This window comes from Artibeus jamaicensis, unplaced genomic scaffold (genome assembly GCF_021234435.1).
Source record: "Artibeus jamaicensis isolate MK-2021 breed Jamaican fruit bat unplaced genomic scaffold, CSHL_Jam_final contig_589, whole genome shotgun sequence".
Classification (NCBI taxonomy): domain Eukaryota; kingdom Metazoa; phylum Chordata; class Mammalia; order Chiroptera; family Phyllostomidae; genus Artibeus; species Artibeus jamaicensis.
In genome coordinates this window covers 1653882-1941400 of record NW_026521896.1, presented here as the reverse complement: position 1 = coordinate 1941400, position 287519 = coordinate 1653882, and the positions used below count along the sequence as shown (strand labels likewise).

Here is a 287519-nt window from a genome sequence, read left to right as displayed (position 1 = left end):
TAGGGCAAGGCCTAGGGTTAGGGCTAGAGGTAGGGCCATGGTTAGATTTAGGGTTAGGACTATGTTTAGGTTTAGATCCATGGTTAGGCTTCGTGTTTAGGTTAGTGTTAGGGTTAGCATTAGGCTTAGGGGTAGGGTTATGGTTAAGTTTAAGTTTACAGTTAGGGCTAGGGCCAGGGCTAGGCTTAGGTTTAGGGTTAGTGTTAGGTCTAGGGGCAGGGCCATGGCTAGGGGTAGTGCTGGAACTAGGGTTAGTTTTAGTGTTAGGGTTAAAGTCAGGGTTAGTGTTATGGCTGGGCCTAGGGCTAGGGTAGAGTTAGGGTTAGGGTTCAGATAGTGTCAGCTATTGGGCTAGGGTTAGGATTATCATTAGGGCTAGAACTTGGGTTATGGCAGTGTTACAGCTAGGGCTAGGGCTAGAGTTTGGGTTTGGATTAGGGTTAGACCCAGGGTTAGGTTTTGTGTTAGGTTAGTTTTAGCGTTAGGGTTAGGATAGAGGTAGAGTTAGGGTTAGGTTTAAGGTTAGTATTTGTGTTGGGGATAGTGCTTGGACTAGGGTTAGTCTTAGGGCTAGGACTAGAGCTAGGGTTAGGGTTAGGATTTTATGTTTTGGACTAGGGCTAGAGATAGGGTTAGATTTAAGGCTATTGCTAGTGGTAGAATAGGGTTAGGGTTAGGGTTATGGTTATGGCTAGAGCTAGGATTAGGGTGAGGGGAGGATTATTGTTACTGCTAGGCCATGGGCTCGGTCTAGGGCTAATTTAGGGATAAAGCTAGGGCTAGTATTAAGGTTATCCTTAGGGCAAAGGCTAGAGTTAGGATTAAGGTTAGGATTACGGCAAGGCCTGGGGTTAGGGAAATGTTTAGTGTTAGGGTTAGTGTTAGGTCTAGGACTAGTATTAGGGTACAGTTAGTGCTATGGTTAGGGTTAGAGCTAGGACTGGGGTTTGGGTTAGGACCTGGTCTTGTGCTAGTGTTAAGTGTAGTGTAGGGCTAGGGCTAGGGTTAGATTTAGGTTTAGGTTTAGGGATAGAACCATGGTTAGGTTTCGGGTTAGGTTTAGTGTTAGGATTAGAGTCAGGTTGATGGTTAGAATTAAGATTAGGATTAGGGTTAAGGGTAGATTTAAGGTTAGCATTAGTGTTAGGGTTACCGCTAGGGCTTGGGCTAGGGCTTACACTATGTGGGGGAGCTTCCTCCACAGAGCTCCCCCCACCCCCCACCCCCACCCCGCATCTGCCACAGATGAGAATAAGTCTACCAGGACATGACCTGCCTGGAAAGGAAAGGTGGCCAATCTCTCAAAGCAGAAGGGCCAGGAGCCTGTTCCTCAATGGGCTTTTATTGGGTTCCTTTTGTACAGGAATACAGGTAAAGCTCATCAATCAATGTCAGGCAGTAATGATAGAACAACAGATAACATTTAAAGAACTATAAGGGCATATTCTGAGTCAGGTTCAGATAGCTAAAGGGCCATAAAACTTTGAAGAAACACACTCATTCTAGGCTTGGATCCTTATCATTTAAATTGAGGGTATTAGCAAAGCAGGTTTCACGGGATTTTATGAATTCCTTCTTAGGCCTGATTGCCCCAGGGAACCTACCCTTTCTAGCACAGGGCCACACCCACTTCTGGCAGTGTTTCAGGCTTAAGTCAGGCAGGGGAAGTAAAGCAGCCAAAAGATTAGGGGACTTTTTGCAGACAGAATAAAGACTCAGACTATGTCAAAGTGAGGGGTGAGAGATCGTCATCCCCTTTTTCTATAGCTCCCCAAGTCCTTCCCTGAGGGCCCCTTCGTGACCATGTCTGTCTTAGGTCATCCCTCCCTTGAAGAATCTTACCCATCATTGGCTAACTAGTCATCAGCCAGGGTGAAGTAAAAGGGGGCAGAGGTGATGCCCCTGCCAGGGTGATAAGCTTTGTCTCCTTAGAGTCCCAAATTCTCTTACCCGACCTCAGCCATGGGGGGGTTACAGCTTCTGAAACCAGGCAGGGCAGTTCCAAACATTAAAGGATTTTATTTACTTATTTATGTTAGAGAGAGGGGAATGGAGAGAGAAAGAAAAAGATAAAAACATCAATTGACTGCTCTCATACATGCCCCAGCTGGGGACTGAACCTGCAACCCAGGCATGTGCTCTGACTGAGAACTGAACCTGCGACCTTTCTCTGTGTGGAACAGCACCTGACCAACTGAGCCACACTAGCCCCTAATTAAGTCCTGTTTATCCTGGTTATTTGCCAGTATTTCTATGAATTCAGTTATTTCTTAGAGTCCTATACGTCTATCTAGTTTAAATGTGTGATCTGTAATTCTCAGAAATTCATACTTTAGAAGAAGTCAGAGCCCTTTCCATGGATCTCTCTAAAGGTGTAACATTTTAGCAAATGCATCAGAGTAAAACAATGACTGTCTCTAAGGAACAAAAAATATTTAAAATGACATGGCTATATATAGATCTGATGACAATGAAGTTGACAAAGGAATTTGCTTTTTTTATAACAACATTTTAAGATAATGCTCAGAATTACAAATGAAAGCTATTTCGTACTAAGAAATCGATAAATTTGTTCCCCCTGTCGATTGTAGCTGGGTTTTTTGTGGGAAAATCACAACTGGTTTTGAAAAACTAAAGGGAGCTTCCCAGCCTTTTAATAAAATCTCCACTCTGTTTTGCCATCTATCTAGGTGCCTTTCCATTTCTTTATTTCTAGTTTCGCATTTTCATTTCCGTTAATGAGTTTCTTCCTCCAATATCCTCTCCTCCTTTAATATGTGTGCTTCTTTTATTTTTTCCTCACCATTTTCATCAATTCCTGTCAATTCTTTCTTTTTTCACTTCCTCCATTGTCACAGTCCTTTAACTTGCAGAAACCCTCTGCAACTTACACAGCCATTTCAGTGTCCTTTTAACACATTCAGAAATAAGAACAACTTATTTTCAATTTTATGTTACCAAAACCATATTTATTTTTTCCAACTTAATTAGAATTCTTAACTCTTAGAAGACTTAACTTTTAGTAATGACTAAATGTAAGTAATAGCATTCTTTAGTGAAAGGGTCAAGCCAGTTTTCTGAACTGCCAGACTGCTGATGACTCAGCTATCCCAACCCACTTGAACACCCACAGCTTGCAGCTTAACTGAAACTCTCTCCTACCTCGAACAATAGACATCTGATGCCAGCCACAATGGTTGGTGGTCAGACTGACCTTCCTGCACCTGGGAACAGCCTGGACCTTTACCTAACCCATAGTCCTGACTCACACATCCTGAGGCAACAGTCCAGAACAAAAGACTAACCCCTACCTTATCTTACTGCCCCCCACAACCCTGTGCTTTTTCTTTTAAAACCCCCATTCTTGCCTCCCTCTGCTGCTGCAGTCTGCCCAGACTCAGCTGCCTGTAAGTGCAGCTTCAAATAAAGGCACTTGGTTCAAATTATCTGGCTCCACCTGTCTCAATCTCTCATGTATTTCAAACATTTTGGTGCTGAAAACCAGGAGGACCATGATTGGGGAAGCCCACTTGCCTGACCTTTGTATGAACACAGACAAAATCAATTAGGGTAAGGAGTATATCCCCTTCCCTCATCTCAGCACTCCTTCTCTGTTCTGCTCTTGTCCTGGAAAACATCTAGAAAACCCCCACACTGAGTGAGAGTCACTGCCTGAGAGGTCCTGGACCCTCAGGAGTGAGAAGGACAGTGGGACGCCTCCCTCCTCTCCTCCTTTTCCCTGTCACGACCCTAAGACACTCGAGGTTGGGACGCCTCCTTGTTTGTCCTAGGGCAGGGAGACTGGGTGTGCTCCTTCCTCCCCTCGACCTTATTCCTTGTAATGGGCAGGAGCCAATCACTGCCTCCCTGCAACACTCCCTTGGGGTGTCTGCTCAGAAGCTGAAAGACCTAGGCCTAGAAATGAATTTAAAACCCCAGACACTTATTTCCTACTGTAACATTGCCTGGCTGAAATATATGTTGGATAATGGACCCACCTGGCTAGAAAACAGGACGCTCGACCCTCAACTTCTCACCCTGACAATTTCTGTCAGGTAATTGGAGTGACAATTTTTTGTCTCCACAAGTGAAGTCCCATATGTTCAGGCCCTCTCTGAGCAGCGCAGGTGCCCCTCCCTAAGCCAGACCTGTTCTACCTACCAAAGCCTTCTCCTAGCTCTCCCCTTCCCAAACAACATCCGTCCATTTCCAGTGCCCGGGCAGAAACATTTTTTGATCTGTCCGAGGACTATTCCTCTTCCTTATGCATCCCCTCCTCCCTCTCCCAGGGCCAGGCCAGGGCCCAGACCTATGATTACAGCCCCCCTCCCTCCCCTGACTGTACCTCAGATCCCTCCCCTCGAAGGATCAGGTCCAACAGGCCTCAGCCTGTTTCAGCCCTCCTGGAGGTGGTGACACCACAAGGGCCCATCCGAGTCCATGTTCCCTCTCCCTCTCCAACCTCTTGTGCATTCCTAACATTTACTTGACAACTTTGTGAATGTGTTTCATAACTTTAAGAAACAGTTTTTTTCCCTTATTGGCAAATACATACATTTTTAAGGGGCATTTTTTTTCTAGACCAGGCAAAAATAAATATATATTCCATGCTAATAATTTTAAAAGACATCGATTACCTGTTTGGATTGTTGGTGATTATTGCATTCCTTTAGTGGGCTCAAAAGTGAGCTGTTTAATTACCCAGCACCCTTGACAACTTTTAAGGAGGCTGGGGAAGAGGCGGGGGTGGGGGGTGGAAAGCCACTCGAGTTTACAAGCACCATTTTTTCATTTCACGCTGAGGTGGGGCAGTTGGCCCAGCTGCTTCTGCATGGGGTAGCATTAGTCTCCCCGCCCCCACCCCCGCCATTCCCAGGACTGCAACAGCTCCTAGGCATCCAGGTGGAGGATTTAGGGTAGTTAAAATACTCATTTTCTATTTTTCTCCTTCCCAGGTTTTACTGTCTGGTAGCGGAGGCTTTCTAGGTCCCCCTACCCTCTGTACCATTAACTTGTCTCTTTTTTTGCTGCATCCTGACTGTGTAGAGACAGACTTGTACATTTTCCAGAACCTGAGTTCAAGCTGTAATAGAGTATAATAATTCAAAGAATCACTCAGGGGCTATTTTTCTCCCCCAAATCAAGTATATACATAGGCCAAGCAATACTGTAATCAAAAACATTTTCTTCTTGGCTAAAATGTGGTCGAGGCCACTGCCTCTCAGGATAGATGCTGCTGCTCCTATGGTTACTAGCCAAGGATGGAACCACAAAAGATGCCGTTTTTTTTTTTACAAAGCAGAATTATATTGGCACTAAAAACACAATTAACATGGAAAAACCATAAGATATATGAACAACTGGAACCAAAAGTCCATATACGAGAACATAGCAAATAATCTTAACAGGTCCTTGTACAGGTGGCTGGGATTTTGCAACACAAAGCATTGCCACACACCAAGCGGTGCCAAATGAGTGGTTCAAAAGAACCAAGATGGCGGGGCAGAGGGCTTTTGGTCCTGTAAACCAGGGACTTACCTAGTAACGATCTTGTCAACTCACCAGATACCTGTTTCCTTCCCCCAGCTGGGCATAGCCAGTGACTAGCGCCAAGAGAGAGTGAGGCATAGTCCCCAACTGAACTCATTTGGCAGCTGCTAGGGATTCCCAAGGTCTCTCTGGGGGTCAGTCAGCTAACCTGGTGCTTTCAGGTGACTTGGCACTGCCAGGTAACTCCGTTGGGAGTGAGGCCTGATTAGTGGAATTCAGCTAGTGAACTTCATTTACTTAGCTCTGCTTTCCTCCTCACTGGAGGTCAGGAGCCGGAGGACAAGGCCTCCTGGAAGGCCACTACGAACTAATTCGGTTCACAGGCGGCCACTCTGCCCCTCCATACCGGTAAGAAGGTGGACGTGGGAGCCCCTGAGCCCTCGGAGGACTGTGACCCACTCGAACCCCAAGACTCCTTAAACCACTGACGCCTGACCCCCACGGGCTCAGCGCTCGTGAGTCCCAGCTCCTCCCGCTGCGTCCCACCGCCCCGCCCCGCCGCAGGGGGCGCTGTGCGCCGGCCGTTGTGCTTGCCGTTGGCGCGTCACGTGGTTTCTGGAAGCCGGGAGGTTTGAGCAGGTGCAGGTCGGTCGAAGCCCCGAGCGCGCCCGGCGGAGGCGTCTGAGTTAGGGGACGGAGAGCGTCAGCCGGCGGTGCGTGGCGGGCCTGGGCTGCGAGGCCGTGTACCTGCGGTGCTGGAGCTGGGCGCGCGGAGCGGCGCACGAACTTGGGAGGAGGCTCGGCACCTGCGGAGGGCGAGGCAGACACTGCCTGAGGCTCTACTTGCCGTCCCAGTGAGTAGCGACTGGAGGTCTAGGAAAGGGGAGCGGCGACGGGGCGTAACGTCCCAGGACCTGCGTGGGGGCGGCCAGTGAGGCGCTGGAAAGATGCTCCAGGTGGTGGTGCTAAAGGTGAGCGAGCGCGAAGCCCCGGCCGGGCGGTTGACTCAACCCAGCCATCCGCATGCAGGTCCGCCTGTCTTTGAACGCCTGTCTTTGACTGTGGGTAGGGGCGCCGGACTAAAGCTCCAATACCTTTCTTTAAAAAAAAAAAAAGATTTTATCTATTTTTAGAGAGGGGAAGGGAGGGAAAAGGGGAGAGAACCATCAGTGCGTGGTTGCCTCTCTCGCACCCCCTATTGGGGACCTGGTTGGAACCCAGGCATGTGCCCTGACTGGGAGTCCAACCGGCGACCTTTTGGCTCCCAAGCCAGCACTCAATCCACTGAGCTACATCAGTGCTCAACTTTTAATTTCAACAAAGCAACACATTTTAGCTTAGTGGTGTCCCGTGCAGCATCTGGGATATAGCGTAAAAGTTATTAGTTGTTTTTCCAAAATTAAGATTTAACTGCGTGGCCTGTATTTATTAACTCTAGAACCTTAGGGGAAGGGACAGACAGTACCCCCCCATCCGCACACCACCTGGGTCTGCACTGGTTGAGGTCGTGGGTATGGGGACCTTGACCCATTCTCCTCCCCCATGTGGGTCCTCTCCAGTGGGTCACCATCCCTGTTGGACAGGGGCGGGGATGACCTGTATCTTCCTTCCTTGAACCCAGCACACATGCATGTTTCGTCTTTATTCATGGGGATTCCAGATGGCTCGCGCCCTGGTACTCCGGCTGCCACTCCCTACCCTTCTCTGGCCCTTGGAGCAGGGCTTTGGGCTGGGGTAGGAGGGTGGGGGGGGTCATGGTGGGGGCTCACTCGTGTGAGACCTGCTGAGCGGGGACTGACTGCTGCAGTTTCTCATCTTTGAGTCAGGTGAGTGCTCCTTGGCAATGCCAGAGACTTGGGATGGCGTGTTCTGTTCACCCTGTTACTTGGAGGAAGGAGTTTACAAATCGAGCAAAGGAGTGAATTTTTTTGTGTGTCATTGGGAAAAGGAAATATAAATAAGTCTTAAAGGTCATATTTAAGTGGGAAGAGAAGAGGGCCCTAGCAAATGATGGGATTTTTTAAAAAACGAAACGTTCCATTTCTATTTTATGTCCTGTGTTTGTATGAATTGAGATTAACAAACTTACTCTTACAGAGGATTTGCTCTGAGACTTTTAGGGGTTTCACAGTCATCTAGCAAACTCCTCTTCACCATCAGTCCTAAAATGGGCTCGTACGATTTCTCCTTAGAAGGGGAGGGCTCTTCTGAGGGTACAGGTCCTCACATGCCAGTCCGTCAGGGCAGAACTCTGGCAGGAGGAGCTGCACTCTCACTGCCTGGAGCTTGGGAACCCCTCTCTTTTAGTGGGATCTGGGGACCCTTTTATCTACCCCCTCAGCTGTGGTCTGTCCCCTCTGACCGCTCTTACCATGCTCACACTGAGCAAACTTTTATCTGGTATAGGAATATTTATTTCCCCAAGTGTGGTGCATGTAGCAATTATGGTTCTCCAGATTAATGTAGTTTTTATATGGGTGAAATATTTTTCCCAAATGCCCATCAACAGATAAGCAAAACTTGGAATATACATACAATGGAATATTATTCCAACTTGAAAAAGGAAGGGCATTTTCACACAGGCTACAACATGGATGAACCTTGAGAATAACATGCTAAGTGAAATAAGCCACATACCAAAAAAATACTGTATGAGTCTGTCACAGGTGGGCACAGGTAACCAGGTTCTTGGTGATTGGGACAAAGATTTGAACCGAACACCCACAGTTTATAGCAAAGAACATAGGAGCAGGCCAGCTCCAATCAGAGATTGATCGCATGGGCTGGAGGGACTCTATCTTATAGAGCGGATCCTTCCTGGCGAGTTTTGACAGGCTTTTACTGTGACAAGTAGTTGGAAAGCTACTGCACATGTGGTCTCCCATGGTTTTCCCGGATTGGCCAGCAGGCCACAATATTACCTAGTTGACCCCTTATTCTCCTGGGGTCCCCCTTTACTAGGTTCATCTTTCCCTTCGCCAGAGAATTGTAGCTCTCCAATGTTAAAGATTGGTGAAAAGGAAGGGGATTATTTATTCAAGTTATACAAACTTAAGAGTAATGACTTAATGTCTTCATCAAAATCCCAAAGTCCCTTAAAACACCCACAAACATACACAGTCCTTCTTTCCCCCCTTTGCCCAGTCCAAGGTACTGTATCTCGGGAAAAGAAATAGAAAGCTGCATGGTGGTTCTCTGATAAAGCTGCATGATTCTCATGGCTGTGGGGGGGGGGAAATCCCCCCACTCTGGCCAAAAACGCGTGGTTCTCCCTTCAATGGCTGCTGTGTCTGCATTTAAATCCCCGTGCCAGTCTTCCTCTGCAGTCCCATTTCCAACTCCTCCAACAATCGCGTATCCTCCGAGCTTTACTGGGCTGCCATATTGAGTCTGGGCAGGCATGGCCCCTTGGCATGGAGCCAGTCATCTCCAAGCTCTCATGCAGGCACTGTAAAGGGGGCTGGGAGTTGCTTCCCAGTTACATCTTGGAAAGAAGTCACTCCCTTCTCCCTTGCTCAAAGCATGGCCACAGCTATTTAACATATCTATGAAACTAGCTAAAGGTTATAGATATGTTAAATGACCATTCTAGAGGTTAGCTCCGAAACTCTTGCTATGCAAAACAATTCAATGGCCCTGCTCCATGTGTCCCATCCCCCCAGCTCAGACTTGCAGGGGTGAGGACATCCCATATTTTTAATATTTCCTGGACACCCTGAGTTCTGGAACCCATTACAAATCCTTCTTTTGGGGGCCCCCTGGCTGCACCCTCCAAGTCCACTTATATGAATTTCCTAGAGTAACCAAATTCATGGAGACAGAAATTAAAAGGGTGGTTGCCAGGGGCTAGAGGGAGGAGCGACTGGGGAATCTGACCCTTTTCGATTAAGTATAATGCATTTCAGACTCATTTATGTTGTGGCATGTGTCCATTCCTGCTTCATATTGCTGAGTCGTATTCCATTGTATGGGTAAGAAACAGTTTATTTATACAGTCATCAGTGGCAGGTCACTAGAGTTGTTTCTCATTTTTAGAGATTATAAAGAGCGCTGCTGTAAACATTTCGTACAGGTTTTTGTGTGAACACAAGTTTTTATTTCATGAGCAAATAGGTTGTGATTATCTGTTTGTTTAACTTTATGAGAAACTGTTTCCCAGAGTAACTACCATTTTGCATTCCTATCAGAAATGTGTAAGAGTCCTAGTTGCTGCACCTCCTCCTCAGTGCTGATATTGTCAGTTTTACAAATCTTACCTGTTCTAGGTAGGTTTGGTGGAAGCCTTATTCTTCCTGATGATTACATTTCAAAGGAATGGTTATAAGGCCCTGAGAAAGACTCTCCCCTGAGTACTAGGAGGTACATAGACAAGAAGGGCTCGCTGCCCATGCGAATAAAAGCTAATACCATGACTTTGGCTTTTGAGAAAAGGCTTTATTGTAACAAGGTCCACTGACTAGGGGACTGGAGGCAAGGCTGAAATCTGTCTCTCCTGGAGGGTTTGGGGTGGAATTTAAGGGCATAGGGAAGGATGCGCTGGTGTGCAGAAGCACTGGTGAGGCAGGTTTTATTTGGAGGGCTTCAGCCAGAGATCTTTTTGAACAGGGAACCCTTCACTTCTGAAAGGATTCCAGTGATCCAGTTTCAGTCAAGTCCTAGCTCTTTGGGTCCTTGGGGGTTGACTTCGTTCTGAGTGTTACTGAAGGTTAAAACTCTCCTTTGTGCTTGCTATGGCTCCAGGACAACAGCTTTTCTCCATTATCCCTGGAAAACAACTCCGTGTCTAGTTAGAAACAGGATAAGGCCAGTTTGAGCAGGTTCTGGGGTTAGATACATCTCAAAAGAACAGGAAGGATTCACAGCTGGAAGTCAGTATTGGGAGGGCAGGGGCCTCTGTCAGGTGTTGGTTAGAACACAGTGAATTCTCCTGGGAGCCTTGCGCTTCCCCAGGTAGGCATTTTGGAGGGACGGGGGTTGTCCCAGGGATAGAGCCTTATGCTGCTGGAAGCCATGCTAGGGTTTGGGTGGCCTCTTAGTGCAGAGATTGGGACAAGCCTGTTTGTGGAGAGTTCTCGTGGGCAGCAGCTATAAAACTGTATTTCTTTAGGCTTTCCAATTGTTGCTTTTCCCTGAACTCCTTGGAATCTCACCTGTGCCGTTCAGGGACTGCCAAGGAGTTAACAGGTTTTCTGGTGCAGACTTCAGGTTTCTCCCTCTGTGGCTCTCTTTCAGAATCTCTCCCCTTAATTAACAGCTGCTCTGGCAGGCCCATGCCCTGTTCTCTGGCTCCTCGAGCCACAGACATTGCAACTTTCTGCTTGAGTTTGTAGCTGCTCTGCACCAGCAGGACTAAGGAGGCTTCTCAGGAAAGCTGGGTAGAGGCATGGATCTCACTCTGACAGGTCCTCTTCTGAGGGATTAAGTTCCCTCCAGTTTGTACCTGCTTTTGGTATCTCTTCAGTTGTTACAGAAAACAGCTCAGCTGCTTTCGGGTATACGGAGTGGAACTTTATTTACACACGCGGACCCAAAAGAGACAGTCTCCAAATTCTGGGCCCTGAGCTCGGGCAGGGGCTTGTTTACATAGTGTGGCATGTGGAAACGATTTTACTAAAGCCTGTGTGGAAGAAGCAGGTTTACAGAAGCAAGAAAGCAGGGCTGCTGATAGGGTCATACAATGTTCTTTGGTTCTTACTTCTTAGTTACTTAGTTGCTCACCCTTCCTTATCTTAGTGGCTCAGCAAAGGGACGGTGTCCTTCTGACTTGTCCAGGCTTGTTTAGGCAGGTTTCCTGCTACACAGTGTCTTAAAGTGGTTGTTTTGTATTTTTTCCAGGGTTTATCATTGTCAGCTGCAGGAATAGTCTATATAAATTACTTTGCCATTACTGGAACCAGATGGGCAGCTGTTTTTTTTCTCCAGCTGTTTATTGGAATGATCTAACATTCAGAAAAATAGAATATTAATGGAAACATCTGTATTCCTGCCACGTGCCACCTAGGGTCCAAAATCTTGGGATGTCATTGCTTTTAGGCCCTTTCAACATGAGTTCCTATTGATATTTTCAATTCAAATTTAACTTTTCACTTTGTATTTGTGCCTTTAACAATGAAAATCTTAGTTTGTGAGAGAAGATACATTCAGAGGAGTCTGACTTTCATTCCTGTGCTTTCTACTCCATTTCTGGCCTCCCTTTTAGGTAATAATTTGTATTTGATTTGGTCTGCCATCATTTATTTCTTTTAACATGAACAGAATGTATCTTCACTTTCTAATGAAAGACATCGGAAATTAACAGTAGCATTCTGAACCTTGCTTTCACGTATTATGGGTATTTTCAAAAGACAAGAGCTCAGGGACACCGAACTCTTCTTTTTGAGTCACAACATGTAATTAAGAATTACATATTCTTGGTGACTTGTTTAGGATTTTGTCTTTGTGTCTTTTTATCTTTTTTACAGCTGTATTGAATCTAACATGTAACATCACGTAAGTTTAAGGTGTACAGCCTGATGACTTGATACACATAAATGCTGAGGGTCCTTTATCTTTGGTCTGACCATTTACAACAGGGGTGCTTATCAAGAATTTGTTATATCAACTTAAATTAGAAATAGTCATTGTGACTCTAGCATTTATTATTTTAGGGTTCTACTTTTATTTTTTTATATTTTTAATATATTTTTTTATTTAGTTATTTTTCAAGTACAGTTTTCTGTCTATTTCTCCCATCCCAGCCCACCCCCCCAGTGCTCCTCACCTCCCTCCCATTTCCACCCCCCCTTAGTTATTGTCCCTGTGTCCTTTATACTTGTTCCTCTAAATCCCTCCCCTTTTTTAAATCATGCATTGTTTTGTCTTTTAAACACTTTACAGATTGAGGATCCAGGTTGCTTTTGGGTGATTATAAAAGGGTGTAGTCCCTTTTTAGATCATGAAGTTGACTATCAAAACCTTAATAGAGCCATGAATGACTTCTATAATACCATGAGTCAAGACATCGAAATAAAACCATTAATGTTGGAGGAAGGGCAGGTATGTATCTAAATGTGCTTTAAGCACCATTTCTTGAAATACTACTCAAAATGTAGAATATTTTGGCAACTAAGATGATAAAAGCTTTTGGGGTATTCTGATTGCTTATAAGCATTGTCTGCTATTAAGGTCTTTTGGTTGCATAAGATTTAGTCTAATTGTGAATGTGGCAGTCGTTGTGTGAGGGTCGTATGGGCCAACAGGAGATGGAGTGTCATCTAAATTCAGGCATTCAGACCATCCTCCTGTGCTAGGAACCAGAGGGATTGTTCTGGATTCATCACAGATGGCGCCTCAGCAGAGAGGACATGGGGCTTTTCAGTCTAGGGCTGCTGCCTCCCTTTTGGTTTGCTCATGACTTTGGCCACCTCTAGCTTCCTTATTCCCCTTGCCCCGAATCTTTGCCCTTCCTTCCTTTCTTGCAGCCACAACTCCTAGTCCTGTTGTCCTACTGTCTACACATCATTATTTCTCAGAAGAGTTTGAATTTTTCTAATAGTACAATGGCAAAAGATTTTTAAACTCTTTGTGAGAAAAAATTGGAAATAAATTCCTTTCCCTCTCAAAAATCATCATGAATCATATGTACCCATACTTGTTTAAGAAATGAAAGCAGGCCATTGTCCTTTTACAATATTCCACATTTGGGGTAGCCTGATGGCTTCCTGGTAGTGGTGACAGTGAACTTGCCCTCTCTGTGGTCTGATAGAGAACTATAAAGCTTTGATTTGATTTCGGGTTATGCCCCTGCCCCGCAAGAGTGACAAGGCGGGGTCAGCCCCCTTGAATCTATTTCCTCTTCTGGAAGGTGGAGTGTGGGCTTAGATGATTTTTGAGCGGACCTTTTGGTTCTCCCATGCTGTGGCTAAAGGCTGTAACGCCAGTGTCGTCCTTTCACTGTGCAGGTGTGTGTGGTTTACTGTCAGGAGCTCAGGTGCTGGTGCCGGGCTGTGATTAAGTCTATCGTGTCCTCGGCAGACCATTACCTGGCAGAGTGTTTCCTTGTGGATTTTGCCAAGTACATTCCAGTGAAGTTGAAAAAGTACGTATGAATTTTGTTTCGTCTCCTCTTTAAGAAGACAAATGTCAGTTTTAAAGGCGAGTGTCATTTTTCAAAGTAAGGGGCTAGAGGTTTTAAGCTGGAGGGGGTTTTTTTAGCCAGTTCTACACACAGTGAATGTAGGAACAACTTCCCAGAAAGGGCAGGTGCTCACCTCATGTGGCCTCTTGGTTTTGTTCATGTGTCTGAGCATGTACTTTGGGGAAGCTTGGTTGCAAGAAAGATGCTACCAGGAGGCAGAGAGAATCTCCTGTCTCCACAGAAGGGGCATTTTGAAGGGGTGCAGCCTTAGGCTGCAGAGAGCAGAGCATATATTCAAGTACATATTCCTGGCTGTCTTGCCTAACAAAGTAAGCGTGTGACTGTCACGTAGGGTGGGAGACGGTGCAGAACGAACCCTCACTGATTCCAGTACCACATGTCCCAGTTTGTTAGAAAATGCTGTAAACAAGTGTTTGTGGTCATTTCTTCATGGTTTCCTATCCCAGGGTAAGAGGATATCAGTTTAATAAATAAACATGAGGGCCCTTCTTCCAAAAGAGCAACAGCAGATAGACTTCAACTGCAGTAAGAGATTTACCTTACTGAATTATCTTAAGAATTTCATGGTAGAGTGGCTTATCAGACATTGAGAATTTGCAGATACTTAAGAAAAAAGATGCATTTCTAGCTTGTGGTTCTCTACCTTTCTAACCATAATCGTTTAAAAAAAACCTATTGTGTTTAACTGTTTGGGGATATTTTCTCTTAATATTTGGTATTTTAAGTTTAGTTTGTTTCAGACAAGAGAATTGTATGATTAAACAGAGCACGAGGAGGCCTCGAGAGGCAGTTAGTGTAGCCACCGTTTTCTGAACTGGGACAAAAGGCCCTGTCTGGTGTGGCTCAGTGGGTTGGAGCATCGTCCTTAACTGAAAGGTTGTGGGTTCGATTCCTAGTCAGGGTACACGTGTAGGTTGTGGGTTTGATCCTCGATCCCTGCGAAGCACATGGTCTAGGAGTGTACTCGAGGCAACCAGTGGTCCTTCTCTCTCCCTTCCTCTCTCTCTAAAAGCAGTGGGAAAAACATCCTCAGATGAAAAAGAGAGAGAGAATCTGTGTATAGAGGAGATACATATATTATGTATAGAGAGAGACAGACCGACAGACAGACAGACACACACACACACAGTGCCTAGACAGCCATGTGGGCATCTTCATAACCAATTTATGCCGAAATGGTGTTAAAGTCTGTCATTTGCCTGAAAGAAGGAAAATAAAAATGTTGACCAACTTATCAGATATTAGCCCTTCAGCTTTCTTGTGCAAAGTTGGCAGGCACTAATTATTAAAACATCTGCTCATTTACAGAAACTTTAAGATAATTCTGGTCATATATTGAAATTGATGCTTAAAATTCTTAAATAGAATTTGTTTCCCAGGTTTGATCATTATTATCTCTTATTCCTCAACCTAAGGAGCCTCACTAGACATTATTTTTCTAATCTCCCCCTCCCATGCCATGAAATTGTGACAGCAAAGATATACTGACCATCTTTGTATTTACTATATGTATATCTGTACTTTATATATAGAAGAGTAATAGTTCTACCCCTCACGGGAACTAATTTTCATTACCTTGGGCAAATGTCTCCAAGTATTTCTTGTTGGTGGCTGTATTAGGAACAAATAATTTGTTTTTGTGTGTTTTATTTTTATGTTGTGTATTAATTATATTGGTGTCCTTTAAAGAAATGTTATGTATATTTTTTCTTTATAAAGTGTCCGAGTTGCAGTAGAAACTTTTATGCAGCTTCCCTATAGAGCGAAAAAATTCAGACTGTACTGCACAAAGCCTGTTACCTTACATGTTGACTTCTGCGAAGACAGTGCTAAGATTGTGTAAGTACAGCTCCTAACATGCTAACCGTCAGTGAAAGTCTTAACCGAGTATATGATGTGTATGGGAACTGATTCCTCTTGAGGGTGCTGAGTGGTTTCATGGTCTCTTTTTTCCTCAGGAAGTTTGTTCTGGGTCCACGCGCGTCTCAGCCCTGTCAGGAGTGGGGTTCCCTGCGCAGCCCCACCCACTGAGGCTGCGGTAGAGGGTGTAGAGTAAAGCCTGAACTCGGTGTGTTTTGGCTTCTTTATTTTTAACTTACAAAAAGTAGTAAGTTAGCTGTAGAGAGTAACAATAGGTAGGATCTGGCTCATTAAAACGAAGTCTATTGAATTCTTCTCCAGCCTCACTCCCTCCCACCCGGGAGGCCCCTGTGACCTGTTTAGGCTCCGGAATTGCAGGCCTTTTTCAGTGCTTTTCTACACATTCATATACGTGGAACTTCTAATGAGAATTAGAACTTACTGTTTTTATTTGCAAATTTAACTTAATGGATGTCGAAGCTCTTAGTGCTCCGTTCTACTTTTCGGTCTTCCCATGGGTGAGTATAATGCCATACTTGCTGTGTTTGACCATTCCTCCTTTAATAGCCAGCCAGATTGCTTCCACACCATTTTGCACTATACATTTCCATCAGAATATAGATGCGTTCATATAAACTACATAGATGTAAAGAGGTATATGTACGTGTACACACATACACACACATCACATACACCCCAGCTTTCTTATTTCCCCCTGGTACCTGGCAGCATTGCCAGTGTTTATACAGAACAAGTCTCTGCGTTGGGTGGTACTGTGTTGAGGGTGTGACTGTGATCTTTGCTGTCTCGAATGAACGCTACCTGAGGTCCTATGGGCAGCCCCATCCTTCCACCTGGGACTTCTCCCCTCTCCCTCCTGGACTGTGGCATTGTGGGAAGAAAGGCTACAGACAGAGCACAGTTCTGACTCAGGTTGCACGGCTCACACACGCTGGTGATGCTGCACTGTGTTCTCTGAACTTCGAAGTTGCCCCTGTTGTGGCTGTCTCATGGAATCTGTGGAGGCCTTCCTGTTCCCACTCCTTCAACTCCCATTGCCTACAATTGCCTTGAGATGGTGAATGCATCACTCTTGTGGCTGGCCTTGGAATCTGCACTAGGAAGATACCAAACCAGCTTGTCTCTGCTGAGGCCATTGCACCCTGCCAGGTTGCTTAGCAACCCCTGCCTCCTCCCTTGACCCTCTTTCTGATCAGTCACTGCTTACCCTCCTGGGGTAACTCAGGCGCCCACCTGTCCGTGCCCAGCTCTTCCTCAGAGGCAGCCTGCCTCCCCCTCTGCCTTGCCCCTTTCCCAGCACACAGGGCTTCTCTGGGACCTTCTCAGCCTTGGACACACCCAGCCCTGGGTTAGCCTCAGTGTAGGCAAAGGGCTTTAAGTAAGTGATCTTTCGGGGTTTTGATCACCTTCTTTGACGTGTGCCCTAGAATGTGACTCAAAAATTTGAATGTGAGTCATCTAGAATGTGACTCAAAAATTTGTATTTTCCTGACTTGTGAACTTGAGTACCCATCATGTGGTTATTCCGTGTGTAGTGTGTGTCAGACAGACAGACATTCAGACACATGAACATGCTGATTGATTTACGTGTGCGAGACTGATTTACCTGTTCATTGCCTAATTGATTTTTCTCTTGGGCCTTTTTAAAATTAGGATTCTACTAGTCTTTTTTATTTTTAAAAAAGCTTATTAGGTAATTTTGTGTGTAGCAAGGTTTTAGAACCGTCGTCTTATTTTTAGAAACCCCTTGTAAATCTCTTGAAGTAATATGCTTAGTATCTTTCTTAGTAGAAATAAAAATAACTAATATTTTAGTCCAGGCACTGGGCCATGTGCTTGTGTGCATTACCTGGAACTTCTCTGGAGGACGGTGGTGGCATCACTGAGAAGTAAAACTAGTGGAGAAACAAAACATTTCACTCTAACCTCCTTTCATTTTTGTTCCTTGCTTCCAAATACCAGCTCCTCCTGACCTTCCACTGCCTACAGCATTTCCTGCGATTTTTCTTTCTAAAACAGGGGGAGGGGGCAAGATGATAGAGAACAGTGACAGGGCGAGGGCCTTGGTGCTGGGAGGGGAGCGCGAGGCACGGGGGGCGCTCCCACAGCCGTGCTGGGCACGTTCGGAGCTTTTCTCTCTGCCAGTCTGCACCGGACCCAGCACACTCGGGATCCCTGTCCCAGGGAGCTTGTGTTCTGGTTGGGGAGGCAGATATGTCCCAGGTAACTGGGGACAGCGGTGTTGGGACAGACAGTGCCAAGGTGGTTGGTGTGGTGAATCTGCACAGGTGCAGGTGGCAGTGATGGGAGGAGCCTATTGCTGGTGCAGCCAGAGCCACGCTGCCTGGCACCCACATCACAGGCTCCACAGGAGCGTCAGAAAGACCCAGCATGTGGTTTACAAAGTGATGTTACTGTACTAACCTCATTTTTATTTAATGAAGTTGCACCTGTTCACTGTTGCAGACGCGCCAAGAAGTGGGATAGTGCAGCCATTCAGTACTTTCAGAGCATTCTAAAAGGTGAGGCGAGTGCACTGTCTCTGCTGCTTTGGACTGACGCTCAAGGTGGTGTAACCTTCGGTTGGGGAGGGGTTTGAGGTGTGCGTGCTTAGCTGTTTGAGCCTCCTCGTAGGTTCATAAGTTTCCTAAGGCTTCTTCCACCCCAATGTCACAGAGACTCTCCAGCCCTGGAATTTGGGGGCTGGATGTGGACATCAGTAATTGGCAGGTGAAATTAGAAAGGGACTGTTTTGGCTGAGGGACCCATACCCAATAACAGTGCCTGCCTCTTAGCGTAGAAGCTGGGGCACTGCAAAATAACTGTACGTACATTTTGCTGAACTGACAGTTGGTGAAAAACCTGTTACTGTGTAATCATAATTCCTACTTGAACATGTATAGAATGCCACAGGCCCCCTCTGTCCTGTGCTGTCTTTATATTGTTGACTGTAACGTGGACTCGCATTCGTGGCACCTGTTCTAACCCCTGGCAGTCAAGAGCCAAGTGACTGTGCCCGCTTCCTAGGGCTGTCCTGGGGAGCAGTGGGTATGAAATGCCTGTGTTGCTGCCTGTACCTGCTGGTGTCCTGGCCCCTCTCCTCTGCTGCCCCCCTGCCTGGGTGAAGGAGCGGCTGGACGCCTCGTACCTGGGAGAAGTGGGATGGTAGGGGCGAGGTCGCTGGTTTTGGAGTGTTGGTCCCTGGGCGAGCACGTTGGGGAATGCTGGGAGACAGAGGTTTGGAAGAGGCAGCGTGCTTAGGTTTGTATACTGCCCTGCTGCTCCTGGGGGACCTTCTCTGAGCCCGGTCTCTTCATGTGTACAGGGACCCTCAAAGCTTATGGTAAGAATGAAGTGAAATACCGTGTTCTGCCATGTATGATGCTCACCCATGTTTTTGTGTGATTTAGACAAGGGATTATTATGTCCATTATTATGTGACCGTTATACCATGTATAATGCACATCCTTGTTTTCCCTAAAAATTTTGGGCAAAAATTGTGCATTTACACGGCAAAACACAGTACGTTTGTAAGCGACTTAGCATGGTGTCCAGTAGGTACCCATAGCTGCTGTTCGGATTACTGTGAGTCTCTGAGAGAGGAGCTAAGAGCTCCGCTCCGTGGGCATTTGGCAGATAGAGTGGACTCAGATGAAAGACTGATGAGAAATGATTTGGGAGTCACTGTGCTCAAGGAGGTGACACAGGGTGGCAGGAAGAGGAGGCTGTGCATGGGACAGAGGATGTGAGGCTGACTCCATGCAGCAGAGCTCTCACCTCGACTTGCCCAGCCCCAGACACCTGCATTAAGGCCCACCTGTGGGAGGAAGATGTTGGACATTGTGGTGCTGGATAATTGTTAAGTGGTTAGCAGAGGTTAATAGGTGGGACATGGCCAAATTGTTTCAAATATACTTTTAATATCATCTAATTCATGTTTTCTTTTGTGCCACTTAGCAACTACCCAGGTGGAAGCCAAATTATGTGCTGTGGAAGAAGATACTTTTGAGGTTTACCTTTATGTAACTATAAGAAATGAAAAAGTAAGTGAAATAATCCTATTTTTAAAATATTCTATCATTACTTACAATTTTATTATAATAAAGAATAATCAATGGAAACAATGTCTTCACATAGAAATTTTCATAATCTTTCAAGGAAAGCTTTGTTCAGAAGTTAGATTGTTTTCTTTTAATTACTTTAGTGCTATATTTAGACAGAATTTTAATTAGTAATGGGTAAGAAGTTATTCCTATAGTGATGAGTATGAAGTGTTATTTTCTCATAAGAGGCCATAATTTTTGTAAATACTTGTGGTATGGTTCACTGTTTTTCCCCCTTCATAATTTTCTCATTGTGTGTAATATGTGCTCATCGTAAAGCATTCAGATATGTAAGTAGAAAGGAAGTGGGCAGCACACGTGAGCCCCCCACCCCACCCCAGTCATAAGCTGTTACCATTTGCTTGCCTTCATGAAGGGCGGTACAGGTACAGCTCTGCACCTTGCCTGGAGGTAGGTGGAGGTGCCGATATGGGCTGCTTGGGGCCCACAGGTCATCTAAACCGTCCATTTATTTAAAATTTTTATTTTGAAATAATTTTACAATGACAGACAAGATGTGAAAATAGTGCTGAATTTTGTATATGCTTTACCTGGGTTCCCGTAATGTTAACCATACAAACCCATGGTGCGGTGATTAAAACCAGAAAATTAACACTGATAAAACACTCTTTTCAGAAAATCTGCAGACCTTATTTGCATTTTGCCAGTGTCCCCACTAATTTCCTTTCTCTGTGCTAGGGTCTGATCAAGGATCCCTCATTGCCTCTGCCTGTCTCGTCTCCTTAGTCTCCTCAGTCTGTCGAGACAGTCCCTCAGTCTTCCCCTGTCTTGACATTTGTGAAGAGTGCTAGCCAGTTATTTTGTAGACTGTCACTCAGTTTGTTCTCCATTAGATTGAGGTTCTGCAATTGTAGCAAGAATGCTACGGCAACGACATCGAACCCTTCCCAGTGCTCCCTAGGAGAAGGTTCACAGTGTTAGTATGTCTCATTGCTGGTCACATTGGCCTCGATTGTCTGGGTAAGGTGGTATCTGCTAGGTTTTTTCCTCTAAAGAGTTACTCTTTTTTCCTCTTGAGATGATTAAGCATTTTGTAGGGGGGTGGTACTTGGAGACTGTGCAAATATCCATCAATTACCCTTGTGTGTAAAGCTTATTTTTGTGGTGTTTGCCCATTTCCATTATGCCTTTTACATTTTAAATTGGAATTCTATAAGGAAGAACTATTCCTTCTCCCCCATTTACTAATTAACTCAATAATTCATTTATCTTAGTATTGACTCCTGAATATTTATTTTACTCTGGGTGATATAATCCATTACTGTCATTATTTTCTTGCTCAGATTGTCACAGAATTGTCCATTAGGAGCTTTTTCAAAGTAGCTTATGTTCCTGAGCACTGTTGAAAACTTTCTACTTTCTGTTCCACAGCACACACCTGGCTCATTTGGTCATTTTCCAGTTTCAGGCCTAGAATCAACCACTGCTCAAGGAACCTCCCGCTGTGGACAGATGGTATTTAGATGTCAGGGTCAGGGCTGTGTGTGGGCTCCTGCTGCTGGGGTGTCGTTGACTGTGGGCCCGCCCTGCAGGCAGGAGATACCTGTCTACATGCTAACCAGCATGCACATATGTCCACATGTGTTCCCAGATCTGTCCACCTGTACATGTAGTAAAAGCTCAGGTACCTCTAATTTCAATCGGTACCTCCCCTTTCCTTATTCCTGACATCTGTCTCCTAGTATTCACATCAGTTAATTTCAGAGTTGCTAACCCTCATTCCTGTGAAAAAATAAGTATCTTAAGCCATACGGAATGTATCCAAAATGCTGTTTTCCAGAGTAACTTAGGTTTCTTCCTTCCCCCTAACTCCTTCAGTGCAGTTATGTTATTAATTTTTAGTGAAGTTTGTTACTTTTTATATTGTACTTTGGGTTCCCCCACATTTTTGTTTATTTTACAGTGACTTTTCATTACTTATTTACTACCTGGTAAAAATGCCAAAATGTTGGCTATGGGATCAGTCTTGTAAAAACATCTTTTAAACAAGCTATCTTTGACTTCCAGCCAAGATGGAGGTGTAGGTGGAAACACTGTGCCTCCTGGCACAACCAAAATTAAGGACAACAAAGATTTAGAAACAAAAACACAACCAGAACAGACAGAAAATCGAACTGTATGGAAGTCCGACAACCAGTCAACCAGACCAGTAAGAGGGGCAGAGTCAGTGGCCAGAGGAGAGGGATCACAGCAGAAAAAAGCAGTGGCTGGCAGACCTGGGAATCCAGGCAACAGTGCGGGGCTAGCAGACCCTGGGCTCAGGGAAGAAACGAGCAGAGCGTGCAAGGCAGTTGGCTAACCACCGCAGTCACACATTTGCATGCAGATAAACTAGGCAAAAACGGGCAGTGAGACAGACCGTGCAACCCAGGGCCCTAGCGACAGGAAATAAAACCTAAAAGTACTGATCGAAAAGGTGCCAGGAGAGACTCCCATCCTTACAGGTGAGTTCTTTGGAGAGACCCACAGGGTCCTAAAACATACAAAAGCCCACCCCCCAGGAACCAGCACCAGAAAGGCCCACTTTGCTTGTGGGAAGCAGCAGAAGGGCACTGAAATCCCAGGGAGAACAGAACAAGCACCATTGTTTCCTCTCAGACCCCACACCCATATTCAGCATCACAACCCAGCCACTGGGTTGCCCTGCCCTGTTGAACAGCTGAGGCTCTGCCACTCATCATAACAGGCACGGCAAGAAAATGGCTCAAACAGAAGAACAGATCAAAGCCCCAGACCAATACTTCTAAGCAACAAAGCGACAAAGAGCAGCCAACCTATCAGATGTACAGTTCAAAACACTGGTGATCAGGATGCTCACAGAACTGGTTGATTTTGGTCACAAATTAGATGAAAAATGAAGGCTACGCTAAGTGAAATGAAGGAAAATGCACAGGGAACCAATAGTGATGGAAAGAAAGCTGGGACTCAAACTAATGGAGTGGACCAGAAGAAAGAAACAACAAACAGAAAAGAATGAAGAAATAAGAATTGAAAAAAATGAGGAGAGGCTTAGGAACCTCCAGGACATCTTTAAATGTTTCAACATCTGAATTATAGGGGTGCCAGAAGGGGAAGAGGAAGAGCAACACGTGGAAAACTTACTTGAACAAATACTAATGGAGAACTTCCCCAATCTGGCAAAGAAAATAGATTTCCAGGAAGTCCAGGAAGCTCAGAGAGTTCCAGAGAAGGTGGACCCAAGGAGGAACACACCAAAGCACATCATGATTACATTAGCCAAGATTAAAATGAAGGAGAGAATCCTAGAAGCAGCAAGAGATGAGGGGACAGTCATCTACAAAGGAGTTCCCATCAGACTGTCAGCTGGTTTCTCAAAAGAGACCTTACAGGCAAGAAGGGGCTGGAAAGAAGTATTGCAAGTCATGAAAGGCAAGGACCTGCATCCAAGATTGCTCTATCCAGCAAAGCTTTCATTTAGAATGCAAGGGCAGATAAAGTGCTTCTCAGATAAGGTCAAGTTCAAGGAGTTCATCACCACCAAGCCCTTATTATATGAAATGTTAAAGGGACTTATCTAAGAAAAAGAAGATAAAAAAATATGAACAGTGAAAGGACAGCAACCTCACGGTTATTAACAACCACACCTAAAACAAAAGCAAACTAAGTGGACAGCTAGATCAGGAGTGGAGCCACAGAAATGGAGATCACATGGAGGGTTTTCAACAGGGGAGTGGGAGGAGGAGAAGTGGGGAGAAGGTACAGAGAATAAGTAGCATGGGGGGAAATAGATGGGGAGGGCAAGAGTAATGTGGGAAATGTAGAAGCTAAAGAACTTGTGACACATGGACATGAACTAAAGGAGGGGAATGGTAGGGAAGGGGGTGTGCAGGGTGGAGGGAAATGAAGGCTGCACAATGGGACATCTGTAATGGCATAATCAATAAAATATTTTTTTAAAAAAGAAGCTCTCAGCTAACCTGCTGCTTGCTTTTCAAGAACAGGTTTCTCTTCCCCTCTGTGTGGCTGTATGTGGATGACAGCTTGCTCTCACTTCAGGGTGGTGAAGCACAGAAGACAGGCTAAAGCAGAGAGAACTCACAATGGATGCATGGGGTTCTAATTGCCAGAAAATAAAAAATAGGGCCTGCAGCCCTCTCCAGCTGTCAGAGGAGGCACAGGGCCACGCCCCAGGGTGTTCTCTCATTTTGCCTAGTGTCTGGGTGTCACTCAACATTATTTTAAGATACATCCATGTTGTTCTTTTATTTTAAGTACTTATTTTCTGCCCATTTTTTAATTGGATTGTTTTGTGTTTTTTTGCTGTTGAGTTATATGAGGTTTTTATATGTTTTGGATGTTAACCCCTTATCAGATATATGATTTGCGGATATTTTCTCCAGTTCAGGAGGTTGTCTTTTTATTTTATTGATGCTTTTCTTTGTGGTGTAGAAGCTTCTTAGTTCAGTGTAGTCCTACTTGTTTATTTTTGCTTTGTTTTGTTTTCAGTGTCAAAAAAAATCATCTCCAGGGTTGATGTCAAGAAGCTTGCCACCTAGGTTTTCTTCTAGGAGTTTTAATAGTTTCGGGTCTTATATTCAGTCCTTCCTCCATTTTGAGTTAATTTTTTGGTATGATACCAGATAGTGGTGCAGCTTCATTCTTTTGCATGTGGCTGTCCAGTTTCCCTGCCCCCCACCACCACTCACTGAAAGTGCTGTCCTTCCTGTGGTGTGTATTCCTGGCTCCTTTGTCATAAATTAATTGACTTACACATGTGGGCTTATTTCCGGGCTCTCTGTTCTGTTTCATTGGTCCATATGTCTATTTTCATGCCAGTACCATATTGCTTAAATTTTATTTTTTTACAGATGTCATTCAGTATCATTTTGTATTGGTTTTGTGCATACAGCAGTGATGAGACCATTAGGTACCTCACAAAGTGCTTCCACATGCTGTTTTGATTATTATCAACCCATTTTAATGGGTGGTTTGTTTTCTTAATGAGTTTTGAGAGTTCTATTTTTTTAAAGATTTCATTTATTTTTAAAGCGTGGAGAAGGGAGGGAGAAAGAGAGAGAAACATGGCTGTGAGACAGAAACACTGATTGGTTGCTGCTTGTGCAGGCCCAGACCGAGGGCTGAACGTGCAGCCCAGGTCTGTGCCCCGACTGGGGATGGAACCGGCAGCCTTTCACTTTGTGGGATGACACCCAGCTAACTGAGCCACACCGGTCAGGCTGAGAGTCCTTTATATAGTCTGAGTACACATCCATTCAGGTATAATATTTAGAAATGTTTTCTTCTGTCCTTGGCTTGTTCTGTTAATAGTATTTTTTGAACAGCGGAAATTTTAAATTCTGATAAAGTTTGATTTATCAGTTTTTCCTTTTATGATTTGTGTTTTGTCTTTGCCCTCTCCCCAGATCTTTGCCTGGCAAAATCTTGTTAGCTCTCTAGTGCTTTTGAGAAGATATTTGTTTTTCTTCACTTGCAGATTTTGGAGAGAGAGGCAAGGAGAGAGTGGGGGAGAGAGAGATTGGTGCATCAAGTGACAAAGACTTTGATCATTTGCCTCCCGTCCCCTGCCTGCAGCTCAAACACACAACCGAGACACATGCCCTGACCAGGAAGTGAACCTGCAACCCTGTGGTGTATGGGACAATGCTCTAAGCAACCCAGCCAGGGCAAAAGATATTTCTTATATTTTCTGCAGAGTCTTACTGTATTTCTTATCAGGAAGGTTGGTCAGAAGTATCTAGCTCACCATCACCAGTGCAGCAACCAGGCGATCAATTTCTATCAAATTATTTCTATAAATCGTTTTTCTGAAGATTGAAATTTATGGTTGATTTTGAGATATTTTCTGGACAGTCATTTGACCATATTTGCCTTATTACTCATGAAATGTTTAAAATTGTACAGGTTTGTGTTAATGATGATCTGGTTGCAAAGAACTTCGCCTGTTATGTGTCACCCATGGAGAATAAAAACCTTGATTCTTCAGAGAAGCCAGGCTTGAATATAAAGTCAGCACCCCTTACCAATAAACTCAACCCAGCACTTGCTCTTTGGCCAATGTTTTTGCAAGGAAATGACTCTCAAGGAATGGAAAGTGAGTAGCTTCCCTCCAATATATGTTTCCTTTGAACTTATTTATAGGCATCTTAGTGTTTTGATGTAAGTTGTGTAGATGTTTCCCCATACAGAGATAGGGACTTGGACTCTGCAAGTGTGAGAAGAGTCAGTCATGGCCAGTGGGAACGCCATCACATGTCTCTCTGCATTGTTTGCTTTAGTCCCTCGCGTTGCTCCCCGCTGAGAAGCAATGTCACCTGTAACCTTACAGTAAAAAGCGAGTGCAGAAGTGTACCAGAGAATTCATGTTTGTATTTTGGGCTTTATCGTATACTTTCATTATGAAACATACTCCTGTTGGAGTCCCGTGGTTTAAGGTTCCTGGCACAGTCTCTCTAGCATTCGTGGCCCACGCATGTGGCAGGCGACCCAGGGCCAACAGCCCAATCCCAGCTGAGTCCTCCCTGCTCGCTTCAGTTCGCAGGCAGCATAAAGAACATTCTTAATGATCTGAAGGTTGTAAGGCTTGTTCCAAAGGGATTGGTAAAATCTCTTTTTTCTTAACTTAATGGAGCCAGTGCATGATGCCTGGCTGACGAGGATGATTTGCCTTGCGGTCCATGTGTACGGGTTTGACAGTGATGTAAGGAGTGTAACAGGTGCGTGTTCAGGTAGGACTGGTTTACTCCAGCCCAGAGCTAGACCAGTGATTGTTCTTTATCCTCAGAGCATGCAAACATATTTATGATTGGTTTTTATTTTATGTAGCAGGATACATACAAATAAGTAAGAGACCTTCATGAGGGCAGAAACACCCAGTATTTAATTTTGTATCTCCAAGATACTAAATGAATTGGAATTGTTGGACAAGGGTAGAATCTGCTGGCATCTTTGATGCTTGGCTCACCCTCTGTGGTACTTCCCACTTGGTTTTAATATTGCATTGGCTGTATGGATACCTATGGGTATATGTTTCACATATATTCATAGTAAGTAAACCTCAACTAAAGTAAAGCTTTAGCCAACTAAAATATTTCCTACACTTAAAATTATTTTAAATTAGTTTGGCAATGTTGCTCATCATAGAAAAATACAAATAATAAAAATTTCAAATACTTGTCATTTTTAATACCCATTTATTAAAATTTTAGAGTGCTTTTTCCCATAGGTTTTCAGATGTGAGGGTGTGCACACAATATTTGTTTTGCAGGAATGGGATCCTACTATACATACATACCTCCGCATGGTGTTTTTCACTTAATATGTGGCTGGACTTCTTTCTAGGTCAGACGTGTCCAGTATAACATGGGTGTAAGGGTATGGGCTCTGACATGACACTGTCGGGAGATCAGTCCCATTGCCTCCTCTGTGACATGGGGAGGTATCACAGGAGTGATACCATTGAATTGGTATGTGGGCCATCCATGTACCAAGGTCGAGTGGCCCAGTGCCTGTGGCTGATGCTGGTATCCACGGCCCCGCCCCCTGATTCTGATGTGCCTCCTGTAGAGTCCTGGATGCGAGTTCCTGCTGATAGGAGCCCCTGGTGCAAATATAACTTTTCTATTCGTGTTCCTTTTCATTTTTACTGGAGCAGGAAAAACACCAGGCATTTAGATCATGTTTAGTCTTTGCACAGCTTTCCATTGTATGAGTATGTCATCATTATTTTAAGTAGCCCCAGATTGCTGGACAGTCATTGTGTCCTGCTTTTCTGTATTACAATCAGTGTTGGAATCAACTATGCATGTCTTTGAAAGGGAACAGTTGATGGTAAACAAAAGGGAGCTAATGTGGGATTTTACTGGATTGTCTGTAAAAAACAAAATTATTAAATGTTACTTATCCAAGAAAAGATTTCTTTTTCCTTTTAAGCTAAATTTTTGGTACTACCCTGTGAAGTTGCATTATATTATTTTTTAGTCAAAGTTTAATACTTCAAGTTTTTTTTTAAGATTTTATTTATTTGTTTCTAGAGAGGAAGGGAAGAAGAAAGAGAAGGAGGGAAACATCAGTGTGTGGTTGCCTCTTGTGCACCCCCTCCTGGAGACCTGGCCCACAACCCAGGCTTGTGCCGTGACTGGGAATTGAACCAGCAACTCTTTGGTTTGCAAGCTGGCACTCAATCCACTGAGCCACACCTGCCAGAGCCAGAGTTTGGTACTTTTTAATACCTGGTTAAATAGTCAAATAATACAGAAAAGCTATAATAAAAAGCAATTTTCTCTTTTCCAGGCTGTTTTCTTAGTCATTTATTTTGGCACTTCTCTCCAAATCTTTAAATACTTCTGATTATTTTGCTCTCCCTAGACTTACCAGTCTGGATGGTGTCTTGCCCTCTGTTACAGAGGCGCTCTCACCACCCCATCCACCGTCAGCCTGTCATCAAGTAGCCACCGTTGTAGGGACCCTCGGGGAGGGAATCAGGGCTTTGCTTTTATGGGCTTTACATCCATTTTAAAATAAATTATTTAATTTTAGAATAATCACAAACTTACAAAAGATTGGAAAATGTCACAAAGCACTTTTTTTCCTAAACCATTTGAGAGTAAGTTACTGACTCAATGCTGAGTATATTTTTCATAGAAACAAGGATATTCTCAAAAATATTCATAACACATGCATCAAAATCAGAAAATTAACATTGATACAGTGTGACCATCTAACCCTCAGACACTATTCATGTGTTGCCAGTTATTCCGACAGTTTCTTTGTGGCAAGAAGATGCAGCTCAGCATCACTTGTTGCATTTAGTGGTCACATCTCTTTAGTCTCTGTCGGCCTGGAGCAGTTCCTCAGTCTTTCACTTGACTTTCACCTTGACACTTTTGAAGAGTATAGAACAGTGATTTTGTAGGTTGTTTCTCAATTTTAATGGATGTTTTTGTCATGATAAGATACATTTTATGCACCTTTGGCTACAATGCCTTAAAAGGACACTCTGTTCTCATTCCATCTTATCAGGTGGCACAAAATTCCAGTTTGTCCCATTACTGATGGACCACACTTTGATCACTTTGTTAGGGTTGTGCCTGCCAGGCTTCTCCACCGAAAATCACTCTCACCCTTGTAAACCCGTCCTAGGCTGCTACTATGAAGTGTAAACATTTCTTTTTATTTGCTCATTAATCCATATTAGTGTGAATTCCTGCCTGCAACCCTGAAATCCAGCTGTGTTGCCCTGGCTGTTTTCAGTAGAGAATGGGATTTTCATGGAGAATGGAGAACACAAGTAGAAACTAGGTGTGTTCATTGCTGTTGGGTGTTGTCACTCCCAGACCCTTTCAGCAGTCAGAACTCAGGACTATATGTGTATATTGTGTGTCTGTGTATACGTGCAGTGTATCGATTTTATGTCTACCTATGAGCTGTCTTGACAACTAGCTCACACCAATCCTTCCAATTGCAGTCCTTCTGCTGGATTTATTCTAATTTTCTGCCTTTCCAAATTTGTAACTCCATTCTGTGACTGGGAGACTCATACCTCCTGTTATCCTTAATATAGTTACCTCCTGGGTCAGTCTTCCTATATAAGTAACTATTCTTTTTTTTTTTTTGAAAGTTGATGAGAGAGAGAAAGAAAGAGAGAGAGAAACATCCATTTGTTGTTCCACTTATTTATGTGTTCATTGGTTGCTGCCTGTATGTGTCCTGACGGGAGATTGAACCTGCAACTTTGGTACTGTGATTCCTCCAACTTTGTTCTTCTTTGTCAGGATTGCTGTTGCTCTGTGCGGCCTGTTGTGGTTCCATATAAGTTTTTGAAATATTTGTTCTTGTTCTGTGAAATGCATCATCTATTACATTGAGTCTACAGATTGCTTTGGGTAGTATGGGCATTTTAATGATGTTAATTCTTCCTGTCCATGAATACAGTGTGTGCTTCCACTTTGTTTGTATTTTTTTCACTTCCTCTCTCAGTGACATATAATTTCCTGAGTACAGGTCTTTTACATCCTTGGTTAAGTTTATTTCTAGGTATTTTATTCTTTTTGAAGCAATTGTGAATAGGATTGTTTTCTTCATTTCCCTTTCTGTTAGTTTGTTATTGGCATATAAAAATGCAACCGATTTCTGGATATTTATTTTGTATCCTGCTACTTTGCTGAATTCATTTATCAGTCCTAATAGTTTTTTGGTAGAATCTTCAGGTTTTCTATGTACAGTATCATGTTATCTGCAAATAAGGACAGTTTTACTTCTAATTTGGATGACTTTTATTTCTTCTTGTCTGATTGCTGTGGCTAGGACTTCCAGTAGTAAGTTGAAAAAGAGGTAAAAATGGACATCCCTGTCTTGTTCCCTATCTTAAGGGGAATGCTTGTAGTTTTTGCCTGTTGAGTATGATTCTGACAGTAGGTTTGTCATACATGGCCTTAATTATGTTTAGGTATGTTTCCTTTCTTCCCACTTCACTGAAGGTTTTTATCATAAGTGAGTGATGGATTTTATCAAATGCTTTTTTTCTGCATCTATTGAGATAATCATGTGGTTTTCATCCTTTATTTTGTTTATGTGATGAGTCACATTTATTAATTTGCAAATATTGTACCATCCTTGCATTCCTGGAATAAATTCTACTTGATCATGATGTGTTTATTTTTTGATGCATTGCCATATTTGATGCACTTGCTAATATTTTGTTGAGGATTTTAGCATCTGTTCATCAGTGATAATATTGACCTACAATTTTCTTTCCTTGTAGTGTCTTTATCTGGTTTTGGAATTAGGATGATGTTGGCTTCATAAATGAGCTTGGGAGCCTTCCCTCCTCTTGAATTTTTTGAAATAGTTTGAAAAGCAAAGGTTTTAGTTCTTCCCAGAATGTTTGGTAAAATTCACCTGTGAGACCGTCCAGTCCAGGGCGTTTGTTTGTTTGTTGGGAGTTTTTCAATTACTGCTTCAATTTCACTAGGTGTAATGTGTCTCTTCAGAGTCTCTGATTCAGTTTTGAAGATTGTATGATTCTAGGAATTCATCCATTTCATCCAGGCTGTCCAGTTTGTTGACATACAGTTGTTCATAATATTTCCTTACAATGCTTTGTATTTCTTTATTGTCAGTTATTTCTCCTCTTTCATACCTGCTTTTATTTATTAGAGTCCTCTCTTTATTTCTTGATGAGTCTGGTTAAAGATTTGTCAATCCTGTTAATCTTTTCAAAGAGGCAGTTCTTGGATTCATTGATCTTTTGTGTCATTTTAAAACTTTGTTTATTTCTGACCTGCTCTGTATTACTTCCTTCTTTTGGGGGCTTTGTTTGTTGTTCTTTCAAGTTCCTTTAAGTGTAAAGTTAGATTGTTTATTTGAGATTTTTCTTGTTTTTGAGATCGGCATGTAATGCTATGAGTTTCCCTCTTAGGATTGCTTTCCCATTGTCCCACAAATATTACATTGTTGTGTCCTCATTTTCACTAGTTTCAAGGTACCTTTTGGTTTCTTCCTTGATCTTGTTGTTGACTCATTCGTTGTTTAATAACATGTTATTTAGCTTCCATGTCTTTGTGTGTTTTTCAGTTTCTTCTTGTGGTTGATCTCTAGTTTCACAGCATTGTGGTCAGAGAAGATGCTTGATGTGATTTCAGTTTTTTTACATTTATTTTCTGTCCTAACATGTGGTCTATCCTAGTAAATGTTCCACGTGCACTTAAAAAGCATGTATATATTCTGCTGCTTTGGGGTGAAATGCTCTGAAGATATCAATTAAATATGTTTGATCCAGTGTGTCATTTAAGACTGCTGACTCCTTATTGATTTTCTGACTGAAATATCTACCACTGAAATGAGTGGGGTGTTAAAATCCCTGTCTATGAGTGTATTTCCACTGATCTCTCCTTTTACGTCTATCAAGATCTGCTTTGCCTATTTAGGTGCTTCTATGTTGGATGCATATATGTTTACTCAGGTTATGTTCTCTTGTGGGATTGCTCCCTTTATCATTATGTAGTGTCTCTCTTTGTCTCTTACTATATAGCCTTGGTTTTAAAGTCTATTTTGTCAGATACTAAGTATTGCTACCCCAGTTCTTTTTTTCCCTTTCCATTTGCATGAAATATATTTTTTAACCCTTTACTCTTAGTCTATATGCATCTTTTGATCCAGCACAGGTCTCTCGGAGGCAACTTATATACGGGTCTTGTTTTCTTAACCATTCAGCTACCCCATGTCTTTTGGTTGGAGCATTTAAGCTATTTAAGATGATTATTGATAGATACGTATTTAGTGCCATTTTATTGTTAGACTATTTACTTATCTTTTTTTTTCCCCCTTCTTCTCCTCCCCTCCCCCTTGCCCTCCCTTTAACATTCGTTACAGTAATGGTTTGGTTTTTAACAAAATCCTTCAGCTTTTTCTTTTCTGGGAAGCTCCTTATTTCTCCTTTGATTTTAAATGATAGCCTCACTGGGTAAATTAACCTTGATTATAGGTCCTTGCTTTTCATCACCTTGAATATTTCACACCACTCCCTTCTGGCTTGAAATGTTTCTGTTGAGAAGTCAGATGACAGTCTAATTTGCGCTCCCTTGTATTCAGCTACCTGCTTTTCTCTGGTGGCTTTTGGGATCCTCTCCTTGTCTTTAAGCCTTGCCACTTTGATTATGATGTGTCTCAGTATAGGCCTCTTTGGGTCCAACTTGTTTGGGACTCTCTCAGCTTCCTGGATTTGTGTGTCTTTTTCCTTGATCAGATTAGGGACGTATGCAGTCATTATTTCTTCAGATAGGTTCTTGATTGCTTGCTCACTATCTTCTGGTATTCCCATATTGTGGATGTTGTTCTGCCTCATGTTGTGCAAAATGTTTCTTAAACTCTCCTCATTTTTAAAAATTCTTTTTCTTTTTGCTGCTTTGCTTGGGTGGTTTTTTCTACTTTGTCTTCCAGAATCATTGGTTCAGTCTTCTACTTATCTAACCTACTATTCCTTCCAGTGTGTTATTTCAGATATTCTGGTATTTATTTCAGATAGTCTTTGTTTTTGACTGGTCCCTTTTTAGTGGTTTCTATGTCTTTTTTTCATGCTGTTGAGCTATGATCATTACTCTAAAAACTGATAAATTGCTTGTCTCCATTTCATCCAGTTTTCACCTAGCTCTTCCTCTGTCTTGTTCTTTCATTTGGACTGGTTTCTCTGTCTTCCCACCTTGGAGGCCTCTTTATATTTGTTTCTCTGTATTAGGTAGATTTGCAAATACTGTGGTGCAGGCCTTTGTCAGATGATCCTTGTGTGTGGCCCTGAGCAACCTGTTTGGAGCTGTAATCTATCCACAAAGTGTGGCTTCGTCTGCTGGGCCTGTTTATATGCAGAAAGAACCAGGCTCCACATCTAGGTGGGCTTTCATCAGCTCCGGGCCTAGGGAACAGTCAGCTAAAGTCTCAGAGCACCCAGAGATCCACCTTTGTTGCTAAACATAATCAGTCCCATAGCCTCAAGCTGTACTCAGCAGCCCAGCTGAAGCTCCATAGGGCAGGACTACTGCTTCTCCCCAGACTGATGCCACTTGGAGGGGAGTGCTCTGCCTGAGAGAGAAGGCTTCTGCAGTATCAGAACGACTCAGCACAGGGACCCTGGTGGCTCTTCCTTCAGTTGTCTCCCAGATCCCCCAACCCCAGACTCCCCTCACGTGTCTCTAGTCCACTCTGCCTTTCCTCTGCTGGAGCCCAGGGTAAGTGGCTGCAAACAAGATTTTGTGTGTTGGCCCTTTAAGAGGCTCTCTTGAGCTTCCAGCATCTCTCCCTGGAAGACAGAAACCCTACTGCTTTTCACAGCTGGATGTTGTCTGGATTCCTTTCCTAGCTCTGGTTCTGTAGGCTGGGGAGCCCAGCTTGGCATTAAGGCCCCACACTTCTCAGGAGGAACCCCTGGATGCTGAATTGCCCCTTCAGACCTTCAGCTGCCACCCATGGGAGCCCAGTCAGCCCTCTCATGCCTCCTCCCCACTCCCTGCCAGTCTCATTGTGGTAAAATGATTTCTTCTGTCTATCCTTGGTTATCTGAATTTTATTTTTCAATTACAATTCCTATTTAATACCAATTTACACCAGCCTAGGTGTACAGTGTAGTGGCCAGACAGCCACACACTTCACAAAATATTCCCCTCATACCTTTAGCACTCACCGGTACCGTGTACAGCCATCACAACATTGTTGAAAATATTCCCCATGCTGTACCTCCCATCCCTGTGACCACTCTGTCCCTACCAGTGTGCCCTTCACCTTCCCTCCCCAGTCCCCCATATCCTCTCCCCTCCAGCAAGTACCACTCTGCTGTCTGCATCCGTGAGTCTGCCCAGTTCTTCATGGAGCTGTCGATGGCCTTTCTCCCCCCTCCCTCCCTCCCTTCCTACTTCCTCCCCCGCAACTGAAACACTCTACTAGGACTGGCTTTTCTTTTTTATACTTATGTTGTCTGTCTTTGCTGACTCCTTAAATTATTCCAGATTCTCAATTTGGTATCGTATACCTATGATTCAACTTTTTAAAAATTTATTGAGACTTGTATTATGACCTATGTTGATCTTAATAATAAAATGGCCAGTTATTTTACCAGTAAAATGGGTTTATTCGAGAATAGCAGAGAATAGCAATTCTGGACAAGTATGCTATAATAAAATTATAGACAAATCCAGCAAGCAAAGGACAGGAATGTTACTTTATAGAGAAAAATTAGGAAGCTGGGAAAGGGTGCTTTGAATGCAAGTTCATTGTAGGGAAGCGAGAGTTCAGTGTGGTTATGGCTTGTCATTGACTGAATTGTGATGATGCTCAGAAGCTGCCCTGGTTGCTGGTTAAGTAAGAAAATCTTCATTCCTCCTGTTCAGGCAGTAAAGTAGAGACACTTCCTGATGGAAATGTGAGATACGATCCCTTTTTCCTGGTGTGGTCTGTAGTGGATGTCTCTTTCTGGTGGGGTGTGTAATTTATGTCAGGTAGTAATGCATGAGAGCTCCTCCTCCGGGCACCCAGTTTCCATTTTAAGTGGTGTTTCCTTTATTCACTTTCACACCCAGGTGATAGTCTCTCTAGGAAAATGTTCTGTGTGTACTTGAGAAAAAGATATATTCTGCTCTTTTTGGGTTGAGTGGTCTGTGCATGTGCACTGGGTCATACAGTTGGCAGTGTCACTCAGGTCTCTGTCACTGGTTTCCTGTCAACTGCTCTAGCAACTCTTGAGAGAGGGGGTTGAGAGCTGCAGCCGTATAATTTATTTCTTCTCTCAGTTTTGCTTTATACATTTTGGAACTTTGTTATTTAGGAGTATAAAGATTTAGACTTTTTATGTCTTTTTGATGAATTGATCTCTGTGTCATAATTATTAAATGACCTTGTTTATCTCAGGTGATATTCTTTGAGCCGAAGTCTGTTTTGTCTGACATTGATGTGGCCCCTCCAGATTTTATTTATTTTTTGTTAATTTTTAAAAATTTTTATTGATTATGCCATTACAGTTGTCCTGTTCCCCCCTCATTCCCCTCCACCCTGCACACCCCCTCCGACATCATTCCCCCCCTTTAGTTTATGACCACGTGTCTCAAGTTCTTTAGATTCTATATTTCCCATACTATTCTTGCCCTTCCCCCTATCTATTTCCTACTTACCATTTATGCTACTTATTTTCTGTACCTTCTCCCCCCTTCTCCTTCTCCCACTCCCCTGTTGCTAACACTCCATGTGATCTTCATTTCTATGGTTCTGCTCCTGATCTAGCTGTCCTATTAGTGTGCTTTTGTTTTAGGTGTGGTTGTTAATAACTGTGAGTTTGATGTCCTTTCACTGTTCATATTTTTATCTTCTTTTTCTTAAATAAGTCCCTGTAACACTTCATATAATAAGGGCTTGGTGATGATGAACTCCTTGAATTTGACCTTATCTGAGAAGCACTTTATCTGCCCCTGCATTCTAAATGAAAGCTTTGCTGGATAGAGCAATCTTGGATGTAGGTCCTTGCCTTTCATGACTTGAAATACTTCTTTCCAGCCCCTTCTTGCCTTTAAGGTCTCTTTTGAGAAACCAGCTGACAGTCTGATGGGAACTCCTTTGTAGGTGACTGTCCCCTTCTCTCTTGCTGCTTCTAGGATTCTCTCCTTCATTTTAATCTTGGCTAATGTAATGATGATGTGCCTTGGTGTGTTCCTCCTTGGGTCCAAATTGTCCGGGACTCTCTGAGCTTCCTGAATTTCCTGGAAGTCTATTTCCTTTGCCAGATTGGGGAAATTCTCCTTTATTATTTGTTCAGATAAGCTTTCCACTCATGGCTGTTCCTCTTCCCCTTCTGGTACCCCTATAATTTGGATGTTGGAACGTTTAAAGATGTCCTGGAGGTTCCTAAGCCTCTCCTTATTGTTTTGAATTCTTGTTTCTTCATCCTTTTCTGTTTGGTCATTTTTTCCTTTCATCTGGTCCACTCCCTTGATTTGAATCCCAGTGTCCTTTCCATCACTATTGGTTCCCTGTACATTTCCCTTCATTTCAATTAGTTTAGCCTTCATTTGTTCCTCTAATTTGTGACTATAATCAACCAGTTCTGTGAATATCCTGATCACTAGTGTTTTGAACTGTGCATCTGAAACTTTGGCTATTTCTTCGTCGCTTAGAATTATGGGCTCTGGGACTTTGAGTTCTTCTTGAGCCGTGTTTGGTCTGTTCATGCCCGTTACATATGAGGAGTGGAGCCTTAGATGTTCACCAGGGCAGGGTTGCCCTGGTCACTGGGTTGTGATGCTGTATGTGGGCGCGGGGTCAGAGAAGGACAACAGCAGTCCCCTCTGCTGCTTCCCGCTGCTGGGGCCTGTGCGGTCTGTCTCACTTCCCGCTCCTTCGCTGGTTTATCTGCACTTGAATGTGTGACTGCCGTCAGCCCACCACCTTGTGCCCTCACTGGGTCCGCCCATTGCAACACCACACCTGGGGATTCGACAACCACTGACCTATGGCCTGGGTTGGTCTGAGTGAGTTTTTCTGCACAACCCCTCCAGGTGCTGGCTCCGCCCCTCTTACCAGTCTAGCTGAAGGGGTCCTTGTTGGACTTCGGTAGTTTAATTTTCTGTGTTATGGCTGCGTATTTGTTTTACTAAAACTTTGTTGTCTTTAAACTTGGTTGTGCGAGAAGGCAAAGTATTTCCACCTATGCCACCATCTTGGCGGAAGTCCTATTTTATTTCATTTTTCCCCTCCAGATTTTAGATTAATGTTAGCATAGGGTATCTTTTTTTCTGTCCTTTTGCTTTTCACCTGTTTCACTCTATATTTCAAGGGTGTTTCTTGCAGGCAGGCATAGCTGGGTTTTGCATTTTTTATTCATTCTGCATTTTAATTGGCTTGTTTAAATAATTTGTTTTTAATGTAATTTATTGAAGTTTTGGGTTTAAAATGACCATCCATTAGTTTTCTGTGTGACCCATGTGTACTTTGTTCCCGTTCCCCTATTTTTCCGACTTCTTTTGGATTTTATGCTTGTACCTTTGTGCTTCTGTCACATGTTCTTTGTTAGCGTGTTAGCTTTGACTTTTTGTTTTGTGCTCTCAGTGGTTTCTTTAGGATTTATAGCACATATTCTTACTCATCATTCTGCTTTCAGGTCCCTCCATTTCCTGTCGTCCCTCCTTTGTGCATTGTTGTCGTATGTTTTGATTCTCTGTGTGATACTAACCCAGAATACTTACCATTTTCTCTCTTTTCTGTGTCTCTTTCCCCACCCCCTCTTTTGAAACAAGAGAGAAGTTTAATTATTCAACAGGTGGTAGAGCGCAGGTAGGTAGGTCCACAGCCTTTTCCTGTGTGCCGCTACTGTCATTTTTAGATTCTGCTGACGTACTCATCTTCCTCAAGGATTTTAAAAATTTATATATATACATACATACATACAGAGAGAGAGAGCGTGAGCACCCTTGCTTTGTTATTGCACTCGTTTATACAGTCATTGGTTGATTCTCATATGTGTTCTCACCAGAGATCAAACTCGTAACCTTGACCTATGGCAACAGTGTTCTAACCAACCAGCCAGGGCCCCACAACAGTTTGTCTCCAGTCCAGCCAGTCGGATGAGGAAAAGAAGGAAGGAAGGCCTGACCCAGAGGCTACACACAAGGCTTCCGCTCCCATGTCTTTGACCAGAACTCTCTCATGTAGCCGTGTCGTTTGGAGAGGAAGGCCTGGGATGTTGCCTTCCTTTTGGATTGCTAGGTGCCCAGCGAAAAATCTCTTGTATTGTTATTTAGAGTAGGAGTTAGTAAACTAGCCTGTAGGCCAAATCTGGCCTGTGCCTGTTTTTGTATAACCCATACATACACGCTAGTAGTTTTTCCATTTCTTAATGATTTAAAAAATAAAAAGAATATCTTCTGATACATGAAAATTATAAGAAATTCAAATTTGCACCCACAAATAAACTTTTATTGAACACACCCAGGCTAGTTTGTTTACATAAGTCTGTGGTTGCTTTCATGTTAAGTGGCAGGTTGAGTAGTCATGACAGAGACCCGCAACACCTAAAAAACTTAGTGTCTGATTTTTTTTTTGAAAATGATATGGAATAGTTTACAAAAGCACTGTATTTTCTACTTCTTGTCAAATACACAGAAGAGCAATTAAAAACATGGATTCAAACTACTGGTCTTACACCCACAAACACACATCAGAATCACTCGTCAAGGTTTTAAACACCTTTAAGTTGAGGCCTCACTCTCGGAGAACGTTGTGACAGGACCTAGTATTCTCCAAAGCTTTCCAGGCAGCTCTGACATTTCCTTCTGGTTGAGTCACTGACTTTGGGTGGACGGGAGTACTTTGGGATTTGGGGGCCATCGTTTGTGTGTGTGCGGAGCTTTCCTTGTAGATTTATTAGCTGTAGTGAAGAAGTTGGGCCTCTGGCTTTTTCGGCGTCTGTCTTGAGTCTTTTTTCCCCAACTGAGAGTTTCTCTCCTTCTCCACTTCTTTGATTCTTGGCTTCTTCCCTGGGCTTTTACTTGGACTCTTGGGCTCTGCTGCTTTTGGAGTCTCCAAAACTGGAATGGACTTTCTCTTCTTCCCACAAGGTGTGGTGGGACCAGGGCTCTTTTTTTGGAGACTTCTTTCCTGTGGCATGTTTTCATATTTCTGTGTTTTCTTTGGTAGGAGTTTGTCCTATTGGAACCAGTAATAGAATTTCTTCTTCAAATTCATCTTGCACTTTTTGGGGGGCTTTTACTCTGCAAAGCTCTTTCTTCTCAGGCTTGAGGGTCTCTTTCTTCTGGGCTCCAGGGTCCTGGACCACCACTAGTTTTAGGGGCCACCTCCTTTGCGGTTAAGGCTGACATAGCCTTTCTAGCCTGTTTCATTAGCCTTTTGTTTTTTTTCTTCTTTCATTTTTCATTATATTCTTTTTGCTTTTATTTTTTTTCTTCTTTTTTCTTCTGACTAGGAGTGCACACTCCTTTGGCTTCATCCCGCCTGCTGACAAATGAAGAAAAGACGGGAAGGGCAATTGATCTCTCAGTTTTCACACGCAGGAGTTTCACACTCTCCCACTTCTCCAGCAATTTCAGTGAAAGCATTTTCATCACATTTTCAGTGATGTGCTCAGCCTCCATTCCAGTATGACTGACGTATATAGGGCTGCAAGAACCACTTTTAGAGATGTTTAAGACAGTTCCACCTATCAATGTGTTGATCTCTTTGGAAATCAAGAATCTCCTTGGAAATATTCTTGGCTTTAAGGTTTACAGGTACTGGAACTTTCTTTCTCTTACAGAAATGTCTCCAAAGGTGTGAGGGTAAGAGCTGCCTGATTCTTGCATCAGTAAGGATGAGGTCACAACTACCCAGGATGTGGAGTTTGGCCTCGTAGGCTTTATACTACTTTTTTAAAGTTTGGAAGGGGATAATCTGAGAAATGGTTTTAACTCCATGGTTGTTTAAAAGCTTCTTATAGAGCCATTCTGTCTTTTTAGGTGTTATGTTGGGTTCATCCTTAGTAAATAAATAGTTATCTGCTAAATCTGATGGAATACCTTGAGGCAAGGGCAGTCTGACCCTTAGTTCTTTACTTGGAATTTTCCATAATACCACCATTAAAATTTTTTTCTTTCTTGTTCAAAAGCAATCCATTTGCATTTTTCCTGGACCTGGAATGTGGCAGCAGAGCTTCCACTGCCTTTCTGATCTGCCCTTTATCCAGCTGTTCAGTGAGGCTTAGGTCACTGAGGTTGAGGTTGAGGCTGAGGTTGTGGTTGAGGTTGCGACGGGAGCTGAAGCCAAGTCCCCCGAATCTCCATGTCTCGTCGCTTGCAGACTCGCGTGCGGGACCCCATGGCTGACCCTTCGTGCAAACGCCTGATTTTTCATGAAGTAGTTTTCTGGCTCCTGCTGTCGAGGTTGGATTCAATGGGCATTAGAACTGAACTGTAGATCTGTGGGAATCGCTCTCCTCAGGGCTTTTCCCTTTCTTGTACTCAAGCCCTCTTGGCAGTTTTGGACCCCATGTCTCTGTGTCCTTGATTCAGGGAGACTGCCAGGCTCCATCCCCCTCTCTGCATCCCGAAGCTCTGTCCAGACAGTAAGCTGGGGCTGTCACAGTACTCATCCCCCTTTCCCCCAGCTCTCAGGGACCACTGTCCTACACTGGCCAATAGCCAACATCTGAAAAGCATTGTTTCATGTATTTAGGCTGGTTTTACACTTGTTTCTCTCTGAAAGGGCAAATTTAGTCCCTGTGAGTTCATCTTGGTTGGAAGCAGGAGTATCATCTTTGGTACCATATCTCTAAAGTTCTCTTTTTTTCTTGATATATCTCTCTTCTAGCAAATGTACATTCTTGGAGATTGCAGCCATACCTTGGTACTCATTGACTTCAGAACTTGTCAAGCCCCGTGTTCGTTGCATTTGATGAGAAAAAAATGTTTCAGTACTCAGTGCTTGTTCGGGACTTGCCACATTTGTCAGAACTTGTATGAGTCTCGATGCCGCCCTGCAGGAGAAGAAGTGTCATCACTTGTCACTTGCGCGGTACTCTTCGGTTTTGGCGTTGAGCGTGAGTTCCGGAACAAATTAACGACGAGTACTGAGGTGCCATTGTAGGTGGTTTGTGACCGAGAAGCCTCTGACCCGCCAGTCTGTGAGAAGTGGCAGTGCCCAGGCGATTTCTGCAGCAGCCAGCTCTTCGAAGCTCAAACCAGTCCCTTCCCAACATTCCCCAGCCCTTCCTCCCAGGCCCTTCAGGGCTTCTGCTTCTAATTAGCATTTACTTGAATTACACAAGCAATTTTTTCTCTCTCTGAAGTGGGACACTCACAGTTCATCCTCAGTTAGAGTTTTTGCTTCATTTGATTAAATGCCAGCTTTATTTTGGCTGACTTTATGTCTGTGGCAGTAAGAACATAAACAGTTTTCCCTATCCTTATTTCTCAAAAAGTTATGGGTGACTTGGGTCCAATACCAAAATTTTTCTGAACCTCACACATTCTGGTATGTGTGATATCTTATAATATTGCCTGATCTTCCTGTAACACAATACTTCCTCCTGCCATTTATTCCCATTTAACACTGGGGCTCCTCATCACTGCTCTCTTGATCTGCAGCCTGTGTGCTGGATCCCCTGACGACATCTTCCTTGGTTTGTGTCTGGCTAGAGCATTACTCAGGTAACTTCTTAAGGAAAGGGTATGTGGGAGGTAAGTTTTCTCACGTGTGTGTACCTGACTATGCCTCCCAAGCATTGTACATTAGATGTGTTGGCAAGGATTGACTTCTGGATTAAAAAATATTTTCCTGATTGCTTAGGATTCACATGTTTTCATGTGTTCATTGGCAGTTTGCCTATCTTCTTTTGTGAAATTCCTGTTCACATAGTTTGCCATTTTTTAAATATTGGGTTTTGTCATTATCTGCTTTGAGAGTTTTTAATATGTTTTGAAAATAAATCATTTGCCAGAGATACATGTATCATGAATGAATTTTCTCTTTCTGACTTATTTTATTAATAGTATGTTTCTAAGACCAAAGTTTTTAATTTTTATTAAATCTAAGTTATCAAGTTTTTATTTTAGTGATTTTATGTATACTGTAAGAAATCTTTACTTTCCATGTTTCTACTTTTGGTTTTACATTTAGTTCTACAATCCATTTCAAGTTAATGATGTGAGTTTAATAGTAAGGATTAAATGTAGTTAAAAGAAAAAAATGACAATAAATATTTACCTGTCAGTATTCACTCTAATTGTAAATGGCTTAAATGCTCCAATCAAAAGACATAGGGTAGCTGAATGGATAAGAAAGCAAGACCCATGTATGTGCTGCCTCCAAGAGACCCACCTCAGGAATTGAAAGATACACACTGCCTAAAAATGAAGGGATGGAAAAAGATATTTTCTTTTTTTTTTAGATATTTTCTGAAAATGGAAAAGAAAGAGTTGCAGGGATGTGTCGTTAAGGGGCACATATGAGATCGTGGCCAGTTAATTTGGAGGTTCGGATTCACAGACCATAAAAACCCCAAGTCAAATATGAATAACTAAGCACTTTATTAAGGAAGAGCAAAGCAAAAGCAAGAATCAGGATCATACATCACCAGATGGGAGTTCACCAACACCCGGATGTAGATGCCAGGGAGTCCTGGAGACAGCACTTAGGGTCCGACTGGGAAAGTTCCAAGTGAAACACCCTTCTCCAAAGCCTCACTTTAGGGGCTATGGTTAAATATGTTTTAGACAAAAGTGGCTACACGCCAAGGGCCTTGCGTGACTTGACTAACCACAGGTCCCGCTAGGAGAAGGACCAGTTCTTCTAAAGGAACAGTTAAATAGTAAAAGTACTAAGCTCCTAGAGAGAAGGGCCAGTTCTCCCTGGGAGAGAGCACACCTATATTTCATTCTTACAATAAAGGTCATGGCTTGGGCATAAACAGGAAGGATTCTCAATGTCCCTTTAACCCATATCATGGGGTAGCAGTACTTAATATCTGACAAAATAGACTTTATTGTGTTGTTTTTTAAAGATTTTTATTTAATTTTAGAGAGAAGAGAACGGAAGGAGAAAGCGGAGAGAAACATCAATATGTAGTTGCCTCTCACATGCCCAGTGACTTGGCCCACAACCCAAGCCTGTGCCCTGACTGGGAATTGAACCAGTGGCCCTTTCGTTCACAGGCCCATGCTCAATCTATTGAGCTACACCAACCAGGGTACAAAACAGACTTTAAAACAAAGGCTTTAGTAAGACACAAAGAAGGACATTACATAATGATAAAGAGAGCCATCCAACAAGAGGATATAACCCTTCTAAACATTTATGCACCCAACATAGGAGAACCTAAATATGTAAAGCAAATCATGATGGACATAGCAGGGAAAGATTGGCAGTAATAGATCTTCCAGACAGAAAGTCAACAAGGAAATGGTGGCTTTAATGACACACCTGATCAAATGGATTTCATTGGTATCTTCAGAGCATTTCACCCCAAAACAGCAGAATATACATTCTTTTCAAGTGCACATGGAACATTTTCCAGGATAGACCACCTGTTAGGTCACTAAACAAGTATCAATTAAAGAACACTGAAATCACATCAAGCATCTTTTCTGACCATAATGGTATGAAACTAGAAATCAATCACAAGAAAAAAACTGGAAGACACACAAAGACATGGAGGCTAAAAAACAGTGAATGGGTTAACCATGAAGTCAAGGAAGAAATTGAAAGATATCTTGAAAGAAATGAAAATCAGAACACAACAACCCAAAATCGATGGGACACAGTGAAAGCCTAAGAGGGAAATTCATAGCATTACAGGCTTATCTCAAGAAACAAGAAGAGTCTCAAACAATCTAGCTTTACCTTTAAAGGAACTGGAGAAAGAACATCAAGCAAAGCCCAAAGTTAGTAGAAGGAAAGAAATGTAAAGATTAGAAGACAAATGAAGTAAAGTCTAAAAAAAAAAATACAAGAGATCAGTGAATCCAAAAGCTGGTTCTCTTAAGATAAACCTTTAACCAGACTCATCAAGAAAAAGAGACAGAGCACAAATAAAGCCAGAAGTGAAAGAAGAGAAGTAGCAATTGACACCAAGAAATACAAAGATTGTAAGGAAATACTATGAACATCTATATGCCAAAAAATTGGATAATCTGAATGAAATGGATAAATTCCTAGAAAAATACACTTTCCCAAAACCGAATCAGGAAGAATCAGATAATCTTATTAGACAGATTACACATCGTGAAACTGAAGCAGTAATTTAAAAAAAAAAAAAAACTCCTAACAAACAAATGTCTTGAGCTGGGTGGCAGCACAGGTGAATTTTATCAAAATTCAAAGAACTAACACCTATCCCTCTCAAACCCCAAGCTTATTTTATGAGGTCAGCATTATTCTAATTCCAAAATCAGATAAAGACAATACAAAGAAAGAAATTTATAGGCCGATATCTCTGATGAACATATATGTTAAAATCTTCAACAAAATATTAACAAACTGGATCCAGCAATACATTGAAAAAGTTATACACCTTGATCAAGTAGGACTTATTCCAGGGATGCAAGCTTGGTACAATATCTGTAAGTTAATAAACATGATTAAACAAAATAAAGAGTAAAAGCCATATGAGCCATGGCTGGTGTGACTCTGTTGGAGTGTTGTCCTGTAGACCAAAGGTCACTGGTTTGATTCCCAGTCAGAGCACATACCCAGGTTGTGAGTTCAATCCCTGGTCATGGTGCATCTGAGAAGGCAAATAATCGACGTTTCTGTCCTGCATTAACATTTCTCTCTTTCTCTTCTTTTTCTAAAAGCAGTGGAAAAAAAGTCTTACAGTGAGGATCAAAAAAAAAAAAAAGAAAAAAATTTCCCTATCAATATATGCAGAAAAAGTATTTGATAAAATTGAGCACCCATTTATGATTTTTTTCTTTTTTTTCCATTTATGACTTAAAAAAAAAAACCTCACAGCAAAATGGGAATATACCTCAATGTTGTAAAGGCCACGTGTGATAAACCCACAGCCAACATCATACTCAATGGTCAAAAATTACAAATGTTTCTCTTAAAATCAGGAACAAGACAGGGATGTCCACTTTCAAAACTTGTATTTAACATAGTTCTGGAAGTCCTAGCCATAGCAATCAGACAAGAAGAAATAGAAGGTATCCAAGTTGTGAAGAAAGAAGTAAGACTCATTTGCAGATGAGATGGTACTGTATATAGAAGACCCTAAAGATTCTACCAAAAAATCTGTTAGAACTCATCAATGAATCCAGTAAAGTGGCAGTATACAAAATAAATACCCAGAAATCATTGCAGTTTTCAATACCAGTAATTACCATAAGTGAAAACTAGGAAAACAATCTTGCTCACAGTTGCTTCAAAAAAAATTACCTAGGGATAAATTTAGCCAAGGTTGTAAAAGACCTCTACTTGGAAACAAGACTGAAGAAAGACAATGAAGAAGATACAAATAAGTGGAAGCATATATTGTGTTCATGGATAGGAAGAATTAACATCATTAAAATGTCTATAGTACCCAAAGCAATCTGTAGATTCAACACAATTTCTATCAAGATAGCAATGGTGTAGTTCACAGAACTAGAACAAATATTCCAAAACTTACATGGAACCACAAAGATCCAAAATAGCCACAGTAATCTTGAGAAAGGAGAATAAAGTTGGAGGAATCAGGCTACCTGGTATCAAAGTATACTACAAGGCCATAGTAATGAAAACAGCATGGTACTGACATAAAAACAGACATAGAGATCCATGGATCAGAACAGAGAGCTTAGAAATTAACCCATGTCATTATGGTCAGTTAATATTTGACAAAAGAGGCAAGAACATACAGTGAGGTAAAGGTAGTCTGTTTAGTAATTAGTGTTGGGAAAATTAGGCACATCTGTGCAACAGAATGAAGCTAGGCCCTCTTCTTTCACCACACACAAGAATAAACTCAAAATAGATTAAATACTTAAAAGTTAGACTTGAAACCATAAAGATCCTGGAAGAAAACATAGGGAAATCACGGGCATTTCTGGTACCAATATTTTTTTCTCATATATCTCTTCAGACAAGGGATACAAAAGGAAAAATAAACAAACGGGACTACATCCAACTAAAAAGGTTTTGCACAGCAAAGGAAACCATCAACAAAATGAAAAGATGACCCACTGAATGGGAGAACACTTTCACCAATGATGCATCTGATTAGGAGTTAATGCCAAAATTTAAGATAAAGATATCTGAAATAATTTTCAGAACTTTGCAGCTTCTGGTAATTCAGATTCAGCCTGTTTTATAACATCTTTTATATTCTCTGTGCTGTTAAGAAGTGAGATGCAAAATTGTGATCCCGAACCATTGCTGAAACTGACTTGTCATTGGTATTCCAGTTATTGCTATGTAACTAACATTTTATAATATTTAGTTGTATAAAGCAACCATTTTATAAGGCTCGTGGATTCTGTGTCCAGAAATTCAGGATAGGCACAGCAGGAAAACTTAATGTCTGTTTCTGCAGTTCTGAAAGCGGGTTGTGACTAAAGAGTTGATTTCATTGGAACACTTACCCAGTCTTATGTCTGGCAGTTGATGCTTTTGGATGGGACTTCAACTTGGCCTGTCACATGAAATAGTTATAGTGGCCTTTTTGTGTGGTTGCTTGGACTTCCTCATAACATTTGGCCAGGTTTCAGAAGTGAGCATCCAGGAGAGCAAGTCACAGTACATGACACTTTTGTGATCTAGCTTTAGAAGTCACATAATACCACGTCAGTGTTGTTTGTAAGCCCATCCAGCTCATGAGAAAGGAATGCAGAGCTTGTTTCTCAGTTGAGAGCAGTGTCAAAGTCACATTGCCAGATAGCTTACGTGTTGGGAGACATGTTATGGCCCTCTTTGGAAGGTAGTGTGTGCCAAGTTATGGCAGTAAACTATGTTTAGTTCTTAGTAAGCCAGTAAAGGAATTTTTAAAGCAAGCATTTTTTAAATAATGGTTGAAACAAGTTTTAAAAATTAAATCCCCTCAAGTAAGATTTAATATGGAACCCTATTTCATAATAATTTTATGTGTAAATATTTCATTATTATATTTTAAAATTATAATCCCTTTGTCCTTTTTACCATTTATTAATAACACTTTTATTAATATTTTTATTTTTCAGATAAAACTATAAAATGTAAAACGGATTCCTTGAGTGGTTCACCTACAAAAAAGTCTGAAGAGAAACAACAGTGCATCTCTTTAAAAGATGTAAATAAGGTATTTTTAAATGTTCATTAAACATAAAGTTCATGTAATGTTAATTTTAGCATATTCTCTTTTAGGCCTGGCTGGCGTGGCTCAGTGGATTGAATGCCAGCCTGTGAACCAAGGTTGCCAGTTCAATTCCCAGTCAGGGCACATGCCTGGGTTGTAGGCCACGTCCCCAGTGGGGGTCATGTGAGGGGCAACCACACATTCATGTTTCTGTCCCTCTCTCTCTTTCTCTCTACCTAAAAATAAATGAATAAAATCTTTGAAAAAATAGTATATTATCTTTTAAAATCTAGGCATCAAAAATGTTTTCTGTTTTAAAAAATCCTTGGCTAGGGTAGTTCCTTTCATGAAAAACTATAGTTTGCTTTTTTGCTCTATTTCAAAAGAATAAGAAGTCCAGTTCCCACCTTGTTCTTGGCCTAGTGCCCTCGCTACAAATCTGGTATTTGTCTTTATTGTAACCAGGGTGTAAAAACCTGGAATAATGGGACACTATAATAGTTAAGTTCAGGACTGACCTATCCTTCCAGTCCCTTTGACAAGATTGGTGAAAGCAATGGCAGGACATTCTGAAGACCTGAGTGCCAGCTCCTGGCCACGTGGCCACCTCAGTCTAGTGGGGATAGCAGTCATACCGTCAGTTCTTTGTCTCTCCACATCTGTGTTGCCTGAAAATTGTCCAAGATGGCTGTTGATGAGAAAAATTCCCTGGAATTTTGATTCCTCAAGAATCTCTGTTTTGCTAGCCTATATATTTTTTTCTGGAAAAATTTGTTTTTACAGTGTGTTGAATCTTCAGTGTACTGGCCAGCAAAAAGAGGCATAACCATATATGCTGATCCAGATATACCAGCGCCCAGGTATGATTTACAAATTCAGTGTCACTGTAGTCTTAAGTGTAATACTGTTTAGTATAAGATCGATGGGAGGAAAGTATTCAGTTTCAAAAACTGGCCCTGAAAATTTTGGTTAAACATATATTAATTTAAGAAAAATGTGATAACTGGTTAGCAGCACATTAGACCGAAAACTGGTAGTGGCTGTAGAGTCTCCTGTTTCCTTGTCAGACAAAGTTGTCACAGGACGGGTCTGGTGAGGTCGTCTTGGTGAGAAGTGTGGGCAGATGTGGGCCAGAAGGCAACGCCATTTGGTGGGAAGGAATTGGTGGTGGTTATTTTCTTGAAGATGAGTATCAAAGACTGGACTGTAACCCTGTCCTCATTAACATTCGTGTCAGTGATAGTAATGAGGTCACAGACAGGATGTAGTACTATACCACCTGATACATACTGTAGGATCTTAAAACAGCATGCTTTCATTTCTGTCCTCCTGGACTTTAGAGTCTCCTCCTGGACTAAATATATAACAACAACTAGTGTTGTTGTATATTTTATTTTTACATTTGTTATTAATGTTAGAATCTATACTCATTTGTATTTAAATAGTTATCTTTTAGAGAGATTTAAATAAATAAGAAAATAATCTGAACAGACTTCTGCCAAGATGGAGGCGTAGGTGGAAGCATTGTGCCTTCTCACACAACCAAGTTTAAAAACAACAAAGTTTTAGCAACAAAAATGCAGCCAAACCACAGAAAATTGAACTATACGTAAGTCTGACAACAACGAACCCTTCAGCCAAACCGGTAACAGGGGCATAGCCAGCAGCAGAGCGGGGTCAGGCAGGAAAGATTCACTGGGCTGACCCAGGCATGTGACCCAGGCACGCCAGCAGCTGTGGGCAGATCCCAGGTGTGGTGCAGCGGGCGGACCCACTGAGGGCACAAGGCAGTGGACTCACTGAGGGCTGACCACGGTCACACATTCACGCGCAGATAAACAGGTGAAGGAGCAAACAGTGAGACAGACCGTGCAGGACCCAGTGGCGGGAAGAGGCAGAGGGGACCGCCATTGTCCCTCTCTGACCCCGCCCCCACATACAGCATCACAAACCAGCAACCTGGGTGGCCTCGCCCTGGTGAACACTTAAGGCTCTGCTCCTCTTACGTAACAGGCATGAACAGATCAAAACTTGGTTCAAGAACAACTCAGAGTCCCAAAGCCAATGAATCTAAGTGATGAAGAAATAGCCAAACTTTCAAATGCACAGTTCAAAACACTGGTGATCAGGATGCTCGCAGAACTGGTTGATTTTAGTCATAAATTAGAGGAACATATGAAGGCTAAACTAATTGAAATGAATGGAAATGCACAGGAAACCAATAGTAACGGAAAGGAAACTGGGACTCAAAGGAGTGGACCAGAAAGAGGAAAAAAATGACCAAACAGAGAAGGATGAAGAAACAAGAATTCAAAAAAATGAGGAGAGCCTTAGGAACCTTCAGGACATCTTCAAACGTTCCAACACCCAAATTATAGGGGTACCAGAAGGGGAAGAGGAAGAGCCACGAGTGGAAAACTTATCTGAAAAAATAATAAAGGAGAACTTCCCCAATCTGGCAAAGGAAATAGACTTCCAAGAAATCCAGAAAGCTCAGAGAGTCCCAAAGAAGTTGGACCCAAGAAGGAACACACCAAGGCACATCATAATTACATTAGCCAAGATTGAAATGAAGGAGAGAATCCTAGAAGCAGCAAGAGATAAGGAGACAGTCACCTACAAAGGAGTTCCCATCAGACTGTCAGCAGATTTCTCAAAAGACACGTTACAGGCAAGAAGGGGCTGGAAAGAGGTATTCCAAGTCATGAAATCCAAAGACCTACAACCAAGATTGATCTATCCAGCAAAGCTTTCATTTAGAATGGAAGGGCAGATAAAGTGCTTCTCAGATAAGGTCAAGTTGAAGGAGTTCATCATCACCAAGCCCTTATTCTATGAAATGTTAAAGGGACTTATCTAAGAAAAAGAAGATGAAAAAGATTGAACAGTGAAAGGACAGCAACCTCACAGTTATTAAGAACCACACCTAAAACAAAAGCAAACTAAGAGGACAACTAGATCAGGAGCAAAACCATAGAATGAAGATCACATGGAGGGTTAGCAACAGGGGAGTGGGAGGAGGAGAAGGGGGGAGAAGGTACAGAAAATAAGTAGCATAGACAGTAGATAGAAAATAGATAGGGGGAGGGCAAGAATAGTATGGGAAATATAGAATCTAAAGAACTTGAGACACGTGGTCATAAACTAAAGGGGAATGGTGGGGGAGAAGGTGTGCAGGGTTGAGGGGAATAAAGGGGGGAAATAGAATAACTGTAATGGCATAATCAATAAAATATATTTAAAAAAAAAAGAAAAGATAAAATAATCTTAAGTAGTTACCTAAGTAGTTACCATGAATGCTTCCTACTTTGTGTGCAGATCCAGGCTTCTATCTGGTGTTATTTCCCTTCCACCTGAGGGACCTCATTAGTATTTCTTGTGTTGTGGGCCTGCTGATGCTGAATTTCTTTAGCTTTTGTGTGTCTGAAAAATTATTTTAGCTTCTTTTTTTGAAAAACTCTATTTGCTAGCTGTATAGCTCTAGATTGACACTCCTTTTCTGCCGTGTTTTAAAGGTGTTGCCCCACATTCTGCTCCCTTGCGTTGTTCCCAGTGCAAATGTAGTGACGTGTTTTCTCTCTGACTGCCTTTAAAGTTTTCTCTTTATGACTGTTTGGAGCAATTTCATTATATGCCTTGGTGACATTTCTCTTGTTTTTTGTGCTTGGAGTTCATTAGTGTTCTTTGTAGGTTTCTGTCTTCCATCAGATTTGGGGAATATTCAGCAGCCATTCTGCAAATATATTTTCTACACCCATCTCTTCTCTCCTTTTGAGATCGATGAGACAAATGTCAGACCTTTTGATGCTGTCCAGAAGGTCCCTAAGGCTCTGTTAAATTTTTCAGCCTGTTTTCTTGCTATTCTTCAGACAAATAATTCTGCTTATCTATTCTTAATTGACTTTTTTGTCATCTTCATTCTGCTGTTGAGCCTATATCCAGTGAATTTTTTGTTTTTTATATATATATTTTTAGTTCTAAAATTTTCATTTTTTACAGTTTGTATTTGTTTGCAAAAAATTCTTTTAAAAATATATTTTATTTACTATGCTATTACAGTTGTCCCATTTTCCCCCTTTTATTCCCCTCTGCCCTGTATACCCCTCCCACCCATATTCCCCCACTTTAGTTCATGTCCATGGGTTGTACATATAAATTCTTTGGCTTCTACATTTTCTATCCTGTTCTTCACCTTCCTCTGACTATTTTTTACCTACCAGTTATGCTTCTTATTCTCTGTACCTTTTCCCCCTCTCCCCCATCCACTCCCCCACTGATAGTCCTCCATGGAATCTCCATTTCTGTGATCTTGTTGTATTGTTTGCTTAGTTTGTGGTTGTTTTTTTAGGTTTGGTTGTTAATAGCTGTGAGTTTTTAATCATTTTAATGTTCACATTTTTTATCTTTTTCTTAGATAAGTCCCTTTAACATTTCATATAATAAGGGCTGGGTGATGACGAACTCCTTTAACTTGACCTTATCCGGGAAGTACTTCATCTGCCCTTCCATTCTAAATGATAGCTTTGCTGGATAGAGCAATGTTGAATGTAGGCCCTTGCCTTTCATGACTTGGAATACTTCTTTCCAGCCCCTTCTTGCCTGAAAGTTTTCTTTTGAGAAATCAGCTGACAGTCTTATGGGAATGCCTTTGTAAGTAACTGTGGACTTTTCTCTAGCTTCTTTTAAGATTCTCTCCTTATCTTTCATCTTGGCTAATTATGATGTGCCTTGGTGTGTTCCTCCTTGGATACAACTTCTTTGGGACTCTCAGAGCTTCCTGGACTTCTGGGAAATCTATTTCCTTTGCCAGATTGGGGAAGTTGTCCTTCATTATTTTTTCAAATAAGTTTTCAATTTATTGCTCTTCCTCTTCTCCTTCTGGCACCCCTATGACTTGGATGTTGGAACGTTTAAAGATATCCTGGAGGGTTATCAGTGGGGGAAGTTCCTAAGCCTCTCCTCATTTTTTAAAATTTCATTCTGTTCTGGTTGAATGTTTCTTCCTTCCTTCTGCTCCAAACTGTTGATTTGAGTCTTGGTTTCCTTTCTGTCACTGTTGGTTCCCTGTAGATTGTTCTTTACTTCACATAATGCAACCTTCATTGCTGCCTGGGTCTTTTTTATGCTGTTGAAGTACTCAGTGAGTTTCTGGAGCATCATGATAACCAGTGTTTTGAACTCTGCATCTGATAGGTTGGCTATGTCATTGTTGCTTAGTTGTATTTTTTCTAGAGCTTTGAAGTGTTCTTTCATTTGGGCTTTTTTTTTTTTTTGTCTCTTCATGCCTGTTATGTAGTAAGGGGCAGAGTGTTCGGTGTTCATCAGGGCAGGGCAACCCATGTAGTTGTGTTGTGATGTTGTATGTGGGGGAGGGGTCTGAGAGGGAATAACGCCGCTTGCTGTACTTTCTGCCAGTTTTCAGTCACTTCCCTGGTTACTCACAGTCAAATTGGGCCCTTCTGGTGCTGATTCCCAGGTGGGTAGGTTTGTATACATTCTAGGACCCTGTGGGTCTCTCCAACAAACTCTCCTGTGAGGCTGGGAGTTTCTCCTGCTGCCTCATCCCCCACAGGTGTTCTCAGTCAGAGGCTTTGAGGCTTTATTTCTCCACACTGGAACCCTGGGTTGGGCAGTCTGTCTCCGTCCCCAGTTGTTCCTCCTGGTTTATCTGCACACGAATGTGGGACCACCCAGTCCTCAATCCGCCACCTCGCTGGGTCCACCAGCCTTGCCATGAGTCTTCTCCACCCAGTTGCCCATCTCCGCCCCTCCTACTGGTCTGGATGAATATTTCTTCTTTAACTCCTTGGTTGTTGGACTTACATACAGCTCAATTTTCTGTCAGTTCTGGTTGTTTTTGTTTTTAAATTTGTCATCATTCTTTGGTTGTACAAGGAGGCACAGTGTGTCTGCTTATGCCTCCATCTTGGCCAGAAGTCCTGTTTGCAAAGAATTCTTCTGTTCCACTCAGGAGTGCTCACCTTCCCCTTTCCTATGGAGCATGGTTATAATTGCTGCTTGATAATTCCCACTTCTGAATTATCTTGGGTTTGGCACCTGTTGATTATTTTTTCCCTTAACAATTGATCTGATTTTTCTGGTTCTTTGTATGTTGAGTAATTTTGGATTGTATTCTGGAATTTTTAATATTAGGATATGAGCCTCTGCTTTCTTTTAAAATCCTCTGTAGGATATTAAGTTTTCCTTGACCATTTGTTTTAGATTGGGGTCACTGTGGAGCAAAACAGCAATGGAAGTAAGAGGGAAAAAGATGGAGCTTGTCCTCACACAGTCTTTAGACTGCACGGTCCTCGATCCCCAGCTCCAGAGGGAGGGCAGGTTTTCCCTCAGGGCTTCAGGGGACTGCACCGCTGGTGCCATTGTGTAGTGCAGTGCTGGGAGTAGAGCCGGTCCTAGGCAGGAGGAGAGAAAAAAGAGGAAAAGTGCGTGGGGTTCCCCAGTCTGCATGACGCTGCTCTTCTGAGTTCCCTCACCTAGAACAAAGGGTTTCTCTGAGGTTTCTCTTGCCTGTATCTCCCACACAGCCCCAAGTCTCAGTCTGTCCTCAGTTCACCACTGAGCTGCGGAGGAAGGTAAAAACCTAGGAAATCTCCATGAGTTGGTTGTTTTTCACATCTTAATTTCTGGCCCCTGTAGTTTTGTCCTTGCCCAGAGTTTCCAGTGGTATTCGGGAGGAGACAGGGGCTCTCAGGGGCTTCACTCCCTCCTGGCAGGCACCAGAACTGCCAAGATGGTGTTGACACTGAAAGGCTTAGCTTCAATTCCTATGTCAACTCACTTATGGAGATCGGCTTGTTCCTCAGTGGGGCTTTGAAAGTTTGGTCCCAGGAAATAAAGATCTTTTCAGGATTGGGGTAAATGATTTTAGAAATTTGAATAAATGTTTTTTACTTGCCAGTGCTTTACATGAGAAGTCAAATGAGAAACCACTCAGACTGGCTGAGAAGAAAGAACGCAGTGAGAAGAATGGCTGTGTAAAGTACGAATTTTTGTCTTGGTCTAAAATTCTTATCGAAATAATCGTGATGAGATTGTGAGCAGAATTTATGTGTGATTTTATTATAAACGTCAAACCCGCATTCCCACGAAAAAACACACACACGGGTCTTCTGTGGGCTTTGGAGTCAGTGTTCCTTCTCTGTTTACGTAGGGTAGGTTTTTCTGTTGAAAGTTCTCCTCCACTTTAAGTAGACATTTCCTAACCCCCTTTCTGACTCTCTTGGTGAAGCGACCAATTTTATGAAACAAATTACGTACATTTGATCTTGTGGGGCTGTTGATTTCACCTGGGTGGTGTTTGTTTTCTTTCCAGTTTTCTGATGTTAAACAGTTTTATTGCCTGCTGGAGAAACTGTTTAATTATTTGCAGTGTGGAACTAGGAAATTTTTTCATCCTGCCAGACTCGAAAATCATCCACTACAAGTTGTTAATCATAGAATAATAACTTCATTTTGTATTTGTTCAATGCACAAAGTATTTTCCTACCTATAGTTAAGATTTCTTACCATAGCCGCCTGAAGGCCCTCTTACATTTCAAGTACTATGGCAGCTCTGAAGCTACCAGTGTGACCGAGAGTTTGAGACGGTTCAGAAACGGCTGTAGGTCATGCTGTTCATTGGGTAGCTCGGGATGACTGAGGAGAGGGTGCTGTCTCTGCAGTCATCTGCTCCCCAGCTTCCCAAGGGCCACACTGGCCCTATGACAGCCCCTCCTCCAGCAGGAGCTCCTCATGGTACTTCAAGGCCAGGAGCTTTGGAGGCTGCCATGGCACACAGGTCTGGGTGGCACCTTAATTGACATCCTCCTCCCAGGATGTCCTCCGCCCTCTGCCTGAACAGCGTGGCACTACATTGGTTATTTTCCTTGGAACAAAAGACCTTGCATTTTCCATGGAGCTCATTTCTTTCTTTTATTACATGGAGTATTACTTAGTAAGTTAACTCTGTGATAACTCTTTTAGTGTATGTTTTTATATTTGGAAGGTTGTATTTTATCTCCTGTTTGGCTAAGTGCCCTGTATTTAGAACCCACCGATTGAACTACATTAATCCACTGTGGGTTGTAGGGAGCTTGGGAAGTGTTCAAGATTAAAAAGTGAAGAAGGAAGGAGCCAGTGGGTTTTATAGGAACCTGTGATGACCCGGTGATCATGCCATCAGAGCAAGCGGTCCTGGGACTGGCTAGCGGTTCTGTGTCCACAGCCTGCAGGTGGGGGTGGGGTTAGGGGTGGGGGCAGCACGGGACTGGTGTGACCACAGTGGCCTCTGTAGCACAGTGAACAGGGCAAAACAGAACAAGCAGGGATTTCACAGCTGTGCCTTGGGCTGTGTAATTCACTTTACCTCACTTGACCGGTCAAGGAGGAATTAAAACAATAACTCACTGAAGAAGTAGGCACTCTTTTTCTCCTTCAAATTATCCTTTTAACTATTTTACAGATTGTTGCAGTTTTTAAATCCTGATTCTCTGAGAACTGACGGAATCTCTGATCTGCAACAGGTATTGCAATCCTAAAAAAAAAGTAATAAAAATTTTTTTAAAAAAAGAAAATTGTTTACTTTTTAAATCCTTCTTGTTCCCTCTAAACTTGAGATGGGAAGAGAAACTCTTTCAGTTGGAGACCGCCTGAAGACATCCTTTAGAAACTCTCTAGTGAATTAGTGCTTTAGAGAAATGTGGTTTTTTTGGGGGGTGGCAGTAGTTGAAGATCTTCCTTTAATTTTGGTAGTTTTGGTGGGTTTTGATAAGCATATATAGCTAGGTTTTTATCGAAATCAAGCTCTTGCCTTTTTTTCATAAAGTTCTTCTGTGCTAAAGCCACAGGGCAGAGCTGGCTCATGTGTGTGCTCTCTAGTTGCAGAAGCTGAAGGCAGGCACGCAGCCGCCCTCTGCTGTGCTCCGGAGCAGGGTGGAGCCTTGCCTCTCCATCGACACGTCGCCGCTGTCGGCTGGCCTAAAAAAGGTAAAAGTGCTTCTGAAACCAAATTAAAGAAGTACTGCCCTGCCCGAATGTAAAAGGATTTTAAATAAACAGTTCTCCTAATGGTGTATTTGTATGATTTCATTGCTTTTGAAATTCTCTTTTAAACTTTTGTTACTACTTACTCTTTTTATTACTGTTATTATTTTTTACTGTTGTTCAGTTACAGTTGTCCCACTCCCCACTGCCCTGCCCACTCCCACTGTCAGTCTCTGCCCTGTTGTCCATGCCCATGGGTCCTTTATGCATGTTCTTAATTTTTTATTTGTTCTTAAGTCCAGGTTAACTTCTTACAAGTGAATAATTGTTTTGTGGGGAAACCATTGTGCTTCACACAAGTGTATTGTGTGTTGTGGGGAAACTCTAAGTGCTTCTCTGGAATAAGTTCTCAGATGTCCCTGTGGAAAGGGACTCAGAAGGAGCAACAAGCAGCCAGGGCAGTGATGATGCAGACTTCTTAGCGTTATTTTCCTAAGTGCTTTATAGACCTGTGGCTCCACTTAGTAAATTGGTCGCTGATTATCTACTTCCCTCTTGATACAAAAAAAGTTTTAAAGTATTTTTTTAAGATAAAACCATGAGGGTGGATAAAATGAAAGCGAAGTTTAGTGGACAAGGGCTTTCCACAAGTTTCAGGCAATGGAAAACAGGCAGCAGACTGTGACGGACATTCCCGAGGAAGGGGTGAAGTGGGTGGGGGTCTCGAACTTCCCTACACTGTTTCCTGAATGTCCACAGCCAGCCAGTTTCTCAGGAAGGAGGTTGAAGGCTTTTTTTGAGCCTTCAAAAAAAGGCCCTAGAAATGACCTTTAAATGGTCTTTAAAAAAAGATTTTATTTATTTAGAGAGAGGGGAAGGGAGGAAGAAAGTGAGAGAAACGCCAGCAAGCGAGAGCTACATCAGTAAGTCCCCGACTGGGGATCCGGCCCACGACCCAGGCGTGTACCCTCACTGGGAATTGTACCTGCAGCTTTTCAGTTCACAGGCTGGTGCTCAATCCACTGAGCCACGCCAGCCAGGGCAAAAATGACCTTTAGATGATTCTGTCTGGAATTCTCCCAGTAAGAACGCGGGCCTGCTGCCCTTCCTCCCTGCAGCGATGTGGCTCTGACGTGGGACTGAGCTGTGCCCTCGCACACATCTTCCTCTCAGTGCTTAGTGTTTTCCTCCACATGAGCAGAACATCGGGGATCTTTGGGTATTCGGGAAAAACCCTCACCCTTGGACAAACAGATGAAAACAGACTCTGAAGTAAACAATGTAGGGAGAAGAAAACATTAGAAATGAAATGTCCTCCAAGATAGGATTTATTACTGTATGAATTTAACAATAACAGGGCACTATAGATTCTCAGAAATTCAAAATGTTATGTAAATTAAAAAATCAGTAGTTGAGAGGTCAGACTGAAGCTAACTATCAGAAAGTATTACAGAGCAAAAGATAGACGGAGATAAGAAGGAAAAGAGGAGTTGTGTGTCACTTTGAGGCCTGGTGTCTGAAATGAAAAAGGAAGGGAAAGGGCAGAAAATTCAAAGAAGAGTGACCGTGAGGGATTTCTAGACCTAATGGACACGACCGACCAAATCAAGGGGTTTTACCTGCAGCAGGCCCAGCACACGAGGAACAAGACAGGTAACGGTGTTGTGAAGCCTCTGAACTGGAGGGGTTCAGAGATCCTGGTAGATCCCGGAGAGAGGAAACTGGCCCCACACACAGGATCGGGAAGTTATTTCTTACCTGTATAGGTCTGCACTTGAACTGTCAAGGAGGTCTGAGGCTCGCAGGAAGACGTTGACAGACATGCAGTCCTCGGACTGACTTCCTCTATGCCCCTTGTCAAGAAACTACCGAAATATGTTTTCTACCAACACAAGAAAGTAGGCAAGAAAGAAGGCAGCTTGAGTTGCAGACAAAGGGCGATGGCGGTGCAGGGAGCTCCCAGGACGGCAGCTGCATACCAGGTGCAGCTCGGAATCAGTCCTGACTGCAGTGGGGTTCAGGGCTCGGGGAGGGCGCACGGACTTCATGGAGGTGATGGTGCTGATGGGGTCAGCCTTTTGGAAAATAGTATTGAACTTTTGGGAGGGAGGTTTTAGTGACAGTAACATAGAAAATAAGCAAATAACGATATGTTTTTAAAAAGCTTTACAAGTGAAACTGATGTACCAGCAGATTTTGAGAAGGAGGAGAAGAAGCCACATCCTTGCTCTGGTGAGCCTCAAGCACCTGGTTGGTCAGTGGATCCTTTACTTCGGAGCCTAGGGAAGCCAGAGCCTTGTAGCAGGAGTTTGGTGTTTGAAAAGGTTCAGTGGGGCTTACAGAGTTAGGTCTTGAAAATACCACACTGAGCAATGTATACATGTGGTTTGGGTAAGTGAGCAATGAGGTGGGTTTTTAACAATTAGTTTACTTTATTGTGGTTTTCGGTTGTTGATGTTTTGTAGGCTCTTCAAAGAAATAAGTTTCTGGGACCTAGCCACACTGAATCTTACTCTTGGCCTCCCATAGCACGTGGCTGTGACGTGGTTGTCATTTCTCAGTGTGGAAATGACCCTTTGTTGTACCTTCCACCAGTGCTTACGATTTTGCAGACAGGGGGCTGCTACAAGTCATTACCAAGTAGAAACGGAGTAAGTTGAAGACCATTTTGTTTCACAACACAGTGGATTGAATGTTTATTGTAAGTCGCACACCTTGCCTTTGGTGAACTTCAGGTCGCATCACTCATTTGGTGTACGTGCTGGCAGGACAGCCAGTGTCCTGTGAGGAACCTTCCCCAGGTCACGGCCATTGCTTCCCTCACAGAGACTCTCCTGTGGCCCCCACTTCTGTGCCACCTATTGGGTCAGAAGAGCCCTGGCTTGTAGAGACAAATATTTGGTTTATAAAAAGTACCTCACTGACTTAATACGATTGTCACGGCAACCCTGTGAGATGGTCAGGCCAGGTATTCTTTTCACCATTTTATAAATGAGAACATTAGATTCATGAAAAGTCACTGGGGTGAGTTCTCAGCAGCTGGCAAGTGAGACGAGGATGTGGGTTTTCTGTCGTCTCGTGTTCTTTTCAATAACTTCACGCTGCCCCCACACTGCCTTTTAAGCCTGCTTTGTTTTTCCCATGTGGAGGAGTTTGAAAATAGCTGAGAAGGATGATGGAGAGGAGAGAACTGGGGCGCGGGGACCAGATGATAGTGGGTGGTGGCCTCTGCTCTGCTGGGTTGGGCTGTTGGGGGAGCCGGCCTGCCGAAGGCCTGTGCTTGGACCCTGCTCCCAAGGACACACCAGGATATGGTGAAAATTAGCAGTGCAAAAAGATACTTAGAATTGCATTTCAGAAAAGATACTAGTTTATTTTTCTAATTATTCTAGGTACTTTAATGATTTTCCTTTGGAAATCTGCATTGGCTAAATTATTGTGTATTGATTCAATAAAACAGAATGGACACAGTTATATCCCTCAGTTAGTTGGCAGTTGGCCCATGTCGATGAGATGCGGCTTGCGTGGAGACAGAACCCTGGCTGGGCTAGGCAGGGATGTCCACGTCTCGGCTCTTGTGTCCACTCTGCTTTCTCTGCATCTCTATGGTCAGCCTGCTTTTAGTCCTAACACCTGGAAGCTGGCACTCGCCCGGAAAGCAGAGACTCATTCTTGTCTTCAGTAAAAAGGCAGGTGTCCAGGAAGGTGTTTGGCAGGCTGCGCACCTTGGGGAGATACCCGTGGGGTAGTGCAGGCAGAAAATGCAGTCTCCTGCAGAAAAGATGTTAACCTTTTTAAGGCCCCTTTCAGGAAGCACTTAGTTCACCCTGGTGCTTAGGAGTGGGAGCCCCAGAGTCAGACTGCCTGGCTGCAGACCCTGTTGCCACCACGTATTAGCTGCGCAGCCTCAGGCAACCGACTCCAGCTGTCTGCGCCTCAGATGCCCCTGTGGGAAGGGAGGCAGTGAGAGGTCCTGTCCTGTAGAAGGGCATTAAGGACTGAGTGAATCAATGCCTGTGAAGCACTTAGTTCAAGCCCTAGGAAAATCCGAGTTAATGCATGTACATCCATTTTAATATATGTTTAATATATGTTTTTTGACCTATTTGTGATCATAATGATGATGATAAAAATTTATGTAGTGCTTACTCCGTACAAGAAGATGTTCTGCATGCTTCACAGATACTGTGTTCCATTCCTAACTTTTGTCCAAAATTATGTGAATTTGTTTGTCTTTGCAGCCTCTGGCAGTCATCGTGTGTCCTGGGTGGAGAAAGGCCCAATTTATTTTTGAATTATTGGGAGAGTATAGCGTGTCCTCCAGGCCTCTTCATCCTATGGTGTTAACCATTGGACTCCACAAAGACGAAGCCAAAAATGTGAAGCTTCCAAGGGGTTGTAAGCATCCTTCCAAGCTGTTTGCTGTTCCCTACAGAACACGGTGGACGCCTGCCCAGGCAGCCTGGGAGCTGCAGCTGGCGCAGGACTGTGTGGCTGCAGTGACGGCCACTAGTTCAGACCACCCCCATTAATTACCGATGGGTGTAGGTGATGGACGTTTGATTTTGGCTTACCTCTGTGAGAAAAAGAGAACACTGCGTAATTTCATTCATTTATCAACTGTCTGCTGAACACCTACTGTTTGTTAGATGTTGACCGAAACCCTCCCTTTCTTTCAGGAGTGCAAAACGTGGTGGGAGCCCAGGAATTTAATCAGATAATGAGAGGGGTTGTTAGCCGGGCAGGCTCACTTCTGCCTAGCCCACCTGAGTGAGAAAAACTGTTTTGTTTTCCCTCACCCAAGGACATGAGAGAGGGAGGGTGGGGTGGGGAGAGAGAGAGAAACATTGATGTGAGAGAGAAACGTCAGTTGGTTGCCTCTCGTGAGCACCCTGACTGGGGATTGAACCCTCAACCAAGGCAGTATGTGCCCTGACTGGGAATCAAAACCACCACCTTTTGGTTATGAGATGGCACTCCAACCAGCTGAGCAACACAGGCCAGGGCATTTTCTGTTTTCTTAGAAGGCATTTCTACAGAGAATCTGAAGTCTTAGGAAAGGAAGTGCTAGAAAAACCTGTGGGAAGTCTAAAATGTTAATGTTTTTTCTTTTAAAATATAGGTGATATAATTGTTACAACACCACATAGCCTCTTGAGACTTCTCAAATATCAAAGCTTGTTATTTCTTAGACTCTGCCACCTCATTTTGGATGAGGCGGAAGTACTGCTCTCTGAAGCTAATGAACAAGTAAGTATGGCATCCAGTTAGATGTCGTTACTACTCAGAAATAGATATATAATAAAGTCTTTACTGTTTTTAGGATTCAGGAAAAATATCTATTTGGGATAGAAGCTGGTTAATCTAAAAAATTTTCCCTTTAATTTCTATAATTAAGAGAATATTTATTCTTCCCAGTGTTGAAGTTTTCTTTAAAAAGCAAAAATTCTTTCCTATGCAAGTTTTCGAAATTATTTAATTAATATGTTTCAAATTATAAAAGCAATTTTTATGTTAGAAATTCTGAGAAATAGAGGAGAGCACTTGAAAAACCTTAACATCCATAATCTTATACTCAGAGGGAATCACTATTTCACTATGTTGGAGCATGTATTTTTTGTAATTCCTCTGTCGAGAGAGGAAATAACCAAGTCAGTATCTTTATGTGCGAATTGGTCACTTGAGTTCTTCAGTCAGTAGCATTGTGTTGTTACTCGTCCGCAGTGTGATCATTACTGGCCATAAGGCCTTGAACCCTATGGACAGATCAACTTACTTTATGGTCGTCTTGTTTTTAGACATTTAGCATCATTGTGTGTGTGTGTGTGTCTGTCTGTATAAAGAGTATACATCTTGTTAGCACTTTTCCCTGAGTGTCAATTCTTTGGAGGGGGATCATGGATCAAAGACTGAATTCTTATCTGGCATTTGTTGGAAGCCATGTGACATGGTGACCAGGAGCATTCATTTGGGAGCAGGTTTCAGTCCAAGCTTTGTTACTTACTGACTCTGGGAGCCTGTGCAGGGTTTCTGAACGCCTGCAATCTCAGTGTTTATTGTAAAACTAATACCGGAGTCCCGCATTCTACAGTTGCCTGTCTGAAAGAATGGACCAATTTGTACTCCCCTGGGCGGCGGGCCACCATGCTCACGCCCTTCAGCCTGGCAGGGGGTGCCTCGGTCCAGCTTTCCTTTCTGGTCTCATGATTAAACATGGCATCTGATTGACTTAATCTGTATTTCATTGATTACATGTTGGCCATTTGTTCCCATTCTTCCATGAGCTGCTTATTACTTTGCTTATTTTCTCTTGGTGGGACTGTTTTTTTCTAATTAGTTTGTTAAAGTTCTTGTGTAAGGATGTTAGTCCTTTGTTACATGTGTTATGTATATTTACCCAGATGTTAATGTTTTAGTTTTGTGTACACCTAACATTTTCCCCTTTTTTATTTTTTCCTTTACTTTTATGTTTGTAAAGGCCTTTCCCACTTTGAAAATAGAATATGTTAAATTCTGTCAAAAGAATTATTATTCTCTTAAAATAAAAATGAAATTATGCTAATTTTTTAGGTGTTTGCTATACTAGACCACTTTAAAAAAAATACTGAAGTTGAAGAAAGGGAATCCGCACCACACCAGATTGTTGCAGCTGGGGTTCGCTGGAGCAGGCGCCTGGAGCACGTCATCAGGGAGTTCATGACCGAGCCCTACGTCGTCATCACCGCCATGGAGGAGGCCGCGCTCTACGGCAGCGTCCAGCAGGTACTGAGTCGGGGGTGTGGAGGGGCTCCTCAACACCAGCAGGTAACTTTCGTTTCATGGATTAATATTAATATTAAAAGATTACAGCAAGGGTTTAAGATGGCGTCGGAGTAAGAGGGAGCGGATTCTAGCTCCCACACTCGTGGGCGAAAATCCTGGCAGATCTATAGAAAAGCAGCGCACTAATCCATCAGTTATCCAGCATTTGTGAAATTGAAAGAACAGAGACTCTGTTGGACGCTGAAACACCAGAAAGCGGCAGGTCAGTGGGGCTTTGGGGACCAGTTTAAAGACAAAGCAGCGGCGGGGGCTGGTGCCCCAGGCCAGGTGGCCCCGGTGCTGCATCTACGGCCGGGGTCCAGAACCATTGGTCTGAGACCAACGCCAGAGAGGTCTACCACAGGAGCTTGGGCACCCAGCGGCTCCAGTGGCCACCAGCGTGAGACAGCAGCTCCCCCGCTTCCCGTATAAGCAAAACTGGACAACACCGGGCAGAGACCTGTCTGCTTGCCGCCTTGCATTTTCGGGGAGGGGTACAAAGACACAGGGCCCGGTTCAACTGCAGACTGTGTGATCGCAAGCCTGGGAGAATCCAGAGACGCATTAGCCTCACAGGTTTGGTTGGGGACTGAGCGGGAATGAGAGACAGGCTGTCTGGAAAGTTTTGTCTTGTTTTTTGTTTTGTTTAATTGAAAGTGGACTGAGGTGTTCTCCTGCCAGGGCAGCTTGGCTTGCTTCCTATACGGCCTTGCAGCGAGCCAGGGGGAAAGTGGAGGCATTTGGGGACTAGCCACACGAATGGGAAGCGCCCTGCCGGTTACTCCGGGTCCCAGAAGGGCTGGTGGAAGTGGAGGCCTCTGAGCCACCACCAGGGGACTGGGAAGCCCGCTGCCGGTTACGCCAGTCCCAGAAGGACGAGCTCGTGGGCGCAGAGAGTTCGGAGAGGCGCCGCGGGACAAAGACGCTCCCTGCCGGTTTCTTGCTCGCACGCATTGCCGGACTCTTGTGCGCACTGGCGCAGAGATCTTTGAGCTGGGGCTACTGGACCTAGAAGCGCCAGCCGGTTTCTCGCGCGAGCCGGGGTGCAGAGAACTCTAGGCTGACGCCTCTAGGATCGGGAAGTGCATTGGGGCCGGCGTGGACTGGGAAGCGCAGGTTGCGCAGTCCCAGACTGCCCCGGGAGTGTGCCCGGCAAGTGTGCAGGTGCCCACACCCCAATCTGGTAGCCTGACTGGTGTGCGCGGCGGGTGTGCAGGCACCCACACCCCAATCTGGTAGCCTGGCTGGTGCACACAGAGAGATCCTGCTACAACTAGAAAAACCAGTCTGGACAGTTTGAAACCAAGAAGGGAAGGGTTTCTCTGTTGTTGTTATTGTTTATTTGTTTTTTTGCTGTTTACTTGTTTGATTTTGGTTTTTTTTTTAATTTTTTTATGTTTTTTTTCCTTTTTTTAGTAATTTTTTTGTGCATTCGTTTAGTAACCTTATATATTTTTTAAATTTTATCACTGCTTTATCTCTCTATACTTTGTTCCTCTCCTTTCTTTTTCCCTGTTTTAGTCCTTCTCCCTTTCCTCTTAAACTCATTGCTTTTGCCTCTTCTGCTGCCTTTTCATTTGACTGTATGTTGCTTCGTTTCCTTTTACCTGCAAGAGACACAAACAACTAGGAACTGTGAAAGGACCAGAATGGGACCCGAAGAGGGGGCATCTCAACAGTAGAGACAGAGAAACAAACTTCACCTTCCTATAGCAGAGAAGCCACAAGGAGATGCATATTTTTTTTCATTATTTTCACCTCTTTTATATTTTAATAATCTCTGTATTCCTCCTTTTTCTGTAGAGGCTTCTTAGTCTCGAGTATTGTATTATTAGACAGGCTCCCCCTGTCCTTTCCTCCACTGTGCTTTGCTAATCCTCTAAACTCCATGTCACTTGTTTTCCTTTAGCACACTACCTAAAGCACTATACCCCCTACTCAGACGGATCACATAGAGATTGTTATACGAGTGCTGCTCTAATATTAGTGTAAATAATAGCTGATCTACACAACAGTAAATAGTTCACACCACATCTCCCGGATCTTTGCCCATTGTACAGGTCCCTGAACTCTATCACTGTAGTGGTTACCTCTATTTGCTCACACACCAAGCCTATTTACTGTTCCTTATACTCACCTTACCTCAAAATCTGACCATCTAAAACCTCACTGCTTTCTAGTTACAACTAACAAGACCTCCCTCCCCAACAAGAGGCTTATCTTTTGTCCATCCTCTCGTAAAAGTGTCAAGTTGGGCTGAAGAATACGGTTAATACAATATACAGTCTAAAGATCGCCTATCTCCTCTCTACCAGCTGTGACTGTAAATATCATAAAAAACTCTTATGCTGTCATAAACCATTTTGCCTCCTCCTACAACTGATTACACATACACAATAAAAGGAGAAGGTGGAAACGGAGAACATCAAGAACCTGAAGGAGCCTGCACCACTGAAATTCACAGGTATTATACCACAGAAGTTCACAGCATAAACCCAGGGAGTCAGAACAGATCAATTTTAGAAGCTGAGGCCAACAAGAAGAGTCTCACAAACAATGGGAAGGCAAAGAAACAATCCCCAAATGGAAGAAAAAGCAGAGGCTTCAGAAAGAATGTTAGATGAAATAGAGGCTAATCAACTATCAGATAGTGAATTCAAAGCACTGGTAGTCACAAAGTTCAAAGAGCTCACGATGAGCTACCAAAAACTACAGGGAAGCTACAATGACCTCACCACAAACTATATCAACATGAAAAAGGAAATAGAAACTATCAGCAAGGGACAAGAGGAAATGAAGAATACAATCTCTGAATTGAAGAACACAGTAGATAGTTTCAAAAGTAGGATAGAAGAGGAGGAGGATGGGATTAGCAAGCTGGAGGACAAAGTAGAAAGCATCTCATAGAAAGAGCAGGAAAATGAAAAGAAACTTAGAAAGAATGAAGAGGGATTAAGAGAAATACAAGACAATATGAAACGTAATAATATCCGAATAATAGGGATACCAGAAGGAGAAGAAGAAGAACAAGGAATAGAAAGCATATTTGAAAGAGTAATGAGAGAAAATTTTCCTAATTTGATGACAGAAAAAGTCACACAAATCCAGGAATCATGGAGAGTCCCAATCAAGAGGAACCCAAGGAGGCCCACTTCAAGACACATCATCATCAAAATGGCAAAATTCCAAGACAAAGAGAGAATCTTAAAGGCAGCAAGGGAGAAAAAAAGAAGTAACATACAAGGGAGCCCCAATAAGGTTAGCTACTGACTTCTCAATGGAAACACTCCAAGCAAGAAGAGAATGGCAAGAAATATTCCAAGTAATGAGAACCAGAGGCCTACAACCAAGGCTACTTTACCCAGCAAGGCTCTCAATCAAGATAGAAGGCCAAATAAAGAGCTTCCAAGACAAAAGAAGTCTAAAAGAATATGTCTCCACCAAACCAGTCCTACAAGAAATACTAAAAGGACTACTTTAAGGAAAGGAAGGAAAAGTGAGAGACAGAGAAGAACACAGGTACAAAAATGGCAATGAATAAGTACCTATCAATAATAACCTTAAATGTAAATGGATTAAATGCTCCAATCAAAAGACACAGAATAGCTGAATGGATAAGAAAGCATGACCCTCACATATGTTGCCTACAAGAGACCCACCTCAGGACAAAAGACCATCACAGACTAAAAGTGAAAGGCTGGAAACAAATTTACCAAGCAAACGGACAAGAAAAAAAAGCTGGGGTAGCAATTCTCATATCAGACAAAATAGACTTCAAAAAGAGGACCATAAAGAGAGACCCAGAAGGTCACTTCATAGTACTCAAGGGAAGAATCCACCAAGAAGACATTAACATCGTAAATATATATGCACCCAACATAGGAGCACCAAAATATATCAAGAAAATCTTAGAGGACTTCAAGAATGATATTGACAGCAACACAATTATAGTTGGGATTTTAACACCCAACTATCAAAAATGGACAGATCTTCCAAACAAAATATCAATAAAGATATTGTGTCATTAAACAACACCCTAGATGAAATGGACTTAACTGATATAGATAGAGCTTATCAAAGAAGCTAAATAACATTCTTTTCAATGCAATGGAACATTTGGAGCTAATCAGGAAAATTGATAAAAGGACTGAATTGGACTAGAGGAAATCATGGAGACTGAATGGTATGCTACTAAACAATGAATGGGTCAAGAATGAAATTAGGGAAGAAATCAAAAAGTTTCTGGAAACAAATGAAAACGATCTCACAACAACCCAAAACTTATGGGACACAGCCAAGGCAGTCCTGAGAGGGAAGTTTATAGCAATACAGGCCTACCTAAGGAAGACAGAAACATTTCAAACAAACAACCTTACTCTACGCCTGCAAGAACTGGAGGAACAACAACAAAAACAGCCCAAAGCAAGTAGAAGGAAGGAAATAACCAAGATCAGAGCAGAACTAAATGACAGAGATTAAAAGCACAATCCTAAGGATTAATGAATCCAGGAGTTGGTTCTTTGAAAAGATAAACAAAATAGACAAGCCTTTAAGTAGGCTCATCAAGAAAAGAAGGGAACAGACACAAATAAACACAATCAGAAATGAAAGAGGAGAGATTACAACTGATACCACAGAAATAGAAAGGATTGTAAGAAATTACTATGAAGAACTGTATGCCAAGAAATTTGAGAACCTAGGGGAAATTGACACATTTTTAGAAAAATATAATCTCCCAAAACTCAATGAAAAAGAAGTAGAAAACCTGAATAGACCAATAACAGCAAAAGAAATTGAAGCAGTAATCAAAAAACTCCCATCACACAAAAGCCCCGGACCAGATGGGTTCACAGGAGAATTCTACAAAGCATTTAAAGAAGAGCTAACTCCCATTCTTCACAGACTATTCCAAAAAATTCAAAAGGATGGAAAACTCCCAAACTCCTTTTATGAAGCCAGCATCATCCTAATTCCAAAACCAGATAGAGATACAACAAAGAAAGAAAACTTCAGGCCAATATCGCTGATGAACATAGACGCTAACATCCTCAACAAAATATTGGCAAATCGCATCCAACAATATATCCAAAAGATTATACACCATGACCAAGTGGGATTCATCCCAGGGATGCAAGGATGGTTCAACATTCACAAATCAGTAAATGTAATTCATCACATAAACAAAAGCAAAGACAAAAACCACATGATCATATCAATAGATGTGGAAAAAGCTTTTGATAAGGTCCAGCACCCATTTATGATAAAAACACTCAGCAAAGTGGGAATAGAGGGAGCATTCCTCAATATAATAAAGGCCATATATGAGAGACCTACAGCCAATATCATACTCAATGGGCAAAAACTAAAAGCTTTTCTACTAAGATCAGGAGCAAGACAAGGATGTCCACTTTTACCACTTCTATTCAATATAGTATTAGAAGTTTTGGCCACAGCCATCAGGCAGGAAAAGGAAATAAAAGGCATCCAAATAGGAAAGGAGGAAACAAAACTGTCACTGTTTGCAGATGACATGATATGTACATGGAAAATCCTATAGACTCTACCCAAAAACTGCTCAAACTAATTAATGAATTTGGCAAAACAGCTGGTTACAAAGTCAATATCCAGAAATCAAAGGCATTTTTATATACGAACAATGAATCAGCAGAAGCAGAAATCAAGGAAAAAATTCCATTTGATATAGCAAAAAGAAAAATAAAATATCTGGGAATAAACCTAACCAAGGAGGTAAAAGACCTGTATGCAGAAAACTACACAGCACTGAAGAAAGAAATCAAGGAAGACACAAACAAATGGAAACATATACCTTGTTCCTGGATTGGAAGAATTAACATCATCAAAATGTCCATACTACCCAAAGCAATATACAGATTCAATGCAATACCTATTAAAGTACCAATGGCATATTTCACAGACATAGAACAAACACTTCAAAAATTTATATGGAACCATAAACGAGCCCGAATAGCAGCTGCTCTTTTGAGAAAGAAGAACAAAGTAGGAGGGATCACAATACCTGATATCAGTATTACAAAACTGTATTACAAAGCCACTGTAATCAAAACAGCCTGGTACTGGCATAAAAACAGGCACATAGACCAATGGAACAGAACAGAGAGCCCAGAAATCAACCCAACTCTCTACAGTCAATTAATATTTGACAAAGGGGGCAGTAACATCAAATGGAGTAAAGATAGCCTCTTCAGCAAATGGTGTTGGGAGAACTGGACAGCTACGTGCAAAAAAATGAAACTTGAGCACCAACTTACACCATACATCAAAATAAATTCAAGGTGGATAAAAGACTTAAATATAAGCTGTGACACCATTAAAGTCCTAGAGGAGAACATCGGCAAGAAAATCTCAGATATTCCACGCAGCAACATTTTTACCAATATGTCCCCTAGAGCAAGGAATATACAGGAAAGAATAAACGAATGGGATCTCATCAAAATAAGAAGCTTCTGCATGGCCAAAGAAAACAGTATTAAATTAAAAAGACAACCAACTGTATGGGAAAACATATTTGCCAATGATACCTCAGACAAAGGTTTAATCTCCAAAATATACAAAGAACTTACACGACTCCACTCTAGGAAGACATCGAACCCAATTAAAAAATGGGAAAAGGACTTGAACAGACACTTCTCCAAAGAGGACATAGAGAATATCCAGAGACACATGAAGAGGTGCTCAATATCGTTAGCTATCAGAGAGATGCAAATTAAAACCACAATGAGATACCACTTTACACCAGTCAGGATGGCTATCATAAACAAAGCAACAAACAACAAATGTTGGAGAGGTTGTGGGGAAAAGGGGTCCTTAGTTCACTGTTGGTGGGATTGCAGACTGGTACAACCATTATGGAAAACAGTATGGAATTTTCTCAGAAAAATAAAAATCGACCTGCCTTTTGACCCAGCAATTCCACTGCTAGGATTATATCCCAAGAACCCTAAAACATCAATTTCAAAGAACCTATGCACCACAATGTTCATAGCAGCACAATTTACAATAGCCAAGAGTTGGAAGCAACCAAGGTGCCCATCAGTAAATGAATGGATAAAAAAATTGTGGTACATATACACAATGGAATTCTATGCAGCAGAGAGAAAGAAGGAGCTACTACCCTTTGCAACAACATGGATGGAACTGGAAAGCATTATGCTGAGTGAAATAGGCCAGGCATTGAAGGACAAATACCATATGATCTCACCTTTAACAGGAAGCTAAAGAACAAAATAAACAAGCAAATAGAATAAAAACAAAGACACTGAAATAGAGAACAAGTGGGCAGCGACCAGAGGGGAGAGGGAAGGGAATTTAAGGGGAAAAACGGGGAGGGATTTTGAAGAACAAGTATGAAAGACACAGGGATGAGGACTGTGGGGGGGGGGGAATGGGAGGGAGGTGGGGAGACGGGACGGAGGGGGGGCTGGGATGGGAGAAAATGACAAAAAAAAACTGTACTTGAAAAATAACCAAATAAATTTTTAAAAAATTAAAAGATTACAGCTTTAATTTCATATGTAAATCTGTTAATTGTGAATTTAAATCCATATTGATTTCCTATACATTCATTTCTATTAAAATCATATCTATGAAAAGTAAAACTGTGTGGGGACGACTTTCCTCACAAGTCCCCCTGGGTTCCACAGATGAGAGTAAAGATGACAGAGACATGATGTGATCTGCTTGGGGAGGAGAGGTGGCCAGTTTCCCAGAGGAAAAAGGCCTTGAGCAGTGGCCAGTTTCTCAGGGGAAAAAAGGCGTTGAGCCCCTTCCTCTAAGGGCTTTTATTGGGTTGTAATACATAGGAATACAGGGCGGCAAGGATCAAACAGTAGATAACATTTCAAAGAAATCTGAGGGCTTAGTATGAGTCAGTCTGTCAGGAACAGAGTTTTAGAGTTTCCTGCTCGAACCCTTAACATATGAATGAAAGCACTCTTAGCAGAGTAGATTTCACAGGTTTATCAGGAAGTCTTTGTGATGCCAGGTTTTTCCCCAGGACATGCTCTAGCAGGTCAGGGAGCTGTACCCCTCCCCATCAGGTATTCAGGCTTAAGGGGATTAGAGCCAGGAAGCACTTCCCCAGAGAACATGGGGACTTGGGCTATGTCAAAGAGGGGGGGCACGAGAGTCCATTGCTCTTTGTTGCAGCACCCCCCGCAGTCCTTCTATGAAGGCCTCCCAAGTGGTCATGTCTGGCCTAAATTGCCCCTGCTCTGTGAGGGGTCTTACCTGTCATTGACTTCCAACCAAGCTTTAGGAGCAGGGAGAGGAACTGAAGCAGCGTTTGCTACCAGAGACAGGCTTTGTCTCCTGTGGCTGGCATTCCAAAGGTCGTCTCTCACCCTTAGCCACAAGGGGTCGAGATACAATTCCTAGAACCAGGCAACAAAACTGGAGCACCTTGAACATTTTAAAAATCACATTGTTTCTCTATTTCATTGCTAGGTTGTACATCTTTGCCTAGAAAGTGAAAAGACTTCTACTTTACTCCAGGCTCTTGATTTCATCCCCAGTCAGGCACAGAAGACCTTGATCTTTACCTGTTCTGTAGCCGAAACTGAAACAGTGTGTAAGGTGAGTCCTCCACACATAAAATGTTCTTACTGTTTAAACTATGATTGAATTTGCTGAAGTAGTTAAAGGTTTGATGGGGGAATCAAATTTTACAAGTTCAGCATCAGTCAGAGTGGGTTCTGCTGCAAAGCAGTGGTAGCTGTGAAGACGAAGAGCAGGCCTGACACTGAGGGGAGGGACCAAGTAGGTGGAACAGCCTTTCCACGGAAGCACAGGCCCCTGGGGCGAGGTCAGGGGGGCGGGAGGGGTAGGGCTGGGCTTCGCATTTTGTCTCCGGGGAGCAATGAAAGGATACTGTTCACAGAGACAGGCCACCCTTTATTTAAGAAAATACAGAAGGTTAACAGTAAATACATCATTATGTAGCCAGAAAAGCCAAATAAGTTGACTAGAGATTTATTTAATCTAATTATGTATAAATTAACAGTAAAATGTAGAAATAAGGCCAAATATAAAATACAATAACAAAATCAGTAGTACCTCCACATTTCAGCAATGGTGAACTAGCAGGTGTAACTAAGAAGACAGTAGTGCCATGGTTGGGTATATACACACACAATTAGCCTCAAACAGCACAGGTGTGAGCTGTGCAGGGCCACTTACCACATGGGTTTTCCCAGTGACTGCATTCAGTGCTGTGAATGCATTTTCCTTATGACTTTAACATTTTCCTCTGGCTTTATTGTTACAATGTAGGATACAATACGTATAACATACAAAATGTGTGTTAATTGACTCTGTGTGTTAGCAGTAAGGCTTCTGGTCAACAGTGGGCTAGTAGTCATGTTTTGGGGGAAATCAAAAGTTATAGGTAGACTTTTCACTATGTGGAGGGTCAGCACCCCTGACTCATGTATTGTTCAAGGGTCCACGGTACACACACACACCTGTATGGGTGTGTACACCCAGTGTGCATGTGTACCCACGGTGTGTGTGTGCACGGTGTGCATGTATACGCACAGAGTATGCACGTGTACACCCAGTGTGTGTGTGTACTCCCAGTGTGCACGTGTATATTTGGAAAGGAAGGAAAATAGTTTTAGCAAAATAATGTCAGTTTCACTTGAGCAAGTTTTTAGATATAAACTGTAGAATTTTGGCAATATATTTATGTAAATTACCAGTCATAAGAATTATTTGTCCAGTGAGCTAATATGCTCACAGATAGTTTTCAATGGTTTATCTTGATGATTATTGATACAACAATTAACTTCAAGCTTACGTTCTTGACTGTGACCTGGCCTTTTGGTTTCATCTTTAGGTAGTAGAAAGCTGTTCAGTATTTTGCTTGAAAATGCATAAAGAAATGGTTTTTGATTTAAAAAGTGTATTAGAACAGTGGAACAAGAAGTTAAGTTCTGGCTCTCACATTGTATTAGGTAAGTGTTTTAACTTCTCCGTAATCCACAGAAGGCTGAGCGTTTAAGAAGCATGTCTTTTATAGATTTCCTCTCCAAATTCCTTACCACTTCCCAGATTTATTGAGAATTTACTTGTCATCTTAATTTCAAAGTGAAACTTCACCACGGTAAAAATGTAACTGCTGAAGTGGGTCTGGGTGCTCCCAGGGCCCCGGGTGATTAGGCGGCCGCCACCTGCAGTCCGAACAGTGTCCCTGCAGTTGCAGCGGAGGGATGCTGCTGTCTCATCCCTGTGTACACCTGTGCCTGTCGTAAGGGACTGTGAAATTTAGCGTTAGAAGTTTAGAAGTCAGAGTTTATAAAGTGTAAAATAGGCATGGGCAGCCTAGATTTGTAATAAAAAGAGGCAATTTTTTAAGCTAAAAGAAGACCACTTTTCTCTGGAATTTAATCACTGGGCTGTGACATTGTTTGGAAAAAAATGAGACAGAGGTTTCTTTGCATGTAAAACGCAAACTACAACAAAGCAATGTGTGGAGTACCATTGCTGAGATTGCTCGGCAGGGGCGGTGCCGCAAAGCCCTGGCTGCGCCTGACGCTGTCCGGTTCCTTCCTTCCAGCCCTGACCGACGACTGCACGCCCCTCTCAGCCATCACCGACGCCACGTGTGTCATCCACTTCACCTTCCCTGCCTCGCCCAGAATTTTTGGTGAACGCCTGTATTGCATGTCTGATCATTTTCAGAGTTTAACTGAACAGGTTTGATGAACTTTTATGACATTTAAATATTCCACTGTGCAATAAAAATTCAGAGTCCACAAGTGTTGTCCTTGAGTCTGGTATGGATGACCCACTTCCTTTATTCACCCCCATTTGAAGGGTTCTCCTGCAAAACAGGGAGATACAAAAACCAGATCTGTCTTGCTGCTGACGGAGAGGAGCGCAGGCCATGCTGTTGGAGTTCTGCGCTACTTGGAGAGAGCAGACGCCAAGATCCCGTCGGAGCTGTATCAGTTTACTGCAGGGGTTCTCGAAGCTAAGGAAGAGAAAAAAGCCAGAAGGCCTCTTTGTCCATGTCTTAAGGCTTTTGGATTTTGCAAGTAAGCCAGTCATCTCCTTTTGTCATTGAGACACACAGTAAAGTACACAGATGATCAGTTCACAGCTTGCTGAATTGTTACATATGTATGCTTCTGTGCAAACCAGCACCCAGCTCTGAAGATCATACATACATCGCAGTGTACGTGTCCATTCTTCTCCTGATGGACCTGTGGGCTGTTTCCAGCTTAGTTGGGCTTTTATGTAGGAAGCTCCTATGATCATTCTTCTACCTAAGTTTGTGTAGAAAATGAACCCATTTCTCTTAGGTATATATTTTGGAGTGGAATTGCTGGGTCATGGGATAAACATGTTTAACTTTGTCAAAGTGGTTGACCATTTTATGGTTTAGTCAGTAATGTGTGAAAAAGTTTGAGTTCCTTCATATCCTCACCCACAATTAGCATCTGGGGTGTAGTGGAAGACCGCTGTGATTTTCACTGTGTTCCCCTAATAATTAATGGTGTTGAATGTCTTTTCATATACTTGTGGGACATTAGTCCATCCTGTTTTTTGTGGTGCACCTGCCTGTTCGGGTCTTTTGCCCACTTTTTAAATGGAGTGTTTATCTTTTTCTTACTGGTTGGTTTGTGTGGTTAATTTATTCTGGATGTAAGTGCTTGGTCCAATACATGCTTTGAGAATATCCTCTCCCAGTCTGTGTCTTGTGTTTTCACTCTTTGGATAGTCTTTTGATGAACAGATGGTCTAAGTTGTGACAGAGTATTTTATGGCTGCTGTTTTTTGCATCCTTTAAGAAATACTTGCGTGTCTGTAGGCCATGAAGATAGTTTTCTGTATTTTCCTCTGGAAATGTTACAGTTTTAGCTTTCACATTTAGGTGTATGGTCCACACTGAATTGAGCATTGTGTGTAGTGTGAGATACTGGGCAGTTTCCTTTTCCCAAATGGATGATTACTTGCTCCAGCATCATTTATTTAAGTCACCATTGTGCTCTCACTGAGTCGGTGCCTTTCATTTAAACCAGATGATGGTGTATGTGGCCCATTAGTGTGGACTCTTTCTGTTACATTGGTCTTTTTGTCCTCACACCAGTTTACTTTTTTCTCAAGTACTGTAGCATATATTCTAATGAATATATGAATATATATTTGGTATATGAGTCCTCCAACTTTGTTCTTCCAGGTTGTTTTGACTGTTGTAAGTCTGTTGCATCTCCATATGCATTTTAGAACAGTTTTGTCAAGTCATTGGAAAACTCTGATGGAATTTTGGTAGCAGCTGCACTGATGCTGTGAGTAAGTTTGGAGAGCTTGGGTGTCCTGACAGCCACAGGGCCTCTCTCTGGTCCAGATGCAGTGCCATTGATTGATAGATGGAGGGCTGGGACTAGGTAGCAGGTGTCTGCTATGCATCTGTTAAGCTGAATTTAATGTTAAGATAACTGTTACCATTTACTTTTTAAAATATATATTTATTGATTATGCTTTTACAGTTGTCTTATTTACCCCTTCATTCCCCTCCACCCGCATACCCTCTCCCACCCACATTTCCCCCCTTTAGTTCATGTCCGTGTGTCGTAAGTTCTTCAGCTTCTACATTTCCCACACTGTTCTTACCCTCCCCCTTTCTATTTTCTACCTACCATCTATGCTACTTATTCTCTGTACCTTTTTCCCTTCTCTCCTCCTCCCACTCCCCTGTTGCTAACCCTCCATGTGATCTTCATTTCTGTGGTTCTCTTCGTATTATAGATGTTGGCTTAGTTTGTTTCTTTTTTTGTTTTAGGTGTGGTGGTTAATAACTGTGAGTTTGCTGTCATTTTACTATACACGTTTTTTATCTTCTTTTTCTTAAATAAGTCCCTTTAACATTTCATATGATAAGGGCTTGGTGATGATGAACTCCTTTAACTTGACCTTTTCTGAGAAGCACTTTATCTGCCCTTCCATTCTAAATGAAAGCTTTGCTGGATAGAACAATCTGGATGTAGGTCCTTGCCTTTTATGACTTGGAATAGTTCTTTGCAGCCCCTTTTTGCCTGTAAGGTCTCTTTTGAGAAATCAGCTGACAGTCTGATGGGATCTCCTTTGTTGGTGACTGTCTCTTTATCTCTTGCTGCTTCTAAAGTTCTCTCCTTCATTTTAATCTTGGCTAATGTAATTATGGTGTGCATTGGTGTGTTCCTTCTTGGGTCCAACTTGTTTGGGACTCTCTGAGCTTCCTGGACTTCCCTGGAAGTAAGTCTATTTCCTTTGCCAGATTGGGGAAGTTCTCCTTTGTTATTTATTCAAATAACTTTTCCACTTGTTGCTCTTCTTCTCCCCCTTCTGATACACCTATGATTCAGATCTTTAAACGTTGGAACGTTTAAAGATGTCCTGGAGGTTCCTAAGCCTCTCCTCATTTTTTTGAATTCTTGTTTCTTCATTCTTTTGTTTGGTTGTTTCTTTTTTCCTTCCGGTCCACTCCATTGATCTGAGTCCCAGTTTTCTTTCCATCACTATTGGTTCCCTGTGCATTTTCCTTCATTTCACTTAGTTTAGCCTTCATTTTTTCATGTAATTTGCAACCAAAATCAACCAGTTCTGTGAGCATCCTGATCACCAGTGTTTTGAACTGTGCATCTGATAGGTTGGCTGTCTCTTGGTCACTTAAAACCATTGGCTCTGGGGCTTTAATCTGTTCTTCTGATTGAGCCATTTTTGGTCAGGTCGCACCTGTTATGTATGAGCGGTAGAGCCTTAGGTGTTCAACAGGGCAGGGCAACCCAGTGCCTGGGTTGTGATGCTGTATGTGGGGGCGGGGTCTAAGAGGGAACACTGGTGCTTGCTCCACTGTCATATTTCTGTCCCTTCCAACACTTCCTCAAAGCAAGCTGGGCCCTTCTGGTGCTAATTTTCATGTGGGTGGGCTTGTATACATTCTAGGACCCTGTGGGTCTCTCCAACAAACTCTCCTGTGAGGCTGGGAGTTTCTTCCTGAGCGGCAGCCCCCACAGATGTTTTCAGTCAGTGTTTTGAGGCTTTATTTCCATGTGCTTGGACCCTGGGTTGCGCAGTCTGTCTTGCTCCCCAACCTGGCTTGGTTTTTCTGTGCGCAGATGTGGGACCACCTGGTCAGCCAGCAACCTTGCGCCCAGTGCCTGGCTTCACAATCACTGCCTCTCTGGGTCTGCCCATTGCCACCTGTGCCTGGGGTCTGCCAGCTGCCGTCTTGTGTGCCTGAGATATCTTTCGTGACTGGTGCCACCACTTTTTGAGCTGCCACTCCTCTCTGTCCGGCTGCCCAACTCGGCCCCTCTTACTGGTCTGAATGAATGGTTCGTTGTCAGACTTCCATACAGTTCAATTTTCTGTCAGTTCTGGTTGTTTCTTTGTTTCTAAATCATTATCCTTATTTTGGTTGTGTGAGAAGGAACAGCGTGTCTACCTATGCCTCCATCTTGGCCGGAAGTCCGACATTTACTTTTTAAGTTTGTTACATTAAACAGCTTATTGTCAGCAGTTCCCATTGTGCCTCTAAATAGAATGTTGACTTTTGAAACTGAAACTTCAACTATTTCTAAGTTTCGGTGAAGGAATGGCTTCTGGTTTGTTGTGGATTATGGTGATATGTTTCTGATTCAGAGTCTTTATTTTGGAAGTCCATTTTCACTTATGTGTTGCATTTAAGAATTTCTAAAGAAATAATAAAGTAACTCTGTCCTTAATTCAGCATTAATTAAATTTTAAGATCCTTTTCTGTTTCTGTTAGTGTCATCTGAAGTATTTAATATGCTTACTTAACTTTTAAAGTGTCAAGTAAAAGTTCTCTTATTTCAAGTATAGATTTTTTTTCAGCTTTTAAAATCCAGTTACTTTTTTTCAGAGACAAAAGGATTTGTCCTGATCGACACCATGTTAATCCAGAAATAGACATGCCAAGGAAATTATCTGATCAGGCTATACCAACATTTGGATACATTAAAGTAAGTTCTCTTAAAGATCCTTTTGCTGAATGAGGAATGGTCATTTTAATGAACAGATTTTTTAAGCAGTAGAATCTTAGTAGACTATGATTGCAACTCCCAGGGGTCAGCATTAATATGCCACCATTAATCTGGTATTAGACATGGTCCTTAGAAGGCCCCCAGTTTATTTGGAAAACCAAGATCAAATTGGGAAAGTGGATGAACCCCTTTCAACAATTTAGGGATTTTTTGTTGTATTTTCAGAAAGAATGTTGGTTTTGGGGGGAGGAATTTTAAAAATAATGCAGTAACTATGTGAATCTTTTTAGAAAATCAGTGATTATTCCATTGAGGAAAACTCTGAGACACAGATGGAATTGCTGTATTAAGAGCTTGTCACTTTATTTTGAATCCTTTTTATTACTTTCTTCCTTTTTGAGTTTGTTTTCCTTTTCACCTTCCTTTCCCTGTGGCATGTTGTTGTGCTGTGCTCACTGTCTGGGGCACTGTGACAAGTACTGCAAATCTCAGAACAATGAGTCGATCCTCTCACCCCTCCGGAAGCCGGAAGTCTGAAATGCAGGTGCCTGTGGGCGGCGCTGCTTCCAGGGACTGGGGAGGGCAGTTCCTCCCCCCCCCGCCCCCCCCCCCCCCCCCCGTCTCTCGGCTCCACGTATTAGCTTGTAGACCCCAGTGTCTGTCTCCATCTTTGCATCATTCTCTTCTTCTCTCTGTCTCTTAAAAGGGACCCTTTTTTATCTGGGTGGGTATAGGGCCCATCCAGGTAAGTCAGAATCATCTCCTCATCTGGAGATCCTGAATTCCATCTGCAAAGACCTTTTTCCAAATAAGGTCGTAGTCACAGGTTCTCTGGGAGTTTGCACAAGGACATAACTTTTTGAAGGGCTGCTACTCAACCCACTACAGTTTTCATTATAGAAATTATTGTTTTCTTTAATTTATCTAATCCTTTCCCGAGTTGTGCCACCTCATTTTTAATTAGTTCTCTAATTCTGACTAGTGTTGTTCTTTTATATCATATCATTGTCTTGACTAGCTAAAAGCTCATTTTGAAATTAAAGGTTCGGTTTGATCTGTTTTGTGGATGCATCTTTCTAATGGCTTCCATTGCCTGTGGAGACAAGTTATTCTGTTCCTGATTCCCTTTTTTATTATTATAACTTAATATGGGATTTGACCCTGATAGTTTGCTATTGATCATTTTTTTTAAGATTTTATTTCTTTATTTTTAGACACTGGGAAAGAATGGGAGAAAGACAGGGAGAGAAACATCAATGTGTGGTTGCCTCTCAAGAGTCCCCTACTGGGGACCTGGCCCACAACTCAGGCATGTGACCTGACTGGGAATTGAACCAGAGACCCTTTGGTTCACAGGCTGGCGCTCAATCTACTGAGCCATACCAGCCAGGGCTTGCTTTTGATCATTTTTAGATAAAGTTTATTTTCCTTAAATTTTAGAAGGAAGTGTGCGGATTAGGGTAACTTCTCTAATTTCACAGAGTTCCAGTTTTGGTTGTTTCCATGTCTTGTTAAAAAAAAAAGATGAAGACTTAGTCTCTGAAATTTGTGAGTTTTCACAGCTCTGTTCCCCTCTTCCACGTTTCTCTTTGTTCATCTCTTTTGTCCCTGGATGAACAGTTTCGAGATTTCACAGGGACATCAGCCTTCAGCCAGCAGCAGAGTGGATTAAACTTTTCCACTGTCGGGGCTCCTGCCTCTCTGGCCCATGAATCTTCAGTGAAAGACCTGTTGCGTCCTGGGGACTTCGGTCCTTGGGTCCACAGGACTCACTGGTTTCCTTCCTCTGCTTCTTCCTGCGCAGACAGCGACACCAACAGGTCTTGTGAATGGTCTTTCCTCATCTGCTCTTCTGTTCTTGTTCAAATTAATAGAGTGTATGTTTCAGAACAGTTTTAAGCTTCTAGAAAAATTGAGCAGAAAATACAAAGTTCCTCTGTATTCCTCCCCACTTCCCAGTTCCCCCTGTTCATCTCGCCAATTTCTACTTAAACGCCTGCTGCGGTTTTGACTGGCATCGCATTGAGTCTGTGGATTAATGTGGGAAGTGTGGACATCTAAACAACACTGAGTCTTCCAGTCTGTTGACATGGAATATTATTCCAGTTGCCCAGGTTGTTTTTAATTTCTCTCAGCAATATGGTCTAGTTTTCGGTAGACAGATCTTGTGCTTACTGTGTTAAGTTTATCCTTAATATTTCATGTTCTTGGATGCTATTGTCAGTGATTTTTCTTAAACTTCATTTCCCAGTTGTTTTAGAAATGCAGTTAACTTTTGTATCCTTGCCTTGTGTCCAGCGGCCACAACAGAGTGAATCAGTTGTGTGCGTGTGTCCTGAGGAGAGTGGACTCAAAACAGGCAGGCGGTCAGGTGGTGAGAAGGGACCCGCCCAGGATGCCCAGGCCTGCAGGCTTTTCTGGCATGTGGGACTTTCAGTGCCGAAACCAGGACAGAATGAGATAAACCAGGACAAGCTGATCGCCCTCCCCCATCTGGGGGCCTCAGGCCTTCCTGTCGTGAGGCACAGTCCAGAAGCTGGTTTTTGCTACCTCCGCTCTACCAACTGAACGTGTCTTATATGTGCCGGTGACGTGCAGGGGGGCGGCCTCGACTGACGCCAGCTCAGGCCAGGGCCCCGTTTCCCTGTGTGTGTCTCTGTGTTAAGCTCTTTCCTTAACATAGAGCTTTCATATCTGGGAACTGCAGGGCAGAAGAAACTTTCCCTTTTATTTTCATCATCCTAAAACAATCACCAGTAACATTTTAGTATATTTATTCTGTCATTTTTCTTTGTGCATCTTTAAAAAAATGTATTGGTGTATATTGTCGTTCCCCGCTCTTTCTCATAACATTGTCGCGAGAGTCTTTCTCATCCCCCGAACTACTGCACGATCACTGGCCACCGTCAGCAAGTGGCCAGGGAATGGAATGCCAGGCCGTCGGGGCCTGCGCACCACAGGGCAGAGGACTCCGGGGGCGGGGCCAGCCGCCAGGCAGGCAGGAGTGCTGAGCCCCCACCAGAGGTGGAGGTGGGCTGGAATAAGCACTGAACTGAGGGTTTGTGACTTAATTTATGTTTTTAAATTGAAAATTATTTTATTTTTTTAATCATCACCTGAAGATATGTTTACTGATTTATGGAGACAGGAATGGGGGGATTAGTGAGGGTGGGTAGAGAAAAAGAGAGAGAGAAACATCGACCGGTTGTCTCCTCTACACACTCCGCCTGGGGATTCAACCCACAGCCTGTCTCTGTGCCCTGACCAGGAATTGAACCTACAACTGTTTGGTCTCTGGGCTGATACTCCAACCACCTGACCACCCAGTCAGGGAGCACTGAGGGTTTGTTTAGGCCGCTTTCTCCGTGGTGCTGGAGAGTGCCCGGCTCAGGAACCGTCCCTGATGTGTTACCTGCCCTCTTTCTGCTGACTTTCCAGCGGGGGTGGTCAGCAGCGGGCAGGGGAGCAAGGAGACGTGCTAGGAAGAGGATGAAAGGCAGTGAAATACTGGGGGGAGGCCAAGGGGACCAGGCTCCTTTGGAAATTTTAGGCAGGGGGGCACTCTCTGAGGAGGGGTCATCTGCACTGAGGGCCAGATAAGAAGGATCCAGCCATGGGAAGATTTGGGGAAGAATATTCCAGGAGCAGAAACCAGCAAGAACAAAGGCCCTGAGGTAGGAGTTAACGTGGAGTGTTTGTGGAACAGCGCAAGGCTCCCTGGCCGTGCAAGTGGGAGAGGGACAGGCAGAGGAGGGCCACCAGCTCTCCGCTTGGTGGGATCTGACACTGTCTTTGCTCACACGGGTTGACCTTGCTCCTGCCTCGCCCGCCTTCCTCCCAGTCAGCACCACCCTCTCACCATCCCACCGAGTAACCCGTTCTCACTCCTGCCTTCTGCTCCGGGCAGCCAGGGCTCCTGCCTTAATACCCACCACGTGCTCCCTCCACCTGCAGTGCCTGCCCCACGCGCTTGCTAACGCGCTGCTAACGCGCTCTGGCTGCACTGGCTCTGTCCGTCCGCGGGCTGCTGGAGTTCCTGTGGTGCCTCGGCACAGCAGCTCCGACCGAACACCTGTTGTGGCACCAGCGGAAATGAGAAGGGTGAGACTCGGAGAAGATTTTTATGAAGCGCAGTTTTAAAAGGCAAACAAAGGAACACTCCCACCAAATAACTGCAGTTTTAAAATAATAAGATTTGTCCAGAAAAACTTCTGTTAAAGCTCTCATTATTTGTGGGTATGGTAACATTTTTATTTTATTTCATTTGTTTTTTGGCCGGTTTCTTACTTTATTTTTAAACCCCTATTCATGTGCTTTGGGCTCTTCGGTCAGGCACTGATTTTCTCAGACAGGTCCTGGGTCTAGTGTGATGTTACTTTCTGGATGTGTTTTTATGTTTCAGATAATACCCTTTTATATTGTGAATGCGACAAATTACTTTGGTCGTATACTTGATAAACATGTGGATCTTTATGCAACTCTTAATGCTGAAATGAAGGAGTATTTTGAGGATGCCAGTAATAAAACACCTGTTGAACAGGTGGAGAAATTTGGACTATATGGATTAGCAGAAAAAACACTTTTTTACAGGTAGAATGTCTGTTATTTCATCTTGAAAAGTTGGGAAGCAGGAGGTAACTTTAACTGCTATTGAAACCCCAAGTCCACCTCTGTCCGTTGGGCCCACTGTTCCCGGGTGAGGCCTGCTGCCTCCCAGGTGGGCGGTGGCAGGTGGCAGGGTCATGGCCCCAGACCCTGCACACAGGCCCACACCTGGGATGCGTCTGACCCCAGGCCCCCAAGCACAGAGCATGGGTCACGTGTAGGGTTTACACGCCAGCGGTTACAGAACCGTCTCTGTGTGCTGCACACACACGCGTTTTTAACTCAGTTCTCACAATGTCCCTTTACTCCCATTTTACAGATAAGCAAACTGAGCCTTGTGCGATGTGTCTGAGGTCAGCTCAGTACATGGCCCAGTGTTCCCACCCAGGCGGTCTGACTCACACGCCTGCTGGCACGGCACCTCGGCAGTTTTATTTCTTGCATGGAGTACAGCTGTGAAGTCAGGACTCTTATTATGTATTTAGCATTTAATGGATAAGTTTAGGCAAAGGTCATTTCCATTTTAGAATCTCTGTGTTAAACTGATTCCCCTGTTGTTCTCCAGAGTTCAAGTGCTGGAAGTGGGCCAGGGAGAAGACCACTGGGCCCTGGATAAAATCCTGGTGAAGTTTATAGACGAAGGCAGGACTGGACTCGTCACCAGAGATCAGCTGCTGCGTCTCCCAGACAGTTTCCGCCCCCTGCCCCCCCAGGCAGTGGAGTTCATTGTCTGTAGAGTGAAACCTGCTGATGGTGAAATTGAATGGAATCCAAAGGTGAGTTATTTTGGCTTTTTTTAGTTTGCTGACTTTTAGAATGCGTTTACCCCAGAATGTACACATAACTGTGATTTATTTGAATTTGGAGTACTGAGTTTGGGTAAAATGCTTCAAGTTCCTGCGCAGTGGGAGTGCCGTGCACAGGGGTCCCTGCAGGGGTAGGCACACAGTGACCTGACTGAGGACCGGGCACCCCTGTCTGCCAGTGCCAGGTGCCATCTTAGCAGCAGCGCTCACAGACTTAGCGCTGGTGTAAAATATGTGTCGTGATAAAGTGAACTGGCTGTCAGCTTCAGGAGAAGAAACGGTGTAAGCACCTACAAAACGGGTGCCCTGCAAAGGGGGGCGTGGGTGACGGCCACTCTCTGGAGAGGCCAGGTAAGTCCACTGGGATTGGGAGGGTGGGTAAGGACAGAGTCCAAAAAGCTCCCAAAGGAAGGGACGTTTCCTCGGGGCCCTTTGGGATGGGTAACTAGGATGTCACCAAGTAGACCGGCTGAGGCACTTAGAGCAAAGAAACCAACATGGGCCGTGGCAGGGAGCGCAGAAGAGTGGCTGGCGTGGGCTCACGTGGCTGTCCAGGGTGGGCTAACAGGCCCCTGCCACCCGGGTGGAAGCCCGACAGGCAGCCTCAGTGCCAGGGCGGTGAGTCCTGATTCCCAGGGGAAGATTACACTTTGTATAATCTGATGAGTAGAATATGAAATAAGTTATTGTGGTTGGCGAGGTAAAACCAGTTCAGGTTGTACACGAGGTTGCCCGTTATGCGGGACACATAGGTGACTGTTCCCACAGTAAAGGGTGGACGTGCAGCCTTCTTGCAGTGAGTTTAGTAAAAAGAGCCTTTATTAAATAGCAGTCTTGTTTCTTCGTGGGGAGTACTTCCTGAGGGTCCTGTGTGCTGGTGTCACGTGTTCTGGGGATGCGGCCAGTAGCAAGAGCGTCGTGGTCCTCACCTTTAGGAGATATTCGGCCTGTCAGGATGATCAGCCCACAAGTCTTTGCGGAAGAGGAGCCCTCCATAGGAAAATAGAAATGGGGGAGGTTCTCCTGCACGTGTTCTTTTAGATTAACTCATAAAGCTGGAGGGAGATGGAAATAATCCCATCACGATGAGCCAGCTCCCTTCCGTCCGGTTTGACTGGAGTTGAGATGAGCCCGAGAGAGCGCTCAGGCAGGACTCCCCTGTGGTGGCCCTGCTGTGGGGACAGCCCCGCGCTTGGGAAGGGCACAGGAAACGGTCCCGGGGCCCCTCTGTTCCCGGGGCCCCTCTGTTCCCGGGGCCCTGGTGCAGAGCAGCTCCGTTGCCGTGCCTTCTTCCCCTGGTGCAGCACTTGGACTTCACGCCCATTGAGCTTCCAAGGAAATGAACATCCACACCTTAGAGGCAGGTGGACAGTTAACAGAAGAGGTCCACAGTGGGAAGCGTGCAGAACTAGGAGTCCAGAGGTGTGGGCCTGTTCTGGGAACTCAGCTTTTGCATCTGCCCTTGTCAGACTCCACTGTTGGTTACCCTTGTCAGCAAAAGGGACCATGGCCTGCATGACCTGCCTCCTGGGAGGGGAGAGGTTCTACTGAAATACATGGAAGAGTTTTTTGCAAAACTGTGTAGCGTTCACAAAATAAGGAGTCATGCTAAAGCTTCACATCAGTTACTTCAGTGTGTTTTTCAGGTTACTAGGTACATTCATCACAAAATTATTGGAAAGTTGCACGATGCAAAAGTGATACTGGTTTTAGGAAATACAGTTTGGATTGATCCAATGGTAAGTATATAGTTTTTTGTGCTCGCTTTGGCAGCACATATACAATGGTAAGTATATAGTTTTCTTAAAAAGGAATTTGTGTTTGGGCCTCTGGGGTAATCCAAACTATTTTAACCTGTTGTTTGAATAACTTCTACCTCACAAGAGGCTTATTTGGGGGGAACCTTTTACACTGTAACCCAGCGTAACAGGTGTGTGTGTGTGTGTGCACTTGCACACTCACACACGCGGCCAAGACAGGAGCTCCATGGCACTGTCCTCGCTGTGTGCGGCAGTCTCTGATGGTTACAACTCTGTTCTCTCCCACTTTCCGAATGTCGGCTGTGCCTTGTTCGGCGGGTTTGCAGCTCTCTGTGCACATGGTTGGGGAAGCCTGGGCTTGGGCGCGGTCCTGCAGCAGTACAGCCGTCCGTCTGTCTGCTGTTGTAAATGGGCTTCACCTCCCAGCACACAGTTGGTGATGCTTGGGAGTTCCAGTCCCTGGCCTTTCAAAAGTAGGTTTTATCAGCCCTGACCAGTGTGGCTCAGTTGGGGTGCCGTCCCATAACCAAAAGGTTGTGGGTTCGATTCCCCTTCAGGGCATGTACCTCGGTTACAGGTTCGATCCTCGGTCTGGGTGCCTACGGGAGGCAGTCAGTCCCTGCTTCTTTCTCCCTTCCTTTCTAATGCAATGAAAAAAAAATGTCCTCAAGTGAGGATTTAAAAAAGAGGTTTTATTACGTTCACAGTTTCTGTTTCGTTCAATCACCAAAAATTGAGTGCCTACCATGTGCTAGGTAGGACCCTTATGGGCACTTGGGTTCCACTTGTGAACACAGACTCCCGTCCTGTGGAGCCGACACAGGGCGGGGGGCAGGTGGGGGGCTGTGAGACCAGGACATGGAAATAAGGGGTCTCCATGCACCCCTCTGTGCCAGCACCATCTCCCCTCTTCCTGGGCCACAGGAACTCTGCTTTGCAATTACAATTATTGGCAAGACTGAGAGGACTTTAGTTCATAAAAATTTCTGCAGGAGATTATTTTTGTAAGATGGAAAGTGTCTTAAAACTTTAAAAGGAGTTTGGGATGGATGTGAGATTTAAGAGTAAGAGGAAAAATGATTTTCAGAAGAGAAGGTAGAGATTACTAGTTGGTACTGTAATAGTAAATATTATGGTTCTACTTTCTTGGAGAAAATGGAAACTTACTAAAAGAATGAAGCAAAAAGAAAAGAAAAGAACCCCCTCCCCGCCCCCTGCAAATACGCTTCCGCACCTGCAGAGCGGCATTGTTCTCCACCCAGACCAGCCGGGTCCCCATGTGAGTGGGGCAAGGCCCTTCCCGGGGGTAGCACCTTCCCAGGGTTCTCCTCGGGCAGAGCCCAGCCCGCCCTCCCCATGCCACAGAAGGGGGTGCCCAGTCTGGGCACGCATCTCCCATCAGCAGGAATTAGACTGTTACCAATTTCGTGTTTTACTTAATTTTATATAAATAGAAGTGGTAAGAATATTTCGGTTGCAGGAAAGACAAGCAGAGGAAACTGTCCAGAACACTTAGGGCTTTAGCAGAGAGCCTTTCTGGGCACCCAGAGGCTCCGGGCGCTGGGGTCTGCCTTGTTGAGAGCTGTGCAGGTACTGGAGCAAAGACCAGGAAAACCTCAGACTCATGTGTGTGGTTCCAGAATCACAGACTGGTCTTGTCTAGGGACTCTGTTCCGGGATTTGCCCTTGGCCCCAACCCCGACCTCACCATATGGCTGCAGGTGGGCCTGGGCTCTGGAAGATTCTAGCAGAACCTTGGTCACCAAGTGGACCAGATGTGAGTGGGAGGCCTGGGCGCGCTGCAGCTCATGCCCACCGGCATCAAGCACGACAGAACTGGGCCAAGGGGCCGTGTGGGTGTCCTTGGGACTCATCTGAAGTTCGAAGTTTGAGTCCTGCAAATGTATTTTTTTTCTTTGATTCAAGGTGCACGTCACAAAACTTTTAAATTTGAAAACTTCTGTCATTGATTACAATGTTCGAGGTGAAATTTTGTCAATGGGAATGGGCGTTGATAATCCAGAACATGTAGAACAACTGAAGAAATTATACAAAGGAGCTAAAATGCCAACTGTCGAAGAAAGCCTAAGCCAGACCCTGTAAGTAGATTTCTGTCTCCCTTTTGGAAGAGCTGTTCTGTGGAAGTACATCTCAAAGTGTTAAAGAAATTTCTTTAAAGTAAATTGTTTAAGGAGTGTCCACATTCCCATCACCCAGCTCCAGTCATTACCGAGATTTTGGGAATCTTGTTTTATCCAGACTTCAGCCGCCACCTGTGTCTGTCCTACAGAATGGATTTGTTAGCGTTCTGTTGGCAGCTAGCACGTACACAGAAAAGCGCACACATCATGAGTGCAGTTGGGTGGGTTTTCTGAGCCCACAAACCAGCGCCCGATCAGAAACAGGACTCGACGCAGGGCCGGCTTGTCCCTTCCAGTGGCGGTGCTCTCCCAGCATGATGGCTCTTCCCCGACTTGTCCTCTGAATGGAATCATGCAGCGTGTCTCGTCTGTATCTGGCTTATGTAGCTCAGCATCATTTGTGAAACTCATCTGTATTGTGCATGTAGTGTAGATCATAAATTCTCATGACTGCACCGTGTTCCATTGTATGAGCACGTTCTAATTTATCCACCCGTTCTGCTGCTGATGGGAGGAGTTCCCAGTTTGGGACTGTACCTGGTAGTCCTTTAACCAGCCCCCTGCATGTGTTTTCGCGCATGTACGAACGAATTTCTGATGGAATAGAACTGCTGAGTCATTACAGCCACTGCCCACCAGTTTTGCAGATTGGTTGTACCCATTTCCTCTTCCACCAGCAGTATAAAGACTCTGAAGGTCACTCTGAGGAAGGTCCTGTCGGGTGCAGAGCAGGGCGTGGAGCAGTCCTGGTGTCAGGTGCAGCGGGGGGAGCAGTTTTGGGGTTGGATCTTGTTGGTCCCTGTGATCTTGCAGGGATTGGGCTCCCACTCTGAGGAAGCGGAACAGTGAGAGGGTTTTGAGCAGAGAAATAATCAAAAGATTCTTGGCTTCTGTGTTGAGTATAGACTGGAGTCAGGGACAAAGGCTGTGCCGAGTAGCAGGCAGGATGACAGTGGCCCAGACTTGGGTGGTTTTGTGGAGGTGGTGAGAAGTAGCTGGTGGTGAGTAGTGAGCACGTGCCCCCAGGGAGTCTTGTTAGCGGTTCCTAGGTGTGGAGAGCTGGGATGCTGGACGAGGGCCTTGAAGGAGTGAGGATGAAGGTCCCAGGACTAAGCCTTAGGCCTCTGGTGTTGGGAAGCGAGGCAGCTGTCGGGACACAGACAGGAGCCTAGGAAGAGAGCAGCCCCTGGCAGAGAAGGAAGCCTGGGAGAGGGGTGTCCAGGGTGGCCAGAGGGTGTGCCAGAGGGCAAGCCACGGGCTGTACAGAGCTGCCAAGAGGCCAAGTGAGGCACAGACTGGGAGCTGCCGGGTGGATTCAGTGATGTGACCATTGGTGACCTGGAAAGAGTAGGGAGATTCCAAAAACACACCACAAATATGAAAATACTTCACAGTCTAAAGATTTCAGGGTTTCCTACCTTAATAAAACCAGGTCCCTAAGAGATTTGGATACATGTTGGTTTCTACACACATTCAGGAGACAAATTGCTTCATACTTATAAGAGAGTCTTTTAGAAATGAAGATGTCAAATGAAAAAGTGTTCAGGCCAAGATGGAGGTGTAGGTAGATACTCTTCTCCTCCTCGCACAACCAAAAGAAGGAAACAACTAATTTAAAAACAAAAAACAACCAGAACTGCCAGAAAATTGAACTGTATGGAAGTCTGACAACCAGGGAGTTAAAGAGGAAACATTCATCCAGACTGGTAGGAGGGGTAGAGACAGGCAGCCAGGTGAACAGAACATGAGGGCAAGATGGCATCTGATGGACTGGCTGGTCCCACATTTGTGTACAGATAAACTGAGAGGAACAACTGGGGAGTGAGACAGACCATGTAACCCAGGGCTCCAGAGCAGGCTAAATAAAGCCTCAGAACCTCTGGCTGTAAAAACCTGTGGGGGTTGTGGCAGCAAGAGAAACTGCTAGTCACTTGAAAGCAGGGCAAGAGCCAAGTCAACAGCCTTGTTCCCTCTCCGACCCCTCCCCCACACATAGCACCATAAAGTGGGTTGCCCTGTCTTGAAAATACTTAAGGCTCTGTCCCTTACAATGTAACAGGAAGGCTGAGACAAAGAAATATGGCCCAAATGAAAGAACAGATCAAAGCTCCAGAAAAAGTGATGAAGAGATAACCAACCTATCAGATGCAGAGTTTAAAACACTGGTAATCAGGATGCTCACAGAAATGGTTGAGTATGGTTGCAAAATGAAGAAAGAAATGAAGGCTTTGCAAAGTGAAATAAAGGGAAATGTACAGGGAACCAACAGTGAAGGGAAGGAAAACAGGACTCAAATCAACGATTTGGAACAAAAGGAAGACATAAACATTTCATCCAGAACAGAATGAAGAAACAATAATTCAAAAAAATGAGAGGCTTAGGAACTAAGGAACTTCTGGGACAACTTTAAATGTTCCAAAATCTGAGTCATAGGGGTGCCAGAAGGAGAAAAGGAAGAGCAAGAAACTAAATGCAATTAACAAATTGCATTTTTTAAGTTTCAATTTTCAATTGGAAAAAATAATGAAGGAGATCTTCCCCAATCTGGCAAAGGAAATAGACATACAGGTCCAGGAAGTTCATGGGGTCCCAAACAATTTAGGCCCAAAGAGGAACACACCAAGACACATCAGAATTAAATTACCCAAGATTAAAGATAAGAGAGAATCTCAAAAGCAGCAAGAGGAAAGGACAGAGTTACCTACAAAGGAGTTCACAGAAGACTATCAGCTGATTTCTCAAAAGAAACCTTGTAGGCAAGAAGGGGCTGGAAAGAAGTATTCCAAGTCATGAAAGGCAAGGACCTACATCCAAGATTACTCTATCCAGCAAAGCTGTCATTTAGAATGGAAGGCAGATCAAGTGCTTCCCAGATAAGGTCAAGTTAAAGGAGTTCATCATCACCAAGCCCTTATTATATGAAATGTTAAAGGGACTTATCTAAGAAATAGAAGAAGATAAAAAAATAACATTAAAATGCCAGTAAAGTCACAACCATCAACAACTGAATCTTCACAATAACAAACTAAGCAACTAGAACAGGAATCTCAGAAATGGAGATCATATGAAGGGTTATCAGCGGGGAAGCAGAGGGGGAAGAATGGGGGGAAAGTTACAGGAAATGAGAAACATAATTGGTAAGTACAAAATAGACAGGGGGAGGTAAAGAATAGTATAGGAAGTGTAGAAGACAAAGAACTTACATGCATGACCCATGGATATGAACTAAGATGGGGAATGCTGGAGGGAATGGGAGTACCAGGGGGAGGGGAATAAAGGGGAGAAAAAAATTGGACAACTGTAATAGCATAATCAGTAAAATATACTTTTAAAATGAAAGCAATTTTAAAATAATAAAAACAAACACGTTGTTACAGTTTAGTAGATTTAATCATAACTGGGATTCATCAGTTATCTGAAACACAGCTACTGAGCCCCAGCTCTGTGCAAAGCACTCTGCTGGGTGGCTGTGCACACTTCACTTTGTGGTTGCGCAGCAGTATCACACACCTGTGGTCATAAATACAGGTGGAGAGAGGTGCAAAGTACCACAGGAGTCTGCAGAGGCAGTGCTCCTGGAAGAGAGACTTCATTTCAGGAGCTGGATTGGGGCACTGTGGCAGTAATCTGGATCAGAAGCAAGGGGAGGGACACCATTTTTATAGCAGGTTGGGAGAGAGGATGGATCCTGCGGACCTGGAAGATCTGGAAGCCATGGGGCTTGGTGACTGACAGACATGGGGGAGTGTTATTCCATAACCCTGCGCCCTGATGACTGACAGGATTCTGGCATGGTTGGCAGTTAGAAGGTGTTGTCTGGAAGCAGCTAACACCTTGGAGAGGTGGAAACAAGGAGCTGGTTTTGGACCTCTTAACACCTTAGGTTGTTCAAACTGTGAGCCCGGCACTCAGGACAGCACTGGGGGAAGGCTCTGGTTTCCAGGTGTTGGAAGCCTTAACTTGGTTAAGTGCATGAGAGGGAAGGACAGAACCCGGTGGATGAGGGTCCAGTGAGGAGAAGAGAGTGAGTGATGGGGGGCCAGTGCTGCACCCCTGGGGGGGAAAGAGGTGCATGGACATGAGGCCCCGCCCCCCGCATTTGGGCAGTGCCGTGCCACAGGCATCATGTACATTGGTCAGGCCCCCCAGAGCCTCACACAGACCCTGCCCCGTGGCAGGGGTGCACGCATGTGTACCGTGTCTGCATAGGTTTGCCCCTTTAGGCTGGACCTCTCCGAGGGTGCACGGAAGATGAACTACATCGTCACCCGTGAGGACAGAGTTTGAGTGGCTGGCCACCACAGTGAGAGGGAGATTCATCACTGTGTAAACTTTCATATTTATTAGACGCCATGAATGTCATTCATTATCTTCTCAAAAAACCAAGAGAGAAGCACAATTTAAAAATTGTAGAGAAAGGAGGCCGTCCGTCCTCCAGGGAGCAACTCTGTGTATTCAGAACAATACAACAGAGGGTGGGAAAGTGAATTTAGTAGGTTTCCAAGTTTTTAAACCTGCACGCGGGTGTGAGATGGAAAGTTGCAGGGGCAATGTTTGCTTTTTCAGACCAAGGCTTTCTAGAAGCAGGCCCAGACTGGTAACGGGGTCCCTCAGAAGAGGAACTGAGGGACCGGGGCAAGGAGGGAAGGAGGTGGCTTCCACTTTCTGCCCTTTTATCCTCTTTGAAGTGTGTGGCAGTGTATGTTATTCTCAAAGTGAGATGGTTTGAAAGGGAACTTACATTAGTAAATTTGTTAACCCATTTATCTGGTAATATGTATCAACCCTCCACTCTATGCTAGAGGCCAGGGGCGCAGCACGAACAGCCAGCTGCCCTGCCGGGTGTCCGTAACTGCGTCCCCCAGTCTGCGTGGTTCTCACTCCTGGCAGGGAGCATATCAGGACCACTGGTGGCAGGCTTTTCTCTCCTGGCTGGCAAGTCCCTGCAGAGAGCCAGAGTGCACCTCCCTCCTCCGAGGTAACCTCCACCCCTTCTCTGCAGAGGGCCTCTGTCAGAAGATGCTGCTGGTCTGCGAAGCACACAGCGGGCGGATGCTGATGCGGATGCGAACGGGAGCTCAGAAAGACGAGCTGACTCTGAGACAGATGCAGAAAACCAGAAGCACTTAAAAGATGGTAACTTAAGAGATGGTTGGTTACTTAAAAGATGGTTAACAGCATCATTAATTCTTAGAAGTTTTCTAATGAGTAGGCTTTCCACTTGTAGATGAACTGTAGAGAAGGGGACCTAACCTGGTATTACCCAGCTTCCTATTTTTGAGTTAGGCTTGCAGTGTTTTTTCTTTTTGGTACCTTTTTTCATTTTTATTATTTGAGGTATAATGTTCATCCAGGAAAGTAGACAGGTCTTGAATGCACAGCTTGTGAGATTTTTTTTTTACATATGTGCATGTCCACTAACCAGGTCAAGCTACTGAATATTTCCGGAACCCCGCAGCCTCCCTCAGGCACCTTCCCTGTGCGCAAGCTTCCCCAGCGCCCTGTTCGGGCATCTGTCCCCATCAGCTGCGTTGGCGTGGAAGCACAAGGTGTACGCTCTGCGGCTCCCGGAGTCTGCGGCATGACTGGACTCATCCAGATCCCTGTGTAGTAGTGGTGCTTTTTCATTCAGAGTGTATTCTGTGATACAACTATACCACACTTTATCACCTCACTGTTGGTGGGTGTTGAGGTTGTTCCCAGTTTTTGAGTATTGTTATTCAAGCTGCTGTGAACATTCTCGTTCACATCTTTGGGTAGAAGCTTCAAGTATTTCAGATTGAGAAATTTGGTGGCATTTTTTAGAAAATGTTATGTTTAGTATTGCCCCTGGAGTCCTTGCCTCCTGTTCCAGGGTCGTCTTCAGTGGGCCCTCGTCACCAAGGGGAGCGGCGGGGCCGGAGCACTGGCATCCTGCCGCCACCAGGTGTACTGCGAAGGGGTTTCGGAGTAACCTTCGTTTCCCAGTTGCGTAATTGTAATGTTTGTCAAGAGTTGTGTTTTTATTAATTTTACTAAGTGATGTGCATTTTAATTTTTTCTAACTATTCTTTTTAAAAAATATTTTATTGATTATGTCATTACAGTTGTCCCATTTCCCCCCCCATTCCCCTCCAACCTGCACACCCACTCCCATCCACATTCTCCCCCTTTAGTTCATGTCTGTGTGTCATAAGTTCTTTAGCTTCTACATTTCCCCCACTACTCTTGCCCTCCCCTGTCTATTTTCTACCTACCATCTATGCTACTTATTCTCTGTACCTTCTCCCCCTTTCTCCTCCTCCCACTCCCCTGTTGCTAACCCTCCATGTGATCTCCATTTCTATGGTTCTCTTCCTGTTCTAGTTGTTTGCTTAGTTTGTTTTTGTTTTAGTGGTTGTTAGTAATTGTGAGTTTGCTGTCCTTTCACTGTTCATCTTTTTTGTCTTCTTTTTCTTAGGTAATTCCCTTTAACATTTTGTATAATGAAGGCTTGGTGATGATGAACTCCTTGAACTTGACCTTATCTGAGTAGCACTTTATCTGCCCTTCCATTCTAAATGAAAGCTTTGCTGGATAGAGCAATCTTGGTTGTAGGTCTTTGGATTTCATGAATTGGAATACGTCTTTGCAGCCCCTTCTTCCCTGTAAGGTCTCTTTTGAGAAACCAGCTGACAGTCTGATGGGAACTCCTTTGTAGATGACTGTCCCCTTATCTCTTGCTGCTTCTAGGATTCTCTCCTTTATTTTAATCTTGGTTAATGTAATCATGATGTGTCTTGGTATGTTCCTCTTTGGGTTCACCTTCTTTGGGACTCTCTGAGCTTCCTGGACTTCCTGGAAATCTATTTCCTTTGCCAGATTGGGGAAGTTCTCCTTTGTTATTTGTTCAAATAAGTTTTCCACTTGTTGCTCTTCCTCTTCCCCTTCTGGCACCTCTGTAATTCGGATGTCGGAATGCTTAAAGATGTCCTGGAGCTTCCTAAGCCTCTCCTCATTTTTTTTTCAATTTTTTACTCTTTTCTTTATTTTTATTTTTTTTCCTTACAAAAATATTACCTTTTATTTTCTTTTTTTAAATTTTATTTAGACTCCTCATTTTTTTGAATTCTTGTTTCTTCATTCTTTTCTGGTTGACTGTTTATTTCTTTCTTCTGGTCCACTCCGTTCATCTGAGTCCCAGTTTTCTTTCCATCACTGTTGGTTTCCTGTGCATTTTCCTTCATTTAGCATAGCCTTCATTTGTTCCTCTAATTTGTGAGTAAAATCAACCAGTTCTGTGAGCATCCTGATCACCAGTGTTTTGAACTGTGCATCTTTTCAAAACAGATAGGTTGGCTATCTCTTGGTCACTTAAAAGTATTGGCTCTGGGGTTTTAATTTGTTCTGTTTGAGCCATTTTTTTTCATCTTGTCTCGCCTGTTATGTATGAAGGGCAGAGCCTTAGGTGTTCACCAGGGCAGGGCAACCCAGTGGCTGGGTTGTGATGCTGTATATGGCGGCAGGGTCAGAGAGGGAACAATGGCACTTGTGCTCTCTCTTGGATTTCAGTCCCTTCTGCAGCTTCCTACAAGCAAATTGGGCCCTTCTGGTGCCGGTTCCCGGATGGGCGGGCTTGTATATGTTCTAGGACCCTGTGGGTCTCTCCAACGAACTCTGTGAGGCTGGGAGTCTCTCCAGGCACCTTTTCAATCAGTGCTTTTAGGCTTTATTTCCCATCACTGAGGCCCTGGGTTGCACAGTCTGTCTTACTGCCCATTTTTGCCTAGTTTACACACGCCACCTGTGTTCCCAGGTCTGCCAGCCACTGCCTTTTCCTGCCATGATCCCTCCCCTCCGCCACTGACTCTGTCCCTCTTACTGGTCTGGTTGACTGGTTGTCGGACTTCTGTACAGTTTAATTTTCTGTCCTGGTTGTGTTTTTGTTTCTAAATCTTTGTTGTCGTTAATTTTGGTTGTACGAGGAGGCACAGTGTTTCCACCTGCACCTCCATCATGGCCAGAAGTCCCCTTTTCTAACTGTTCTTGCAACTGTATAATTATTCTTTACAACTGTATACTTGGGTTACTGTGAAATTTATACCCTTAGAGAGTACTTCCTCAGCTAAAAGTTGCATAAAGTGCAAAAAAGCACATATATGTGTATACATTGTGGAGTTCCATATAAATAATCTATAGGAAAACTTGACTTTTTCTTCAGAAACTTCACCTGAAAACACCGGAGATGCTTCCATTAACAAAACCACAGAGCCCCTGAAAAGGTACGTGCACCCATTGCTGGAGAGTCAGTCTGCTTCCGTCCCTCACCCGTGAGTGAGGAGTGGCGAGCACATAAGCCTCTTTCTTGTTCTCCAGCTTCCACCCACAGATAAAGTGGTTCCAAAAAGACGACATGGTCATACTGAAGATGCGGATAAGGAATGTGAAAGATTACAAATGCAAGTATTTTAGAGATCGAGTCATTTTCAGGTAAGTTTTTATAAATTTATAAAGTAAAATAGAAATAATTCTTAACATTTTTTAATTAAAACTGGCTTTGTATCTTTTTGTGAACCTAGTGCCTGGGTAGGAGAGAAGTTTTACTTGGCTGATTTGGAGCTGCAGGCCAACATAATAAAAGATGATTGCAAGTGTGCAATTAAAAATGATGAACCCGTGATCACCCTTGCGAAAGAGAGAAGGGAACCCTGGCGCGGCCTACTCAGACAGAGGGTAAGTTGAAGTGACCTGTGGCCAGTCCTCACAGCCTGAGTATGTTTTATTCTCTCACTTAATGTAAACCGTTCCATTGAACAGAATCCTAATGTGGCTTTTGATTTTGACCACTGGGAGGAATGTGAAGAGGAGAGCCACTTCTCCAAGGGTAAGGGGGCGCACCAGCCTGGCGGTGGGTCCCGATGCCATGGGGGCCGTCACCACTCAGCCGACATAGGAGTGTGGCGTTAGTGGAAATGGCTCGTTCGTGCAAAGCCCTGAGGAGTTACTTTTCTTCTTATGGTCGGTGTCGGTGCCAGACGTCCTGGCTCGAGGAGGTGGTAGTGCTTCGTTGTAAACGTGTCTTCTTACGACACTTTTACTGGGCTACCTTTCCTAGCAGGAAAATTTATTTCTAAGCAGACAAATTTCATCTCACTTTTTGCCCAAATAATGGATATGCAAAATAGAGGTAGAACCCAAGAGACTTTCTCCGCATTGACCAAATAATGGGAGGGAAAAAGATGTGCTAATTAGTCTGTAGTTGACATATGTTTGTAATATCTCTCTTTCAGTTGTACACACTAAAAACCTGTCTTGCAAAGTGGCAGAGGTGACTGAGGACAGTGACCAAACTTCGGAGGATGACGAAAGTGAGAGCGAATGAGACTATGAATCAGACCCTGAGGTGTGACTGGAAGACGGTGAAAAGAAATGGGTACTGCCGTGTGGTGGATGGAGGGTTGAGAAAACAAGCAGTCATATTTTATCACTAAGTGTCATCTTGTGGCACTGGGATTGGTAATGGTCAGAAATTCTGAATCATTTTAAAAATGGGCTAAAGACTCTGTGTAGCTCAGTTGATCAGAGCGTTGTCCTGGTATGTCAGGTTTGCAAGTTTGATCCCTGGTCACGGCACATACAAGAATCAACCAATGAATGCATAAATGAGTAGAACAACAAATTGATATTTCTCCCTCTCTCAAATCAATAAAAATATAAAAATTAAAAGAAATGGGCTGAAGATGAGACCATGAAAGGAGGGTGGGAGCAGAGACAAAGTGTAGTCTAACAGGAGCCCGCTTCCCTGGGTTGTGCAGCCCCTCGCAGGCAGCCCGTCCGTCCGACACCCCGCAGTGGAGCGGCAGAGCCCTGGCGGACAGCGCACCGGGCCGTCTGCAGCTAGTCTGTTCTGTTCCTTTAAACCCCTGTTTGGTATCAGGTTGGCCAAAAAGCCCATTTAGTTTTTTCCATAAAACAAGACACATTTTTTCATTTTTACCAGTGACTTTATTGATTTAGATATTCCGAGCATGTTGGCTGTCTCCTGCTATTGGCTTCTGGTGGCTAGAGGCCAGGGGTGCTTCTAAACATCTTCCAATACATGAGACAGCCCCACAACAAAAAATTATTTGGCCAAAATGTCAGTACCAGGAAACTTCATAAACCACTTCTGACACATTTGATCAGTCACAGCACCTTCTCCATACACTGCACAAATCTTTTTTTTTCGTGTTGCAGTCAAGTGTTTAACTTTTTTGAAATAATAAAGCATAATATGCTAAAATTGTGCATATCTTCTTCCATCTTCAGTATTAAATTGGCTGCACAAAAATTCACCGATTGTGATTTTTTTTTATGTGCGCTGGTATAACTGTCAGAATACAGTCTAACCAAGTTGTTGTGAATGGAGTTAAAGACAACTAAGCAGTACTAGAGCCATCTATGGAAAATATGTAATGGACTTTGGGGCCAACCTAATACATTCCTAAAAACATCTTGTGCATAGAAATCAAAGTTTCCATCTTACAAACCCATGCTCAGCAGTGTTGAGTGGATCCTTTCAACCTTTCACCTACGAGTTAGTTGGAATTCAGTGTAACTGTCTCTAATATTAAGGTGTCAATAGCTGCTCTGGGTATGTTTACTTCATATAAAGATAGTCCAAGGTTAAAAAGGGGGTGGCCTCAGCAGACCCAAGGCTTTCTGAGGTAAGCTCCTGCTTCTGAAGAACCCTCAGTACCTGCAGAGTCCTGGGTATGTGGGACAAAGGTTTCCCTTTAACGGACACTGTAAAGGACCTGTGGGTGCCTGCAGGTAACCCTCAGGACACCTGGAGGTGATGAGCCCTCAAGACATTCATGACCCCACTCAGGGGCTGTGGCACCCGGCCTCACAAGGTAATCGGGGGAAGTGTCGTGCCGGCACTCTTTACATGCGGGAACGCCCAGAGCCTGCCTGTTCACGTTAATTGGAAAGGGAGAAAGGAGAGTTGCCGGGAAGCGTGCATGCTGTGCACACCCTCAGTGTGCGTGCTCCTGGCAGCCATGTCTGGCAGCGGAAAAGCCCGCTGCTGGGACAGGACGGCTGTATCTTGCCCCCAGCGTCTTTATTCTTTTCATAGCCAGAAAGCACAGATGGTCAGATTATGGGTGTCCCAGGCGTAAGTCACTGCTTGAAAGGGAGGTAAACTCTTGTCACCAGGCTGTCCCATGAGCAGGTTTCGATCACACTGTGGCTCAGTTTCCTCATCTGTAAAATAAGACCTGCTCACCACACAGCTTATCTTCAGGAGGTGACCCTCCTACCACCCCAGCCCCCCACCTCACTCTGGGCAGGAGACTTTGTTCTGTCTGAGGGGGTGGAGGGCAGGGGAGGAGCTCAGGGATGAGGTCAGACGCTGCCCTCTGGTGGGAGCACGTGGTGTGCAGCCTGAATTGTTGCTGCCAAGAGCTCATCCTTGTGGCTGCCCTGCCTAGGGACGGACTGGCAGGTGTCCAATTGGCACAGGAAGTATAGTGGTGATTTTCCTTTTTTTTTTTTTTTTTTTTTGCTAAGTCAGGCAGGCTTTTCAGGAAACAGGAAGCTCTGTGTGTTCTCTGGCAAAGGGTTTGACTGTGGCGCTCCCCTCCTGTGCTCATGAGGGGTCTCTTTCTGCACATACAGCCTTTGCTCCACTGGGGGAGGCCCTGGGGTGGTGGCCAGCCTCCAAGCCCCGCTAGCTCACCTGTGGGCATTGGCCACCTGCAGTTTCTGTTCAGTTGTATCAGTCTCTTTTGTAAAACGCAGCAAATAACACTAGTAAGTAATAAGAGGTGCACAAATGTGTGTTTCCCATGCGCCAGTGCCAGGGCCCTGCTCCCAAAACAGACATAATGGTCACGCTCGTGTGGTTCACAAGCAGCTGTATGACTAGACTGGGAGGAGGGCTGCGCCTTAAATTAATCTCCATGCCTTTGCCAGATGTTTGCATTTGCTGTTTGAAGCTCTAAATAAAGCTTTGTAGGACATAGGACACCGGCTTGGGTGGGACATGTAAACAGTTACGAATTGGTTTTGTTCTATTAACATGTGCTGATTCCATGTTTTGGGGAAACTTCTAAAAAGCAAGGTAAATGTACTTTGTCTTTATGCCTCTAAAATTACTCACAGTTGTGTGATGTCTTTTGAAGTGTATCAATAAAATTACACTTTTTCCTCAGAAATGTTACTTTTTACATTTTTTAGACAGTATTTTTGCTGAATGCCCCATGCAGACTAGCATTATATTCTCTGTGATTTCTTCGCACAGTGCCAGTGGGGGCCACCAAGAGCCTGTGGTGTTGACCACGGGCTGCCTTGCGCCTCACGGTCCGGGCTCGGCTCTGCGCTGGGGCCCTGGCGTGCAGCCTGGGATTCACCTGCCAGGCATGTCCCAGGCCGACCAAGGGGGCGGCAGTAGTCTTGGGAGAAGGTGGGATAAGTAGTAAACATTTGTGCTTTGGTATTTTAAAAATCTGTTTCAATCAAACCAAAAGTTTCACCAATTTTTTGTAAAACATATGGATACCTTTTTGGTCACTGAGTTTAAAGAACGCCCTTTATTGAAGCAGGTGTGATGTGTTCCCGGTTGAAGGGTCGCCATTGTGACGGTGGCAGGTCTTACTCCGGCCCCCCCCAGCCTGCTGACTTAGCAAACACCTGTCACTTCTCCTACCTAGAACCCCATGCAGAGGACTAAGAATATTTAAAAATACCAGTATTATAGACATCTGAATACAGTTTTTCTTTAAAACATCAGAAAGAAATAACTACAAATGTGGCTTACAAAAATAACTTCATCACAGCTGGGCCTTGGCTAAGGAGACCAAGTTACTCTGGGGCTTCCTCGGGTGGGACGACTTCCATCAGCATCTGAAGGTGCATGGTGATGGGCTCTGCAGCAGAAACCAGGGAACAGATGAGGTCAGCTTTGCCATGCTTGCTGGCAGACAGGGAGGTCATTACGCGCATGGGTCCTGCTCACCCCCTCTCGGAGGACTCGGTGGTTGGAAGTGGCCAGAACCCTCCTAGCAGCTCCAGTGGTTTTGTTAAAACACAGATTATTCATTCTGTTCACTTGCTTAATTCTAACATCTCAGTTCTTGTGGGGAGCAACCTGGCTACATGTTCTGAAGCTGCAAGGTAAGACATTTGATGGCGAGCAGAGGAAGGTACAGGGGGATGAATGGAGATGGAAGGAATGATGAACACACACTACAGTGCACAGATGTGGGTCACAGAACTGTACACCCAAAACCTACATGATTTAAAAATTTATCAACCAATGTCAGCCTAATAAATTTAATTAAAAAGTAAAGGAATAGTGAGGGGGGAAGACATATTTTGCTTTTAAGTTCTAAGTCATCCTGGCTAGATTCTGTCAGTCTGATCAAATCCAAGTTGTTTTTCAGAAGCATGGGGGGAAATGGCTGTTTTTCTTACAGTAATAATTCTTTCCTTTCCACTGCAGTGTGTCTGCAGTCCCTCTCCTGGCCGAGGGCGAGGTCACAGGAAGGAGGCTGGGGCGGGGGGAGCTGTTTCAGTAAAAGCAGAACAGCCCTGGGTGGAAACGATGGAGGATGGAGCCGTGGGTCTGTATTGGGTTCCACTTGGTTCATCAGCATGAAACAGACCCTCTGTTGCCTCTAACGGCACCGTTGGGTAAGTGGTGGTACCTGATCGATTGCTTAGGGGAGGAAATGCAGGCTGAGCGAGAGCCTGAAACCAGCTGGAGCTGGAGAAAGGCATCCCGGTCGTGCGGCTCCGTCCCAGTCACGTCTCGGGCAGCCCCACTGCCTGCCCGTCGGGTGTGGCTTTCGCAGAGCATGTGCCTACCTACGTGGAGTGTGTGAGTGACGGCACAGGAGTGCCTGAGGTTGTACTTCTGCCCCAGACAAGCTGAAGGAGAAAGGGAGAGGAAGACTTTGGATCACATTTAATATTAAGTGGCTGTTGTAGAGATCCAGCCCGATTCCTGCCTTCTAGAAACTCATGGTTAGCGAGGGAGACCAGGAAGCAGGCCCCGGGTCACCGCTGGCCTGGCGAGGTGCTCGGGGTCTGGGAGGCCCCTGCGCTGGCGGCGTCCGCCCTCCAGAGCCGCGCCTTGTGAACACCATGCACACTGGTGTGGCGTGGCCTCCTCCGTGCACCTCAGCACCACTGCTTGCTTTTTCAAAGAGAAAGTGCCTGTGTAGCTAAATTTTTAAGCAATTGTCTTAAAATAGGTGAGGAACCAGGACTACTGAGTGCAAAACAGCTCCGTCACTTCCCGGGTGTTCCCGGGCTGCTGCTGAGCCTCTCAGACGACGGGTGCCCAGCAGTGGCTGCGGACTCACCACCAGGGAACTGGGCACTCAGAAACGGCCAAGATGGTGAATTTTATGTGTATTTCACAATTTTTAAAAAATGGTGCGCTCCCTTTCTGCTTGTTACAGTGATTGAGGAAACAGGAGGGGGCCATAGGTGGACCCCAGAGGCGTCACCCTGAGGGTAAGGGGTCACGTGTCCTCACAGAGCAGAAGTGTACTTTGCTAGCGGCCTGGGATCCCGGCACGGGCTCGGGAGGAGGGGGCAGGTGTGGCTGCGGGATGCCTGTCTGTGCTTCACCAGGAGCAGAGCCAGCCCACTGTTGATACTTACTTGAGATTTTCTGAGCCCATCCAAACTTGTAGTGGACAAAAAGGAAGTAAAATATAATGCCGCTCAGCATAAATATCGCACAGTAGAGGTACTCCCACGCGGGTTCACTGATGATTGGGGCCAAGATCAAGACCACGGACACGAGAGTCACCAAGATGGGGATGAAGATGGGCACCTGGGGGCGGGACAGCAAGGGGTCAGACTGAGTCGTGCGCATGTTTTCTGGTGGAAATTTCTTACTCAAAACCAAAACACTGATCCAGAAAGGAGAACTAATAACCCCATGCACCCCCCTCCCATTTCAGCGATATCGAAGTAACGGTGCCAGTCTTACTCCATCTGCCTTTCTTCCATTTCCCTGGAATACAGAGAAAACGACAGACTTCATATTATTTTACCTAAAACGTACTCAGTATACATCTAACCGATTAGGACTTTGTTTTTAACCCTTCTTTTCTTGTCGGGGATTCGTGGTAGGAATTTATCCTATACAATGTTTTCATTCTAGCTTCGCCCACTAACTCGCTCCCCTTCCCCCTGGGAAAGCGGGTGGTTCGATCTGGAGGCAGGAACACTTGGTAGTGGGAGCCGGCCTTTCCTTTTTTACCACTTCCAGGGGTACCGAATGAATAAATGATTGTTCCACTTCTGAGTCAGTCAGTGAGGGGCAGGAGAGGCACTCAGTCCACCAGGTCCGCACGCCCTGAGCCTCGAGGGGAGGTGGCAGGGAGGCCGAGCAGGTTGCAGGTGTGAGTGGTCATGTGTGCAGGGATGGGCCTGGGGCCAGAACTCGGAGGTCCCCATTAGTCTATGAAAAGTTATGCTTGAGAGGTCCGAGGACTGCCAGAACTGGTCATCTCACTCAGGTCAGAGAGGCAGGTCACAGGCGTTCGTGACACCTCAGTAAATAAATAATTGGATGGCCGCTGGGATCATAAACTATAGGAAATGAAGAGCAAACTCCACTCTACAACATGATATTCCAGAGAAGAGTCACTTGGAGACAGCGCACCCCTAGAATTTTAAACAGTTGCCTCCAACTCATTTCAAGAAATCGAAGGCACGCACGGTGTTTGGGGCAGCAGACCCACCTTGATCGGCCTTTCCAGGTCTTTCCTCGTGAACCTCATCAGGATCAGTGCCAGGGAAGTCAAGCCATAAAATAACCACGCAGCGAAACTGAAGTAGTTGACCAACGAGTTTATATCACCAGGGATAATATAAATAGTGGCGATGATACCCTAGAAAAAAGAATAAATTCTTAGGCCACTGGTACATGCAGACGCCATCCCGATCACACTAGAAGATGGAAGAAGCTGTTGTCCTTGTGGGCGAACACGAGCATGAAGGAGAACTGCGTCCCACTGTCCTTGGGGTTGAGGCAGACTGGCTGTGACGGGTGTTCTCTTTGAGTCTGATGGAAACGGCTTGGAAAATTTGTGACTCTCAAGCTGCATTTTTTAAGTGTTGGGGGGAGCATGGGGAGGCGGGTGGTGTAAATGCATGTGCATTGCACCAGCTTCCTAATTATGAATTTTCCTCCCAGAGACTGTTCATCCTGGGAAGGGGCCCTAGGCTATGGAGCTGAGGCCGTTGGGCATGGTCTTGACCTACATTATCTGCACCTTGTTATTGTAGGGCCTTGTAATGCTGGGTCTGTTTCCTCATCTTCAAAGGGAGTGCGTGGACAGAGGATGGTGGCTCTCATCTGTGGTGGCAGGAGGAGGGGTCTGGCCCTGAGGCTCGGTGGGTGGTCTGGGGGCACCCAGGACAGTCGCACACAACCGAGGACTACCCCCCTCCTGGGAGGCTCCAGTTAGAAGATGTCAAAGGACCATCACTGCACCGGGGTCCCACAACTTCTAAGTTATTGGACCGTAATGAGAAACTGTTGCCAGTGCCAACTTATAAAACACCTTGGTCTTCTTCCCTGTAACTTTGTGCTTTGTTACAGGGACCCAGGGCACACATGTAAGACGTTTAGAGGGGACACACTTGGAACATGTGTGAACAGTATCTCACAGGTATATTCAGAACAAGGAGCAGAGGTTAGGTAAATTGTTTGAATTGTCTCAGGCTTCTTTAATACATTTGTTTCAGGTCAAGGATTAAGAGAGCATGGGTCATTTGTGCCTGTCAGGGGGTGCACTCATGGTGGAATTTCTACTCACATAAAAGATGATGGCAGGGGCTGGAGTCAGGCGCTTGACGCTGATGTAGGAGAGCACTTTAAGCATGTGGCCTTCCCGGCCTGCAACGTAAACGAGCCTGGAAAATACGGAAGTCAGCCGGTGAGGGTGCGAGCTGCCGTGCCATCCCTGGGCCAGCGCACCCTCAGCTTTACTGCCCAGGCCACAGAGAGGGCCTGAGCTGTGACCCTGGTGTATTCAGGTGGGAGTCCGGCCTCCGGAGGTGGGCGAATTTTAGAGGAGTGAGTGAGGAGTGCATCCTGGTGCAGCAGGGTCAGCTAAGGCAGGGAAAGGGCAGTATGGCTTGCGGAGGCCCTTTCAAGGAGGGTGTTGATACCTGAACACAGTTATGAAAGTTAGGCAAGAAATAAAGGTGAAAAGTAGTCCAGGGCCTGTTGACCCCAGTGCTTGCAGCACTGGACAGGAGCAAGCACAGATGTGCCTTGCACTTCCTAAACCCAGAACTTGCTTAGTTTTAATAAACCAGGCAAGCTAAGAGTAAGCCAGCAGCTGCAAACAGTGTGGCCCAGTAGGACTGATGGTTCAGTAACCTAAAACTGTAAATGTTAGAGAAAAAGAGGAGCTAAATAGCTTCTAAAAAATAGTTACTATAGTTAAAATTTAATCAACAATGATAAATACAAGTGAAAAAGTAAATTAGAAGGTAGATTTAAGTATGAAGCAGAGAAATGGGAAACTATGGACAGGAAGTTGAGAGAGGAGATAGGAAGAAGCTTGACTGCACTGAACGGGACAAAGTAAATTCAGAGAAGAGCAGAGAGCTTTTACAGAGTTGACCAGCTGTGCCTTCAAACTGAACTCAGCTCTAGGAAAATAAAAACATGCTAAACCAGATACAAATGTTACAGTAGGAGGAAAACAGGGAAAAAAAATTAAAGCTACTAAATTTAAAAGACTATAGAATTAGGACGATCAGGATAATAGCAGACATGAGAAATCACTTTTTCAGTGATGAGGGAAATGGATTTTCAGATTACAATTCTCTATAGCTAATCTATCATTCAAGACCATTGACAAAATAGCTCACTTTGCTGGGAACTTTCAGTCTTGCCTCCCTGCACAACCAAAAGAAGAACAGCAACAAATTTAAAGACAGAAAATAACCAGAACTGACAAAGTAAAACTGTATGGAAGTCTGACAGACAAGGAGTTAAAGAAGAAATATTCATCCAGACCTGTAGGAGAGGTGGAGATGGAGAGCTGGGTGGAGAGGGCTTTAGGCAAGGCAGCATCTGGAGGACCTGGTGGGCGTTGGCTGCCAGACCTAGCAGTTCCACGTTTCCATGCGGATAAACCAGGAGGAACAACTGGGGAGCGAGACAGACCACACAACCCAGGCTTCCAGAGTGAAGAAATAAAGCCTCAAAACCTCTGTCTGAAAACAATCTGTGAGGGTCGTGGTGGAGGGAGAAACTCCCAGCCTCACAGGAGAGTTCATTGGAGAGACCCACATGGTCCTAGAATGGACACAGACCCACCCACCTGGGAATCAGCACCAGAAGGGCCCAATTTGCTTGTGGATAGCAGTGGAAGTGACAGAAAACCAGCAGAGAGCCGAACAAGAGGCATTGTTTCTTCTCGAACCCCTCCCCCCACATACAGTGCCACAATGCAGCAAAATGGGTTGTCCCTGCCTGGCAAATACCTAAGGTTCCACCTTTTACTATGAACAGGCACACCAAGACAAAAAAAATGGCCCCAATGAAAGAACAGAGCAAAGCTCCAGAAAAAAATACAACTAAGCAACAAGGAGACAGCTAACATACCAGATGCAGAGTTCAAAACGCTGGTAATCAGGATGTTCACAGAAATGGTTGAGTATGGTCACAAAAGAGGAAAAATTGAAGGCTATGAAAAATGAAATAAAGGAAAAGCTACAGGGAACTAACTGTGACAGGAAAAAAACCAGGACTCAGATGAATGATTTGGACCAGGAGGAAACAAATAAACATTCAACCAGAAAAGAATGAAGAAACAAGAATTCCAAAACATGAGGAGAGAGATAGGAACCTCCAGGGCAACTTTAAAAATTCCAACATCTAAATCATAGGGGTGCCAGGAGAATAGGAGGAGGAAATTAAAGCTTATTTGAAAAAATAAGGAGAATTTCCCCAATCTGGCAAAGAAAATAGACTTCCAGGAAGTCCAGGAAGCTCAGAGAGTCCCCAAGAAGATGGACCCAAAGAAGCACACACCAAGGCACATCATAATTACATGACCCAAGATTAAAGATAAGGGGAGAATCTTAAATGCAGCAAGAGAAAAGGAGATTGTTACCTACAAAGTAGTTCCCATAAGACTGTCAGCTGATTTCTCAAAAGAAAACTTTCAGGCAAGAAGGGGCTGGAAAGAAGTATTCCAAGTCATGAAAGGCAAGGACCTACATCCAAGATTGATCTATCCAGCAAAGCTTTCATTTACAATGGTAGGGCAGATGGAGTATTTCCCAGAGAAGGTCTAGTTAAAGGAGTTCATCATCACCAAGCCCTTATTATATGAAATGTTAAAGGGACTTATCTAAGAAAAAGAAGACAAAAAATATGAACAGTAAAGTGACAACAAAATCACAACTATCAACAACAGAATCTAAAGAAATGAAAATAAAAATGAAAATGAACTAAGCAAATAATAGAACAGGAACAGATTCACAGAAATAGAGATCATATGGAGGGTTATCAGCAGAAGGCAGGGAGAAGGGGGTAAAAGATACAGGGACTAAGAAGCGTAAGTGGTAGGTACAAAAAAGAGGGAGGTTAAGACTAGTATGGAAAATGGAGAAGCCAAAGAACTTAACATGTATGACCCATGGACATGAACTAAGGAGGCAGGGAATGCGAGTCAGAGGGGGGTGTGCAGGGCAGGAGGGAATAAAGGGGGGAAACGGGACAACTGTAATAGCATAATCAATAAAATACATTTTAAAAAGACTTGGCAAAATAAATGTATTTTTAGGTAAACAATAGCTCTGAGACATTTACCTCTTTAGTTCTCACTGGAAACTACTAGAAAGTCTACAACACAAAAAGAAACTGAACTCAGCAGTTGTTGGTTGAAGAAATGATGTGAAGGAACAGCAGTAAAATACGTTGGTATGTAGATGCGTATTGGGTTTTTAATTTTTGTCGTGATAAACCTTTTGGAGGGATGGGTTTTATGAACAGGGTGTAGCTGATACACTAGGCCATATGCCAGGGAGCAGGAAGAGGATTCTGATACTGTATTGGGTATTCACACTTAAGGGTAACTGCTGAAAGAGTAAAAATATAACTTCCACGTCAGCAGAAGGAAAAAATTAAAAATAATTTGATGAATAATCAGGATAAGATTCTTAAAAAGGCAAGAAAACCCAAAGGACAGTGTTAGAAATTAATCCAGACCTAGCAGTGGTGACGTGGAATGTGACTGGATTCTCCTAGCACGGCTGCAGCCTCTTGGGTGGGGACTGTCCAGAGACAGACACAGGCCACAGCCCTCTGACAGTCACAGGTTGAAGATGAAAAGGATGGGGCATGTTGCCAAAAATAGCAGCCTAAAGATGGCAAATTGGGAAATATCAACATCAGACAAAAGGGCATTTAAGGCTAGGAGATGGAGAGTTTGCACTGAGAAAAGGGGGCAACCAAGAAGATACTACCAAAAAAAAGGCAAAAATTGATAAATCCACTATTACAGCAGGAGAGTTCAACCAATGAATACTGACATAAGTGGAACAACAAGTTGATATTGTTGTTCCTTTCCTCTCTTTCTCTCTCAACAGTCAAGTTATGTAACCTTGATAAAATCTAGACAAAGTTAATAAGATACATATTATTTTCAAGATCATAGGAAATATTTACAAAAAAATGCAGTAAGCCACAAGGGAAATTCTTAGAATTTATGAGGAAGCGATAGCATAAAGATCACATACTCTGACTACAGTGCAATAGAATTAGACATCAGGAATACAAAGGCCAAAAAGAACCGTCTTTTTAAAGCTCCATATTTGAACTTTGAAAAATACAAACATTAAGTTAATTCCCAGCACAGTCAGTGAAAGTGGCAGGTTGGGGCAGGGTGGCACAGACTCAGGATGATGCTGTGAATCCCTTCTTTAAAGTCCAGCAGTCCTTCACGAACCAACACAAACTCCATGCAGTCAAAATGCCATAGGACTTCTGGATCTGGACAAAATCATTGTGAGTGCATCCGGAATGCTAAACGGAGGAGGAGACCAGTATGGAAACCCGAGGCCTGCCGGAGTTGATGTGACTGAAGCTGCAGAGGGCGTGAGCACCATCCAGCATGAGAAAAGACCTGTCTGTGAACCGAAGTGAACCTCGCACATTGGGGTGACAGTGGTGGCATTTCTAACCAACAGGGGGGAGGGTACCTGGGAAACAGGTGAGTGTTTGGGGGGAGGCAGTGAGATCTGTACCTCCCACCAAAATATATTACAGGCCCTGAGCAGGTGGCTCAGTTGGTTAGAGTGTCGTCTCGCCGTGCCAACCTTTGGGGTTCAGTTCTTAGTAAAGGACACATACGAAAGTTAGCCAATGAATACTGACAAGTGGAACAACAAGTCGATATTTCTCTCTCTCCTTTCCTCTCTTCCTCTCTCAAATCAATAAGTAAAAATTAAAAAAAATACATATTCCAGGTTGATCAAAGAGCTACAGTAAAATGCAGGAAGAAAACATAGGTGGGCATTCTCGAAAGGAAAGAGGAAGTTCTGTCCGTGTGTGAGAGAGAACAGAAGCCAGGAAGCAGAGACCTTAAATGTGACCCCATAAAAATTATATCCAACATAATCCAATATAGCTCAAGTCCCTGTCCAACCTCCCATCTGCACAGGTACAGAACTACACAAAATTAACTCAGTAAGAAATAAACCTATAAAGCTTCTTGGATAAAACAGAAGAGAAAATACTTGTGACCTTGGGTTGAGCAAAGATTCTCAGATATAACACATGAAAAAATTGATACACTGGACTTTGTCAAAAACAAAAATATTGCTGTTTCAAAAATATTAAGAAAATGAGAGGACAGCCTTGGCTGGTGTGGCTCAGTGGATTGAGTGCTGGCCTTCGAACCAAAGGTCAACTGTTTGATTCCCAGTCAAGACACCTGCCTGGGTTGGAGGGGCCATGTGGGAGGCAACCACATGTTCATATTTCTCTCCCTCGCTATCTCCCTCTCTCCCCCCTCTCTAAAACTAACTAAATAAAATCTTTTAAAAAATACTAGCCCTGGCTGGGGTGGCTCAATGGATTGAGTGCTGGCCTACAAACCCAAGGGTTGCTGTTTCAATTCCCAGTCAGGGCACATGCCTGGGTTGCAGGTGAGGTTCCCAGTAGGGGGTGCATGAGAAGCACTGATGTTTCTCTCCCTCTCTTTCTCCCTCCCTTCTCCTTTCTCTAAAAATAAATAAAAATAAAATCTTTAAAAAATAAAGTCTAAAAAAAGAAAAATGAAAGACAAGTCATAGACTGGGAGATAATATGTGCAATCAAATTACTTCATAAAGGACTTGTGCCCAGAATATATGAAAAGCTTTTACAATTCAATAACAAGATGACAAGCAGCCCAATCTAAAAAATGTATAAAACAGGTGATTTCCAGCCAAGATGGAGGCATAGGTAGATACACTGTTCCTCCCTGCACAACCAAAAGAAGGACAACAATTTAGAAACAAAATAACCAGAATTGACAGAAAATTAAAGCGTATGGATGTCGAACAACCAAAGAAATAAGAGAGACACGTTCATCCAGACCGGTAGGCGGGCAGAGTTGGGCAGCCAGAGAGGGGTCGTGGCACAAAAAGCAGTGGCACCAGGCACACCAGGTACCCTGGACGTGCAGGGGACAGCTGGCAGACCCCAGGCACAGAATGGCAATGGGCAGACCCAGAGAGGCGACGATTGTGAACCCAGTCACTGTGTGCAGGGTGGCCGGCTGACCAGCCAATCCCACATTCACAGGCAGATAAACCAGGTGAAACTGGGGAGCAACCCAGACCGTGCAACCCAGGGTCCCAGCTCAGGGAAATAAAGCCTCAAAACACCGATTGAAAACACCTGTGAGGGTTGAGGTGCAGGGAGAGACTCCCAGCCTCACAGGAGAGTTTGTTGGAGAGACTCACAGGGTCCTAGAATGTTCACAAGCCCACCCACCTGGAAACTAGCACCAGAAAGGCTCAGTTTGCTTGGGGAAAGTGGCGGAAGGGTACAAAATTTGACAGAGAGCAGAGCAAGCGCCATTGTTCTCTCCTGGACCCCGCCCCCACATACATTGTCACAACCCAGCCACTGGGTTGCCCCACCCTGTTGAACACCTAAGGCTCCACCCTTCATACATAACAAGTGCAACAAGACACCAAAAATGGCCCAAATGGAAGAACAGATCAAAGCTCCACAGCAAATACAACTAAGTGACCAAGAAATAACCAACTTATCAGATGCACAGTTTAAAGCACTGGTGATCAGGATGCTCACAGAACTGGTTGATTTCAGTCACAAATTATATGAAAAAATGAAGGCTACGCTAAGTGAAGTGAAGGAAAATGCACGGGGAACCAATAGTGATGGAAAGAAAACTGGGACTCAAATCAATGGAGTGGACCAGAAGGAAGAAAGAAACAACCAAACAGAAAAGAATGAAGAAACAAGAATTCAAAACAATGAGGGGAGGCTTAGGAACCTCCAGGACATCTTTAAACGCTCCAACATCCGAATTATAGGGGTACCAGAAGGGGAAGAGGAAGAGCAACAAGTGGAAAACTTATCTGAACAAATAATAAAGGAGAACTTCCCCAATCTGGCAAAAAAAAAAAAATAGACTTCCAGGAAATCCAGGAAGCTCAGAGAGTCCCAAAGAAGTTGGACCCAAGAAGGAACACACCAAGACACATCATAATTACATTAGCCAAGATTAAAATGAAGGAGAGAATCCTAGAAGCAGCAAGAGATAAGGGGACAAAGGAGTTCCCATCAGATTGTCAGCTGATTTCTCAAAAGAGACCTTACAGGCAAGAAGGGGCTGCAAAGAAGTATTCCAACTCATGAAAGACAAGGACCTACAACCAAGATTGCTCTATCCAGCAAAGCTTTCATTTAGAATGGAAGGACAGATAAAGTGCCTCTCAGATAAGGTCAAGTTGAAGGAGTTCATCATCACCAAGCCCTTATTCTATAAAATGTTAAAGGGACTTATCTAAGAAAAAGAAGATAAAAACTAAAATGACAGCAAACTCACAATTATTAACAACCACACCTAAAACAAAAACAAAAACAAACTAAGCAAACAACTAGAACAGGGACAGAACCACAGAAATGGAGATTACACGGAGGGTTAGCAATGGGAGTGGGAGGAGGAGAGAGGGGGAAAAGGTACAGAGAATAAGTAGCATAGACGATAGGTTGAAAATAGGGGGAGGGCAAGAGTAGTGTGGGAAATGTAGAAGCTAAAGAACTTATGACTCATGGACATGAACTAAAGGGGCGGATGTGGGTGGGAGGGATGTGCAGGGTGAAGGGGAATGAAGGGGGGAAATGGGGCAACTGTAATGGCATAATCAATAAAATATATTTTTTAAATGTATAAAACATTTGAATAGATACTGCACCAGAAGATACATGAATGGATAATAAGCATATGAAATGAAGCTCAGTATTATTAATCACTAGAGAAAGGTAAACTAAAATTGCAATGACATACAAATACTAAAATGACTACCATCAAAATGACCACACCAAGTGTTGGTGAGAGTGTAGAGGGACTGGAGCTTTCATGCGTTGCTTACAGAAATTAAAAGGAACAACGACTTGGAAAACAGTTAAGTAGTTTCTTCAAAAATTAATCATAAAGTTACTACATGACCCAGCAATTCTATTCCAAGGAATCTATTGGACAGAAATGAAAACATAAGTCTACACGATGACACAGGGATATTGATAGCAGCATTATTCATGATACCCCAAACTGGAAACAATTCAAATGTCCCTCAGAACAGACGAAGGGATAAACCACACACAGTGTGTCCATGTAATGGAATACTCAGCAATTAAAAGTACTGAACTGGGACATGTTGCAACATAGATGAAGCTCAAAAACAATGTGCCGGGTGAAAGAAGCCAGACGTGGACGAGGTACTGCTTGTTCCCACGCAGACGAAGCATCTGCAGTCCCAGACGCACGAGCAGACCCCCGGGCACTGAGAGCTGCAGGCAGGAGTGGGGTCTCTGCAGTCTGGCAGGAGGGGACTTCTTGGGGTGATAGAAATGTTCTAGAATTGGATTATGATGATGCTTGCTCATCTTCAAAACTTTCTAACATCATCAAATCATGGAATTACACAGTGAATTTCATGATATTTACACCTTGATTGAGCTTTTTAGATTGCATTTCTGTGTACTAACAACAAACTATTAGAAACAGTTTTTTACATTAAAAATAGCATCAAAAATATGAAATATCTGAGGTAAGTCTGACAAAATATGTGCACAAACTGTGTACTGAAAACTACTAAAAAACATTTTTGAAAGAAATTAAGACTCAAACAAAGAGTCCGTGACTGGAAGGATCAATACTTTGGAGATGGCAGTCTCTGAACTGGTCTATACATTCAATGTAGTGCTGATCGAAATTTCTGAAGGCTTTTTTTTTTTTTAAGAATTTGACACACTGATTCTAAAATTCACGTAGAAATTCAAAGAATCTAGAATAGCCAACATGCTTGCAGGACCGGCACTGCCTCTACTTTGATACAGTTTAGAAAATGACTTCTGGTATGTATTTCATTTTTTAAAGTGTCAAATTTGGCAATTTCATGTTCAGAAATAGATCACTCGTGCTCTGGCAGGGTGGCTCAGCTGGCTGGAGCATCGTCCTGTACAGCAGAAGGCTGCAGGAGACTCGGTTCCTGGCCAGAGACACACACCTAGGTTGTGGGTTGGATCCCGGGCTGGGGCACATAGGGAGGCAATGTATTGTTGTTTCTTTCTCACGCCGATGTTATTCTCTCTCTCACACACTTTCTTGTTCTCTATCTCTAAAATCAATGAACATATCCTTGAGGGGGGATTTTTTTAAAGGCTAAATAGACATATATATCTCCACTCAGAATGTTGGACACCTGGGCAAAGATGCGTTCAAGAATCCCCCCCGCAACATACAGGTGTCCAGTGAGACAATGCTCAACTTCCCTAGTCACCAGAGACATGCAAATTCAAACCCCACCCATCAGAATAATGATCATCATAGACATCAACAGCGCTGGTGAGGATGTGGAGAAAAGGGAACCCTTGCACACTGTTGCAAATTGGTGGGATTGCAAATCAGTGCAGCCACTGTGGAAAAAAAGTATGGAGATTCCTCAAAAAAATTTTAAATATGACTCCCATATAAACAGTTCTGGGTACTTATTTGAAGCAGTCCAAACAGTAATTCAAAAAGCTACACACATCCCTATGTTCATTTCAGCATTGTTTCCAATACCCAAGATCTGGAAAGAACCTGAGTGTCCATCGATAGAGGAATGGACAAAGAGGTTGTGCATATATGCAGTGGAATCTGACCTGGCCATAAAAAGAATGGAATGTTGCCATTTGCAACAACAAGGGTGGACCTAGAGGGTATTGTGCTGAGTGCAATAAGTCTGACAGAGAAAGACAACTGCCATGTAATTTCATTTACACGTGGAATCTAAGGAACAAAATACACAAACAGAACAGAAATAGACTCATGGATACAGAGAACATTTTGATGATTGCCAGACGAGATGGTTGAGGGGATGGATGAAGAGGTACAGACTGGTAGCTACAAAACAGTCACAGGGATGTGAGATGCAGCACAAGGAAGGAATAGCCGGTAACATTGTAGTTCGTGTGTGTGGCACCAGGCGGGGACTGGACTCCCTGGGGAGCAGTGTAAGTTATATATACGCATGTCTAACCGCTATGCTGTGTACCTGAAACTGACATAACACTGAATGCCAACTCTAATTGAAAACCTTTTTCAATTGGAAAAAGAAAGGAATCCCCTGGAGCAGTGTGTATGAAAACAACCTCCACCTAGCCCAGGAGCGGAGATCATGCTAAACTAGACTAGAAAGTAGAATACAGCCCTGACTAGTGTGGTTCAGTGAGTTGGGTGTCATCTCACAAACCAAAAGGTCACCGGTTCAATTCCTGGTCCAGGCACATGCCTGGGTTGTGGACCAGGTCCTCGGGTGGGGGCATGAGAGAGGCAACTACACATTGATGTTTCTCTCTCTCTCTCTCTCCCTCCCTTCCCCTCTTTCTAAAAAGAAAGAAATAAAATCTTTTTTTAAAAAAGTAGAATACAGCACAGCTGTTAACTCTCTCTGGCCCAGGAGGATCAAGAGGGTTGGTGGGGGTGGCAAACTGCCTGTTTGTGCCGCAAAGACAGATTCTGGGCCTGCAAGCCTGAAATATTCACTATCTGGCCCTTTCAGGAAAAGTCTGCCAATCCTCGGTATAGACTGTGCATGTTAACAGCTGATGATGACCAAGAAATACCATTCAGTGAAAAAAAGGCCCAGGTGAAGGTGCTGCCTGTGAACCAGTGCCTCTCTCAGCCTGCGTCACCAAACTCTGCCCAGTGCTCCAGTCTGTCACCCCGCCAAGGGGAGCTGCAGGCCTCTCTTTGGTGACACAGCCACGAGCCCCGGACGCCAGCCACGTCCAGGACTCGTGTGCAAGCCTGTCCGTGTTTTCGCTCCTGCTTTGGACTCAGGTTTCCTGCCAGTGTGGAGGGCTTTAGCCCGTAGAGCCCTAAGGATGCTGGCCCTGAGGTTTGTCTTCCTCAACTGTCAAGTCAGCTTCGGTGGCCCGTCCCCAGGGGTCAGCGTGGGGGGTCCCTACCTGCCCGCCGTGAAGCAGGTCCCATTAGCAGCACCGATGGTTGAAAATGCCACAAAGAGAGGAACGACCCAAGAGGCTGGATAGAGGACACGGTCGCCAAATGTCTGGGGAGAGGGAGAGACATGGGGGAGGAGCCCTGAGAGTCCTGCGTGGGCCCCCAGAAAGCTGCTGTGCTGTCCCAGAGGGCCCGGCCCCCACCCCCAGGGCGGAGGGTGGCCTCTGACCCCCCCTGCAGAGGGGAACTAGAGGGAAACAGTGGGGCCTCTCTTCTCTTGTTCAGAGCATCTCAGCATCTTTTGATGGGAACAAAGTCTCTCCTCCGCCTCTCCCTGTCATCATTCCTTGTCACCCCCATATCCCTTGGACGCCCTGGCCTTTCGCTGCTTTGGTCCCTCACCCAGAATGACCTTGTCCTCCTCTCCACCTCAGAGGGGTGAACACACCTCCCCGTGCTCCCCACCCTTACCACCTGGTCGTCCAGTTCCCAGCTGGTTCCCCATCCTACTCCAACTCTAAGAATCCCCCAGCACGTGGGCCCCACCCGACTTTTCCACTGGCCCTCACACCCCTCACTCTCGTCCCCGCTTCCCTTCTTACCCAGCTTAAAGCCCACCATGCATTATTGTGAGTCCCTTCTTCAGTGACTCCCTTGCACATTCTTCCCCTCACACTTATCTGTCAAAGCCCCCTCCCCACCCTAGGTCACTGCTGTGCCCCAAGGGGAGCCTTCTGGCAGGCTGGCCAGGCACCCTTAGCCTCAGGCGGGTCTTTGATGCTTCCCTCGCCTGTTCACCCTCCCCATCTCCCAGCCGGTTAAATCCCTGCTCCCCTGGGGGGGTTTTGCCCTGCTTGTCCCCCTGCCACCAAGGCCCGAGTTCTCACCACAGCCACCGCCTGCGACTGCAGGAGCTCCGTCATGGTCATCACCGTGAAGTAGGACACGTTCATGAGGATGTAGCACACTGTCACCAGTGGGATGCCGATGATGATCGCCAGGGGCAGGTTCCTGGGACGGGCGGGAGCCCAGGGGGCCAGGCTCAGACCCTGGCGTCCCTTGAGACACTGGCAAGATTGCCGCTTTGGTTCCGTCTGCTCTTCCCACCGCCCTGGCCAGCCCTCCCGCCACTCCCTCCGCAGGGCTGGGGACAGCCGCCTGGCCCGAGGCCCACCCAGCGGGGCACAGGTGAAACCTTCAGAGGAGAAAGAACTCTCTCTGCGTCCCAGGCAGCAAAACTGAATTGTTTATAAGCCACACAAGCCAGAGGTGACGTTAGAGATCTTCCTTCCTCTCAGCAACCATTCCACGACCCCAGCCAAACGGAACTCCAACGAGTGGAAACTACCCTACAGGGAGCCACTCAGTGTGTGGAAGGGGCCTGGGCAGAGCCGCTCCCCTTCGTGCTGGGAGGAGAGAGATCATCGCTCGCCCGTCCATGGTCTCCTGACCTGACTCGGCTTTCTCACCTGAAAGGGTTTCTAAGTTCTTCTGTGATGTAATTGAGTTGATTCCTAGAGAAAGAAAAGTAACATGAATAGTGTAATTTGCTAAGACTGTGAAACACAAAATAATAAATGTTGACCTCATTTAAGATGCTCCACCCTAGGGAAATTTTCCTGCAGGAATTTTGTGGTAATTTCTTCTTTTTCTAAATCTTCACTCCAGGATATGTTTTTATTGACCTCATAAAGAGAAGTCGGGGAGAGAGAGAAAAACGCTGATGTGAGAGAGAAACATTGATCTGTTGCCCTCTGCATACGCCCCAACCAGGGATGGTCCTCACAGCCTAGGCGTGCACCCTGACCGGGAACCGAACCCACAGCCTTTTGGTGTACAGGGGCAGTGCTCCAACCACCTGAGCCACCCGGCCAGGGCTCCGTGGTAACCGCTTTCAGAGACAGCCCCAGAGATCTGCACGTCCCTCCGTTGGTCTTTACCCTCCATGGCAACCGTGTGCATTTTCAAGAATTGCTGGCAGTAATTCTTGAAATTTAACTGGCAGAAATTTTCAAAGAACAAACAGTTCTTTGAAAAACTGGAATATTCTTTGAAAAGGGAATGAATGCTGCAGATGCTCTGCATGAGGGACAGACCAGTGTCATGGATGGCCACACTTCCTCCTCAAAGGTCAAGAGCGGAGTCTCGCTGACTACAGCTTGTATTTTCAAGGGGAAAATAGCAGCGCTGTTGAGTATTCTCGCCTGGTCAAGGGCCTGGGCTGCTCTGACGGCCCTGCCGGGCCGAGCCCGTGTGTTTCTGCGGAGGCCTCTGGCACTGGGGGCCCGCACGGCCTGCTCCCGGGCACTCCGTCCAGGGCCGGTGCCACAGGAGGAGCTGGGGTCGGGCAGGTGTCTCGGTGTGTCCGGGTCCCAACAGAACAGAAGGGTGAGGGGTGCCGTGCTTGGAAGGGAAATGCGAAGGTGAATTTCGGGGTCCCTCCAAACCTCAGAAAGGAGCGGTCCTTGCTCCCCACACACTGGCAGTTGAGAAAGCCCAGAGGACCCACAGCAGGCGGGCCGACTTCAGCCTTACCATCCATCATAAGCCCAGAGTCCGTTGTAAAAGGCCAGACTGATGGCTCCCACGGACAGTTCTGTGCCCTCAAAAGAATTTTCAAAATTTTTTGTATTTCCTGTAAGTAAGCCAGACAGTAAATAGGGGTTGTCAGCTGACCAGAGAGGGACTTTGTATCAGCTCTGTGTGAAAGATTTGTGACCTCAGGTTATTGAACAAACTCTGAAAAGTTGGGAAACTAAAGATTCTTTCTGTTGAGTTTGTTGCCTCAGGGGCACGCTTAGCAGTAAGACCCCCGGAGGAAAAGCAGGCCTGTAATGTGTGGCGGTCACCCCCCACCATCAGCAAAGGTCACCTTGGGCCAGGAGGACAAGTCCGCTGATGATGATGATGGCCACGATCACGAGCTTGGCCGCGGTGAACACGTTCTGGACGTAGCTGCCTAGCCGCACGCTCAGCGCATTCACCGTGGTGATGAGTACTGGGGGCGGGGCCACATTCTGTGTCGAGGGTTCTATATCTGCCTTCTCAAGGCTCCTTTCTACCCTTGCAACCTCCCCTCACAATGATCCTGCAAATCTGAGGGCAATGGGGAAGCAGGCAGGCCCTGGCCCAGCGCTGCCCTGGGCAGCCTGCACCGACCCCCCCCAGACGCTCCCCCAGCCCGGGAGCCCAGATGACAAAGGGCAGCGGGCTTTGGTCCAAAGCCAGATGCTGCCCCATTTCTCGCCTCCCCCCCAGGCCCACTTGGCCAGTTTCTGGCTGTGCCGGAGCCAGAGCATCCCAGCCTCTTCTGTGCCAGGACTTTTCTGACCCCTGCCCAGGGTTGCAGGCTTGGGCACTCACAGATGGCAGTGGCAGCCAGGCATTTAATGACAATTGCAGGAGGCTCGCACCCCGAGTAGAAGGGAGCAGTAGCGTACTCCGAAAAGCTGAGGCAGATGATGGCAAAGGACGAGGGCTTTATGATGAACAGGCTGGTCCAGGAAAAGAGATAGGCAGGGATGGGGCCAAAAGCCTCCATCAGGTACGGGTATTCGCCCCCTGACTTGGTGATCATCGTACCGAGCTCCGCATAGCACAGAGCACCTGAAACAGAGAGAGCAGGGGACCCCAGAACCCTGGTGAGGCTCTGCCCGGGTGAGAGAGCCCTCCTCCCCCCACCCCCAGGGGTCCAGTCAGGGCCCTGCTCACAGGGGCCACCACAGTGCTCTCTCAGTGGATCCCGCTGGGCTCTGGCCGTTGGGCATTTCAGGGCGGCCTGACTCACATCTATTAAGTGCCAGCATAGAAAGGGGCCCGGCAGCAGTGAGGCCTGGGTGCAGGGCAGCACTCAGGTAGCCTGGCCCCACGTGCCACGGGAGACTGGGCCAGGGAGACTGGTTACCCAGTGTTGCAAGGATCCCACACGCCGCCCATATGATCAGACAGGGCCCCACGGCTCCCGTGTTGCTGAGCACAGCCTTGGGGGAGATGAAGATCCCAGAGCCGATGATGGTGCCCACGATGATGCAGATGCCGCTGAGCAGGCCCACCTTGGGTGTGGAGGAAGGAGAGGAGAGGAAGTGTGACCCCTGATCGAGCCCAGATGGCCAGTCCTGGCCCCTTCCCTCCCTCCCTCCCTCCGTCAGCCAGCACAACCCCAAGTGAAGCCTCTCCCAGACACTTCGCCCAGTGCTGTTGCCGGAGTAACACCAGGGTGCGCGGCTCCTGGGCCTTTGCTCATACCGAGTGCATTAACCCTCACCACGGCCTCATGAGTCGGGAACGCCACGTCATACCCATTTCACAGAAGAGAAAATGGAGCCCCCAGAGAGGCTATGTTCCTGCCCAGGGCTACGCGGCCAGTGTGGGTAGACCTGGCTCAGCTGCCGTGCTGCCCTCACCGCCCTGCACGGAGGGGCTCTGAGGGTGAAGGCTGCTCAGGAAACAATCGCGACAAGAAAGACTGTAGGTACTGGTAAGTACAAGGTGGCGATCGGTCACAAAGTGGTTGTGCGGATGCCAGTTCGCATGGGGAATGTAGTCGATGGCACCGTGAAAACCGCGTGGTGGCAGGTGGGTGCTGGAATCATCGGGGGTCTCTTCATAAACTACAGAAAGGTCTAACCTCTGTGCTGTGCACTGGAAGCTAATGCAAAATAATGCTGAATGTCAACTGTAATGCACATATAAATTTTTTAAAAAGGAAAAAAGAAAAGCTCTACAGGCGTGCCTGTAGCTGGGCAGAGCAGAACGGAGCTTCTGCCCCAGAGCTAATAGTGACACCAGGACTTGGGGCCCCGCCTGGGGCACCACAGGTGGGCTGAGAGGGGAGCCAGGGAGGCCTCAGGGACGGAACCCTCGGGGGCTGGGAGCTTCCTCTGCCGCTTCCAACCAACAAGACTGGGCTCAGAAACAGGCCTTTGATTCCATTCACGTGAGGCTCCAGAACAGGCCAAGCTATATCTGCAGGGATAGAACTCAGGGTGAGGGACAGCCAGGAAAGGGGCAGGAGGGAGCTTCCTGGGAGTGATACGTTTGTCAAAACTCATCAAACGCCCTGGCTGGTGTAGCTCAGTGGATTGAGCGCGGGCCTGCAAAACAAAAGATCGAGGTTCGATTCCCAGTCGGGGCATATGCCTGGGTTGCAGGCCAGTTCCCAGCAGGGGACACATGAGAGGCAACCATACATTGATATTTCTCTCCCTCTCTTTCTCCTTCCCTACCCCTCTAAAGATAAATAAATAAAATCTTTAAAAAAAAAACTCATCAAACTGAACACCGAAGATTTCTACATTCCCCTGTGTGTGAATTATACAGGAATCACGTAAGAAAAACACCCCTTTTAAAGGAAGAAAATGTCTGATCCAGGCCCCTACTTTTAACGTCAGCCCTCAGAAGACACCTGCCCAATTCCTGGAGCCCGAGGTGAACATGCTTTTGTTTGCCTGTCTGGGCAGAGGCTGCGCTCAGGGTTAGAGCCAGGAGGACAGAGTGTGCCGCCAAGGGACACCCACCAGCGGAGGAGGGGCCGCAGGGAGCAGCGCCTCGGGTGCCCCAGGACCCACCTCCTGCTGAGGTCTGCATTCACCCCAAGAGCCTGCTGGGGACTCGCGGGGGTTAGCTCAGTTGCGCCCTTTCCATGGCCCAAAGGGAGGCGGTTGCTGTCTTTCCGTCGACTCCTGGGGACCCCAGATCCCAGGCCAACACTCAGTCAGGCCATGCCACCCCCATCAATCCCCAGATCCCTCCTCTGTCCCCTGTGCCGCCGCAAGTGGGAGACCCCGGAGCCTCCGCCCAGCGCCCGGCCGGCCGGAAGCCACCCCATCTTCGGGCTCGGGGCCCTCACTCCCCGCCCCGTGAGCCTGAAGCGTTTCGCTCCGTGTTCCCCGCCTGCAGCTGCCACCCGCCCGGAGCAAGTGCTGCTCCCCCGGCTCCTTTTCCCTTCTCCTCTCCCGCCCCCGAGCCAGCGCCGCCTCAGCCGCGCCCCAGGCCTGCCAAGACTGCAGGCACCTCCGAGTCCAGCCCTTACTCGATCCCAGGGCAGAGGGCGCCCTCGTCAGCGTCTCCACCCCACTAGACTCGCTCCGCAGGAGTGGGAGGGTTTTGGTTTTTTTTTTTTAAATCTCTGGAGCTACTCAAACACAAGCGGGACAGATACTCTGTGAAGATGCTACAGAGGGGACTCAAACGTCACAAGGTTCTCTCTCAACGTCCCCGCAGGGGACACTGGGCTGAGCAAATGCCAGCCCCCCCAGGCTTGCCAGTGCACAGAAGCACACATATATTAACCTCACAAGAATATGCTGAGCTCACTGGTAAGAGAGAAGGAAGTGAAGTGTAAAAAACATGTTCATTTAGAGATGTGCTTTACAAATCCGAGGTCAGCGGGGACCTCACAGGGCGGTTCTCCTGGGAGGGGCCTGCCCAGAAGGACCATCTTACCTCCTTTTGGAGCCTTGTGGTCTTGGGTTCGTTACTCTGGATGGACTTCTGGTCCTCTCTCCTTTTCCTCAGGCTCGTCTCCTCCATTTCCCCCTCCTGCCCGTTCTAGGAGGCTGCAAGGAGGGCACGGGCCTTGGTTCAGCAAATGCTCTGGCAGACAGGACCCAGACGGGAGCTGGGCCCGAGCTCTTCTCCGGGAAGCACTGGGTTGTGGGAACTGACTCCGAAAGTGGATCATCAGCTACTGTTTCAGGAAAATACAGGTGTCGCTCCATCAGGGATAATTTGCTCAGTCCCAGGAATAACAGCGCTTCGCGGCGCTGCTCAGGCCTCAGGAGCAGGGCTCCTGGGTGGGACACCGGTGCCTCTGAGCTCCTCATCCTCAGCAATGACGTGCGGGGAAGGCCCTCCCCCCTCCGTGGCCCAGCTTCACTGCTTGTCCGGAGTAAGCAGAAGTGCTGCATTTATCGGTAGAATTTCTGCAGCATTCTTGGTAGAACCAAGTTCGAGGGAGGAGTGTTTTTCTCATTGCTTCCCACAGGTGAGGCCCCTCACACGTAACACACCCACTCTGTAGCTGGTTTTCATTAGTGGTGCAAGGAATGGAAAAAACCGCTGAGGAACGCCAGTCCCAGGCTTCCCTCGTTGATGGTCCTGTCCTGTGCTCTTTTTCTAAATAAAGCCCCTTGGCAGGCCCTGGCCAGGAAAGGGATGAGCCCGCCCGTCGCCCATTGGTCTTACCTTCCTCGTTGCTGTGCGGAGCCCGGAGGAGCACCTGTGTCTGCTCGGTCGTGCCCTGGGAATGGCCATGTCTCGTGCCCAGGAGTGGAGGAAGCCAGAGGTACAGAGGTCAACAAAGGTAATTATTAAACACTTTTATTTTTAAAGCAATGAAGCTTGGACACACCACAAGAAAAGGGGAGGGTTGGGCAAGCCAATTTCTCTCCAGAGACATGTTTGTTTTGTTCATTTGGGTCTAGATCAAGGTTTTTTTTTCCTTAATTAGATTCCCCAAATTAGCTACATCCTGTAAGAAGAAATCTCTCTAAAGACGAACCAGAGGAATCAACTTTGGGCACCACCTGGAACCGCAGCGGAGTTTGGCACATGCAGACACGGCAGTGTGGCCTCTGGCTGGGACCTGCCACCTGCGCCTACACCGGTTCCACCCAACGGTGTTGCTGTTCCAGCAGCCCGACCCAGTGCTCACTGCTGCAGAGTGAGAAGGGGCTGGAAACATCATCAGCTCCACACTCTCATTCACCTAATGGGGAAACTGAGGCCCTGACAGGGGGGAAAAACGCATCTAGGCCACGGAGCTCTGGCCCCGAACCCAGAAATCCGGCTCTCCCACCCTCTCAGAGACGGGGCAGCCTGCAGCTGGGCCAGGCCCACCCCTCCCCACCAGAGGTGATTCCGCAGCAGCCGCACTCCCTTCGGTCAGATGGCCTGGCCTGAAGCGCTGCTGCCGGCACAGCCGCCCCCAGGCAGTTGTGCACTGGGGCACATTGGACAGCATTCAGATCCAGACCAGGCCAAAAGTCACAGGACAGAGCTAAGTCTCTGGGGAGCATTTAGGAGGCATTTGGGGACAGGCTGATCTAACGGAAGGGCAGATTTCTCAAGGCTGGTTCCGAAAGCCACCTGGAGAATGTGGGGATGCTTGCTGTCCCTGGTTTAGAAGTCTGTTGCCTGCCCCCTGACTGAGGCCACGCCTGCTCAGCGCACCCGCGCCTCTGCCCACCAAGGCCAGAGCCCCCAGCGGAGGGCTGGCTCATTCACCGGCTCCTGCACCTGGAGCCCAGAGGCCAAGGCAGGGCCCGCAGGCCCTAGACAGAGCCTGCCCACAGCTGCACTCGAACGCAGCCCACCTGTATTTACAAACCTCCACAGGATGCTCCTCGGGTCAAGGTTGCCTCCAGAACCCAAGAGAGGAGGGCAGGGTAGAGTGGTGGGTGGGAAGCTCCCCCAGTCACGTGACTTCAGGGTCACCCAGCCTCCCTCTAAGCCCACCCGTGGACCCCCAAGGACTGCAGGAGGAGGCCTGCGCCGCCCCAGCCCTGTCAGCAGAGAGGCTCCCCTCCTCGCGTTTGGGGGCCTCTGCCAAGGCCTGAGTGGGGGTCATCGGGGGGTGAGGATCCTTTGTTGAGGGTCAGAAATTTATTTCAGTTAAGTTTTGGTCCCTTGCGGGCATTTCTTTTCTTCGGGCTGCTGTTTCCCCAGCAGGGAGAGTACTCAACCAATTGTAAGTCTCCCCACGCCCCAGGAAAACACTCTGGATTTGTTTTAAACACATATAACCCCCACTCCCCAGTTCTTCAAAGCCTGTGGCTCATTTTGTGTCTTGTTCTTCTACCTCATGGCTGAAGTTCTACCTCATTGCAGTCCATTCCCTCTTACAGTTAATTTCCTAGGGAGTTTCATCTTATTTTTTTCCCCATAAACTCCATTATTTAAGTTGCTGCTAAAGCTCTTGACCTTCCCTTTCAAGCTGTGCTTTTTCCAATTGCAAAAGTGCTTGTAGTTTGAAGGACTTAACACCGTCTGCATTTTATTTTACCCTCTTTTATTTATGTTGGTTCCCTTCTCCTGGAATGGTTTTCGAAGACACATCTAGCCCCACAGTACAAAGCCATTTCTCCACAGCCCCTCAGCCTTGTGGCCCGAGTCTCCCCCTCCCCCCATGACAGAGGCCAACAGATGCTGGGCCTTCCTTTACCAGCCAAAGTGTGTTCCAGCCTGCTTCTGAGTTTTCAGACTTTCCGCTGTTCCTAACTTCACTGGGCCTTCCATCCCTCCTCACTGGTGCTGGCAGCAGGGCTTCTGGGGGGTCCCAAAGCCCAGTCAGCGGATGTCCACGTACCTCCCTGAACCCCATCGGGAGAACCTGTGGAGTCAGAGTGAGGCAGGCTGGGAAGCCAGGACAGGTGGGACAGGGAAACTGAGGCAGATAGGCAGATGGCCATGCTGTTCATAGCCACCTAGTGCATCGCAAAGCCCTGCCTTCCTCACCGAGGACAGCTGAAGTTAGAGGACTGCGTCTCATTTGGGCACATCAGCATAAAGCTGACGAGTGTTCTGCTGAGACCCCTCGAAGACCTCCCTAAACCCCCAGCCTTTGAAGACAAAGGACCCAGCATGTTGTGCCTTCCCTTCCCCTTCTCCCTCCCCTTTCCTGCTCCTCAGCCATGTATCTCCTAAATGCTGAGGGTCCCCCCTAGACATGCAACCAGGGGAGCAATGGGCAGGGGCGGCTCATCCCAGACTAACCCCCGAACCTGTCCACACAGCTGCCTGTCCCTGACCTCCCAGGGAGCCCAAGCAGCCCAGGCTCTCCTGTCGCTTCTTCTGCCCTAAGCCCTTCCTCGTTTCACTGTCCCAGCTTTAATTCAATGTCCTCTCAGAATCACCTGGACCCATGTTGCGACGTCTTTCCTGCACAAAGCCAAGAACCCACACACTACAGGCTGGCTCAAGGCAGACCAGCTCCGGGCCTGATGTCTGTCCGGAATAAGCAAAGTCAGTGTCAAGTGCTTCACCATCTAACCATAAAACAATTCTCAAGGAGAGCGCAATTTAAAAACTCTTATCTGAGAAACAATCTAAATCTATTACTTCTGGGAACTACTGGAACTGTGCAATGCTACCCTTGAACTTTGCTCATTTATTTTTGAAATATAATTGACCTATAACATTATATTTGAAAGGTTTTCTTAGGCTCCGCCGAGGAAGAAATGCCAGTCAGCCACAAAGTTAGGCAGTGTAGAGTTTTATTGGGGTTTGCGCACCCGGGCGAGGTTCTCTGGTCTGCAGAGTGGGGGCCGAAGGAGCTGCGCCCAAGCAGGGATGTGGCGGGGTTTTATTTTGGTTGGCTGTCTTCGTGGGAGCTGGGGATTGGTCCCCTTGGAACAAAGCAGCAGTGTATCATTGGTGGCTTTCCTCGGGCTCAGGCTGCTACGCGGATGAAGCCCGCCCTGTCGGCTCCCCGGTTGCTGGCAGCCGCCTTTTCCGGGTTGTGGCCCAGCCGCCATTTTGTCCTACCCCGCCCATCGTGACAATATTCACTCCGGGTGTGGGACATACTGATTCGATATTTGTACATATTACAAAATGGTCACCATAATAAATCTGTTTAACTTCTGCCAACCACATAGTCACAGAATTTTTTGTGATGAGAACTTTTAACATCTACTCATTCAGCCACTTTCAAATATATACAGCATTATTCTATTTAATATGTTTTTAACCCTCATCCAAAGATATGGTTTCTGATTTGAGAGAGAGCACCATCAGTGTGAGAGAGAAACATCAATGGTTGCCTCCTTACGCATCCCAGCTGGGACTGAACCTGCAGCCTAGCTGTGTGCCCTGACCGGGGGAGTCCTAAGAATCGAACCTGCACCCCTTTTGTGTATGGAGGGACTTCCCATGCTGTATGTTACAGCCCTAGGACTTAATGTTACTTTGTGACTAGAAATTGTACTTTTTGGACCCTAGCATCCTTTTGCCCACCATCCCACCCCAACTGCCTTTGACAACCACCAATCTGTTCTCTGTGAGTGTAGTTTGTTTGGTGTGTGTGTGTCCCACTGTTACAGGAAAGGGACTGGGCCTCGATCGGCTCTGCCTTGGGCTGGCCTGTAGTGTGTAGGTTCTTGACTTCATGCAGGAAAGACCTCAGAACCTGAGTCCAGGAGACTTTGAGAGGACGTTTGCTAAAGCTGGGGACAGTGAGACCAGGACGGGCCTAGGACAGGAGAGAGCCTGGGTGGTGCTTTGCTGTGGCTCTCGAGAAACATTGTGGAAATGAAGTGAGCCATGGTGGGGCTGCTGTCAGCTCACCGGAGAGTGAGGAAAGGGGCCTTGGAGACGGGTTCAGGGGGCTGCCGGGCATGAGCTGCCGCTGCCCACTGCTCCCCTGGTTGCAATGGGGACCCTCAGAGTGTAGGAGAAAGTAAACAGTTCACGCCCAACGTAAAGTGTGGACGTGCTACAGAGAGAGACTGAACTGGCTTCTCTGTCTTGAGGGGTTTTATCTTCTTCCCCAAAGCAGAGGTTTTCAGGGAGGTCCCAGGGGAGGATCTCAATAGCATGTTCATCAGTTTTCCAGCGGTGTCCTTTCAGGGTTGTGGTCTCCACTGATTGGTTGGTGCCAGGGCAGGGGGTCATCAGTCACTGCAGCTGGTCCTGGTGCCATCCGTCTGGTTCTGTTGCTTTTCTGGGCCTGGATCTGAAACACAACTGAGGCCCAGATGCTGTCTCCGGGGAGGCGGGATCAGGGGTCTAAACCGCTCGGCCAGTGATGTGCCAGGGAGGGAAGGCCGCCCTGCGGGGAGGCCTGGCACCAGGTCTGCCTGTTGCTAGGCACTTGGGGCCTTCCATCCCCTGACCTGTATCTAACTGTAAATTGCTTGGCCAGTTTCTGCAGCCATCTGCCTCAGTTTCCCCATTTTACTTGCCAAGGAACCCTGCTAGCTTCTTACTATCCCATCCCAGCCCATATATAAGGACGATCATATGTCATTGTTTTTTTCTGTCAGATTATTTCACTAAGCATAATGTCATTAAGGTCCATCCACGTTGTCTCAAATCGCAGGATTTCCTTCTTTCCATGGCTCATATTCATATATATGTATATATGTATACACACATACATACACATACATGTATAAAACACACACACACGGAGTCATCCATGGATTTAACCAAGGATGGAGAATGTGTGAAGCACAGTTACGTTGTTGCCTGTGGTGGTTCACTCTCCTCGTCATCACCGCCTACTGTGTGAGGCGTTGTAAGTAATCTCGAGGCTGTTTGCAGTGTGCGGAGGATGTGTGTAAGCTAGACGCCAGTGCTATCCCATTTTATAGAAGGGACTCAAGCACCCGCAGGTCTGGAACCCATCCCTGGCGGGCACCAGAGGACAGCTGTAATGTGTGTTCTTTCTCCATCCGTCCGCTGCTGGAGCCCGAGGGCGAGGCTATGTCTCGGCCACTGTAAATAATGCTGCAGTGAACAGGAAGGTGCATCTGTCTTTTTGAATTTAGTGTTTCATTTTCTCCGGATAAACACCCAAAAGTAGAATTGCTGTATCATATGCTGCTTCTATTTTTAGTTTTTTGAGGAAGGACTCTCCTTTCTGTTTTCCATAACGGCTGTAAATCTGCATTTCCACCAAGAATGTGCAGGAAATTCTCCGCATCCTCGCCAGCACTTGTTATTTCTTGTTTTTTGATGACAGCCCTTCCACTGGGTGTGAAATGACATCTCTCTGTGGTTTTGATTTGCACTTCCCTGATGATTAGTGATGTTGACTCCTTTTCATGTGCCTGTTTGCCCCTATATGTTTTCTTTGCAAAAAAAAATGTCTATTGAGTTCCTTTGCCCATTTTTCATTTATTAAATTTAGAGAGAGAGAGGAAAGGGTGGGGGAGAGAGAGAGATTAATTGTTCCACTTATTATTTATGCATTCATTGGTTGATTCTTGCATGTGCCCTGCCTGGGGATTGAACCTGTAACATTGGCATCTCAGGACAACAGTCTAACCAACTGAGCTCCCTAGCCAGGGCCCGCTGCCCATTTTGTAATCAGATATTTCCTTTTTATTTTTGCTATTGAATTGTATGGGTTTTAAAATGTATTGTGGATGTTAACCCCTTATCAGGTACGTGGTTTGCAAATATTTTCTCCCATTCTGAAGGTTGCTTTTTCATTTTGTTGATGGCTTTCTTTGCTGTGCAGAAGCTGAAAGGTTTTCTCAGGCTCCACTGAGGAAGAAATGCTGCCAATCAGCCACAAAGTAAGGCAGTCTAGAGCTTCATTGGGGTTTGTGTGCCTGGGAGAAGTTCCTCGGTTTGCAGAGTGGGGTCGGAGAAGTCACCGTGTGAATAAGGAAAATGGCGGGATTTTATTTCCGTTGGCTCCCCATGGGAGCTGGGGATTGGTCCCCTCTGAACAAAGCGGCAATACATCAATGGTGGTTTTTTTCCTCAGACTCAGGTTGCTCCGCGGATATCCATTTTGGCAAAGCTCGCCCTTTAGGCTCTCTGGTTTGACGTCAGCCGCCTTTTCTGGATTGTAGTCCGGGCGCCATTTGGATTGTAGTCCAGCCGCTGTTTTATCCTACCCCGCCCATCCTGACACTCCAACCTCTTTGATAGGATAAGGGGCACTGCGTTCGCTCTGGCTACTTCCTGCTGTCAGGGGGCCGAAGAGGGGAGGGCTAGAGGTCGGCTGTTTCTGGTTCATCAGGGAGGGGTGAGTAGGTTTGGGTCTGAAGAAACATCTGGTTAAAGGTAACCCAGGAGGCTTCGTGAATTCTTTCCTGGAGGGATCTCAGGAAACAGGGGCCAAGCATTAATAGTACGCAGATTATTATGACTGGCCCTGGGACCAGGGCCAGGGTGGTAAAGAGTAGGGAATGCCACCATGGGGTTATTGTTTTGAGAGTGGTGGGGTCTTGGCGTAATCTCTCCCTGAGGTTCTGTAAGGTATTAACATTCTCTTCTACTGTGCTGCTCTCATTCACACAGAAGCAGCACTGTTCCTGCAGGAAGAGACATGTTCCCCCTCCTTCTGCTGTTCGTAGGTCTAGTGCTCCGCGGTTCTGGAGGGCAACCTGGGCTACCGAGGTTATCTGTCTCTGCAAAGATGCTAGGCAGGTGACAGAGGCATCAGGGGCCTGCTCCAACTCAGCCGGTACCTGGCGAGTGGCTTGGAGACTGTGTGTTGACCCGGCGCTGCCCATCCCAGCTGCTGCCAGGGTTGTGGTGAAGGTCAGACCTACTAGTACGGGCAGGAAGGATGGCTCGTTTTTCTTTAGGTCTGGTTAGTTTGTCCCTGAGCTCTCCTTCTCCATAATGCATAAGCTGTGGGGTCAGCACAGTCGGGAAGCAGGGGAAGGCCGAGGAGGAGTTAATGGTCCACGGCAGTGTTCCACTGCACCAGAAAAACGTACCTGGGGGGGCTGGTGGTGGTTTCCAATATCTGCTCGGTCTGGTTGCAGGAGGAAGTACCCACAGTAGTATAACATACTTTGGGACTGTTCATTATGTTTTGAAAGAGAGGTATATCTTTTAGGAAAAAAGGTGTTGGGGAGTTCGTGACCTTGAGAGGAGTGGGTATGGGGACTGCCGTAATGGGGGAGCGGTCAAGAAAAGCACATGGGAAACAGTCGGTAACGTTTCCTTTGTCAGTGATATTGAAGAGTTGACTTCCTTGGCATATGATGCTTAGCCAAGAGAAAGGGGCACTCTCCTGTTTTCCTTGTCGGGTCAGTGTTTGCAAGGATTGTTCATGTGTTAATGGGGTATTAGTCAATAGGGTTTTATTCCATGGTCCTGGAAGAAGAGTTTGGTATATTTCGGTGGAACTCTGAGGATGCGAATATGAGAGGCTTTGGTATAGTTTTCCCTTCACTTCCTGCCCCCATTTGGAGTCCCATGGGTCATCAGTGGTAAAGAGCCACGGCTGGAGAGTACTCCATTCACGGTATTTGCAATGGTAGTAGGGCAGCCTCCATATATGTCTGGCCAGAGTTTGCAATTACCATCCATCTGATCTTAGAGGAAGCAGAGAGCGTGCCATCCATACAGGGCAGTCCAGCCCTCTAGCCCTCTAAAGCTACTTTTGGGAGCAGAGAGAAGGATGGATGTAGAACAACCAGAGGGAGGGCAGTCTGCAGAAGTGACAGGGTAAAAAATTGCCTGTTCATCTTTGTCATATATTTCATGTATGAAGAACCTCCAAATGTATTTGCTTTGTAGTTTAGGAGGGGTTTTGGGCAGGGATGGGTAAGCAAGGAGGAGGAGAAGGAGAATTGGTAGAGACTTTATCAGGAGAACCTGGTGTTGGAGTAAAGCGGACTTAGATATATCTCCTATGAGCTGCGCTGAGCACTTTCTTGAGGCAGGGGCCAGCTTAAGGCGGGAGAGGTGGACCCACATTGGCTGACCCACTAGCTTTGCTGCTGTGGGGGTGGTTAGAATAATAGTATGAGGCCCTGTCCACTTGGGCTGGAGTGGTCCAGGTCGGAGCTCCTTGAGTAATACCTGGTCTCCAGGCTGTAGGAGAGTGGCTGGGCCTGTCTCCGGACACCGCCCTCCCCACCACAGGAGGAAGAACTCTCAGTGTGTTCACAGAGAAGATGCCGGAAGAGAGAGAGATAGGCAGAGAGGAGGCCACAGGGGGAGCATATACTGGCAGATTATGGTTGGTAAGGAAAGGGCAGCCATACAGTGGTTCGAAAGGGCTAAGTCCTGTTGGTTCCCATGGGGCTGCCCATATTCAAGTGAGGGCCAGAGGGAGCAGAGAGGGCCATGAATTTCTGGTTTCGACGGTAAGCTTGGTCAGGTGGGTTTTCAGGATGCCGTTAGCCCATTCTACTTTACTAGAAGACTGGGGATGATAAGGAATGAGCAGCTTCCAGGTGATACCAAGGGGGGCGGAGACCTGCTGGACGATTTGGGAGATGAAGCCTGGGCCGTTGTCCGACTGGATAGAGGAGGGCAGCCCAAATCGTGGGATAATGTGGTTGAGGAGGAAGTTGGCTGCTGTATCTGCTGTTTCTCTTGTCGTGGGATGGGCCTCAATTGAACCTGAAAACGTGTTTGCAAACGTTAAAAGGGAGCAGAATTTCTTGTGGGGAGGCATGTGGGTAAAGTCGACCTGCCAGTCCTGTCCCTGGAGGTGTCCATGTAGTTAATGGCCCCGGACTTAGGCTTCATTCCTCCCTGGGCAGATGTCTTGGAGCAAATGGCACATTTAGAGTGAACTTCCTTGATGGCTTGGAAAACAGTGGGGTGAATAAACAAGGGGTCTAGAAACCTCATCAGAGCTTTCGGACCAATGTGCAAAGATTGGTGAATTTCAGGGAGAAGTGCAGTGGCCTGTTCTTGGGGTAGGGCTATTTTTCCTTTGAGGAAGACCCACCCCTCATTTCCTGGGTGCCCACCCTGCTGGAGGAGGGTGGAGTACTGTCGGGGGGTATAGACGGGGCGAACATCAGTGGTCAGAAAGAGGATGGGGTGTGGTGGGGCGTGTGTGGTGAGTTCTTGAGCCGCAGCACCCGCCCAGGCATTGCCACCGGAAACAGAGTCCTGTGAGGCCTGGTGACCCTCACAGTGGACCACCACTATGGCAGCAGGTAGGTCTGTGGCCTGGAGGAGTTTGGCAATGAGGGGGGCATTAACAATGGGCAAACTTTTAGTAGTGAGGAAGCCCCTTTTCTTCCACAAAGCTGAGTGGCTATGAACAATCAAGAACGCATATTTGGAGTCTGGGTAGGTAGTAACCTTCTTACCCTGGGCTAGGGTAAGTGCCCGGGTGAGGGCTATGAGTTCAGCTTTCTGAGAGGTGGTACCTTCAGGGAGCTTATCGGCTTCAAGGGTTTCAGTCAAAGTTACTACTGCATAGGCCGCTCGTCTTCGGCCATCAGCTCCCAGCACTGAACTTCCATCTACAAACAGAGTGAGATCTGCCTCTGGGACATGCTTGTCAGATATACAGCCTAGAGGTTGACCAAGGAAGTCTGGTGCTTCTGGGCAGGAGTGGACAGGCTCTATGTCCATAGTGGGGGTCAGAAGGAGGGTAGCCGGACTGAGGTGCGGTGAGAGCCGAAGAGACAGGGCTGTTCCCTCGACGAACAGAAGGTGAAATTCCTGTAGACGGGAAGGGCTCAACGGAGAGAGAGCACGATGAGGTAGCAGATCCGTAAGGCGATGAGAGGTAACAGGTTGGCACAGAGTGAGCTTGAGGGCTTCCTTCCCGAGTTCCGCCGCGCTCCCCAACGCCCAGAGGCACGGCTGCCATCCACGTAGGGTGGGATCAAGCTGTTTTGATAAGTAGGCTACTGGGTGGTATGTTGGGCCTACCGGCTGAGCCAAGACTCCAACTGCAACTCCCTGCCTCTCGTCCATGAATAGATGAAAAGGGTGAGAGAGGTTGGGAAGACTCAGGGAGGGGGCCTGTAACAAAGTGTCCCGCAGGATGGTAAAGGCTTTTTGCACTAGCTTGGGGGATGTGAGGGGACCAGTAGGAGTGTCTGGCTGCTTCATACAGTGGCTTGGTGAGTAGGGCAAAGTTGGGGACCCAATGTCTGAAAAGTCCAACTAGCCCCCAGAAAGAGAATTTGATCTGTTGTAGGTGGTTGGAGATTGCGGAGGAGTTGAGTGCGGTCCGCTGTAAGGCTGCACAAGGTAGGTGAGAGAGAGAGAGACCTAAGTAGGTGACTTGCCGACTTGACAACTGAGCCTTGTCAGGAGAGACTTGGTAGCCTTTTTGGGCAAGGAAGTTAAGGAGATCTGCAGTATGTTGTCTGGAGTCCCGTAAAGTGGGGCTGCAGAGAAAGAGGTCATCTATGTATTGGAGGACCTTGCTGGAGCCTAGGTCACAGGAGGCTAAGTCCCAAGCTAAAGCCTGACCAAATAAACGGGGGCTATCTCTAAACCCTTGCGGCAAGACTGTCCACATGAGCTGTTGTGACAGAGCAGTGTCAGGGTCTGTCCATGTGAAGGCGAAAGAAACTGAGACTCTGGGAGTCGTGGGATAGTGAAGAAGGCGTCTTTGAGGTCTAGGACTGAGAAGTGGGTTGTATTAGGAGGAATGGGAGAGAGAATAGTATAGGGGTCGGGGACTACCGGGTGGATAAGGACGACCACTTCGTCGATGAGTCTAAGGTCCTGGACCAGGCGGTAGGCTCCGGGTGGTTTTTTGACCGAGAGAATGGGAGTATCGCACGGAGAATTAACAGGGACAAGAAGTTTCTGGTCTAGGAGGCGGTGATGATAGGCTGTAATCCTTTAAGTTTGTGTGGGAGATAGGAAACTGGGGTCGGGATGGGGTGCCTGACAGAAGCTTTTTAGTTTGCTGTAGTCCCACTTGTTTAGTTTTGCTGCCCTTGCTTTTGCTTTTGGTGTGGCCGTCATTTCTCTGGGTTGCAGGTAATGCAGTCTTCATGGATAACATCCTTGAGGAAACTGTTACAGAACAGAGACCCAAGGGGGGCAACGTTTGGCCCACCCAGAGAGGCCAAACACTGTTACAGAACAACAGCCCCCCCCCTCAAAGTACAGTATACTAGTACTGTCCTGACCACCTACTGGGCTCATCTGTCCTTAGCCAGAGGAAAGACGTCTCTCAATGCCAGAGATTTGCAAAAAGGAAAGGAAAGGTTTATTTAAAGCTGTACAGACTTAAAGTAGTGACCCAGTATCCCATTAAATGGGGCATTTAAAGCCCCATTAAAATATCAAAGTCCTTTAGGACATGTCCGTGTTTCAGGCCGCTGGCACTGTCAGCTATGTTGCCATCCAAGCAGGATCTTTAATTAATCCAAAGTCATGTGGCATCTTCTCATGGTCCGCTGGCAAGAGTTCTTTGTACCCATTTCTCCAGGCAAAGTCTCTCCTGCTAACCAGGGCATGCAGCCAAAGGGAGCACCCCAAAGCCGCGTGGACCTCCCCTACCAAAGCTGCAGGGGTCTGCACTTCGCCAAAGGCTCTCTCTGCTAAAGCTACACAGTGATTCTCTTTCACATGGCTGCGGGAGTCCCCGTTCTGGCCCAAAGTGTGTGGTTCTCCTTCACCTGGCCAAGAGGGGTCCTCACTCTGCCAAAACCGCGTGGCTCTCACCTTCAACTGGCTGCGGGGGCCCCCACTCTGGCAAAGCCGTGTGGTTCTCCTCCAATGGCTGCCGTGTCTGGGTTTAAATCCCTGCGCCAGTCCTCCTTTGCAGCCCCATTTCCAACTCCTCCTACAGCTGGCTACACTTGCCAGCATTCCTGTATTATTCCAAGTTTACTGGGCTGCCACTGTAAGTCTGGGCAGGTGTGGCCCCATGTCCTGGAGCCAATCTTCTCCAAGCTCCCATGCAGGTGCTGTAACTCAGGGAGACCTGCCCCCCACTTACATCTTGGGTGGAAGTCACTTCCATCCCCCTGGCTCAGAGCATGGCCACAGCTATTTAACATGTCTATGCAGCCAGTTAAAGGTTATAGACATGTTAAATGACCATGCCAGAGGTTAGCTGTACAGCCTTTGCTGTACAAAACAGCTCTCAAAATGACCCTGCTCCATTTGTCCCTTTCCCCGACTCACACCTATGGTGGGGGAGGGGGAGGACATCTTAATATTTCCTGAACACCTTGGGTTCTGAACCCCATTCCAGATCCCTTTTTGGGGTCCCCCTCTTGGCTGTGCCCTGTTACAAAACCAGAACTCTTACTTCACGTTCCACCCATAGTTTCTCTAAAATCTGACTCCCCATCCCGCTCCCTAATCCCGTACCTTGTCACGTTTCATTGTCCTTGTCCTCTTTTCAAACATCATGTTCATGCATGATGAAAAAGTGTCTCAGCTGGGAAGGCCAGGAAAGCATTTTCTGAGCAGTCACATGTCCTTAGTAGAGAGTTGCCATTTTTGGTAATTTTGTTTCTGTCTGCCCAACACCCAGCTCTTCGGGGAACTGACCCACTTTGGGGCTATTGCCCACAGCACCTACTTCTCCAGCCACTGGGGGGGGCCTTGTGACCCCAGCTCAGCCCAGAGGACACCCTTTCCCGGGTTTTATGTCCTGCGTGGGGAAGCATGGGGAAGGTTTAAGAGTTTATCTGAGCCAAACTGACAACCTACTAGGAAGAAAGCTCTTCAATGCTCCAGAGAATGACAGTTTTGCAGCTCTCGTTGTACATTATGGAATTAAGAAGGCAATGTAAAGATTACTTGAAGGCGGGAGAAAGCAAGGCAGGAAGCCTCTGCAAGTGGACTCCAGGAGTTAACAAGCCCCTGTGCTCCCTTGAGGGCGCCACACTTCTGAGGGGTGGGGCTGTCTTCTGGCATTTCAGAGGTGCCCTGACCCAGGTCGGCGATTTCCAACCCGTGTGCCCCCCGGGGAGTTTTAAAACATGCAATTCTTTTTAGTCAGGAGGACTGACCTCTTTTCCCTTAGATTCTCAAATAACAAAATGACAATAGCCAACATAACAATGGCCGTCTGCTGCGAATGAATAAAAATTATAAGTATTTTTTAAAATTTTTTATTTATTAATTCTTAGAGAGAGGGGAAGGGAAGGAGAAAGAGGGAAACATCAATGTGTGCTTGCCTCTTGCATGCCCCCTACTGGGGACCTGGCCCACAACCCAGGCATGTGCCCTGACTGGGAATCAAACCACTGACCTTTTGGTTTTCACAGGCTGGCACTCAGTCCCCTGAGCCACACCAACCGGGGCAAAATTATACCTATTTTTTGTCACTTCGGCAAAAATTATATTTTTCAGTGAGCTGCAGAATTTAGTAATTAGTTTATGTGGGGCACAAGATGAAAAAGGTTGAAATCACCAACCTAGATGCTCAAGAGCAATAAACAGAGCTTGCTGAAGGCAAAAATAACCCTTTTATAGGCCTGGGGTGTGACCGCCATGACCTGCTCGGTTAGGAATTTGTGGTCAGATCACCTTGTGAGGTCATGCTTGCTCTCTGAGCTTGTCGGAGTTACCACAGAGCCTCCGTCTCAGTCACAGGTGGGCAGTGCCCAACCACCAGGCTCCCAGGGCTCTGGTGAGAGAAACCAGACTTGGAGCCCCCTCGGGCCAGCAGGGACTGGCGATGACCTCGTGGGCGGTGCAGAACACTGACATGCTCTGGGTCTCGGTTCGCTGGTGCTTATGGAGGTGAGCATGGGACACACTTCAGAGCTGTGCATTTTACCGTATCTAAGTGAGCGTCAGTAAAGTGTTGGTTTCAAAAAGCTGTTACAATTTTCCACTCTTTCTCCTGGGAGGGGACCCGGCCCCTGAGGACCGGTCCTGCTGGCTCTTTCCCGCCCTGCGGCATGGCGCCCCCAGGTGGTGGTGGGCGTGCGCTCTCCCACACCGGAGCATTGGGCCTGTTCGGTCTCCTGCTCCTGAATCCCGGCGGCGGTTCCTCAGTGACGCTTCTAGAAAGACCGCCACGACCAAAATTTAAAAACAAAGACCCAAAGTCACACAGAACAACACCTTTCCAACATCTGAGGGCCTCCAAAGGTAAAACCTGTTCCCTCGACATGAAATAGCAGTAATAATAATAAGAAGAAGGAGAAGGTGAAGAAGAAGAAAGAAAAATATGACAGAATTCAGGATTAGGAAGATACAGGGCCAGGATAAAATTACACTTAAAAGTAAATGAAATGAATAAAATTGTCTACTCTGTGCCTTTTTATAAAGAAACCTCCTCTGAGGATCACGGCACTGCGACCTCGGGGCTGGGAGGGGGACCCCCCAAGCGCACAGACGTGGCGGGGCTCCAGCCCCACCTGTCCTGGGCTGGAGCCTGTGGGCTGTGCACGGATCACTCTGGCGCCCGGTCAGGAGCTGTTGGTACATTTATTGTCCTTTCTCTGGGTTTATGGATCACCGCCTTCCCTCTTGAGTTAAATCGCTTGTGTGTGCCCTTGGCCAGCGGTGGGAGGAGAGGCCGCACTGAAAGCCATCAGGGCTGCTCCTCAGGCGGCTCCTTCCAGGGGGTGTGTGGGGGGGAAGAAGAGACAGGGCCGAGGACCCCGCATTTAAGGAGAGGGCGGCGCCAGGAGAGCAGAGCTGCAATGGAGGCCGCGCTGAGACTAGAGACGCTTGGGTGTGGGCCCAGTGGGGAACGTGGGCCCACTTTTCTGGGTGGGCAGGGCGGGAAAGGCTGCGGGCACTGAGGGTTGGGCGGCGTCTCCTGCGGGACGGGGGGGGGGGGGTCACGGTCCCTTCTCTGGCCCCGCACTGTGACGCAGGGCAGCGAGCCCCGGCTTTTTCTTCCGCACACAGCAGGTTTGTTCTCCGGAGAATCTGCCGCCGTGCGCCCAGACTCCATGGGAGGGAGGCCTGCGAGAGGCAAGAATGAAAACAGAGCCCCACTCCCTACTTTGCCCCAGAATTTGGGCAGCTGGGCTTACTGGTAAAATCGGGGGCTTGATAGAAGGCCGAGGGTGTAAATGGACAAGCTTTTTGTTAAGAATAGCAGAAGTAATTCCAGAAAAAATAGCTAGCAGGTGGGGGGGGGGGGCACTGGCTGCCTCCAAGCAGGGGGTTCCGGGGCAGGGTTTCAATGGCCTGTCCCGCTTCTGTCTGTGGCCTTTCTCGGTCACACCCCCGCCAATGCCCTCCTCTCCCCCTCGGTACCTGTCTGCAAAGCCCCACCCTGGGCAGTCACTCACCTTCTGGCATTTTTTTTTAATCCTCACGCGAGGACATTTCTTTCCATTGCTTTCAGAGAGAGAAACATCAATTGGTTGCCTTCTCATCTGGGCCCCAACTGGGGTCCGAACCTGCAATCTGGGTATGTGCCCTGACCAGGAATCGAACCTGCAAAATTTCCGTCTGTGGGAGGATGCTCCAACCAACAGGGCCACCAGCCAGGGCACTTTCTGGGCACTTTTAGTGGAGAGAAGCACGCAGGTGGGCTGAGTGGGTCAGGCAGGCCTGTACGAAGCGCCCCCTAAAGCACCTTTCTCCCCTCTGCCATTCCCTGACCTGCTTAGAAGCTCAATGTGGGTGGAGAACATGGAAGAACATGAGCTTCACCTTCTGCATCTACAATCGGAAGCAGCCACCTCCCCTCCCGGGAACACAGACCAGGGGCCGCTGTCCCAGCCCCAGGACTGCCCCAGGTCCACTGTGCTCTTTCCTGGTCACTCACAAACTCCCGTCGCCCACAGCCTCCCTCCACCCCCGAGCCCTCAGTGCGGGCCGCTTCTCCAACACTGAACAGCGGCACTTCCAAATTTGTCTTTGACTAGTAGTAGTCTTATGGCCCGTTTACTTTTTCAAAAATTTACTGGCATTTTTATTATGCAAATTTGGGCTCATTCAAGTGCTCAAGAAGAGATCGTCCAATGTCTACGCATGTTTCAAAAACCTCATGACCACCCAGCTCCAGGCAAGCCACCCCACGCCTCCTGCGTAACCAGGGGCTGCATTTCCCATCTGTGATCACCTTGCCTTTCTGTGTAGTCTCACCACACACAACCATACTGCTTGTTCCCGCTCAGCGTGGAGCTTCACACCATGGGACTCACACTGGACTCTGTTGGGACTCGCTGTGTGGCAGCGTCCGAGGACGATTCTGTTGTGTGTGCTTCGCTCCACACACGCTACCCATTTTCCTGCCTCAAGGACGTTTCGGGGTTTCCCCATCTGGGCTGTTAGGAACATGCGCTCCTGACCATGCTTGTGCACGGCACCAGCGTCTCTGGAACAGAGACATGAGCGTACACCCAGGAGTGGAGCTGCTATGTGCACCCTCGATCTTGCCAGTAATGACATTGTTTCCCGACCTTGCTGAGTTGGCCTTGTTGAGCATTTTTACATTTCCAACAGGTTAAAGGGTGTGGCATTGTGGCTTCCATGTTTTTTCTGTGATGTGCCTGTCCATGCCTCTCAGTTTCTCTATGGGGCTTTCACTTCAGTTCTTTACGTTTTCTGGACTGAGGGCCTGTCAGCTGTTGGTGTTGCTCCCCACTCCACAGCTTGTCCTTCCACTCGGGCAAGGAGTTCTTCCTGTGAACGTAGTCGAATATATTACTCTTTCCCTCTGTGGGTACACAGACAGCTTCTCGTGTCTTGTTTAAGAAATCCTTCCCCAACCCAAAGTTATAAATTGTTCTCTAGAAACTTAATTTTCTGCCCTGGTCAGAGGGACTCAGCTGTGTGGGCATTGTCCCACGAACTGAAAGGTCGCTGGTTCGATTCCCAGTCGGGGCACATGCCGGGTTGTGGGCTCAGTCCCTGGGGCGCAGAAAGCAGCCAATCGCTGTTCCTCTTTCACACCGATGTTTCTTGCTCGTTCTTATTCCCTCCCCCTCTTTCTACAACTCAAGAATAAGATATTAGAAGCTTAGTGTTCTCTTTACCACCTAGTCCGGGAGAAACAGAACGGACATGTGCTGCCGAAGTGAGCACTGGAGAACGGCAGTGTCGGCCAGACCGTGCTTGCCTTCCAATGGAGACCGCGGCGAGGAAACCCAGGGAAGGCTGAGACTTGGACAGGCCGCAGTGGAAGAATCAGGAAAGGCCATCAGGACCAAGGATGGGCTGCCCTGGCTGGTGTGGCTCAGCGGACTGAGTGCCGGCCTGGAAACGGAACCTGTGCTGGCTTCCCGCCGGGCGGGCCCCCGGGTGCCAGCACTGTATCTCTCCTGAAGTTTCTCCCCCCTCTAAAACAATAAACCTTTTTTTTGGGTCTAACGCCCGCATTCCTAATCACTGTGTGTGGACGTGAGAGCGGTCGGTACAGGGAAGGAGGCTGGTTGGAGGATCGAGTCGCTGGAGATGGGGTGCTGGCGGGGGCTCTGTGGGTGCCCCGGACCGCCAGACAGACAGACCTGTGGGTCCCAGGGCACAGTAGGCCTGAAACGTCACCGGAGGAACATCGGTGGGGGCAACAGTGACGTAACGAATGCTGTTCTCCTTTGGGCACATCCTGAGAAGGCGGGGTGCTGGGAAAACAGGAGGCAGCAGGAAGGAGGAAGACCAGGTACGAGACGGACCGACTGCCCCGCAGCCCGCGTGCACGGGGGCTGCGCAGGGCTGCTGAGGACAGGGCGCTGCGGTCCTCACGCCCACGCCCGCGGGGTCGCCAGGAGTCGGGGGCGGCACGACAGCGCCCAACACACACGCGTGTAATTTAAACTTTCCTGTGGCCACGCTTTTTAAAAAGTAAAAAAAAAGTGAAATCGATTTTAACAATTTATCTAATCCAATAAATACACAATGTTATCTCAACATATAACCAACATAAAAATTACTAGTGAGATATTTTACATTGTATTTTTCATAGTAAGTCCTCAAAATCGTGTGCCTATTTTATGCTTATAGCACATTTGTGTTTGGTGCTGTTTTCATCGGAAGTGCCTCATTGGCGTTTAGACTTTGTAACATTCACAGCAGCACAGTCAGGCACGCGGGGCCCACGAGCTCTGGTGCACCACGGCTCCCCTGTAACTGCAGACCCCCCGCCGTGGGAACTCGCAGCCCTGGGTCCTGTCCTGGCTGCTCCCCCCCCACCCCACCCCCCAGTTACAAAGCAGTAACTCTGTCTGCCTTTGCCGCTGCTACTGTTCTCAACAAACAGTGCAGAGAGAAGCACCTCGTGGACATTCGCTGAATGAATAAATCGGAATCAACAGAATTCGGAATTTTCTCCTCCCTGCAGAGTTAGATGACCCCATGGCTCTAAAGAGAATGAAGCTTCTGGGAAAGGGTGATGTCCCCCTTCCAGGGGGACGTCTTCTCCCATCTTCCAGGCTGAGGGGCAAAGGAGCCATTTCTGACCCCTCTGCTCGGGTCATATGAAACACGGAGGACAGCCAGCCTCGTGCCTGTTCTCATGCCAAACCTGCACCCACACCTGTGCCCTGACCCACTCTCTCCACTCAGTCCTGACTTCCTGGAGCTGCTTTTTCGTAATGCCAAAGGCAGTGGGCAGTGGGGCTCATGTTGTAGCTGTGTGCCTTGGACTACTTTCAACCTGATGAGGATCTTTCCAGAGCCACACAGAGCCTCGCCAGGACCAAGAAAGAATGGGACCGGGCCTGCTCTGACCTGCATGATGATTCAGGGCACGGGCCCGTCCCAGCTGTCCCGGCTCCCTGGAGCGGTCTGGCCTCACTGCCCCTACAACCTGCAGGCCCGAAGCCCCTCCTCTGCCACTGAGTTCTTGCCTCTGCTCACCGCCTTCTGTCCTCCCCCCACTCCCGAGCCCCTGACCACTCTGCAAGGCCCAGGGCATTCCAGTTCCTCCACGAAGCATCCGGACTGTCTGTTCCCTGCCGTGGATGCTTTGTTGCAAAGCCTCGCGCCTGCCTCACCCTCCTCCGCACCCTGGACTCTGAGCAGGAGGCGGGCGGAGCCCCGGTGCCGCACCCATGTGTGGCCATGTGGGCCAGGTTCGCTGAACTTGCAAAGGGCATTTACAATGTGCAATAAACTTAAAGCAGAAATGTAAAAATGTTCACTTCTCAAGAAGTAAAATGATCTCTTAGGAGGCAGGAAAAGACAGGGAGGACAAGAGTGGTTCTCTAAGGCAATGGAACCCCTGCCATGCTCCCACAGACATGCCACCCTCGGGCACAGGTCTGGAGGTGAGGCACCGCGGGGCTGCTGCCACCTCCCAACCCATGTGCAGATTAGTGGGTGGCTGGCACAAATTCCTGTGAAACAACAAAGTTATTTGTTAAGTTATCTCCTAGACAGATGATTGATACATAGTTTTAAATCCTAGTGAGTCTTTCTACCCCTGGAAAATAACAACAAAGTGAAATTGTGTAACTGTTGAACAAATTTAATAAAATGTAAAAGATCTACGCTATTGTATCTCAACACTCCATCCAGCAATTAGAGAGCTCATACCTAACTTTTACACGTGACCAAGGACCAATGCGAGGGCCACTTGTTCACCTGAAACAATGCAGGCCCTAGCCTGGGTGGGGGGGGTGCAGTGTGGTTTGTAACATGTGTTCCAGGATTCCCCCCTTCCATACCACTGTCGAGGGTCCTCTGCAGCCTGATGGCCCTGCGTTCCTCCAGTAGGTTGGCACATGTAGCCTCCGTTGGCTGGCACATGCACGTCAGGCAGTCCCGGTGCATGGTCCCGAGAGGCTGGGATGGCCCACTGAGGAAGCAGCACAGAAGGAGCAGAGCCATGGCCCCTGGCATCCACCTCGCTGGGCAGTGGGCAGGGACCCCCACCTTGCTGCTCCGATTTGAGGCTCTCAAAGTGCGAGGGGAATGATGTGACCCTTGAAAGATTCCCTTCCCAGGAGGATACAGAAAGGTTTAGGGAGATGGCAGAACGGGTTTTGTACAACTTCCTGGGACACACGTACCAGCCAGCACCTTGTCTCCTACCAAATGATGAAAGGAGACTCAGAGCTTCATCCCTGCTGCTTCCACGGATGGCCTTATCCAATCAACCTCAACCAGCGCACAGGCTGAGAGCGCAGTCCCGCTGGGCCATTCCCTCTGGTGCTTCACAGGAGCCCAGAGACGGGCCAGTTCGTCAGGTCTGCACGGCAGTGTGGCCTGAAGACATGCACTGCCTGAGACATCATTTACTAGCACATTATTAAAGTAAAGCAAAATATAAAAAAAAAAAGATTAAATTGCTCAAATGGTTTATTTCTTCCCTGCCCTGAGGAGAAAAAACGCAGCAGCGTTAGGTAGGGGTCTGCCCTGCCTCGTCCCGGGAAGGCAGACCTTTCAGGCTGAGGAGCCCTAGCCCAGGGGCTCCCACGGACTCTGGCGGGCGGTGGGAGGCGGCCTCACGTCGCAGTAGCTGAAGCTGCAGCCAACCAGCACGTCTCCCTGAGAGAGGCTGCCGAGGCAGGGATCCTGGATTTTTCTGGGGTCCTCATCCCACACACCTGTCCTCTCCAGGGTGGCCTGCAGGAGTTCTCGGATTCTTTGGTTTTCCTTGGAGGTAGATTCCCAAACAACTTCAAGCTCCCCCTCCATCTCCCTGACAGAAATAAACAAAACAAAGGAAAAAATTTTAAATAGCACAATTAAAAAATACTTATAGAGCCTTATGAATCCTAAAGTAGCAAGAACTCGGATGGAAGTGTGTTTTACATCAGAGAACAGAGCCCATTGGGCGCAGGGGGTGTCCAACCCTTTGGCATCTCTGGGCCACACATTAAATGCACAAACTCTGACAAAAACTGATGAGCAAAAGGTTTTGAGTAAATTTGCGATTTAGTGCTGGGCTGCAGGTGGCCTGCGGCCCGCAGGCTGGACACCCCTCAATGAAGCAAAGGCCTGGAGTGTGGAATGAAGCGTGAGCGTCCCCTGGACGTCGAGGGGCACAGGCCGGACACCTCTTGCCGTTCCTCTCTACACGTTGCCTTTTCCTTTATTTTGGCATCAATGCACATATCCTTTGTTTCTCTGTAGAATCATTAGGCATAAAAAGAACATAAAATACAATAACTGAAGTGTTAATAACTGCAGCACAGTGGCCTGGCCACGGGCGCCCACGTGGCAGGGGCCTCTGGGCTGCTCCTCTGTCCCCTTTACTTGTCCCCACTGTGACCTGGCCAACGCCCAGGCACCTTCCCGGGCACCGTGCCGCCCACAGGGCCACCCACGGGCCCAGGCACAAAGGTGCAGTGAGGGCTAAGGAGGGAACCACAGGGGGTGGGGCTCACCAGACACCGAGAGGCTGCCTGGACCACGTGCCAGGAGGGCGAGTGCCCGGAGGGAAGCCAGGAGAAAAGGAAAGAGCGGCAACGCCGTTTTCCTGCGGCAGGACTGCGTGACAGGCACCGCTTGGGGCGCGAGGAAACGGGGACCAAGGTGTCCGCATCCTCAGGTGGCCGTGGTCCACTGGCCGACAGACCAAGACGCCAACCCCCACCTCCTCGGAGGATGAGCCCCGCGGGGACCACGGGGGAGAGAACAGCAAGCTTCGTGATGGGCGGAGGAGCCGGCCCTGCGGAGGGACACCCCCCCCCCAACACCGCGGGTGGCTGTGGGAACGCACAGAAACAGCGTTACCAGGGGCACTTAGCCCTGCTGTTCGGTACTCAGTTCTCTTTCCTTTACATTTTTCTTTCTTTTTTATTAATTCTAGAGAGAGGGGAGGGAGAAAGAGAGGGAGAGAAACACTGATGGAAGAGAGAAACATCAGTTGGTTGCGCTGTGCATGAGCCCTCACTGGGAAGCATGCGGCCTGACTGGGAATTGAACTGGTGACCTCTCAGTCTGCAGGATGCTGCCTGACCGACTGAACCACACCCGCTGGGCCGGTATTCACTTTTCTCGTGAACTGTGGCTTCCTTCCAGGAGGGCCACTGAGTACTGGGTATCATTTAAGTATACCATGCCCCAAAAAATCCCAAGCTTCCGTTTTCTAGCACAAGAAACGCCTAGATGATTGACAAGTTACAGCAGTCACAGTAAATGTTGGGCTAAACTCAACACAAAGCACAGGGAATCTCTGAGTGAGAAATGCGGATGAAACTGGAACCTCAGAGGTAGGTAAACAAAATGCTGGCGTTGCTCTGAGGACAAAAGCCCACGCCGGGGACCCCACTTTCCACAGAATAAAGACGAGGTTTTGGGCCCATGAGAACGGGGTGACAAAACCCCCAAACTCTCTCGTATCCCCATTTCTCCTCTTCTTCCCAGATACACTCTGCACTGTGTTCCACAGTTGGGGAGAAAAGTGAAGGCACCTGCAGGACTCTCGAACGGTTTGGTGGAAAATGTGCCCACCTTCCAAAGAAACCCACCCTGTGAGGCTAAGAATCTCCTGTGCTCAGACGCGTCTAGAGTTTGCGTCTGTATTGTTCTCCAGGAGCGGGCACCCCCCAGACCCCGACTGGAGTAGACCGAGAGTAACAAGCCATTTTTTGAGACAATTGGGGAAAAAAACCAATGGATGGGTTAAACAGTACATTGGACACAATAAAAGACAATTAGTAAACTGGGATGTTGAGCAGAGAGAATCACCCAGAATGCAGTTCAGAGAGATATATGCTATTAATAGGTTGTGTACTAGCAATGTAATAAAGGTGTTGTGCATATTTTAAAAGTCCTTTTGTGTTCTTTTTCAGTGTATAGGCCTTTATTAAGTTTATTTCTAGGAATTTTATTCTTTTTGCAATTGCAAATGAAACTGTTTTTCCCCTGCCCATTTCTTTTTCTGAAATCTCCTTGTTAGTATATAGAAATGCAATGCAATGAGGGGTTTTTTTTTTTTTTTAGATTTTATTTATTTAATTTTAGAGAGAGGGGAAGTGAGGAAGAGGGAGAGAAATGTCAATGTGTGGTTGCCTCTCACATGCCCCTTACTGGTGACCTGGCCCGCAACCCAGGGATGTGCCCAGTCGGGAACTGAACCGGCAGCCCTTTGGTTTGCAGGCTGGCACTCAGTCCACTGAGCCACACCAGCCAGGGCTGTAATAAATTTTTGTACATTGATTTTGTATCCTGCAATTTTACTGTATTTTTTGGTTCCTAGTAGCTTTTTGGTGGAGTCTTTAGGTTTTTCTACATAATGAACTATGTCACCTGCAAAAAGTGATGATTTTACTCCTTCCTTCCTAATTTGTATGCCTTTTATTTCTTTCTCTGCTTGATTACTCTGGCGATGATTCCAGTACTATGTTGAATCACTGGGGAGAGTGGGTGTTACTGTCTTATTGCTGATCTTAGAGAAAAAGCTTTCGGTTTTTCACTATTCAGTATAGTAGTATACTATAGTAGTATACCATACTCAGTATAGCTGAGGGTTCGTCACATATGGCCTTCGTTATGTTGAGTTACTTTGTACTCATTGTATTTCAATCATACACGGATGTAGTATCTTATTAGATGCATTTCAGTGCCTACAGATATGCTCGAGTGACTTTTACCCGCCACCTTCTGAATGCGGTGTATGTACCGCGCTGGACCAACCGTGTGCTGACCACCCATCCTCGTGCCCCTGGAATGAACTCCGCTTGATTGTGATGTGTTATTTTTTAAATGTATTGCTGTGTTTGATTTGCTAGTATTTTGATTAAGATTTTTGCATCTGTATTCATCAGAATTATTGGTCTGCAATTTTCCTTTTTGTGTATGTTGTCCTTGCCAGGTTTTGGTTCAGGGTCATGATGGTTTCGTAAAATGAGGCAGGAAGTACTGCCTCCCCAGTTTCTGTGATCCTGGCGCCACCTTCCTGTAGCCAGAATCCACTGCAGGGCTGCTCGGAGTTGACCCAAAGGTTACTAAGGGGCTGTGCCAGGATGAGAGGGGGGAAGGTGAAGCAAGTAAGCAGGTCTGCAGTTCTGCAATTCCTCATGGCTTTTGCTGCAATGAATACAGACCACTTAGGCTGCAAAGTTTTTCTGGCCCTTTGTTGAGAGACGATTTTGTTGCCTGGGGGGCCAAAGAGGTGTGGGTTGGGTGATTATCTGTATGTGGAGTCCTTTGCTCAGTGCTGGAGTGCTGTGATTTTTTTGCACCATTTCCCTGCCCCTGACACTGGGCGCAGCCTCAGTGTGTGCCAGCCGCCCAGGTCCCACTGCTGTTTCAGGTGCGGTCTGCCCAGTGCGGGCCGCACCCCCGCTCTTCACTGCTTTCAAGCTTGCCGAGGCTGCAACAAGCTTGTGCGCACCTCTGTAGCTGTCCTTCTCCACGCTGCCCCCCCCCCCGCCTGTCATCCCTGCTGTTCGCTCAGATACTCCCTCCTTCAGGGGTCTCTGTGTGATGTCTCAGACGTGCCCATGTGCTGAGCAGGGAATGCTGGATTGAACTGTAACTTCAAGGGGAGAGACTTGGACAACCTCTCAGGCTGCCATGCTGCTGACACTGCCACATGAAAGACCCTTTTGCATTTCTTACAACAGCATTACTATAGTCTATTTTAAAAACTATTAATAAAACTATGCCCTGGTCCTGGCTGGTGTGGCTCAGTAGATTAAGCGGAGGCCTGTGAACCATAGGGTCACTGGTTCGATTCCCAATTGGGGCACATGCCTGGGTTCTAGGCCAGGTCCCCAGTTGGGGGTGTGGGTGAAGCAACCACACATTGATATTTCCCTCTCTTTCTTTCTCCCTCCCTTCCCCTCTCTCTGAAAATGAAGTCTTTAAAAAAATTATTAATAAAATAAAAGTGGCTCCAGGTTGGACATTTTTTTTTTGTTACCAGAGAAAAGCAAATGCAAATCTCTGAAGAACATCCTCAATCCACACAAATCAGGATTCCATAGGTTAAATTCAAGCACATACGTTTTCAGAGTAAAAAATAATTACTATACATAGAAGAAAATAAGCCATATAGGGCAAAAGTTAACAAAACCAGATTCAATCTCTCCCAAATTTCACACACTGGAATTGCCATACACAGAACATAAAATAACTATGAACAAAATGATTTTAAAAATGTACAAGGAGCTGGAAAAAACTATTCAAAGTCAGAAAAGGCAAGGACCTACATCCAAGATTGCTCTATCCAGCAAAGCTTTCATTTAGAATGGAAAGGCAGATAAAGTACTTCTCAGATAAGGTCAAGTTAAAAGAGTTCATCATCACCAAGCCCTTATTATATGAAATGTTAAAGGGACTTATCTAAGAAAAAGAAGATAAGTTGTCATTTACAAACAGTAAAATGACAACAAACTCACAACTATCAACAAGTGCACCTAAAAAAAAACAAAACCAAAAACTAAGCAAACAACTAGAACAGGAACAGAATCACAGAAATGAGATCGAATGAAGAATTATCAGTGGGGAGCGGGGGAGAACTGGGGAAAAGGTACAGGAAATAAGTAGCATAAACAGATACAAAATAGACAGGGGAAGGTTAAGAATAGTATAGGAAATGGAGAAGCCAAAGAACTTATATGTACGACCCATGGACATGAACTAAGCGGGGAGGGGGGCGGGGGGGATGTGGGAGGGAAGGGGGTACTGGGTGGAGGAGAATAAAGGGGGGGAAGGGACAACTGTAAAGCATAATCAATAAAGTATACTTAAAAAAGAAAAAAGGCAAGAGAAAAGGTAGACCATTTTTATAAAAATTACAAAACATAACAGGAAAATAAACAGAGAAGGCAATGGAATATGTTGAGAAAAAAAGCCTGTCAAGGTACGATTTGACACCCAGCAAAAACAGTTTTACAAGAATGGGGTCAAAGCCAGTGTTTTCCAAAAACCAAAAACTAAGAAAGCTTACTACCAAGTAACTATCCCTAAAGACACTTATAAAGAATTTAGTCTAGGAACAAGGGAAATGATTTGAGAAATAAGGTCTGAGAAAAAATGTTAAAAGATAAATTGAGTCATATAAAATTTTTGAGGTTTTTGTAAAGAAAAGTCAATTTGAATTGGGCAGCATCCAATCTAGCAGATAGAAAAAAAACTCAAAAGAGCTGCTTTTATAGGCAGAAGAGAGCAGAACCCAGGAAGTCAGACGAGGGAGCAGTGCGGGCTGGGTACTGCGAGGCCACTCTCCTTGAGGGAAGGGGCCGGCAGGTCAAGGGCGTGACCAGTGCTGACTGGGGGAGCCCTGTCTGACTGGTGCAGGACTCCACTTCTGGGAGAGCCAAAACTAAATTCAGTCTTGGTTTGAAAAGCATCTCCATTTTGGGCCTGTTGTCTTATTTTTAATAATTAGCAAGCAAAGAAATGTAGGTAAAGTAAGACAAACAACTGTATAAAAACTAGTAACAATTAATTTGGGGTGGTTAAAAACAATGTCAAGATAGCTCTTCCTCAGCCTCTTCATGTCGTTTTCTGCAGTGACACTAGATCACAGCACACAGACCGAGGGGGAAATAATTAGTGCAAAGCATCTGGGAGACATCTTGCATCTGGGAGAGAAATGTAGAGGTGCTGATTAAATTTATATTTTAATGTTAAATATCCATGGTGAAATTTTAAGGATAACCACTCAAAGAACAAAAATAGACTATATAACTTTTAAACAATTAAAGGACAAAAAATGGAATGCAGATAAAGTGAAAAATAAAGTTCCATTCTATTAATGCAATTCTAAACCTGCTGTCTGGCAAGACACTTGGTATCAGCTCAACTCTTTACCAAGTGACTATTCCCGGTGGTAAGAACTTCTGTGACTACAGAAACCTCATTATGGAAGAACTCATTTTGCCTGACATGAAGAAACATCTGGCAAAAGGAAAACAGGTAACTACATTCTTCACGACATCAGATACATAGACCCTATTACAATCTGAAGAAAGCACATCTGGACATCACTCTTATTCTTTTGCAGCATCAGTCTGCATCCCAGCCTGCCAAAGGCAACGCAGCCTTTATGAAGAGGCGGACCTGAAGTGTGCAGGACCACTAGCTCCGCCTTCACAGCACATGTGCTATTACCCAGTGTTTTAATGCACCGGCAGTAGCTCCCTGTCACAAGTTTAAAGAATAAAGGTATAACTGACACGGCACCTTATTTCCACAGAGAACACAATGCTTCTCTAGTCTGAGGATTATGGTCTAAAAGGGGAGATTTTAATGTTCTTGGGGGTGAAAACAAATAAAGAAATTAAACATTTAATCAAAAGTTCATATTAGGCTGGCCAAAAAGTTCATTTAATTTTTTCCATTAAATAAGATACACGTTTTTCATTTGCATCAATAGCTTTATCGATCGGGATATCCTGAGTGTGTCGTCTATCTCCCACTACCGGCTTCTCGTGGGTCGAGGCCGGGGTGCTGCTAAACATCTTCCAGTGGTTTATGTGGGGCCTGACACAGCCCCACAGCAAACAAGTATCTGGCCAAAATGTCAACAGTACCAAGAAATGTCACAATCACTTTTATCATGTTCCAGCAGTCTCAGCACCTTCTCCATGTGCTGCACAAATCTTCTCTTTCTTTTTGCATTTCAGTTGCATATTTTCGTCTATCTTCACTATTAAAATTTACCAGTTTCTATAGGTTTTTTTAAAAGGCACATGGTGTGACAGCTGTCACAATGCCATCTGACAAAGCTGTTCTGAATGAAGTCAAAGACAAGTAAGGACTGCTCCAGCCATCCTGTGGGGAAAACTAAGTGAACTGTTTGGCCAACCCAATAATATCTTCCAACAGAATTGAATGAAACAAAAATATCAATGGGACCGAGGAGGGATTACAGGCGACGAGGAGCTGGGATCTAACGTGCAGCACGGCGACTACAGTTAGCAGCACTGTGTTGTGAACAAGGAGGTGGGGGAGAGAGTGGGCCTTACGTGGTCTCCATACACCTCCTCCCACAGTGTAACTGTGTCGACTTTACTGTGGCGACCACTCTGCATACACACATGTGTCAAGTCATCACACTGTGCACCTTAAACTTACACAATGTTACATGCTCATTGCTGGGGGGACATTCCCCCCCCCGGTGCTTTTCTTAAAAAATTAATTTTTGTTCAAGTACAGTTTTCTGTTTTTTACTCTCATCCCAGCCCATGCCCTCCCCCCCGAGTAGGGGGGACATTTTAAAAAGAAAACAAAACAAGGAGCAAATAAAAATCAAGACCAACATTAAACGCAGATAGAACTAAAATGCAGAAACAAAAGTAAGCAATCAATAAAACAGATCTAAAGGGTTTACTTGGAAAATTCTACCAAACCTCCCCAAAATGAACACATGACACGGGACCAGGGCTTCCCCACCTCTTCTGCTGCAGAGCCTCGTCCAGGACGTCCTGCTTGTCCCGCAGCAGCCGGTGGAGGTGCCGCATCTCCTGCTGGAACTGAGCCGTCTTGTCAGCAAAGTCCTTCTGCTGTTCTACCAGACAGTGACTAATGTCATTCAGCTTCAGTGAGGCCAGCTTCTTGTACCCCTGGTGGAGGAGGAGGGACTCTGTGAGTGAGGGGCGGCTGCTTGCAGCCCAGGTCGATGGCCTCCAGGATGCATTCCCTACCCGCCCCCTCGGGCTGTCAGAGACCAATGAGCTGAGTGAGCCCTGGACAGGTCTGATCTGGTAGGGCAAGTCCGGATCATAAAAGTCATATAAAGTAATAAACAAACTTCACGTATAATAAAACCAAATTTCTAATTTATATCATGCTACAAATTATTTTTATATGCAATAAATAAAAGAGAAGGACTTGGCAAGATGTCATACTCTACTGGCAAAGAAATGACTGAGGTAAAAGGCTAATTCGTTTATTTTCTTACTTACATTTCTATTGCATAGTATTTAAGGTTATGAATTTCCCTCTGAGCAGGTCTAAAACTGTGGTTACATAAATTATGAATTATAGTTCACATAGATTCACCTCTCTCTGGGAGTTTTGACATTCTTGAGGCGAGTCCAAGACTGGAGTAGGAGGCCCTGAGCTCACTCTCTCTGCAGGACACATTAAATGTACACCTTTATGCAGAGCAATCCCCCCTGTAAGACACTAAGAACCAACTGAACAGCTTCTGCACACAAACAAACAAACAAAGACTGCACAGAGAAGGCTGGGGAACCCGGAGAGCTCTCCAGGAGCTGAGGGAACTGTCCAGGAATGGAGGCACGTTGTCTGCGTTTCCTTTGATAGTGGGCAGCAGCTCGCTCCAGGTTCTCTGGTCAATCCGCAGGGCTGCTGCAGCACATCTCCAGCCACCCCTCTGAGAACCAGACCCCGCAGGAACAGCACAGCACCACAGCCCACACAGATGGGGCCCCCTCACCTGGAGAGGACCAGTGGGTGTGGCAGGGCGCTGCACATGCATGCAGGACACCCCCGGCTCCGTGTGTGGAACCAGCAAAATGCTGTAGTACCCATCTGCAAGGCTGTCCCATGGAGAGCAAGGGTGAAGATAGCGGGGAGCTCCTGCATGCACACGTGGGCTGACCTGCCCAGAGCAGCGGGAGACAGGAGGACAATGCAACACATCCACTCAGAGTAGTCCTTCCCAGGTCAGGTTCAGGTAAGAAACAATTAGAGCAACAGGGCACACTACACGTGTAGTGGACAGCCCCGCCCATAGCAGAAGGGCAAGGAAGCACTCATCCACCAGGCGGCCCTGCCAGAACCCACTCCTGGCCACCAGGCACCACATGTGCCTGCCCTGACTAGAGCTGCCCACCCAAAAACACCTGGCACACAGATTAGGAGAAAAAGCTATTTCATCTAACTCATAGGAAAAAAACACAGAAAGTCAAACAAAATGGGGAAATAAAAGAATCTGTCCCAGATGAAGGAACAATTAAAAACAAATTTCGAGAAAAACTCTAATGAAATGGAGATAACTCATTTGCCTAATAAAGAATTCAAAGACATGGTCATAAGGATGCTCAATGAACTTGAGAGAATGGAGAAACCCAGGGAGCACTTCAATAAAGGGTTAGAGAATGTAATAAAGAACCAATGAGAGATAAAGAATACATTAAAAGGAATTGAAATCAGATCAGTTAGTTAGTAAGAATGGATTAGCAACTTGGAAGAAAGAATAGTGGAAATCACCCAATGAGAACAGCAAAATGAAAAAAGAATTAAAAAAAATAAGGATAGTATTGGGTACAAAAGACCTCTGGGACAACATTAAATGCTCTAGCATCCACATTATAAGGATTCCAGAAGGAAAACTGAGAGAAAGGGGCAGAAAGCATATCTGGGATTTCCAGTCAGCATGAAGTCATAGATAAACATGGTTCACCTCCTTGAGCAACCACAGAAAGGATTACAGTTAGACCTCAGAACAAATTAACACCCAGAACTGTCAGAAGGTCAAGCTGTATGAAAGTCCAACAACCAAGGATTTAAAGAAGCCACATTCATCCACATGGGTACAAAGGGCAGAGATGGGCAGAGAGGCATGGAGATGCGGTGTGGTGTGAAGAGGCAGCGGCAGTAGGACAGGGAATCACACGTTCACCCGTGGTGGGTACAAATCAGGAGGGATACCTCAGTAGTCAGCAATCCCAGCCCCAGACTAGTCTGCATAGCTCAGGGTTCCAGTGCCAGGACGATAAATCCCCATAACTTTTGGCTGTAAAATCCGGTTGGGATAGGAGGGCAGAAGAAACTGCCAGATTTTCAGGAGACTATGCTTAAAGGGTCCACATGGACTCAGAACGTATGCAGCCTACGAGCTCTGGGATTCAGCACAGGGCGACAGCTGGAAGGGCACCAGCGGCATATGGGGAGTAAATGAAGTGACTGGAAACAGGGAGAGTGCTGGGCGAACCTCCAGAAGCCAGGCAGCGGCACTGTCCCCTCTGAGCCCTCCCCACACAAAGTGACGAAGTGGGATGCCCCTCTCTGGCAATGACCTATGGCTCTACCAAACAAAATTTAGAGGCGTCTTTTCTAAACTAGGCCACGCTACTAAGACAGGAGGTCAAAGCAGCTCTACCTAATACACAGAAACAAACATAGGGAGGCTGCCAAATTGAAGAGACAAAGAAATATGGCCCAAATGAAAAAACAGAACAAAACCCCAGAAAAGTAACTACATGAAACAGAGATAACCAACCCATCAGATGCAGAGTTCAAAAACACTGCTGATTAGGATGCTCAAAGAACTCATTGAGTATGGCAACAACATAAAAAAGACCCAGAAAGAAATGAAGATTACATTAAGTAAAGTAAAGAAAAATCTATAGGGAAGCAACAGTAGAGGGCATGAAGCCAGGATTCAAGCCAATGATGTGGAACATAAGGAAGACATAAGCACTCTACCAGAACAGCAAGAAGAAAAAATAATTAAAAAACAATGATAGCATAAGGAGCCTCTGAGACATCTCCAAATATACCAACATCTGAATCATAGGAATACCAGAAGGAGAAGAAGAGCAAGAAATTGAAATTTTATTCAAAAAAAAAATGAAAAAAAAAAAAAAAACTTCCGTAATTTGGTGAAGGAAATAGATATACAAGTCAAGGAAGCTCAGAGAATCCCAAAGAACTTCTACCCAAAGAGGACCAAACCAAGACACATCACAATTAAAATGCCAAAGGTTAAACATAAAAAGAGAATCTTAAAAGCAGCAAGAGAAAAGAATTTGGTTACCTACTAAACTCTTATAGGGTTTAACTTATAACTCCCTATAGTTTATAACTAAACTTATAGGAGAGTTCCTATAAGACTGTCAGCTGACTTCTCAAAAGAAGCTTTGCAGGTTAGAAGGGACTGGCAAGAAATATTCAAAGTCATGAAAAGCAGGGACCTAGAGCCAAGACTGTTCTACCTAGAAAAACTGTCATTTAGAATTGAAGGGCAAGAGCTTCCCAGACAAGAAAAAACTAAAGGAGTTGACCATCACCAAACCATTATTACATGAAATGTTAGAGGGACTTATTTAAGAAAAAGATGATGAAAACTATGAACAATAAAATGGTAATAAATATATATCTATCAACAATTGAATCCAAAAAACAAATTAAGTAGATAAGAAGGACAGAGACAGATTCATGAATACAGAAAGTGTTGTGATAGTTGCCAGATGGGAGGGGGAATGGGTGTAGAGGTGAGGGGATTAAAAAGTACAACTAGGTAGTTACAGAATAGTCATGGGGATATAAATTACAGTATAGGCAATGGAGAAGCCAAAGAACTTATATTTGTGATCCATGGACAAAAACAATGCCTGAGGAAGTACAGGGCGGGGGCGCAAAGGGGGAAAAATCAGGACAACTGTTACAGCACAGTCAAGAAAATATAATTAAAAACGAAAAAATGAATAAATAAGAGAAAGGAACCAATGGCCTAGAATACTGTATCTGTCAAGGCTGTTATTCAGAATTGAAGGAGACAGAGTTTCACAGGCAAGCAAGAAACTAGAGTATAGTTCACTACCACTAAACCAAATTTATAAGAAATGTTAAAGGGTCCTCTTTTGCAGAAAAGAGGTGGCTAAAATAGGAAATAAAATACAGGAAAGAAAAATTCTCACTGGTACAGGCAAATATAATAAACATAATCAATGAACCACTTAAGAATCTAATACAAATGTTAAAAGGCAATGTTGCAAAATTATAACTAAAATAGTCAGGGAATACAGAAAACAAGAAAACATGATGTCCAAAACATAAAGGGTGGAAGGGGGAGTAAAAATGCAGTGCTGTTTGAATACATTTGAACTTAAACGCTGATCAGCTTAAAATAAACTGTTATGTATGTGAAATCTTAAAAAAAGAAAGAGAAGAAAAAGAAAAAACAAAAACAGACTCAGAAACAGAGACCAAAGGGATGTTTGCCAGGGCAGGCAGGTGTGTGGGGGGCGAGGGACGGTAAAAATAGTGAAGAGGAATACAGCCAGCCATATGGTAATAAGTTTCCAAAGTACTAAACTTAGTGTGGTGATCACATAAATGTTGGATTACTGTAGTGTACACCTGAAACTAATATAATGTTCTACTTTCAAAATTTAAAAATTTAAAGTCAAAGTAAAAAAAATAATCATGACATCCCCTCTGACTCAAGAATTGGTTTATTATATAGTTTTTGCATTTCCAGGTGAAAGAACATATTTTTCCTTTAATTTTATTTATTAATTTCCGGTTTTCGCATTTTTTATCAATAATCGTCTGCCTTATTACTACTTTATTCATTTATTGAGGGTTTCTGTACCTAATTTATAATTTTTTTGGTGACAGTTCTGTGTACATACACATAAATGAACCTTACAGATTATGCTATTAAATCTTTTATGGCCTTAGTTACTTTGTTTAATCTCTTGATCTGCCTTGGACCAAGAGAATTAATATTCCTAAAGTTATAAAGTTTCTATTTCCCTTTGTATCTCCTGTTATTTATACTTAATAAATTTGCTGTGTTATTTAGCACATTAATGTTCATAACCACTATATTAACTGCAGCCTTTATATGTTTACTTATTTTTTAAAATATACTTTATTCATTATGTTATTACAGTTGTCCCATTTACCCCCTATAGTCCACACTACCCTGCACACCCTCTCCCACCCACATTCCCCACCTTTAGTTCTGTCCAGGAGTCCTAAGTTCTTCAGCTTCTACATTTCTCATACTATTCTTGCCCTTCCCCTGTCTATTTTCTACCTACCATCTATGCTACTTATTCTCTGTACCTTTTCCTCCTCTCTCCTCCTCCCACTCCCCTGTTGCTAACCCTCCATATGATCTCCATTTCTGTGTTTCTGTTCCTGTCCTAGTTGTTTGCTTTTATTTTTGTTTTAGGTATGGTTGTTAATAGCTGTGAGTTTGTAGTCATTTTACTATACATGTTTTTTATCTCCTTTTTCTTAGATAAGTCCCTTTAACAATTCATATAAGGGCTTGGTGATAATAAACTCCTTGAACTTGACCTTATCTGAGTAGCACTTTATCTGTCCTTCCATTCTAAATGAAAGCTTTGCTGGATAGAGCAATCTTGGATGTAGGTCTTTGGATTTCATGACTTGGAATACTTCTTTCCAGCCCCTTCTTGCCTGTAAGGTCTCTTTGGAGAAATCAACTGACAGTCTGATGGGAACTCCTTTGTAGGTGACTGTCCCCTTATCTCTTGCTGCTTCTAGGATTCTCTTTTTCATTTTAATATTGGCCAATGTAATCATGATGTGCCTTGGTGTGTTCCTCTTTAGGTCCACCTTCTTTGGGACTCTTTGAGCTTCCTGGACTTCCTGGAAGTCTATTTCCTTTTGGGGAAGTTCTCCTTAATTATTTGTTCAGATAACTTTTCCACTTGTTGCTCTTCCTCTTCCCATTCTTGTACCCCTATAATTCAGATGTTGGAACATTTAAAGATGTTCTGGAGGTTCGTAAGCCTCTCCTCATTTTTTTGAATTCTTGTGTCTTCATTCTTTTCTGTTTGGTTGTTTCTTTCTTCCTTCTGGTCCATTCCACTGATTTGAGTCCCAGTTTTCTTCCCACCACTCTTGGTTCCCTGTGCATTTTCCTTCATTTCTTCATCTAATTTGCAACCAAATTCAACCAATTATGTGAGCATCCCGATCACTGGTGCTCTGAACTGTGCATCTGCTAGGACGGACCAGTTCATCTCTTGGTCGCTTAGTTGTAGTTGCTGTGGAGCTTTGATCTGTTTTTCCATTTTGGCCATTTTTTTTTTTGGTCTTGTCATGCCTTTTATGTATGAGGGGTGGAGCCTTAGGTGTTCACCAGTGGGGGCAACCCAGTGGCTGGGTTGTGATGTTGTATTTGGGGGCGGGGTCCCAGAGGGTACAATAGTGCTTGCTCTGCTCTCTGTCCAACCTCAGTCCCTTCTGCTGCTTCCCCCAAGCACATGGGGCTTTTCTGGTGCTGATTCCCATGTGGGTGGGCTTGTGTGCATTCTAGGACCCTGTGGGTTTCTCCAACAAACTCTCTTGTGAGGCCTGGAGTCTCTCCCTGTGCCTCAAACCCCCAATTTTCAATCAGTGTTTCGAGGCTTTATTTCCCAGTGCTGTGACTCTGGGTTGTGTGGTCTGCCTTGCTGCCCAGTTATCTGCCCGTGCAAATGTGGGACTGCAGCCAGTCAGCCAGCCAGCCACCTCGCACATGGTGCCCTGCTTCACAATAGCCACCTCACTGGGTCTGCCTGTTGCCAACCCATGCCCAGGGTTTGCCAGCCACCACCTGCACACCAGGGGTGCCTTGTGTGCTCGGTGTCACCACTTCTTGTGCTGTGACCCCTCTCTGCTTGGCCGCCTGACTCTGCTCCACCTACCAGTCTGGATGAATGTAACTATTTTATCTCCTTGGTTGTCCAGACATCCATACACTTCAAATTTCTGTCGGTTCTGGTTGTTATTTTGTTTCTAAATTGTTGTTGTCCTTCTTTTGGTTGTACAAGGAGGCACAGTGTGTCTACCTATGCCTCCATCTTGGCCGGAAGTCCATATGGTGTATTTCGTCTAGCCTTACTGATGCAGAGTTGAGATACTACTTTTGTATACTGCTTTTGATGTTGTTGAATTTTTAAAATTGTAAAATATGTTATTTAATTAATTTCCCAAACAGTTATTCAATTTAATGACTACTATGAGCTCAACGCTATTCTAGACGCTTGGAATAATCAGTGAGTGAAAAGAGGAAAGAAAAAACCCCACCCTTTTTGAGTTAATAGTATGGTCAGGGGAGACAGACAACAACCAATAAATGTGATAAATTACACAATCTGGAGTCTGGAGTGAGGCTTCTGCCAAGATGGAGGTGTAGGTGGAAACACTCTGCCTTCTCTCACAACCAAGTTTAAAAACAACAAAGTTTTAGCAGCAAAAACGCAGCCAAACCACAGAAAATTGAACTATACGAAAGTCTCACAACAACGAAACCTTCAGCCAAACTGGTAAGAGGGGCAGAGCCAGCAGCAGAGCGGGGTCTGGCAGGAAAGATCCACCGGACTGACCCGGGCACATGACCCAGGCAGGAAGGCAGCGGGCGGATCCCAGGTGTGGAGGAGCAGCAGGTGGACCCACTGAGGGCTGACTGCAATCACACATTCGCGTGCAGATAACTGGAGAAGGAGCAAGCAGGCCCCAGTGGCGGGAAGCAGCAGAGGGGACCGCTATTATCCCTCTCTGACACTGCCCCCACATACAGCGTCACAAACCAGTGACCTGGGTGGCCTCACCCTGGTGAACACCTAAGGCTCCGCTCCTCATACCTAACAGGTGCAAACATAGCAAAACATTATGGCTCAAGAAGAACAGCTCAAAGCCCCAGAGCCAATAACTCTAAGTGACCAAGAAATAGCCAAACTCTCAGATACACAGTTCAGAACACTGGTGATCAGGATGCTCACAGAACTGGTTGATTTTAGTCACAAATTAGAGGAACAAGTGAAGGCTAAACTAATTGAAATGAAGAGAAATACACAGGAAACCAATAGTAATGGAAAGGAAACTGGGACTCAAATCAAAGGAGTGGACCAGAAGGAAGAAAAAAATGACCAAACAGAGAAGGATGAAGAAACAAGAATTCAAAAAAAGGAGGAGAGGCTTAGGAACCTCCAGGACATCTTTAAACGTTCCAACATCCAAATTATAGGGGTGCCAGAAGGGGAAGAGGAACAGCCACAAGTGGAAAATTTATTTGAACAAATAACAAAGGAGAACTTCCCCAATCTGGCAAAGAAAATAGACTTCCAGGAAATCCAGGAAGCTCAGAGAGTCCAAAAAAAGTTGGACCCAAGAAGGAACACACCAAGGCACATCATAATTACATTGGCCAAGATTAAAATGAAGGAGAGAATCCTAGAAGCAGCAAGAGATAAGGGGACAGTCACCTACAAAGGAGTTCCCATCAGACTGTCAGCTGATTTCTCAAAAGAGACTTTACAGGCAAGAAGGGGCTGCAAAGAAGTATTCCAAGTCATGAAATCCAAAGACCTACAACCAAGAATGATCTATTTGGCAAAGCTTTCATTTAGAATGGAAGGGCAGATAAAGTGCTTCTCAGATAAGGTTGAATTCAAGGAGTTCATCATCACCAAGCCCTTATTATATGAAATGTTAAAGGGACTTACCTAAGAAAAAGAAGATGAAAAAGATGAACAGTGAAAGGACAGCAAACTCACAATTATTAACAACCACACCTAAAACAAAAGCAAACTAAGAGGACAGCTAGATCAGGAGCAGAACCATAGAAATGAAGATCACATGGAGGGTTAGCAACAGGGGAGTGGGAGAAGGAGAAGGGGGGAGAAGGTACGGAGAATAAGTAGCATAGATGGTAGGTAGAAAATAGATAGGGGGAGGGCAAGAATAGTAGGGGAAATACAGAATCTAAAGAACTTGAGACACATGGTCATAAAGTAAAGGGGGGCGTGGTGGGGGAGGGGGTGTGCAGGGTGGAGGGGAATGAAGGGGGGAATAGAACAACTGTAATGGCATAATCAATAAAATCTATTTTTTAAAAAAGAAAAAAAATACACAGTCTGTTAAAGGTGATTTTGTATTTGGAAGAAACAATAAAGCTAGGTAATGAAAATCAGGAGAATGTGAAAGAATGGATGACTAACAATTTTAAATAGTCAAAGTATGCCTCATTGATAAGATGACATGTTGATATTTTGTGGGGAAACTATAAAAAATATATGAACAATTAATAATAACAAAGCAAACACCATGTAACTATCACCCAAGTTAATACACAGAACTTTAAGAGAATATTATTAGCATCAGACTTAGAAGTCCCCAAGTGTCCCAATCCCTTAGATATAATCACTAATCTCATTTTTGTCAGAATCCTTTCCTTACTTTTCACTTCTAGTTTATAGTCTATGTAAGCACTAAACAGTGTAAGTTTGCCTGTTTTGAACTTTACATAAATGCAATCATATTAGACACTTAGTTGTGTTGAGCTTCTTTCACACAATATGTATGAAACAGGAAAAATAAAATCTATTCATTGCATTAGGACATATTTGTATTGGAGCAATTTTAAGTTTTTAAAAGTTAATAACTCAGGACTAAACTTTATGGTCCCTAAAGTAACATAGACTCACAACATATAATTTTTATGTATATACATATATATATTTCACCCAGTACTATGAGTATTTACACATGGCCAGCCAATGTTTCCATTTGCTTGTCTTGGTTTGTTAATTTTCTAACATATTAAACAAATGTCATCAATTTACCCACTTATCAGACCCTTTTAATCACCATCCTAAATACATGCTCTTGAGCCCAGAGGTCCTAGATCTTATTCCCACGCTTGGAGCTTCATGCCCTCAGAAGTACCTGCCTCTTCAAAACCCACGGAGCTCCTTGCTCTCCACCCAGGCCTCTAGCCTGCCAGTGCTCTCCCCGCCCCACTGTCCATAAGAAATCGGTGTGGCTGGTGGGGCTGAGGGTGCACACTGAGAGACCGGCAGTCAGAATGCAGATGATGGAGAGGAGAATGGTCAGGTGTGAAAGTTGGTACAATGAGAATGGCTTTCTTGGGCAGAAAAACTACAGGCTACATTCAGGATGAAACAAGAGAGGCAGGTCGACACTGCTCTCTAATCGAACCAACAAATGAACTAAGCTTGATCATAAAGCCTGTACATTAAGGATATAGCCTGAGGATTATTCTGCATTTAAAAAAAAAACACTTCATTGTATCTTACTGTGCAGATGAAGTGAAGTTTACTTGGTGAGTGGAAGGATGCTGCTTCTGGAGAGGTAGGTGCTACTTCTGCCAGTGAAACCCTGTACGGCTTTACTCTCGGAATGACCAGCATTAGATACATGAAAAATGTATCACTTTCTTAAACACAGGAATCTGCACCCGGTAAGCTTCTGTTCCCATTTGAAAGGGAATCTTTAAAACTAAATGACCACTTACCTTGACTTTTTCTTCTAGCCTTCCCATGCGAATATTGCCTTTGACAATTTTGTCAAGAACTCCATGTTTTTCACTTTCTAAACATTTGGCCTAAGGAGAAAGATGAAAAGGAAAACAATGGGCTCTTAGTTTTACAGAAAAATTAAAAGAATAAAAAGTTCTCCTGAAAGAATATTATTCATACTCACAAATGATCGCAATTCTGCCACTTGTCTTGGCCCAACCACTCCGTCCCCCCACCCAGATTCCCACTTCCTGTGTGAGGGCAGAACTTGGCCCAACAGCTGAGAGGGGCTGGAGCTGGTACAACATGCTGGGTCCCTCCTGGGCACAAACGGGAGACCTGTGCCCCCAGGACAAGGAGGTTGGAAGGGCTTCCAGCACATTTCTCTATTCTTATGGAACACAGCATTCCTTCAATGATATCCAAAGAACAAGTGCCAAGATGCAAGTAAGCTTAACTTGGTTTACCTGAATAATCACAAAATTAAGGGTAACTTAATATGAATGCACAATGCCATTCTCCAAACAAATGTCAGAGGCAGTAACTTCCAAGACGGATGTCCTTTGAAGCTAAGTTATTTAGATTAATATCTACATGGGACAGAAACTACTGTGCACCATAAGTTGACTATTTCAAGTGGTGTAAAAGTGAGCACTCCTAAAGTAGGCTAGTAGTGGCAATTAGATTATCATAAAGGAAAAACAAGACAAAGACAGTTAAATGACTTGCCACACGTCGCATAAAAAAACCCATCCAACAGGCTGATCAGAAATTATGACACCAGTATCAACGAATTAAGATCCAAGGGGCTCCCACAAAGCTCACAGACCAGAAAGAAGAAAGGTGGGGTGCATGGCTCACAGTCTCAGGACAATGAGCCGGCAGCCAGTACCAGCCTGAACCCCGACTAGAGGGGCTGGCCTTGGGGCTCCCAAGGGGAAGAAGCCTGTAGGGGCAAGGGGACCGCAGTGCCTGTGTGTACACAGGTCCCTCAGGGTGGGTGGGCCAGGGCGGGATGACAGCAGTTTCTTTCCCCACATCTGAGGGGTCTGGGGGCTTTAATAAAGGTCAGGGCAGGAGGGGAATACACATTTCATTAAATCATGATTTGTAACTTTTAAGTATTTGACCACACAGTACGTGGCCTCCATTTGTGTTTCTTTTAGTTATTTATCTTTTAATTGTAATTTTTTCCCATTACCATTTATCCCCCTATGCCCCTCTTCCCCACAATCCATTTATAGTTCTCTCCCGGGCTCACAAACATGCGGGGTGGGCCTACAGGGGACTGCTTGAGGGGCAGGGAAGATCCTGACTTCATGGAAGATCATGGAAGATCATGGAAGCCTGGGACGCTCTCTGGCCCACGTGGGCCTGAATCCTATGTGTCCTGCCCTGCAAACAAGATGGCTTTGCCTTTATGGTGGCCACGACATGTGGCGGCTGGGTCCCCATGAATGTGTGCTAGGTGAATGGGTTTGTTTGGCACTTTGTTTTTCAACAAGCTCTCTGTTTGCCTCTTGATCCACCAGTCCCCGGGTAAGCCCAGGAGGCAGAGCACAAGCTGCTTGGTGCTGCTTCAGGGAATGCCCGAGTTCGGCACTTGGGCTGCCACAGTGACTTCTCGGGAGAGGAACTACTGGGCCAGGAGGTCTGCTTGCTTTTAAGGCTCCCACCATGCTGTCAGATAGCTTCTAAAAGACTTGAGGAAAAACTTAGAAATCACCAGTAATGTATAACCAGGCTCACCATACTCTACTAGCAACTATTATAATGAAAAAAGCACATAAGCAGTATGTGTTCAATGTAGAAAAGTCATAAAATACAGGTAAATTAAACGATTTTTAAATTTCTTGCTCTGACCAGTGTGGCTCAGTTGGTTGGGTATTGTCCCGCAAAGCAAAAGGTCACCAGTTCAATTCCTGGTCAGGGCACATGCCCGGGTTGCAGGTTCAGTGTCTGGTCAGGGCGTGTACAAAAGGCAACTGATTGATGCTCTCTCTCACATCTATGCTTCTCTCCCTTTTTTTCTCCCTCCCTTCACCTCTAGAAATAAATAAATAAAATCTTTAAATTTTTTTCTTAATTCTACCACAAGAAAAAAAAAATCTCTTGTAATCCTACCACTTGACTATCTAGGTCACTGTAGCATTTCTGTGGTAAATCCTACCAGACTTTTCTCAATGCATATGCCTTGCATAGCATCTGTGTACTCTCACTGCACAATCTGTTGTAGACACCTGCTAACATTAATGTGGAGATGCCAAGGATCACGTCTACGGCATCACTCCTGCTGGCGGGACACAGCTCCATGAGCTACGACCACCAGTAGCTGCCCTTCCCCGGGACTGGTGCATTAGACACAACCTGGCATGAATACCACTGCCCTTTAGACTATGTCCTTAGGATGAACTCTACGTAACCAGTGATCGTCATGTTTCATATTCACACGGAATATAGTAACTCAGCTTTACAGAGAGAAAATAAAGGTGCATCTCTGCAGTCAAACTAATTCCCAAATGTCTTTGTTCTTGAACAATTTGGTTCCTGACCAAGTTGTTCACAGAAAAATGCCTCAGTTGTCCCATAAAACATAGGTGCTTGACTCTCAACTCGACCACCCTTTCATGCTGCTGCCCGCATGATCACTCACGTGTCTCTCAGCTGCCAAATAAAGGAGATTTGTTTTTCAAACAAATCACTTCTGGGGGACTTGCGCCAAGATGGAGGCATAGGTGGAAGCACTGTGCCTTCTCTCACAACCAAGTTTAAAAACAACAAAGTTTTAGCAACAAAAACACAGCCAAACCACAGAAAACTAAACTATACGGAAGTCTGACAACAACGAACCCTTCAGCCAAACTGGTAAGAGGGGCACGGCCAGCAGCAGAGCAGGGTCAGGCAGGAAAGATCCACTGGGCCGACCCAGGCACGTGACCCAGGCGCACCAGCAGCCATGGACAGATCCCAGGTGTGGAGTAGCATGCGGATCTACTGAGGGCACAAGGCAGTGGGCTCACTGAGGGCTGACCACAGTCACACATTCGCGCATAGATAAACCGGTGAAGGAGCGAGTGGCGAGACAGACAGTGAAGGCCCCAGTGGTGGGAAGTGGCAGAGGAGACCGCCATTGTCCCTCTCTGACCCTGCCCCCACATACAGCATCACAAACCAGCGACCTGGGTGGCCTCGCCCTGGTGAACATCTAGGGCTTCGCTCCTCACACGTAACAGGCACGAACAGATCAAAACATGGCTCAAGAACAACTCAGAGCCCCAGAGCCGATAAATCTAAGCGATGAAGAAATAGCAAAACTTTCAGATGCACAGTTCAAAACACTGGTGATCAAGATGCTCACAGAACTGGTTGATTTTAGTCACAAATTAGAGAAACAAATGAAGGCTAAACTAATTGAAATGAATGGAAATGCACAGGAAACCAATAGTAATGGAAAGGAAACTGGGACTCAAATCAAAGGAGTGGATCAGAAAGAGGAAAAAAATGACCAAACAAAAAAGGATGAAGAAACAAGAATTCAAAAAAGTGAGGAGAGGCTTAGGAACCTTCAGGACATCTTTAAATGTTCCAACATCCGAATTATACTGGTACCAGAAGGGAAAGAGGAACAGCCACAAGTGGAAAACTTATTTGAACAAATAACAAAGGAGAACTTTCCCAATCTGGCAAAAAAATAGACTTCTAGGAAGTCCAGGAAGCTCAGAGAGTCCCAAAGAATTTGGACCCAAGGGGGAATACACCAGTGTACATCATCATTACAGTGGCCAAGATTAAAATAAAGGAGATAATCCTAGAAGCAGCAGAGATAAGGGGACAGTCACCTACAAAGGAGTGCCCATCAGACTGTCAGAGGATTTCTCAAAAGAAACCTTGCAGGCAAGAAGGGGCTGGAAAGAAGTATTCCAAGTCATGAAAGGCAAGGCCCTACATCCAAGATTGCTCTATCCAGCAAAGCTTTCATTTAGAATGGAAGGACAGACAAAGTGCTTCTCGGATAAGGTCAAATTCAAGGAGTTCATTCATCATCACCGAGCCCTTATTATATTAAATGTTAAAGGGACTTACCTAAGAAAAAGAAGATAAAAAAGATGAACAGTGAAAGGACAGCAAACTCACAGTTATTAACAACCACACCTAAAACAAAAGCAAACTAAGAGGACAGCTAGATCAGGAGGGAACCATAGAAATGAAGATCACATGGAGGGTTAGCAACAGGGGAGCGGGAGAAGCAGAAGGGGGGAGAAGGTACAGAAAATAAGTAGCATAGATGGTAGATAGAAAATAGGGGGAGGGCAAGAATAGTAGGGGAAATATAGAATCTAAAGAACTTGAGACACGTGGTCATAAACTAAAGGGGGGAATGGTGGGCGAGGGGGTGTGCAGGGAGGAGGGGAATGAAGGGGGGAAATAGAACAACTATAATGTCATAATCGATAAAATATATTTTTAAAAAATCACTTCTGGAACAGTTTTCCAGAACAAATTAAGTTTGAGAACCAAGGTTCCACTATACATGTGATAAACACCTGATGACTACAGTTCCTACTAAGTTAAATGGGATAATTCCATCAGTTTACCTTCTAAAATACCATACGCCACTATTTTAAGGTTTGACTTATTCACCTTTTTAAAAATGTTTTCCCCTCCATGGTTGAAAGATAAAATTTTTGAAAATATGAAAATTTGCTGTTGAAGTTTAAAAAGATAAAGCTGTTGATGAATGATTTTATTTAAAAAAAATCACCCCCCAAAACAAAGAACCTCCTAAATTCTGTTTGCATGTTAACTTGCACTTGAAGTAACTGAGGAAACTTACCAAGTACATAAGATTGTCACGTTCCTGAGTCACACTCTCTGCCAGGCCAACAACATTTGTCAGGTACTGGTGAGCGGACATCTCATTCTCCATGGCTTTCTCCACCTGCCTTGTGAGGACGTCAATTTTTTTTTGCGATCTCCTAAAGAGTTCCACGAAATGGTGAAGTAAACAACATTAGTCTGAACGGCCAGGGCACAGTGAATATCTGCGTCATGCAAACAGCAAGCATGCCGGCCCTTAAGTGGTGTTCTTCTGCCACCTAAATCTGTAAGTTTCAAGGCAAGAGATGGCAACTGAATTTCATTTTAAGCCAAGCATAATTATTGACACAAAGCAGTCCAACAGAAATCACAAATGCTTTAACACAATTAATAGGCTAATTACATACTATTCTATTAAATTTGTGGCTGAGGTTCTGAAAGACACTTTTGAAAAGGAATTCATCAATCCCAAAGTGGACTTTTAGGAAATGGTTAGAAAAGAACATCTAGAAGTTTTGGAGTCTTAGAGTCATCATTTTAAGTATCAACAATGTGTGAGCTATTGACTAGAAAAATGTTAATGTTGGTCTACAGCTTCTACTGTACTTTACTTTGATATCCAATAATGTCAATTATTGTTTTTCTATTTTATAGCCAATATGAGAAAAAGAAAAGATAAATAGCATTTTCCAATTCTTTTTTAACTATTAAAAAAAGCTTAAGGAAAAATATATAAAAACCTATTTATCTTCTGAGCCCGTGCGAGTTCAGCTTCCAGCACTTTGATTCTAGTCGACAGACTGTCCTTCTCTAAGAGCTGGCTCTTTCTCTGCAGTTGCAGGACTGCCAACTTTTCCATCAACTCTTCCATTTCAGCACTTTCTCTGTCATCTTCCCTCTGCAACTGGCTGAAGGACAAAAACATCACAGGCTTGTACCCAGCACATGGAGGCTACCCTGAGGCTACCACTTGCCGGGCAAGCGACAGACAGCCCAGCCCTCCAGCCCTAGCAGGTATTTTTTTGGAAGGCCTCTGTCGGATGCCTCCCCAGCCCAGCCCTTGGAGCACCTGGGATGGACGGAGCTCCTAGAGGACAGGACAGAGGGCATGGCTGGCACACACTTCTTTGACAGTAATGATTTCACCCCTTTTTCTGCCCACAGTTTTTGCTTATGTCTGTGTATATATACTTATTTACGCTTGATTCCTTCCAGAAAGAATTTAAGACAGCTCAGTTTTTTACATAATTATTTCATTGCTCTCCCTCCAATTTTATTCTATAATAAAATTTTAAAATAATTTCCTGTTTTTGTAATAAAAAAAGAACAAGAAAAGCATACAATTTCAATATATAGTCCTGGCAAAATGATGCTCAGGAAAGAAGCTACTTCTTCACTGGCTGTTGTGGGCCATTTTCATATAACAACCCAGAAAGAACAGAATAATCAGAAATAACCATGTGCACAGAGGCTGCCAACACTGTGGGACACGGGGGCTCTCCGCACACAAGGTGGGGTTACTTCCCAGCTCGTGGGCTGGCTGGAGAAGGAGCCTGTGTTTGGGGGCTGCCTCGCTTGCCATCCGAGCTCAGTGACTTCAGCCTAGGTGGGCTCCCTGAACAACCAATCAGGAACTTTCCAGATGGTTCCACTGCTTTCTAGTTTATAAGTTTTAGTCAGTCAAAGAGCAGAGAACGCACCTGGACAAAAAACAAAATGCTGAGGTTTGAATGAAACTGACCCTTTAATTTATCATTTTTCTTCTGTCTTTTGTTTTGATTTTAAAATTCTATTTAAAAAGTATTTTTTTGCCAAAGTAATACACTTACCTGAAACCAAATCAACCAGTAATAAAAGCTGAATGAAAAGCAACCAGAGACAACAGGAAAGGCCTGGAAGGCACTGGCAGGTGTGTGCACAGCCCCTTCAGAGAGCAGCGTCCGGAAAACGCATCCGCTCTCTGGCCAACGGCGCCGCCTCTAGGCGCGTGTTTAGGGAACCTGTGATGACACCTAGCAGAAAGTTTCCTGTGGCCATGCTTAAAGGGGCAAACACAGTAACAGTTAAATGTCCACTGATAAGCTAAGTAAAATGCAGTATTTCATATGACCAAATACCATCATGCAGCAGTTAAAAAGGATGAATTCTATATCTATTTCAACAGGGAAAGTTGCTTTAAAAATTGAGTGCAAAAAGTCAAGATACTAAAAGCATGAATTCATTTATGTAAACTTAAAACACACCAAAAATACCATGTTATTCATGAAAGCATGTAAAAACTTGAAAATAGATTGGAAATATGGTTGCAAATTTATGACAGTTGTTGCTTTTGGAAACTGGTGGTGGGGACTAAGAACGGTGGTTAAAAGGTGCTTCGGCTATATTTCTAACAATTTGTTTCTTAAGCAAAACAAACCAACAGAGGTGGAAATAATTCATACAAAGGAAGAAAGTTAACAGTTACCATTTGGTGGGGAAAATAATTGCTCTGAAAGAAATTTTAATAAAATTTCTAGTGTTGTCCACTGCTAGGGTCTTGCTCCCTAGAGGACACTTCCACTGACTATTCTTTTTTTCTTTTTTATAATCCTTATCCAAGGACATATTTTTCATTGCATTTAGAGGCAGAGAAGGGGGAGAAGGGAGAGAGAGGAGCATCGATTGGCTGCCTCCCCTACAGGCCTGTTCTGGGGACAGTGCCCAGACCAGGGATCTTATGCATCCGGACGAGGAGTCACGAGCCTGTACCTGAACTGGGAATCGAACCTGCAATCTAGGTATGTGCCCTGACTGGGAATTGAACAAGGATTCTCCAACCAATTGGGCCACACCAGCCATTTCTGATTTCAGTTCTTCTGGTGAGAAACCATGACTTTTTAAAATTATGAAGTATAATTATATGTATATAATTATTACATATACTTTATATAGATAAAGAATATTAAAGATACATGCATATCTTAACAAGTAATTATAAAATGAACACCCACGTAATCACCTTTTAGGTCAAGAAATAGAACAGTTCCGCACCCCCGATATTCCCGTGTGTCACAGAACTCCTGTGCCGCTGTCACAGAACTCCTCCCTAATCTTCTTCATAATGTCGCCACCTAACTGTGCATCACTGTGGTGCACAGTAGTTTGGCAGTATTGGAACCATATATAGAAAGGGAACCACGATGTGTGATCGGCGTACTAAGGGACTACATGTACTCTAGTGTCATTATGCCCCTGACTCACTCATCCTTGATGTGTGTGGCTGTAAAATACATATTAGTATACCAAGTCTCTGCACCATTTTCCTGCTGACAGTCACCCTGTACACTCTCACAGGACTCTCTAGGGCACTGCTACTCAAAATGTGGTCTCCAGATAGATGTTAGCCTCTAGCTGTCTCTTACTTGTTCACAAGATGAACACAGAAACATAGAGAATGGCTTCCAGACTTTTATTAGCAATTCAACGTTGCCATGACATCGCGCAGTGTGAGATGGGTGCACATGTTTGAACAGTGACTCGCCGCATGCTGCAGAGGGCAGCACGTGGTAGGAGCTGCAGACCTGTCACGTGCAGCAGGAACACACAACAGTATGACTTTAAGGTCAGTTTGTCCATTGGAACTAAAAACCATAAAACACAACTTGTTTCTTTCATGAAAAACTATTATTTCATTGGATAAATTGTTGAACTGAATGGATGATAAAAAATTAAAGAAGTATTTTGAAAATACAAACACTTCTGCTTCTGGCCGAGAGAATCACAGATTTACTCTTCAGCTAGAAAGTCAGGCACAACATAAGAAACAGCAGCCTTCAGACTTTGGACAAGAGGCAAAGGAGAACTGTGGCCCGGGAAAGGGAAACAGCAACGTGAGTGCTGCAGGTGCTCCAGATTACTGCCGGTCCACAGGGCGGGGAAGCCCAGCCAGAACCCAGCAGACTTGCCGAGCTGAGGGGGTCAGAGACGGGAGAGGAGGAAGGGCAAGGCAGCTAGAATTGGAGGGAGACTCGCAGCGAGAGAAAGGGCTCTGGAGACCTTGTAGGAAGGCCCCGCAAGTCTTTGGCTCAGTACAGACGTATACACATCTCTGAGGAAACTTCCCGAGGGCTTAGGAAAGAACCTAACAACAAATAGGCAGAACAACTCCTGAATTCACAGAGAACTGTGAAGAGTACGTGAGCCCAAGCCAGAGTACAAAGTCCTCAGAAGAGACACGAGAGCGGGTGCTCAGAGGCTACTACTGCTTCGTAGTGGGGCTGAACTAGCCTTAGACTGAAGGCTGCTTTGGGCCTCTCCTAACTAAAGCAAGCTTTGAGAGATTCCAACTGTTCTCTAGTAATTTGAGTGCACTCCAGGACAAAATCTAATCCTATTTAAAGCAATGCTATAAATCTAGCACCCAGGAACACAAAATTCATAATGTCCAGCATCCAATCAAGCATGGAAATAAGCAATAAAATATGATCTATAATCAAGAGGAAAGTATCGATGGAACAGACCCAGAGGTGAGGGAGATGACGGCACTGGCAAAGGTCCTTAAACAGCTACTGTAAGAATGTGCCATAGGTTCAAGACAGCAGACAAAAACAGCATGATAAGAGAAATAGTAAATTTTAAAGAGACTCAAGTGGATATTCTAGAGAAGTAAATAATACATTGGATGAGAATAAAAACAGCTTAGACACCACAGAACAAAATTAGTGAATTTGAGGACATAGCACTAGAGACCAACCAGTTGAGGGAGACCCAAGAGGGTGTCAGAGTAGGTGGAAGCTACGCTCACCTCCTCCCAGGACCAAACTGGAACTACAACTAAATTAGAGAAAAATCATCCTGAATAACCAACTGAACACTAGCTGGACAGAAGCCTTGTAACCAAGGACAGATGGAAGAAACCACATCATCACAGTGAAACTGGTAGGAAGTGCAGAGGCACAGGAGGGCTGGCTGGGCTCCCATTGGTGGCAACTTCTGCTGAAGTCGCAGAGGGATATTTCGGTGGCTGGGTGGGTCCCCCCGAGACCTATGGGTTCGAAACCCCAAGCTGGGCTCCCCAGCCTAGAGCACCAGAACTGGGAAAGGATAACTACCAGCAGTGAAAAGCAGTGGTTTCTGTCCAGCAGGCAGAGACAACTAGAGATACAGAGAGCCTCTTAAAGGGCCAACACGCAAAATTTTGTTTGTAGCCACTTACCCTGGGAGCCCGCAGAGGGAGGGCAGAGCAGACTAGAGCCATGCAAAAAGCATCTGGGGTCGGTGGCTCAGGAAAGACAATGAAGGGTCAGGTTCTAGGATTCCTATTCTTAGCCATTCCCCACACTGCAGAGGTCATCTTGCTTAGGCACTGCACTCCCCTCCCTGCAGCATTAACTTGGGAGTAATCAACAGCCCCACCGGAATGGATTACTCTGCCCTTCCCTGTGGAGATCAAGCAGGGCTGCTGAACAGTACTGCTAGAGGCTATTTCACTGATTAAGCCTCTGGGAAAGCCTGCAAACAGCTGGATCCCTGGGAGCTGTGAGACTTTCGCTGACCCTCCCACAGGCCCAGTGCTGGTAAAACCAACTATGGTGCACAACTTGGTTCTTTCTGCACACACCCAGGCCCAGCAAGGGAGTCACAAGCTGTGGATTGCTGATAACTCTAAACAGTTTGCAGAGAGCCAGTCCCAGGCAGCATCTGACATAGGTCTGCAAGAGAGTCCTTTGCAGATGTACCTAATACACAACAAGCACATAGGCAGCCAAAATGGGAAGACAAAGAAATAGGCCCCAAATGGAAGAACAAAAGAATCCTCAAGAAGAACTAGATGAAATGGAGGCAAGCATTTAATCAGATGTGGAGTTTAGAGTAATGATTATAAGTTCAACAGCATGAAAAAAAAGACATGGAAATCATAAAAAAGGACCAGTCAGAAATAAAGAATGCAATTTCTGAAATAAATAATACACTGGAAGGAATAAACAGTAAATTGGACAATGCAGAGGATAAAACCAGTGATTTGGAAGATAAGGTAGAAAAAAATGCCCAAGCACAGAAGCAAAAAGAAAAAAAGATTTTTAAAAATGAGGAGAGTTTAAGAAACCTGTGGGACAACATGAAGCAGAACGACATCCACATCACGGGAAAACCATTAGGAGAAAAGAGTGAGCAAGGGATCAAGAACCTATTTGAAAATAATGACTGAGAACTTCCCTAACCTGGTGAAGGAAAGACACCATGTGTGCTGCCGCCATCACAGAACTCCTCCCTAATCTTTATAATGTCAGCACCTAACTGTGCATCACTGTGATGTGGAGTAGTTTGGGAGTATTGGAACCATATACATAAAGGGAACCAAAATGTATGATCGAAATATGGTATCTTCCATATGGTATCTGAATGGATAAGAAAACAAGACCTGGCTTCCAGTCAAGATGGCAGGATGGGTAAACACAGCTTACCTCCTTGCACACCACATCAAAATTACAACTAAAATACAGAACAACCATCACACAGAAACATGGGAAATTGAGTTGAATGGAAACCACATCCATCCAGATAGTAGGAGGGGCACAGTGGTGGAACGAGGTTGTCCCATGTCCACTTGTGGTGGATAAAAATTGGGACAGATGTATCAGGAGCAAGGAGTCCCAACCCCACACCAGGCTCCCCAGCCCAGGGTTCCAGTGCCAGAAATGTAAGTCTCCACAGCTTCTGGATGCAAAAACCAGCAGGGATTAAGTTGGTGAAAGAAACTTATGGAATTCCAAGCATTCCTCTTAAAGAACCCACACACAGATGTCCTGGGAATCACTTCCTCTGAGCTCCTGCACCTGGGTAGCAGCTTGAAAGGCACCACTGGCATACAGGGAAGAACTGAAGTGTCTGGTGTCAAGGCAAGAGCTGGGGGTCAGCTTTCTTCCAGACATAAAGGTGGGCAAAGGCCATTGTCCCTTTTCTGAACCCACCCCCCCCATACAGAACCGCAGAGCAGGCAGGTGGGTGCCATATCTGAAACTCTATCAACATGGCTAACACTATCTGTCTTGCATTGATATCATCACCTGTGACTCTGTCCTACCAAACTTATGGGCCTATTCAAGCTGTTAATAGTAACTTTTCCATATGAATGGCTGGTTTTGGCTCATGCTTTCCAACTTTCTAAATCCTCTCAAAAAAGCCCCAAGCAGCCTCAGTGAGCCCCAAGGCCCCATACCTCTTGCTATATGGCTCCAGGCCAGACACTAGCAGCAGCCAGCCTAGATTCACAGCTTGGCTTTGTCTGAAAACCTCAAGGCCCAGCACAAGTAACAGCCATCTCAGATTACTTTATGGCTTGTGCAGGGTGGCACCAAGCAGAACACAGGTGGGGGATGACTTGACCTGCACCACCTGGGAAACCCCAGACCCTGTGTACCCAGTGGATAACTACAGACCACATCAGAGCACTGCCACCCTGCCCCTGCACAGCTGATCCTCCACAGAGGGCAGAGTTTGGTGATTATTGGTCACAGCCAGTCCTTGTGGCTGACTGGCCTAGGTAAATCCCACCCAATGATCTATCAACATCACCAACTCTCAACTACAAGAGGAGGAAGTACTTAGACCACATGGGGGGCACACACTGTGTACCCAGCTTGGGTGATAAGAAAGGCTGTGCCACTGAACTCTACAGGATATTACCACATTAGGGCGTGCTACCAGGAGAGGGAGTCATGGCAGCTCTACCTAATACAGAGAGGCTGCTAAAACGAAGAGACAAAGAAACATGGTCCAAATGAAAGAACAGACCAAAACTCCAGAAAAAGAACTAAGCGAAACAGAGATAAGCAATCTGTCAAAGATTTCAAAGCACTGGTTATAAGGATGCTGAAGGAACTTAGTGAGAACCTCGACAGCATAAAAAAAGATCCAGATGGAAAAGAAGAATTTCACTAGTTGAAATAAAGAACAATTTACAGAAAAACAACAGTAGAGTGAATGAAACCAAAATCAAATCAATGATGTGGAACATAAATAAGCAAAAAACAAATAATCGGAGCAAGAATAAAAATGATTCCAAAAAAAATGAGAAGATAAGGTAAGCAGCCCATGAGACAATTTCAAGTGTTCCAACATTCGCATCATGGGGGTGCCAGAATGAGAAGAGAAAGAACAAGAAATTGGAGATCTATTTGAAAAAATGAGGTAGAAAACTTCCCTAACTTGGTGAAGAAAATAGACATGCAAATCCAGGAAGCACAGAGTTCCAAACAAGATGGATGCAAACAGGCCCACACCAAGACACATCATAATTGAATGTTAATGGTTAAAGGTAAAGAGAGAATCTTAAAAGCAGCAAGAGAAAAGCAGTTATCTACAGGGGCATTCCCATAAGACCATTGGCTAATTTCTCAAAAGAAACTTTGCAGACTAGAAGGGACTAGAGCAAGAAATAGACCAAGAAAAAAGTTATGAAGAGCAGGGACCTACAGCCAAGATTGCTCTACCTGGCAAAGCTATCATTTAGAATTAAAGGGCAGATAAAGAAAGAGCTTCCCAGACAAGAAAGAACTAAAGGAATTCACTGTTACAAAACCATGATTATATGAAATGTTAGAGAGACTTATTTAAGAAAAAGATCAAAATTATGAATAATAAAATCTCAATAAATACATATCTATCAACAATTGTATCTAAAAAACAAACTAAGCAAACAAGAATAGCAGAGAGAGAATCGTGGATATAGAGAATGTTTTGATGGCTGCCAGATGAGAGAGGGTGTGTGGGGAGATGGGTGAAGAGGTGAGGGGATTAAGAAGCACAAACAGGTAGTTACTGAATAGCTGTGGGGATGTAACGTACGACATAGGAAATGGAGTAGCCAAAGAACTTACATGCATGACCCATGGACATGAACAACGATGTGGGGATTGCCTGAGTGGATAGGAGTGCTCAGTCAAGGGTGGCAAAGGGGGAAAAATTGGGACAACTGTAATAGCATAATCGATATAATATAATTTAAAAAAAACACTGAGATCAAGGAAGAAATCAAAAGATACCTTGAACAAATAAAATGAGAATACAACAATCCAAAAGCTGTAGGACACAGGGAAAACAGTCCTAAGAGGGAAAAACATAACGTTACAGGCCTACATCAAGAAACAAGAAAAGCTCAAATAAACAATCTAACTTTACACTGAAAGAAGCCTGAAAAAGAACAACAAAGACCAAAGGGAGAGGAAGGAAACAAAACAATAAAGATCAGAACAGAAATAAACAAAATAGACTTAAAAAAAATCATACAGACTTCCAACCAAGATGGAGGCATAAGTAGATACACTTTGCTTCCTCACACAACCAAAAGGACAATAACAAATTTAAAAACAAAAAATAACCAGAACTGCCAGAAAATAACCAGAAAGTAGAACTGTATGGTAGTCCAACAACCAAGGGGTTAAAGAAGAAACGTTCATTCATACTGGTAGGAGGAGCAGAGACAGGCAGTTGGGATGGAGCGGACGCACAGCAAGGTGGGGGCTGGAGGACTAGGTGGGCAAGGCAGCAGCTGGCAGACCAGGCGGTCCCACATTTGTGTGCAGATAAACCCAGAGGAACAATAGGAGAGCGAGACAGACACTGCAACCCAAGGATTCCAGTGTGGGGAAATAAAGCCTCAAAACCTCTGGCTGTAAAAACCTGTGGGTGTTGTGTTGGTGGGAGAAACTCCCATCCTCACAGGAGTTTGCTGCAGAGACCCACAGGGTCCTGCATGTACACAAATCCACCTACCTGGGAATCAGCATCAGAAAGGCCCAATTTGGTTGTAGGTAGCGGAAGAAGTGACTGAAAGCCCTCTCAGATTCAAGCAAGTGGCACTGTTCCCTCTCAGACCCCTCCCCAACAGCGCCAAAATGCAGTGATATGGGTTGCCTCATCCTGGCAAATACCTAAGGCCCCGCCTCTTATAACGTAACAGGTGTGCTGAGACAAAAAAATAAGGCCCAAAAGACAACAGATCAAAGCTTCAAAAATAGAACAAGAAGGGACCAGAAAGAAATATTCAAAGTCATGAAAGGCAAGGACCTACATACAAGATTATACTCTTTCCAGCAAAGCTATCATTTAGAATGGAAGGGCAGATGAAGTGCTTCCCAGATAAGGTCAAATTAAAGGAGTTCATCATCACCAAGCCTTTATTATGAAATGTTAAAGGGACTTATCTAAGAAAAAAGAAGATAAAAAACTATGAACAATAAAAATGACAACTACTCACAACTATCAATAACTGAACCTAAAAAGAACAAAACCAAAAACTAAGCAATCAAGTAGAACAAGAACAGAATCACAGAAATGGAGATCACATGGAGGGTTGTCAGTGCCGGGGGGGTGGGGGGAGAATGGGGGAAAAGGTACAGCGAATAAGAAGTATAGATGCTAGGTAGAAAATAGACAGGGGAAGGGCAAGAATAGTATGGAAAATGTAGAAGCTAAAGAACTTAAGACACATGGACATGAACTAAAGGTGGGGAATGTGGGTGGAAGAGGGCATGCAGGGTGGAGGGGAATGAAGCAGGAGAAATGGGACAACTGTAATGGCATAATCAATAATATATATTTAAAAAATCATACATACATACATAAAAAGTGCAGACTGTAGCCCTCAGTGGCATCCATATTCTACTTTAATAAAGTATTTACCATTCACACACTGCAACACTTGTGCTCATGTAGCCAAGAGACTCAGAAAAAGAACAAAAGATTAAAAGAAAAAAAAAGAACAGCAATCTCTTTCCCCTCTGCCTATAACAACATACATTGTGATGCATTAACACTGGAAAAGACATTAACCTTACCTTTCTAACTCATTTACAATTGAAGTATGAACTTTCATTGCTATTTTGCCATCCAACTGTGTTTTCAGTTCTTGGCATTTAGTGCATAAAATTTCCAACTGCTCCTTGCTTTTAATTAGCTCCTTTTCTTGGCTCTGTGTTTTAGTCTCCAGAAGCATTAGTTGTTTAGTCAGTTTAGAAACTGAAAAACAAAAGAGATGAATCAAGACTTGATACAGGAAACTTGATTAACAATACATGTTTGTTTGTTTGTTTGTTTACTTACTTACTTACTTACTTATTTATTTATTTTCTAGAGACAGGAGAAGGGAGGGAGAAAGACAGGGAGAGAGAAACATCAACGTGAGAAACACTGAGCAGTTGTCTCTCAAACACACCCGGGCCAAGGACAAAACCTCACATGCAACCCAGGCATGTGCCCTGACGGGGAATTCAACCTTTGACCTTTCACTTCATGGGACAACAGCCAACCAACTGAGCCACAGCAGTTAGGGCAATACATGATTATTGGTTACTAGGTTAATACTAATGAGTGTCAACTTATAAAAAATGATCTTTTAAAAATCTTTTAGAGATTTATAAATTACTACCAAAGGCCGTGTTCTTAAAAATTACTGTCCTTATATTAAGCATTCACTAAATACAAACTTTGTTATTGAGGTTCAATATCTTGATATAATTGTTAAATATACAATATTTAGTAAGACATACTCTAGTCTTGAAGAAATTTTCTAAAGATTCAAGTCGTATGTAGGTATGCAAGCATACATCATGGAAACTTGCAAGTTTTCAAGGATGTCAAATATGGCCGAGTGTAACAAAGGATCCTAATTTGATGAATGACTTTGATCTGACAGGGAACCCCAGCACTCCATTCAGTTTCTTCACAGCCTGCCCAGTTAAGCCTTAGCCTTTTCCCTTACTAGTCACTAACCCCCTGAGGCAGCCAGAAACAATGGCCCAGCCTTGACTAAGGGTCATAAAATTCGGGTTTCCATTAAGCTGAAGACAACATCATGGCCTAAGTTTCAGCTCCTGACTTCCAAAGCCAAATGACCCCGGGCCATATGGCCATGAAACCAGACTGATGGACCCCAACGCTGACTTTAAGACCTGAAATTATGATTTACTGGCCTTATCTCACTCTTGACCAATGAGCAAGACCCAAGACCCCAAATCCCTTACTCATGATGACTGTAATTTTGCTCTACAGGAGCCCTTATTTGCAAACCATCTAGTTCAGGCTTTTGAGCATTAGCTTCCCATTTTTCCTAGATGGTGCCATTCATGATAAAATAGACAGTCTTTCTCCACTGCAGTTCTCAGTGTTTAGTGTTTGGCTCTGCTAGTGCTGAGTGGACAAAATGTTTAGTAACACAAACTAAGACTCAAACTGATTATTTTTCTTCCCCTTTCTCATTAAACTTTTATGTTTTATGTCCGGTATCTAAAGTAAATCATAAATACTTCATCCTATGTGACATAGCAGTATGTAATAAGGTACTTCCTGGGCATCTGTTGAAACTAGTACATAGAAGCACTACAGTGTCAGAATGGCCGTCATCAATAAATCAAAACTTTAAACACTTCTACTCCATTAAAATATTTAGTTGATCACCCTGACCACTGTGGCTCAGTTGGTTCGAGCATCAGCCTGTGAACCAAAAGGTCAGAGGTTTAACTTCTGGTTGGTCACATGCCTGGGGTGTGGGTTCGGTCCTGGGTCCAGGTACGTAGGAGAGGCAACCAATCAATGTTTCTCTCTTGCACCCATGTTTCTCTTCCTCTCTCTTCTTCCCTTCCCCTCTATCTAAAATCACTAAGCATGTCCTTGGGTGAGGATTTAAAAAAACCCATTTAGTTGATTGAAGTGAATAGCTATTTCTGGGAAACAGAAAACTAACAGAGGCTGTTGACTGAGTCAGAGAGGCCAAAAGACTGACTCTGCTCCACCTGACCAGAAGACTCATCACACCTGTTCAGATCTGTTGTGTTTGAGAAAAGTAAGCATAGTAAATATAAAAGTAATTTTCCCTGTTATCTCTAACCTGTAAGCAAAGATAGGAGGCTTAGCAACACTCTCCCCTCCCCCACAAATAACACAGGAGTAAGAGCACACACACCTCTGTGCCACGCAAAGACTGGGGAGTGAAGTCCTGTGCAGGAAAATCCTCTTTCCTCCAGACTCTTTGAGAAGTGCTCTCACTTTTAAGCCTGACCTGGCTATCAGAAACAAGTGAAGTGGTAGCCTAGTAGTTTCGGCAACAGCAGAGGGTGGTGGTTAACTCTTCCTCAGTGTGGAAGGGGGAGAGGTTCAATAATCAGGTGCAGAAAGGAGAACAAAGTAGGGGGTACAGCAGCTCACGCAAGACAGCTTGTAGTTTAGCCTCCTGTCCTACATTATTCTTCACCAGAAGAGAAAAATCAGTAAAGCAAAAGGAAAAAAATGCTACTATCTTAATGTTCATAAATTTTGATTTTAATGAAAGTGGAAGAAATTACTCTTAACCTGACCTGCTTCCAAATCCACTCTAACACACTGTGAGGCTCGTAGGGGCAGGGAGCAACACAGAAGGAGAGGGGGCGACTACGAAAGTATCTGACAGAGGTTTACCTCCAACAGCACCCACAGCTCTGAAGACAGGGCAAGAGCACAGAGAAGCTGTTTGGAAACCAAATGGTTCCACTTATTTACTCATTTAACGAATATTCAGGTACATTGTGTTTCAGATCTTCACTTCACTTAATTTTTCCTCTTTATGTGGTGCTATTTCCCTTAAAACCGGTTTTGCTGAGTCTAAAGCTGTCATCTACAAGTGATCTACAAAATACATAGAATAATTAAAGCGACACCGTGGAGTCTAAGAGAAAGCAATCAATTCCTTATGGATAGTACCTGGATATGTTATAACACAAACTGCTGCATTTCAGTAAAGAAAAACATATTCTTAAAACCACGATTTTCTCCACTTTCAATCTGAAGGGGGGACCCTACTAGAAAGGGGTACAAGTCTGAAATGACGTGATGACAACTCCACAGCACTGCCATTACTCACTGGAAAGACAGCTCACCTTCCTGGAGATGCTCCTGGTGGGCATCCTGGGCTTTGCTCTGCTGGATCTCCAACTGCTCTATCAACAGCCTGTTTTCCTCTAAAACCAATTCCGCCTGAGTCTGAAACTGATGCCTACAATTGATTTACAGAATTAAGCACTGCCATTCAGATGCTGGATGATTACAGAGACACTCCGAGTCTAAAAGAAAGCAACTGATGTTGTAGGGAATGAATATCTGTACATGTTTTCCTGCTAACCATGTTATTAACACATTAATCCCACCATGTGCATTAAATTGGGAGAAAGGACAATAATGCAGTTTGAATCGTGAACTTCTTACTAGCTTTTTGAAATGTAAAATTTCAAACATATACCAAAGCAGAAAGAACAGAATGATGAGTTCACATGCATACAACACCCAGCTTGAACAATTATCAAATGGCCACTCTTGTGTCATTTACACAGGACTCCAGTCCCCCAGCCACTGGGGTATGGCAGTAAACACAGGACTGGGAACACGGCTTATGGGTTTGAAAGTAACATCTGTCTTTTTCAATTTATTTATGTATTTTTATTTTAAGGAAAAGTAAAAGAAATGAAAATTAAAACCACAATGAGGTATCACCTCACACCTGTCAGAATGGCCATCATCAATAAATCAACAAACAAACAAAGAGTGTTGGTGAGGATGCGGAGAAAGGGGAACCCTTTTGCACCCTTGGTAGAAGTGCAGACTGATGCAGCCACTGTGGAAAGCAGGATGGAATTTCCTCAAAAAAATTAAAAATGGAAGTGCCTTATGACCCAGCAATTCCACTCCTGGGTGTTTATCTGAAGAAACCCAAAACACTAGTTCAAAAGAACATAAGCATCTGTATGTTCACTACAGCATTATTTACAATAGCTAAGATATGGAAGCAGCCCAAGTGTCTATCAGTAAATGACTGGATAAAACAACTATGGGATATTTACACAATGGAATACTACTCGGCCATAAAAAAGAAGAAAATTTTACCCTTTATTGACAGCATGGATGGACGTGGAGAACACTATGTTAAGTGAAGAAGGCAGAGAAAGACAAATACTATATGATTTCACTCATATGTGGAATATAATAAGCAAAGTGAACTAACAAGCAAAATAGACACAGACTCATAGAGAGCAGGAGACAGCGATGGGGAGAGTGGTTAAGGAGCAGAGGGACTGAGTAAAAAGGAAAAGACTCAGGAATACGGACAACAGTGTGGTGACTGCAGAGGGGCTGAAGGGTATAAGGGGACTAAATAGTATGTGAAAAAAATAAAATAAATAAATACTCATACATTTTTTAAAAAAGGGAAACTAAACAGGTTTGACTTACACCTGTGCACAAGGTCAGAGAAAGTATCTGAGGTGCCAGGTTCTCACAGGGACACGTGCAGGCATGACAGGCCCAGTCTACCTGACCTGCTTTCCAGGGAGCTACTCAAGGAGGTTTGGAAGGGAGACACAGGAGGAAACCTGACAGAAGAAAATCCAAGTTCAGCAGGAGAAGCCACCATGCACCAAGGTCCAGCAGCTGCCTGGGCCAGCCCCAACTGACACATCAGTGATCATAAAATCAGGGAAAACTGACATACCAGTAAGAATGCTTCTGACTCACTGCCCAAATTCTGACTCTCATGTGTGGGAATATTTTTGCAGTAATGCTGACATACTTAAAACATACTAAACATACTATACCTACACAAAGCAAAAAAAGATATACCTGAATAGTTTCTGCTTTCTTAGTCTTGCCTGGATACTCCTTTTAGACTTTTGAAGACATTTACTTTCTCAAATTCCCTGAATGGGCATTGTCTGGATGAACAGGATGCAGCCCTGCCCTTGAGAAGCTCAAAAAGGAGAAAAAGCAGCCAAGTGTGGGACGCACAGGCTGCCAGTGTGTGGCAGGTATGAGAACGTGTGTGTTTAAGGCCAGGTCAGAAACTAACATGAGAGAGCAATTAACTCTGCGTACAGGAAGAACTGCTGGCCAGCCCCATTTGAGGAGTGCAGGGGACCGATGTATGTGTAGCAGTGCAGATGGGGCCGTCAAGGGGTGGGAGCAGAATCAGCCACGGGGTGGGAGTGAGGCTGCACTCAGCTGCCACGGAAGGGAAGGCCTGCACGGAAGCGACAGCACAGGGCAGCGCGGCTGCGCAGGGCCTCACCGGCTGTGCGGGGCCTCATCGGCTGACTGTTCTAAAAGCCCTGAGCGATCACAGGGGTCTAGGAAAGAATGTGACCCAACAGGTTTGGGTAGGGAAGGCACTCTAGAAAAATACAACCTCAGGAAATAAAAATGGGGAAAGCAAATACAATTCAGGCTTAAAAACCTACTTAGAATTTTCAGACTAATCTTTAAAATACAAGTTTAGAATAAACTACTAATTTCATTGTACCTTACTAATTTCTTAGAAACTCGCCCTTAAAAAGTTTTAGTTTAAAAAAGGAAATGTATTTAATGATCAAATAAAGTTTATTCCTAGTATCTTTCTTTTAAATCAGTAAAATACCAGAAATACAACAGTACTTGCCATTCCTCAGTGGTAACAGGACTCCTCTTATTTAACTGCTGGTGCAATTCTTCATTTTCTTTCACCACTTCTTGGACTCGAATCCCCAACATTCTCATTTCCTCCTGAAATAAAATTTATGTAAATTGGAACACACACACACACACACACACACACACACACACATCTATATCTCTTAGTTCCAGTGCTGTTGCTGTGGCTAAAATCGAATGCTACTGGCTTTTTAGAAGTCTCACGGTAACAGCAGCCTGAAACTTGGTACCAGCACCCAGCACCTGCTTTCAAGGAGCTCACACTCCAGTGAGTTTGGAGAGACAACTACAATGCTGAGTACGAGAGACACTGAACCACAGGTTTTAAACATTCAATTCCTAATTTCATAACACTTTTGTATAACTGCCAAAAATTTGAAAAAAGAGGCATAAGAAAAGCAGAGATATTTGTAAACACCCATTTTTCCTTTGTTTAAAGACTCTGAAGGAGCCTGTGGCCAGGAAGCTCAGTTGGTTAGAACATCATCCTGATACGACAAGGGTGTGGGTTCAATCCCTGCTCACAGCACATAAAAGAGTCAGCCAATGAATGAAATGCATCAGTAAGTACAACAACAAATCAATGTTTCTCTTTTGTTTCTACCCTTGTCTCTCTCTCTCAAATCGATCAATTAAAAAAAAACTTTGGAGAATAAAATGGAGCTTTTTAGATTAAAAAAAACAAGAACTTTTCAAAAGATTAGTTAGTGTGAAGGTTGAAATCTCTTACTTTGGCTTCATTACAATCACCAGAAAGCCTCTCTTAAAGCCATCGGTAGGTACAATTTCATCAAGTCATTAGCCCCAAGTCAAGGACTGTTGCTTGATCTGTTTTCCACAATGAAATCGGTGTATGTGGCACTTCAAAGCAATTTTAATTACAGTTAACATTCACTATCACTTTATGTTATTTTCAGGTGTACAGCTGTGGCACTTCTGCTGGGCCTCCTCCGTCCCAGCTGTCCTCGGTCAGCCCTCGGCCAGCTTCAGTGTCTTGTGTCGTCCTTCAGTGAGAATCTCAGGTGCCAATACTTATTCTGAGATACTTCTCCATTCTCTTCCCCTAGCTAACCTTTATGTTTATACCTGTTTAACTCAAAACAATGCCACATAACTTCTTTTTACCTTTCTCTCAGACATTCTCCCACTTGGTGGCAGTCCACTGGCTCTTTCAGAACAGGGGTCAGGCTAACTAAAGCTGCCTGTTTTGTAAATAAAGTTTTATTGGAATGCACACATGCCCACTTGTTTACATGGTGTCTATGGCTGATTCCATGCTCCAACAGCAGAGCTGAGCAGTTGTAAAACAGAGACTGCATAGTCTGCAAAGCCTAAATTATTTACTAAGTGGCCCTTTACAGAAAATGTTTCCTGACCCCCAATTTAGAAACTGCACTAAATTGATAATTTTCTTAATTATGAAAACTGATATTCACCAATTAGTATGAGATTTATTCACCCTCTAAAAACCAACACTTCTCTCCCTGGCTCACTCCAATTCCAGAGATCTCATGGGCCACTTGGAAGAACACAGGGTTCGGGGGGTGCGGTATAGCATGGAAATGCATGAATGTATCTACAACACCCACACAGCCTTGGTCTCCTATAAGTAACATGAGCTCCACTGCCAGAAGCCATTCCCATAAAACAGAAGTAAACAAGGTAGAAATGAATAAAAACCTCACTTCCTCACTGTTCCCGACAGCTCAACAACTGGACTTCCCTGGGGTCGGGTCCTCATTGAATTAAGAAGTCTACGTAAAACGCCCCTGCCTACTGCCTACCCTGGTCTGCCCAAACATCCCTTCTAACATCAGTGTTCGCAGCTGCAAAGTGCCAGGAAAGGGGGGCCTCCCACTGCTGCCTTCTCTGCACAGAGACCCCAGCCCCCAGGGAGCTCCTGCCTGTGAAACTTCCAATGCAGCACCACCCTGTGCTGCCAAACCTCCCCGACCCCTCCCTCCCGACCCCTCCTGCTCCACCAACTTCTCCCACCTGCCTCCCTTCTTCCTTCTGCCCTCCCTCCTACCACGCCACACACCTTTCTTCCTTTCTGCTTTCCTTCAACAAACATTTGAGAACCTATTCGATGGTGGGCATATCTACTTCAAAATGTCTCTTCAAAGTCTGAAATGGTCTGATTTTGTATAAACCTTGTCTCTTCTGAGACCTCTGCCTATTTACCTGAAGGGTGGCAATGAGCTCGTCCTTCTCTTTCATTCTGTCTTCATAAGCCAGCAGCAAGGGTGATAGATACTTTACATCCAACTGAAGATAACAGGGTAAAGAAGGTTAATGTATTTCTTACTTCAAACACAATCAGCATGTTTTTTAAAAGATGAGAAAATACATTAAATCTGAACAGCTATTCAAACATACCCCAGAAAATACGAGCTTGAAATTAAATAACTTTCACTTACCAACCAGGGTGGTATAGGGCCCTTCGATGGGAGGCCTTCAATATTTATACTCTATGAACAAAACACATTTTGAACACAAATTAAACAACAACCTTGAAATTTCAAGCCTTAGATGTTCTTAATCTACTATGTACCAGCAATCTATGCATCTATACATGTAGGCACATATATGTGAGAAAAATCTCTTTTGAATTAAGAATAGTTTGCAGATATGATATAATACCTCCTTTCCTGCAATACTTCAGTGTATAATTCCTGAAAAGAAAAACCTTCACTTACTCAACCACAGCACTATCATAAAAATCAAGAAATCAAGTGATGTACTATATTCTAATCTATAGAATATATTCAAATTTCACCTATTTTTCTCTTTTCTTTTTGAATCCACATATAAGTGATACCATGCAGTATGTGTCTGGCTTATTTCACTCAGCATAATGCCCTCAGGTCCATCTGTTGTTGCAAGTGGCAGGGTGGCCTTCTTTTTAAAGGCTAAATAATATTCCATCACATATACATGCAAATCACATATACAAATACATCACATATTCCACCACATATACATACATATACATGTATGAATATACACACATATATCATAAATCACATGTATCTCACAATTTCTTTACCCATGGACACACAGGCTTCCATACCTTAGCTAATGTGAACAACGCTGTAATAAATATGTGTGTACATGTTATCAAGACAGTGATTTTCTTTTGGGTATATATCCAGAAGTGGACGTGCTGAATTACATGGTAGTTCTATTTTTAATTTCCAGATGAACCTCCATACTATTTTCCATTTTGACTATAATCCACATTCCTATCAACAATGTACAAGGATTCCCTTTTCTTTACACTCATTCCTGCATTTCTTATCTCTTGTCTTTTTGATAGTTGACATGCTAACAGGTATGAGGTGGTATCTTTCTGTGGTTTTGATCTACATTTCCCTGATGATTATAGTGTTGAGCAACTTTTCATGTAATTCTTGGCCATTTATATGTCTTTTTTGGAAAATATCTATTGTATTTAGGTCCTTTGTCCATTAAAAAAATTGGTTTATTTGTTTTTGTGCTATTGAACTACATGAGTTCTTTGTATGTTTTGGATATTAATCCTTTATCAAAGATGTGGTTTGCAAATATCTTCTCCCATTCCATGGGTTGCCTTTTCATTATGTTCATGGTTACATTTGCTATATAAGATTTTAATTTTGATGTAGTCCCATTTGTTTATTTCTGCTTTTACTGATATTGTTTTGTCAAATCCAAAAAAATCATTGCCAAGGTCAATGTCAAGGACTTTTATTGTTTCAGGTTTTACATTCAAGTCTTTAATCCATTTTGAGTTGATTTTTGTGTATGGTATAAGATTCTTTTGCATAAGGATATCCAGTTTTCCAAACAGCATTTATTGAAGAGACTATCCTCTCTTTGTTGTATATCCTTGGCTCCTTATCAAAAGTAAATCAACCACATATGCATGGATTTATTTCTGGGCCCTCTATTCTTTTCCAGTGATGTACCTATTTTCATGCCAGTTCCATACTATGTTGATTACTATAGCTTTGTAATATAGTTTGAAATCAGGAGGTGTGATGCCTCCAGCTTTGTTATTCTTTCCCAAAGTTGAGTTTTTATGGTGAGAAGGTACTGAATTTTTTCAAATGCTATTTATACACCTTGATTGTTCAGTAGCATGTTGTTCAATCTCCACGTTTTTAAGTTTTCTTATTTTCTTGTAATTGATTTCTAATTTCATACACTATGGTCAGAAAATATGCTTGATGATTTCAATCTTCTTAAATTTATTGACTTATTTTGTGACCTTACATATGGTCTATCCTAAAGAATGTTCCACATGCACTTGAGAAGAATGTGCATTCTTCTGCTGTTGGATAAAATGTTCTGTATTAGATCCACCTGGTCTAACATGTAGTTTAAGTCCAATATTTCCTTACTAATATTCTGTTTTGATGATCTATCTATTGTTGGAGTACTGCATCCCCTACTATTATTGCTGCTTATCCCTTCAGTTGTTAATATTATACACACACACACACACACACACACACATGTTCTGATGTTGGGTGCATATTTACAATTGTTATATTCTGTTGATGACCTATTATTATTTAATAAACTTGTCTCTTTTACAGTTTTGACTTAAAGTCTATTTTGTCTGATATAAGCATAGTGACCCCTCCTTTGCATTTGCATTAAACATATTTTTCCACCCCTTCACCTTCAGTCTGAGGTGTCCTTACAGCTGAAGCGAGTCTTTTGTAGGCAGCCTAGAGTTGGGTCTTGTTTTTCTTCTACCTATTTTGCCACTCTGTGTCTTTTGACTGTAAAACTTAGTCATTTAAAGTAATTATTAAGTATGTACTTTTTAATTACCATTTTGTTCATTGTTTTGTGGCTGTTTTGTGGTTCCTTTCTTCATTTCTCCTTTTCTTGCTCTCTTTCTTTGTGATATGATGATTTTCTGTAGTGGTATGCTGTGATTCTTTATTCCTTTTTTATTTTTTGTGTACATTTACTATAGGTTTTTGCTTTGTGACTAACATTAGGCTTGAATAAAACATCTTTTAACAGTCATTTAATTAAGCTAATAACAACTTTACTTTGAGCTTCTAATCAGCTTACGTCTACATGCTCACTGCAATTCCCCTTGTTGGGACACTGGTGGGTTTTGGTTAACACCAAACATATAAAACTCTATGTTTTTACCACCACCCCACATTTTGTTTTTGCTATCATAATTTATATCTTTTTATATTGTGTATCCATTAATAAATTATATAGTTATTTTAAATACTTTTGTCTTTAACTTTTTTTACTAGAGTTATAAGTAATATAACCCATGATCATTAAAATATTAGAATATTATGAATTCAACTATATATTTACCATTACCAGTGAGTTTTATACTTCCATGTTTTGTTACTAATTAGCACCCATTCTTTTCAGCCTAAAGAACTCCATTTCTTGGAAGGCTGGTCTGCCAGTGATGAACTCCTTCAGGTTTTGTTTGTCTGGAAAACACTTTACTCTCCTTCAGTGCTGAAGGACACTTTGCCAGGTAGGGTGTTCTTAGTTGACATCCTACTCTCTTGTGGCCTGCAGTTTCTGCTGAAAATTCCACTTACAGCTTTATGGAGGTTCCCTCATGAAGAGTTTTTGTTCTCTTGCTGTTTTAAGATTCTTTCTTAACTTTTGACAACTTAATGATAATGTGTTGTGGTGTAGGTCTCTTTAGATTAATCCCATTTGGTGCTCTGGACTTCCTGAATCTGGACGTCTGTTTCCTTTTCAAGGTTAGGGAAGTCGTCAGCCATTGTTTCTTTGATAAGCTTTCTGTCCCTCTTTCTCCTCTTCCTCGGAGACCTCTGTGATAGGTGTATTCCTCTGCTTGACGGTATTCCGTAAGTCCCTTAAGCTGTCTTTACTTTTATCATTCTTTCTTTTTTGATCCTCTGATTGGATGGATACCACAGCCCTGTCTTCAAGTTCACTGGTCCTTTTTCCTCTTGCTCTAGTCAGCTCTGGAACCCTTCTATTGAAATTTTCAATTGAGTTATCGTATTCTTCAGGTTTATGATTTGTTTGGTACCTTTTTATATGTTCTGTCACTGTTGAAATTCTCACTTGTTCATGCATTGTTTTCCTGACTTTGATGAGCATCTTTATGACTGTTATTTTGAACTCTATACATCACTTATCTCCATTTCATTAAGACTGGTTTCTGAAGATTAATTTTGTCCTTCTGTTTGAAACATATTTCTTTCTTTCTTCATTTTCCTTGACCCTCTGGTGTTGGTTCTGCAGCCTCCTCTCCCAGTCTTGACAGAATGGTCTATTGTAAAAGATAAATCTCATAAATCAGCCAAATGATCTTCTGTTGGAGACGAACCTCGTCAATCAGACCAGCTGGAGCTCCTGGTCGCCTTTCAAACCTCTGTCCACTGTCTGTTCTTAGTAGCTCCCACTAGTTGAGGGTGTACCCAGACCCACCGGTGTCCCAGTGAGGGCGACTACACTCTGCACCTAGATGCAGGACGACTAGAAGCCAGGCAGCAGCTAGGAAACTATGCAATTATACCTCTTTCAGGCAAAAAGGTGGGAGATGATCATTTTTGCCTGCTTCCTTTGTGCTGAGCCTGGGTATGTAGTTGAGCCCATTTAAAAAGTGTGTCTGTGTTTGCTGTAAAGTTGTGTGACACTCATAAATGCAAGCCCCACTGACGAGAATTAGGTGATTTGAGGTCAGTGTAGACCAGTCTGTCTTCTTTTGGAAGCTAGTGAACTGACCAACAACAGTCGTAAACTTGAGGAACAAGACTGAGAATGGAGCAGCTACATGGACTTTTATTCTTTAACTTTACAGGAACTTCTGTACTGTCCCAATTTTTTTTGTTATCCTAGTCCTAGTACATGCTTATTGATTTTAAAGAAAGGAAAAGGGAGAGAGACAGAGGGAGAGAAACATTGATGTGAGAGAGAAACATCAATTGGTTGCCTTGCACAAGTACCCCCGACCAGGGACCAAACCCAAAACCCAGGCATTTGCCCTGACTGGGAATTGAACCCATGACCTTTTGGCTTACAGGAAAATGCTCCACCCAACTGAGTCACACTGGCTAGGGCAGTCCTACTTTTTTATAAAGAGACTTTACTGCCTTTGTCAGGAGAAAGGAGGCAAGAAAGGGAGGAAGTGAGAGAGGGAAAGAAGGGAGAAAACGAGAGGAGGAGGTGGAAGGAAGAAGGAAATGGAAAGGTCCTTAGAAACACCGTGCTTTGTCTTTTTATACCAAATTTTGTAATAGATATGAACCCCTCACGTTTGGAAATCAAATTTAACAGGAAGGGTTAAAAAAATCTGAAAACTGATTTTTGTTCATTGGAAACATTACCTCTTCCTTGGATAAATGCCTGAATTTTGTTTGATATCTGCTCAGTTCTACATTCAGACGATGAACAGTCATTTTCAACCCGTCATTTTCACACACTAGTTCTTGAGTTTGTTTTCTTAGTGAAAGTAATTCAGGTGCAGCAACTACTGAAAAAAAAAATTACACCATAAGAACTTGTATCAGATTAAGATTTTATATAAATTGCTAATTATCTGCCATTTTTTTTCCTTTTAGGCTCACAGAGGTACTGAATGACAAATATATAGGTATAAATGAGTAACAATTTCTAAGTTTTTTAATACTAAATAGTCAACACGTTGGAAGTTTGTGGAAGTTTTTACATGTACTATTAATTAAGGCAAAATAAAAACTTTACACTGAAAAGTCATTGTTTCCAATGATACCTAAATACTTGCCTTACAAGTCATACAGAATAAGTGGAAAATTTATTCGAAATTTTTAAATTTAAGTGGAAAATTTTTAAGTGGAAAAATTTAAAAATGAAAAATAAAATGATCTGCAAAGATATGAATATTTAAGTTTATTAATAATAAAAAGAAATACAAATTAAAATGTGGTTCCTTCTTTTTTCCCTATCAAATTAGACAGAAAAATATAATCCTCATCATTGGTAAACACGTGGTAAAAGGCACTTTCAATGTTGCTCAGTGGTATGAAAACTGATATGAAATATATGTGAAGTCACTCTCTCAAACATCAGATCTAGGACTATTGGGATTTCTTTAGCACAACAATAATGACAGAGCAGATAAAATCAAATTATAAGTATGAGGCTATTAATGAAAGAACCTAAAATATTATAACACAAAATATGAACATTAATAATATTATAACCTAAATATTAACTCAAAATAAATAAGAAAATGAGGGAAGCCCTGTTTGCTCCTTTAATAAAAGAACTGTGTAGTTGTCCCCACCTTCCCAAGAGGATGCTTTCTTGGCTTCTTTCAGCTGTCCATTTTCTTTTTGTGTTCTCTTAAGTTTTTTCATTTCTTGTTTTACTATGTTAAGTTCAAGAGCAAGGGTTTGGTTTGTACTGTTCACATGCAAATTTTCTTCTTTTAATTCCTCAAACTTTTTTTTGGTTATTTCTATCCATTGTTGACGTATCTTACCAGTTATATCTGAAAAGGTAATGGGAAAGGGAAAATGTTCTAAAATAGTAACTGACATTTACAATTTTACGTCAACATTACACAACACCTCATCTGAAAAACCATGTGTGCAACCACCTCCTGCCAGGCCTCACGCTGTGTTCTTTGGTCCTGGGAGAGAGAACTGCCTGTATAAGAAAGAATGAGTGGTCTGACGAGACTACAGTGGATGACGGGAAAAGAGGTGACAGAGGGGGAAGCAGGAACCAGAGGAAGCCACCAGGAACCAGAAAGCCTTTTAGGCAGAGTTGTAAAAAGGAAGAGGCTCTACTCTCAGATGGAACTGTCAGGCCAGCAGCAAAGGAAGTGAATGAATGAGGCCCAGCCCAAAAGGGCTCTGAGGGGCAGCACTATGGTGAGGATGGCGAGGAAGGGTTACATGAAAGAAGGACTCAGGGAATAGACCACACAGGGCTCAACAGCTGAGTAGGCATGGACAGTGAGGGAGAGGAAAATCAAGGATGAGCACCAAGATCCGTGGTTTGGAAGACGCTTAGCCAGACAAGGAACACAAATGGAGCAAGGGAAGGTAAGCTCGGGTTAGGACACAGGCCCGAGCTCTGAAGGCAGCCTCAGCTGAAGAGACGGGCGCCACCAGCATGTGGGCACTGCCTGACGGCACCGGGGAGAGAAGAAAACCAGTAGTAACAAAGGATTTAAGAAGAAATAGTAGGTAAGATAAGAAGAAAACTGAGAGTGATGTTCCACAGTTTAAGATATGCTCACAGAGGTCAAAAAAGGTGAAAGGTACAATAAGCTCCCTGGCCAGGGCATGCTTCCGGGGGGGGAAACAAGAAGTGGAGCTTCTGTGGGCTGACAAGCTCGCGAGGGCTGGTGGCTCCAGACAGGAGATTTGATGCACACCCCAGGGGCCAGACGAGGGCTAGGAAGGGGACTGGGACTCCAGGTAACTTCCTCTGGGCCCTGATCCACATATATCTGGTCCTTAGAACATGAAAGGAAAGGCAAAGGAGTGAGTCACTCCACAGCTACACTGAGAGAGGAGAACCACGAGGAATCCCAGACACAAACAGCTGACATTAGGTTGAAGACAGAAGCTGCAGCATGAGATATGTCAGGAGATGTCAGCTACAAAAGGTAGGGACGCCTCGCCCTGGCAGGAAGTGGGAAATGAAATGGCCTAGAAAGGACTGATGAGGAGTCCGGTTAGAGCACCAGATGGGGCTCAAACCCCTGGGCCAGGCAACTGACAGCAGAGATACGTGCCCCTTGGCAGGCAGTACCTATAGGCACTGGGGTCCGAGAGGCAGGGCGGGCTCAAAGGCCTGGCAGTCACTGGAAACAGGCTGTACAACTGGCAGCCTGGCTGGCTTCCCCGTCGGAGCAGCCTGCAGTGAGCAGATACAGCATCCTGGGGCGGACTAACTGGTACTCTCAAGAACCAGGGTGGGCATGCCACCAAGAACCATCAAGTATCTGAGCCAAAAGAAGCCACAAAGTCAAATAACAGGACAGAGAGGCTGGCACAAAAACTATAAGATTTTGGAATGAGTGCATTTAATATTCTCAGGGAGATGCTTGTCAATACTTCGTATAAATCATGTAAGCATCTTAAATAATACATCAATTCAAAGGATGGCTGAATGGCAGAATATATACAATGATGAATGACCCCGTGGGCTAGAAGTTGGAGCCCTAGCAAACTCCCACAATATAGCACCAAAAACACTAAGAATGGGTGAAATTCAAGTCAATTCCACATGGAGGACAGACTTAAAAGTCTTGATTCCCAACATGGTTTCCAAATAGGGATGTGAAGCATAACAGGCAAAAATTACAACATGTACTTTGAAAGCTATTGAAGCTCCAAAAATGGAAAGTACATCAGAAAACATCTCTAGACCCTACACTGCCTCCAAGCCCCACAGCAGAGCCCTCATTTGCATATACCCGCCCTCCCAGGATCTAAGCGCAGTTCCCTCTACCCACCAACCCCCAGGATCTGAGCACATCCCTGGGGACATACTTCCACCATGCAAAGTTAGAATGTTTGGACCCTCTCTCTCTCATTTTTTAAAAAAGATTTTACTTCTTTATTTTTAGAGAGAAAGGGAGGAAAAAAGGGGGAGAAACATTAATTAGTTGCCTCTCTCACACAGGCCCCGACCAGAGACAAACCGAGATTCAGGCATGTGCCCTGACTGGGAGCTGAACCGGATACCTTTGGCTTTGAGGGACAACACTCAACCAACTGAGCCGTGACAGTCAGGGCTGGACCCTCTCTTCTGAGGCAAAGGTGGAAGTTCAACAATTGCAACCTTTTCCCAATTCCAGTAATGGGACAGAAGCAGCAGCTTTTATAGGGGGAAAAAAAGACCTTTATTTAAAAAAAACTTTTTTAAATAAAGATTTTATTTATTTTATTTTTAGACAGAGGAGAAGGGAGGGAAAACGTGAGGGAGAGAAACATCAATGCATGGTTGCCTCTTGCATGCCCCCTACTGGGCACCTGGCCTGAAACCCAAGCAAGTACCCTGACTGGGAATCGAACTGGCAACCCTTTGGTTCACAGGCCAGCACTCAATCCACTGAGCCACACCAGGCAGGGAGAGACCTTTATTTTAGATGAGATCACTCTGGGTATTCTATAAAATTACAAGCTTTTCAACCATAATGAAAATCAAAAGGTAAATACCTGGGGAGGGTGGAGGTTTTCCACATAATGGTGGTTTTTCATCCTGGGTGAGGAGAGAAAACATGAGCCTAATAAACTGAGAGTCTTAGCATCTTCCGTTCAAACTTTCTGCCTTTTTGCCTGCGAGTTCATTCAGGCGCTGTGTCCTTATATGTAGGTCCCACGAGTAATGGGCCATCAGTTCACATGCTAAACCACGTGATACGGCGGCAAGTGCTGAGCAGAGACGTGCAAAACAAATGCCAACTGGGCCTGTTCTCCTTGGTGTGCAAGAAGACCCCATAAACCGCAGAGAAGCATGTTTTCAGGGTGCTCAGAAAAGAATGTAAGATCTTGTTTTTCAAAACTTTGGAGAAAGGGAAACCTTTGAACTTTTGTTAATTTTTCCATTACACATCAGTCTAATATTAAGCTTCTAATTTCTGCTGAAAAAGTAGATGGGGTTATAAATTAATTCTACTGAGAAATGTTTAATTTTTAAAGCCCTATGACATCGCGCAAAACTTAAATTAGAACTATTTGTAAGTTTGCAAATTAGTTATTGTCTATTCATTCCACAAACTACATAAGTGATTTCTAAACTCTCAATATATCACTTTCACTTTTAAACTGTGGAAAATATAAGTTTCTTGAAGGTGTTTAAGTATTTAAAAAGAAACATTCAATCAGAAGGAACTCTTAAGGGAAGATTTTTCTTCACAAATCACAGAAGTGGTTTAAAAATTATGGTGGAAATTCATTCTACTGAGAAGACCAGTGTTTAGAAAAGTTATCTTACCTTTAAATTCAGAACAGAATATTCACCATCTGATTTAAAAAAGAAGAGAAGAAAATTTAAAAGCAGATAAAGACATTTGACAACCAACAGCGCAGTCACAGAAAGTCACCTTCTACCATGAGCTACACACAGCAGGGAGCCGGCTCCGAAGGCTCCGAACTGCTCACCTTTGTCTGTGCTGCTCACTGCCGGGCACCCTCAGCAGCCCACACACAGGACTGGAGAATCAAGGCCAAACTCCTCAGACTGACTCTGAGCCCTGTCCAAGCAGGGCTCCTCTCCAACTTTCCAACACGCCCCCCACCCCTGTGCTCTCTCCACACAGTCCACCTGCCATTCCCCAAATGGGGGGATGGGCCTACCCTGCCTGGAGGTAGCATCTGACTTTGTCGGAAAAGTAGTTGTTTCTTGAAGCAAACTGCCCCAGTGACACAGACGGAAACAAATCTTGCCCAGTAACTCATTTCCAACTTACAAATGCACACTCATGATCAAGATCCTCCTTGAAGTGGGCGACCCAGTTTGCCCGTACCCCTTGCTGCAGTAAAAAGTTGGACTTCCAACTTTTTAGAAATCAGTTGCTTTTAACTTTCCATGATTAATTTGCAGAACAGAAATAACTGGCTGAAAAATAAATTAGAAACAAATATGCAAAAAAGTAGAAAAAACTTATAGAATTCAAAAAAACAAGACAATGCTTAAATACTTCTTGGCTCATTACGATTACCAACACTTCAACACTAATCAATGAAGAGCTTATTTTTGATCAAAAGTCACTAAATCCACTATTTTTTATCAAATTGCTTTTTTTTCTTTTCCTTTTTAAATTTTTTAAACAATTTTTCCAATTAAACTTGACATTCATTATTAGTAAAACTGTTTTTGCTAAGTGTTTTGCTAAGTGCCTTTGCTAAGTGTCCAGGTATCCCACCTGGACTGGGGTACCAGGTGAAACCCGCCCTGGTCCTTCCAGCCTCACGCCCCCTCTGCCTGCCACTTCCCACAGCTGTCAGGCGACGCTGGCCGCTCTCTGGTCCCTGTGCCCACCTCTGCCCGGCAGCACGCCATCAGCACATCCTCCCTACAACTAGAATGTGACGATAAAGCCCGTGACTCCATCATTTCTGGCACAGAGTAGGTGCTGAATACATTTCTGATGAGCAAATGTTTAAACTGATACAAAAATAACTTACATTTTTAATAACTCTTTTACAACAGTCTTGATTTAGTACATTACAATGCTGTATCAGATATACTGCTTTCATATTAATAAAATCTCCTTATGTCCCCCTTAAATTCTGCACAAAATAAAGTTGGGGGAGGGCAGGGAATTACATGAAGAAAAACAGGCTTCCAGTCAAAATGGCAGAGTAGGCAAATGCAGCACCTACATCCTCCCAGCACCGTTTCAAACTTACAACTAAACTACAGACGAAGCATCATTGAGAACCACCTGAAGTCTAGCTGAACGGAAGTCCTGTAACTATGGATATACAGAAGAAGCCACATGGAGACTGGTAGGAGGCACAGAAATACAGGACAGTCAGGTCCCACACCCACGCGGGGAGGTAAGATTCAAGAGGAATAGCTCAGCTGCTGAGGTCCCCCCTAAACAGTGAGGGGTCCCAGCCTTATACCAGGACTCTCAGCCCAGGGTTCTAGTGCCAGAAAGAAAAGTCCTAACAACTTCTGGCTGTGAAATTCAGTGGGGACTGTGGCTGAGTGAGACAGAGGGCTTCTAGGGCCCAAGGCATTCCTCTTAAATGGCCCATACATGGAGTTACTCCTGCTGGACTCACTTGCTCTGAGCTCCAGTGCTGGGGCAGCAGCTCAAAAGGGATGAGCCATAGGGGTAGGAACTGAACTGTCTGGCTTTGGGGTAAGGGCTGCAGAGGCAGCTTTCTCCCAGAGGGAAGTGCTGGCAGAACACATTGTTCCTTTGCTGAGATCTCTCCCCATAGAACCAGCCAGCAGGTGGGCATCGTATCTGAGTCTCCATCCACCTGACTCATACTGTTCACTCCTTTCTGGTGATTCCCTGATACTCTATCCACCCCACCCAATCTTCGGACCCACTCAAGCCACTTCCAGTGGTGTTTCCATTTAAACAGCCTATTTTGGCTCGCACTTTGGACTTTGTGAAAATATCTCAAAGGTTCACAAACCCCAAGCAAGCAGCATCTGACCTGAGCATGCCCTGTCCCTGTTGCTAAGCAACCCTAAGCCTGGCCAGCCTCAGTTCACAGCTTGGCCTCTCCTGGGCACCTCCAAACCTAGCACAAGTGGCAACTATCTACAGACTGCTTTGTAGTTCATGCTAGGTGGTCCCAGGCATTACACAAGGAGTGGCCAACCTTGGCCTGTACCTCCCAGGAGGCCCCAGAGCCAGTGCATCCATCCAGTGGACAGCTTCAGACCATACCAGAGCACCACCCCACCAATTCCACCAGCAACACACTCAAGGGGCAGACTCATCTGGCACCAGAGCCCCACCGAAGCAAGTCCTGCTCCATGGGGTCAGCCCCTGCACAAAAACTCATCAGTTGTAATCTGGGCCAGTCCTTTCAGCCCATTAGCCTGGGGGGGGGGTGTCAATCCTTCCCACTGATGGGCTAACCACAATCAAGACTCAACTACAAGAGGATGCACACAGCCCACACTGCGGGGGCCTGGGCACACCTGAAGTGCACAGCTTGGGTGACTAGGAAGACTGTGCCAGTGGGCCCTACAGGTCATCTACTATATAAGGCCACTGTACAAAGCCCGGGAGACATAGCAGCTCTATCTAATACACAGAAACAAATATAGGGAGGCTGCAAAAATGAGGAAACAAAGAAACATGTCCCAAATGACAAAACAGGACAACATTCCAGAAAGAGAACTAAACAAAATGGAGATAAGCAATCTATCTGACAGAGTCCAAAGTACTAGTTATAAGAATGATTGATAAACTTAGGGAGAAGAATAGGTCAACTCAACCAAGAGATAAAGACATAAATATGAAGGTAGAAAGTATAAAAAGGGCTAGTAAGAAATGAAGAGTACAATAACCAAAATGAATAAAACAGTACAGTGGTGAAGATGAAGCAGAGGATCAAGTCAGCAATTTGGAAGAGAAAGAAGCAAAAAACACCCAACCAGAACAACAAAAAGGAGAAAGAATCCCCCCAAAATGAGGATGGTTAAAGGGGCCCCTGGGACAACATCAAGTGTACCAACATTTGCATCACGGGGTTACCAGAAGGAACTGAAAGTCTATTTGAAAATACAGTGATGGAAAACTTCCCTAACGTGTAAGGACACACACAAGTTCAGGAGCACAGAGAGTCCAGGCCCAACCAAAACACATCACGATGAAAAGGCCAAAGGTTAAAAACAAAGAGAGAATCTTTAATAATGGGATTTTAAAAAGCACTTGTCTCAGAGGGCTGTTTTGAGAGTTAAATGTGAAATAAAATGGTTAATAACAATAGTTTTATTTTAAAATACTGTGTTTTAAAAATATTACTAAGATAATAGTGGTCAAAATTGTAGGAAACTAGAATCAGCTATATAAAAAAAAGGAAAATTCAAATATCATTGCTATTATCACAAACTGTGTTTCCTAGGAAAGCTCAAAATTGTACACAAAATAAATGAAGGAACATAAAAAGAATTCCTTGGGCTTTTTTTTCATACTAATGTACTGACAGGCCCTAAGTCTGACTACAAATCTTGGTGACTGTAAATCACATGGCAATAAACAGGGACGTTACCAAACAGCACTTTGGGTTCTGCTGCCCACTGCACCCTCCAGAGGCAAACATTTCAGAGGCAAAGGTTTGCTGATAAAAGAAACCAGTCTTTATTCAAAAGCAGATACTGAAGACTATCAAGTCACAGCTTTAATCTCTTAAACCTATCAATTAAGGCTAAACTCTAACACCTGAGTTGTCCTGTCTTTTCCCTGTTAGTTTCTATAGTGTCGTTTCTATACAGTTAGTTTACAAACTAAAAACAACATAATATACAAAAACTACACAGTTCTAGAAGAATGGCAGGCTTCTGCCTCAGAGCCTGTTCCATGGAGAACACCGAAAAAATAAACCTGCTACCGCTGCCAGGCCAGCCTGACCCTAGGCTTTGCCTAGAGTTCCTACCCATAGAAAATGCAATCCTTTGGGAAATGCAGGCACAGCAGCACAGTCACCTAGGCCTTCTTCTGGAGGAACGGCCTGAAAGCACCAGACAGAGAGCCCAACCTCGGGAGCCAGGGAGTTCCAGAGAGCCTCCAAGCCTCTCAGTTAGAGAGAGCCAGTGCTCTTTTTTCAAATAGACTTTCAGTTCCTTCTGGTAACCCCGTGATGCAAATGTTGGTACACTTGATGTTGTCCCAGGGGCCCCTTTAACCAGACTACTTCCGGCAGTCATTTATAATGGGGGATACAGAAACATCTTTCTCCTTTTTGTTGTTCTGGTTGGGTGTTTTTTGCTTCTTTCTCTTCCAAGAAGGAAAAAAAAAACAGATTAAAAAATATGAATAATAAAATGGCAATAAATACATAGCTATCGTAACTACTTTATTTATTTTTCTAAGATTTTATTTACTTTTCGAGAAAGAAGAAAGGAGGGAGAAAGACAAGGAAAGAAACATCAGTGTGCGAAAGAAACATCAGTTGGTTGCCTCTTGCGCACCCCCAACTGGGGACCTGGCCTGCAACCCCCGGAATGTGCCCCAGCTGAGAACCAAACCTGTGACCTTTTCAGTTCCCAGGCCGGCAGTTACTCTACTGAGCCACACCAGCCAGGGCTCAATAGTTACTTTAAATGCAGATGGATTAAATGCTCCAATCACTGCCCTGGCTGGTGTGGCTCAGTGGACTGAGCAGGAGCTGTGAACCAAAGGGTCACCAGTTTGATTCCCAGTCAGGGCACATGCCTGGGTTGCAAGCCAAGTACCCAGTAGGGGCTGTGTGAGAGGCAACTACATGTTGGTGTTTCTCTCCCTCTCTTTCTTTCTCCCTTCCCCTCTCTCTAAAAATAAAATAAATAAAATCTTTTAAAAAACTGTTTTTAAATGCTCCAATCAAAACACGAGGGGTGGCTGAGTGGATTTTAAAAAATACCTATGTATATACTGTTGACAAGACACTCCAGATGGAAAGACACACACAGACTGAAAGTAAAGGAATGGAAAAAGATACTCATGAAAATGGAAACAAAAAAAGCTGTGGTAGCAATACTTATACCAAATACAAAACAGACTTTAAAACGAAGGCTGTAAAAGAGATAAAGAAGAACCTAGCAATTCCACTTCTGGGTATTTAGCCAAGAAAATCTAAAGCACTAAATTGAAAAGACATATTTTTAAATGAATGAATAAATAAATAAATACCTGAAAAGAAAAGACCTATACACCCTTATGTGCACTGCAGAATTATTTACAATAGTCAAGATATGAAAGCAACCTAAGTGTCTGTCAATAGGTAAATAAATAAAGAAGTGGTACATTTAGACAATAGACTATAACTCAGCCATAAAAAAGAATGAAAGCTTGTCATTTGTGACACCATGGATGGGTTTAGAAGGCACTGAGCTGAGTAAAATAAGTCAGACAGAAAAAGACAAATACCATATGATTTCACTTATATGTGGAATATAAAGAACAAAGTAAATAAACAGAAAAGAAACAGACCCACAGATATAGAGAACATTTTGATGGCTGCCAGAAGGGAGGGTGAACGAGGGGCTGGGTTAAAAAGATGAAGGAATTAAGTACAAATTGGTAGCTACAAAATAGTCATGGGGAAGTACGGTATAGAAAATATAGTTAATAATACTGTAATAACTAAATATGGTGTCAGATGGGAATTAGACTTTTCAGGATGATCATTTAGTGAGTTATATAAATGTCTAATCACTGGGTTCCAAACCTGAAACTACTGTACATCAACTGCATTGAAAATGAAAATTCATTAAAAAAAGAAACAGAGCAAAATGCTGACAATTGTGGAAGGTGGGTGATGGGCACGGGGGCTCATTTTGCCATTCTCTCTACTATTGCACATATTTGAAAATTATGATGATAAAAAGTTTTTAAGGGGCAGTTTGCCTATTTTGCCAAAAATAAACAATGATCTCTATTTTATCTTTGTCATCAGCTTTTCAGAAAAAGAACCTGAAGAAGATTAAACTAAGAGTCTGTATCACCCCAGGTTTACTTTAACACTTAACGTCCAGGCAGATCACTGGGCTCTGTGAACACACAGGGTGGGGTGAAAACGGGCTAACAGCTATTCTGTGGGTAATAATACAATAATTAATAGGTAATAATATAAGGATAAACTCTGATTTTGTGTACTCATAACTGTAAACATACTTTTGCCCTACCCTTTATATATTTTGTTCTTTGTACACTTTATTTTTTTAATTACAGTTGGCATTAAATATTATTTTACATTAGTTCCAAGTGTACATGTATTTATGTATTTTTTTTAAAGATTTTATCTATTTATTTTTAGAGAAGGGGAAGGGAAAGAAAGAGAGGGAGAGAAACATGTGTGGTTTTTCTCTCACACGCCCCCTACTGGGGACCTGGCCCACAACCCAGGCATGTGCCCTGACTGGGAATCAAACCCGCAACTCTTTGGTTCGCTGGCCGGCACTCAATCCACACAGCCACACCAGCCAGGGCCATGTATTTATATTTTATTTCCTGTCTTCCCATATATCATTTTTCAAAAAGATTTCTAGAGTCTTCACCTTCTCACTTGTAGAGTCTGTACAGGTAGTGGTATAAACTATTAAAATAACAACAAAGGTCTCCGGTAACGGGCATCCTACTGCATATGAGGTGCTGTGCTCAGGTAATGCCCCAATCTTTAAAGAAAGAGAATTCACACTGCATGAACATGTTCATGCTGTCAAAACTTCTAACAATGCAGATAAATCGAAACTCCTCTATGACAATCCTCTGAACCTTTCCCCTCCCAAGAGGTTCTTACCTGGATATGTTTCCATTTAGATATATGTGAGCATATAAAACGTCATACATACAACCCCACATCTCATCCCCTTTCACGTGTACATGTAACAAATAGCAGATTGTCAGGAAGCAGAAGAGCAAGCACAAAGGCCCAGTGGCAGGATGGAAGACCACGCAGGCGAGGAAATGAAAGAGCACCAGAATGGCTGGAGAACGGCCAGCAGGGGCAGGCCCGCCAGGTCTTGCTGCTGTGGGGAACACTATCCAAGTAAAAATGTGTGAGGGTACCTAGAGGCACACCACCGGATTCGCGTTTGGAAAGGCTGCTCTGGCTGCTCCCATGGTGCCAAAACACTGTGGGCACTCTGTATCTACGCATAAACAGAATCGTACAGCAGGCAGCTGGTTACATGGGGTCATGAGCTGGGAGGAGAGACCCAGGTAAATGGTATTGGAAGCAGAGGGTCAGGTGTGATTACTTAGAACAGGCGTCAAACTCATTTTCACCAGTGGCCACATCAGCCTTGTGGTTGCCTTCAAAGGGTTGAATGTAATTTCAACTCCTTAACAGGTAAGGAGTAGTTACAATTATACAGTCCTAACATTAGTTCGGCTTTTTGAAGGCAACTGCGAGGCTGATGGTGCCCCCAGTGAAAATGAGTTTGACACCCCTGACTTAGAAGGATGGAGAAAGGGGCCTAGACTGGGACTGGGAAGACTCCAACAGTTTATGGACAGGCAGAGGAAAATGGGACTGCAAGGCGATGAAGACAGGTCCCCGCAGAGGTGAGGGGAAGCAAGGAGAGTGTGATCGCATGAAGCCAGGGGAGAGATTATTTTAGGACAGCAGGAGCATCCACTGTATTCAGAAGAATGAAGGTCGCTGGTCTGGGAGTTAGAGCCAAACTGAAGTGGGTGGAAAAGCCACTGTCAGATGAGGAAAGGGAGAAGCTGTGTGGAGATATCTTTTGACAAATTTGGCTGTGGAGGAGGAAAAAAAAGCAAAGCACCAGTGAGAGAGCACTGTTGGGATCAAGGAAGGGAGAGGGATGGCATCCATCAGCAAGAATTTGGCAGCTCTGGCCAGGGGACTGGTACCTGGACCAAAAGACTTCAGTGCTTGGTCTTCCTGGCTGGGAACTGCCAGAGTGTGGAGAGGCACACCAGGCTCACAGAGCTTGATGGCTTTAGTCTTTAGACAATAGTTATCAGCTAGCATTTATGTGATGAGACGCACTCACAGACTGAGTAGAAGAGGGGTTAAGCCAAGCATCTTGTCGCCTGGAAATGACAGAGTTAAGAACCAAACCACCAGAAACCAGGTTTTCAAATGTTTTGTCCCAGGATCATCCCCATCAGACTCTCTGAAATGCTTCTTAAAATTACAGACTCCTGGGCCCCAACCTAGAGCCACTGAATTAGAATTTGGGCTGGGTGTGGGGCCTTTTTTACAAGTGTCCAAAGGCTTTTAATGCCATAACAAAGCAAAAATCACTGCAGAAGTGCTCCAAGTTCACGTTAGCAAGTGTGCCTGTTAGTTCCAAATCCACCTTCACGGCTTGCTTGGGCTACTGCAGTATTTCTATTTGCCAGGTGCCCCAGTATAAGTGTCATCAATAGAGGGCGCTGGAAAGATACTGGGGGAGCAGGAGCTTGGGTTCTTCATTCCAGTGTGCCGCCTCCCTCCCCCTCTCTCATCCTGCTCTCCTCCGTTCCTGCCCTGTACTAGGGGGCCAACAGCACTTCCCCACAGGTGGTTCCTCCTGGCAATCCCCTGAAGACAGCTTCCCAGTGAGCTGTTAGCGCTGAGCTAACTTCTCCATCAGCCAGTGGCCTGCAGCGGCACCCTCTCCAGTGCCTGCATCTCGGCCTCGGGTGACTCTCCAAATGTGTTTCTTCCCTGGGGTGCTCCATGTAAACTGCAGAGGGAGAAGCTAGCTGTTCCCTCTATCTGCTGTTCTTACACTCTTTAAACTTCTCTGCTCTCTAGTAGGCAGTTCTGTTAGTAATTTTTTACATTAAACTTTCCCTGTTCCAATCATCATGCGCCTTCTCTCTCCTGATTGGATTCTGACTGACAGGTGACACATTAGGCCACAGGCAACACAGACATTAGAAAGTGGATGGACATGAATGAACACAGAGAGATAGTCGGGGTGTGTTACCAGATTTTAAAAAGGCCAGTAACAAAATAATGGAGATAGCATGGTGGACAAGACAGGAAGTTTCAACAGCTCACTCTGTGGAGACCGCTGAGCACCAACTAGGCCCTAGCAGCAGCAGGCACCCGGGAGCAGGGAAGAGTGTGTGCAGAGCCGCAGAGCCTCAGCCATAACCCCCCCTGGGCTGACAGAACTGACCAAGTGGGCTCCAAGGTGCGCATGACTCAACATTTATAAAAGTGACTTCAGAGTAACTTATCTTCGGTGAAAGTAAAACTTAGAATATTCCAACTTGTAATAACAGAATCACAGTATGGAGGTGCAATGGCTATTTGTTCCCCCAAGTTAACCAATATGTATTGCCACAAAAAGTTTTTAATATTTGAAAATTTTTTTTACCTTTTTCTTGCGTACACTGTGGTATAAGAGGTGAGTCTGGAAACCCATCTTGCTCGGAAATATTTTCCTCATCTTCACTGTCCACCCCACATGACAATGAAACCTTCTGTTACAAGAGACAAAGGGACAAACATATGAGCAAATTTCCTCCCAGTAAACACAAATGGCTTGTTCCACACTTTCTCCAGGGCCACCTCCTTCTCTGAGACACAAAAGGACCACACCTGGCAGAGCTGGATGAAACTTTGGGCTCCTTCCTAACCCACCCATGCTGCTTCGGCAGCCTCGCTGTCTCCTTCCTGCCAGGGACCAACCCAGAAAAAGGTGCTGCATCTGGCCTGCTGTGCATAGCACTCAACGCCAGCCCATCTTGGCACTGACGCTGTTACCATCTCTATGTGGGACAAGGGCTGTCGACTTCAAGAACCTGCAGTCGGGCAAGTGTGTGGGGTCAAGGTCTGTCATGTTCACTGGCTATGTGAGTCCACTGGAAATGTTTCCTTGTGGAACAGAACCCTCTCCTCCACTGCCTGTGAACATCTTCCATACAGATATCATGAATAGTGGCAGGGCTGCCAAGCTGTTACAGACCTGTGGGCCAGGAATGGGAGCACCCCGATGAGCAGGAGACAGTTTCACTGGCAGGGTGTGGGGACAGAAGCAACCCTAGCATCAAATAAGCTACCTGTGGTGCTCTCCGGTTGGTCTCTTCTGCTATCCTGGCTCTTCACTGAAATCTTACTTATATGATCATCTTGTCTTAGCTGTGCTGTGCTGTAGGCAGAGAAGGGCCTTTCCGAGGCTGGCAGGGAGGTGTTGGCACGGATCCACAAGATGCACTGGAGGACTGCAGGGCCAAGAGCTAAGGCTAATGGACCCACTCATCATTCGAGCAGCTCCAAGGTAACCCAGCTCGGGAGTGGCAGATAGGTCTCCCACTCACCGTTTAAAGGAAGAGGAAAGAAATGACCACTCAGTTTTCATCCCCTAGGAACCAGATGCTTCGCTCATCCTGTCGGATATATTAAGCTACTCACTCCTACCAAGGAAGTGTGAAAAGTGCTAAGGGTCTCCAATGTCATCATAAAGATCCTCTGCCATGGAAAACTGTTGGCCGGTACCTACTAGTACTAAGGCTGATAATATAAACTTCACTCCTTCCTATGCAACCCCCGGGAATATATACATATATCTACAAGTGTTCATAGCAGTACTATTCCTGAGAGCCCCAAACTGGAAATAACCAAATATCCATCACCAGTAAAATGCGTAAGTAATTAGATGGCATAGTTGTGCAATGGGATATTACACAGCAATAGGAATGAACCAAGTACTGCGTGCATCATAATTGAACTTTCCAAAACCCCCAAAGAATATATACTGTGGGATTAAATTCACAGAATTTTCAGAATAGGCAAAACTAATCTATGGTTATTTTCTACAATCTATTCTACTCTTGGAGTTAGGGCAGTGGTTAACTCTGGGGGAAGTAGTGACCTCTTCTTGGCCACACAGAGGAACTCCTGGGGTACTAATAATGTTCTGTTTAAAACAAAAAATTATGGACGGTGACTGCTTTGTAAAAACTCACTGAGCTGTACGCTTATGGTTTATATACCTTTCATGTATATTTACCACATCGATAAATAGACCAAAGAACTGTGACATTATTCAAAACAACACTCTAATTTAAATGTTTTAATTTATATATTTTAAACTACCGAATACTTCTAACTGTAAAAATAACCTTGGCAACTAAAACGACACTTGTCTGGGCCTTGAAGGACAGGAAGAAGCAGGGCAGGCCAGCCGGGCCCCGGCCTGGACGCCAGTGGTGATGGAAGGCCCGTCCTCACCTGTCCGCAGAGCTTGTCTGAGGTCCCTTCATCCTCTTGCTGGGGTAGTGAACTGAGAATTTAAAGAGTAAAATCCTCATGCTATAATGTCTATGGTAAATATTAGAGAAAAAGCTATAATTTGCAAATTAGTAGAGAGAAAGAAAAATCATCAATGCCTAAGAAGTCAAGAAGAAAAAGAGATACAGAATAAAGAGCAGGACAAACAGAAAAGGTAAAGTAAGATGGCGAATTTAAACTCAGGTAGATCCTTATATACATTAAATACAAAAGGACTGAATGATCCAGTAAAAAGACAAAGGAAAAGTTTGTCATATTCAGTTAACAAAACTATATGCTACATTAAACTGAATACATACTTTAAACAGATGATTAGTATGGTATGTGAGTTATATATTTAAAATTTGTTTTTAAAGAATGGTATGCTGTTTATAAGACAGCTAAGCATAAGGACATGGAAAGCTGAAATTAAAGATTGGAAAAAACAGACCACAGGAATATCACACAAAAGGGCAATGGAGGGTGCCAGGTGAACAGACATAAGACAAAACATATTTTTAGAGATATGCTTTATATTGACTGAATGTTCAATCTACCAGGAAGTATATACAGTTTTAAGTTTGTACACACCTAACAATGCAATCAGATGCAAAAGTGCCACATCCACTGCCGCGTCCACTGTTGGATCCCTCTCTCCGTGACAAGGTCCTGAGAGGGGGTGTAAGACTTCAAGGAAGCAGTTTCCAACCTGGTGGACGTGGCATGGAAGGCCCTGCAATACCTATTGTGATTGTGCTTGCTTTAGAGATCATGACCTTTTTGCTTTAATCATTATGAATACCCTGGCAGTGATTCAGATAGTGTGCCTGGACCTTTCCCGGCTCAATAAACAGAATAATAATATCATACTAGAACGTCAGGGAATATAGGCACAAGGAAACAATCAGAACAATCTGAGAATTCAGGCTTAATCAATAACAATCATTAGAAAAACACCCAAGATAAGATAGAATACTCTAAGAAATCAGGAGATAATCTCACTACTTTCTTAGAAGGAATTAAAGTACAAAACATGTTTATAAAAAGAACTCCTAGAGAAACTTAAAAGAAGTACCCTTGAAAGCCCCCTGCTACATAGGAACAGCCCCTCCTTTACCTTGAATAGGAATATATATCAACTAGACAGGCAAAGTAATAACAAAAGCTAGTTAGTTATTACAAACTGAACAGTCACTAGGGAGTCAGAATTTATGGTACACTGAAAAAACATTTTAAGCAAAAAAAAAGGTAGATAGCTAAGTTAGACATCACGAGGGCTTCATAATAAATCTCCTATTTTCTCTACTCAGTCTAGCGTATCCTTATACCCTATACCAAATTCTGAGAAACTTTGGTATACAATAAGATATTTTTAACTGTCTGATTAATGGCTCTCCTAGTTAAAATAATTTTTAACTGAATCTATGAGAACTTTTGTACTTTTACTGATTGCCTTTGTGTTGATTTTTTCTGCTTAAATGATCATGTTATACTGCAAATATTAATCACTACCTGAAATGAAAATTATAAAAACCTGCTTGTACTTTCAATAAACGGAACAGAGCTTCACTGTCCTTTGAGGCGTGTTGTCGTCTGTTACCCAGCGCCGACGCCTTGCCCTCACCTGTGGGACCCCCTGACCCGCTGCGGCTGGACCGCGGCACAAAAGCATATGTGTTCTATGATTTCATGCACATAAAGTTCAAAACACCCAAGTTTAGTCTGTGACATCGGAGGTACCCTAATATTTCAAGAAAAAAGACACTGGGAAACCTGATGGCACAGCGAGGAAGCCGCAGTGTCCTGATTCTCGTGACCGTGAGAGGTACGGGACGCTAACATCCAGCAGTGACTAACCTGATCATGCACAGGCCACAGTCAAGAAAGGGACGGCCACCTTCCCAGCTGCCTCTGTGTAGTAACGACGCTAACAGCAGAACCCCACCCAAAGTGCTCACACAGTCTTACAGGGGCAGCAACAGGAGGTGCCAGCTAGCTCCACCTCAGGGTTCAGTCGGAGCAAGAGTGTGGTAAAAATGTGCAGGTAAACTGAGGAATAACTTAGGCAGGGGACCGCTTGGGCCTGCACCGGGTCCTTGTGGGCCCTAACACATGGCGGACCTCCTCTGACTTGGTACATCAGGGTAAATTAAAAAAGCGTTTGTGAATCTGTGCTTCCTCACCTGTTATATGGAGGACACTCCAACACTGAAAGACAACAGAACTCACTCTCTTGGTGGCTTCTGAAAATTGCCTGGAGTGGCAGCTTGGTGACTGACTTGCTATCCTGGCCTTCTACTGCTACCAACAGGGTCAAGCTCACGCAGAGGTGTTTGCCTTGGGAGAGCACAGTGATAACCTACATGGAATGAACTGAGAGTCGGTGTCTCCCTGCACACGGGTGTGTACATGTGAACATGGAGAGGGACATGCAGGAGCCGAGCCACAGCAGCACTGCCGCACTCACCGCTGGGTCAGCGCCCCCCTCTCCACCTTGCTAAGAGGATGGTTTTGTTTGGAGCAAATGGGCCCAGCCCCTGGGGATGAATCGTGATGATCCTCTTCCCCTTAGTAATTGGTCAAAGGATGGGCACGTGACCAATGAGCCTCCTGCTGGCAGGCTTTCAGGAAAAGATGTTCTCCCTAAGGAGCACAGAGCAGCCTGATAAGAAGGACGTTTCCTCACTTCCTCCTTCAGCTTTGGGACCAGGGCCTGCCCTACCCACTGATGACCATGGAGAGAAAACCAAGGGAACCTCCTCAGGCCCCAGCCTGCAATAGGCAGCTGAAGCAATTTTGGAATCTTCTACCTCTTGACTTTGTTAGGTGAGAGTGTTAAACGTCTATTATTTAAGCCTTATGTTTGTCTATTCCATTATCTGCAGCAAAAAAAAAGACACAGATACCCAACTGACCGCAGAGGCCTGTTCCGGAGAGAAGAGGTGGACTACAACATGAACAGCAGGGTTTCAGGATGGGCTTCGGCTTTACGTGTGGTATCAAGAGTTTTTATAAGAAATGTGTATTCATGTATTACCTTTGTGACAAAAAGAAAATTTAAAAAATTTTAACTGTGGAGAGAGAAGGAACATTCCTAATCCTCAACAGCAGCATCAAAAGAATGCCTAGTATTCCTTGGCCTCCAGAAGTTTCTAGAGAGAACTAATTTACCCCTCCATGAATAATTTCTCTCTGGGTCTCCATCCAAACTTATAGCAGACACTCAAATATTAATTTGTTGGCAGGTGAGTGGATAAACAAATGAACAAATGAATGTATATATAGCATTTTATGACAAGATGCTCTGCAAATCCACAAACAACAATAGCAAGAATGCTTCAATAACATCTACTGATTTCTATTTGAAAATGGTAATAAGGCATGTAGTCTCCTCCCTTAAAACAGATGAAAATCAATCAGAAGAATGGGAAAAATGCTTAGTCAATAACCATAGTCTTAATCCACAAATGTATTTATACTTTTAGCAAAAACACTTGCCAGATAAATGTGGAACAGAGGGAAAACACTAAAATCTGCTGGACCTTAGGCATGTAGGTGCTCCAAAACACAGAGTCTCTACGTGTTACAGTCACAGGCCCACAGAGGTCCACTGACGAGCGTAACAAGATCAAGGCTGGCCCAGGAGGGCTGTCCTTCCCAGGCAGGAGAAGCTAATGGGAGACACTTGTGGAGAGTCTGCCTCCATCGTGCAGAATCCAGCCCAAGCACACGCAAAGAAATTAAAGACAGCACAGGCTGACATAAAGACCCCAAAGAAGAGGTATAGGGTATCAAGAAAAGTGATGAGACCACAGGCAAATGTGAAAAGGAAGTTGGCAGAACTCAAAAAACAAGAGAAAAAAATAAAACCAGCACAGAGATAGAAGCTATACTAGAAGCACTAAAACATAGTGACAAAGTGCTGAAACGTGGAGGACACGCTAAAGAAAATCACATAAGTGACATTGAAAAAAAAGGGACAAGTGATTATAGAAAAGATAACAGACATGGAAGACAAATAAAGGACATACAACAAATGCACGACTAGTGGTCTCAAAGCAGAACGGAATGTACAGATGACAAAAGTAGCCACAGATAAAATAGGGGAGGAAATAATCCCGGGAAATAAAAAAAGAAATGAAAACCATTGCTGAATGAAATTATTAAATAATTCTCAGAAAAAATAATGTAAAATAATGAAGCCCAGTTAATTCCAGTGATATACTAAACTTCAAGGGCTAAAGAAAGAACTTACAAAGGTATCAGGCAGAAAGGTCAAGTGACTTCAAAGTAAAGCAGGCTGTAAGTCCTTCTTAGCCCTTTGCTGTCCCTCTCAGCAGTCCTCTCAGGAAAGGTTAAGTCCCCTGCCACACAGTATCATGCCACTTGTACCCTTCCCTTATAACACTTATCGCAATTGTAATTGATTACTATTAATTGTGTGACGGTGAACTCTCTTACATTGCTTCTCCAGCACCTGGCACATGCCTGGTATTCACTGGATGTTCAATAAATATTTGTTGACTTATTTACCTGCCCAAAGACAATCTCCTCCCCAATACGGTTCTATACAGGATGAAGAAACTGAGGCACAGGGAGGTTATCTGACTCACCACAGTGGGATCGTCCAAGTGGGAAGTAGACAAGCTGGGACTTGACCTCAGGTCTCTGAATGCCTGTGGCACTGCTCTGTCCCCTGGGCTCTAGCATTGTGTAAACGGACCACAAATTCAGGCCCCCCAAGCCCTCCAGCCTTACTTTTGGTGGCACCACCAAAAAAACTACTGAAAATAAGGCTTCCTTTCCATTTGTCAGGCCATTTCTTAACAGGTGCGCCTGTTAATGAGATGTCTGCCCACACTACCCGGAAACAGAGAGGGCGCGACGCACCGACTTAGATCCAAACTGCCTGCTTGGGTTGGCCTGTTTTCTTGCCTTCTTGGTTTTGACAACTGTTTATTTCAAAGAAAGTACGAATGATTCATAAAAAAGGATAAAATTATAAATTATTTACCCCAGATTATAGAATGTCCACATAAATACAGGGAAGGCAATTTTAGTTTTACCTTTCAAATTAAAATGCACCTCACAGACAGCATCTCCTTCAGCGCTGGTGCCATCTAGTGATTAAATGGCAGTTTTGCATGCTTCACATGCCCATTTTCTCAAAGATATATTTTGTAGTCATATTAATCAGTTTAAGAACATTGAGCCTGTTTCAGAAAAAAAGCTTTAGGTCTATGAACTATTCTTGGCACGCAGAAGAACTATAAATACAAATTTTAATTCTTAATAGGGAAAACTGGTCGTCCTAGTCTAAATCCTGCCTTTGCCACTGGCGGGTTGGCTGGTAGACCTTGGGCAAGTCATCTATCCAGTCTCGTCACATGCTTACCTCAAGGGTGTAAAATGAAATGGCACATATAAGCTGCCTAACATATATTATTGCTAAGGAAATATCAATGTGTCTTCCTCTCCCTACTGTCTACCAGCTGCCAGGAAAAAAAAGTGTAAGGCTGTGGGAAATTGAAACCCCTCCCAGCTCAGGGGACCTTTCATTCTCGCTGTCTGCCAGGACGGCGTAAAGGTTATGATGAAACCTTTCAATTGCAGTCAGTGACTAAAACTCCTCCTCTGGTTCCTGGGTTGTATAGGAAAAGTTATACAAAAATTTGGAGGTTGGCATGCAAATACTACCAGTGGGAAGGAAAAAGGGAACAGCTCTGGAGAATAAGCTGGCAAATATCTAATAATGTGAACCAGCCCATGTACCAAATGTTCAAGAAAATAACCTAAATGTGCATCAGTAGTTGAATAGATAAAGTAACATGGATCCATCTCAAAACTGCAATGTTGAGTACAAAAAAGCCAAGAGGTGAAATGACTGGTTCAGTATGGTGACCCTTGGACATTAAAAAGAAAAGTACTATATTTGTTTACTGACACTCATTTGTGGTAAAAGAGTAAAAACACAGACTTCTAGAATGCATTCCAAATCCAAGAGAAGAAGGCCATCCCTTCCAGAGATGGAAAGGGAATGGGAGACAAAGAGAAATTCAACCCTAACTGTAATTTTATTTATAAAAAAAAAAAATCTGCCCTGGCTGGTGTAGCTCAGTGGATTGAGCACGGGCCTGTGAAGCAAAGGGTCGCTGGTTCAATTCCCAGTCAAGGCACGTGCCTGGGTTGCAGGCCAGGTCCCTAGTAGGGGACACACAAGAGGCAACCATACATTGATGTTTCTCTCCCACTGTTTCTCCTTCCCTTCGCTCTAAAAATAAATAAATAAAATATTTTTTAAAATCTGAAGCAAGCCCTGGCTAGTGTAGCTCAGTGGATTGAGCGCAGGTCTGTGAACCAGAGGGTCATGGTTCAATTCCCAGCCAGGGCACATGCCTGGGTTGCAGGCCAGTTCCCAGCAGGGGATGCACTAGAGGCAACCATACATTGATGTTTCTTTCCCGCTCTTTCTCCTTCCCTTCCCCTCTCTCAAAAAATAAATAAATAAAATATTTAAAAAATAAATAAATTAAATTAAAAAATCTGAAGCAGAAACAGGTAAGATGTCAATACTTGTTCATTCTGGAGAATGAGAACACTAATATGTTATATTATTTTCTACTTTTCAGCTTTCTTTTTTGGCTGGGTTACAGAAAATACGTATGTTCAGCTTTAACAGACAGGGCCCAACAGTTTTCCAAAGTGGTGGCATGGATTACACTCCCACCAGCATCAGACAGCTCCTCCCCAGCCTCACTATAGGTCGCTGTCCTGGAAGGGAGAAAAGGCAGCAAGTTTCACTTCAACGCATCCGAGTAACACAACTCCATCTGTTAACCTCAGTCCAAAACACTACCAGAAAGTACGCAGACTGAGGGGCAACGGGAATTCAGAGCCCCGCAGAAGGCCCTCCTGTGGGGTCCTGGCAGCTGTCTGTCTGCCTATTCAGTGCTCCTTGCTGTAAAGAAACCTAACTCTGCACGCTGAAGACCACATGTTACAAAGTGATGGTCAGTTCAGGAGACACTCACATACGGATTCCTCCAAATAAGCTCCCTAGAACCATCTAAAACGTGATTCACTAGAGTAGAGAGTAATCAATATGAATATAGGTTTATGTTGCCAGTCTATATGTGAAGTCCCTATGCTTAACATATGTTATAGTGATTGCGAAAAAAGAGAAAAGAAAAACAAATTATGGTGCTGTATTTGCCATTAAAAACAGGGGTCCCCAATCTCTGGGCCATAAACAAGTACCAGCCCGCACCTGTTAGGAACCGGGCCGCACAGCAGGAGGCCGCACAGCTTGACAGTAATACTCTTGGATCATCCTGAAACCATGCTTGACCCCATCCGTGGAAAAATTATCTTCCCCAAAACTGGTCCCTGGAGCCAAAAAGGTAGAGGACCACTGAGTTAAAGAAATGGCACTATCCAGTTTTCAAAACCCTAGAACAGAGTTTAAACCAGAGCAGCCGGACACTGGTGGAGAAATGGGCTCCTTCAACCCCTTTGTACCTCAGTTTCCCATGTGCGAGAGGGTCATAAATGGAGCCTACCTCACTGAGACAGTGGGAGATAAATACACGTAAGAGCTTGAAATAGACACTCACTGAATGGTAACCACTCAAACAATGTCAGCCAGTATAGAGACAAATGAGAATACGCCTTTTGTCAGGCATGAATTTGAAGAAAGGTTACAACTATGTACACTGATACTGTTAAAGAAATAAGAAAATTAGCTTTTGAGGTCAAAGAAAAAAATCAGGATTACCTAGCATCGGATGAAAATCTACACTGAACATGTAAAGATGTTTGTCTTTGAAAGGTAAAGAAAAAGTTTTAAATTTTAGCCTAGCCAGACAGAAAACAAGACTGGACACATTAAAAAAATAAGCCGAAAAAAGAAAGCCGTCGAAAGTAGAAGAGAGAAAAGGAAGTCCTTACTTATACACAATGTACTGTGAATTAATGTCAAGGTGCAGACGAAATCCTGCAATGTGACAAGCACCTGATTGCTGTGTGGCGTGGTGTACACAGCATCACCGAGACCTCCCTCCTCTTTATGAGCACCGGCGTCCTCCGACTCCTTGTAGCTGGACGACAGGCACGAGTCAGTGTCCTCCTCCTGCCCACAGCCCAGCATTTCGAAGGATGGCAAAGAAGTTCTTCTTCCTGTCTCCCTCTGCCAATTTGGTCTATATTAGAACATTAAAGAGACAAGTAAGCAAATAAAGCAGCCACTTACTTCACACGGGTACATCTATGCATGTATTGAAGTGCATTGCCTCTGAGCCCCCACCATGTAAGTACTGTAACTACATTACAAAATATACAGAAACTAAAGGATTAAGTCATCCTCCACCCCATCCACCTGTACACTCGTAAAATTTCTTTCTAGTTTTTCACCTCGGTTCTTGTAATTATTATCACTGCATACAAGTACAATCTGCCTCTTTGTTAACAAGTTTTTAAAGTCCTAATGTTATAAAGAATCAAGTAGTTATACGGGTTTAGTCAGCCACTTCCCTTACTATGAGTCCCCCTCCCAATTTTCCCTGTTATCAATGACTGCACGTTAGACATCTATGCGCAATAATCTCTTCTGCTTTTAGGGTTCGTCCTGGAGAACCACTGACCCGACAGCCCTCTGCTGAGTCGAATGGGACGAACCCTTTATGGGTCTACACGCGTCACACACAATCATTTCACAGGTCACTCCTCCAACCTGTGACGACAGTGGTAATGATCGTCTACAACCTGCGCAGAGAGTTTAAATCTGTGTAAATCCGCATATCCTACTGAGAGTGGGCATTTTTCCATATATTTGTGTACAAGCCTTCATTCCTCTAATGTGAACTGCCTGTTCTGTTCACTTACCTCCTTTGTCCATTTATCTACTTTGCTTCCGGTATGTTCATTCCAACTTGAAATTAACTTTATCTTCTAGTATTAAAACCCTGCCTTTGTATTTAATACAAATATTTTTCTTATTTTTTTAATATACAGATGATTTTTATTTTATTTTCTTAAAATTCTTTATTTATTTATTTTCAGATGAGGGGAAGGAACAGAGAAAGAGGGAAGGAAACATTGATGTGCGAGAGAAGCATCGGTCACCTCTCACATGACCAGGCCCACACCCAGGCACGGGCCCTGACTGGGAATCGAACTGGCAACCTCTTGGTTCGCAGGCTGGTGTTCAATCCACTGAGCCACACCAGCCAGGGCTTAACATACAGATGATTTTTAAAAACTTATTTTAACCTTCTCAATTCTTAGCTTAGGAGTTTTGACATGACAATATAGGATTTCATGGTCTTATTTATGTAAATACACAAACCAATCCTTTAATTCAATAGAAATTTATTTTGGTATATGAATTAGGCAAGGCTCAAAGCTGATTTCCCCCCCAAACTGCTAATCAATATACTGTTGAATCCCTTCCTTCCCCTTCGATCTGCGGGGCTGCCTGCATTAGAGGTTCAGTGCGCCCCCCACCCCAGGCTCCCTGCAGGTGTTCGTGCACACGCCCCCTCTGTCACTGAACCGCTGCCCCTCTACAGAAACCATTTCAACCATAGGTTTCAAAATACAGGGTCTGGCGCAAATAATACCCCTTTTATTACAAAATCACAAGCATGTAACTCTGTAACATAACACTATCATGCAAGCATACCATATGACACTTTAGGTGAAATGTTCACATTAAAACTGTAAATCACAACAGCCACATTATTACCCTACCAACCACACTCAAGCAGGTGTTACTTCTGCGGGACTCTGTATAATGGGGCTAGAGCAAAAAAGAAAAAAGAGAGAAAGAGCTCATGGACACAGACAACAGCGTGGTGATTACAGGTGGCGGGTGGAGGTGGAAGAGGGTATGTGGGGGATAAGTGGTCAACAAAGAAATACAATAAAATATATATATATATGTGGATCCAGCCTACCGCCGGATCAATATTCTTCCTTTCTGAATTTCACCTGATGGTCTTAAATGCTAATTCTTTCCTATACATTTCAGAGTCATGTCCTCATCTTTAGTTCTTAGTCACCCAAAGTGTAATTCTTACCAGGAGAAGAAAACAGCTATATTCAAACACCTCAAAATGGAGTCAAGATTAAAATGTAAAAACCAAAAATATAAGCATAGTCCAGGAGAAAAAACACGAGCATTTATATCATGCTCTTGTAGGAAAGGTCCTTCTGGATTTGACAATCATGATGGAAAGAAACTACAAAGAAGCAATAGCTCTTATAACACACAAAATACAGAGTATTTGGTATGTAAAAATATAAACAAAAACAAACACCAAAACTGAATAAACATGACAGATAAAAGGCAAATCTGGTCATGCCCCCCGGCCCCGCCCCAAGCTCTTAAAGCCCTCAGTGTCTTCCTGCTTTTAGGGGCAATACCACATCTCAGGCGGGACGCCACAGGCCCAGCCCCCGCCCGCTGCCAGCCCATCTCACATGACCGCCCACCTCACTCGAGTTTTCCAGACATGAACGTCTGCTTCTGCTGCCCACACGCGTCCTGTTCCCTCTCCCTCTGTCTAGAAAGCCTGTCTTCGCCCAGCACTGACCATCTCCCCTGCACTCAAGCTGTTCCCACTCGATCCCTATAAATTCCTCGGTGTCCCCCCAACACCCTCTTCCTCAGGAGGAAACCCTCCTGACCCCCTAGTCCTATGTCAGCCCTAACCCAGCTCAAGCAAGAAAGGAAATGACATTAAAGAAGAAAAGTTGTAGTACAGATGCCAACAAAGGTCAAATCACCATGAATGCTCAGAGGGGAGGCATACGAGAAGTGGTGAGTGACGGCTCCCACCATGTGGGCTGCGGCACAGAGACTCCTATGAGGCCTAAAAGTGGCACTGAATTCGCCGGCTGTGCCGCCATGAAAATGCCCGGTGCATTCACAAGCCACAATTTAACAAGACCCACTCTAGAGAAAACGGTGATACAATTCAAGAACAATGTCCCGAAACAGTGTTCCTTTGGTACCAGTGACAAAGCTCCAGTCCTAATCACATGCATGTATAAGCACACACATGTACACACATGCACATGCATGAACAAACACATGCACATGCATGCACATATGAGCCGCTCCTCCTCTGCCCCGAGGAAGCAAAGCCAGATACGGTCCTCACCGCTGCCTCAGCTCTGAGGTGGTGGCGTAGGGCTCGATGAAGCTGTCATTTTCAGCACAGGTGAGGTCACTGTCAGACTGGGATCTCCGACAAGGCTGAGGAAGGGCAACGGTGCGGCCAGTCAACGTTGTTGCTAGAATGACCGCAGCCAGAGCAGACCTGTAGACAAAAGCATGCTAGTGAGCTGGTGAACTAAGGGTTAAACAACAGGACACGTGCATTAATCGAGGAATAGCTTCTGTTCTGCATGTTTAGCGCATACCCACTGACCACAGCCTGCTGTCCGTTATGTGCCATCAAACAATCTCATTTCACGTGCACAGCAACTGTATGAGTGCATATGATTGTCACCTCCATCTTGTACATGAATGACATGCCCAAGATTGTTTAGCTAACACGAGATAGTCCCAGGTCTCCAATCCAAAGAGTCTATATTTAAATGGTTTTTCTATTAAAATAAAAGACCAGAATGAAAGAAAAGGAGATATAAAAATATACAGAAGGTTTTAAAAGGCAAATTATTCAAAACCATAATATAGGAAAGACAGAATAACAGATTTACCCTCCCATCTGAAAATGTAAAACAAAACAATAGACTTAACGAAGTCCCAGCTGACTGCCAGAAAGAATTTCCAGGTCACAGCAAAGGAAGGAGGAGCTGAGGGGGGCCAGACAGACTCCCAGAGTTGTGTAGATGGAGCAGACCGTCCAGGAACACCAGGCAGACAGTTTCTGAAGGGCAGAGTGCCAGGAAGGAGAGAGCTCAACAGCACAAACTCTGGAAACTGCAGGTCCCCTGTGTGTTCAGCAAAATGCTCCTCAGTGCATGAGTGTGGGGAAACTACCCAAGACTCGGGGAAGAACCATTCATAAGGATTAGAGCAACAGTGCCAGGTGCTTACATACAGCTGAGGTCAGTGTCTGTTCCCAACAGTCACACAGGAAAAATAACTCATGGGACATTGGGTACAGTCCTCCAAAGGTCCTGCCTCAGTAGTGGGGAATAGCCCTAGGTTGAACACTGGTCTGGACTCCATCTAACAAATAATAAAAGCAAGACACAAAAGATCAAACTGGTCCCAAGTAACTTAATCGTATCTCAGCACAAAACTCAAGACTTACAGGGATACAAAAATACCCAGCATTCAATAGGAAACTTACAACAATGTTTAGTATGTGATCAAAGATAACCGGCACGCAAAGAGAGAAAAACACAACCCATAATGAAAAGAATCAATCGAAATCCCGTCAGAACTGAACACGTTAGAATTAGCAGAGATGTACACAGACAGTTATTGTAACTCTATTCCATATGTTCAAAAGCTAAGTAGAGACATGGAAGAGTATAAAAAAGGCTTGAACTTCAGGAGATGAAAATTACACCAGATAGGACACAATGAAGAAAATATTCATGAAATTAAAGGTGAGACGAAAAAATAACCAAAATGAAATACAGAGAAGAGAAACTAATTTTCAAAAAAGAACATAAGTGAGACATGAGATTAAAAAACTGCTGTTGTTTTATGTTTTAAGCCACTACGTTGGTGTAATCTGTCCCATGGCAACAGATAACTAATACAGCAGCCTCCAATCAGTGCGGGGACACTGCACACCCACATCGGCAAGAAGGAACTTGAACCCACACCTCCACGCCTCTCACCACACTAGAACTAACTCCAAACAGACTTTATACTTAAATATAAATCCTAAAACTATAAAACTTCTGGGAAAAAATCTTTGTGGCCATGAGTTAGGTACCAATTTCTGAGCTATTACATTAAAATCATAATCTGTAACAGAAAAAAACTGACCGTTGAATTTCATAAAAATTAAGATCTGTTCCTTTAAAATTACTATTAAGAGAATAAAAGGATAAGTCACAGACAGGGAGAAAATATTTGCAGAGCACATATTTGATAAAGAACTTGTATCCAGAACAAATAATTCTCAAAATACAGTGACAGGAACACAAGCAACTCAGTTTTTAAAAGTAGACGAAAGGTCTGGATAGACATTTACCTGAGAAGATACACAAACGGCAAATAAGTGCCTGTTCAATAGCATTAGTAATTAGAGAAATGCAAAATAAAACCACAATGAGACCCACTACATACCTATTAGAATGTCCAAAATTAAAAACACTGGCCGAGAGAGAGAGAGCGTTTGAGGTCGTGCTTCGCAACATGTCATCGGTTTACTCAACATTTTTAAAAAAATTTTAAAAAGATTGGGCCTGACAGAATGCCTCCCACAAAGAAGGGTGATAAGAAGAAGGGACCACTCTGCCACCAATGAGGAGGTAACAGAGGGCACAGCACCAACACTCACAAGGCAATCAAGAAATGCTCCCCTGAGGCGGTCGAAGGGATCCAAGAATTTGCCAGGAAGCAGGCAGGAACGCCAGACATGTGCGTGGGCTCCAGGCTCAACGAAGCTGAGCTTCCACACCTCATCAGTGTACGGCTGCGCAGAAGGCATCGTGAAGATGAAGATTCACCTAACGAGCTCTATACACTGTTACCTGTGCACCTGTCACCACTTTCACAAATCATACACACAGTAAACGTGAAAGTTACACACACACACACACACACGAGACCGACCAAACCAAGTGTTGGTGAGGTGAAGAAACTGCTGGTGGGAGCACAAATGAATCCCACGTAAGTGCAATGATACCTAGTGCATGATGTAGGTTTCCACTCCTAGATATTTACTGAAGAGAGATGAAAGCACACATCCAAGCAAGTTTGTGCACAAATGTTCAAACTCCTTTATTTCTAGTGGCCCCAGAAATGGAAACCCAAATATCCATCAACGGGTGAGTGGATAAACAAACCGTGGCATGCTGGTATAACGGAATACTGCTCAGCAATAAAAAGGACAAATCACAGACTTTCACAACAATATGGACAAATGTCAAAATAATTATACTGAGTAAAAGACACCAGCTTAATTATCTTGTATAATTCTGTTTATATAAAATTCTAGAAAATGAAGACTTATCTGCAGTGACAGAAAGCAGATCAGTGGTTGCCGGGAACAGGGGTGAGGGGGGCTGGGAGGGAAGTGGGAGGTGGAAGAGGGGGGCACAAGGGGACCTGGGGAGATGACAGGTGCGGGTACTGTCTTCATTGTGGTGATGATGTCACAGGTGTGAACGTAAGTCAAAGTGTACCAATGTGAATTTTAAATATGTATAGTTTATCGTAGTCCATTATATCTTTAGAAACTGTTTTAAAAAAGAATAACAACCGTCTAAATCAAAAACGGTAATAATATAGCAGTATTACACAGTTTATAACAGCATTAGAATGTGGGACAACAGTCACACAAAGGACAGAAAGGAGGCAATAGAAGTAAATAGCTGTGATCCTTATACTGTTATAGTACACATGAAATAGAACAACATTAAAGATTTCAATGTTGTCTTTTAAAATGAAAAAGATCTAGAAGTATGCCAAAATCGCTAAACCCACGTAGGTTATTCTGGTTTATGAAGATTACAACCCAGGGCGACAGTTTTATAAAGCAAGGAGACTACAGGAATTTTCTCGCGAGCCTACAGGGTGCCTGAATGACATGACACATGTCTTTTCTCTTTCTGCTTCATGATGGAATGTGAAGCTAACCCTCTCACTACTGCTTCTACTACACAAGCATTTCAGTTCTAATGATACTACTTAATGGCTGTTCACACAAACAATGAAGAGCAGGACAGACCTCCAAGTGCATCGCCGCAGTGAGACTGCTTGCCAGCTGTGAGACTTCAAGCACTTGAGCTCAAAAGACCTCCTAGGTCGCTGAGAGATGAAATGAAAGACCTCTGGAGCACTTCTGAGAGTCTTTGGCAAACAGTAAATACTAATACACGGCTATTCTTGTTATTAAGATCATACTCAAGAAAAAAACAAATACTAAACATATTTCAGTGTTTTTTTTTAATTGAGACATACAATATTCTAGCTTCAAAGAGAACACTAAAAAAGAAGGTACCAGCCTTAAGTAAAATTTGTTCTCATTGTTTATTTTTTTAAATACATTTAATTGATTATGCTATTATGGTTGTCCCAGTTTTTCCCCCTTTACCCCCCTCCACCCAGTATCCTATTCCCTTTACCTATTCACCCTTAGTTCATGTCCATGGGTCATGCATATAAGTTCTTTGGCTAATCCATTTCCTATACTGTTCTTAACACCGCCTATTTTGAATCTACCAATTTGTACTTCTTAATCCCTGCACCTTTTCCCCCTCTTTCCCCCTTCCCCTTCCCAACTCATAACCCTCCAGATGATCTCCATATCTGATTCTGTTTCTGTTCTGCTTGTTGCTCAGCTGATAGTTGTAAATTTATTGCCACTTTAATGCTCATAGTTTTGATCTTCTTCTTTTTCTTTTTAAGATTTTATTTATTTATTTTTAGAAAGGGGAAGGAAGTGAGAAAGAGGGAGAGAAATATCAATGTCTGGTTGCCTCTGGAGCACCCCCTACTGGAGACCTGGCCCACAATCCAGGCATGTGCCCTGACTGGGAACCGAACCAGCAACCCTTTGGTTTGCAGGACAGTGTGCAATCCACTGAGCCACACCAGGCAGGGCTTCTTTCTCTTATATAATTCTCTTTAACACTCATATACTAATGACTTGGTGATGATGATCTCCTTTAGTTTTATCTCATCTGGGAGGCTCTTTATCTGCTCTTCAATTCTAAATGATAACTTTAACTGAACAGAGTAATCTAGGTTGTAGGTCCTTGCTTTTCATCACTATAAATACTTCTTGCCAGTCCCTTCTTGCCTGCAAAGTTTCTTTTGAGAAATCTGCTGGCAGTCTTATGGGAACTCCTTTGTAGGAAACTGTCTCCTTTTCTCTGGCTTCTTTTAAGAGTCTCTCTTTATCTTTAAACTTTGGCATTTTAAATATGATGTGTCTTGGTGTGGTTCTCTTTGGATCCAACTTATTTGGGATTCTCTGTGCTTCCTAGACTTGTATGTCTATTTCCTCCACCAAATTAGGCAAGTTTCCTTTCATTATTCTTTGAAGTAAGTTTTCCATTTATTTCTCTTCCCCCTCTTCTGATACCCCCGATTTGGATGGTAGTATGTTTGAAGATGCGCCAGAGGCTCCTTAGCCTATTTTTGTTTTTTTGAATTCATTTTTCTCTTTGCTGTTCTGGTTGAATGCTTACGTCTTCCTTATGTTCAAATCATTGACTTGATTCTTGGCTTCATTCCCTCCACTCTTGGTTCCCTGTAGATTTTCCTTTATTTCATTTAATGTTAACCTTCATTGTTGCCTGGGTCTTTTTTATGCTGTTGAAGTACCTAATGAGTTCCTGGAGCATCCTATAACCACTGTTTTGAACACTGCATCTAATAGGTTGCTTATCTCCATTTCTTTTAGGTTTTTTTTTTTTAAGTTTTGTTTTGTTCTTTCATTTGGGCTCTATTTCTTTGTCTCCTCATTTTGGCAGCTGCCCTGTGTTTGTTTCTATCTATTCAGTAGAGCTGCTTTGATTCTCTGTCTAGTAGTAGTAGAAAAGGCACCTATAAGTTGTATGGGGAAGAGCCTCAGGTATTTGCTAGGGTCGGCAGCCTTTGTCACTGCTCTGTGGCTCTATGCGGAGGAGGGCTCAGAGAGGGGACAATGCCGCTGTCTGGCCTCTGGAGTGTTGCACGGGAGGAAGCTGTTTCCTGGTACTCGCCCTGATGCTGACCACTTCAATTTTTCCCCAGATGCCACTGGTGCCCTTCCCGCTGTCGTTCTGGTGCTGAATCCCAGGACTGAGTCTGCCCAAGACCTGTGTCCACTGTAGGCCCTTTAAGAGGAGTCTCCTGTGAGTCCTGCGGTTTCTCTTGCCACCCAACCCTCACTGGCTTTTCCAGCCAGAAGTTATTAGGACTTAACTTCCTGGCGCTGGAACCCTGAGCTGTATGATCTGCTGTAGGGTGGGAATCTCTCACTCCTGAGGTATCCATTCTGATTTTTATCCACCACGTGTGAATATGCGACTGCTCAGTCTGCATCTCTGCACCAATCCATGCCACTCTGCCTCTTCCTGTATCTCCACGTCTCCGCCCCTCCTACCCACCTGGATGAATGTGGCTTCTTTAAATTCTTGGCTGTCAGTCTTCCACACAAGTCGATTTTCTGACATTTCTAGGTAATACCTGTTTTGTAGTCTAGCTGTAATTTTTTCTGTAACTGTGCGAGGAGGCAAGGCATGTTTATCTATACCTCCATCTTGACCAGAAGTCTGTTCTCAATGCTAATAGTCAAGTCATATATCCAGGTATCTTATAGATAAAAATAGTCTAAAATTCTCCCATGTCTAAAATCTTGGAGGGCACAGGCAGGGGTCTCAGATGTAAAAGAAAGTCACCTATCTGATGTGTCAGGAGCACTGGAGGACGGGGGAGATCCCAGACCCTGGGAAGTGAACCCGCTTCGCGTTCCTTCCCACAGAGCAGTTCTTTGGAAAGACAGACTTACGTTTAAAGTGAAAATGATGTGTACATTTCAAATTCATTTTAACCTATTATCAACCCAAATACTTGGGCTTTAATATTTTAAAAAATACTAACTGCATTTAATTACGAAATGTGAGAAGTCCATACCTGAAAGGGACAGACCACTATCCCACAGAGAAAACATATTAAATCATGAAACCATGATAAATATTTCAAAGAGCATGATTCAGTTGTAATCCTGCCCGTTTGAACAGTTCTAGGACCCACCGCTTGGTGGCTGGGCACAAGAGTGACCTCAGTGCCCGCTCACCTGAGACTCACCTTGGTCTCTCCGGAGAGGGGTTGGGGCTGCGGGGAGGAGGTGTCCGGGGCACAGCTGGCTTTGGTGCAATGCTGGCAGCAGGTAGAAGGCCATGGATGATGTGTTTCTGCACAAATAAAGCCCAGAACAAATTGAACAACAATAAAAAAAATATTTAAAAAGTAAACCAGAACAGGTCATTGGTGTAAGGAATCACCTAGGTTCTGCCACCACCCCTCCCTGGGCCTGAGAAGGACACTCGCACTGCCATCCAGGGATCTAGTCCCAGCAAGAGGCCCACTCCTCCCCTTGCTACCCCTTATCCCCACCTGGCCAGGCAAGCGTCCCACCCAGGGAGTGCCACTGAAGCTGCCCATACTGGGACCCTCTCACCCTTCCCTCCTCAGAGCAGCCTCCCTGACACCCAGAGTCACCTTGTAGCACCTTCACTTGTCTTACAGCACTGCCTCTTATGACCCTACTCACTCACTTGCCAACTGCCTGCAGGACAGAAGCTTTCTGAGAGCAGGCAACCACCTTGTTTTTATCAACCCTGAGCTCTAGCACTTGGCACATCACCCAACACCTGGCTAGAGCTTAATAAAGATTTTAGGTAGTTTTGATGATGCAGAATAACAAAAACTAGTTCCCCCACACACTGAAAGTAGGGGAGTCCTGCTTTAGGCAACTGAGAGTCTCTCAGAATTTTATGCGTATAGACTAATCACTTTCTGTGCACCAGCCATTCATTCATTCACATCTACTAGCAGCAAAAACACCAGGACAGCAATAAAGAAACCTTGTCCTCATCCTCAAGGAGGAAAAGTACGGAGGGAAAATACCCAAATGCTTATTGTGTGACACAGAATTATGAAATCTGCCAAGGAAAAAATAAAGACAAAATGCTGAAGTGGTGGGGGAGGGAGAGGGTCTTTAGATCTCAGGGCAAGTGCGGGGACCTCTTATGCCCCTTGGAAAGGGACACAGAGACATTTAGACTAGGTTTTCAAATATGGCCACTGCTCTCATATTTGGGAAATATGAAGAAAAGCATTCTAGGAAACAGGGCCAGCATGAACAAAGGAATTAGTGGGTGTGCTCTGGAAATAACAAGTATCCGGTTTGCTGTAATACAGAAGCATCCGAGAGAGAGGCTAGAACAATGGGCTGGGGGTACGAGTGGGGACTCTTTCCACTTAAGAGTTTTACTACCAGACTAAGGTGAACCTGTGGTCTAGTGAGGAGCACCTGCTGAAACTGGCCCTTGAAAGGACTAATGAGGCAGCGGTAGGCATACGGCATGTAGAGAAGGGAGGTATAATCAAGGGAAGAACCAGAATTTAGGGGATCCTTCAGGAGTGAGGGATGGGCAGACATTCCCAATGTCTCCTGTAGTCCTTCCCAGCTCCCCAGTTTCCCTTGCACACCAAATCTCAAGAGCAGGCATTTAGAGCAGTGTCTGCTGTATCCCTCTCAGTGCAGCACCTACTGTCCTGTATTTGCCAAATAATTTGACAATCTGCCCTGGCTGGTGTGGCTCAGTGGATTGAGCACTGGCCTGCGAACCAAAGGGTTGCTGGTTTGATTCCCAGTCAGGGCACATGCCTGGGCTATGGGCCAGGTCCCCAGTTGGGGGCGCACAAGAAGCAACCACACACTGATGTTTCCCTCCCTCTCTTTCTCCCTCCTTTCTCCTCTGTCTACAAATAAGTAAATAAATTTTAAAAATAATTTGACAGTGTAATATCTGCCTCCTCCTCCATTCCCCAGCACTTCTCTCTCATACTAGGGAGACTGTCAAGGAGGGGGGAAAAAGGGTTTTCTTCCCCTCTGAATCCTCATGGGCTGGCATCCAGCAGCTCCTCCAGAAAGGTCTCATGAGTTTCGCTTTGTTGTTACTGGTTTTTGTTTTTGCTTTTTTTTAATAGAGTGAATCTCCCATAGTATGCTGAACACTTCTCACTGTACCAGTACAATAATTTCTGAACTGTGGTCCTCCTGCCTCAGCCTCTAGAACACAGGACGAACCTTTCTCAACCCAGCAGGAAAACCCCTCATGAGCAGGCCCACTCTCTTAATGACAGATAAAGGATCTAGCGTGGCTGCTAAGCTGCTCTCTGTTCGTTCCTTCCAACAAACCCAGATTCATTTCTGCTACCTCTCTTCATCCCTACCCATGTACTCAACGCGTAGCACTCAGAATTGCCTTCCATTTCCCACACAGCAAAAGGCCTGGGCATCAGGCCTTTTTCAGGCTATGGTGCCACCCCCCCTCACCATTCTCATTCCTTAGCCCTCCCACACCCCCAAGACCCAGGTCAACTCTCCAGACTGGCTTTGCGGCCTCTTCCCTAGCACACACCTTACTAGTAGATTTTTGCATTACCATTTTGTGAATTACTTGTGGGTTTGTCTATCCTTAGACAGTACGGCCACAGGCTGTCAATCAATTGTGGGTGTCTGACACAGAGTAGGAACTCAATGATGCCGTGCCGAGTTAGCAAAATCGCGATGCAAACATGGAAGTTTGTCTTCACTGCTTCTCAGCGTCCATCTGTCTAAACTGCTTGCCACAGGTGGGAGGGCTGAGAACAGAAACCCTGTTCTGACATGTTTTCTAAATTCGATTTAAAACAGAGTTCACAAATGCCCTTATCAAAATGCTTTCTCTGCAAAGAATTACGTTTATGGAAAACTGGATATAAGTAGGTTTGGAGTTTCACCAGGCAAATATGGACAAGAGAGATAGCAGCATAGGAGTTGGGGGGTGCACATGGAGAGTGATTATAATGATAGGCTGTGGAATAAGAAATATGAAATTCTTACCTTTTGCAACAGCCTGGAACTGGAGACTATTATGCTAAGTGAAATAAGCCAGTTGGTGAAACACAAATACCATATGGTCTCACTTATAATGAGCAAAATAGAACCAGAGGCATAGAAACATGGAACAGACTGACAACTGCAAGAGGGGAGAAGAGAAGTGGGGACCGGCTGAAAGTGAAGGGATTAGTTAAAACACATATATGCATGACCTATGGCCATGGACAGCAGTGCAGGGATTGACTGTGGGAGCAGGGGCAGGCTGGGTGGAGGGGGACATAGGGGGGAAATTCGACAACTGTAATAGCACAAACAATAAAATACTTAAATTAACAGACTGTAGTGTAAAATGTAGCATAGGAAAGTTATATATAGCTAATAAAGAGTTTGATTTAAAAAAACAGAATTAGGGCTGGAAAGGAGAGCAGTAAGAACACTGGTAAGATCAACAGATTGGTTGTGGGGTGTGGGAGGATTGTGTTAGCCGATCGTGGAAGTCAGGATACTAAAGAGAGTAAGTAGCAAAAAAAAAAAAAAAAAAAAAGGCAGAGAAATAGTGAGGAGCTACCGTTTCAGTCCAGGCAGATGCTGGTGGTCAGGGAGGGGGCGAGGACAGCTGCCGGATGTATTTGGTAAGTAGAGGCTATGAAACTTTCTGACGGGGTGTCGGTGGTGGGTAGTGGGGAGGAATCAAGAACGACTCCCCCACTGGGGACACCCAGCAGTGCAGCAGGTCTGTGCCGGGCAGAAGTAAACTCCCAGACAACGGGAACGAATGTTGTGGGAGAGAATGGGCGATTCCTGTCCAACCTAGGCTGACCCTGGGATAAAGGATTCTTTAGAACCCGAAATATCAGGGCTTTTTTTTTTTAAAACAGAAAACCGCTTCCTCTTGTGCCGCCGATACCTTGCCTCGATCTCTGGCCAAATCCCAAGCCCTCCTCCCTTAAACCCTGGCCCCCAGGCCCGGTTGCAGGCCGCGCGAGAATCTACTTACAAACTGGCTTTTTCGGCCTCTCGGAAACCCCAGGAGCATCTTCGCTGCGAGCAATGGTCAGCCCGGGTCTGCACCGACCAGCAACCCTTCGCTACAGCCTGGCCCCAGCCCTCTGGCCTAGCCCCAGACGCTCTTTCTACTCAGGGGACTGCTCAACAACCACATTTGCTACTGGCTCTGCTTTCTCGCCTGCCAATTAGAGCCAAGGATACTTCGAACCCGTCGCTCTTGGTAACCAGCAGGTCCCACTCAAATGCCCTCTGGGGCGAACCTGTTCAGGCTTCCCCTTCTCCTATTGGCCAGAGGAGAGGTCGATCTCCAACGCCCTAGCCTATCTGACGCCCTTGGAGGCGGAGGGCGGGCAGGACGAAGGATTGGACTGAGGCGTCAGAGCGGACGGAGCTTGGTAGCAGGGGCCGGGGAGGTGACCGGAATGAGGGAGGGGCTACCAGGACTGGAATCTCCTGGCTTCTTAGGCTTTGGCAAATAATTCAGTCTTGTAGCACTGTAGACCAGCTTCTGCCAAGAGGCCCCAGCCGTGTGGAATGTGGGGCCGTGCGCAGGACAGCTTGCTCACATGCCGTCTTGTATTTCCCTCTCTAGATTAAGGCCGCCATGGAAAGGAACCCCGAGCATGGCCCAGGCCCTGTGCACGTGCCTTTTGGGCACATTGTTGCCAATGAGAAATGGCGTGGGTCGCAGCTGGCACAGGACATGCAAGGTCGGTGGGCTGCCCTCGGCATAAACTTTCTCCATCCAAACCCCAGTTTTGAAGAAAAATCTATCAATTGCTACCTTTTCATCCAAAGCTCACGGAACTTTTCTTGTCTGCATTTTAAGGGAAAATTAAGCTTGTTTTTGAGGATGGCCTGGCACCCGTAGATTTTTACTTGTCTACCAGATGCTGCATTCTTTATATCAAGGAAGCCGATTTGGTGGCTGGAAATAGCTACCGAAAGAGGCTTGTTCGCGTTAGAAATGTAAGTACTGAATTGAAAAAACTGACATTGAAAACTGACTTCTAGACCCTCCTCCTCTGTCTTATATTTAGAATAATTCATATAAAACCATTGGCCATTCCAAGTACTCTTGGAGTGAAAACTTTCTTAAACTTGAATGGAATTTTGTTACAAAATTGTTTATTGGTGTTTTTTTAATTTTCCTTTGAAGTCTAGTAATCTTCAAGGAATAGTAATAGTTGAAAAAACACAGATGAGTGAACAGTACTTCCCAGCCATACAGAAGTTTACAGTGCTGGACCTTGGGATGGTGTTGCTTCCAGTGGCCAACCAGGTGGAAGCGTCTTGCCTCATTATCCAGTTAGTAAGTACTGACTTCTGTACCTCCACAATAGCCCTGTCTTGAGGACTCTCAACTGACCTTCACGGATCTTTCAGCTGCTGCCCTTGCTTGCTATGGTTTCTCCTGAGTCCCTCAAGACAGTCTAATCATTCTTTGTTAGTTCTTTTTTTTAAGATTTCATTTATTTTTAGAGAGAGGAGAAAGGATGAAGAGAGGGAGAGAAACATTAATAGGTTGCCTCTCACACCCCCCCAACTGGGGACCTGGCCCGCAACCCTTGCACATGCCCCAACTGGGAGTCAAACTGATGACCCTTGGTGTGCAGGGCAGCACTCAATCCACTGAGCGCTGTCAATCCTCTGTATTGACACCAGTGCAAATGTCAGCTAGCAGCTGTTTTGCCTCAGCCTCATGTATCTTTTAAGCATCAGCACTGTGTGCAAGTTTATGCTGTTGCTTTTAAAGCTAGTATAAGATTATTCGACTTGACTATACATCAGAATTTTTGTGGGAAAACTTTTCAAAATAGCAATACATGAGCCTTATTTCCTCAGACCAATTAAAAATCAGAATGTGGGAGCCAGGCCGAAGCATCAATTTTTGTTACTGTGTTGTTGATTTGAAATCTTCCCCAAATTAGAAACGCAGTCCTGTGTTCACAGACCCCTCCATGACTCTCCACCACATTTCTCCGCTTTATTATTCCTAACTTCCCTCGATGTAAGGCTATTACCTGCCTTTTCTGTTTCCACAACTGAGACTGGGTTTCTCCTTTCATCACCAAGGTCTCTCCAGATCCTGTATCAAGCAGGTCCAATTTAGGTGTAGGCATCATTTAATCTCATACAACTGAAATGTTTCTTAGTTGATCACAGGAACATGTTTGAATTCCTCACAGCATCTTTTCATTGCTTTTATCCTAAGCATTCTGGAAACCCAAGTTTTTATTTAAAATTTTCATCTCTTACTCCTTTGTGTAGTCATGTGGGTCATCTTTCAATAACTCTGCTGATGAAAAATTATATTCATGGCATGTGAAAACATTTGTAGTGGTAGGTCAAGCTGAACCAAAGAGAAAAAATAAATTTCCACCAAACAAATTTTAAGAAGATTGCTAGTCCACTAGAGGGTGCTCACGTGCTCTTTAATTTCCTTTCAGGTTCTAGAGCAAGCCAAAGAGCCCAATAAGAACCCTTTTCTCAGGAAGAAACAGGCTCTCACCCCTGAGCCATCCCTACTTCGAACTGTGCAACAGATCCCAGGAGTTGGAAAAGTTAAAGCTTCCCTTCTGCTTCAGAAGTTCCCGAGTATCCAACAACTGAGTAACGCAGCTGTCCCAGAACTGGAGCCGGTTGTCGGGCATGCAGCAGCACAGCAAATCCACGCATTCTTCACACGGAGGGGACAGCTTTTCTCATAGCACCTACTGCGTTTTCTTTAGACCACGCACACGGGATCTTGTGTTCTTTTTATATTTAAAAATCAAGAAACAGGACTTCCTGTCACAGCAGCTAGTGAAAGATGAGGTGAGGCCTGAGTGGAATCTGCCAGTTGTCCTGGGCAGGGGGGCGGATAGGCATTTAAGTTAGTGGGCCCAGATGGTGCTGCCCTGATGAAGGCCAGTGGGGAACCTTCCTAAGAGAGTCACTTGAATTAGGGACTCTCAGATTCAGCAAAAAGCCAGCTTGGGTGGATGTGAATATGTGTCCTTGACTTGCATCTATCATGGGAAGGTCTTACTGAGTTTCAGGTGGTTGATATGACCTTCTAAAGGAAACAAGCCTACAATGAAGCACTGTGTACCATAAGCCCCTTGTTCCTGGCAGCAGAGCCACTGTTCTTCAGGTCTGGTCTTAATATACCTGTGCTTTGAGGGCTGCTGCCAGTGTAAATAAACATTGTACAGACTTCCGCCCTTGCTCACTTCCTTCATGGTAGCTGCAGTTTGTTCATAATCATTGGGCACATCTGAGCAGAGGAAGCCTGGAGTGTAGAGTGCCTACCTAAAGATGCAAAGCCAGCGTGGGGGTGCGGAGCAGGGTCAGGGATGTGTTTGGGAATGCACAGCCCGACAATGGCAAAATGGCAGGGCAGCAGGGTCCAGAGAGAAGACCTGGAGGCCAGGGACCAAAAAGTACATTTGCCCACTCAAAAATAAATACACTGAAAGATGCCATATATTTTCAAAGATACTAAGATAACTTGAAAGCCCTGTTTTGTGAAATGTTAGTGACTTTAAAAATAATCAAAAAATAAAATCATTTGTGCGTTAGGGTGGAAACAATTTGAAAGAAGTGAAAAGGTAAAAAAAAAAACACACAAAAAACCATTCACTCAGGCAAATGGATGTGTTTATTTAAATATTTATACAAAAATGGCCCTAAGAGCAGCAGATACACTTTCCCAGTGGCATTTTTTTCCTTTTGGTATTGCACACTAGAGAATATTTTAGATTCTTGTTAACTCTCAAAGGTAGATCTCAACGCTATATTTTTAAGCTATATAACTTGTACTATGTCAACAGTGAATCTTATTTGAGTCACAGTATCATCCAAATGAGCACGAGAAGTCAATTAGTAAGAATGTCATTTTAAAAAGTCAGAGCTTTAAACTTGAATTATTTACATCGTTACCTTATAAAATTCAACTCACTTTAAAGATTCTTAAAATATACAATTATGTACTTTCTACTTTAAACAAAATGAAAAATGTTTTGAGTATCAAACAGTATATTATCTACCTTGTAGATACATCTTCATTTAACACTTGCCACTGTTAGCAACTTTTAAATGACATGTAACTAGAAGAAAAGCTACTCTGAAATTGCTTTAGCTAATAAGTCATGATACACGTGACTCTATTCTATCTGGAAATAACATTCATACGATGTAACAATAACAGTAAAATCTTAGAAATTCATTTTGGGTTAATGAATTCCCCTCAGAAAGCAGCTCTTTGGAACTTTTTAGTAATACTAAGTGAACTCCATCACTATAGTCCCTTGACCTGCCTTAATTCGGGCTCACCTGGATTCTGGGTTAAGGAATAATCTATTTATTACATTACCGAGGCCTGGAAACTTACAAATAGGACAAATGTAGGTAACCCCAACTGAATTCTGAGAGTAACTGAAAGTCATAATTGTATCTGTCAACAATAGCCACGTTTCCATCCCTATTCTATTTACAATACTTTATATAATAAATAACTTGCAGCAATATGCTGACATCCACAAATTTCTAGAGGTTTCTTATTACTTTCATTCATGAAGATACCCGCTATAAGTTTATAGTGTGAGAAAACAGCATTTGAGAGTGGTTAGAACTTTTCCATCATGGCACAAACGTGAAGGCCTCATCGGGACTGGAAATGTTTCGGGCCTGAGTGTTTTTGTTTCCTTGCACTAGTACAAGGAACTGTCGTTGTTGAGAAGGCTGAAAGGGGAGGGGAGCTTCTTCTTGACTTGCGGCCTGGCGACCCCAACCGATGGCAGGCACAAGGTGCTGGCAGACTTCTGTCTGTTCTTGTTGGTGCCCCAACTCAAGAAAGAAAGCTTTTTTGAGATTTTCTTGGTTTTGTCAGTTTTATCATCGTCATCACCTATGGCCAGGCAGATCATGGAGTAAGTCTTCTGCATTCCCACAGAGTACGTGGCACACTTACTATGCTGCACACAGAAAGGGAAGACAAGGGGGTGTTAGAAAACCCTCAAGATAGCCAACAAATGACCGCAAAGTCTGAGGCTCGCAGTCTGCACTCACAGCATCCCCTTTAAAGTTAAGCTGATATACTTTGGAAACTCGGGTGACTTAACGCTTACACAGAATTAAACAAGGACAATTTTTCAGGAATATACTCAATCGCAGTAAATTAAGCTAAGGAACACTACTCACTTTTTCTGAGGTTCTTATGTTTGAAAAAGTAATACATACCCATGGTCAACAATATGAAAATACAGGGGACAGTAGATGCCGCTCCTACCTTGGCTCAAGGCTCTTCTGACTGGACATGGCTTCCATTACACTTTTGGAGGTAATGTTCACATGCAGGTAACGGTGTCTGCATAAGTGCATGTCACCACGTGTCTTTCCTTAACAGGAACACACTACCCACTCTGCTTAGTCTGCGCTGGGCTTTCCTCGCCTGGTGAACCTTGGAATTCAGGCTGTGCCTTTAGGTATAGCTCAACTTCCTTCTCTCCAAAGACAACACAGAGTCCAAGGTGAGGGTACAATTAACTTTTTCCCCCTATTTAAGTGGTACAGTCCTGTGGTAAATACATTCACACAGTGGTTCAACCATCACTGTCATTTGTGTCTAGAATGGGGTCCTCTTCCCCAAATACGCTGTACCCATCAAACCCAACGACCAGCTGTTAAAGGACCGTGCGGGGCTCAAATAGGAAATCTGAAGAAACTTGTCTTCCGAACACTGCCCCATGGGTCCTTCCTGCTTGTAAGATTTGCTTATCAAGGTGGTTTTGTTTACTGAACATCTATGTTCCAGGCACTGAAATCAGGCCATTTATATGAGCAAGCAATAGATCTAAGTGGTTGGGCACACTGTTCATGATGTAAATCAAGGAATTTGAGTGATGCACCAACAGAGGGTGTTCACTGAGGACGTCCCTCTTGAGTGTGGCTCCTCTGGATGAAATTCCTCTCCCTTCTCTATTAAAGTGCCGTTCATTAATCCCACATGCTCTGCAGGACACACGCGTTCTCCTTAAAAACAAAACAAACTCCTGGAGGTAGGTTTAATGCCCGCAAACATTTTTCAACCTTCACCTGCTTAGAGTCCATCTGGCAGAATAGCTCCTCCCTTACAAACACTCTCAATGCTCTTAACACACTTCGACCAGTGAATGTCGGCTCCAGTTCAACATCTGCTGCCTCCCCCAGGCCCACATCTGAACAGCTGCACATTGATGAGGGAGGATATTTACCAAGATGACTCACTTCACTTCGCATTCTAACCCTGACCTCAAACCTGCTGGGCACCCCATTACCTGGTGCTCCTACATTTCCCTAGTAACTTTACTCCTTTTCTCTGTCAAGCCTCCCACATGCCCTCCTGATATCCTTGCCTTACACTTAATTGCATCTGCCCCAAAGACAAACCCTCCGGTGCTGCCGGATCTCATGCCCTCTCTCCTCCGGGTACTCGCTCCTTCTGCCAGACCTTCCCCAGCAGCACACAAGCTGGCTGTGCTACCTACACCCCCCCCCGCCACCTGGGAAAAGCTCTCCTCTTCCCGCTGTCTGTCTCCCCCCCCCCGCTCCCAGCTGCCACCCTAATTCTCTGCTCCCTTTCACAGGTCCTCCCTTCCTCCCATTACTTTTTCTCCCGTCCTCACCCAGCATGCTCCCCACTCACACCTTCCTGGGGCATCTCTCTGGGACTCTCAGGGCTTTACGGAACAGTCTGAAACCACTAGGTTGGAACCTAGTCAACTTGTACATTACACAGGTGAGGAAACTGAGGCCAAGGGAGGGGTATTAACCTGCTGAATGAAGGCCACACAGCTTGTTAATGGCAGACAAGGCTTAATTCCAGGTCTTTTGATTCTAAGCCTAGGATTCCACTCCACGGGCAGTTTTCACAGTGGGCTCCACAGGCTCTCCCGGGGACCCCCACGGTGATCCGGGGAGTCGGGGACCAGGTACGCAATCGGCAGGAGTGCTCAGCTTTATTCTCATTATTTGGTTTGGTGTGAAAAAAAGGATCAGCAGTTAAAAATAGCGCTCAAACATGATCTAAAATCCTTGCTTGGGGAAATGAATGACCACATCATGGTTATTATAACATCTATTCTGAACTGAAACATATTCCATGCCGGGTGCTGTTCTCCCGACTCTCCTGAGGCTGAGCTGTTCCCTGCCTTGCCCGAGGTCACAAAACTGTGGCACAGCCAGGACTCACATCTAGACAGTCCAAGGAGCTCTAACCATCACATCCACTGGCCTCCCTCAGAGACAGGACAAGACTGACCGCCAAGTCTGTCTGTCTCTGCTCAGGGGCGGGGCCTCCCTCCCTGCATGCTATCCACTCCAGCCCTTCGGCCCAGCGCCCAGACTTTTATTCACTCTCCTTTTTGGACAAACCTCTTTGCTGTTTCTGGTTGGGACTTTACTTGTCCAGCAATTCTATGGATTCTGCCCGGGAAAGTGGCATTTCTTATCATCCCTTGTCCAAGGTGCTCTGTGAACCCCTTGACTTCTTTGTCTTTATTTTTTAAATTAATGTAACTCACTATAAAATCCACTATGTTAATGCGATTCAGTGGCTTTTAGTATAGTCGTATACACTAAAACATAGTACAACCACCACCACTGACTAATTTCAGAACATTCCCATCCCCCCAGAAACTCCGTCCCCGCGAGCAGTCCCTCTCCATTCCCCAGCGCTCCAGCCCCAGCCCCTGGCAACCATGAATCTACGTTCTGTTTCTGTGGACTTGCCTATTCTGAACATTTCTTACCAGTGAAATCACACAATCCACTCAGCTTCCAACCCTCCCTAATCTGAGTCCTGTTGCCATCTCTCCTTTTGTCCGTTTGTCTGGCTGCTAAATATAAAAGACACAGCTCCTCCCCTGTCAGTCTTTACCTCTTCACTTGTGCAAAGCAGCCAACCGCTCTCTGGGCAGAGTTTTCCTCTCGATTCGAAGCTCCTTTTTATCCAATCTCTCTGAACTCGCCTTCACAACTTCCTCAGCGCCCACTTCTCTCCCAACCTCCAGGTGCCTGCAGTGTCTCCGAGTCTAGCCCTCAGCCCTCGGCCCCTAGCAGGCAATCTCACTGAGTCTCTTCCAGCTTTCAGTACCATCTCTGTGCTGAAGACTCGCACATGAAGCTGTGATTTCTCCCTTGAACTAAAGATCTGAACATCCGGTGGCCTACATTTATATTTGGATGTCTAACGGCATATGAAATAGTCAAAGCATTCGTCTTGTTTTCTCCGCCCTCTGCCTCCCTCACCACCACCCCTGTTCACCATTAGGAAACATGATGCAGCTGTTCAAGCCAAAAAACGGAGGAGTCTTCTCTCTCTCTCTTTTTTTACACAAATCATCTACAAACCTCCAGCAGCTCTACCTTCAAAGTATGTCTCACCTTTGCACCAAAGTATGCAAAGTCTGCATCCACCCCCACCGTCTCCCCTCCTAGTGTACAACACATCACTGGCCTGGTCGGCCAGCCTCCCAGCAGAGACATCCTTCTAAATAAATATCCGATCACTTCCTCCCTCTTCTGAAAACTGCAATGCCTCCAAAGTGCCGCCCCCCCCCCCCCCAATGAGGCCCTGTCTCCCTCCCACCTCATTTCCTGTCATCACAATGGTCCGGCCCTCTTTTTGTTCCTCTCTCAGGAGAAACCTATTCCTGCCGCAGGGTCGCCCCGCCTGTCAGTTGCCCCTGCCCCTCCCACCACGCTGCTCTTGTACCTTTTCAAATATAAGAGGTTTCTCCTTGTCACTCAGGTCTCTGAGCAAGTCCCGTCTGGAGGAGCCTCTCCCTATCCCCAGTCATTCTATTTTGCTACACATTTTATTTTCTTCACAGCACTTACCAAAATCACAACCACTTACTTGCTTATTTACTGCCAGCTTTGCAGGGGCGGGGACCTAATCTGTCTAGTTCCAACAGCTCCAACAGCTAAGAAGGGCCTTGGCACACAGCTCGTGCTCCATCAATATTTGTTGAGTGAATAAATGAATGTTGTTACGAGGTGAGTGTCTAAGAGACATTATTAAATGTGAAGAGTATGTACAGATGATTGCTCCCGCCTGGGGAAAAAAGGACACAGCTGTGCATCTGAACTTGCGCAAGCGCCACACACGTCCCGAGATCTCAGGGAACAGCAGGGGCTGTCTCTGATGCGTGGAGAGGGTCTTTAACATGACGAGCCCTTCTGTGCCATTTCAATATTTGTTTCTTCCAGGAGTTTGTATTACTTTTGTCATTAAAGAAGATATAATGAGAAAAACAAAGCAACTGGTTATTTTGTCTACAGGATCAAAACTAAAAGTTTTCCAGTGCTCTCTCACCCAAGCCAAGCTCACTGCGGCAATGACAAGCCTAGGGGTTCAGTCATTTGTGGATGTTACCAGTGCAGGAAGGGGGAAGAGGGCCAGGGAGGACCTCCGTGGCTAGATCACGGCGGCCTCACCCCACTCTTCCATTACTGCTGAGGGGTCAGGACTCACCATGGATGAGGTGGGGTCCAGGAGGCTCACAACCTTCATCTCAATGTCGTCTTCACCGAAGCTCCTCAGCAGTTTCATCACCTCGCTCACTGTCAGCCACTTACAATCCACAGTTTGAATGGAAACAATATAATCCCCTTCCTTGGCTCCTGCCAGCTGCAAAAGGATAATTTAAATAAAGGTCAACATTCTGTTCATTCAATTTCTGAAACAGTTTCCAAGTTTATTAACGAAATAATTTTTTGCACAAAGTAATCATTTTCTCCGTGGGCATGCAGCATCCAGGAGAGGCCCTTTGCATAACGTCAGGCCTTTTGCATAAAGGAACATAAAGGAACCCTGAATTCATTCACGCAGATACATTTGTTCGGGCAGCTTTCTCTGTATTTTCCCAGCCTCACTGCCTGCAAAGGTGCCAGTGAGTTTCGCTCCCAGCCCAGAATGGCACACACTTACCGAGGCAGAGGAGTACGGATCCAGGAAGTGGACTTGAACCGGGGAGTTTCCTCTCAAGGTGAACCCCAAGTCCCCTTCTTCTGCAGTGAAGTGAATGCTTCGAGGGGGTGTCCATCTCTTGTTAGCAGAAAACACAGACAGAGGGCCCTGTGGAACAGGGCATCGTTAGCTGTAGGATCTGAAGGCCGAGTCGGGCGACAAACTAAAGGAAATGTCGCCTTGCTGTCCTTGCAGAATTCATCAGGCTTTGCTCAAGGACTATGTAATGACACCATCTGGGACAATACGTGCTACAGCAGTCAGACAGAAACATTCATTGCCACTTTCTCTAAAAGAGCGAATATATTTTAAACGAAATTATCTTTTGGCTAGTGCTGACCGGTGTGGCTCAGCTGGCTGGGCAACATGCTGCAAAGTGGCCTGGGTCACATGTTCAGTGCCTGCTGGGGCACACGTGAGAGGCAGCCAACTGATGTTGCTCACATCAACGTTTCTGTCCTTCTCTCTCTCCTTTCCTTCCCCTCTCTCTAAAAATGAATAAAATCTTTTAAAAAATGATCTTCTAAAAATGGCCTTAATGAAAATCTCTAGAAATCTAAAATATCTAAAAATGGCCTTTTGCAACAAGTAAAAACTGTCCCATAGTCATTATGAAATAAACATTCAACATACCAGTTTCTGGAAGAAGTCTGTTGCTGTCACCTTGGAGAACTGTGGCAGTATAATTTCAACCTCTTGCTCAGTTTTCGCTAGAAAGTAAGATGAAAAGGGAAAGCAAAGATGTTTCTGCAGTTAGAGGTTATCCTGGAAGACTCGGGTTGACATCTTCTCTGAGGGAAGAGGAAGCGAATCCTGCTCCTGCTTGGTTCAGACAAGTAGTACAGGAGACGGACTGCTGGTCAACCCCCCGGCCCAGTGCGAACTGTATCTTCCATCTGGGCAGCTCCTGTGAGCCATGCCCTACGCTGGGGCTGGCACAGAGTAGTGACAGACACGTTCCCTGCCTTCCAGTAGCTTATTTATAGTCTAAGGGCTTCCTTTGGCACTCATACAGCTCCACCAAAGTTATCTATGTGTTAGGCGAGGCTGTTATGGGATGAAGCGCCATGTCTGTCAGCACAAAGTCCTGCAAGAGATGCGCTTCTTTTCATTATTAGTGTGTAAAGTGACGATCTGACAGCAAGCAGTGGGTTTGCCAAATTGTGTACACCAAGAGCACAAATCTCCATGCATTTGTGGCAGGCCCAACCCACCGTTACCACGAGGCTAGTTGGCTTCTCAGAAATGATCCCAGAGCAGACCGAGAACACATAAACAACAGTAGAAAAAGAAAACTTGGGCCTTGGCTCAGTGGATAGAGCACTGGCCTGGTCACTGGTTTGATTCCCGGTCATGGCACATGCCTAGGATGAGGGCCGGGTCCCCAGTTAGGGGTGTACAAGAGGAAACCAATTGATGTTTCTCTCATACATTGATGTTCTCCTCCCTCCCTTTTCCCTCCCTCCTCCCTCCCTCCCTCTCTCTAAAAATAAATAAATCAAATCTGTAGAAGGCTTGAGGAACCAAAAAAGTACCACCAAGGAGGAACACAGCCCTCCAGTAACAGGATGACCCTGTGGCTTCTTACAAACTGCCCGAGACAGGGCTGGGCTCGGACAGGCTGTTCACCCACTGAAAGAGTGGTGCCACCGCCCCTGGACTTCACCAGAAGCCAGGTGTCTCCCTCCCTCAGTGGCGGTTATTTCTCTATGTCCTGGCCACAGAGCACATGGTGTGGACAAGGGAGCCAAGGATGGGGCCACAGTGTCCGTGAAAGAGACGCCCTGAGCACATTTCCTGATTCCACCAGTCCACTTGGTCACCAGGAGCAAGGACTTTGTCTCATCCCTGTGATAAGGAGAAGATCAGCACTTCCCTCACACAGTTGGAAGGGGAGCGGAATAAGATTCTGTATACAAATGGTGCTTACTACTAGGCCTGGCAGACCTCGTGTACATTGGGAGACTCCATCAGCTAAGGATACTGCAGACAAGCCCAGGATTCTAGCTTGAGCTAGAATCTAATTCTGGAGAACCGTGTCCCTGAAAATTGGGGGTGGCACTCCAAAGACTGGGGACAAGGATTTAGGAAGTAGCATGGAAGGCGGTATAGTCGAAGGGAGTTCCCTCAACTGAGCCATGCTCTATCCCCTTCCCCTAACTCCTGGAAAGACCCTGGTCATTCCTCACTGTCAAGCCACCTCTCAGGGAGGTCCTCCCACTCCTGACCTCTGGGGCAGAACCGGCTGCCACCTCCCCAAGGGGAGCAACAACTGTCCGGTCCGCCTCCGCGCTCCCAAACCCAGGACAACGCTCAACGCTTTGGAGATCCTTAAAAAGGGCTCAGGTGCGCAACCTCACTTACATGTGGAATCTAAGACAGTCCAGCTTATCGAAGAAGAGGGCGGAATGCTGGGTGCCAGGAGCAGGAGGAGGGGCAAATGAGAAGATTTTGTCAAAGGGTACAAAGTTTCGGATATACAAGATGAGTAAGTTCTAGAGATCCAACATATAGCGTGGTGAGCCCAGTTAACAATACCATATGTACACTTAAAACTTGCTACGAGGGTAGAGAGTCAGTGTTCTCTCTCTCTCTTACACACACACACACGCGCACACGCGCGCACGCGCGTGATGGACTAGGTTCTGAACTATTTCCCCTGCATCCCTGGTTTCACTGTATCAGAAAAAGTTTTACTTCTGCCCTGGCTGGTGTAGCTCAGTGGATTGAGCGCGGGCCTGCGAACCAGACAATCGCGGTTTGATTCCCAGTCAGGGCACATACCGGGGTTGCAGGCCGGTTCCCAGCAGGGGACGCATGAAAGGCAACCGTACATTGATGTTTCTCTCCCTCTCTCCTTCCCTTCCCCTCTAAAGATAAATAAATAAAATCTTAAAAAAAAAGTTTTACTTCTCATTTAATAATAAAAATAATTTTTGTCCTAAAAGAAAAAAGCACATCGGTGCTAATAAAAGACCAACTACACAGGGGAAGAGCAACCTAGGAGAGGGAATAAGAACGCACTGGCTTTCAACCCACGGAGCCCACGTTGTGCAGCTTCCCAGAAGGCAGCGGGAACGTGGGTGGGAGTAGAGTGTAGCCAAAATGCCGAGGTGAAAGGTCGTTTCAGAGGTCTCCTGACTAGAGGGGATGGCTGGAACCCCAAAGGAAGCAGAGAGGCTTTGAGACAAGGAATCTTCGAGGAAGTGAACCAGGAAGAGTGGACCCTTCAGAATGCCAGGAAGGGTGGGCGGGATTGGGCCAGAGGAACAGTCAGCAAAGAGGGAAGAGAGGGCGGTGGGAATGGACAAGGTGGCAGGGTGGCCCGACACCAAGGGAGGAGCATCGAAGGGTAGAAGGGGAGTCAAAAGTCACGAAGGGGTTGATGCGGACAAGACCATAAGGAAGCCCCTGGACTCAGGCACAAGGATAGGGGCAAGAGCGGCACTTTGCCCCCTCCTGGTGCCCAGCACATCCCGAGTGTTTGCCCAGCCCCTAAAGAATAAGCAAATAATGACTGTGCACCCCGAGTGGCCCTGCCTCACACAGGGCACACTCAGCACCTGGCACTCACCAATAATGTCGGCAGCATCGATCAAGTCCAGCAGGTCATCGTCCTCCTGATGCTGAGTGTACTTGAGCTGGGACCGCTGGTGTGCCACCGCCAGCACCTCCTGCAGCAGTTCTATGTTGCGGAGCTTCTTGCACAAGCTCACCTCCCGCACGGACTCCTCGTGATGGGCAATGGCTTTGCGTAGATGGGACTTGCCTGCCAACAGAAAAGCAGCACCATGTGGCGTGTGTCCTAAACTGCAACAAAAGCACCTCCAGAAGAGTCAAAGTGCCCAGGGATCAGCCCGGAAAGGTGGCTGTTCTCTTTTCTGAAGACTCTCCCCACGGCTCAAGTCCCTCTGAAATACATACGCAACGTGCTCACTCACATTCATAATCACCGTCCAGCAAACATACAGCGAATGTCCTAGGCAGCAGAGATAAAGCAGTGAATGAAAACTAGCCTCTGCACCCATGAAGTTTACGTGCTGGTGTTTGAAGACAGGTAATTAACCAGCAAAGCAGTAATGATGGAATGTGTGGCAATCAGGTGATGGAGAATGTGAACCAGAATAAGCACATGTGGTGAGAAAAGACCGGGAATGGAAAGTTGCTCTTTATGATGGGTGTTCAGAGAAGGGCTTTTTGCAGGTAACTTTTGAGTAGAGCCCTGAAGGAAGTAAGGGAGCAGCCAGGAGGATATCTGACAGGAGAGCACTCCTGAAAGAGGACATGTCAACAAGGAGCTTGGGGTCGGGCAGAGAAGGGTGAGGAATGAGGGCAGAGGGGCGGGGGTGGGACTGTGGCCGGCCGGGCCAGGTGAAGACTCCGTCTCCCACTGTGGGTGAGATGGGGGCCCATCACGCTGTGAGCAGCGGCTGAGGGGATCTGAGCCGCGTGAATGGACTATGAAGGAACAAAGAGGAAAGCAGGAGGACCAGCTATGAGGCCACAGCAAAAAGCTGAGCAAGCTGTGTAACCCCTCTGGGCTTGTTTCTGCAACAGAAAACTGGGGGTCAGGCCGTACCTATCTCACAGGATTATATGAGGTTTCAGCAAGTCAGCGTCAGTTTAGCAGTGCTATATGAGTGTGGCTTGGACCAGAGAGGCAGGGTAAGCAGTGGCCGGTTTTCGAGATAGAGCTGATGGGATTTGCTCATCAGTGGTGGGGAGGCGAGAGTGAGTGCCAGGTCACCGGCCTACAGACCTGGGAGCGTGCAGCTGCCATCACGGAGATGGGGACACTATGTGGGGACTTGGTGGTAGGGGGCAGATTTGCACATGGAAACAGCTATTCACTCTGAGACTTGGCAGAGACCAAAGCAGGGCAATTCATTACCCACTCTCAGGTGTGACCCTGAGAAAATGAATTGCCGTGTCCTTCCACACTAAAGATGCTGACGGACTATCAAAGCTCCAGCTCCACTGGGGAGACCTGAGCCCTTGCAGTACCTGTGGGAGCACAGCTCTGGACGCTCACAGAGATTAGAAGGCATTGGCCACAATGATTCCGGACCCCAAGTCTCCAAGCCCTGCCCTGGGGACACTTCTGGAGTTGTCTGTAAGCAGGACCAGCTGGCCATCAAATGGGGCACGAGGAGGAAGGGGACAGGAAAGCCAATACACACCAAGCTGTCGGCGCTGGTGAGCATTTTTCAGGGTGGCTAAGGGCGTCATTCCTTCTGGCATGTGGTCATAGAGCTGGGACAGGCACTTCTCCTGGTGGTCTTCATCTGTACCAGGCTTCACTGCAACAAGAGCCACAGGGTAAGTCCCTTCTCATGGTCACGGCTAAGGACTTGGGAGACAGTGCCACAGACTTTCTTTCAACCACATCTTCAGGTTCCTTTATTCTCCAGTTTTACAAGGCACTTGGGATAACACATCTCCCTCCTGCCTTTGGACACGCTCCAGGCAAGACAGCCCACAAGACTTTGTACACTTGGGGCTCCTATTTTGGCTTTGAAGCCCCTCTCCCACCCCTTCCGAACCATCTATTTCCCAGAACCTTCTAGCACAGTCTCGCCTCAAGCCTCTGGTAGCCTCGGTGCCTGCACCCTCCCTGGCACGTGCGCCCCTCTATCTCGGCAGACCACTCAGCACTGACTGCACTCAGCACTTTCAGCCTCCGCCCAGAGCTCAGGCAGTGTCCTTGTTCTAGCTGTGCTTTCCTGCTGTGGCCAGCTGGAAAAGGTCTCCTCAGGGCTCAGTGTCCGACTCAGATGAAAAAGTGCCGTGGCTACACCAGGGAGTCCAACTGCTGCCTCCCTGGCGCCTCTACCGCAGTTGTCGCAGCGGTGCGCTCCCACCGGTTTACGTGACCCGCCCTGCCGAGCAGCCTGCACAATAACATACTAGCAGCAGCAGCGAACACTTTCTCAGAGCCCACTACATACAAGGCGCCACTCAGCTTTGCAGGTAGGCACTCCGTTTTCACAACAGCCCTGTGAGACAAGGTTCCCTTCATATTCCCATTTTAGAGATGAGAAAACTGAGGCAGAGAGCAGCTCAGTAGCTTGCCCAACATGGCACAGCTGGTAAATAGCAGACCTGAGATAATGAACCTAGGCAGCCTGGCTCCAGAGGTTGTACTGTCCATCACACTGGGAGCTGTCTTGATTAGTACTGATCACAGCCAAAGTCCCACCCAACCTGAGATCAGAGCACTTACCTCCAGCTGGAAATTGAAGGAGGTGACAAAAACTCAACAACCAAGACATATAACAGTTTAATACAAGTTTCTAAATATCAAAATCAATGCAAAAATCCACGTTAACAAAAATCTAATTTTTTTTTGTTCCTGGCTCTAATGTGGCTCATCACAGTATTGTTACTAATGCATTAATTTTAATTCGTGTAAAATGGTGCAATAAAATTTTATCTTGATTGCTGAATTTTGGCGCATGCCCTTGACTTTGCGCCTGAAGCAAATGCCTCCTAGTCCTTGCCCTGGTCCTGACCCTGTTCTAGACCCTGAGGCTGTCAGCTGCATCCCAGGCAGAAGCAATGCTTCCCCTCTTCCTTCCACAGGGGAAACACAGAACACCTAGTCCCACCCCGACCTGTGTGACAGTTGCCTGGGCCAACATGCACTTCCCATCCTCTGTCCCCAGGCTGTGAGCATCTCCAGGGCAGGCGGAGAGCTCCCACGCAGCTCAGAGTCTCCTGGAGAGAGGACAAACACAGCCCCGACCAAAGCCCAGAGCCTCCGAGCCCCTAAGCCTTACGCTGGTGGTCGATGAGGAGGGTGGCTACAAAGTAGTGGGCCAGGGCTCCGTAGTGGTGGGCCTTCACACAGGCCACGCTGGCCCAGGAGTAGGGGATGTTCTCCTTCACTGGCGCCTGGCTCATGGCTGCATGCAGTTGCTGATAGACCTCTCCCACCTGCAAGAAAAGGGACGGGACGTTGGGAAGGAAGAGTTTGGCAGAGGGGCCCTCACGCACCAGAGCTGCAGAAAAAGAGCCCTTTCTTCTACGCAGCAGCCTTTGCCAGAGGCCACTCCAGAATCTGGGAGCCACTCCAAGAGTTCTTCATTCTGTCAGTGTCAGCGTTAACAGGGAGATCAGGCAGCTGTCATTATGCTGGGTTTTAGGCCAAGCTGCAGATGGAATCAGCGATCCATATCTGAAACACTAGTACTTTCCAAGAAAATGCGAGCCAGCGCTCTGGCCGGGGTGGGCATGCCGCCCAAGCCATGGGCAAGCTGTGGTGGGATGTCCCCGCTGCTTCCACTGGGCCTGTACCGATGCACCCTGCCCACCCCGAAAGTCAAGAGAACCAGGAGGGCTTACCTTGGCAGCCTCCTGAGCCACCTTCACCAGCATGAAGAACTCGTTCTGGATCCCAGGAAGACAGATTTTCTCAAACACACTCTCTTGGGCCTGTGCAAGCATCATTCTGACCAGCACATTGAGCATGGCAGGGCTCATGTCATAGCTCGGTGTGTGAGTAAATGTCTCTTTCAGGTGGTTTAAAACCCCTACAATTGGAAATTTTTTGCACATTATTTGGGGCCACATTTATTTCACCATGCTGCACAGAAATATAGAGAATTGACAGAAGCAAAAATCCTGGAGCATCTTCAAAAATATGATTCTCAATTACCAGGAGATCCAGCAATTCCACTCCTAGGTACACACACCAAAAACTGACAGCGGGGACTGAAACGAGCAGGCAGGGACCAAGGATCGTGGCAGCACCTTCCCCCAGAGCCAAAAGGCAGAAACAGCGGAAATGTCCATTGATAGACTGATGGATGGATACACGAAATGTGGTATGAACATGCAACGAAATATTTTTCAGCCTTAAACAGGAAGAAAATTTGGACACCTGCCACAGTATGGAAGAAGATATTATGCTAAGTGAAATAAGCCAATCGCAAGGACAAACGGTGATTCCACTGACATGAGATACCGGAATAGTCTGGAATTCGCAGAGATAAAAAGTGGAATGCTGTTTGCCAGGAGTTTGGGACTGAGGGGTGGGGAGAGGGAATGGAGCGTTACTGTTTAACAGGAGTGGAGTTTGGGACGATGGGGAGGGTTGCACAACAATGTGACTGTGCTTAATGCAGATGAACTCTTAGAAATGGTCAAAATGGTCAGTTCATTATGTTATCTTTTGTCACAGTTTCAAAAAAGATCTGACTCTCCTCCAAACACTTACATCTGTATCAGGAAAGGAAACCAGCCTGCTTCCATCCTTTCCTCTCTCTCCTGGGACAACTGAGAAATTCCAAACCTGGCCAGGCACTGGAGGCAGGCAGAGCAGAAAGCAGGTCGGGGGAATGAGCGCAGGGCCCGCAGTGGGGCAGGCTCACACTGAACACCTAGGTCGTTCCGAAGAGTAGGGTTTTTCCCTAGGGTCCTAGGAAAGATCAGCTCAGCCAGTTCCAATAGAAATTTCCTTGCTGTAGCCCTTGGCTGACTTTTTTTACACTTTAGAAAATTAACTGTCACAACGCAAACAGACATCAACCTGCAGCTAAAATAAAATCTCCGCCACGAATCCCATCTGACTGGTTCCTCGGGTTTTGCCTCCAAGCACAGACTGCTTTGCGGAAGGATGGCAACTACCGCAGGCTGTGTGCTCCTCCCTGGCTGTCTCCACTCTGCTCTCAAGCTGCATTCTGTCCAGGTCTCTAATCTCAGAGACAGGTACCTGCTCAAGATTCCTCAGAATGATGAGTCCAGGAAAGGGTTTACAGTGAAAGAAATCAGGTCCTGCAGGGAATCGGTATACTGGTTCATCCCAAGTATGCCAGACACAGGCCCTGCTAGAGGGGAGTAAGGCAGGACCCCTGGACACCCATGAGCCACGTCAGGCCCACCCACTGCACCAGGCCTCCAATCCCTGGTCCTCCTTACGTCAGCGCTAAGTGTCGTTTGACAAAGGGCTGAGAAGAGCGACCTTAGGTAGGCGGTTGCTGGTTCATAGAATCAGCAAAATATAAAGGCATAAATAGTAATAGGTACTAGTGAAGCACACATAAGTTTTTAAAAAGCCTACTTTTTTGCTACTCGGAAAAACTTATTCTCTTCCTCAGTATAGTGTTCAAAGGAACATTTCATTCACTACCACCCTTGAGGCCACTCGTTTGGAAAAGATTAATCATTAACCACAGGATTCACTGTGTACACGAGCCATGACCCAGACCCAGACTGTGCCAACAGGGTTTAAACCAGTAAGCAATTCTCTTGGTGGGAAATTACACCAGCGCTGGAAACTGGCCTGGTCCTTTCAGGCCCAGGAGACCAAGCGTGAGCGTGGGAAGGACCCACAGACCCACAGACCCACTTCGGTGGGGGTACCCAGTGCCAACTGTCAGGGCCACGACTCTATCCCAGCAGCCCCCCCCGAGACACACCTGCAGCTCTCTGAAACGCGTCCACTGCGCTCTCCAGCCCGGCTCGCGTCTTCCGATTGCACCGGGTCCCAATCTGTGTGTAGAGGGCTCCAATGTTAAACAGAATGCTGGCCTTTTCCAGTAACAAGTTCTGCTGGCTGACTGGGACCCCAGTGAGGGAGTCATACCTATTTAAAAGAAATGTAATGTGTTGTGAGAATAGAGATGACTTGGCTAGTTAATGCCATTTTGAGGGTAAAAAAATGATGAAAATTCATTTTTTGAATAAAATTCAAAGATGCACATGCAACAAGGCTTTCGTTTCCAAACAAGATGATGGGTCTGATCCTACTGAAGACATCCACAACAGCACACAAAAATAAGCATTCACAACCAAGATGTCCTTCAGTAGGTGAATGGATTAAAAAGCTGTGGTATGTCCATACAGTGGGATATTATTCAGCACTAAAAAGAAAACAGCTGCCGAGCCATGATAAGACATGCAGGAACATTAAATGCATATTGCCAAGTGAAAGAAGCCAATCTGAAAAGGCTACATACTGTACGATTCCGACTATATGACATTCTAGAAAAGGCAAAACAATGGAGACAGAGAAAGAATCAGTGGTTACCAAGTTTCAGAGGGGAGAGGGGAGGGACGAATAGGTGGAGCACACAGAAATGTTAGGGCAGTGGAACTACTCTGCACACTCTATCACTAGGTACCAGTCACTACACATTACCAGGTCCATGTAGAATGGACAACACCAAGAGCGAGCCCCGTCGACTGTGGACTCAGGTGACAGTGTGCCCACCGTGGCCAATGTGCCCCTCTGGTGGGGGTGTTGACATTGTGGGGGGATGCAGGGGGTTTACAGAAAATCTCTGCACCTTCCCTTCAATTTTTCTGTGAACCTAAAACTGCTCAAAAATACAAGGCTTCCCCTAAATAAAATACAGCAATTACAAACCCCTCATTATTCTCGCTCAAGTCTAAAGGAGTCAGGATTTGTTTTAAAGTTCACACATCAAGCAGCACGTAGACATGGAGCTTCTCCTTAATGCAAGACTGAGGTGACATCGCCTTTAGAACCTGGACCAGGGCAGGCCGCCTCTGCCTTTCGTTTCAAAGGGCGGGCACCATAGGGGCCAGCTGTGGCGTAAGTTAACTCTGAATGGGACCCTTACCGTTGGGGTTTAGCCTCCTCTCACCCACGCTCAGAGAGCAGGTAGAGCATCTCTAAGGTTTTTACACAACACTAATCTTTGAGGATACCAACTCTGGCCCTGACTGATGTAGCCCGGTGGATTGGGCACCGTCAAACTGCAAACCAAAAGGCAGCCAGTTCAATTCCTGGTTCTGGCACGTGCCTGGCTTGCAGGTTTGGTCCCAGGTTGGGGGCACACGAGAGGCAACTGATCACTGCTTCCCTCACACATCAGTATTTCCCTCCCCACCTTTCTGCCTCTCTTCCCCTCTCTCTAAAAAATAAACAAATAAAATCTTTAAAAAAAAAAAGAAAATATCAAGTCTGGCACTGGCTGGGTAGCTCAGCTGGTTGGAATACTGTCCCAATATGCCAAGGTTGGGTGTTTGATCCTGGGTCAGGGCACATACAAGAACCAACCAATGAATATATGAATAAATGGAACGAACATGGCTCAAGCTGGGTTGGACAGTGGGGAAATGAGAGGAACTATTGATATTTCTCTCCCTCTCTTTCTCTTTCCCTTCCCCTCTCTCTGAAAATAAATAAATAAAATATTAAAAATAAATAAATAAAGGGAACAAAAAATTGATGTTTCTCTCTCTCCATCTCTCCCCTACTGCCTCTCTCTCTAAAATCAGTAAAGAAAGAAAATACCAACTCTGTCAAGAACCAAATATTCTGCTTTGTTTTTAATTTACTTCTGTTTGCAGCCCTGTCATTGGGACAAAACCTGATTCCCTGCCCACACCCCATCTGGGACAAGAATCTCGCTTCTTGTTAGTTCTACCTCAGAGCCCTGACAATAAAATGAGCATGAAAAAAATGCCTCCTCTCCTCAGCTCACTTGTTCTGAGAAGCAAAAAGGCGAGGTCTGTTAGAGCCTTCTCCCCTGGGGTCCCCTCACAAGCACACACCAGTTTACCTGCACATCCTGTACAAAGGGGACGATTAGAAAGAGGGGCCCCACAGTGCAGAGGAGCCTGTGTGGCCACAGTGGGGCAGCACCACACAGACCCAGGCACCTACCAGGTAAACAAGATCCCCATCTGTCGGGTGGGTGGGAAGAACCGGCTCTCAACAAAGCCCAACTGGAGGAAATAACTCATCAGCAGTTCAACGCCGGCCTCATCCCTGCTGGGTGTCCGACAAGCCTGAAATGAAAGGAACCACCCCGGGAGGGAGCGGGTGGGTACCGAGCAGGTGCAGTGGAGGGGAGCAGGGGCTCCCGCAGCCTTCCTGTGGAGCTCGGGCCCTGCCACTGGTATCGGGAACCCTAGGAGGGGTGGGAAGGGCTGGGATGAACTCTGGAGTTCCAAATCCAGCCCCAGCTGTGCCAGGGGCAGGTCTCATCCTTTCTTTGGGCATATGTGACAAGTGGAACAGATGAATAAGCGGCCCCTCCTGATCACTTCCAAATACCTGCAATTCTATAAGATTTCAAGTGCCATAGCGACATATTCTAAAGACTCAAGCTCCAGCCACCATCTCCCCTCCCTGCTGCATGCAGAAACGTACTTGTCTCAGATCCATAAGATCTGCTATTTCATCTTCATACAGGTAGCTATCTTCACCGTAATGTTCCAAAATAAAATCCTGGCAGAAAAATGGGATAAGATAAAATTGAGATGGGAGTGGCATTCAAAACCATAATGGGGTAAAAGAGTAATGTCTAATGTGCTCCCTTTAAAAACACAAGTAGAATGCACTGCCTTGAGCCCCTGCTGCACCTGCGCGTGGCTGCGCACGGCGCCAGGGTCAGGTGCAGGCCCAGAGCACGTGCTTGCACATAACTGGGGCCTAATGCTCCCCACCCCGCCCCCTTTAACCCTTAGCCACATGGTGGCAAAAGAAAAAAGAAAAGCAAAAACAGAAAAAAAATAAGTAAATAAAAATTCATGTAGAATACATAGAAACCTGTGGAAGATTGCATACTGCAGTGATTTTCTGAGTGATGGGGTTTAGTTTCTTGCCTGTGCTTATGTATATTTCACACGAGGCTGTGTTTACTGATATTGGAGACGGAGGGAGGGAGAGAGACAGAAACACCCTGTGTGTGTCCCGGCCAGAGATCAAACCCACGACCTGGGTACGTGCCCTAACCCTTTGGTGTATGAGAGGACCCTGCGACTAACTGAGCCACCCAGTTCGATTCCCAGTCAGGGCACAGGCCTGGGTTGCAGGCCAGGTCCCAGGTGGGGGCGTGTGAGAGGCAACCACACACCGATGTCTCTCTCCCTCTCTTTGTCACTCTCTCCTCCTCTTTATAATAATAAATAAATAAACCTTAAAAAGAAAAAAATATAACGAGAACAATAAATTTCACAATAGCAACAAAAGCACAATATTTCTAGGGATAAAAATGTCATGAAGCTGATAATTATTAAACTTTGTTGAAGAACATTCATTCATTCTTTCCTTTAATTCATAAAATCATCAAAATAAGACAGATGTGGTCCCTGCCACCGCAAACGTGGCGTTTTTGGACATTACCAATTAAAAATATATTCATAGTTGAAAATGTACAAAATTGAAAAGATGAAATTTTGCCCAAATTAGGCTATAATTCTAATGAAATTTCAATTAAAACTCAAAAGTACTATTTTTGGAAAACCTCACAAAGTATGAAAGTAAAAATGTGGAAGAAAAGGTAAGAACTTCTTGAAAAGCACGCTAATAAAGGAGGCTGGCTCTATTTAGCGCTAAGACACGCAAGGACTAAACCAACAGTGGGAATGGACAGTGGAACCAGACATGGGTCTGGAACAGACAGAAGCAGACTCAAGAACAAGGTCTCCGACTACAGCCAGGACTCCACGGACATGGGACGGGCTGAAGCATCCAACGGGGCCAGGCAGGCAGGAAGAGGCACACACAAAACATGCCACAGACGTGAGTTTAGGAAAAGGACTGTGACAGTGGCGGGGACGGTGTGGAACCTCCAGAGCCACTGGAACCCCAGACCTGAAGAGTCCAGCGGGGGAAGGAGCTTGGAAACCGGACACGTGGGTGCCTGAGGTGGGTACTGAACACCCACCACAACCTTCCCTACAGAAATGCAAAAGGAAACCAGCTGAGGGAGCCAGGAATAAATGCCCGACTTCCCTCTCCTCCCACCCTCTCATATCCAGCTGGTGCTCCTCCTCCGTGGCCACACCCAATAGGAAACCACAGAGCAGGAGCCGGTTGCTGCCTCTTGGCGCAGAGCACGATGGAGGACGATGGGACAGCGGGAGGTGGGGAAGAAGGGAAGGAGACACTATCCAGCACCACGGATGAATTCTCCATTCATGGTTCAGGAGAAACTGCCTGCCCCTTTGGTGGAAATAAAAAGTTAAAGCCTTACACCTCACATTTTACTGCAAAACAAATTCTAGACAGATTGAAGATTTGATGTTAAAAATGTTTAAACAAAGACCTAGGAGAAACAATACCAAAATATTTATGACATCTTGATGTAGGAGAATGCCGTTTTAAAGAAATCAGCAAGACAGAATTGTAAAAGGAAGGAGTGATAAGTTTAAAAACATAAAACCTATATGGACAAAAAATATGTGTAAACTTTTTAAACTGGTTATTGCTTATATAAGTCAAAGGAAAGAATGTACTGAGAGAAATATGTGCACTACATATAGCCAAGGGCTCTTGTCCTTCACGTGTTAAGAAAAACGGCTGCAAGTAATAAGAGCAACAAGCTGAAAAGCAAGAAAGGACAGAAACAGTCATTCTGAACAGGAGAAATGTGAGGGGCACGTAAACATATACGAGAATGTACTCAAGTCTATTTCTGATAAAAAATGCAAACTATATACCATAAAGTATCACTTTTGCCTGATTTCACAATAATCAAAAAGACAGTTTTTAAAAATGAAAGTGATGAGTGATGCCGAGTGTGTAATCAAAGATGCAGGAAAATAAAACACAGGGAAAGGCAGGACCATTTCTGGTGGGAAATTAGATGATGTCGTTAGTATCTTTGACCTACCAAGTTCACACCCAGAAGTTTATCCAAAGGGAGTACTCAGCAAAGTGTGCAAAACTGCTCATAGAGAGCGGCTGACAATAGCGAGTATTTGGTGGCTGTAGTAGGAAATTAACAGCTACCTAGTTTGGCAGGGAGGTGCACCCCGCTGAGCCTCATCCGAGGACGGAGTCACACCCCCTTGTGAGGTGGTCCCGACTGGGAAGAGCCTGGTTTCCGAGAGGAAGTGCTGAGCAAGTTGCAGAGCTCTGCGGGGAGGTGGTAGGGTGTGAGGGAGCTATACACGCCTTGGTGTATTCTGAACATTTTGGAATACTGTCCTTAATCAGAAAGATAAATAAAGCTCTATTTAAAATAAAAAAATAAAATAACTTGAATTCTCTGGAAAGGGACGGTACTTTGATGATGCTTTCTAATGAGGCCATTTTTCAAGCCCACTTGTTTAAAATAAAACCGAATCACATTGTGAGGCTTTATTGACTATTAAACGCCATGCCGACACACTCATCAGATTTGAAAGAAAATTGCCCTAATTAAGTCAGTAACTACTTCTGCAGCACCTGTCTGTTACTCGGAAGCACAAACGTGAAAGGGAGAAAACAGAATGTCCCAAGTGTTCTCATTTTTGCATGACTAACATTGGTAGAGTCCCTTTTAAGCTAAAATGACATGGTTGGAAGCCTCAGCTGAATAGCAGTTGGCCGTGCCCGCAACACGTGATTTTTTTCACTGGCTTTAATGTGGAATTCAGAGCAAGACACGTTTGGAGCCTTACAGACGCCCATAAAATCCCCAAGTTTTCCAGGAGTCTCCCTTTAAAATGCATACACTAAAAAAAAAGGATACAAACTCTTGCAGCTCTGGCACCAAGCAACTAATTAAATCTTAAGAAAGCTATTCCGCAAAAGCAACAAAGACATTTCCACAGACACAACATCCCAGTCTCACAAACTGAAGAGAAGTATCACATCTAAAAGTCCAGAGTAGCCTGTGAGAAGTTGGCATAAAGCTGTGGCTCCTGGACTGTTTTCTCCCCCATAATCCAGTCTCTGGTGATCCTGGTCCTGCAAGACCACCAATGTCCGTCTCAAACTCCAGAGTAAACCCCAACTCCCGGGGACGGCACCAAGATTTAAACAAGGTAGCAGCAAAAAGGTTCTGGGTGAAAGGGCTTATGTCAGGCAGTTCACAGTCTCTGCTCCAGAATGGAGGTCAAGTGCAGAAGCTTTCAAAGCATTAACCAATTGCTTGTTCTTTATAAATCCTGCCCGAGGATATGTTTATTGCTTTTTGAGAAAGAGGAATGTGGGGGTGGGAGAGAGAGGGGGAGAGAAAGAGAGAAACAGACATCAATTGGTTGCCTCCCATACTCATCCCGACTGGGGATCGAACCTGAAACTTAGCTATGTGCCCTCACCAGGAATCAAACCCATGACATTTTGGCACACAGGATGATGCTCCAACAACTGAGCCACGGGGCCAGGGCTAACAGATTGCTTTTAAAAGGACAAATTCCATGGTGTCCAAAATGCCATATGACGACTTTTTTCTTTTCTAAGCTAAAAGTAGTCCAGGATGACTCAATGAACAGGAGTGCAAAAAAAAAAAAAAAAAAGAAAAAAAAAAAGAAACATAATTCTTTGAAGCGTTTTCCATGATGCTGGAATTAATTCCTATATACCATGCCTGTGCTGGAAAAGCTCGGTGGCGGACACGACCTTCCACCCCGTCCCCACTCTCTCCTCCTAAATGGAAGTTTGAAGTGATCCATGAAAACTGAGACTGACGGCTCTAGCCGGTGCAGCTCGGCTGGCTGGGTGCTGGTTCAGTGCAGGGGCGCTGGTTCAGTGCAGGGGCGCTGGTTCAGTGCCTGCAGGCCCGACACTTCCTGCTGCTCCAAGCAGAGCACCTGTCCCACTTCCCACCTGAGCCCTGCAGTGCCCACAGGCAGGGCCTGTGACGTCGCCAGCACACGGCTCAGTGACAGGCACAGGTGGGCCTGCAAGTGTTGGCTGCTGGCCAGAGACACACACAGTTGAGAGTAAGCCAGATACTGTTGTCTATGAAGAGGTGAACCGTATGGTATATAAGTTCCATCTCAGTAAAGCAACTGTTTAAAAAAAGAAAGAAGGAAGGAAGGGAAGGAGAAAAGGAAGGAAGATGGGAGAGCGCAGAGGCCAGATCCCAGGACTTCGGTGGGGGGACATCGACAACCATAAACTCTAGGTATTCAACTGTGTAAGGAGAGTGAACCAACACCTCTGATTCACTTTGAAATGCCTAAAAAAATACGATGCATTGGCCCTGGCCAACAGCTAGGTTGGTTAGAACGTCCACCTGATACACCGAGGTCAAGGGCTCGATCCCCTACTCCCCACCGGGTCAGGGAACACACAAGAAGCCACCAATGAACACATACAAAGTGGAACAAATTGATGTTTCTGTCTCTCTTTCTCAAATCAATTTTTTAAAAGATGGATTAATATATAGACATACGGAGGCAGAGATGGGTAAGTATGTGATAAAGTGATCACAGTAAAATGTTCATGGTAGAATCTAGGTGGAGAATATATAGGAGTTTGCTGTAAAATTCTTTCAGTTTTCTATTCTGCAAGTTTGGAAATTTTCATAAAATGTTTAGGAAAAAAATGTAGCAATTCTTCCAAAAATATGGCCTACTTCAGTTTAAAAATTTAAGGAAAAAAGATAGCCCTGGCTGGCGTAGCTCAGTGGATTGAGCGCAGGCCTGCAAACCAAAGGATCACGGTTTGATTCCCAGTCAGGGCACATGCCTGGGTTGCAGGCCGGTTCCCAGCAGGGGATGCACGAGAGGCAAGCATACATTGATATTTTTCTCCCTCTCTCCTTCCCTTCCCCTCTAGCGATAAATAAATGAAATATTTTTTAAAAAAGAAAAAGAGACACCAAAATAGAATACAATTTTTAAATTCCAAGGCCTGTCCACCACAAACCCCCTCTGCCTTGGCCTCCTGGGGCGGGCTGGCGGGGTTTCCAGCCCCTCTCCCCAGGCATCCGAGGAGCCTCAAAGTGACCAAGGACTGGAAAGGAGTGCGCCAGGCTGTCTGTGGGGCCGGCCGAGGGGGCTCTGTTCACCCTGCCCCAAAGTCAACCGATGCTTGGCCCATTAAGCCTAAGACCATTTGTAAAGGATACTAAATTTCTACATACTTTCCTTAAATGGTGAGCCCAGCTCCCATAGCTTTGAGATTTACCTTGAGAACGATGGAAAAGTCGACATCCTTGGTTTCCTTCAGGCCGAGAGGAATCAGTGGGATGGTAAACGTCTCCCTACAAGAAGCACAGCACGGTTCTTAAGCATCCCTGTCCCGGTTACTCCACACCCACGGTCCCCACTTCCCCTGCACAGGAGCCCAGCTCAGGTTCCCATCCACTTCTGACACCATCCCCACACACACTGGTTCATTTTCCATAAAGACAACTCTGGTCACACCTCTGTCTCTGTCCTAAAACTGGTCCGGGTCCCAGCCTAACACACAAGCCTACTACCATCGGATCAGCTTAGCCCTCCAATCTCAACCCTTCCTTTGGTGACTGTTCTGAGAACCTACTGCGCATGCCCCAGGACCTGCGCCTAGGTCCCCTCTCTCCTGCAGCCCTCCAACCCTGGACTCTCAGTTGCCTCCTCCTGCGGGTGTATCTCTCTTAAGTGTGTCATCACCTGCAGGAGAAAGGCCTTGAGGGCAGAGGCCCCATCAGACAACTAAGTGCTCCCAACCCCCGAGCCAGGACCAGGCCCTGGCCTGCTGCTTCCCTTCCTCCTCCTCCTCTCCCCTCCAGGAACCACTCGGTCACCCCACAGGTTGCCTGGGAATGTACCCTGAACCTACTTCTTAGGGGCAGGGCCAGTAGGAAGTGAACCTGACTCAGGCTGTGTTCTGCAAACAGGGATTTAGCTGCCCGACCTGTAATGGGAGACCTCTGCCCGGCCAGGGGAGAAGGCCAGGAATGCTGTGTGGGCGAGTGGACAATGCATCTGTAAGCTGACACGCCACTGTGGTGAGGAGAAAACAAGAGGGCTGTGCGCAGCGCAGGTGAGGTCCAACGGGGTGCGTGGCTTCCTGAGAGCCGCAGGGAAAGCCCGACCCTGCTGAAGGGAGATGAGGATGGGCCACGGCCCTCTCCCCTGCCCCCGCCCCGCAGGCTGGAGGCAAGGTCTGCCCTCCCTCGTGACCGTCCAGGAGCAGCCAGTCTCCTAACCACGCTCCCTGGCCAGGGCACTTCGCCCTGCTCTTGGGCTAACCTCCGACCTCCCTGTGTCTTCTCATCTGCACATGAGATCGTTTCTTTCTTGCCTACCTCACAGAGGTGTTTAAAGAGTAAGTATGCTACGAAATAAGCAATCTGCTTGTTAAACAGGAAGGGGGTGGATTCAAATGCAAGGTGGCACTGTGAACATGGGAATCTCTCCCCTCTTTCCCGTGGACTGGCCACTTTAGAGCCACACTGTGACCACGCCAGGGCCCTACCTGCGTGTCTCAGTGGGAGGCCTTTACGGTGGACATCCCTGAGCGGCAGTAGAGCAAGTGGGAGCAGGAAACAGCCCCCCGTTTATCACCAAGGTTTGTCCCTGCCTTGTCTCCTCAAGGACCTTTAACCTTCTGGACACAACACTGGAGGTGAACACCAGGGCGTAGGCTGGGAGAAAGCTCTTGCCGTTCTGACTGGGCGTCCAAAACCGCACTGGGAGCCCACAGCTGAGCGAGCCCGGGCCCTCGGGTGTCGCAAAGGGAAGAGCAGAGGTTTCACAGGTTCACCCTCCGGTTCTGAGAAACACACCTGTGCCATCCACAGGGCTGGGGACGGTCAGGAAAAGCACGTTCCAGAGATGCCTCAAGGTTCTCAAATGTCATCCTTCTGTTAACGCAGGGAGCAACTTTCTGACTGAGTTTTCCCTGGGGCTCCCCACCTTTTGAGAAGTCTCATTCCCCCACATAGAAAATTGGGTAAACTCTTCTTTGAAGCTTCTCAAAGTTATTTCTCCTGAAAGATGGAAATTTCCCACCTTGGGGTGGGAGACTCCCTGAGCTTTTCTGAAGGCCACGCCTCAATACTTCGCCTCCCACAAGCACTCTCTAAGGGATACCTCTCAATTAAAACATCTTTCCTCAAATATTTAATGTCCCTTTCTGCAGTGTTTCAGTTGTCCCTTCCCCTAATCCTTGATATAAAAAGAAGCTTAGACATTTTTGCCTTCTATCAACAAAGTGGTCCAGAACCAGGCTCTGTGCGTGGTGGTGAGGCTGAGCCGGAAGAAGGCGGGCAACTTTGGCCCCACCTGGCAGGTTGGCTCTTAGAGCTAACCAACCACAGATGCTCCCAGGGCATCTTTATGGCCCAGCCATGCGGCCCATGAGACCAGTGCCATCTCCTTGCTTGGACCCAGCCACATGGTTCTCCCATAAAACTATGTACCTTTTTAAGTCCAGCTCTCCAGGTGCTCCCAACGAATTCCAGAGGTCCATCCCTGGCACCTTGCTCAATCCCAAACCTAATCATTTCCTCACTTCCCAAAGTGGGGACTACCACACCCTTGGGGGCTACCTGTGCACCATCCCTGGTGTGGCCTGTTCTGGGGCTCAGAAAGCACCTGCAGGAAGCGTACCCCCACTTACTCTGTGCTCTGATAGACTCCCACAGAGATGTTGAGCCCCTCCAGCTCTTCCTTGAGCAGCTGCAGGTTTGAGTTCACAAAGCTCAGCTCCAGGCGAACCTGCTCGCGTACCTTGTGGTTCGTGGCTGCTCTGTTAAAAGAGAGGGGGGAGAGAAGCAGCCTCAGTCAGGTGTCCCAGATGCTTGGTGAGTAGAACCCCTGTCCTCACAGGGAAGCTCTCCTGGTCCACCTGCAGGTGTGAGGGCCAGATGTGATCAGATAAGGTGTCTCAGGGATGCGAGGCACCTGCCCCACTTTGAGCCACACCCACCAGGAAATGGACCTGGGATGTAGACAATGACACTGAGCTGCCAAGCATACATCCTAAATCATCTCTGCAAAGAATTAGCCTTGTGAAGAGAACAGAGAACTGTTCCCAGCCACCCATAAAGGACCATAAATTATCCCCTTAAAAGGAAACGGATGAGAGAACAGAGGAGAAGACTCTCAAGCTCATTCTCTGAGGCTAATATTAACCTGACAGACCAAAATCCTTCCTAAGTAAATACGCAGAAAACCCAAAACAAAATATTAGCAACTTGAAACTAGCAACATATAAAAATGATCATACACCATGATCAAGAGGGGTTTATCCAAGAATGCAAGGTTGGCTTCACATCTGTGAATCAGTTAATGTAGCACATTATAGATAAAAAATACCCAACCACCTTAATAGATGGAAGAAAAAGTACAGGCGTATCTTGATACTGCAGGTTCCGTCCCAGACCACCACAATAAAGGAAGTATCTCAGTACAGCAAGTCCTGATCTTCTTGGTGGTAGAGGGTCTTGCGTTCAGTTTGTAAAGAATGCAACCTCTGTGAAGTGCAATAAAAGGGAAGAGCAATAAAAAACTTTATCGCCTGTAGTAGATAAAGTCCAACTCAGATTTGTGATAAGAATTTTAAGCAAACTAGGAATAAAAGAGAATTTATAAAACTTAACAAAGGGCATCTATGAAAACACGTAGCTAGCATCATACTTCACAGTGAAAGACTGACGCCTTCCCCCTTATCAACAGGAGTGAGAAAGATGTCTCCTTTCGCCACTGCTAACCAAAACTGTACTGAAGTTCAAGCCAGTGCCAAGAAGGCAAAGAAAGAAATGAGGCAGGTGACCCCTCTCAAGAGCACACCCACACCTTTCTTCCCTCTCAGGTACACATCTCCCTAAACTCTAAGGGCCCCCCCAAGACTGGCAACCAGGGGAGCCACGGGCAGCAGCAGCCTGTCCAGGGCTGACCCCCGGGACCCGTCTGCACAGCCCCCTTTCCCTGACCTCCCAGGGAGCTGAGGCAGCCCCGCCCAGGCTCTCCTGTTGCTGCTTCTATCTAAAGCCTTCCTTGTCTCACTGTCCCCAGCTTTAATAAAGTACTCTCAAAGTAAAAAAAAAAAAAAAAAAGGTTTTTAAAGAAATTAAAGTCACTTGGATTGGAAAGAAAGAGTAAAACTGCCTTTATTTACAGATGGCTTAATCTTGTATATAGAAAAATCTACAGGCCTCCATGAAACAAATACTAGAACTAATAAATTTATCAAGGTCACAGGATACAATTCAATATACAAAAAATCATTTTATTCCTATATTGTAGCAATGAACAATATTCAAATGAAATTTAGAAAAATTTAATTCATGATAGCATCAAAAATAATAAAATGCTTCAGAATAAATTTTTTAAAAAAGTACAATACTTACATACTAAAAACTTTAAAACATTGCTGAGACATTAAATATCATGTTTATGAATTGGAAGACTCACTACTGTCAATTCTCTGCTAATATTTTGCTATTGATATGGCAAAACTGTAATCAAAACCCAGTACACTTTTTGGTAAAAACTGACATGCTGATCCTAAAAATTATGTGGAAATGCAAAAGACCTAGAATAATGAAATAATTTTGAAAAAGAACAAAACTGGAGGACTTGCACTATCTGAATTTAAAACTTACTATAAAACCACAGTACTCAGTACAATGTGGTAGTGAGTGGCATAGTGAAACTGAGTAGATTCCAGAAATAAACCCATGCATTTGTGGTCAGTTGATGTTGACAAACACGACAAGACAATTCCAGGGGGAAAGACAGGCTGCCTGATAAATGGTGCTGAAGCCAGTGGACATTCCTAGGTGTGTCAATGTCCCCAAGACCGTTCCTCAGCAGGAGGACTCAGAAGATAGCTGTACTCAGATTTATTACAGCAAAAGGGCACAGAGCAAATCAGCAAAAGGAAAGGTGTGGGGTGAAGTCGGGAGGAAACCTCTCCCAGGGGAGTCTCCCCGAATGGCTTCATTCCTCCAGCAGGGAGTTAGGATAATGCATGTAACAGGCCATCTACCAGTGAGGCTCATTGGAGACGGAGCGGGCAGGGTTTTCACGGGCCTAGTCAGGTGGCACCTCGGCCTGTGTGCTCTAAAATTCTTGACTTCCAGAAAAAAAGCAGACATTTAGCTAAGTCACATTATTCATACGAACAGCTTAGCACAATGAGTCCCCCTTATTGGTTCTGGGAATAGTGGGAACTCTCCTGAAATCTGTTTCCTGACAGCAGCCACAGGTTAAGCTTGCAAGCAGGCCCTTCTAAGGTCAGGCATCTCAGGCCCGCTAGGACACCTCTTTCCTCCATAATAGGCAAAAGACAAACCTCAGTCTAAGTATCTTATCATACACCAATGTTAAGTCAGAAACTTCTAGGAGAAAACCTTCATGACCTTAGGCTGGGCAAAGTATTCCTAACTATACACCAAAAGCACAATCCATAAAAGAGAAATTGATAAATTGAATTCTGTTGAGTTTTAAAACTTCAGTACTTCAGAAGACTCTGTGAAAAAAAAAAGGGGGGGGGAAGGAAGGAAGGAAGAAAAGATAAGCCACATAGTATAAGAAAATATTTGCAAATGATCTAATAAAGAATTTGTATTCAGTAAATATAAAGTTCTGTTCACTACATAATAAAAAGACAACTCAATTTTTTTTTAAAGATTTTATTTATTTATCTTTAGAGGGGAAGGGAAGGAGAGAGGGAGAGCAACATCAATGTATGGTTGCCCCTCATGCATCCCCTGCTGGGAACTGGCCTGCAACCCAGGCATGCGGCCTGACTGGGAAAAGACAACTCAATTTTTTAATGAGCAAAAGATATGAATATACATTTTACTAAAGAAGATATACGAAAGGCTAGTAAGATATGAAATGATGCTCAAGACTGCCGGTTAAGATGGAGGCATAGGTACACACGCTTTGTCTCCTCACACAACCACAAGAAGAATCACAGCTAACCTTAAAACAAAAACAACCAGAGCTGCTAGGAAAATTGAATGGTGTGGAAATCTGACAACAAAGGATTTAAAAAAGCCGTATTCATCCAGACTGGCGGGAGGGGCACAGAGGACGCAGTGTGGCATGAAGAGGTGGCGGTGACAGGGGAACAGGCAGTCCCACATTCAAGTGTAGTGGATAAAAATTGGGAGGGACACCTTTGGAGGGGCAAGCCCAGCCCCAGGCCACCCGCACAGCCCAAAATTCCAGCACTGGAAGATAAAGTCTCATAACTTCTGTCTGCAAAAACCAGTGGGGTTTGGGGCTACAGAAGAAACTGCTGGTTTCTCAGGAGAGTCCATTTATTTAAAGGGCCCGCACAGACTTAGAGTGAGCACAAACCCACCCACTCAGGGAATCACCACTTGAAAGGGAGCCAGTCACATATGGGAAGTGGGTGAAGGGACTAGAAATGAAGTGAGTGTTGGACAAACCTCCAGAAGCCAGGCAGAAGCACAGTCCCCTCTCCAACCCCTCCCCCAACACAGAGCCACAAAGCAGGGAAGTGGGCTGCCCTGCCCTGGCAGACACCTAAGGCTCTGTCCCGTACTTAACAACAGGTGCACTAAGGCAAGGAGTCAAAGCAGCTCTACCTAACACACAGAAACAAACACAGGGAGGTTGTCAAACTGAGGAGACAAGGAAATATGGCCCAAATGAAAGAACAGAACAAAACCCAAGACAAAGAACTAAATGAAACAGAGATATTTAACCTATCAGATGTAGAGTTCAAAACACTAATGATCAGGATGCTCAGAGAACTTAATGAGCATGGCAAAAACATAAGGGAGGAAATGAAGGTTACACTAAGTGAAATAAAGAAAAATCCACAGGAAACCAACAGTGAAAGGAAGGAAGCTGGGATTCAAATCAACAATTTGGAAAATAAGGAAGAAATAAACATTCAACCAGAACAGAAAGAAGCAAGAAAAAAACGAGGGGAAAATAAGACAACTCTGGGACATCTCCAAAAGTGCCAATATCCAAATCAAAGGGATGCCAGAAGGAGAAAAGGAAGAGCAAGAAATTAAAAACTTATGTGAAAAAAAATAATGAAAGAAAACTTCACTAATTTGGTGCAGGAAATAAATATACAAGTCCAGGGGGACTTGTATAGAGAAGCATAGAGAGTCCCAAACAAGTTGGACCCAAAAAGGACCACACCAAGATAAATCATAATTAAAATGCCAAAGGTTAAAGATAAAGTGAGAATCTTAAAAGCAGCAAGAGAAAAGCAGTTAGTTACCTACAAAGGAGTTCCCATAAGATTGTTAGCTGATTTCTCAAAAGAAACTTTGCAGGCTAGAAGAGACTGGCAAGAAATACTCAAAGTGATGAAAAGCAAAGACCTGCAACCAAGATCTATCCAATTAAATTTATCATTTAGAATGGAAGGGCAGATAAAGTGCTTCCTAGACAAGGTAAAGCTGAAGGAGTTCATCACCACCAAGCCATTATTACATGAAATATTAAGGGACTTATTTAAGAAAAAGAAGACTGCCCTGGCTGGTGTGTTCAGTGGATTGGGTGCCAGCTGGCGAAACAAAAGGTCACCGGTTCGATTCCTGTCAGGGCACATGCCTGGGTTTGTAGGCTAGGTCCCCCCTTGGGGGTGTGCAAGAGGCAGTCTGTTGATGTATCTTTTGCACACTGATGTTTCTCTCCCCTTCCTTTTCCCTCCCTTCCCCTCTCTCTAAAAGTAAAGAAAAAAAATGACAGCAATCACAAGTGTTACTGAGGATGTAGACAAACTGGAACCTTTATTCACTGATGAATATAAATGGCACAGCCACTTTGAAAACAGTTGGGTAGTTTCTAGAAATGTTAAGTGTAAACTTAACATCTAACAGAATAATTCTGCTCCTATGATCTATATGAGAGAAATGAAAACATATGTCCAAACAAAGACATGTATGTCAATGTTCATAATAGCCCCAAAGTGGTAAAAGTCCAGATATCCATTAACTGGCAAACAGAGGCGCACAATGTGGTCCACCCACAGAATGGAATACTGTTAAGCAATACCACGGAAAGAACTATACCCAAGTTCTGCAGCAGAGTTTTTGACACAGACTTGAAGAACTTACAGGTGCTCCCTCATTTTACAGGTGAGGAATCACTGCAAAAAAATAAGTGTCAATGAAAAACCGAGTACTGAGCCAGGCCTTGCTGCACACATTTCCACGAACCACCCGGGCAGGTCCTCAAGTCATCCCTCAGATCAAGGACTAGAATTTCTGCTTAGTTCATGGATGAGGATGTACGTTTGAGGTTCATCAGCCAAGAGCTCCAACCAGAGAGACGGTACCTGCCCACCTCCCCCTTCCGACTGATGAAAACCCAGCCGCCTCCATCAGCCTGCTTTGCTCACCACCTGTTCATCTTTGCTTCAGGGAGCAAGTGCTAACCTTCCCCTACCATCCACCCTCCACATCACTACCTATCTGGGCCCATCAGTTGCTCTCCATTTTGTACTTATATGTCTTCTCTCCCCTCCTTTTACTGAACTCCTCCTTGACCAACCAACAAACTTTTGCCTCAGCCCCTCAGAAAGAGTCACCTGACTCTGGCTGCAGGTATGGTGGTACCTGCCCTCTTACTGCCCAATAAAATTTCCACACATGTATACCTGGGCACCCCTCCCCACAGGCAGGCAATGAAGTGTTGAAAGCGCAGCTATCATTGGTTTGGGGACTTTTTTTGGCCATGATCACCAGTAACAAATACATTTACATCTCAATGCAGTAGGTGTACACACCTCTAAAATGAAATACACACCTCAGAAAACCACCTTTTGCCATCCACGTGATTGATATATGCCTAGAGCCTATTCTACTCTAATACCTTGTTTTATTAAACACGACGGTGTACGCAGCTCTCCAATTCTGATTCTCTGACACCAAGTGGGAGCCCGACAACTCAATTCATTTCTGATACCAACTCCTGGGGTCAGCACAGACCCCGCTCCAGGGGTGCTATTGGCTTGGTGCTCAAAGACCACCCCCTTTCCGGCCCCAGTTCCAAGTACAGGGTGCCTATACTTCTGACCAACCACCTATAAATCAGGGTTCCCACAAACTCCTCTTCAAGTTAGATAATCCAGTAGCACAACCCACAGAACTCAGGAAAACATTTTAATTAGGTTTAATGTGGTTTATTTTAAAGAATACAACCCAGGAACAGCTAGAGGGAAGAGATCCGTAGGCCAGGGAGGGTCCTGGAGGTTCCGAACTCTGTCCGAGCCTACGACCCTCCTAGCACCTCAACGCGTCCGCCGACCCAGAAGTTCCCAAGCCCCATGGTTTAGGGTTTTATGGAGGTTTCAGAGTTGGTCAAATCTCGGACCACTGTTGATTGAACTCAATCTCCAGCTCCTCTCCCCCTCCTGGAAGGTCTGGAACTGAAAGTTCCCGACCTCTAAACAGGCTTGGTCTTTCTGGCAACCAGTGCCCCCTCCTGCAGGCCCCCCTCCCATCACGCACGACTCATCTCATTGGCGAACAGAAGACACTCTGCAGAGTCCGGGGCTTTTAGGAGCTCTGTACCAGGAACCAGGCACAAAGACCACATAGTCATTATACCATGACAGCCACCCACTGAATTAATTTCATTACATACCATGGGTCACAACCTGTCGTTTGTAACAACTCCAGAGGGTTGTTACTCCAGAGTAACAACTCCAGAGATGCTACTGAGAATACGACTGGTGTACTAGCTGATAATGTCCACAAGGATGCTTGGAAGAAAATCCTCCCAGGCCTCAGTACTGGGAATGGCTGCTTCTTAGCAACTGGTCTGCTTTTGGCTGATGGGTATAGAATGTGCTCCAGGTCACATTCCCTTCTTTATACCGCTCTTCAGGAAGCTCAGCGACAAACTGTCGCCCACATCTAGTAAACATTCTAGGGTTTTGTAGCATGTACTAGCCTCACTTCTGGCTAAACCTCTTCTTTATTCTTCTTCCTCTGCTCCCACATTCTCGTTCACTCCTGCTTTAACCTCACGTGTACGGGTGTGTTAAGGTGCCTCAAATCTGTTTGGGAACGAGGCACGATGAACAGTTATACCTCCTGGACAACAAGACCTTTACCTTGTATTTCTTTGTATTTCTCCTGGAACCTGGCACAGCCTTTTCCACATGGTAGAGAATCCTGTATCAAATTTCAATTGATGAAAGAACAAATGGCAGAATAAATACTACTCTCAAGAAGCAACAGCAGGGTTAGGGGAAGGAGGGAGGGGCTGCCGACTAGTTCTGGGCAGCAGAGTGGGTCCATCTTAAACATAACAATGTAGACCCTAAGACCCCTGTCCGAACACCTGAAGAGCCTCCAAACTGCCATCCGTTTTTCCACCTCTGCAGGTGTGTTTGCCACATGTCCTCCTGCTCCACTTGGCAACAATTAGACTTCTGTGTGAGGGTCACTCTGGAAAGGGTTGGTGGCCGGGCGGGACTTGGTTTCCACAATGTTGACGTTTGGGCACACCAACGATTTTCAACCTTTTTCATCTCATGGCACACAGAAGTCAATTAGTAAAATTCTGTGGCAACCAAAAAGTTATATTTTTGTCAATCTGACAAAAAATAGGTATAATCTTGATTGGTTTACAAAAGTAATAATAGCAGTAGTGATTACCTAGCCTTTTTGTTCCAAAGTGTTTTTTTTCAATGTAGGGTTTTTTCTCTTAAAAAAAAATGTTTTTAAAAAGATTTTATTGCCCTGGCTGGTGTAGCTCAGGGGATTGAGCACAGGACTGCGAACCAAAAGATTGCAGTTCGATTCCCAGTCAGGGCACATGCCTGTGTTGCAGTCCAGTTCCCAGCAGGGGACGCATGAGAAGGAGCCATACATTGATATTTCTCTCCCTCTCTCTTTCCCTTCCCTTCTAAAGATAAATAAATAAATAAAATTAAAGATTTTATTTATTTATTTTTAGAGAGGGGGGAAGGGAGGGAGAAAGAGAGGGAGAAAAAACATCATATGTGGTTGCCTCTCATATGCCCCCCCAACAAGGGACCTCACCCACAACCCAGACTTGTGCCCCAACTGGGAATCGAACCAGAGAATCTTTGGTTCGCAGGCCAGCACTCAATCCACTGAGCCACACCAGCCAGGGCTAAAGTGGCTTTTTAAAAAAGTAGGTGCATATACTTGTATATAAGGATTTCTATTAGCAAAAATTAACCAATCAGACACAACCTTATTATATGACATGACTAATAAGATGCAACTTTATTATATGCCCTATATATTTATGGCTCAAGACAGGGCATTCAAACTGAATGGCTACTGTTTTGTTGGCTGCTGTCATTTTTTATTTGACAATCTAAGGGAAAAGAGGTCAGTGCCCCTGACTGAACAGCCAGGTGTTGCATGTTTTAAAAATTCTTGTGGCACACCGGTTGAGTCACGGAGGTACACTGATGACTCAGTGATCAACTACAGAGTTCGAGCTGTTTGTAGAACAGGTAATGATTTTGCACTGATTCATAGTACTTGGTGGAAAGGGCCAGAACACATGCTGCCTCATCCCGGTTGGCCACAGGGCCTCCTGGCTACCAGACAGCAGAGCCTCAGAGGATGTGCATAGCCGAGGCAGAGCTGTTCCAGCGGGCCCACAGAGGCCATTCATTTTTATCTGGAAAGGCAGTTCAGGTGCAGGCACCAGTGTGGAGGGTACCAAGGCTCTGGTCTTAATCCCTGACCTGAGCTGATTCTATCCTTGCCTGTTGCCCCAAGCCGTTCCGCCAGCCTGGGCACAGGGGAGCTGAGCAGGTGGGCCATATTGAATTTGTGCACCTTATTGAAAAGCCAAAACCTGTCATTGTACCAGGAGGTATAAGTGTTCATCGTGCCTCGTTCCAAAATGGATTTGAGGCACCTTAACACACCCATACATGTGAGGTTAGAGCAGGAGTGAATGAGAATGTGGGAGCAGAGGAAGAAAAATAAAGAAGAGGTTTAGCCAGAAGTGAGGCTAGTACATGCTACAAAACCCTAAAATGTTTACTAGGTGTGGGCGACAGTTTGTCGCTGAGCTTCCTGAAGAGCGGTATGAAGAAGGGAATGTGATCTGGAGCACATTCTATACCCATTAGCCAAAAGCAGACCAGTTGCTAAGAAGCAGCCATTCCCAGTACTGAGGCCTGGGAGGATTTTCTTCCAAGCATCCTTGTGGACATTATCAGCTAGTAAATCAGTCATATTCTCAGTAGCATCTCTGGAGTTGTTACAAATGACAGGTTGTGGCTTTTCAATAAGGTGCACAAATTCAATATGGCACACGTGCTCAGCTCCCCTGTGCCCAGGCTGGCGGAACGGCTTGGGGCAACAGGCAAGGATAGAATCAGCTCAGGTCAGGGATTAAGTCAGGGATTAAGACCAGACCCTTGGTACCCTCCACACTGGTGCCTGCACCTGAACTGCCTTTCCAGATAAAAATGAATGGCTTCTGTGGGCCCGCTGGAACAGCTCTGCCTCGGCTGTGCGCATCCTCTGAGGCTCTGTTGTCTGGTAGCCAGGAGGCCCTGTGGCCAACCGGGATGAGGCAGCGTGTGTTCCAGCCCTTTCCTGCCAAGAGTCTCCACGGTCCCCCTAGACCACCAAGACAAGGCCTGCTCCCTTGGGTTTTTCATGAAGAGCATGCACACGCTGCAAAAGTCCAGGATTAGACGGTGTGCAACTTACTTTGTCTGAGTGATCAACCCGCCAAGTGTGAAGGGGGAAGGGAAGCCACGTGCAGCTGTTTCCTGGAGCTACTGACCACAACTACACAAACCGAGGCCTCCTTCAATTTGAAGCTTCTGAGGCCTTTTCCACCATAAAAAGCCCCTCTGTGATGAAGGCTTCTCTGCTCGAAGTACAAAATTTCTTGAACATCCCCATGTTTTATCTTTAAAAATGCATGTGAATTTTGCATTCCAAACCACATATCTCCACTTGTTTTAGTGTCATTTTTTCCCCAGTCTTTTAGTAAAACTGTCCCTCCGGGAATAAGCCCCACAGGCTTGGGCTTGCACCAGCTGCACAGGCCTTACCGGAGCAGCTTGGCCTTAATCCATCGGACCCCCCCCCACATCCTGCTCTGCCAGGGACTCCGGGAGGCTAGAGCCCACGCTGCCTGGTGCCCTCCTGTGGGCACCGGGCTAAGGCAGCAGATCAGCCAGTCGGATGGGACATCGCCCCCAGCTCATCTCTTGTGGAGGGAGGCAGTTTGCAGAGCTGGAGCAGGCCCCCAAAGGCATGGAGAGCCCGCCCACCCCACTGCACAGACACACACTGGCCCCCACAGAAGTGACAGTGTGAGCAGTCACGAACCATAAGTCACTCTCATTGTGGCCAAAGCCAGCCCAGGTTGCCCCGGCCCAGAGCCTCCGGACCCTCTGGTCTGGAGGTCACAAACTACAGACTTGTGGGACTGGTTCACTTGGCTCTCAGGGCGTTACTTTCCCTTCCCTGCCAATATTTAAAAATTTAACTATTAGAAGATTAACAATTTGTAAAAGGTCAGATCTCTAGCTTCTCAAAAAAAAAAAAAAAAAACAACCAAAAATCTAGCTTCTCCTTTTTAGGCTAAGCAAGGGCAAACATTGGAAGACCTGGCAACCCTGGCTCTGCCCTCCAAATAGGGCAAATTGTGTCCCCTCCAAAGAACACATATGCCCTTTACTTTGCCACAGTCCCTACCACTCCCCATTGCCTCACAGCACCAGTCCCAGCTCTGCATTCCATTCCATGCCCACCAGGACCCTGTAGGCCTCAGAGCAGCCCACCCCTGCTCCAGCCCAACAGCTACCAGTATGAGAGGGGACGCTGAAGTCCACAGAGGTTAAATGACTTGCCTTCCCTTGTTCAAAGAAACAATTAAAGCTGAACTATATGGCAATCTGTTTTCAATTTCACAAAGACCGTCTCCATTGCAGAGATATGTCATCACATTTCCACCCCAGCTTTCCTCAAGGAAGGGAAGGGAACAGGGAAAAGAGAGAGAATATTGTCCTTGCTTAGCCTACAAAAGTGTATTTAAAATAGCCAGTATCTTCCTAATCAAAGTCCAGGAAGCTCATGGACTCTTGGCTGATACAGATCAGAGCAGACCTCGAAGGGTACAAAACCTGGCTCCTCACAGTGCCTGCCCAGCCGCAAAGCCCTCTTACCAATGCCGGTCAGGACTGGGACCCTTGCACTTCTGCACCTTGGGGGACACCTTCCCAATGTCCTGCTCCCAAACGTATTCCAACTGCTCTACCTTCATCTGGGGGCTTTGATGTGTCATGTGTGAACCTGAAAACAGACCAATGGACAGACACGCAGCAGTACCCAACTTACAAGTGAAATTACTCCTTCCCAGCAGGGCCAGGCACCTAACCCACAGCCCAGCACACTCCCGGGGCCAGAGTCAGGCTCGGCTAACTGCCGGATTTGTTCTGGGGAAACCACTGGTGCCGGTGGAGTCGGATTAATAAATATCTGCCGGGTTTCCTTTGACAACATTCTGCAGAGAAGGGCACTTTGAACCTTTAGGTCACCGTGAGAATTATTAACAACACCACTCTGCCTCCGCGCCCCACCCCCCCAAGGGCAACCGCTGCCGCCTGCACAAGGAGCCTGAGCCTAGAGGCCTCGGAGAGGCTGTTTGCTGGTGTGATTAACAGAGCAAGACAGACAGAGCTGGCTCAGTTCCCATCTTAGAAACACCAGTCCCCTGGTCAGGGAGGGCATCGCTGACCACCCTCCGTCTAAGGCCACGGCCACCTCTACCACATTTCCCCTTCGTCAACATCCTAGACACACCACCTCCTGATGTGGTCAGACTTGTTTACTGGGGCATTAGGGCCCCCCCACGAGAAACTAAGCGTCACAAGAGCAGTCTTCCCTGAATTGCTTGCAGCCTTATTCTTGTACTTCAGACACCGCTTGGCACTTAGTAGGTACCCAACAAATCAATTTGTGGGGTGAATGAACAGGCAAATCAATTGTGGCCCCCTTGGCCACAGAGATGGCCTGTCAGAGTGTCATCGAGACCCTCAGCAGCCACAGCACACCAGGGACCGCGCCCGAAGCCTTGCCAGCAGGGCCAGCCCAGCACCCGGCAGGCACTGCTCAAAACAGAGGCCTCTCCGGAGCTGCACTAGCCGCACGTGGTCCACAGTGCTGGGGACCGGACAGTCCCCAGCCTTCTGTGGGGACAGGAACACTGTCAGACATTTTAAAAGGTGAAATGTTACAAGATTTTCCCAGTCACCTCCGGTAACAACCTCCCTTCTGCCCTTTCACAGAAGTAGCTGGAGAAGAGGTTCCCAGACGCTTGGCCACCCCCGGCCGTGTGTCCCCTGCCGACTGTCCACAAATGACAGAACCCACACAGGCGTGGTTCTGTCACTCCTGACCCGGTGGCCGTTTTGGGGGTTGCTTATATGATTCTTCTGGGCCTTTGCAGTATTCCTCAATAAAAATAAATGAAAGTAATTCGTGTACTTTGTAAGAGAACATTGAAACACTGAAGGGAGTAGAATGAAAAGGAGAGTCACCTTCCCCCCAACCTTGGTCTCGCTCCCAACAGCCAAGTCTAGTAACAGCTTCTTTTTTCACCCCTTTTGGAAATAGTCGATACATAAACAAAAGCACATGTACAAGCCCTTTAAAATAAACACACAGCATGTTTTTATTTCCCTACTTAATATCTCAGAGATCTCTCCTAAGGAGCAAATACAGAACGAATCAGAAATGCATTGAGCCCAAGTTCACAGTCAGAAACCCATCTCCTGTTTATTGAATGCTCAGGTGAGTCGCCCCCACGCAGAGGAGTTGGTCCAGCCAATCACACGTGTCTGTGACTACCAGAGTATCGTGGCTCCTTTATAAACACCTGGTTGGGTATATTTGTGTTTCCCAACAACCTCAGAGCCACCTGGGCTCCCTAAGGCGGAACCGCTGGGAACACCCAGTGCCACGTGCTGCCAGGCCTCCGGGTTCCCTGCCAGGCTTCCGGGTGCCCGGTTCCTGCAGGCGCTCCGCAGCTTTCGGAGGCTCCGGGAGGCATCTGTCTCACTCCCCTGGGCAGCAGGCCTCGGCTACCAGGTATAGAGGCGGCCCGGGGCTGACAGAAGTTGGCCCTCGAACTCTGAGGGAAGTTCAGAAGAGGAAGCTGGCACACGGTCTTGCATTACACTGAGGGGTATGGACAGGGCCACAGCTGCCTGTGACACAGGGGAGGTTTCACTGAGTTCTGTGCTTGCTAAGTAACCATTTTACCACCAGAGTATAATAAACAAGTGCTCTAGGAGTGTGGGGTTCTGTCGGGCCCCTCTCATTAGAGGGATGGACACTGGCGACAGAATCGCCCCCATTCCCTCCTTTCTGCCTTCCTTTTCTTCATACATTGCACACACATTCACTAATGCTGATTCTAGACCAGGCACAGCGCTGGGCAGCGGAGGAAGTAGACGCATCCCACAGAAAGCGGAGAAAAGAAACAGGAGTACAATAATCAGACAACCGCCAGGATCCCCGTTTGCCCAAACACATGGACAGGCCGGGTGAAACACCTGTCTCTAACACAGCCAAGCTCCAGCCAAGAAAGGGCCTGCTCCAGGTGCCAGAAATGAGAAGGAAACCCAAAGTTAAAACCGAGAGTCGGACAGAGAGCTGGGCAGGCCTACAAGTTTAGGGACTAGATGGCAGGCCTCGGGGGAGGCCGGGCTCCCAGCCGAGGCTGTGCAGCCGTCAGACACCTACTTTAGAAGGTTTTCTGCTCCAGTCCTCATCCGCACAGCTTTCAGGATCTGCTGGTTCAAGGCAGCCCTCTGATTCTGCAGTTTGCTCCGGCCAGTTTGGGCAAGGGGATTGCAACCCTACGGAACAAAGACAGACGCCTCATCAGAGGTCAGCCACTCTAAAATCAATGACAACATTTAATGTAACAGAAAATGATTTTAAAATAACTTTTTCTGAAAATAAAAGTAATGAGAACATGGAAAATACGTGAAATAATGGAAAGTATTTTTCTTAAAAAGCCACTTAGAACACAATTCCAGAGCAGCCACTGTAAATTGGTTTCTTTCCTCCCCGGGTATTTTATATACATGTCCTTCTTTCCCGTCAGTGGCTCTGTCGGGAGTCCCTGGAATGAGTCCCGTGTTGAGAGACTGGCTAGGACTCACAGGATGCAGCGTGCAGCTGTACTCACGGCTGAGATTCTGACAGCCGCCGAGTAAGGGTGCACAGCCGGCTCGTGGGGGAAAGTCAGAGGCGGGCTTGGAGGAATCCATACGCAAGCTTCCTTGTGCTCGCTCTCTCCCGTGAGCGTTCACACCGAGCACACTCTCCTCCCAGGGACAGGGGTGCAATGTCTCTGCCCAGGTTGGCCCATGTGAGAATCAATGCCCAAGGGTTTTACTGGGGGCTGACCATAAAGGCACCCTCCTGCCCAGCACGTACCGAAACTCCAAAATTGTAGGCTTCCAGAAAGAAAGCAGGTGTTTATTATAAACCACGTGGTTTTTACCATCAGTCTAGGCACTGTAAGCCAAACTTACCAGTTAGGGGACGAAGGCAACACTCCAAAGAGCCAGGGTGGGGGCCTGTGTAGGTGGAAGGCAGCAACCTTGCAAGCAAGCCTTCCTAAGGAGAGCAGCCTGGGCCCGCTGTGTTAACCCTTTCCTCACAGGGCACATAAGGGTTACCACGTTGTTTCACTTCACAGTCTATCACAGAAATTTCCTTTATTATGCAATGCTCCTCAGAACAATGGTTTTAATGATTGTATAATATTGCCCCTCTTTTTTTATTTGTTGATTTTAGAAAGGGAGGAAGGGAGAGGGGGGAAGAGAGAGAATCATTGATTAGTTGCTCCACTTTTTTCATACATTCACTGGTCGTTTCCTGTCTGTGCCCTGACGGGGGATCAAACCCACGACCTTGGTGTATCAGGATGATGCTCTAACCAGGGCTGATCCTTTTTTAGGATTTACTATTTCCATATGGTTGGACAGTTAGATTGTTTCCAAGCATCTGCTGTTATATAATTATTTGATGTGTAATTATAAACATGAAGCTTTATAAACCTCAAGTTTTTCCTTTAAGTTTCTTTCTTGGGCAGTGTGATGGGGTCTAACCTCCTTGAGGGCCCCTGCGCACCAGAGCCCAATTATTCTCCAGGACAGAAAAGCATCCCTATTCCCTGCCCCCTTTCCCACCGAGCCGAAGGCAACCACTAATCTACTTTGTGTCTGCATATGTAAGGTCTATGCTGAAAAATTCCGGCCATTGTTAAATATAATGAGAACAGTTTGAGGGTTTGCACTTCATGGATGTAACCTGGAGGCCAAGGAGAGTGGACTGGAATGTATGTGCATAAACAATGACGACCTCACTGTACTAGTCGGTGGGGACAGCAGACACTGTTGAGTGAGCATGTGCACTCTTTGGCTGTCACATTCAAAATGACTGAGCAAGTAGAGCAATGAATCTGTATCAAATTTTGTATTAAGCTTAAACATTTGTCTACGGAAACTACCGTATTGGGATGATTCAGAAGGCTGCAGCTATGGGCAATTGTGATTGGCAACTTCATTACAACAATGCACCTGCTCATGCATCGCACCTCACGCAGAGTCTTTTTTTGGCAAAACATCAAATTGCCCGGGTGACTCAGCCACCCTGCAGCCCAGGTTTGTTACCCTGTAACTTCTGACTTTCCCCACAACTAAAGTCAGGTTTGGAAGGGAAGAGATTTCAGACCATCAGTGACATTCAGGAAAATATGATGGGGCAGCTAATGGCGACTGGGAGAACTGTGTGAGGTCCCAGGGTGCCCACTTTGGAGGGGACTGAGGCATCACTGTCCTGTGTACAATGTTTATTGTCTCTTGTATCTTCTTCAATAAAAGTCTCTATTTTTCATAGTACATGGCTGGATATTTCTGGACAGACATAGTATTTGCTTATTCTGCACATGTCACATAAATGCAATCACACGAAATGCAGTCTTTGTCCTGGGCATCTGCCACTTGGCACCCTGCTCTCCAGGGCTTCCACGCAGCTAGTGTGCCAGTCCTTCGTTCCCTTTGGTCCCTAACACTCCATGTACAGATCTACCGCCTTTACTCATTCATGTGTCAGTTGCTGGACTTTTGGGGTGCTTTCACTTTCTGGCTATTGAGAATAAGATTGCTTCTTTATGTGTAACTTTTCGAGTGGCTGTGTGCGTTCTCTTGGCTAGTATCTAGGGGCAGAACTGCTGTGTCATATGGTTAATTTTATGTTTCACCATTTGAGGAACTGTCACACTGTTCCCCAAAGTGGCCGTACTGCTTCATATCCCCATCAACAGTGTATAAGGGTTATAATTTATCCACACTGACACTTGTTATTGTCCATCATTTTCATTATAGCCGACCTACAGGGTATAGTTATATCACTGTGGCTTTGATGTGCATTTCCTTGAGAGTTAATAATGTTGAACATCTTTCTGTGTGCTTACTGGCCATTTGTATACATGGAGAAATATCGATTCAGATTTTTTGCCCATTTTTTAAAAGACTTTATTTATTTATTTTCAGAGAGAGGGGAAAGGAAAGAGAAAGAGAGAAACCTCAATGTGTGGTTGCCTCTCACGTGGCTCCCACTGGGGAGCCTGGCCTGCAACCCGGACACGTGCCCTGACTGGGAACTGAACCTTTGATTTGCAGCCTGCACTCAATCCACTGAGCTATACCAGCCAGGGTGTTTTGCCCCTTTTTAAACTGGATCATTTGTCTCAATTTATTTGTAGAGTTGAAAGTATTATTTTTAATCTGAGCCAAGTTTGGGTTTTTTGTTTTTTGGGTTTTTTTTTTTTTTTACAATTTTACTTATTTACTTTTAGAGAGAGGGGAAGGGAGAGAGAAAGAGAGGGAGTAAAACATTGATTCAAGAGAGAAACATTGGCCCTGGCTGGTGTGGCTCAGTGGATTGAGCGCGGGCCTGCAAATCAAAGGGTCAAGGTTCGATTCCCAGTCAGGGCACATGCCTGGGTTGCAGGCCAGTCCAGTTCCCGGCAGGGGACACACAAGAGGCAACCATACATTGAGATTTCTCTCCCCTCTCCCTCTCTCCTTCCCTTCCCCTCTAAAGATAAATAAAATCTTAATTTAAAAAAAAAAGAAGGAAATGGTCAGTTGCTGCCTCCTTCCTGCACACACCACACACCCCAACCGGGGACTGAACCTAACCCTCAACCCAGGCATGTGCCCTGACCGGGAATTGAACCAGCAACCTTGCAATTTATGGAATGATGCCCAACCAGTGCCAGTGCCAAGATGATATGCAAAAACAGGTAACCTTGTCTTCCAATCTGCCTTTATTATTAGTGAAGGTAAACTTTTTTTTTTCACATACTACCGATCACTTGAATTTCTTAATGAATTATCTGTTCTGTCCATTTCCTGGGACATTTGGATAACAATGTTTCATTCTGAAAAGTTTAAGACCCAAATAAAAGTTTGAGTCCTACTCAGCAGGTAGAAGCCCTGGGACGTGAGCGAAGGCTCCATTCCTTTTTGACGCTTATCTTGAGGTTCTGCCCGCTGGTGGGGCTGTGGTGAGGCACCGAGAGCAGCTGGTGGGCAGTATCAGCGAGAGAACTGCCCCTTCCCTCCGGCTGCGTCATCGCCCTGGCAGCTCTTCACACACCCAGCCTCCCCCACCTCTGCCCACGCCACACCCACGGCCTCCACCTGGAGGAGGGGGAAGTGGTTTATCTTCAGCTTCAACCTTCGCAGGGATCCCCGTGTCAGTATCAGTGGCCTTTGGACAAGTAAGTCAGAAACAAGTTATGTTTCTCCTCCCACAAAGATTTCTCCTTCTCACTTCCCAGCTTGTTGCCACCAACCTGTCCCCTACACAGTCCTCCAGTTTCAAAGTACGGAGATTCAGAACCTGAGTTGGAATGCTCTTAAAGTCAACATCTTTCAAATTGTTAAAGGACCCCTGATTTAAAATAAAAATCAGGAAACTAATGGTCTTTTTTCAGATATGATTAAACCATCTTTCATATTAAGCTAATTTAATATTAAAGGGCTAAAATAATTGCCAGCCTCTTCGGTTTTCCACTTCCTACAATCACTGTGAGGGACAGTTCAATCTGACGCAGAATTACATGGTTCATGAAAGCAGTGTTCCCTCTGACAGAGGAGCTTTAATAACTAATTCCTTTATGTACATTCCCAGAGCTAAGATAAGCAGCCAGTCCAGCTCATGGATAAGAACTTTTCTTGCTCCTATACTTTACCCAACGTCTGGCCAGCCTGGAGTTGCTACACCCTAACCAGCCCACAGACGTGGGGTCAAGTTTCTAGATAAGACATTGGAATGTTTAGGATTAGATTTGACTGAGTAATTGGACACAAATGAAATTACTTCTTACTGACAAGTAAGAATGCTGGAACTGCTGCAGACACCAGGAACGCCCAAGGGTTACTGGGAAACTTCTGGAGCCTTGAGAAGTGAATCTGGGCAAGACAGTGAGACAGTCCCCCCACCCCCGAGATCACCAGAGGCTGTTTAGCCATGCACGTCCGCTGGCCCCTTCCAGAGGTTCTCTGCTGGTGGGAAGCCCTGCCCACTTCTTAGTGCTTGACTGGTTTACAAGAGGATGTAGAGCTGCCCCAAAACTGGAGTTTGTGCCAGGGACCAGGGCAGCGCCCACTTAGCCTGGGCACTGGAGTGGGAGAGGGCAACCGGACTGTCCTGGCCTCCGGGATCACTGTCTGCAAGCCTTACAGGAAGGCGAGTCTCTCCCCTGTGTGGGGTCTGTCGGTCCCTTCACCACACTGAAGTGTGGGTGTTTGCATCAGTTTCAGAACATGGGAGGACAGCCCAACAGCCAACACTCAGCTCCAGCACTAGCTCTGGGGGCATTTCCTACGTGTCAGACAGCCAGTGTGGACCCAGAATCTTCGATCCCACACTCTAAGGGTTAGACGTTAAGTGAGCTACTGAGAGGTTAAGTAGAGGCAGGAAGTGTGGGCATGGGACTTGAGCCCGTGTCCGTCCTGGCACTCTACGATGGGCCGTGAGGCAAGGTGAGCAGGAGGAACGTGTAGAAGTGCTGGGGCAGCTTGCCTGCCGATACCCAGACACCCCTCACAGGCTCCCTGGCGGAGGGCTGCCCACACATCCTTCGGGCACAGTGATGTGTGTTCCACTCTCCCTCCTCAGAGCCCAGGACGGTCAGACGTGGTAAATCCATACTCCCATACCTCCTTTCCAAGGGAAAGAACATCTGACTCATGCCTGGGTATTTGGAAGATCAAAGGCCCCTGGTCCTGAGATTGGTTCAGGGTGAGCACCTGACAACAGACAATCAGAACCCTTCAGACTTCATTTTCCCTGTCAGCTGTGAACCTTGCAGGGCGTGGGACTGAGCAACAGTAGCCACCTCACCACAGCAGGGGAGTATCTCCCCAGAAATGAAGCCACCCCAGGGGAACACAGCTCAGAAACTGAATTCTGATGGTACCATTTGAGCCCTGGATCAAGCTGGGCCTGAAGCCATTCCTCCGGCCTCCTCAGTCACAGGAGCCAATGCATTCACTTTTTAAACTGAGGTATAATTTACATATAATGAAATACATAGATTTTAAGTACCATATTTTTCGGACTATAAGATGTACCCCCCAAAACAACCCCCCCCCAATTTGGGAGGAATAATGATTGTTAATGCTGCTGTTGAGTTCTGTTTACATTTACATTGGTGAAATATTATGTTATTTATGTTATTAAATATTTTACCACATTTTTTGCTTCAAATTTTTTTTCCTATTTTTCTCCTCTAAAACCTAGGTGTGTCACATGGTCCAAGAAATACAGTACAGTTCATTGCATTTGGACAAATGTATAAACCTGTGTCATTTTACACTGACTCAATTTTTTTAAATGGAGCATTTCCACCACTGCCAAGCAACCAACACTCTTTCTATCACCACAGACTTTTACCTGTTGCAGAACTTCACATCTATGGAATCATACAGTATGTATTTTCTTGTGTCTGGCTTATTTCACCTAGTATTTGAGGTTCATTAATATTGTTGCAAGTCATAGTTTGTTCCTTTTCAGTGTGAGTAGAAATTCATTCTAGGGATGCCTTACCAGCGTTTATCTGCCTAAGCCATTTTGGATTGGATTTTTCTGGCACCTGCAACTTAAAAAGTCCTAACTTAGAAAAAGCCCACCTGGAGTGAAAACTGTACTGGTCAACATACACCTGCATGCCCTTAGCATACAGTCAGGTTGTTCAGCTGGGAAACAAGTGTGGAAGAACAGCACCTTGGCAAAAACTGGAGGCACTTGATTTGAAAGAAAGAGAAGGATCGTTAACTTACACCTGCAGAGACTGAGCTCTGAAAAGGTAAATAGGCCAGGCCACCGGGAGGGCAGACACAGGAATGGACCAGTCTTTCCTCCCAGACTGGGGGCCCACCTCTGGGCGGTACCTGGCACCCCACCCCCACCCCACCTGGAGAACCAGTGGGGTTCTTCTAATATGCAGCCACAGGTAAAGCCCATACGTGTAGATGTGTTTGCAGCAAACTGAGGACACAGTGTGAACTTGGGGTCTCCAGGCCAGAAGTAAGGCTGCGTGAGGGATGACAGCGCAGGGTCCCCTGGCTAGACATCATCACACAGGGCATGGACAGCAGGTGCTTTTTGCTGCTTCTCTAGTGCAGATGTTTTCTCTACACTTCTCACTGCTTCCTAGTTACAAAATTTCTCACTTAAACACCAAACTGGAAAATAGAATTGTTTGTGAGTTAGCCAGAAGCTGTCAACCAGAAAACACATAAATAATATGCAATACTCTGCAATACCCACATATATTTCATTTAAATCTTCACCTCACACTAGAGTTTCAGGGCAGGTTCCATGAACAGAACCCAGCTTTTGCACATCCGTAAAGTTTAAAACATGAATCTTGTAAAGAGCCCTCCTGCCCTTCCCGCATCTCCATCGGGGTTGCCAGCTGAGGTTCAGGTGCGTGGCTCCAGCATCTGAACCCATGCACCCACAACACGAATCCACACCCAGCAGTCACCTTTAACTAAAGGCTCCCCTCAGCCAGTTCTACAAATCTTCATCAACGCCTACTGCATGCCACTCAGTTCTTTTTCAGCATGCTAAATGAATAATGAAGATTTACAATCACTAAAATCTCCATGAATCAAATGTACTTCCAAACCCAACTAATGACCCGCTTACTTCAACCAACAGTCACCAACAGCCAACAGTCCTGGTCTAGAGGGAGGGTGAATGTGTGGGGTGGGGGGGGGGTGAGGGCTGGACGTGTGTTTTGTACACTTCCGCAATGACCTTTTCTACAGCTATTTATGTTACTTTTACAGGTAACTACTTCTTAAGTGGCTTTCAATCACCTGCCTTTTTTCTTCTTACAACCCTTCTTACGATCTCTCTCCCTGTCTGGGGCTACGAGCCGGAGACCACGCTCCTGCTGGCACTCCTTGCTAACTGCTGTGACAGACATTCAGTCCTCTGGCTGGGCTACACCTGCAGTTTCACTGTCCTCTGTGGCCACCTCCAACGTAGGCGTTGTGTCACGAGACTCTGGTACCTGAGTCAAACAAGGAAGTGGTGATCAGCCTAAAGCCAATGCTCAGTCCCATCAAGCGGTATCTTGGAATCATTCCAAACAGCCCCAGGAAGCATGGGACATTTACAGTGTTACAGTTCATCAGGTTGACTCTCCTCTGAGTTACCATGAAAATTCTATTCCTGCCAGGGGACCCCTCCTGGCCAGGATCCCACATTGTGAGAGGGTATTTGTCAGACACACCTCTGGGCTGTGGGTAAGCACCAGTGCAGCTAGGCAGACCGTCACCAAGGCCATGGCCAGCCTGGGTGCATGCAGTCTGGGCTTTAGGACTTGTCTCTGACCCTGTGGGGTCTGCGGGGAGGAGACAGCATCACAACCCTTCACATCCTTCCTCCTCCCTCCCTCCCCACAGGAAAAAATTCAAGGCTCCAAGGTGATGGGTCCAAATACCTGGAGGGACATCATCCCCACCCAGTAAAGCCGGAGCTGATGAGCCCCCCCATGGCCTGTGCTCTGCGGATTGGCCCAGCAGGCTTCCCCACACACATGTATCACATGAAATTACACCCCGCTAAGATGAATGGTGCAGGGAAAGAACTAGAAGCTTCTGGGTTTGGAAAAAAAATCTCCTGCCTTCTGTGCTGGAGGTTCCAGGAGGCGCAGAGTAAACAGCGGCCATAAACCAGGACACCGTGAACCTTGGGGCCCTGTCCAGCCAGGAGGTTCTGTGAACAAGAAACAACTTCTCCTCCAGCTCCTGAGCAAAAACAATGGAGCTAAATTCATTTTGGGTCATTAGCGTTCCCCAAGGACGCAGAGGCAGAGATAAGGACTGACAATGCCGCACTTTGTGCCGACTCTCTTCTTCCACACAGTGCTAAACCCTTTCATTTAGGCCCTTTCAACAGTCCTGGGCAACGGCTTTCTCTGGTTTTTCTTGGCCAAAAACAGGTTTTACTTTGGGTTTGGGGACAGCAGCACCTGGAGAGCCCTGGAGACGGGCCCTGCTCTCAGGATGCAGTGTCGGAAGCCTGCATTACTCTGTGTCAACGACAGGCCAGAACACACATTCTTCCGAGACTTTCTTTAGGATGAGCACACAATCTGGGGAAAAGCAGCTCCATTTTCACTGCTCGTTCTTTTAAGAAAGTAATTTGTAGTACCAATGTTGCAAAGCTGTGCCTTCATGTAAAACACATTAGTGTAGAGAAAGAAAGAAAAAAACAGTGAGAAACCAGAGAAGAGGGAAACATATCACAATAGACCAGAGAGTGTTTTTTGTTTTTAATCCAGAGACCCCCCTGCTGTCAGCCCAGGATGCCAGGGTCTGTACTGGGGGCGCCCATGCCAGACCTGGGGCTAAGTTGTGTTCGAGTCCTTGGTTTCTGTACAGCTAAGTCATGCACAACTCAAGAAGACCCTGATTGATCAGCGGGCTTCCCTCTCTGCCAATGATTGTCTCACATGTTCAGGGACCAGGCCCAGCCAGCACAGTGGACTTTTAGGCAATTAGTCTTCATCGTATGCACCAGTCACACAAAACGGACCTGAAGCTGTAGATATGAACTGTGGACAGCCCCCCTCCCCGTTTTTTGCTTTCTGGATCAAAGCAAAAAAGCCGGTTCCTGCCCAAGCATGGACCCAGTTACCAGACAAAGCACCAACTCCCATGACTGCTTGGCACCACAGGACATGAAGCCCAATGTGAACAGGACCCATACTGAGTCAGGGTCAAGTGCACCCCAGGACCTGACAATAATCGGGCTCAGAGCTGCCCCTCAATAAATGCTTTAGGAAAGAATGGAGCAGCATGGCATTTTTGTTTTCTTTTTTCTTTTAAAGATTTTATTTATTTATTTTTAGAGAGGGGGAAGAAGGAGAAAGGGAGGGAGAGAAACATCAGTGTGTGATTGCCCCTCACGCGCCCCCTCCTGCGGACCTGGCCCACAATTCAGGCGTGTGCTCTGACTGGGAATGGAACCAGCAAACCTTTGGTTCACAGGCCAGCGTGCTATCCACTGAGCCACACCAGACACGGCTAGAATGACATTTTCAAGAAAAGTGGAAGGAGAGAGAAGGTAGGATAAAGATAACAGGATGAAAGAGGAGCTCAAATTTAGTAGAAACTAATTTGGTCCTGTAAGTGTGGGCAAAATCCCCAAAGTCCAAAGACAGGCTAGGGGAGCCTGCTCAGGGAGCAGCTGTGTGATGTTCTGGCTGCACCTCCAGCCTGAAGGGTCCTCAGCACTCCTGGGTGGCTCACCCAGCTGAAATGCAGCAGCTATTTCCAATCCTGGCCTCCCCACTTTCCTCCTGGGACCCCTGCCCCCCCACAGCTTTTCTCTTCTACCCCTTGAATCTTCAGCAAACCCAGCCCACCCAACATTTCCATCTTCAGCTTTAAAAAGGCTCTAGACTTCCTCACTCTAAAACAAACCTGCCTTCTTCTCTCTTCTCTAACCCTGTCTCCCTCCGACAGCTATCTTCTCTGCCCCTTTCCCCCCTGCAACTACCACACAAATTTTTGGTCCCAAATTTCCACCTACTCATTTACTATCAACCCCCAAAGATCTAAATCCTAAAAGACTTAAGTCTTCTGACTTGTCAACCTCACCTCTCCACTGAAAAGACTCTCTTCTGCCTGACCAGTGTGGCTCATTTGGCTGGAGCACTGTCCTATAAACTAAAAGGTGTAGGTTCAATCCCTGGTCAGGGCACATACCTAGGTTTGGGATTTGATCCCCAGTCAGGACATGCACTGGATGTGTCTTTCTCTTTCTCTCCTCTCACCCCACTTCCTCTCTCTCTGAAAGCAATAAAAAAAAAAAATGTCCTTGGAAGAGAATAAAATAAATAAATAAATAAAAAGACTCCCTTCTCTCAGCTTCCTCGACACTGCTGCCGCCCTCCTGGCTTGCCTCCCATCTCTGTCTGTCCCTTAAGTGGAGGTACTATTCCCTTCTGTCTGGGTCCTTTTTCACCATTTCCTACACTGGTACCCCCCCCAAAGCACATCTCCACCCAGGGTACTCTCAGGGCCACCAGGTCCATGGAATGAACTCCCCACTGGGACCACCACATGGGGGCCTCAATTCCACCTGCTCCCACACCCACCTCCTTGGTCCCCCATGTCAGTGAGGCACATGACCATCCACTCAGACACCTAAGGAGATACTCTGGATTCCTGTCAACACCACTTCCCAACCATATCCTGTTCATCGGTTGTTCCCTTCCCTGCAGACACTGCCGTTGTTCAGGCCCTCATTTCAGCCTCCTCACTGGGATCACTGCCTCCAGTCTGAGGTAGGGGTGCAAGCTGCTAGGTGGAATGGGTGGTGAGGCACTTTACCACAAAGTAGTATAAACAGCACTTTATATAACTGACTGAAACGTCATCAATAGTCCATGTATCAGAGTAGGAAGGGTGGAGAAAATTGAGATCACAAGGGGCAAATCTCTAGGTTCCCAACTCTAATTCCTCCCAGCCTGGCTCCTCTCAATACCCCGCCAATCAACAACTCAGCTGTCAAAGTTATCTTCTGTGACATGAATCTCACACGCCTCTTCCTGTATTAAACGCTTTGATGGATCCCCAGCTCTCTTCCTGTGTATCCGGGAAGCACTTACCCCCCACATCACAAGTGTTCCCAATTCCACGCCTTTGCCCATGCCATTCCCTCTGCCTGATGCGCTCTATCTCTGCCTCTTCACTCTTCGCTACCTTTCATTCAAAGGAGCATTTGTTTTAGGTCAACTACCGCCTATCACAGATCAGGAAGGGTTCAACGTCAGCACCTTTTATTACCTCATACAAAGAACAATCTTTGGACTTGTATGATGTAGCACAATAATCATTACAAGGTCTCCTTTTCAAAAAGAGGCTTCTCATTGTAAACCAGTGATTCATCTTAGTCTGCACCCATTACTCTCTTATCTACCACCATAGAAACTGCTCTAAAAAAAGTCCAACTCTTCATCCTTTCGTGGCTCGCTGGCCATCTACTCTTTCCTGTGCACGTCCTCCCCCTGGAAAACCCGTTCTGGAAGACTTGGGAACATAACCCTCATGGGTGTTCTCCATTTCTTCTGCTCCTCCCTCTCTTAGTCACTTCCCCCAGAAGGTGCTGTAGGTTCAGACCTCCGCCTGTTCAGAGAAACAATTCAGGGAGTATATGAAGTTCCAGAAAGTGGGAGCAACGTGCTGGAGGCCACAGAGCAGTTTTGTGGGGGTGGCAGTCAGGCTCTGAGGCCCTGGGACCAAGATGTAGTGATTCCCAGGCCCTGCCTCCTTCTGCAATTCCATGGCCTGTGATCCTCTGTCCCAAATGCCACACATAATTAGAAGTTATAATCCTGTAATTCCATAATGACATCTTTGAACTTAAATATACCTTAAAACGACTTTTTTTTTAATGCTAAAAGCAATTCACTTAAAATTTTTTTCTCGCCCTGGCTGGTGTAGCTCAGTGGATTGAGCACGGGCCTGTGAAGCAAAGGGTCACTGGTTTGATTCCCAGTCAGGGCACATGCCTGGGTTGCAGGCCGGTTCCCCCATAGGGGACACATGAGAGGCAACCACACATTGATGTTTCTCTCCCACTCTTTCTCCTTCCCTTCCCCTCTCTCTGAAAAATAAATAAATAAAATATTTATAATTTTTTTTTCTCCACTCTGTCCTCACCTGTTTCCAGATTCCCCTCCAGTCCCCACCGTCCCCTGGGGCCACTGCTCCTCAGCAGAGAGCAAAAGCCTCACCAGGAAAATGAAAGAAGATGCCAAGTCCATTTACCACTGGATCATTAGACTTTTAACAATTAAGAATTGATTGTTCTGTGGAAACAGTTTCACTTCCCTATTTATAATTACACTTTTGGTCATGTATCTTATTAAAAATAAAAAAGCAATTACAGTCAACCCATCCAGTCAAACCTGGCCAAGATCCAAAGGCTATTTTTAGACTGTCAGGGACCTGCAAGGAGGAAGGGTGGAAGGAGTCACTGTGACTCCAGCCTCAAAAAGCATCTTTGTAGCCCAGGCCTTGCCACCTGCGAGCACCAGAGCGCCCCACCCCCCACCCCAGCTCCGCGGGCTGGGGTCGTTTTTTGAGAGACTGAGCTGCGGACTGGTATCTTCAGGGCAAAAGGCCTGTGTGTATACCGAGGGTCTCCTGGACAAGCCAAGTTCCCGCGAAGCCCACACTCGCCCCGGGTTTCTCCAACAACCAAATAAATCACTTGTTTGCAGCGCTCACGCCCCAGGTGACTTGGGGGGGCGGGGGGCGACGCCCGAGGTCACCTCCCACCAGCAAGTCTCTCCTGCCCTCTAAAAAATCAAAGAAACGTATACTGGAAGCGTTCTAAAGGCAAAAGAAGACCAACCCTCCCACCCCCACCCCCCGGGGTGGTTCTTCTATCTCCAGCCGTGGCCGGGCCGAGCGCCCGGGTCCTAACGCGCAGTGCAGCGGAGTAACCTGTCCCTTCCCCAGGCGCACCCCCCTCGGCCCATCCTCCGCCGGCACCTGCGCGGGGACGCCCCAGGCGACCCTCCCAGCCCCGGAGGCCACCTGCTCTAGGCGGCGGGGTACGCGGCCGCCCCACCGGTCTTCACTGGAGCCTCCGCCCCGGCCGCCCCAGGCCAGCACGCTCCCTCCAGCTCTGGCCTGGTCGACCCCGGCCTCACGCCCCCCACCCCCCACCTCCGCCGGGGGAAAGGAGGTCTGCAGCCCACAGCTTGCAACCCGCAGCTCGCCGCCCGCCCGAAACCACCAACCTTCCGAAAGTAGCCGTCGTTCTCCTTCTCCAGAGGCTGGGGGCCCGCGGGCAGCAGAGCGTCAGTCATGCTGGCGGTTTGGGCACCGAGAGCGGACTGACGCTGGGCAGCAGCTCCAGCCGCAGAGGGCGCCCTGACCCGCCCCGCCCGCGTGGCCGCACCTCCAGCCCCGCCCCGGCCCAGGCCATTAGCCCCGGAGACCCGGCGGAGCCAGCCCAGGCCACACCCCCTGTCCCGCCCCGGCTCCTGATTGGCTGGGCGGAACCGGCGCCCCAGGCGTGTGGCTGGCGCGCGGAGAGCTGGGACCCCTGGGCTCCTAGTTCTCCCTCTCCAAGCCTCCCGGACCTAATCGGGGCGTCGCGTCTCTCTCAGCTCAGTGTTTCAGGGGCGGGGCGGGTGATCTGTGGCTAGACTAGGCTAGGGATCCGGCCCCTCATCTGGAGCCGTGGGGCAGATGCAGAGAGCATAGTAAAGTTGCGCGGCTCCTCCCCGGAGGAGCGGCAGCCTGCAGAGGGCAGTGATGAGACCCAAGGCTAAGTCGGGGGCGCTGCTGGAGCGCTGGGCTCTGGGCTGAGCGGTCCCGAACAGCTTGCGGATGGAAGGGACCCCAGGGCCGAGTACGTGACACTGAGGGAGAGTTGGCTGCACCACCGAGGGTCTTGGCCGACTGACTCAAATCCGTTGGCGCAGCGGTCAACTCCCTACCCCCACCCCCACTGCAGAGACTGGCGGATCGGCTCGGAGATGCAGACGGCTCTGGAAGACGGGGTGTGCCCACGAGTGGATGGATTCCCCAGAAACGGTTTTGTGCTCGAGAGACTCGGCGGATGTCCTTCAGCACTTTTCCTAACCACCACATAAAACCTCAGTTTTCTCAACTGCAAAATGGGGCTGGGGTCACCGTCTGCCTGGCTGGTCGCAAGTATTACAACGCAAGTGCGTGTTAAAACTCTTAGCTGGGTGAAGAGACGCGCCTTACTTAGCCGAAGTAAGGGGTTCGCATTCCTCTCTCACGCGCCCTTCCACTCCACCCCACCCCCACACACAGCTGACCGCTAGACTCGGGACAGACACCTGACAGAACAGGGTCCCACAACCTTGGGCTCAAGCCGGAAGCTCCCCGCCAGGGGAGCCGTGCCCCTCCTGGGTGCCTTGCTGCAGTCACAAAACCCTTCCCCCACCAAGGGACGCCTTTGTGCAGCTGGCACTGCGTTTGGCGGTCGCAGTAGATACCACAGGTAGAACAAAACAGGTTAATTTTAAAACAAGCCAAGCGTTTACTTCTCTTAAAAAATAAAATAAAGGGGGAGGGGAGAAAGGGGGGAAAGGGGACGTCTGTAATAGTGTAAACAATAAAAATATATAAAATTTTAAAAGGAGGTGCATTAGGAGTTGTTTGAAAGTTTTAAAATAAATAACAGCAACAGCCAAGAACCAGCAACCAAGTAAATGTCAGAAAAACCCACCTGTCACTGCCAACTCCGAGGGGCTGCACAAGAAAAGACGTTTCTGGAAAGAGTTCTCTTAATTCTAAGAAGGAACCTGGAGAGTTTTAACCAGCTCAGTGCAGGGACAAGCAAATGGGGAAACTCCAGCAGATGCAAAAACTTCCCTTCTCTCTTACGGTCAAAAATATCAAGCTAATTTCATCATGTCAGTCATTCTATAACTGATCCATTGCCCTGTAAAAGTACCAGCCCCTGGGTTGGAAGTTAAAATTAGTTGATTCCGTGGGGATCCTGGGTGGGTGGGTTACAGGGGTGTCCAAACTGCAACTCCGGCCAGTGGCCTGCGGTCCAACACAAAATCGTAGATTTACTTAAAACCTTCTTTTTGCTCAACAGTTCTGTTAGTGTTTGTGTATTTAATGTACATTTGTAATACTACTTATCACTATTGCTACTAATAAAGTTATCAGTGAGAACTCTACTCCAGCCAGAATGTTTATAGATGTAATGTTGCATTCTCAAGACCCTTCTGCAAGTAAGTGGACTAAATAATCTTAATTTGAGAAGACTGAGGCTCAGAGAGTGAAGCGGCGGATGGCACACTCCTCTGTGACTGAGATCAGTTTTCATTCGGGCTTGCTGACTCCAGTCATTTCCTATCAGCTTCAAATGTTTTCATTTTCTACCATCTTTAAGCTCCAATCACCTTCACAATTTGTCTCGTATATGTATGTGTCACATGTATTATTGATTTAATCGTCTTTAAATTTGCTCACTTTAGACACATTTTATTTTATTTTTATTGGTATCAGAGATAGAGGAAGGAAGGGAGTGCGGGAAAGAGAGAGAGCAAGAGAGATAGAGACAAAAAGA

The 287519-nt window shown here is 45.3% G+C and overlaps 5 protein-coding genes, 1 non-coding gene and 1 pseudogene across 12 annotated transcripts; 3 read left to right on the top strand and 4 right to left on the bottom strand.

The window, feature by feature from the left end:
* The first annotated feature begins 6437 nt into the window (after positions 1 to 6437).
* On the top strand, positions 6438 to 86965 carry TDRD12 (tudor domain containing 12). Its single transcript, XM_053670530.1, has 25 exons — positions 6438 to 6461; positions 12367 to 12525; positions 13431 to 13567; positions 15347 to 15466; positions 17975 to 18030; positions 19466 to 19551; positions 25516 to 25705; positions 46788 to 46885; positions 47666 to 47742; positions 53802 to 53882; positions 55344 to 55404; positions 55760 to 55867; positions 58330 to 58515; positions 60106 to 60262; positions 60987 to 61114; positions 62435 to 62626; positions 71150 to 71278; positions 72540 to 72657; positions 73260 to 73399; positions 73520 to 73740; positions 77571 to 77670; positions 82094 to 82281; positions 82862 to 83072; positions 84749 to 84841; positions 86789 to 86965. The coding sequence occupies exons 1-25, from the start codon at positions 6438 to 6440 to the stop codon at positions 86963 to 86965; spliced, it is 3237 nt and encodes a 1078-aa protein (XP_053526505.1).
* On the bottom strand, positions 38424 to 40524 carry LOC119055780 (ribosomal L1 domain-containing protein 1-like; annotated as a pseudogene).
* A 10626-nt stretch (positions 86966 to 97591) lies between the features above and the next one.
* SLC7A9 (solute carrier family 7 member 9) lies at positions 97592 to 121950 on the bottom strand. 3 transcript variants are annotated; one of them, XM_053670538.1, is made up of 14 exons: positions 121866 to 121941; positions 121125 to 121237; positions 118585 to 118732; positions 118044 to 118286; positions 117553 to 117678; positions 117216 to 117315; positions 116150 to 116194; positions 115568 to 115691; positions 114686 to 114789; positions 103788 to 103884; positions 102708 to 102857; positions 101617 to 101791; positions 99764 to 99872; positions 97592 to 98208 (listed from the first exon to the last, which is right to left on the bottom strand). In XM_053670538.1, the coding sequence occupies exons 2-13, from the start codon at positions 121209 to 121211 to the stop codon at positions 99808 to 99810; spliced, it is 1464 nt and encodes a 487-aa protein (XP_053526513.1). In that variant the 5' UTR covers positions 121212 to 121237; positions 121866 to 121941; the 3' UTR covers positions 97592 to 98208; positions 99764 to 99807. The 3 variants fall into 3 exon arrangements, with proteins under 3 accessions (XP_053526513.1, XP_036995016.2, XP_053526512.1); XM_037139121.2 differs by lacking the exon at positions 97592 to 98208 and having other exon boundaries at positions 99512 to 99872; positions 121125 to 121368; positions 121866 to 121950; XM_053670537.1 differs by lacking the exon at positions 97592 to 98208 and having other exon boundaries at positions 99512 to 99872.
* Positions 121951 to 142241: 20291 nt separating this feature from the next.
* Positions 142242 to 227407, bottom strand: CEP89 (centrosomal protein 89). Of its 5 annotated transcripts, none has more exons than XM_037139130.2 (19): positions 227239 to 227405; positions 223439 to 223545; positions 216651 to 216809; positions 213500 to 213686; positions 203594 to 203699; positions 194069 to 194097; positions 193291 to 193333; positions 190398 to 190604; positions 189460 to 189605; positions 184540 to 184590; positions 184304 to 184387; positions 182088 to 182191; positions 179545 to 179660; positions 176473 to 176653; positions 166396 to 166563; positions 165672 to 165813; positions 160834 to 160923; positions 150255 to 150424; positions 142242 to 142602 (listed from the first exon to the last, which is right to left on the bottom strand). In XM_037139130.2, exons 1-19 carry the CDS (start codon positions 227275 to 227277, stop codon positions 142359 to 142361), a joined length of 2373 nt encoding a protein of 790 aa, XP_036995025.2. In that variant the 5' UTR covers positions 227278 to 227405; the 3' UTR covers positions 142242 to 142358. The 5 variants fall into 5 exon arrangements, with proteins under 5 accessions (XP_036995025.2, XP_036995026.2, XP_036995028.2 ...); XM_037139131.2 differs by having other exon boundaries at positions 189460 to 189602; XM_037139133.2 differs by lacking the exon at positions 166396 to 166563 and having other exon boundaries at positions 227239 to 227407.
* A 242-nt stretch (positions 227408 to 227649) lies between these two features.
* Positions 227650 to 230881, top strand: FAAP24 (FA core complex associated protein 24). Its single transcript, XM_037139140.2, has 4 exons — positions 227650 to 227959; positions 228079 to 228218; positions 228409 to 228561; positions 229700 to 230881. Exons 1-4 carry the CDS (start codon positions 227854 to 227856, stop codon positions 229958 to 229960), a joined length of 660 nt encoding a protein of 219 aa, XP_036995035.2. The 5' UTR covers positions 227650 to 227853; the 3' UTR covers positions 229961 to 230881.
* A 2-nt stretch (positions 230882 to 230883) lies between these two features.
* Positions 230884 to 285294, bottom strand: RHPN2 (rhophilin Rho GTPase binding protein 2). Its single transcript, XM_037139137.2, has 15 exons — positions 285199 to 285294; positions 271578 to 271693; positions 257486 to 257614; positions 255065 to 255140; positions 249368 to 249445; positions 248879 to 249003; positions 246663 to 246829; positions 244588 to 244775; positions 244023 to 244179; positions 242424 to 242543; positions 240818 to 241012; positions 237877 to 237953; positions 237205 to 237351; positions 236749 to 236904; positions 230884 to 232207 (listed from the first exon to the last, which is right to left on the bottom strand). Exons 1-15 carry the CDS (start codon positions 285265 to 285267, stop codon positions 231944 to 231946), a joined length of 2064 nt encoding a protein of 687 aa, XP_036995032.1. The 5' UTR covers positions 285268 to 285294; the 3' UTR covers positions 230884 to 231943.
* Positions 249555 to 249692, top strand: LOC119044753 (small nucleolar RNA SNORA76). The gene has a single exon (XR_005081673.2). It is a non-coding gene; the product is annotated as a small nucleolar RNA SNORA76 (small nucleolar RNA).
* Positions 285295 to 287519: the final 2225 nt, after the last annotated feature.

What these genes read in the sequence shown, in the direction of transcription:
- TDRD12 (XM_053670530.1), top strand. Translation starts at nt 6,438, where the DNA reads ATGCTCCAGGTGGTGGTGCTAAAG. An exon ending in CCAGATATACCAGCGCCCAG is followed by an intron (nt 47,743 to 53,801) that starts GTATGATTTACA and finishes TTTACTTGCCAG; the next exon opens with TGCTTTACATGAGAAGTCAA. An exon ending in TTCAGAGTTTAACTGAACAG is followed by an intron (nt 73,400 to 73,519) that starts GTTTGATGAACT and finishes CCCCATTTGAAG; the next exon opens with GGTTCTCCTGCAAAACAGGG.
- SLC7A9 (XM_037139121.2), bottom strand. Translation starts at nt 121,211, where the DNA reads ATGGAGGAGACGAGCCTGAGGAAAAGGAGAGAGGACCAGAAGTCCATC. An exon ending in CTCTGGGCTTATGATGGATG is followed by an intron (nt 116,195 to 117,215) that starts GTAAGGCTGAAG and finishes TTCTTTCTCTAG; the next exon opens with GAATCAACTCAATTACATCA. An exon ending in ATGGGCTCAGAAAATCTCAA is followed by an intron (nt 99,873 to 101,616) that starts GTAAGTATCAAC and finishes TTTCTGCTGCAG; the next exon opens with AGCCCATCACCATGCACCTT.
- CEP89 (XM_037139130.2), bottom strand. Translation starts at nt 227,277, where the DNA reads ATGCTCCTGGGGTTTCCGAGAGGCCGAAAAAGCCAGTTT. An exon ending in ATTCTGTTCTGAATTTAAAG is followed by an intron (nt 193,334 to 194,068) that starts GTAAGATAACTT and finishes CTCCTCACCCAG; the next exon opens with GATGAAAAACCACCATTATG. An exon ending in ATTGTAAATGAGTTAGAAAG is followed by an intron (nt 166,564 to 176,472) that starts GTAAGGTTAATG and finishes TTTGTCCTTCAG; the next exon opens with CCAGTTGCAGAGGGAAGATG.
- FAAP24 (XM_037139140.2), top strand. Translation starts at nt 227,854, where the DNA reads ATGGAAAGGAACCCCGAGCATGGCCCAGGCCCTGTGCACGTGCCTTTT. An exon ending in GGCTTGTTCGCGTTAGAAAT is followed by an intron (nt 228,219 to 228,408) that starts GTAAGTACTGAA and finishes TTTCCTTTGAAG; the next exon opens with TCTAGTAATCTTCAAGGAAT. An exon ending in CTTGCCTCATTATCCAGTTA is followed by an intron (nt 228,562 to 229,699) that starts GTAAGTACTGAC and finishes ATTTCCTTTCAG; the next exon opens with GTTCTAGAGCAAGCCAAAGA.
- RHPN2 (XM_037139137.2), bottom strand. Translation starts at nt 285,267, where the DNA reads ATGACTGACGCTCTGCTGCCCGCGGGCCCCCAGCCTCTGGAGAAGGAG. An exon ending in CGCGTTTCAGAGAGCTGCAG is followed by an intron (nt 244,776 to 246,662) that starts GTGTGTCTCGGG and finishes TTCCAATTGTAG; the next exon opens with GGGTTTTAAACCACCTGAAA. An exon ending in ATCCGTACTCCTCTGCCTCG is followed by an intron (nt 236,905 to 237,204) that starts GTAAGTGTGTGC and finishes ATCCTTTTGCAG; the next exon opens with CTGGCAGGAGCCAAGGAAGG.